The sequence below is a fragment of the Myiozetetes cayanensis genome, unplaced genomic scaffold (genome assembly GCF_022539395.1).
Source record: "Myiozetetes cayanensis isolate MyiCay16 unplaced genomic scaffold, myiCay2020 scf1, whole genome shotgun sequence".
In the NCBI taxonomy this organism is placed as follows: Eukaryota; Metazoa; Chordata; class Aves; order Passeriformes; family Tyrannidae; genus Myiozetetes; species Myiozetetes cayanensis.
In genome coordinates this window covers 32,773,432-33,011,175 of record NW_026086604.1, presented here as the reverse complement: position 1 = coordinate 33,011,175, position 237,744 = coordinate 32,773,432, and the positions used below count along the sequence as shown (strand labels likewise).

At 37.5% G+C, this 237,744-nt stretch overlaps 1 protein-coding gene and 1 non-coding gene across 3 annotated transcripts; both read left to right on the top strand.

Annotated features, from left to right (window-relative positions):
* Positions 1-40,567: 40,567 nt before the first annotated feature.
* On the top strand, positions 40,568-211,738 carry PREX2 (phosphatidylinositol-3,4,5-trisphosphate dependent Rac exchange factor 2). Of its 2 annotated transcripts, none has more exons than XM_050316271.1 (40): positions 40,568-40,769; positions 86,684-86,755; positions 86,830-86,952; positions 90,208-90,312; positions 92,996-93,097; positions 94,536-94,697; positions 102,560-102,693; positions 104,767-104,870; positions 111,173-111,322; positions 113,978-114,122; positions 115,421-115,521; positions 119,341-119,444; positions 120,415-120,464; positions 121,038-121,113; positions 121,885-121,957; positions 123,129-123,271; positions 123,419-123,511; positions 124,745-124,893; positions 127,707-127,792; positions 129,930-130,066; positions 133,224-133,341; positions 134,181-134,365; positions 136,481-136,642; positions 140,359-140,581; positions 140,929-141,136; positions 144,687-144,866; positions 147,608-147,702; positions 149,638-149,720; positions 150,057-150,147; positions 151,511-151,639; positions 157,402-157,443; positions 159,907-160,124; positions 163,617-163,719; positions 166,285-166,428; positions 170,743-170,857; positions 182,586-182,652; positions 184,686-184,876; positions 195,670-195,772; positions 202,692-202,759; positions 206,748-211,738. In XM_050316271.1, exons 1-40 carry the CDS (start codon positions 40,629-40,631, stop codon positions 206,791-206,793), a joined length of 4,821 nt encoding a protein of 1,606 aa, XP_050172228.1. In that variant the 5' UTR covers positions 40,568-40,628; the 3' UTR covers positions 206,794-211,738. The 2 variants fall into 2 exon arrangements, with proteins under 2 accessions (XP_050172228.1, XP_050172237.1); XM_050316280.1 differs by lacking the exon at positions 40,568-40,769 and adding an exon at positions 41,739-41,757.
* Positions 95,065-95,136, top strand: TRNAD-AUC (transfer RNA aspartic acid (anticodon AUC)). The gene has a single exon. It is a non-coding gene; the product is annotated as a tRNA-Asp (tRNA).
* Positions 211,739-237,744: the final 26,006 nt, after the last annotated feature.

Here is a 237,744-nt window from a genome sequence, read left to right as displayed (position 1 = left end):
TTCCGTATTTGGAAAGAAGCAAGAATCAACACTATAATCTTATACCACAGGAGAATCAGGAATCATTTCAGCAGTAATCAAGGAAGAACACAAATCATATCTAAGAAGGGATAAAGAAAATTGTAATCACCATGGCCAGACAAGCAGTATCGTGAACTTTCATGATTTTAGATAAATCATGGATTTCAAAAAACTTTCTGGAAAAGTGAAATACTGTTCCATATCATGTATTACAAAGGTAGAGTGGCTGATGCAGGTAAGGCTGTTGGTCTGACACAAGTCCTAAGGAAGACAGAAGAAGAGTGGTTTATGCAGAGTAAAATTAGCAATAAAATCTGAGGATTGAAGTAGAAGTAATGCTAGTCAGTATGAATGGTGAAAAAAGATGCACCAAAAGATTTAAATCAAGTGCACTTGACATTTTTCACAAAGTATAAGCTGCCCCTCTGGGAGCTGGGTTGATTGCCATATAGTTGCAACATATTCCAACTTTTTAGAAGTAGAATACATGATTTCATATCGCTCAGTGTTCTGAATAGCATCAAGAATATCTGTGTGCAATATCAATAAAGTGCAAATTCACAGCTTAAGAAACTAGCTAATAGGTAAACAAAGGAAGTGGTCATAATTAGGAAACTGTAATTAACAGAAAACATCAAAGAAAAGCTCCATAGCTATAAGTATTAAGTCTGGTCTAGGACTTTCACTTGTGATTTGGAAGTAAATGTAAAAATCACTGCTAGAAAGCATTTACACAAACTTAATTGAACCAGTGCAAAAAACATAGGAGCAATGAATTACAGAGAATCATTTGGGTGGTTTAAATTCAGTATGGTCTGCTTTTCCTGTTTGTAAATGTATAATTTATAACATCTGAGACAAGTATCCTCTATTTGCTATGATCCACAATAAATGTGGAAGGGATGTTAGCTGAAGTGGCTCAGTAGGATATTGGGACTCGCCCAGTTCCCACTACTGGGGGCTGGTTGAACTTCCAATCATATACTCATAGAATGCCAAGGTGTTGGACTGTTCCTTAAAGACCGTCTAGTCCCAGTCCCCCTGCCATGGGCAGGGACACCTCCCACTAGACCAGGTTGCTCAAGGACTTAACCAACCTGGCTTTGAACACCACCAGGGTTGGGGCATCCACAACCTCCCTGGACAGCCTGTCCCACTGTCTAACAGCCCTCACAGTAAAAACTTTCTTCCTAATATCCAACCTAAATTTCCCCTCCTTCCATTTGTATCCATTACTCCTTGTTCTATCAGTACAGTTTCTGACAAAGAGTCCTTCTCTGGCTTTCCTATAGGCCCCCTTCAGATACTGAAAAGTTGCTATGATCACTCATTACATATAAAACACCAATATGAAAGAAAAATTATTAGATGGCAAAAGATGCTAGAATCTTTTTTGCATATTTACCATGCTGTTGTGAGATAGTGGCTAGAATCTGGAGCCAGGAGTTTGAGGGTTTTAACTTCTGGGCTTACCTTGGTGCTGATCATGATCCTGCACAAATTACATCATCTCCCTCAGCTTAAGTTTCCCTGTCTAGAAAAGAGGTATAATGATACTCACCATTTTCAAAGAGCACTTAAGGAATAGTGAAAAGTGCCAGCTAGTCTTACTGGCTCTTATTATATTAACTACAGCCCCATGTGATGGATGTAGCTAAAAACTGCTCTAAAACATAATTCTGATATAGAAAAAGACTGACAAATCACTTAATGAATCTAAAAGTGAGACTGCCTTGTGGAGTCCTGTATACATCCAAGCATTCAATGACATTCAAAATTCAATGAATCATAAGGACAATATGTGACTACAGCTCACTGAGCTGGTTTTTGCAGAGTAGCTCCATGTCCTGTAGAGACAAACTCTGTCTTTCCAGTTAGCGCAGATCACTTGTGATATGAGATAGGTATTGCAGACAAAGCTTCAGGATCTTCTTTTGGCAATTGACCAGGAACTACTTAATTTGACCCCTGAAACTTCTCAGTAAAAATGCCATATTCCCTTCTTTATAATTTCTTTCATACTAAACATATGTGGATGTGCACCTCTCCTGCTTGTCCTGAGGTTTGCTTGTAGGTGACAGCAACATCTCTAGAAAATCATGAAAGTTAACAAAACCAATCCTGTAAAATTTTATTTTTTTTTTAAATAAACCTATAAAAAGACACCCTACTCATAAGGCATAGCTGATATTTCTCACTTGCCAGTTTTCCTGCAGCACATCAGACTCATAGACTTGAAGAGCTGGAGGAGGCACTGCTTATTTGCAAGTCCAGCACTAAAAAAGAGCTGCTCTGAGGGGTGAGTGGCTCCCCATAGCTCAAATAATCAATCAGCTCCGTAGGAAGGCTATTGTAATACTTCTGTCTCTCTCAGACAACACGATGCTGTAGGATAAATCACAAGAGATACTTGTAGAAATTGCATTAAGAGGCCCATTTGCACTGATAATACCAAAAACTCCTGTGGAAAACTAATGGAAGTTTAAGACTTGACAAATAAACTTTTAGAAGGGAGCAAAGGGTGTGTATGAATCTATTTAAAGTAACAATCAGAACCTCAGTCCCCCTAGTCCAGTTTATTCTCTTTAGCTTTGCCAAGTAGCACTTAAGTAAAAGATACAAGAAGCCTTTACCTGGCGTGGAATAATCTCTTTCCTTAGGTTTTATCTGATCTCTAACAAACATGGACTCTGAGGTTTGAGGCTTCATGATTTTCTTACATGTAATTTAGTTTCTAAATAGACAACCAGCTTCTAATCACGTTTGGAAGAACTTCACTGTGGTTAGAAATTTGTAGAATCATTTCTACCAGTTTTTTATCCCATTGTGAACTCCATCTACTTACTGAGATTACACGTGTATTTGAAGTAATTCTTCGAGAAACATTTTAGCTTTAGAAACGTAAATTTCTGTCCTGCTTTATTTCAGAATCTTCACTATATCTCTCGATTTGATTTTATCACCAGATTTACAAATTGTCAGGCATTTATTTTTTAAACTCATTTACAGAGAAGGGTATTCTGACCCACTGAAATAATTTACTTCAATCTCCTGCCATCTAGTGTCAGAAATAATACAATTGCACTTCCTACAGCTGACCTGAGCTCTGGCAAGGTTAAACTATAGATTGCAAAAACTATAAAATATCCTGGAGTTAATTTTTGTCATGTTTAGAACATTAGAATGATAAAAACATGTGTGTATATTTATATATTTGTATATATAACAAAAGATCTTTTCTATATTTATTGATTCCGATGTATGCACTAAACCCATGCTTTCAGTCTTTGTGATTTGTTTGGTCTGGAAACAAGGTGTTTGTGTTTCAGCAAAGCAAAGTTTAAGAAAACTCTATAGGGTCAATCAAGTAAGCATGCGTAATTTTTTATATTTTTGGGGGTAATATGAAATATATTAACCAGTGTTCAGTAAAACATACTTTGCTAACTTCTTCACTGACTTTGTGGTGTCTTGAGACAGTATGTTGTTGCAGCAGCCTGGGTGAAGGTTTTGGAAGGCTTACGCATCAGCTGCCAGCAGACAACCTCCCTCACTGAAAGGCTGGACTGCCAAAAAGAAAGAGAGGCAGGTAGGAACTTCCTGATGCACTTCGATATGGCCAATGCTCCTTTCAATGTGAAGTGTATACTGCGAGACTTTCCCACCCCTCAGTCTATTCATTCACTCTACTTGTTGATTAGTTTTCTGATCTTCTAATAATCTACGACTACTTCCTTTATTTTTTCTTCCTCTTTGCAATGTATTAGTCTGTGATGAACTTTCCTGAAGGTACAGATTTCTCAGCCTCTTCTCACAGGAGTGTTCCAGCCCCTCAGCATTGTGGTGGCCCTTCACTGGACGTGCACTGGTTTAACTATAATATTTTCTGCATCAGAGCCCTAAAACTGGATGCAGTACTCCAGATGTAATATAGCAAGTGCCAAGGGGAATAATCACCGCCCTCAATCTACCGACTGCATGGCTATTAACAGTCCAGGATGCTCATTCCTTGTGCACTTGCTAGGCTTTGGATTGACAGTCCTTTCAACTTTGCTGCCACTGTTTCACTCTTATTTGAGGTCAGAGAGTAAAAGGTCAAAAGATGATATAACATTGACCTGAATGATATATTTTAATTTTGGTGCAAGGTGACAGGGCATAGTGGTGAGACAAACTCCCAGAAAGTTTTGACAGACTCCCATAAGCACAATATTATTGCACTGATGAGGTCCTCTTACCCATGATATTTGGCAAATACCATACAATTTAAAATTTATCTTCCTTTGAACTTCACATACATACAAACTAACATATGTCTATATTAAGACTACATTTTAACAGTTATGTCAGTCAGTAAGAATCTTCTGATGAGTCAGGTATCAGTGTGCTCTTGTGTTAAGAAAGCTTTGTGGGAAGGAAATTAAAGAATTAATAGAGCCATGAATCTTCCCAAGACTTGTGGTGTAAGGCAAGTATAATAGGCAAAGATTACCCACAAATTATTTCTTTCCCCTTAGCAAGAAGAAACTGTAAGAGGTTTGTGTCTAGACTAAGCAACAGAGTCTTTTCCAGAGTGCATGAACATGTTTCACGTTCATCTCATTTCTCAAGACTGTCTGAAGACTGCCTGGGAGCAGCACTCCAGGTAGGAGAACCAAGATCATTGCTGAGTGGTATTTCTAGCCTGTGACTTTTTTAACCGTTCTTTATTCTCTTCTTGTCACATAGCTATTCTTTGAACTGAGCTGCACATGAGTAAACACGTGTGTACAACTTCAAAATCACAAAGTCCATTGAAAATGGAAGTCAGATAAGTTCTCCCTTGGTACATTCCCTCAGTCTAGCAGCAGGCAGGCTGATACTTTTTGCATGTTCTGCCTAACTTGTTTACTTAAACTAAAACTCACAGTGACCTAAACAGGTTATTTGGGTTACTAGAGTAGGACTTCTACAGGAACTGTGGACCTTGAAATTCTAATTTAAGAAATATCAGTGATATTTGAACAGGACCTTCCAGTTGTTTTAACACCACAGTGTTTCTCAGCACTACTTTAATCTGTATAATTGGTTTTTGGTTTTGGTTTTGTTTTTGGTTTTTTTTTTTTTTCCAGAAGAAATAGGACTGCCACTGAAGATAAGGGGTTTGCAGAGAAAGTGGAAATGATAGAGATTCTTCAGGGGTCACTAATGTGTTGGCAACTTTGTAATCTTATTTTCTTTGATGGAAAGTAATGGAACAGGTTTCATCTTTGAATATGATGAAAAATCAGTTTGCTAAGCTGCTTAATCAGTTCAAAGGATCTGACAAAGAGAATAAGCTAACAAACAGGCAGATTTATCACATGCTGAAAGATTGTCAGAAAGAAAAAATTAAGCAATGAAGAGACCCTAGGAATACACTTATTACCTGAATAAGAGAAGGAGGAACACAAAAGAGCAAAAGTTGTCCAAGGTGTACCATTTGCTTTACATTCTGTTATGTCTGTAGAGAACACTGGAATGGCATTATAAATTTCCATTCCCCTGTAGCTAGCCAGTTGTCTAGGAAGCTTAGATGGACTGCTTGGAATATTACCAGACAGGATTATTAATTTGATTTGAAAGAAGGCTTTGAACAAACTTATGGTGATTAAAATAACAGAAAAAAATCTATTAAGTTGCTTGCAATGAATCATAACCCAAATTTTATATGAAAGCTAAAATCACCTCTTAAATAAAACCTTAAATTAAAGAAACCAACTAAATTTGTTTCTCACTCTGTAATGTATAATGGGCTGTCATTCCAGATGTTCAACAGCTGCAGTATATCTTAACTCTGATATATATGAGAAAAATTAAAAACTCTAAGCATATTGGAAATATTTTGAGACCATCCCCTGAATGTAACTGTGCTTGTAAATACCTCTGCCATTATCATAAAATCAGTTAGATCACATCTAAAAATTCTTACGTTCCATGGAGAACTAATACATGCTGCATACATACATATATTTTACTGCTTACTTTGCAGTAAGAACTATTTTGATTCTCCATCACATCAAGTTTCTCCATGGGAAGCATTTCAGGTGCTTTAGGATGAGTGTATGTGGTTTGGAGCATCACAGTGTGCTAGCAAGCCAGTCAGGCTTGTATATTCAACTCCTGTGGATAATACATGTGGGATCAGGATCTGATCTACTATCTCTTCATCAATGATTAACCACATTATTGTAAGTATTTCCATCCAGCTTTGTCACTTATCCATGAGAAGTGCTTGTGTTTCAAAATCAGTATACCCATTTTGTGTTCTATAAGCTGCTTTAATTTTTTTACCTATAAGGACTTCCACCAGAAAAATAAAGTTTCATCAAATTAAAAGAATATTGTAAGGTTTGAGGAATGTATCTCAGGTATTTACCACAACTACAGCTCTATGAATAAAGTATTCATCTAACTGTGAAATGGCCACTGAGAGGTTTAATGAAAATATTTCATTTTAATAGTGTACAGCTTTTTATTAGCAAGCCTTTTATAGACCATAAAGGTTTTTTACATGCATGATCTCAAACTGCTAATTTCTAAATTATTTTCCTTCTCAAAATATATGAGAGTTTCCATGCTATAATCATGAATAAGAGTAAGTCTAAGAATGTTAGTTGTATTGGAAGCATTTTGTTATACTATTTGAGTAAAAATATTGTAATGTAATAAGCTGTGCAACTTAATAGGAGGTTTATTATGACTAAGTGACAGAGTGGAATAGCATAAGCAAGTAAGATTCCTTCCTACAAAGCAAAGATAGCTGGGTCTAGGTCTGTGCAATAGGGGGTTCCCAGCAGTGCCCACAGTATGGCTGTGAGATTAGTGAGCACATACAGGCAATGCTTTTCCTTCCTCCTTTCCTTTATTCCCCACCCAAGACTTAAATTTATCTAGTTACATACCTCATATGCACAGGACTAGACATCTGACCTTTTAAATTTTTTTTAATATGGTAATCATGTAAAAATAGGTGTTATCTTTTCCGCCAACTCTTGTGTTTCTCTGCAGATGTGTTGGGCTGTCAGGCTGATAAGGCAGCTGTTGTCAGGTAGGCTTGGGGAAATAACAAAATCACAGAGGAAGTAACAAGGAGATCATACCATCAGGTACAACCAATAAAAAGTATCAGCTTTCCTTACAAATTTCTCCTATAAGAAAATTGACATTGTTATTCATTGAGAATTAAAATTTTATGGATCTGCAGAATTATTTTTGAGCAGTCAAAAATAATGTAAAAAACAAATAAAAGCATCCACAAAGCTCCTGCTGTTCTTCTCACTGTATAAAGTGCTTCACAAAAAGGCCTTTTACATCCTGTAAACTTAAGCCTCACAAAACTAATAACCCTAGGCTTCCACTGGGAGTCCTCTAGAAGGAGATGCAGGATGACTGAAGTTGGCTGAACTGTGCCCAAGAAAAATCTCACTGCTGAAGGATGAGGGAACTTGGAGACAATAATCTTCACAGGATAATTTAAGGTTTTAGGCAATCCCTTTGGACTTCTTCCTGCAGTTTGCAGAGTTTTAATTACTTTAAGGAATAATTTGCCTACTGATATCTTGCCAGGAATAGTTCCCTGAGGTGCCTAAAAAGATACTAATATAGATGCAAATAACAGTCACTATGGACATAAAAATCAGTTAAAAACACATTCCAGGCTGGGCAGATAGTGACCAACAATTACCAACAGTTCTCCAACTGTTTAGAGAACTATGTGAAATGTGATTGTGATCTTGGTTCAGTTGGTCACATCAACAGAGCTGCCAGCACTGCAAGCCTTGGCCACTATGGAAGCCTCTGCTTAAACTGGGTTTAAACAAAGCTCACTGCTGGAAGAGGTCACCGGGGGCCAGGGCTGATGGAACTTGCTAAGACATTCTTCAGAGGTTGGTGCCAGTTCTGCTCAAGCTGAACCTTCTTGTGATTTTACAAAAGAATACAGTCACCAGGGCTGTCATTGACACACTTTTCTGTAGCTCTAACTTGACTAAAGATGAAGACAGAGGAAAAAAAATCTAACAGATTTCTGACAGAGTGTCAGTGATCTTGTTTCACAACCATCTGAGAACAAGGTGACTTGTCACAAGGGAGGTTTCTGGCAGTGCAGCCAAATCACTAAGTGCCTGGAGTATACAATAAATGCTGGGGTATGTATTAAACTGCAGTGACCCTTGTAAGAAATATTTATTTTGGGCAAAGTCCTCTTTTTCTTCCCACTGTATGCTGAATCACTGGTATCTCTGGTTGTAGAGGATCTAAATACCCATAGAATATGTGTAAAATGTACACTGGGCTGGTTTTTAATTTGAATTTCTCCATCTCATTAGGTTTTACTTATGCACCCTGCTCCAAATGTTAAAAGATCATAAATAGTACCTATTACATTTTTTCTCTCTCTCAGCTGAAGCATAACTACAGCGTTACAATTTTACATTGTTCTTTGCTGTTCTCCCCCATAATTTTGCCAAGATTCATGAATGAATTATCAACGCTAGGAAGATACCTAAAGTATTAGCTGTCTCATAGTCTCGTCTCTGTGATTTTGTGATACTCATATGTGGTAGCTGTCTTTTGCATTAGCCCTTGTGGGGTGCAGACCAGCATTACTGAATTAGGTTTGGATGAATAACATGTAACACGGCTGGAAAAAGATGCAGATGAAAGCTACTTCCCAATAAAACTACAGCTGCAGTCAGGGAGATATGGGGCTCTCTTGGGACAAGAGATAATGGAGGAGTTGACCTGCGACTGGTGGGGCCTGGTTCCGGTTCTGGGCTCCAGAGAAATACAGACATGGATGTACTGGAGACAGTACAGCAAAAGACTGCAAAGACAATGAAGGGAATGCAGCATCTCTCCTTTGAGGAGCAGGCTGAGAGAGCTGAGAACAGTCAGCCTGGAGAAGAGCAGGCTCAGGGGAAAACTCAACAATGTATTAAAATACCTGAAGGGAGGGTGTAATGAGGCAGAACCCAGAGTTCAGTTGGGCCCAGTGACAGGACCAGAGGTAATGGGTACAAATTGAAGCATAGAATGTTCCCTCTGAAGCCTGGGAAACACTTTTTCACTCTTGGGGGGTGTCTCAGTTTAAATGAGACACAAGTGTTTTGCTGAGGATGAGTTATGAGGAAGACCCAAACTCCTCCCTCTAAGCAATTGTAAATCCGAAATTAAGAGGCTCCAATTGAGGAAAAAAATTGTGGAAAAAGGAAGAATAACAGTCCTCTATTAAAAGATATATGTGTATTGGCAGAAACAACAAAAGAAAACAAGTAAGACAAATAAACAAACAAATAAACAAACAAAAAGATAAACAGTTCAGTTTGTGCCCTTTGGTGCAATTCTAACCACAGTCAGCAGGGGGCGCTCTTGGATCACTGGAGATGCAGAGCCTGCAGTGCTTCGCACTGGTCAGAAGGGGGCTCTGTTGGATCACTGGTTGTTGCCACATGGGGGGACACCCTCCTGGGTGTGCTGGAGAAACTGAAAATGGAGGTCTTCCCTCCCCTCTCACTGGGAAAGGGTAGAGAGAGGAGGGAGAGGAAAAAAAAGGTCCTTCCCTACAGGAACTCACTCTGTCCTGCTGGTTGAATCATGTGGTATAATTTTCCCTCTCCTTTTGATGTGCACAAGAACTGCTGCCAAGAAAGAAAAACAGGAATGGAGGAGGGAAAAAACTTCTCGAAACAGTTCCTCTCCGATGAAAATCCAAGCAGAATTCTCTGTTGGCAGCCAGACTGAGAACAAAACCACCTCTGAGCTGCTACTCCGACCTTGTTCGAGCTCTAGCAGCCACCTGAACTCCTCCCTCTCATTTCCCAGGAGACGAGAGGAAAAAAAGGAAAAAAAGAACTCATTACCTATCCCCACAGACAAAATTCTGAGGGCCATGTGGTTCTATCAGCCATTTCTTTTGCGTTACTCAATTGCCTAAGCCACAGTCAATCTGCCCATTCAACATCCCCTTCACACAGTGGGCAGGGGAAAGGGAAAAATTCCTGCTTAGTTTCTAAGAAGCATCAAAACCATGACAGGGGGCCAAGGGCTGGCACAAGTTGCCCAGGGAGGTTGTGGGTCCCTATCCTTGGACATATTCAAAAGCTGCCTGGACATGGTCCTGGGCTCTAAGTGACCCTGCTTGAGCAGGGGGCATTGGATGTGATGCCCTCCAGAGGTCCTCCCAACCTTCACCATCCTGTGATTCTGTGAACCTGTCAGAAGTTTACTTATATTATTTACTGACCTCCAAAAACCATCAGTATGATATACTGATTTAACAACGCTGCTAAAGAACTTTCCAGTTAGCATTGTGGAGCAGAGACGAGTCTGTTAGAGAGCCTATTACAAGAAAAAGAGGATTAGCAACACAGAGAGCCTCACTAAATCTGTAGATCTCATTTCTCTTAGGCATTTTCTTTGTTTCTCTTCATAGAAAATAGCTTAGTCACTCTTTCCCACATTTTGGTTGTCACTTTCCAAATTGCTTGGAGCTCTCATCTGTACAAAGCCTCTCAAAATTTTTGTCACAGACTGCTTTTCTCGAAACTCCTGGGAATATTATAAGCCATTCTGATCACTCTTCCATCACTTTTGTCAAATACCCCCTTTAAACACTCCTCACTTCTCAGATTATAATTTATAGGTGCTGATTTACCAGCACTTGTGCAGTTATTTTTACTCTGCCATATTTTCACCTCGGTGGGACTTAATGTTTCCTTGTAACTCTGCAGATCTCATTGCTCTGAGCAGTATTGCCAGAAAAACAGATAGGGCTTGCTTATGTTTACAACCAAGGATTAAGAGCTCTTTATAAAGGGGACATCTGTTAATTTTTATATGCCATAAGGACTTAAAATTATATACATTTTTAATGAAATAAAGAAGGTGTTAGATTTACATGATTACTGTGACTAATTTCACCTCCCCTGAAGATGTTCCTAATTTTCTTGTCAAAAATTAAGTATTAGTTCACTAGTGCCAGTGACTATAGTCTTTGAAAAGCAGTTTCCAAACAGGAGAAATTTCTTAAAATTAGTGTGAGTAGCATTGATAAGTAGCATGTACTTGGAAAGAGGGGCTGAAGTTTTTCAGTTCTGTGACTGAAATTGAAACAGGAAGGTCAGGCCCAAAAGAGTTAACTAAGATATTTGGGCCTGCTAACAAGCTACTGACATCCAAAAAAAACCTGATCTGTGCTTGATCTGTTCTACTTACTGAACCAAAACTTAAGAGAATGGTAAGAGAACATGTAATAGGCCTAGAGGTAATAAATTAAGATGCAGTAGGATAAGATAGACATTTGAATAGAAGAAACAGTCCAGGAGCCAAGGCTTTCTCCAAGCTTCAGTGAGCAGGTCGAGAACAATGGAAAAGAAGAAGGGTCAAACTGAGGAAGATGAGTTTAAGCCCCTAGACTCATGGGAGGAAGGACAGAACTACCCCCAAAACTGAGGGCCAAGAGAAGTACCGCCCCAAGCCCCGCCTGAGCTCCACCTATACTCTGCCTGTTATTAATATGCATAGATAGATGTTGTAATCATTTGAATATGCATTTAATCATGTAGGAACATTGTATAAAAGCGCTGATTTTGTGTGAAGCCTTTGAGCAAGTTTTTCCAGCAATAGCTGGCTTGTTCCTGGCGCTGCTAATAAATACCTTTGCTGCTCAAAAGATCAAAGTCTCTGGGCAGTTCATTATACCGAATTTTTCGGATTCAAAATGGAAAGAGTTACTGCTTCCAACCATGACACCTCACCTTGATGCCATATTAAATTTACCAGAAGTTACTGACTTGTCCTTTGAGAGCTCACATATCTCAAACAGTATGGCAGATTCTGGTCTTCTGATGTTTGTCTGCAGACTTGAAGTGGGTGCACCTTGCTTTCCTTCAGAGGAAAAGTTTCCTGACTCTGAAGATGGTGTTAGCTACTCAGTGACAGGATACTACTGCAGAAAGGATGAAGATTACATTGTCCATGTATCAAGACAGGGTTAAAAGGCTAATATTTATTCAATGTTCTATTAGAACAGCAAACAATTTGATGACTAAACAGTATTTTCTATCCCTCTAATGCTGAGTGGCAACTGTCTGAATTCTCTGAGATTTGGGTATGTACTGCTCTACCTAGCACCTGTGCTTGTTTAAATCCCACTTTCAGATCCCTCTGGATCTCAGAATTCAAGTTTCTTTTCTTGCCTACACGTATGTCACCCCATAGTCTCATATTCTTTTTGCACTTCCTTTTGCCTCTGGGTTTCCTCCCATTCTCAGATAGCTCTTCAAGCCTTCACTGAGAGCTTATGTGGATGCTATTCCAGCTGTGTGTGTGTGTTCCTATGTGCAGAAAATGATTCCAGGATGGGTACTCTTGAAAGCACACAGGCAATAGGCATCTCAACCTCTTTGCATGCACCTGAACTGAGACCAAACACAGCACTCAGCAGCCAGCCACTGCCATTCCAAAAATACTTTTGCCTAAAAGGGGTTAAAACATGTTTGTGTACATACAGATGGAATGGGAAAATATACTGCTAGGATCTCAACCTCTGCTCAGAATCATCATACTGCAGTTCTTCATGAACTTAGAACCTACAAAAATATGTGTGGATTTTTCAAAAGGATGAAAAAGCCACATTTTCGATACAGTGTCTGACACTCCCCCTTTTCTATCTTTGCACACCTGAAATTTGAATCCCTACTTCAAAGAAAAAATTGCTAGAACTTTTAACAAACCTACATTATATTTATTTTTTTTAACACAGGCTAACCCAGTCTCAGCCAATTCTGACCAGAGAGCTGAATTACTTTTCTTGAAATCTGTTTCTTTCCTTCTCTTGTCCCTCCTAAGATTTCAAGCTGACACGATACTTGGCCTGGAAACAAATTCTAAAGACAAACTACTTGGCAGAGCTATAAACAGCTAAACTCAACATTTTAGGTGAAAAGTGCTAAACCTGATAATAGGTGCTGCTAGTGCCATCTACCATAGGAACTAAGCAAAGCACTACAAAAGGAAATTGAATAAGGCCGATCTTGTTTTCTGCTACTGCCATGGAAATCACTGGAATCCACAAGTCTCTAAGGCTCTTTAAGGACCCTTTCTTCTGCTGAATCCTGCTTTTGCTCTGATTTCCCTACTGCTAGAGAGATCAAACAAAACCACCAGTATTCTTGAGCCTGGGACCTCTTATGTTAACAGAATAGTAGAGAACAGGCACAAACCAGAACATCACATCAATGCACGAGTAAGAGTCTCAAAGGGAAATAGAAGAACACTTTCCTTTCTAAAGCTGACCTACTCAATTTGATTGGATGACCAGAGAGAGAAAACTTCCCTGTGTTCATTCTGTAGCCTTCCTAGTTGGCTCTAAAAGATGCCCAGATAAAAGAACTGAAAGCTCAAATAGACTTCTATTGAATTTGAAATTCCCTGAAGTGCAGTCCTCTTCTATCCATTCTGAAATCTATAGCTATTTACTTCTAGCTGCTTCTGAAAGTAAGCTCCACTATCTGATGCTGATAAAATGTATAAAAACACTCTTGTAAATTAGAAATACTAAAATCTGACAGCTTGCTCTGGATAGAATTACATTGCACAGACATGCAAAATTTGTCATCCTATCCATCTGTTCCCCAATGTGTATTTAAAAATGGGCGATGCCACAAAAGCTAAATCTTGAATGAAGCAATAGAAAAGCACTGCATATTCTGGTTCCTGGGAGTCGGAAGAAATGAGCACAGACTCAGCTGAGTAGCAGAAGGGCTCTGGTGAAGAATTCTCCATCACTGTAGGAAAGATATGTTGCTGGCATGGGGAAATCTATATCCTTGGTCTGCCCCTAGATGTTGGCAATGAATTCAGATTGTGGGCTGAATCTTTAGTTTCACTACAGCACTGAGCTCTGAACGGTGTTATTCCTCATTGTGTCTGGAGGCAGTCATGCACTGTAACTGTTCATCTCCAATACTTCTATTTCCCTTCAAAGTTATTGGCCAAGATCCCTTGATTTGAGTGATAACAGAGGTGACTCCATGGATTAAAATCCTAGACGATATATCCGGATCCTTTCCAATGTCCATCTGCTTTTTGTGAAAGCATTGTGAGATGCACACTTCTTTGATAGGAAAGAAATAAAGAATAATTTACTCTGTTCTGAAGTCCTGATTTAAAATATGATGGAAACAATCCATGTATTATGTTCCCTGACCAGTGGCAGAGCCTGGTTCACCACACCTTAGTAAACCATGCTAATAGAGAGTTTCTGATCTTTTTTACTTATGACTCTTAAAATTACTTTCAAATCAATAACTGGGGAAGGAGGTGGAAGGAAATGTGTTTTTTTCGGACTGAGGTCCAAATGAGGTTATTGACACAGACTTTTAGACATTCACTGTACAGACCAAAGCACCCTTCCTGTAGCAGGCCTTGGAGTAAGTCCAACTTTGCCTTTTAAAAATGCAGCAAACTATACTATATTCTGAGATAAATTATTTACCCAGCTTTAAAGATAAAAAAAAAAAAAAAAATTCAAGAATTTGTGAATTTCAGGAGCAGATGAATTGCAGAGAAACTCATATTTTCACATGGAGCAAACAACAGTGTTGATGCTCAAAGGATTTTTTTGAGAATACTTGGATATCTGTCTTCCTCAATGTGCCAGCTGTATTGAAGTGTCTCTCTTGTCTGCAGCTTGCATAAAATGTTACTTCTGGTAGTCAAAATTTTGATGTTTTACCAGTCTTGGCCTAAAAATATGTATATCATAAATTTACATGAGTTTTAAATTATTTACATTACTTGTAAATGCCTATTAAAAATGCTGTAGACTACGGTTTCATTTTGAAATACTTGCCTTGATTCCAAAGTAGCTTAAGGCTTTCATTAATTAAAGTGGTTTTCAATTATAATGGATACAAAGAGAAAGTTTTGCAGCTAAAATTATCAATTTCAAATCTATGAGATATTCACATGTAAAAAATGTCAATAGTTATTCCCTGAAGACATGAAGAGCTGTAATTTGAATGCAAAGTGTTGTTAATATATTTGTCCCTGATTAATTACAGATCAGATCTGTAAATGCTTATGTATATGCCTGTGTGTGAATTCCTGCGGACTCACTTCTGTGACCAAAGTCAAGTGTGTAAAGAGGTTTTACATGGCTTGGGGAAACACTCCCCTGGGAAATGTATATTCTATTTGATTCCTTTTGGGATTTCTTTTCCAATGAATCCACGAGAGGGCAGTACACAGCAAGAGTAACGCAGAAAAATTTCGCTGCAGCTTTCTGCAAACAACACCCAAACAATCAGAATAAGGAGGTTGGTCCCCAGCATCGTTCACTTACAGTATTAAAAAAAAAATCTGGAGTCAAGTCTGCAAAATTATTATATTTCATTATTTTAGGTGAACTTTGTCTTCTGACTTCGGAATCTGTTGTTATACTTGGTTTCTGGTTTCACAACTATAAGTTCTGTATAATTATTGAAAAGTGGAAGTAAACTGGATTTAGAAAGTAATCCTGATACTGAAGGTGCGGTGGCCATAATGAAATAAACCCCCCAAAAATACAGTGAATTAAAAACTGTGAAATTTAGTGATAGCAAATTGTCACAACAAACCCAAGAGCTGCTTCAAGGCTTGAGATAGAATTAGGCATCTGTTAAGTGTCTACTATAGGTACAGTTTTGTCCTTGGGCAACAGTTTTTTCTGACACAGTCAGATTGTCTCATCCTATTAAAAAAAAACATGAATTCAAAGATTGTTGCAGTAAGTGGAACAACTGAACTATGTAAATCTGATTAAAACTTCTCATTTAGACCCAAAGATGTGCTGTGCTGTTTCTGATTGCAGCATTTGGTAATTAGTGATTAAATCACCTGTGCTTGTGACAATAGTACATTGGCTGTGCAATGTGGTGCTGATGAAAAGGATGCACTTGATATACAATAAAAATTCAGCATATCTTTATGATTGGATTATTTTAATTCTGAATATTAATAGAATGTAATTTTTCTTTCCTAAGAGAAGTTGATGCTAAGATTATTACTTATCTAGTGAAATAATGGAACTAAAGATTTAAGACCAAGTCCTTTATGCATTTCACAGACATAGCAGGTATTTTTTTGTGACCCCCACACTTTTCTTTCCCATAGAAGAAGACGCCACATCTCATTTGTCACACATTAGGTTGCCTTCAGTGAGAACAGGTATGGAAACATTTCTTTAGATTCCTACCAGAGGTTCCTAACCTTAGCCTTTCCAACAACTCCTGCCTGTGCACTGACAAAGATCTGGCTGCCTTGTGTAGTGGCCAGTTTAACCTGTGTGCCAGGCTCCTGTCTGCAAATGCTGCAATAGGCACAGCGACTGTATTACCTGTCCAGTGTAGAACAAGCTGCAGTGTGGCCCCAGTTGTTTCTATGTGCTCTGCACAAAGGAGAGCAGTGTTTATTCTCTGCACCTACTTGCGATGCACCACAATATAAATATTATTAGAGAAAGGAGTGACTTGTACAGGCAGAATATCAAATTCATCTTCTCTGAGGGTCGGGTACAGGAAGTTCTGGGTGCAGGACTATAAACTTCCTTATTTTCAGAGTTCAATTATGCTGTTAGAAGGTATATTTTGTTTTTGGATTTGATCTCTGTTCAGCCCTGAGAGCAGCAGTAATAAAGATCCTACATGTTGCAGCTTGCAGATGGAAAAACAACTGTTTCTTTCACTTCCTACAGGGATGTGGGTTTGTGTCCCACTGAGCTTGCTTGTATCCTCTTCTACTCCAGCACCCAGCCAAGTGCACGTGTGTATGTGTGTGTGCTTGTGGATAAATACACACCAAAGCACAGACAGACACATATATATACACATATTCATACAATTTCATATTCCCTCTATTTTGTCTTGTATAGAGAAGGGACGAAGGATGCGTATTCAGATGGGGGGTTGTGAGCATTTGAAGTGTGCATGCATGAAAATCCCTGTTTGTATATAGCTGAGAAGAACAGAGGTAAATGCAAGTACAACTGACTGGTAAAAATAAGGAGCACGTTTGTTTGAGAAAGGTTAAAAACTGGTAAAAAGGAGTGTAAGCATCGAGTGCAACTGAGCAAGTATTCAGGGAAAAAAATATCTGTGTGCTTGTGCAATTAAATTGACTTAATCTATTTTCTGCATGATGTATTTAATGGCACACAGTTACAGGAAAGAAGAAGGGATGGTAGAAGCAGAATTTTTGGTAGTTGCAAGTGAGCTCCATAAGGAGATCTGTGCCCTCTCTGCAGTAGGACTGCAGCTATGAGAGAGGGAGCTTGTCAGAATGGTTATGTTAAACTTGTGGGGAGAAATGTAAACGCCTTGCCTTGTCTCTCTGTAAAAAATACAGCATCAGCCACACAAATGTTCTACGGGAAACAGGCTGAAGGATGTGTGTAGTGATCCTATCCAGAAGGCCATATTACACTGAGGACTCCGTGATGCACAAAATAGCCAACCTGAGTAGGTTCAGGGCTGAGCTGTGAACATGCAGTGTTGCCTTCAGGCTGGTGCTGTGCTGCCTCTGGACAGCCTCAGCCTTGCTCCCTGTGCAAGAAGAGCCTGCAGGCAACTCCACCGAGTACCAGTGATTATGCCACCTGTGTGTCCTTGCCTTTATCTAAAAGCACACCAAGAAGTTCTCATGAGACTATGCTCTCTCTTTGATAGTAGAAATGATGAATAGAGTTGTTTTCCTGTATAAAACTCTATAATAGCTCAAATTACCAAAATGCTATGGATGTTGTCTGCATGATGTGCACCAGAGGGCTCATTCAATGCTGCACCATTCAGAGTTCTCATCAGATAACAGGACATAAAATTACCTTTATTTTCTCTCATTATAGTGTTATCCCTAATAAGTAGAATTTTAAATGATACCTTAGAGAGTCCAAGTGCTTTCTTACTGGGATCATAACAGATCAGCAACTCTTGCAAAACAAGGCATCAGGTGAGAGACTGGCTGTACATTATCTTGATTTTCTGAATGATATGATATCCTTGGCCTCACCAAATGAATGCCAAAACTTCTTGAGAAAGGCATAACTCAACTCTTTGATAACTCTTTGGAGCTCTCATTACAGGTCTATGTTGCTCCACAATCCTAATAATTAATAATTAATCTTAATTATTTCCCTTTTTTTCCCCCTGTTGGTGATAGAACTGGACATAAATGTTACAGTTTCTAGACATCATGAGCTGGAAAGTGTTTAGCTCCACATTACCTTCTTAGTAATGAGAGGACTGCACAGGGCTTGAGGTCAGCATAAAACTGTATCAATCCTGTGAACTGCTTCTGTAATTGATCCCTTGAAATGGTCTCCTTTGGTGAGAACGACATTCTCTGAAACCTTTGGCAGAACTAATTGAAACTGTGAAAGAATGAACGAGCATATAAAAAAAAGAAGTTTTCCTTTGATTTTTGAACCAAAAAGATAACAGTAGCCTTGTAGCTGAGAATTTGACTTTTATAACTTCTTTGAAAGTTTCTATATTAGTAATTCTTGATCATTTATTCTCTTCCTGATGTTTGAATACTACAGTTTTAATTTACTTTAATCTGTGTATGAATAATTGATCAGTAGCTTTTATACAGTGTTAGTCCAGAAGAACTATCCAAAGTTCACAAGCTTTTTACATGAAAGATGAACAATTCTGCCAACAGAAGACGATTAATCAAAAGATATTGTAAATTATGTATGATACTCACTTCTCTTTCCTTTTTCTCAATAACTGTGCAAGTGACATTAAATAAGTGATATTAAGGAGAAATAAGTTAATATAAGAAGTCCTTATGAAAATCAAATAAAATTAGAGGCGATAGGATATTGTATTGTTTGAGACATGTTATTTAAGCTACAGACTGTTGATAGAAACCACTCTCATAATCACTATTGGCAGTATAAGTAGAACAGATGGAATATGTTCCAGAAAAACTTTTCCTTCTAAGTCATTCCTATTTGAAGAGAGTAAAGAAATTAGTATTTGAGGCTGAATGTGTTGAGGTGACATTTTTGTTTTTGTCATGGTTTCTCTATGTGGAATAGATACATTGAGCAAGACAAAAGAGAAGAAAAATAAGCAGGAGAAACCAAGGCAGATCCTATGTTTGTAAGCTGGGAGAAAGGACAGGAAACAAGGGACACCAAAGCCTCATGATGCCGTACTCTTAACAACTATTACATTCAGAACTACCAAGGCTATCAAGAAGCAATGACTGAAGAGAAAGATATTTGGTTAAACTAGCTGATATGACTGGAAAAAAAAAGTAAAAAATCTCCTTTATTTAGGCACACTGAGATTTTTTCAGTTGTCTTGTTCTTTGCTGAAAGCAACAGCACTTGTAGCTAAAAACATAAAACCTTAATTACAGCAGTGAACTATTAAGTCCATTCACTTCTAGGTTCAGAATAATGTGAGGAATTTTACTTGAGGACCATTGTACTAAACAATACAGAAAAGTTTAGTTTAGTTTTCGTCTCTCAAGAAGGAAAACCCTTCCCCTCAGATTTATAACAGAAATCATCCTACAGCAGTTATGTGTGAAAGGATGATTTTGTTTCCTGAATGGAGCTGTCTTTCTAGCTATACAAATACCTGTGTGTGCCCTTCTGGGCATCAGAAGTTTTTCTGTTGCTGTGTCTGGAAGTGAATAGTGTTTTAAAACTACACGACAAATCAAATCTCCCTGTTATTTTTGTGGTTTGTGATGTAAATTTAAATAGTTTTCCCCTGAGCTAAGAGATGTTGCATTGAAAGAAATACTGAAGTCATTAGGCTATACAAGAACCTCAGGTGACACAGTATCATGTGCTTACAGATGCATGTAATGCCTATAAAGTAGCTGAGTCTGTTAGTGCTGGTAGGTGCACAGTCTGGAGTTTTATGACTTACTGGATAAGCTCTGATTATTTTGTTGATGCAATCGGTGAATGATAGCTAGGGGATGAACAAATCCTTGTCTCATAATCACTGAATCATTGAATGGTTTGTGTTGGAAAGGACCTTAAAGATCACCTAGTTCCAATGCTCCTGCCATGGGCAGGGACACCTTCCACTAGACCAGGCTGATGAAAGCCCCACTGGCCTTGAGCACTTCCAAGGAAGGGCACCCACAGCTTCTGTGAGCAACCTGTTCCAGTGTCTCACCACCTTCACAGTGAAGAATTTCGTTCTCATATCTAATCTAAACTTGCCCTCCTTCCGCCTAAGGCCATTCCCCCTTGTCTTTTCACTACATGCCCTTGTGAAAAGTCTTTCTCCAGCTTTCTTATAACATCCCTTTACATACATATGTGAAAGTAAAAGAGTTCTTAATTTGGTTAGCAAAGAAACTGGTGAATACATTTTGTTCCCTGTTTTCTCCTGCTACTGCTAGTGGTTAGTAATCCAGCACACGGAAAAATAGCCTACTTGGCCAGATAAAAATCTGCATTGTTTCATAATTTTCCAGGAGTTCATTTCAGAATACTAAGGAAAGTAGTACAAAGGAAACAAAAATGATGAAAACTTGAGATCAAACAGCCAGTAGAATGCCGTCCTTTGCCAAGAAATGTGAATTTTATTATTCTTGTAAACAAACTTAAGAGTGAGGAGACTAAATTAAAAGTCAGCATGGCACTACTTTGCTGTATTCTTTCTATTTCCTTCATGCCTCTGAAACAGTTAAAGGATACATGTTGAAAGTGATGTTTAAAACAAGTGAAAGGATAAGACATATTAAATATAGTGAACACCTATATTTATTAAAACTGAGTTTTTTAATAGGTTGTTTGGCCTTCCTTGTTTTCGTTGTTTTGTTTCTCTTGGAGTTTTCTCTTTCTTTTTCTTGATGCACAACTCTACCAAAAAGATTACTTTTAGAAAGCATACATTTATAAGACTTACATTAGTATTTTCCCTTGTTTGAAATTTTAATCAGGAACTCCCAAACCTAATCAATCAAATCCTTATAGGATATAGGGTAATCAAAAGTACTGGAGAATTATATAATTTTCTTGTTTATTGCTGATGGAGAATTGAATACTTGCCAGCTCTCCATGCCCAAGTTTTTTAGACTTTTCAGGTAAAAAATACTATTTTGACTTGACCCTGTGCAAGTACTGCTGAGCAATAGCTAAAACATTGGTTTGTTATCAACACTGTTTTGGTCCCCAATCTAAACTACAGCACCATATGGGTTGCTACGATGAAAATTAACTCCATGCCAGCTAGATCCAGTACACCTTGTAAAAGCTGACAGAGCCATCAACACTGCAGCTACCATGCATTTCCATGCTTAATAAGGGCTCTCTGGCCCACTTATTTAAAAAAGAAAATAAACTAGAGAAAAGGATGTGGGCTCATGCTTTAATTTTGCATTTTTGTTGTAAGGACAAGTGTGGACTTAAAAACTTAATGCAATATCACAGATAAAAATCCATACTCTTTGGTGGATATGCAAATGACATTTTAGCAGTTTTAATGTCTTATCTGCATATCTGTTCTTACTTGCTCTTCAGCTGTTGGTGCAATCAATTTGCATCCATCCACATGATTCAGAGAGGTTGTTTTTTTTGTGGAAGATGTAAAAATATACTTATTGTTATTTAGGTATTTAAAATGTTTTAGTCATCGATTTGGAAATATAACCAAAACAAATATATTTTTAAGATACATGGTTCATTTCCCAGACTAGACAGCACTGGAAGATCTATAAATACACTGTATGAGTCTGCTCCTCTACTGGGAAATCAAATGATGCTAAAATACATTTTGAAGAGCTGTGATGACTGATATCTAAAATGTTGTCGGTTAAGTTCCTACACATGTAAATCAGCCTGGAAGCTATGAAAAATTTGATCAAACAGAATCTTATACATAGCTAATGACCAGAGAGGGGCACCATTAACACTTCCCTTGTTTTTAGTACTTAAGATGTTCTTAAATGTTATTCTGTCCTAATTACAGTTGCTACAACAATATTAGAATATTTTCAGTGAACTGACTACATTTAAAAAATATTTTCTAGTGGCATATCAACGAGCCCTTATTCCTTCAGTTGTGTCCTACAAAATGATTCAACCTGTTCTGTGATTTACTCAAATGTTCCTCATGAACACTCTTCATAGTTCTCATGTATTTTTAGGTTTGCGAACCATGCTGGTGATCATTACAATTTCTGCTTCAGAGCTACTCTTTTATCACTCTCTGCTGTCACATTAGAAACTCTGAGTTTCTGCTTTTTTTCAGAGACTTCTTGCATACAAGGGAGTCATATTTAAATCTTTCAATAAGCATAAAAGTAATTGCATCATCAGAAGTGCTGTTTGCCCATTAGCTGATAAATGACCAAGGCAAATAAATAAAAGAATAGGCTGTATAGTGGCAGAACAGTATCCAGTTAGAGAGAGAGTATCTCTTCTGTTACTCACTATATGAAAATTTTCTTACTGTGAGGCTGACCAAGCACTGGCACAGGTTGTCCAAGGAGTTTGTGTGGAATCAACATCCTTGGAGATATTCAAAAGCTACCTGTGCATGGTCTTGGGTAACCAGCTTGAGGGAGCCCTGCCTCAGTGAGTATGTTGGACCAGATGAACTCCAGAGATCTCTTCCCACCTCAGCCATTCTGTGATTCTGTGGAAGAAAATATATTCATCTCCACACACAATGCAAATCCAAACCAAACAAAAAGCTCCATCAAATTAATAATTAGCATATTCTGCATAACTGTGATAATATGGACCATGCTTTATCACATTTCCATATAGACCAATTCATATAGTTTTAAATTACATAACACAGCTTAATGCTGGAGTTGAATTTTACTTCTTCCCTAGAAATATCCTCAGCATATGTAAATGTGAGTTACAAAGGTAAAATTCATGGCCAATTTCTGGACCCCTAAGATGGCTGCAAAAATTTATCTTGCCAATGCCTAAAAAGCCCCCATTTACTAATTTTAATAAATATTCTGCAGTTATGCTCACACAAGGTATATATTGTCAATTCTTTGTTCTGAAGGCAGTGATTTTAAAGACTTAGAGAAATTCTTAAAATTTAATTCTGGTGATGCTAACTATGCATTCAAGGATGTCTTTGGGAAAGTACTTACACATATGGTGATGGGTGGATGAATGATATGCATAGAAGCACTCTTGTTTACTTCACGGTTCTTGTTAATATAAATCAACATCAAAAGGGGGGGCTAAGGAGAATCTCCATCCTTTATTGGATGTGGGGGGACACGTAGTGACAAAGGATGCGGAAAAGACTGAGGTAAAGACTTAGGTATTTTATGCCTTCTTAGCCTCAGTCCTTAGCAGCAAGACCAGTTGTTCTGGGGGTATCCAACTCCCTGAGCTGGAAGACAGAGATGGGGAGTACAATGATGCCCTCATAAATCTGCTACACCACTTAGACATGTAGAAGTCTATGGGGCTGGATGGGACCCACCCAACAGTACCAAAGGAGGTGCTCACAGAGCCACTTTCCATCCTTTATTAGCAATTCTGGCTAACTGGGAAGGTCTCCTGTGACTTAAGGTTAGCAGATGTGATGTTTGTCAACAAGAACAGCCAGAAGGATGATCCAGGGAAATACAGGCCTGCCAGCATGACCTCAGTGCCAGGAAAGGTCATGGAGAAGATCACCTTGAGTGTCACTGTCATGTGAAAAGTGGGAATTTAGAAATTGCTTGCCGGTATCCCTGGGAGAGTTGAGACCCTGGTGTCCAACAGTCCATCAGCATTTCATAGGAGACCCTTCACCAACAGATTCACAAGATCAGTGGGTACCTCGACCTCCCTTCAACACAGCCAAGACCCCTCAGCAGGTCCTGCCAAGGTGTTATCCGCTGCCAGCTACTGCAAAGACTCACTGTAACAGTTTATGGAATAACACTTTTTGTTAATACAATTTGAGACAGAATAATAAGGCTCGAAGGTTGTCAGTGACAGTGTCTGCTGCAAAAATAAGTTTTAAAGCAATCTACTGGTGCATATATTAAGCAAGCACAAGCTCTAATACAAAGCAATCTGCTAATATGCTACGGGGTAAGCACAAACAAAAGCTCTAGTTCTAAAAGCAGCACTTAATGTTCGTAGAGCATATTTCTCACCCAAGTCACCCTCTGGGGCGGGAGAAGATGGACTCAGCCTGTCGACTGGTCCCAGCAGTTTCGGTGGAGGTCATCTCCCACTTTCCCTCTATCCCCAACTTACTTTTGTACTACTTTCTTTATGTTTGGGTGGAGTTTGAGCATCTCTAGTCATAAATACCTTTTATTTCTGACTGGTATATTTAATGGGTGGGGAGGTGGTGGCACCTGAGGAGGAGGTTTGACGTGGTTATTGGCTTCAGAGGCAGAACATCTTTATTCTCCCTTATCAGACAGGTCCTGTACGGTCTCAGTACCACAATGTTCTCCCATTCTGCTGGGATTAGAATGGAGGGGGGCCACATAGACTCCACTTTGTTCCACACTCCATTCTGTTTCTCTGAGCAGATGCTTATCATTGTACTGGAGAGCATGTCGATCTCAGTCCATTCAGGGAGTTGCAACTGTTTTTTACCTTAAAATTCTAAATTCCCTCTAGGTTTACCTCTATTCATCATTCCACAGTCATCATGCAGCATGTGCAGGACAACCATGCCCAAACAGCATGGGTTTGGGAAAGGCAGGTTCTGCTTGACCAACCTGATTTCCTTCTATGACAAGGTAGATGAGGGAAAAGCTGTGGATGTTATCTACTTGGACTTCAGTAAAGCCTTTGATATTGTCTCCCAAGCATTTCTCCTGGACAAACTGCCTGCTCAGGGCTTGGATGGGTGCACTGTTTATTAGGTAAAAAATGGTTGGATGGCTGAGCCCAGAGGGTGGTAAGAAACAGATCTGTAAGAACATCCAGCTGGCAGCTGGTCATGACTGATGTTCCCCAGGACTCAGTGTTGGGGAGACTGCACTGATGGGCCAAAGTCAATGATATCTGATTCAACAAGGCCAATTGCCAGGTCCTGCTCTGGGGTTAAAACAGCCCCATGCTGTGCTACAGTCTTGGGGAACAGTGGCTGGAAAGATGCCTGGTAGAAGAGGATCTGGGTGTACTGGTTGACAGCCATCTGAGCATGAGCCAGCAGTGTGCCCAGGGGGCCAAAGGGCCAATGGCATCCTGGCTTGTATCAAGAATAGTGTGGTCAGCAGGACCAGGGCAGTGTTCCCCTGTACTCTGCACTGGTGAGGTTTATACCTCAAATCCTGTGTTCAGTTCTGAGCCCCTCACTACAGGGAAGACATTGAAGTGCTGAGACATGTCCAGAGAAGGGCAACAGAGCTGGTGAAGGGTTTGGAGTATGAGTTTTATGAGGACTGACTGAGGGAGCTGTGTGTGTTCAGAGGCTCTCTGGGGGAACCTTACAGTTCTCTACAACTACCTGAAAGGAGGTTGTAGAGAGGTGGGGGTTGGTCTCTTCTCCCATCTCACAAGAAACAGGACAAGAGGAAACAGCCTCAAGTTGCACTGAGGATGTTTAGATTGGATATTAGGAAAAAATTCTTCACTGAATCACCATTCCTGGAGGCATTTAAAAGATGTGTAAATGCGGCACCTAGGGACATGGTTTAGTGGTGAACTTGGCAGTGCTAAGGCAATAGTTGGACTCGATGATCGTAAAGGTATTTTCCTACCTAAATGATTCCATGATTCTAAGAGTTGTGTGTCTGGGTCCCTACTGACTTGAAAGAATCTTGGTTGGGTAGGTTGCACAAATATTGATTCAAAGGTTGCATGTTTCTTTCTTTAGTATGATTTTAATTATTTTTATTTTTTATTAATTATTTCAATTAAAAATTGGGATCTGAAGGATGAACTGTGTCTGTATGAAGTGACATTCTTGTTTTCTCCCATTTTCTGTGCATGAGAACAGTAGTAGTACACATGATGGCTGTGTGGTGCATAATGGAAAAATCTTGATTTGTCAAGTAACACATTTGCCTTTGTTTATAAATACAAGGTCCATTTACACCTTTAGAGTGGGAAACTTGCCACTTTTAGCAACCATATGAGTAGCAGGGGAAGTAACAATTATGAAATTAAAAAAAAGTACTTTTTAGAAGATGAAATACAGTTAGCAGCAAAGTAGAGCCTTCACATAAATTTAGGCTGCAAGATAGGTGATAAAGAAATTCTCACTTTAAAGCATAAAAGCTTTGGGAGACAAGCAGTCACAGAATGAACCTTTCAGCTCAGGCAGTCTTTCCCATCTTGTTGTTCATTTAAGCTCCGTTGATTGCTGTGATCTGCACTACTGCTCTTAAGCACACACAGATTACTTAGGGCAGCATAAAAAGGCAGAAGCAATTGCTTTGCAGGAAAATGTGGAGTTATACATGAAGAACACATTGCAGTGGCAGCATCACTGATGTTTGGACAATACAGGAACAAAAGTACAGAAGACAATGGAGGGAGAGTCTGCAGCTGGGTCCAGTGTCCGACAGGAAGGAAAATGGTGACAGGACATTGGTCTGCAGCTGGGATTCAGAATCAGGCCTGGGGAGGAGACCAAGAGTCAAACATGGTTAGTTCCATGGCAATGGGGTCAGGCAGAGGCCAGACTGGATGTCAGTGAGCGGCTGGACCTGGTTCTGCAGAGCCCATGCCAGGCAGGGCATGGAGAGCTGGAGTCCAGCCCTGCTGTCGCACCACTGGGGCAGGGGCTGAGGGCTCTAGGGGCTGATATGGGGTCTGGGGATGTGGGCAGGGTGGGGGGAGCACCAGGTAGTCAGGGAAGGGCTGTTAAGGCTGGTAAGTGCCCTCAGGGCCCTGAGAAAGTACATATGTCTTTGTATTCATATTTGACAGAAAATACGTGTTTTGATGCTCTTAACCAGAGGTTGCTGTCTATGAATTTTTAAAGATTTAAATGGCACAGTAGGGTTGGTCATCACTGTGAGTTTGTAGAGAAGCAATCCCACAGAATCAAAGAATGGCTGAGGTGGGAAGGGACCTCTGGAGGTCCTGAGGTCCGGACCCTCTGCTTGGGCAGGGACACCCAGAGCGAGCTGCTCAGGACCCTGTCCAGACACCTAATCCCTGGCAGAAGACTCTTTATGTCTTTTTTCACCTCCAAAAAGAAAGAAAATTGGATGAAATTGTCTTGCCTCAGGTATCCCAAGCTTACTGAAGTAACTAACTGCCCTTCTTCAAGCAGTGAAATCAGCATTCTGCATTTCAGAACTTTCCTTATTTCAGTCACTGATGTGTAGTTTCTAATTGACTTAGATCAGATTACTGATTTCCTGCAGTATACATAATAGATTTTTTGTGTGGAATGGGTTATTTCCTACACATATTTTTGTTCTTTAAATCCTCAACACAGCTGTTCTTATTATGCACATGCAATTTTAGGGGAAAATACCAGACAGACTTTATTCTAAAGACTGGTGATTGCTTTCACAGTAAAGTTGCTTCAGAAAATTTTTTTCTCTGGTTACTTTTGATTGGGGGATTGTCCAGTTAGATGACATAGTGTTAAATCACACATCAGATAATTGTCTTGTATTTAGTTTTTGAGATACTGTGACAAAATCTGAGCAGAAGCTGTAGGCTTTGGGTTGCAGAAGTGCTGCAGTTAACACGCTTAAATTCTAAGTGAAAATCAGAGCAAGTACATTTAGGTTTTGGTGGTTTGCAAGTGTCATCTTATTGATTCTGCTTTCTTTTGTGGGTGATTGAGAAAACAGGGAGGATCAGGACAGTGAAGGAGCTATAATCTGTAGCAATATCCTTGCTCCAGCTCTATAGAGCTAAATGCAAGAAGGGCCACACAAGCTGCCATGGCAGCACTGGGATGTTTAACCACTTGAATAACAACCTGAATTCCATATGTAATGACTCAACATGCAGAAAATGTTTTCTGACTAGAGAGACTCATGTACTTGGATAGTGTTTGATATCAAGGGCCCTGCTGGCTTGTGGTGGGTTTATGATTGTTGGGATGATGGTGCAGTTTGGGTGCAAATCAAGGGAAGTTTTGAGGGTCTGTAAAAGCAGTGTGGTGAGACTCTTGGGGTAGGTGCTGTGTGTATGCATGTAGTAGAAATGCCAAGGGCAGTCTTGCAAGGTGGTAGGCGATGGCTGTGCAGGAGTCAAAGTGCAGGACAGGCTCCAGTGGGAGAATTAATTGCCTATTGACATAAACATTATGTTTATGTTACTGATTTGGGTATTTAGAAAGAAGACAAACATTGAAAGACTTGGGGAAAACACCTTCTTTCCCTTTCCCAAGACTCAATTTCACTCCAGATACCTTTTCTTCCATCTTCCTTGTCTTCACTCCCCTTGTTATGGCTGAGGATTACTTCCAGTCCCTATTGTAAGTTGACAGGTGTCACAGGCACTTCGGATCAGTGTGTAGCAGTTTCCTTCTGCTGCTCCTTACTTCTTTTATTTTGCTGCTTCCTTCTTCCTACATTTTTCTACTGCTCTGTGCTGGTCTTATCAATGGGACTGTAGCACATTGTTGTCTCATATTAATGTTGTCCCTCAGAACTCCCAGGTCCTTCCCTACAAACCTGCTTTTTAGATCGTTGGTTGCCAGTGCTTGCTGATGCATGGAGTTATGCTTCCTGCTTATAGTGCAGGACTTCACATTCCCTCTTGCTGAGCTTCACGGATTCTTCTTTGCTTCTCCAGCCTGTTGAGGTGCCTCTGAATGGCAGCACAATGATCTCGTGCAATCTTATAAAACCAATCCCCCTGGTTTTATATCATATGAACACCTTCTGAGGATACACTCTGTTCCATAATCCAGATTATTAATGAAGTGGCTGAACAGTATTGGATCCAGTGTCAGCCCCTGGGTGTAACCCTAGTAACTTGCCTCCATCCAGACTTTGTGCCACTGACCAAAACCCTCTGAGTCTGGCAGTTCAAAGAATCACAGAATAGCTGATGTGGGAAGGGATCTCTGGAGGTCACCTGGTCCAAGTCCCCTGCTCTAGCAGGGCCACCTAGAGCCAGTTGCCCAAGAGTGTGGCAAGGCTACTCATAAATATCTCCAAGGATGGAGACTCCACAACATCTCTGAGCAAGGTGTGCAAGTGCTAGGTCAAGCTCACAGTGGAAAAGTGTTTCCTGATGTTCAGAGTGAGCCTCCTGTGTTTCAGTTTGTGCCCATTGCCTCTGGTCCTGGTACCAGGCACCACTGAAAAGAGCCCAGTTCCCTTTGCTTTAGAAAAGAATCATCAGTGTTGGAAGAGACCTTTGAGATCATCAAGTCCAATCATCAAACCAGCACTACCACTGTAACCCCTAAACCACTAAACAATATCGCCCAGCACCAGATCCAGATATCTCCAGGGATGATATCTCAGGGATGATATCACCCTGAACAACCTGACCACCCTAACAGTGAAAATGTTTTTTCTAATATCTAATCTGAATCTCCCCTGTCTCAGCTTAAGACCATTTCCTCTGATCCTCTCACTGCAGGCACAGCAGAAGAGATCAAGTCCTCAGGTAGTTGTAGAGAGTGATGACGTCCCCCCTAAGCCTCCTCTTCTTGAGACTAAACAAACCCCGCTCCCTCAGATGTTCCTCATAAGACATGTTTTCTAATACTTTCATGAGCCTTGTTGCCCTTCTCTGGACATGCTCCAGAACCTTTTGAGCCTCCCTTCTAGTGTATGAATATACGGATGAGATCCAACCCTCCCCCTAAACCGAGCCTTCTCTTCCCCAGCCCCAGTCTAGGCTAAATAGACACAGATATATATAGTAATAACACCAGATCAAATTTCTGTATTGTGAAACGTGTCATGGCTTATCAAAGAATGACACAATAAAGAGGATATTTTCTACCAAAAGGAGTGCAGGCCTTGGGGTCTGGAGCTGTACATAAGAAGTGGCTCAACTTCCTTATCCAAGTAATATGATCATCCTAGGCTTCTTACATTGAATCTTACTGCAATAATTCCTTTCATTTGCTAGATAAACCTCAGTTCACCAGTCCTTGCTGGAAGTCCAAATGCTGCATCTGGCATTCTTAAGCATTTATGGAACGAAGTACCAGGACTGTAACACCACTGTAACACAGGGAAGCCAAACTGCACTAGCAAGTGGTGTGCAAATCTGTGATAACTCGCTGGGGCAGCAGATCTTATAGCTGTGTTATATATGACCTCCTTTGTAAAGTAAAAATAAAATCTCGTTTATTGCAGTAATTTGAAAAACAATGGAAAAGACAAATGTAGAGGCAATATTACTACCGCAACAGAATAAGTTCTACTGTCTGAGAAGAGAAAACCTATCAGATATGACAATTTACACTGATTTGCATAGGTGTTACTATTTAGTCTCCTGTGGTGAAATTCATGCCAGTGTAGGACTGCTGCCCTTCACTCATACTTCCAGTTTACAACAGCAGCAAATTTTGTGTCTCTTTTTACTGGGAGGTACTTTGTGGAAACAACTCCAGCTATTTTTGACATTATGGAAGAAAGGAAGTGCAAGTTATGAGGGCCTATGAAAACACAGAAGCTGCCAAAAAAACCTCCCAAAACCTATATTGATTTGTGGGTTAGTGGTAGTCAAGTGTGTAAATGGAGCTAATAGCTGGTAAGAACCTAGAGGTGCACATAGTGAAATGACTTAATGGTGCTTGCACAACGAGTTAGTGGTAAACTCCAGATTCAGTTCTTAGGTTACTGTTTCATGGCCAGTGAGCCATGTGGCTTCCCCAGTATAGTGAAACATTGTTTTAACTGTGATTTCGTGTTATTGACAGAATGTGTTTGTGTGCTTTTTAGCCGCACAAACATTTCTGCAGTTCCTTCCAGTGGTCACGGGGCACCTGTGCAGGAAACTTTCTAGATTCCAAACAATGTCATAGTGGCTGAGTGGGAATTCTTACTGTGGAAAATAAAAAGGCTACTTCCACAGGAAATTCCTAATCATCCATTCCCATAGCTGCCTTAATGCACTTACTGCTACACAGCCTTTATAGATGGCCATAAATGGCTGCTATTCCAAACCTAAATGTTATTCAAATTACTGATTTTTCAGCACTTATAAATCAGTGTTCTGTCACTGGCAGGCACATTTATATCCTGCATCTAATAAGTTTTTGTCTCAGAGCAGCATTATACCACCGCTGACCTTAAACACTTCTGTTAGGCATAGGATGATGCTAAACTTATGCTAACAACCCAGAAGAGATTAATATTGAGACATCACTTGGCTCTGTTTCAGGTTGCATGGCTTCTTGGCAGAACAAAAGTGTTTTAAAATCGCTATAGTCGGCAAGTCTTGTATTCCATTCACAAGGAGAAGTTACTCAGTGATGGATATTGTACCAGGCTGAGTGTAAGAGCGAGGGTGTAGCCAGCAGATTGAAGGAAGCAATTCTTCCCCTGTGTCTAGCACTTCAGAGACTGCTGATGGAGTGCCATACTCAGTTTTGGGCTCTCCAGTGCCAGATAGACATTGACACGTTGGAATGAGTCCATCGGGAAGCCAGCAGGAAGCTTACAGGGTACAAGAAGGGCCTCAGACAACCAACTGTGTTTGTTCAACCTGTAAAAGAGCAGGCTAAGGGGGAACCAGCTAGGTTTGTTCAATCTGTAGGAGAGCAGACAGCGGTGGTGATGCTCTCTGTAACTCTCTAAACACCAAGGTATAGAGAGATTAAGTCAGAAACTTCTCAGAGTTGTACTGTAGAAGGGTGAGGGGCAACAGACACAAATTAGAATATGGAAAATATTGACTCTACAAGGGCAGGACTGGTTATTATCTGGTCCCATTGTGGAGGGAAAAGAGACAGAGACTCCAAGTCTAGATTTACTTAGACAAAGGTTTTTTTAAACACTTGTATTATTAGTTGTACATGTGAAAAAAGAAACTCTCTCACTGTCTCAAAGGGCTGTAATTAACTTGCCCAAAAATTGGGGACTGCTGTTGTCTTAACCAGTTTTTGTCTGAAGTGCAATAATTGTTGCTTTGACTGTCCTTCCTCCATTATGAATACCAATATTTGAGTGTTGCTTTGTGATTTTTTTAACCCCAAAATCAACATCTTAGGCCCTTTCCTTTATAAGAAAGATAAGAGAAGAAACATCCAGATCCCAGTAATGCTGCTTAAATGTCTGAGTGGTAGTCACTTGGATCATACCACAAAGATCAGGTAAAAATCTACATAAAAGAGACTTCAAAAAAATAAACAGAATAGTCTCAGAAGTTTGCAATCAGTGCAGAAAATTGTAAAAAAGGGGAAAAACTTAGGGTCAAAAGAGACTATTTTTGTGGATCAGAGGCTTCTGGATAAACATCAGCCAAGGAGGAAAGCTGTGATTATTGATAGGTTGAGACCCTTCTGCCTGCACGTAACCTAATTCTGTAATGTCACAGATAAAACGAGCTGGTAAAAAAATCTGAAGTCTGGAGTTTAGTTGGTACGATTTGACTGCAAGATCTAGGTGTTTAGGTTTGACTCCGGTAGAAGTAAGCACATTACTGAATCTTTTCACTTTCTACTGCATAAAACTGGTTTTGTATTTCCACATTAAATCTTCAGTTAAATTGTCAGTTTTTAAAGTGATATATCATGATATATCAAAACTGTTGCCTTATGGAAACAAAATCCTGGAAGATAGAGAAGCTGACTGAAGAAGTTGGCCTTTTTAAAAAAAAAAAAAAAAGTTATACATCCTTGTTCAATCCTTGTTCCTGAAAGAAATTTGTACAGCTATAGTTGACATTTCATAGTTTACTGGGGAAAAATTATGTGAATATATTAATAAAGTCATATATGTTGTTATGATAGGTAGAGGTGAAAGGAAAGGTTAACAAGATAGTGACAGAGCAAATGATTATGTTTTATTTAAAGTATTCTACAAACATTTAATACTAGTCTAATCCTTTTACACTTGGCACACTAAGTATATTTATGAATAAATTTCTGTGTTGATTAGTGCACAGATTTCTTGGCAGTGATTTTCAATTTTGTTTTTAATGTTTTCTTTCGTCTACCTTTCTAGAGAAGAAAGGTACATTACAAACATGCTGTAAAATGTTCTTTTTCTCATACATAGCTAAAATAAATGGGTGATAGTTCAAGTAGGGTTAGCCTGCTAGTCCATATTTCATCTAAGTCTTTAAAATGGTCAGTGAAATCAGTGGAATCATGGTGATTTACGTCAGCTGATGACCTAACCTTATGTCATGTTGTTTTGTGGTTAAAGCACATGGCTTGGCCTGCAGAGCCTCGTCTTGTTCCCTGTTTGGACAAATGGACAAAGAATATCCAAACACAGAAATCACAGTTTGTCTGTGAAGTATCTTGCTATAAAATAATAAGTTGCCACTGTGGTAAACTTACCATTCAGATTCTTTTTTAAAATACTGCTTTTAAAACCAGATTTTTTTTTTCTTTGTTTTTCATATAAAACCCTTCTACTTGGCCTTGCTTTCTGGGCATGTCCAGTCTTATTCTGCTTTTCTGGTAATAACCTCTAACAGAAAATGCTTTTTAAAGGATTCATTTTGGCAGAAGCTTTATCTTCTGACAGTAACAATCCTACATAGGGAAGAACATATTTAGATTTCTCTGTAGTAGTTATCATTCTTTCAGCTCATTAATAAAGTAAATGTATCAACCATAGCAAAATCCAAATTAATTTTTCAGTTTATTTTAAACTTTATCTTTTCTTGTTTGATAGGTATTGCTAGAACCCTTAATTTAGAATGGTTTCAAAATATTACTTTCTCCACTCTTGTACTCTCTGAAGAGTTGGAAATACAAAATATCTGCCTTGGGTATCATCAGCATTAAATCTCTGGAGTATAATAGCATTTTGTTCTGTACTTTCAACTTTAACCAGTGAACTCAGCATCTCAGCTGGTTTTTATTATCTATGTAAGTTGATGCATGGCAAAAGAAACTAGGAGAAAAGGGAAGCTTAGCTCCACGTACCTTAGAGCACATCATAACTTGGTCTGTATTTACTCTTATTTTGCCAGAGACAAAGAAATACTGTGCAAGTATCAGTTACTGAAAATTAAATGGAAATCTTGAGACCAGTCAAATCCTGTTTGTTTTGTGCTGGTATTGACAGTGTGACTTGTGTTCTGCTTATATGTATGTCTAGCTTGCTTCTGGACATCTGCTTTCTGTTACCTCTAGTTGCCTGCTCCCAACCCTCTCTATCAAACATACATTTGGGAGCACAAAAAATAATTTCTGAAGAAGTAAGAACTGAGGTGGACTTTTTTTTTTGGTCTTGGGTTTTCATTTAATTGATATTTGAGGATCCCATATGACTTAATCCAGCAATTAAACCAAGACAGAATTTTTTTTAACCTAATTAGTATCCTTGCTTAATTTAAGGTTAATTTAAGATTTTTAGCAAACAGCTGACAGTACTTTAAACTGCACATGCAATGACTACAGAGATTACTGATCAATTTTACACTTCAAAAAAAGATGAAAAAAGCGCTAAGTCATTGCCAAAAGTAAGAATATTAAAATTGTTGAGGAAAAAGACAAAGCTTTTTGAACAGCAAAACAAAGACTTTTGTTACATTAAATATTTAATGTATTAGCCTCTGAATAAAAGTAGTGAGTCTTTCCACTTTAAGGGACAAAAGTTCCTTACTCAGATACAATAAAAATACCTCTTGCATCAAAGGTATTTTAAGCTGAGCGAAGGAGTGCCTTCAAGTGGGTGTACATGTAATGTATTTGCAAAGGTATAAAGGATGCCTGTTAAAATCAGATATGTATCTGTCTGTCCTATAGCTTGTACCAGCTGATGAATCTCATTCTTTTCACCTTCTGAGTCCTGCAGAATAGTTGTATATGTTTATATAATAGTTCAACCACTAGTGCTGAAAGCTTATTGATGAGTTACTGCCCTCTGATTAACTACAAACAAAAGTGCTATTGTCTTTGGAGAACTCACTGTACATCAGCTAACATTTTTCCTGAGAGCTCTTAATTATATTCCTATTATTATAATTTTTTTAATTTTATTTTTACCCTACAGTAAACTGAATGGAAATTCATTACACTTTCTTTTGTATCATGTTTTGTTTCTTTTTCTGTTACCCAAAAGCCAAAGAGGTGGCGAGTTATTTTTCTGTCACTGTTTACACACAAAGTCGGCTTCTCAGTCTCTGTTTGGTTGCTCTGCAGAGCTCCCATGAGCAGATCAAAAAAGGTGGTTTTACTGATCAGATAGGCTTTCTTTCCCATGGAGAATCCATAGTGATATAATATGGCTAGCAAAGTAAAAGACCTTGCATTTCTTACCAATATATGGGAGGTTTTTTGAGATTACTTGTGTACATTGTATTCTTCTTATTTCAGCTTGCATTTATAATTAAATGGATTTATAATTAATTTTATTTCAATTTCCTATCAGCTTTTAAAAAGGTTGCTAAATAGTTAGCGTGAAGAAGCTGTAATCAGATGTCCTCAAACTGAGGTGGAGTAATTTCTTCTGTTCATCTGCTTAGATACTACATAAGGTGAAGTTTTAGTTTAACTAGATTTCATCAGGGTACACTAAGATGGTATGGAACCTTCTGGAGACCATTTTTACTTTGTAATGCTGGCTTCATGGGACCGTCAGTTTATTGCTGAATTAATTAGAGTTTCCTGAGGAGATTTCGCCATGCACTTGTGTTAGTACACATTGTTTTAATACTAATTTAAAGTCAATAGATACTTGAACTAACTGCACTCCTGTCTTGAGATTCTGGAGGTGTGCTGGCTCACGCTAGATAGCCTTCTAAAGAAAAAATATCTGTAGGGAGCACTTGTCATTGTAAGACTTAGGTGTCTTTTGCTGCAGGCTTTCTTAAAGGTAAAATCGACCCCTACAGGAAAAGTCAAATACATTTCTTTAAATGAATTGTAAATAATCCCATTTCTAAGGAGTTATAATCTCTCTGTATCCTTTTAGATTTTTTTTTTTTTAATAAATCAGATTTGAATCATGCAGTAGTCCTTTTCATGCTAAGTAAAGCTGGATGTTAAGATTTTGTTTGCTACAGATGTTTGCTGTGTCCCTTGTGCTGGTGGGAATAAAATTATTAAAAGTCTTGTGGATAGATACGCACCATCAAAGAGGCTTGTGGAAGAAGTGTGTGGTGAAGTCCTATGCATTTATACTCAGAGAGCAATGCTGTAGCAGTTTGGGGTTAAAAAAGTCTGGTTTGGGGGAGACCAGCTTATATTCAAAATACCTATAGAAGTCTTTTGATTATATGAACCTAATCATTATGTTGATGATTATATTACGGTAATGATTATAACTTACAGTGCTTGAGGACATTTAAATGTCTTTGTGGTTAAAGTACTGCCATCGTTCTTCCAAAATGTCAAAAAGGAAGATTACAGAACTGATTATTTTTGTTCATTCCGTACAAATACTGACTTCTGTTTAAAACCTGTGGCTACAAAGTTGGTTTGGTGTAACTCTGGTGGTGAACAAATAGACAGTAATGTGTCAGAAGTGAACTTTGCAATTTACTTACCCTCCACACTTGCTTCATTTACACCTAGTCCCATGCATATAAACCTTCTCATTGCTCAATATGGTATTAGAGCCACCTGTAAAGAAACCGTTTTTATTGTGGTGAACTTTTTTAGTGTTTGTTAATCACATCTCTTGGATGGGTCTCTTAATAATTCCTATGGAGTTTTTGTCTTCTTCTTTTTTTTTTTTTTCTCAATATCAGAAACTTATTTCAGCTCTGTCTGAAAAGAAGACAACATTAAATTCCCAGTTGGACTGAGGAGTCCTTTGCAGTGCTCTGATACAAGATAATGTGACCTGTAGAACACTTGATTTCATTCTTGTGTGATACTGGAGCTGTCTTACACTGATAGCCATTATTCAGTAGGAATTCAGAAACAAATTCATGTGGTTTTCCCATAGAGTAAATAAGTGTCATGGCAGATCACTGAACTTTAATTGCTATCATCTGTCATGTATAAGGTATTTAATACCCAGAAATTTGTTCCAGGTCATCAGGACTACAAAGATGATTAAGGGAATGGATGATTTTACATATGTGTAGAGACTGAGGGAGATCACAGAATCATAGAATCAACTGGGTTGGAAAAGACCTCCGAGATCATCAAGTCCAACCCTTGATACAACACTGCCGTGGTTACTAGACCATGGCACTAACTGTTCAGCCTGCAAGGGGGAGGGTTCATGGGCAATCTTATCCAAGTTTCTAAAGGCTCGATGGGAGAAAATGACAAAAGAGGGTATTCAGCTTTTCTCAGCAGTGCCAGCTGACAGGACTAGAGGCAATGGGCATACATTAAAAACCATGAAATTCTGATTGAACACAAGAGAAGACTTTATTGATTTATTTATTTTTACTGCAGAACACTGGCCAGACACTGGCACAGGTTTCCCAGAGAGGTTGAAGAGCTTTATCTGTGGAGTAACTCAAAACCTGGCTAGACCACCTGTCCTATGTGGTTTTGTGAATAGATCAAAAGTTGTGTGCTGCCATATTTTTTTCAACAGGACTCTAAATAGAAATTCAGCTTAGACCTCAAGTACCCTTGGACCAAAATAGTTCTTGTTGCATTCCAAAGTTATAACGTCCCATGGGAACAATCTGATTTCTCCAGTTTCTCCAAACGTGTCTTTCCACATAGGGAGCAAGAACTGCTGTTTCCCGCATGCTAGCATAATCAATATACTGTTTTATATAACTTGTTTCTGTATTTAAGACAGGTAGTGCTACCTACTACTCAAGACCAGTGTTCAATTACAGTGTAAAATCTGCTGTTTAGTTGCTTAAGACATTTTGTTCAGGCTAAATTTTTTCATCCCATCTGTATATTCTACCTTTCTTCCACTTTATTCTTTTTTACCCAATTTTGGTGTAGTGAAAACTACAATTGGAGCAATACAGCTTTTTCCTGAAACTAGGGGAAAAGAGTAATTTGCCCATGTCTTTATTACTTCAAGCAGGTTGTCAGGAAAATTGGCTGAGCCTGTAGGCACGTATGTTTTCCATATTGGTGTCTAGTATTTAGAATGACTTTTCCTATCATTGCACATCTGCTGTGGGCTTTGCTGGGTTCAGAGGCCTTAGGTGAGTCATAAAAATCTCTTCTGGGTTGTCACTTATGCTTTTGCTGGCCTGTATTTTGCTGCCTGCCTGAAGGAAGGAGCGTTGTGTGAGGGCAGCAGGAGTGTAAAGTGGGACAAGGATCACTTTGGCTTTAAGGTCTCGTGGCAATGAGGTACAAACATGTGAAGGGAAGGGATACTTACTTCTATAGATGATGGAAAGAAAGACAGTAAGCTGCTGCTCCTGCCTCTTTTAGCTGTCACCTCAGTCTATGAGTGTGCATGCGCCTTGTGACAATTAATGGCACCTGTCAGAAGCAGAGTCACATGTCACATCTCTGAAGTGAAAAATGTAGCAGACCCTTATTTCTGCTTTCCTAAAAGAAAGACGGGGTGCTTCTTGACATGAAATTTACCAAGTTTGAGGCATCTGAGTATGACTATCTGAAGAAGGTCACCCACATCTGTTTAGGAGCAGGAAAGCAATAGTGTGGTGTTCTATTCCAGTGGTTTTGAATTCTTTTTCTGGTTACCCCTTGAGAAAACTTCATCATGGTTTCAGTGGGTCACTCTTTTTTTGTCATTCCAACATAGCATCAGCCTTCTTGGTGCTAATGCAAGCAATTGTGAAGCACCTAATCTCCTCTGTAGGATTAGGGCAGATATCACAGAACCTTGGGACTTTGGGACAGAGCTTCACTGACAAAGCCCACTGAGAGGGTAAAAAAGTTCTGAGCTTATCACCAGACATGATGTCTCTTTTAGACAGGTTTTCTAAAGAAAGAGGCTTCAATGGTTGAGCTGTGTTGGCTTTTTCAACCCATTAGTTCATTTGAACCAGATTTAGCAGAGTAGTGAGGTCTTCAAAAACATAAAGTTCTGATTTTCACAAAAATTGGTGTCTGTTTTCAAAATGTACTAGTGCCATATTGACAAAGGAGCTATGCTGAGGTCAGTAGGCAACTTTGAAGGCTAATCTGCACATGCATAAATTGCTGAGAAGGATACATAGCAGAATTGGTTCCAGCAACTGCTGCTTCTTGCTTAGAATTTTATGCAAGTGAGCTGACTGTGTTTGGGAAGGGGAGGATGCAGATAAGTAGGTCACATTCAAAGAATTATTTTTCTTTTTTTTTTTTCTTCCTTTTTTTTTTTAAATTTTTTTCTGCTCTTTGGGAAACATCTTGTGGGAAGGGTATTCTCTGTTTCCCAAAAGATGTCTGTGGCAGACAGCTAGATGATGTCTAGTTATCAGAACACAAATGTCATTGCTTGTGCTCTCCCTCTAAAAGACTCATATTGCAGCTGTAGAAGAGTTTTACACTCAGGTTTTAATTTTATTCTGTCCTTTTAGGATGTTGCAGGTTTAGAAAGATAGATGATACAGAATCTAGAAGTTGAAGACCTGGATTTTCTTTCCAGTCATAGACTGAAGAGCGAGCCAAAGAAAACTTCAGCTTTCATCAGTAGGCTTAAAATTCACATGGTAGCGTCCTGACATATTGCAGTCTTCAGGAAATCAGTTCCCCTTGTCTAAAGTAGCTCTATACCTTTTGCTAACTGTTTGAAAATAGCTACTGAATTATTTCTTATTCTTTTAATGTATCATGCAAATCTAAACTTTGAAAGCAAAGAGGAAAACTGTATAACCTGGGGATTTTCCAGCACTTTGTTTTAATAAACAAACAAATAAACCAGACAACCTAACACCCCCCACACCTCCCTCCCCCCAACCTTGAAATAACTTTTCTGTACCTGCTCAGCACATCCTTAGCTCTGCATATTTTTTCAGAATATAAAAGCTCGTATTTATAATATGCATCAGTTGCAATATACAGTGTAATATACATCTTGTGGGAAGGTTTGGAAAGTTGAAATGGCTCTTCGCTGATGATTAAAACAAAACAAAAACAACTGCTGATTCCCTGGCCAGCCAGCTTGCTTGGGACATTTTTATAATTCTTTTTCTGTTGTTGGAGAACTCCAATTAGCCTCAAACTGGAGCTCGCAGCTTGTGTGTGAAACAGGCAGCTGCTGGCACGCAATGCTCCCTGAAGTTGTTTCCTTTCCTTTTTCCTGAGATTTAGCGAAGGGGGGGAAGGGGCTGGAGTCACATGGATACAAAGCTTTTGATTAATGTCCAAGTCTGCCGCTGCGGAGGCTTTCCAACCTCTCAGCTAGCAGGGCGAGCTGGGAACCAGTGACCGCTCGTTTCCTTCAGGCTGTGTTCCCTTCCTGACGGGAAAGGAGCGCGCACTGGGGTGGCTGCTCGCCTCCGGACCTCGGGCGGCCGCGGGAGCGGGGTGAGCTGGGGCTGCGGCTGCGGCTGCAGCGCGGCTGGGACCGGCCGAGCCCGGCCCCGCCGTGTTACTTGGCGGGGTCTTTTGTTGTCCTCGCCCGCAGCGCAGCGCAGCGCCGGGGCGCTCCGGGAACGGCGCCGGGCTGGGAACGCCGACCCTCCGCGCTGCACCATGACAGAGGAAAGCAAAGGGGAAGGCAAGGGGGAAAGCGGGAAGGACTTGGAGAAGCAGCTTCGCTTACGCGTGTGCGTCCTCAACGAGCTGCTCAAGACCGAGCGGGACTACGTGGGCACGCTGGAGTTCCTGGTGTCGGTGAGCGCAGGGAATGGGGGAGCCGCTCCTCGCCCGCCCCGCGCGCGCTCCCTCAGCTGCCCGGGAAGCCGGGAGAGGCGGTGCCCAGCGCGGCGGGCGGCGGGACGGCGGCACTCGCAGCCGGGAGAGGGTCTTACCCTGGGCTTTTGATTAAAAGGGAAGGAGAGTAACAGGTTTTGAAATGGCCGAGGGCGGTGGGTCGTGCGTTGCCCACTCCCCACCCCTCCAGCCGCAGTTTGGCACCGATGATCTCGCATCTCCGGGCGTGGAAGGGGAGGGGATCTGATGCGTTTGGGTTTAGCTCTGCCACGGGTGTGGGGACTTGCGTTCATTTTAGGGCGCCGCGATTCCTTTCCTTGCGATAGTCCTAGAAACCCAGCGGTGCAGGGGGGAAGGAGGAGGACAGGGGGAGCGCTGGTGGGAAGCAGCTGCTTGGCATTAAAGCCACATGTGGCGTTCACTCCTGTCTTGTGATACGGGGTCAGCTGCGAAGGTAGCACGTCCTGGTGAGCTGCGGTGAGGCAGTTTTAGCTTCCTTCTGCATTTGACTATCACTGTTGATAGGATTATTGGTGCCGTAGTCGGAAAGGCAGGATTTCCCACTCTCTCAAAAAGCCAAAGTGACAAATTATTGCAAAACAGATGCGGGCAGTGTTTAATTTGTGCCTGGTCTCGGTAGCATCACTTAGGACTCTGTTGTGATAACTATGTCCAAATCAGCTGCTTCAGCTGGCAAAAGATTTCACAGTAGCCCCATCGTACTTTTCTCTCCTCCCCTGTCCCATTGAAGAGGGGAAATCCTTCCAGCTGCAAACTTCCTGCTTTGCTGCCTTGAGAACTGTGAACTTTTTGCGTATTATCATGAAAGAGGAAATTCTAAAGTTGGCTGTGACAGAGAGAGTAAAAGCACAGAGACTGGGGTGAAATAGGATCTACAGAGTAGCTTATTTTCTCCATATGTTTATCCTCAGCAGAACCATGAAAAATGGTAAGTGGTCCAACATGTTTTCTTTTTTCTGTTTTCTTTTTGTTTTTTAAAGTTTAAGATGTATGTTTGAGAAAGAGGCTGTGTGATTGTCTTTGAAGATTTTCTGTAGGAGCATATCTGGCTGCTAATGAACGTGCGGTTCCTGGAGTTAGACTAGAGCTCGTCTGAAGTGACCTCCACCACCAGTGTGAGGTCCCAGCACTGAGTATTTCTCTGTCCAAACGTTATCCTGTTTTCTATGATGTCCTGTTAAAGTAGAGAGCAACATGAGGGGTTGACCTTCCAGTCAAAGTTAAGAGTTAGGCTTCCAGGTCACCTCAGCATCCTCAGTGGAGCTCATTGTTGTAGAACCCATGTTTCCTTTAGGATTGAGAAGCTGAAGCCAGTTACAGTCTCCCTAACAGTTCGCACAAAGTACCTGCAGTTTTCACTGTAGTTCATAGGAAATAGGAAATAGGATATTCGCTTAGATGAATGAAAGAAACCCTGTGGATGGCTGGAGAATGAAGAGGTTATGAGGAGGAAGTGACTTTACTCATCTTTGTCAACATGGGAAGTGCTTTGCTGGTTTCCATACAATGGAAACATATCTATTATATGTTACATTTATTTAGGTTCTTCAGTTTATATTGGAATTAAAGTCTCACTGAGAACAAATTTCTGGTTGGTTATTTAAAGTTTTTTTTTCTCCATACTCCTCTGATTTTTCATCCTCCGCTTATCATCAGTGTAGTGAGGAGCAGCTTGGTTTGTATATTCTGTCAAAAGTCTACAACTCTAGGTACAAAGCAGAAGATTTGATATATTGATTATTTTATTAGATAGAAGTAGCAGAGTAGTCATTTCCATGTGAGTTCATTCACCTCTTTTTGGCTTTATGCTGTGCACATACAGTATATTGTTTTACATCTGCAGTCATCACAAAACAAATCTGAGTGGAAAGGTCTGGTTGTATTAATATTATTCTTTCGTATCTCCTGAATCTTCCAGTAATAAACTTTAGTAGCATAGTCTGTTGAGACATCAGTGATACTGAGCAATAACAATTTTGGGCCCATTTGAGTGAGGTATGTAAACATATGTGAGGTGGATAAACTTAAGTCACCAAGTAGTTGCAGCAGTGTTGGAAGGAGGAGGCATGCACAGGAAATTATGAAGAAAAGGCTTATGCTTTTCCTTCAGACATTTCTTATAAAATTTGGAGTGTCGTTGCAATACCAGAGAGTTTGTTCTTGTTAGCATTTAGCATTTCTTAAAAGAAGCAAATCTGGTGATGGAAGAATTTCCATAAGACACTAAAACGTCTTTGAAAACTGTATCTATAGATAGATGGGGTTTTTTTATAAGCTAAGATATGAGATTTCTGTTATGAGCAATTGGTTCTTTACTCGCTAAATTACCAGTTGGGCTTTTTTCTGCTTCTGGGTGATCTTGCTGGTGATCATACCATCTTCCTCTGGCAAAATCTTTGTTTTCCAATGAAGGAGAAGCTGTACTTGCAAGGGTAGAGGGGAATCCTTTTTTTTAGCAAAATCCTCTTTCTGGAGGGGACTAAAAATGGCAACTGGTAAATATTTATCTAAAATAATTCTATGTTATCCAAACTGTGTAACTCAATAACTAATATTACCTTGAGTGTTTGTGATAAAGATACTTTTAAAAAAATTCTGACTTTAATAATATGTACCTTGTCTATTTCATTCTTTACAGCAAATGACAGAGTGTGTACATTTACTGTGATCTGTGTAAACATAATGAAAATGTCATATTTTGTTGTATAAGCATAATTAGCCTAGAGAAAAGGAGACTGAGGGGAAACTTTATCGCGCTCTACAACTACCTGAAATGAAGTTGTAGCAATGTGGGGATTAATCTCTTTTCCCAGGTAACAATTGACAAGACAAAATGAAATGGCCTCAAGTTGCACTAGGGGAGGTTTAGATTGGACATTAAGAAAAATTTGTTCACTACAATGATGATCAGCCATTGGAACAGGCTGCCCATGGATGTGATGGAATTGCCATCGCTGGAAGTGTTCAAAAAACATGTAGATGTGGCACCTGGGAACATGGTTTATTGGTGAATGTAGCAGCGCTGGGCTACCAGTTGGACTTGATCTTGGAGGTCTTTTCCAACCTTAATGATTCTGTTCTATGGCTAGCTAACTAGAGCAAAAGAAAAAAAGAAGAAGAAGACGAAGAAAGTCTTAAAAAATCTTTTTGATTTTATTTTTTTTTCTAAATTTATGTAATGTTTTCATGTGAGGTTTCATTTACTTTGTAAGTTAGGGTATTCACTTAAAACCTCAACACAGCAGTAGTAAAGAGACCAGTAAAACCGTAGGTGGAAGTTGCTGAGAAACTTAAAAAGTATTTAATAGTGAAGAGTTGCCAAAAAGTGGCTAGTTTAATTTGTCACCTTGTTACTTGGTCTAAAGCTTAATTTTTATGGTTGTGATTTGCACTGATGGACTGGCCAGTAAAGGCAAACCAGGCCATGAAGAATTTTAGGATGCATGTACACAACACTGGATAAATATATATATATATATATTTATTTATATGTATATATATGTTTAAATGTACATATATGTTTTTTTGAAAGAAACTTTATTTTGTAATCGAAATTGGAAATGTAATAGATCTGCTACACTTGGTACTTCAGGGGATATTCATGGAAGTAGAGTTTATTTTTCTATGACACAGATTGTTTTTCTGGTGCAGTTTCATGTTCTGACAAATTTGACATTGATGGGAATAGAAGCAGATGTTGGCACTCCTGTAAACCTTCCCCGTGGCCTCAGCTGGGGTGACTAGTTAGATCTTGAAGCAGCTGGGAAAAAAAAAAATTAGTTTATTATGTAGACTATACTATGGTTTCCAGAGTCTATCAGTGAATATAGATATACATTTCTGCCAGTTAACTCTCAAATCTTAGTTTAATTTCATTATATCATGCTGTACTTTCTTCTCCTCTCTCTTCTGGTTGCACTAAAGTGCAAGCATTTTCCTCAAATGTGTGCCATGTTAAGGGAAGCTGAATCCTTGCTTTTCAATGGGCATAAAGAGTTTTTTTTAATAAGGTTTACTGACCAACCTTCTCAGTGGCTGTGTGACTCTTCAGGATCACTATTCCCCTGCCACACTGACCCCTTCCTGTTTCTTGGCTCAATACATATTTTTTCTTATTTTTGAGCAGACTAATTATTTGAACAGTGATTATAGTAATTGAGACTTCAGGTAAACTTTATAGTCAAATTCACTGTTACTAACCCTGACCAGTGACAGAGGATTTGCATCCTGAATGGAAACTCCTTGAATGGTTATGCTACATAATAAAGTTAGGTGTTGAGTTTTTCCCAAAAAAAAACAATTTATAAATGATCTTTTTTAGCTGTAGTTTGATACAGAAAAAATGTATGCCTGTGTTATTTTTGTGTATGTGTGTGTGTGTGGGTGTGTATATCATAGAATACCTTAAGTTGGAAGGGACCCATAGGGATCATCTAGTCCAACTTGCTAAATATGTTATATATGTGTCTTGATTCCAGTAATGATTAGTGACTTCAGAGTGGTTTGCATAATTGCATTTATATTTTCTAAAAGGGATTTAAATGAATGGAAGGGAAGGGTTTTAGCTGGCTGCATTTTTTGATAAGGTAATGTGATTTCCTTTCTCTTCAGGAAAAGAAAAACAACATTCTATGGCTACTTCATCATGAAAAGGCAAAAGGAAGTGCAGACACAATTACCATAGAAAGTCAATATCTTTTCCATTCACTTCCAGTTTCTGCTGTTTTTAACTTGCTTAAGTGTTAACAAAAAATGTGAATGTGGTGTTCCATTTTTATTGGACTTTGCTTGGCTATATCAATAGCACCACCTGTGGTCTCTGTCAGGGTTAGGGTAACTGCTTAAAAGTTGTTTATTTCCTTGTAACCCCTGCCCCCAAGATGGAATGCTTGCTTTATGGAGTGGATTAGCAAGAAAGATTATTCGCATCTCCACAAGCTGTGCACAGAGTTCATGCAACGTATGACAATGGCAAAAAGCAGAGATTTTTATGAAGAATTTTCAAGCACGTATCTTATCTTGTTTGGAACTGGAGGGATTTATGCTGCACTATATACTCCAGACAGATGTTTCATACTTTTCAATAGATTTCCTCTTACTGCTCTCAGATGCACTTAGATTATATTGTGAAAAGCTGCTCTTTAAGAAGAAAGGTGGTTTGTTTAGCCGATCAGTGAAAAGTCTAGGATACTGAAAGGAGAATCTTTGTTTCATAGCATTTAAGAAACTTTTCTGTTCTTAAGATTTATTGTAGACTAAGACTTTGTCTGCTGAAGAACATAATACACTTAGAAGTATTACACAACTTCATGATTTATCTGAATATAAATATCATCATATTTACAGTGTTCTAGTTGTTCCTTTGCTCTGCCTTATAGCTCACTTGTAACTTTCCTGCTACATATATTCCATAAATTTGTAATGTGAGCTGCTAATTTAGAAGAGCCTACTTGGAGGGGACCATCAATCAATATGTCCAGGCTTAAGTTATTCCATGCAACCTAAAGCTGTTGAATAGTGTGCTGTTTGCAGTGATTTCAAGTATTTATGGAGACATATTTTTCAACCCTCTTCAGTAGTAATTTTTGTCACCATTTTATAAACACCAAGCTTTGAAACTATACATTCCAAGGTTGGTTTGTATTTATTTGGTAAGATTAGCACGAAGAATAATTTTGTCAAAGAAAATGAAGTCAAAGTTAGTAACAGCTTACACTATAGGAGGAATTGAAAAGTTCTTCAGATTGGAAACTAAGAGGAACTGTATTTTGTCCAAAATAAACAAATCCAAACTGGCTATAAGATACCTGGTGGTGGTGATTTGCCAGTCTATCAAAGGCAATAATCATGCATTTGTGTATTAAGTATATATCCCTGTTTGGAAAGCAATTGGATTATCCATGAGTGAAATATAGGCTTAAGTAAGATAATAAATTTAATTTAGACTCTACCTTTTTATACAAGTATCTTGAATAACTTTTTATACATATTGACTTATGTATATTCTTTTTCAGAATTTTTGTTTAACTGTTTTTGCTTTAAGTCTAAGTTATTGCATATTGATTCAATTTTCTGGTTTGGATTGAGCAGGATTATCACTATCTCAGGTGAAGGTATGGAACTCAAGAGAGTTTAGGGATTGCCTACTCAGAAGGAATGCAAGAATGAAGATAAAAAAGTGTAGTCACTGTCCCTGGAATTGTTTAAGAGGCATCTAGATCAGGCACTGAGTGAAATAGTTTGGTGGTTTAGGGGTTACATCATCCTTGATGGTTCTATGATTCTAAAGTCAAAGCTTTGAAATTAGGGATGGCATTGAAATTAGGGATGTTAAGGGCAACAGAAAGAACAACTTTAATACATTGATAGCAAAAGAAGGACTAAGGAAAATGTGTGTCTACTGCTCAGTGGGGCAGGGAACCTTGTGAGAAGGGAACAAACATAGGAAGAGCTGAGAAACTCCATGCTTTTACTTCTGAAGTTTTCCCTTACAAAGGTTTCTCTTAGTCCTCATGAAGCTTGTAGGTTTTGAAAGAATGTGTTATTGCCTACCGTAGAAGGTGACACAGTTACTAAGTATTTAAGGCAATAGGATACACAGAGATCCAAGGTCAGACAGAATAAAGCCGAGAAAGCTGTCTGATGTCAGTGTAAGGCCTGTCTGTCATGTTTGAGTGGTCATGGTGATTGTGGAAAGTTCACAATGACTGAGAAAACACAAATGTCAAACCTAGCTTTGGGAAGGCCAAGGAAGAGGATCTGGGAAGGGCAAGCTTGTCAACCTCACCTCAGTACTTGGGGAGGTGAAGCAGTGAATCATGTTCAGAATCATTTCCATGCAGTTGATGGAAAAGAAAGTGATTGGAAGCAGCCTCTGGGAATTTATCAAAAGTAAATCATGCTAATAAACCTGATTGCCTTCTATGAGGAGATGACTGCTTCCATGAACTTGATGAGAGCTGTGGATCTTGTTTATTTTGACTTAACCAAAGTCTTTGTCATGGTCTAACACAGTATTCTGTAAATCAGATCTCATCTGTTTGTATGGGATAAATAGACAGTAAGGTGGGTGGGGAACTGGTGGATCTGTTAGACTCAAGGGACAATTGTCAACAGGAAAAAGTGCAAGTGGTGGCCAGTTATGAGTGGTTTCCCTCTAGAACCAATACTGTATCACATCTTCAGTAAGGTAATGGATGTTGGGATAGGAAGGTGCATTTTGAGCAGAGGGATCTGGAGCACTGACACCACTGATGGCATCCTTGAGAAGTTCAGTGATGGCAAATGCAGAGTCCTGTGCCTGCAATGGAATAATCCTGTTCACCAGTACAGGCTGGGGGCTAGAAAACAGCTTTACAGAGATGGTTCTGGGAGTGTTTGTGGACAAGAACTGAAACATGAGTCAGCATTGCACCCTTGTAGTGCAGAAAAGAATCAGCATCCTCTTCTAACTGGGGTGTTGCCAGTAGGTCAAGGGAGGTGATTCTTTACCATTTACCCTACATCTGTGAGCCTTTTGTGAGTCAAATTTTTGGCTCCCTAGTTCAAGAAATAAATTTACCTACTGATGAAAGTGTAGTAGAGGGATCAACAAGGTGAGGAGGGGCCTGGAGCATATTGCTGCAAAGAGCGTGAGAGAGCGAGGTTTCCTTGATCTTAAGAAGAAAAGGCTCAGTGGAATTTTTATTATTGCCTACAGTTGCATGATGGGTCAATATGGGCAAGATGCAGCCATGCTCCTCTCAGAGATGCATAGTGGAAGAAGGAGAGGCCATGGAAAATGGGAAATTCCAATTCAATGTGAGGGTAAAAAGTAGTTCACAGTGAAACTGGTTGAAGACTGGAATAAGTTGCCCAGGGGTTGTTTTTTTGTTTTGTTCAAAGGTCAGCTTGGCAAGAGTGGACAACCCGTTCTAGCTGACACTGCTTTGCTCAAGTAATTGGGCCAGGTGATGTCTGGAGGTCCCTTGCAACCTACGTGAATCATCAATTTGCAATTTATTGGTATAACAGGGAAAGAAGACAGACTGTTTCAGCCATTTGCAGGAGAACAGATTTTTCAGGGTTGCATCTCTCTTGCTTTGTTCCCCATATACTCTGAAATTCCAGTGCAAAAGCCAGGTTATACTGTTCAGCAAACAAATATTAAAAATTCAAGAGGAAACTCAGGTACACAATTTTATTTTTTTCTTTCAATTGTGTTATATTTGCTCAGGAAACAGATAATCTGGCACTCTTGAACTATTTTCTATCCAGAGATCTCTCAGTGCATTGCTGTCATTAATAAATCAAACCTATGTAATTCTACAAATGGGAAGTTAGAGAGATCTTGTTTTTTAGGTCCCAGTGGCAGTTTGTGCCAGAACCAGAAATACGACCTGATATCTTGATTCCTAGTTCAGTACTCTGAGAGCAAAGCAGCTCTTTCTCTTTATATATAATGGATGCTTAAATAATGGTTATCTACTTAAAATGTCTGAGAAGCTGCAAGGATAACTCTTCAAAGCCACTTTCATTTCGTGCAAGCTTGATTGCTCCTGTGGTTATCTCATAGACTGTTCGCAGTTGAATTTATCCTGTTGTAGGGACAGAACTGAGATGTTAGGGGTTGACACTTACTTCGGGTCCCATGAGACCTCCTGGTTATCCTTTGTGCTTTTGGCAGCCTGGCTGCCATGTCGTCTGGCATACCTGATGAGCTTTCAAGTTCCAGGCTGAAGAGCATGAAGGGAACATGTAGCAGGAACAGCTAGAACTGAAGAGCAGTGCAAAGAACAGCAATATGTTGGAGTTAGTTGGCTTTCTTTATTTCAGTGTAACTTGTGTGATGCAGGCTCCCTGACAATTAATAATATCTTGCTGAATGGAGCATAAAAAATAATCTACTCCTTGGCTCTCCTAGGGAAGTTTTATAGGAATTCGCACTTCAAAATGAAATTTGGCTGTAGCTGCTGATACCTGTGCCTGAAGTTTAAATACACTGTATGTATTAATATGTTTGCCTTTCTAAATACATTTTTACCTATTTTAATAAGCAGACCAAGTGACCAGTATCAATTGAATTGATGGTAAATTTACATTAAAGTGTTTTATAATTTGCCCTTTGTTAATTCCTCAGACTGTTTAAAGAGAGTCATTCCTGGAGCGAGGAATGAATGTGTTCTGACACATTCCTACTTAGCAATCCCAGCCTCCTTATGCCTAAATCAAACATGTTGTGACAGAGGAGCATCGCTGGAGACAGAATGCTCTTCAACAAATCTTGGAAAATAATTCATTCATTACCCTACCATGTGTCCTTGTTAGTAACATCACACAGGCAGTCTCATCAGAAGTGGTAAAATATATTGGAGAGCTGAGTTGCCTGAGGTATGTACATGGTGTCTTCTGTGATACTTAAAGGTGAGATGTTAAGAGCTCCATTAGGGATATAAATCAATTTAAATAGTGTGGATTAGGCAAAAGCAATCATCTGGCAAGCTGAATAGAAAAGGAGGAATTCATTGCAAGCATGGGGAATACCTAAGTCCAGAAGAGTTATCCATGAGATTTATACAGTTAATCTTAATTGTAGCTGGTTAGGTATGGGCTAGGCCATGGGAAATTCGCTGTTCTTGGGAATTCAGCCTCCTTGTAGATAGTAAATAATGGTTCCCTGACCTTAATAAACTTCCAGGATGTTCTCAGGTTCTTCTGTAAACCTAATTTGCCATGTTTTTAGTTCTTAATCCCTACAGTGACATTTTGTAAAAAAAGTTGGGCACTAAAAGCATGAAGCTATGAGGTTGGAATGATGTACCATATAAGAAAGTGGTTGATATCTGGGATGCTATGAATTTGTTTAACAAGACTGGAAAATCACTTCATTTTATAGCTTACTAGGTGTTAAGTTACGTTATCCAAGGAGTTTAAGTATATGGTGTATTCAGATTCCTAGAAGAAATAGCATGTGACAGGATACTTTGAGACAGCATCCTCCAGTGCTGTAGTGTGAGTGTGGTCGTTGCTCTAGAAGTCACAGAGGCATTTGAACCTTAAACAGACATGGCAGCAACTGAAGCTCTGCAGCGTATAAGCACTGTTTTCATTAAAAAGATATCAAAACCTTACAAGGTGGAGGGAAGGAAAAGTGGCACGCACCTGCAGAGTTAGTGTTGTGTCACTTGTAAAATGTTTATGGCTGAATAGTTCATATATATCCTTTTATTGTCTGAGAGGGAAAGTTATTTTGCAGAAACCATAGAAAGCAGGAAGACAGTAAATAAGTCCTGGTTCATGGAATGCCTTTGAAAAATGGCCACCCTATGATATATAACGATAGCTACTTCCTTCCTTCCAGTGCCTGCTGTTTTTTGTTCGTGAAAGATTATAAAATACCACTTAAAAATGAACTTGCAGTATATGATAAAGACCTAAAATCAGAGATCTTGGAAGGAACTTGTGAATTGCTGTGACAGACTTAAGAAAAGGTCTATCACAGTGTCCTGATTCTGGCCAGGACAGGGCTAATTTCTGCAGTACCTGAGAGGGGTTACGGCTAGGACCCAGAGGTTATTCTGTACTACCTCATGTCATTGTTGGTGGAGGGGGGAAGGGAGTCTCTTCCAGGGAGAAGAGGTCCCTTCTGGTTGGGGTAGCATGGCAGAGGGAGTAGTTGGGTGGTGGTGTTTCTGTATGAATCGCTTGCCTCTTTCTTATGCCCTCTGTCAGTAGTAATGTTGCTGTAACTGTTATCTTATTGCTGTTTCCAGTAAATTGTTCTCATGTCAGCCTGTGATTTGTGCCTCAGATTTTCCTCTCCAGCCTGCCACAGGGGAGTGGTGGGAGGACAAGGGAGTGAGTGAGCAGGTTTCAGTGGGAGCACTAAAGTGGAGATACCTTCCTAAACCATGACATAGTAATTTTTTTATAATAGTAGTTAGTAGCATTACTTAGGGAGGGTGCGCTTCAGACACCTGTACTTAAGGTTTGGGGCTGTCTCTGATGGAGATTGTGGATGTAGGACCTGGTTGCAAACTAAGTAACCTCTGAGTTTGCTTACTTTATATTTGTACAGTTTGGAGGATTTTTTTGGTGTTTGTAGCTTCTGAATGTGGATCCCACAAAATAATTCCTTTTGCTCATTTTAAATGTTCTGTCTGAAATATTTGTTAAGTACTTGCGTCACTATTTTTCTTATTGGAAGTCCAAGTATAATTATTCCTTTTCTGAAACCCCTTTCATATTTTTGATCATCTTTCATCAAACTCCTTTGGGATGAATTCTTCTGGTGTCAGTACCATTAGTTTCATTCTTAATCTTCTGCATACAGTTTTCAGAGGGTAAACATTAAAATCCCCAAATACATATAATAGATGTTTGAGGTTCTGAATGATTATTCTTCTTGTACTGAAAGATGTTAGAATTCTGTTTATCCTTCTTTTGCAATGTGCAGTTAGCACCTTACTTAGGTATTTTTCTTCTCTCTTCGTTAACCTTTGAATATCAAAATTGGTATTTTCAGAGGTTGGGCAAGATGCTTGAAGTATGAGTTGTAGCTTCTGTTTGCTCCTTCTCACCATTTTGTTTTGCTGCGTGAATTGGGAAAAGATGTAGAAAGAGCTCTCAGTGAAGGATAAAGTAGCCAACACCAGGAATTAATACAAACAATGAGAGCTGTGAGATGAAAGGAGAAACTCTGTGCTCTGGAAATAGGAAGGAGAACATATTGGAAATGAGGGAAAAATGCACTGGAAAGTAGAAAAGGAAGAGAGAAGGGTTATTGGTTCTTCTAAACGTGAAAATGCACACAAGTAAAAGAGGTCTCCAGGTTTTCAGGGTATGACAAATGGAACATTTTGGAAGTGACAAGTTGCAGGTTGCTTCATAACTTTGGAAAAATTTTTGGCAGAGTTGAGATCTTTATGTGGGTTAGAATTGCAATCCTTCTATTTAATACGTCTTCACTATATCTGTTGTTTTCTCTAAATGGATAGGTTCGTTTTCTGTTAAGATATTGGTTCTGTAGTTCAGTTACACAAAACAACACATAAATACTGTTAATAATACTACTACTGGAATTAATGAATAGAAATTACAAAATTAATTGGATGTAGCTACCACACTTAAATATGTTGTAATATACCTGGAAGGATTCTTTGTGCGGGCAGAAAAGTGAAGACCTGATAGCAGTGACTTTTGTTTTAATTTACTTTAAGGTTGTTCCTCATTTATTTATCTCTTTGACACTGTGTGAGATCCTGTTTATTACGAATAATGCCTGGAAGTTGGCAGTTATATTCTGTATGAGTGCTTTAATTTCTTCCCATATGCTACGAGGTTGTCCTCACAGGAAATAAAGGGATCTTTTCCCATGTTTAGTTATACTGAACTGTTACAATAGTCAGACCGGACAGAAACAATGGGAAGGAAAGTTTCCTGTTTTCTGCAGATACTGAAGAGGTCTTCGGCCTTTACCAGCGAAGGTAAAGCTTTCTTCAGCCCAAGTGTGAGTGCACAGAGAACTGGTTTTCATTACTGTATGGAAATGCTGTGATCTCTATCGAAAAGCAGTGCTTCACTCTCTTAAATGTGTTACAGACCATTTGCTGTCTGTTCTACCTATCCTGATTACATCTCAGTATTTGCATTTAGAAATAGTAAATTACAGCAGGGAAAGCTTAAAGTGTCCCCTTTATAAACACTCAGATATATTGTGCTGTGCTTAGAATGCTTTTGGATGGGTGATGAAATAAAGTTTGGGCCTCAAATGGACAGCAGAGAAGAATAGGACATCCTCAAAAGGAAAGTGGAAGAGAATACAAATATAGTAGATTGGGAAACTTTTCATAATAGTAAGGATATTTGAACTGCAAAAAAGAATCATGCTATTTTTTTACTCTATTAGGCCAGGACAAAATTGGGGAAGGCTGGTAAGTCATTGTCTCAGCAAATACAGTGGTGAAATTTTCCTGTGAAGCTGAGGATAAATTGCACTGATCCTGCTACAATGTAAGTTGTGGTTTTCCATAGGTAGGGAAAGACAAAGAATCTGACCAGTCCCCTGCAGAAAAACCCCTGCGAAAACCTTTAAAGTCATGATTCAGCCTGTAAGTTCAAAAGAGATTGCTTGTCTTTAAGTTTCGTGTACATATATTAAAGAACATGCCCATCAGTTGTTGGAGATGACCTTCAGCCACGGTTAATCATTATTTTAATGGGAATACATGAAGATAAAAGTTTAACAGGAGCTGTACTACTGCTACAATTAATTCATAATTTCATTCAGTAGATCAAGTGAAGAAACTTTTGCCACGCTAAAAACCATTTTTTAAAAAATAGATTTGTATTTTATAATACAACAACTTACCATCTGCTATACTATCAATTTTTAAGTAATTAAGTTCACTACTTACTACTTAATCTCATTAAGTTCACTACTTACTACTTAATCTCATTAAGTTCTTAACTTGGATTTTGTAATGCAGTTCTCAACAACGTACAATCCAGTAAAACATAGGTCTTCTAAATTCATTTGCAGGACACTTCTTCACTGAGAAGTTCTTTTGATAATGGGATCCTTCCATACACTTTCTTGGGTCTGAGTCAAAGTTTTCAGGTGAATTGGTAAAAAGGAATTGCCTTTTATCTTCCAAAGCTTCTCTTGTTTTTCTGTGAAAGAAAACCTCTGTATACTTTGGATACAAATAGCACTTTAAAATGGTTATCAATGCAGTGTTGCATAAAATAATCAGTTGTCCTGACATTTAAACTGATTTTATGTAGATTACTATATGGGATGTGTATGCAAGTGTTGTTTTCTTCTGGAGAATTGCTGTATCATGATAAATGAAGTTAATATGGGCATCCTGTGAAAAATGTGTGCTGGGAATACACTGGATTAATTATTTTTCATCTGCATTACAGCAGAGTCCAGCACAGAAAGTAACAATTTTTGCACTTGTAGCTTTTGTTAATAAAGAAATCAATAGTGAGATTTGGACCAAATGGTATTACACTATAAAAAAAAGCCCTAAATATGACCACCATGACTACTATTATGCATTCGCATATTATGCCTCTTTGTACTGAAAAATTCTCCATCCTTACTTGCCAATGCAATTTGGCTTTTGAGTGCAAGAACTGTTAGATATAAACCACGACTTTGGTGAAATGTTATTTTGTGTCTAAACTGTTTTGTTCTTTGTATGCTGTTGTCTGCTGTAATGTACCATGGCAATAAAGGCTGTAATGGCTATTCCATTCCTTTTCCTGTTGTTTTGCAGCCACCAAACAGTTCTGGGATAGTGCAGTGCTCTGAGTTTCCTATTTATTTCTAAACCCTTTAATTTCACAGAGTAAATGTGTTTCATATTCTGGCTGGTGGTAATGAATAAAGCATTCACCGTAGTTATCCCACAGACTTCCAGAAAGAAATTTACCACTATATCACAGCAATTCTGGTTATTGAGCCTTTATTCTTCTATTTATGCAAATTTATTTACGTGGTTTTGTCTTGCAGGAGATGGTGTTGTTATTGCTGGATAACTGGACTTGGGATAGGTGCAACATTCAGTGTTAGTAGGGCAGCTATATCTTTACTGTGCGCTACAAATGGGAAACAAGTATTTGCATATCAGTGCTCTTATTGTGGTGTGAAGTCTTGTACAGTGAAACCTTTGAGGGCTTTTTCTGGTTAATGAAAAATTTATATGAACTGCAGAGTTGCTGCATGCGACCAAATTTGACTTCTAAGGTTTTGAGAGAAAATGAAGCGTCTTAGAATAATATTTTTGGCCTTTAAAAAGCCTCTAGTACTGCAAAGAACCCCAAGATTTTGGGGGACTACTGTTTTCATGAAGCTTGAGAGGTAAAGATAGTGCTTCAAATATTTAGGGGCTACAGCCAGTCTTGGAAGAATATTCTCTGTTAGACAGTGTAAAGGCATTTCAAAAAAAAAACAACAAAAAAGAGACAAGCTTGTGAATTCCCTGAGTGATAGGTCTGTGTAAATGGGCACATCCACAGCAGGCACCAACCTGTCACTGCTGGTCGTTATACCTGTGACTTTCTGTAGCTGCATGTGCACTGCCTGTGTCCAGGGTACAGAGAGAGAAAAGTCAGTTGTCCATATGAATCTGTTATTTCTAGGTAAAGATGGATAATTAACATAAATAATGAGGTAGCCTGATTCTATGCCCAGCCTAAGACAAAGACCTCAGGAACCAGACTACTGGTTAAATTTTAGATTCTCCTCAGATCTCCAGTGCTGGGGTGCAGAGTGAAAGCAGTTCATCTGTCAGCACTCATGCTACTCCCACTTATTTATGTGAGGACAGGACTTAGGCACGGCACTTCATCTCATCCTCTGTGTGTACTTAGACTTGATAATCTTCTCCTTTTTTAGATGCTCTTTTAATGACTACTATTCAGGACTTTGCCACTTGGCCTTGGGGGAATAAATACAGCTGTTCTTGCCCCACAGAGGCTCTGATCTTTTAATTCAAAAGTCTATGTCCAGTTTTTCCTTTAATGAGAAATAATGGCTTCAGTGATAAGTATTTTGATAATTGAAGAATGAAAATATGTGTAGATGCCCCCAGTTTTCTAGAAGCAAACTTTTACAGAACAGACTTCTAAATTGTATGCTCATACTTATGCATGGCCAATTAACTGGAATTGTGGGAAGACAAACTTACCTTAGATTCTATGATGAGGCAGGGAATGGGCTGCTGATCCCAATCTAATGCTAGTTTTATTTTCAGGTTCTTCCTCAACAAACAAAGATGTGCTAAATATGAATAATAAAATAATTATTGTGTAGTATGTATATGTGCATATGTGGATGGGGATCTGTCCTAACCTGAGACATGTATTTGAGTTTCCTATTTTAGTAGTTGTTTATCTATGTACTTAATAGGAGAAATTACCTCAAGAACAAATTGAGAGCACCTTGGTTAGGAGGCTTCTGTCTCTCATTTTCATTCAGTTACTGAATTAAGTTAAATACCCCTCCTAAAAGCTGGGTGATAGATTTTTTCTTTGTTGGTCCATTTTTCTTTGTTGGTGTTATAATAGAATCATGCAATGATTTGGGTTGGAAGACCTTAAAGATCATCTGGCTCCACCCCTCCTGCCATAGGCCCAGTACCTTTCATTATACCAGGTTGATCAAAGTTGCATCCAGCCTTCAACATTTCCTGGCATGTGGAGTCCACAGCTTCTCTGGGCAAGAAATTCCAATTCCAGTGCCTCACCACCCTCACAGTAAAGACTTTGTTCCTAATCTAAACCCATCCTCTTTGGAGGCCATTACCTCCTGTCCTATCACTCCATGCCCTTGTGAAAAGTTCCTCTCCAACCTTCTCATAGGCTCTCTTTAGGTACTGGAAGGCTGCAGTTAGGTTTCCCTGGACCCTTCTGTGCTGCATGCTGTACAGCCCCAGCTGTTTCAGCCTGTCTTCATAGGAGAGATGCTCCAGCCCTTTCATCAACCTACTAACCTCCTCTGGACTTGCTCCAACAGGTCCGTGTCTTTCTTGTGTTAGGGACCCCAGATCTGGACACAGCACTCCAGGTGGGGTCTCACAAGAGCAGAGTAGAGGGGCAGAATCACCTCCCCTGACCTGCTGGTCACGCTGCTTTTGATGCAGCCCAGGATGTGGTTGGCCTTCTGGGCTGCAAGCACACATTGCCACGTCATAATGGCCTTTTCATCCACAAACACCAAGAAGTCTTTCTCCACAGCACCAGTCTCAATCCATCCTCTTTCCAGCCTATACTTGGGATTAGCCTTATCCAGGTGCAGCCTCTTGCACTTGGCCTTGTTGAACTTTGTGAAGTTGGCACCTCTCAAGCCTGTCAGGGTCCCTCTGGATGGCATCCCTTCCCTCAGCATGTCAAGAGCACCACATGTCTTGGTGTCATTGACTGACTTGCTGAGGTGATTGAGGGTGCACCCCATCCCACTGTCCATGCCATTGACAGACATGTTAAATGTGCCAGTCCCAGTTCTGTCCCCTGAGGAACACCACTCATCACTACTTTGTCCTTGGATTTTGAGCTATTGACTGCAACACTTTGAGTGGGACCATCCAGACAATTTTTTATTCCACTGAGTGATCCATTCATCAAATCCATGTATCTCCAGTTTAGAGATAAGGATATTTTGCGAGACAATGTCAAATGCTTTGCAGAAGTCCAGGTTGATGACATCTCTTTTCCTTCACTTGTTCACTGCTGCTGTAACCCTGTTGTAGAAGGCCATCGAATTTATTAGGCATTCTTTGCCCTTAGAGAAGCCTTGTTGATTGTCAGCAATAATCTCATTATTTTCCATGTGCCTGAGCACAGTTTCCAGAAGGATCTGCTCCATGATCTTGCCAGGCACTGAGGTGATACTGACCAGCCTGTTTGGGTCTTCCTTATTTATGTTTTTGAAAATGGGGGTTGTGTTTCTGCTTTTCCAGTCAGTGAGAACTTCACCGGACTGCCATGACCTCTAAAATATGATGGATAGTGGCTTAGTGACTTCCTTGGCCAGATCCCTTAGGACCCCTGGATGTAGCTCATCAGGTGGCACAGATTTCTGCACCATCAGATTCCTTAGATGTTCTTGAACCCCGTCTTCTCCAATAGCAGGTGGTTCTTCATTCTCCCAGTTCCTGTTTTCACCATCTGCAGCTTGGGCAGTGTGGCTGGAACACTTGCTGGTGAAGACTGAGGTAAAAAATTCCATTAAGTACCTCAGCTTTCTCCATGTCCTGGGTAACCAGGTAGCCTGTATTCTTCCTGAGTGGACCCACATTTCCCTTAGTCCTCTGTTGATGATGTACCTGTGGAAGCTTCTTTTGTTACTCTTGATGCCCTTGACAAAGTTTACTTCTGCCAGTGCTTTAACTTTCCTAACCATTTCCCTGGCTGTTTGAACAATTTCTCTATACTCCTATCAGGCTACCTTTCCCTTCTTCCACCCTCTGTAAGGTACCTGTTTGTGTTTAAGTTTGTCCAGGAACTCCTTGTTCATCCATGCGGGCCTCGTGGCATTCTTCCCTGATTTCCTGTTACTTCAGAAGCCAAGATTTCCATCAGATTTATCTATAAATTTTCACCTCTAGATTTCCATTGAAAACCATTCTCTTATGTTGTGGAGAATTCCTTTATTTCATTTTTTTTTACTTTCAGTCTTTTCTTCCTGACCCTAGTATGGATAAAAAATGAAAACTTTTGTCATCTCTCTCTGGTAACCACAAAAATGAATTCATCAAGTGACCATGAATAAAATACTTCAGTTTCCAGAACCATACTAAGTGTCTGTGTTTCTAAAGGCTTTTACTGGAGCTGCTGTAAGTACTTGTAGCTTAAAAAGCAGAAGGAGGTTAATGTTATCCTGGAACTGTAGTGTCATAATGGAAGTGCTTTGTCCTAGTTTAAATAAATATTTACTTTGAAAGTCCAAATTTACATTAGCTAAAAAGGCTCTTAATGTGTATTGTAGATTGTGTGTTCTGATAATAGTTCTGAATAACACATGATGGAAAAGCGTTCTCAGCATGCCAGAGTTATTCTGAGATTTGCATATTATTTATGATATGATACATTCAGACTTCCATTATTTGGAGCCACTGGAAGTCAAGCCATGCTGTTCCTGTCGGAGTTGCCACTTGCTGTGGGTGGGTATTCTGACAACTGGCATCTGGAATTGTTGAATGAAATACATGAAGGAGCAGAGACAGAGACTGATGAATGCTACAGCAACTGCTAGCCCTGACAATAACAAATTGCAAAAAAGAGAGTTGAGTGTCTGCAATTTTAATAATTAAGGGTAACAAAGTTTGAATGTGCACCTATGGATGCTGGAAACTTTCTATGGGTCTCCTGGATCTGGTTAGGGAAATAGCTTTAAGAGTAAATGTAGTAGTCTCCTGGTGATGTGTCTGAAACACTGAACCTCTAGCTGGTTCTTTCTAAGGTAGATTGGCCTGCTATAATGCAAGAAAATATGATGGAAAAAGCTGCTCCACCATCCTGGAGATCCACCAAGATCACTGGTATAAGAGAGTAGCCACCAGTGGGAGGAAAGAGGAGCAGGCCTTGGGAACTTGGAGGAGATTACTGTTTTTTGAAACAGATAAAGGAGAGGGCTGGTTAATTTTAAGGTACTGCAGGGGCAACATAGCAATGTGATAACAGAAAACACAGTGCTTCAGGTATTAATAATAATTTAAACTGGTGCCTTTCATTGATGTGCATGTGTTAGCAAAAGGTAGCTAGATCCTTTTGGATTTTAATTGAAAAAAATCCCACTCATTTGATCTCGTGATGTAGTATTTAATGTTTTTAAGGTGAAAGGAGATATTTAAAATTTTAAATTTTTATAATTTTATAATAAGATAATGCTGACAGTGCAGCACACTGAGTGGTAACATCTTTTTGCATGTATTTAAGCACTCGTCACAAATTAAAATCTTATCTTCAGCGTTTTATGGCCAAGTCAGTAAAGCACAGTACATTTGCTTTTAATAAACAGATAAGATGCAAATACAGAGTTTTCTGTGTCTTTGATCAGGAAACTGACACCTTCATATTTTGTAGAACTTTATTAAACGTGAGGGAGAGGCAAAGTGGAGGATGTGGTTGGGTTATTTTCCTGATGTTGGAGAATAGGCTTTTACTCTTGTGTGTGAATCCAGTCAGTTCAAACCAAGTGAAAAGCTCGGAAGCGCTCGGTGGAGGCTAATTAGAAGCCTCCACCATCACTGCCCACAGAATCTGTTTGCACTCAGTGTTCTTGGCACCCTGCACACCGCTGCACTGATTTCACTCTTCATCTGCCACCTCTCTACAGCCGCTGAGCCTGTTCCAGTCCAGAGCCACTGGTCTGAGCGGGATTTTCCAAGCGGTTGCATCTCTAATAGCCTGCACCCTTTCAGTACCAAACCTTAAAGCTGGACTGGGAAAGACTTTATGCCTCTTTTCCCGCTCGATGAACGTGTTAACAAATGAAGGATCAGGGAAAAGGAGCATAATAGCAGAAATCAACTGAGAGCAGATGATAGCAGTGGAAATGGTGAGCAAGCAAGGACAGGCAACAAAAACCAATAAACTGAAAGCAGAAATCAATACATAAGAACCCTTGAGTGCACTGCATAAAAAGCTTGGACTGCAATTCTATATTCCTAGGTCTTCCTGTTAGTTCCTTGGTTATTTAGAAACAGTTGTGAAACACTAGGAAAGTGCAATTCCTTGCTCTGGTAAACTGAGGATTACTTAATCTATTATTATTACCAGCTAGTCTACTGAAGCAGTACAGACTTCTGCTCTAATGTAAAAGATAATGACTTATGCAGAAGTGAGTATCTATTTACATGTCAGAATGTATGTTTTTGAGCTTAAACACAATTACTGGAGTGGTCTTCTGCTGCTCATGTTAAGTGAGTTGGACGGAGAGGGGCAGGGAAAGATAATTCTTCGTTGCAGTGCCAGGAATTCGTGTCTGTTGACGTTTTGCTAACTCTGTTGCTCCTCTTCATGTGTAATTTCACTGTCGTCATATGTACAGCTTTTTTTACCATAAAGTATGTACTCGGTGTAGATAAGGACATAATTTCTGAAACGGCGTTATGAGACTGGGGACAACATGGCCAGTCCTCGTTCTTTCAGATAGCCAAAATGTTAATCCTGGCTCTGCTTCCTGCCATGATCTCTTTGCTTGAACAACCCCTTTTTTTTTTTTTTTTTTTGCGAGAGCCAGGGAATATGTTTTATTGAGTATCTGTCATATGACATGAAACAAGAGTGATCACACTAGAAGTCCATTGCTTTTCTCAACTCTCAACTTTTGACAAAGCACCTCATACTTCATCTGCAGTTTTGCTGTCTGATGCATCTTTGACTATGGGACCAAGAGATGCCATGTGTGTTGGATAGAGAGAGGTGATGAGGGAAGCTGCCTCTGGATTCCTTCTGATCCTGTGCTTGGGAAAGCTTTCTTACATATGGTAGAGATCAATGACCTTCCTCCTGCTGGAAGTCGGAAGCTTCCTTGACAGTTTGGAATTGTTCTGTTGAGGTCTTCATGTAACTGTAAGTTACTTGAGATGCACTACAGTATACTTTTTAAGTAAAATGGGGTGCTTTTAAAAGTAATTTAGCAAAGCAGAAATGTTCATTAATGAAAAATGCAAAAGCCCAGGGGTTTAGTAATGTTCCAGTTTGAATGGAAGTATGTCTGGATAAATTCATTGTGTAGATATATAAAAAGAACTGTTCTTGTGGAATAGGAAAACTTGGAGATCATATTGAGGAGTTTCTGAAAACTTAGGTGATAAGCTTTATTTATGTGCTAGGAAGCTTAGTAAATTCATGTTTTAAATGAGAGAAAACCATTAATATAGTATTCCATGGAAAAAGATGTGATTTTGCAGTTCTAGTGTTTTAAATATATATTTAAAATTGTTTTGAGAGGTGCGTTATTGAAGTTATTCTAAGCAGTATTTGAACGTAAAGTCCGTGGAAGAGAACTAAACAAATAGACATTTGAAACAGCCACTGTGATTGTTCTCTGAAATTTTTAGTAGCCTGTAGTCCAAGTCTGACTCAGCTCTGAAGTTGATTAAATGAATTACTTAATAGCAGCTGGTTCTTTATCCAGATTCAGCAATATTTAATATTTAAAATTTAGCATGTTAGGAACTTTTTTGGTTAAATAGGACATCTATCACTAATTTTGAAGAAAATGTGAAATTTTATTAGCCTAAATAGATTTTGTATTGTTTTGTATGTTCTGAAAACTCACTGAATGTAGTACTTTAATCAAAAGCATATGGTAGTTCTTGTGAGTGAATAGAGGAATAGGGATTTTGCTGCTAGAGTAATTGTATGGTAATAAAGTTTTGGTGGGGTTTTTTTGTGATTTTGTGGTTGTTGGAGGTTTTTTTGTCTGTTTGGAGGTTTTTTCTTGATCAGTATGAGCTGATACAAAACCAAAGTCAAACCTGTAAGGACAATGGGGTGCAGAGTCTCTGGGGCTAGCAGTAACTCAGCAAAAGTATGCAGGGAGGTCAGAGATCAATTTAGGGGCCCATTTATCAAGGGAATGAGTGAGGAGGGGTCCCTCATCATTGGTTCACAAGTTGATTTAGAAACCAGGAGTGAAAGCAGCAGGATGGAAAGCGCAGCTGAGATCTCTCAAGCAAGCGCATTGATGGCACTGAATGCCTTTCTGGGTCATGGTCGTTTCACCAGCAAAGGGTTGATTCCCCAGTCCCCCCAGCAAAGGGAAGGGCAAAGGCCCCAGCTTAGGGGGAAGAGGAGGAGGGCATGTGGCTCACGCCGTTTCATTCACAAGCACAAGGATGGCAGAGGGCCCAGACTCTTCATAGAAGTCCTGCACAGCAGCTTTCAGTCTAAATTCATGCCACTGATTAGATGCAAAGTTTCTTTTCATTCACAGCAGCCAATTCATTCCAGCGAGCAGAGAAACATAACATAAAGTATAGAAAACACAGCCAGCAGTTGCCAATTTCTAGGCAGATTAAAACCTTTTTTCTGTAGCTGAAGTATGCTTATCATGTAGATTTCCCTCATCATGACTTGTTTTCAAAGTTAAACACAATAGCAGAGTGGGCTCTAGTAAGCATTTGGTATGCTTTGAAACTTTGCTGCCTAGCTAATTAATGTGATTTCAGTTTGGAGTATGGGCTGTGATGCTGTTGTTTTTGTACAGAAAAAACTCTATGGAGAGTTTAGAATAAAGCTGTAATGATTGGTGTGAGTGTAATCAGCTTTTTGTCCAGGTTTTTTTAACCTTGAAAACTATCCATACCTGTTTTCACATGTAACATTTTTGTGTCCATGTCTAATTAGCACTGTAAAATTTTTAATTTGTGGGCTGGCTGTCCCACAACCTCCCTCCTCCCACCAAGTTAGTAACTTAAACTTAATTGGAAGACAACTATTTCCAGTAAGGAAGAAGAGTTCTGTGGGTAGCTGAAAATACTGCAAAAAGCATTCCCACTTACTAGCTATTGATGCTCTAAAGGTGAAAGTGGCCTGTATGACTTAGAAAATTAATTCACTTACTAAGTCTTTGAATATTGGAGCACATGTACTGTACTGTCATAGCTTTACTGGGTTTGAAATAGGTTTGCAGAACCAGGAAAGAGATTTTTTTCTATATTGTTACTTAGGTACCAGAGTAACAGTCACTTTCAAAAAGGTTTCTTTCTCTGATTTTGTGTCTTGTTTTGCATAATCAGTATGGTGTATACAGTCAGATTTTGGGTTCATGTAGGTCTCAGTTGTTTTGTAAAATGAGATTAAAGCCACAATAGATTAATTTTTGAATTCTGAGCCCAAACCATCCTACTGACTGGGAAGTAAAGGGTCCTAAAACTTCTTCCAAACTGCAGTCAGAAACATTCAAGAAGTGTTACAGTTATGGGTTCAGTGCATGAGAAAAAAAATAAGTATTGCAAGGAATTAAAGATGATGATGAATTAGAATAAAAGATCTTAAGTGATCTAAATTCATAGGATGAGCTAAGTACTGTCGTGCCCAATCGTTACTAGGTCTGAGCAGAATAAAAGGGTGTTTGTTTATTTTTGCTGTCTGAGGACATTCTTCTTCCCCTCTGCTGCACTAAACTGTCTGCAGTTTCTTGCGATGCTTAAAAATGGAAATAAGTCTTTGTAATTAAAATATTTCTGTAGCTGTTTTGTTTAGTCCTTGAACATACTCAGCTGTACTAAAGCGCAAATGAGAGGTGGTATTTACATTATTTGCAACCACTAGAAAAGATATTTAGGAAAAAGAACCCCAAAAAGCATGTGAAAACAAAACAGTGCTTACGACACTGCCCTGGATGCTCATGATTAGAGTATTATTTCTGTGTTATTTTTCGAGTGGTAAGAAGTGTTCTCATTGTTAGTGGGACCCAATTAAAAATAATTATGCTCTGGCATTTTCCTTTCTGATACAATTTGGGCTGCAGTGATTCTCCATTCTCTCCCTTAAAGTTTAGGATATGAATTGAGTAAGAGGTTTTGGTTATGTTTGGGTTTTTGTTTTGGGGGTGTGTGTTTTGCCTTGTTTTTTGTTTTTGTTTTTTCCAGATGTGATGGATTAAAAATGTCTCAATACAATTGAAATGTTAAAACATTTGAAATGCAATGTGTTATATCTCACATGCCATGAATCTTGAATTGAAAGTCAGAGATTTCAGGAACTATATACATTGACTTAGGAAGCTCAGTGTGCTGCTAAAATTACTTGAATTCTTTATCCTCACAAAATCCAACAGGCGGTTTCAGAATTTCAACATTTTTTGCCTTTTCAAAAAATTAGTCTGCATAAACCCAGAATTGTTTGAGGATTTTTTCTATTACTTCATTACATTTGGAGAATTATTTATTTTCTTTGTTTCATTTCTGTATAGTTTGAAGTTATAATTGAAAGTGAAAGAGAAATTCTGATTGCAACTTTATTTTTCCTAGTGATGCTTCAGAAAGTTGTAACTCATTCTTATAGTGTTACACAGATTAACTGGTGTTGTACCTATATCTTGGGGAACAAAATTGTCTAGTTTCATATTTATGAAAGTTTGCAATTCCTATAATATTTTTCCAGCAAACCACCCAAGAATTTGAGAGAGAAAAATATTGATTATTCTTGATGATGACACTGTATTTCTTATTTCATAAAAAGAATACTTTAATTCCCTACTTAGTTCCTTAACTCCCTTCCTAAACTTAGTTTCATTGCTTTTGAATGAAGTCTTGGGTTTTTTTAGGATGGTCAAGAAAGTATGAAGACTATGCCTTTGAAAGTCAGCGTGAATTAGAGATAAGATTGGTGTGTGTCTGACATTTCTAACAGGTAGACTTTCAGTGATATGTATGTTACCTAAACAAAGCTGTTAGTGAGTGTCTCCAGCACAGATGTCCTACGCTCTTACAGCTATTTAGGAGTGCCGTCTGTTCCTGAACATCACACACTTTTCAAGTACCAAACCTCAGTGGTCTGGGATACCTTTTATTCTACAGTTCATGGCAACAGTTTCATTTACTATTGCAGTAGGTGCTGTTTTGTCTCCAAAAAGCTGTATTTCATGTCCTTATTGGTCCTTAATCCTTGAGATTAGGAATGGATCGAGAAAAATGAAAGGAAATTAATATATCTTGTTACATCAAATATGCTTCTTCAGGAAGAATTTCTCCACTGAAAGGGTAGTTAAGCATTGGAATGGGCTGCCTAGGGAAGTGGTGGAGTCACCATCCCTGGAAGTGTTCAAGAAACAACTGAATGTGGCAGGTAGTGCTGTGGTTTAGTTGACATCGTGGTATTTGTTCAAAGGTTGGACTCGATCTTGGAGGTCTTTTCCAGCCTAATGATTCTATGATTTCATGTTATAACTAGGAAAAAATTATTACCATAGCTATTTAAATTTTTTAGTTAGAGAACATCTCTTTCTGCTTTATCCATATGTTAATTTTAACCCACAGTCGTCCGATATCTCTAGGACTGGGATCTTTAAATTCAGGAATGGCCCACCATTGTAGCTAGTGTTCCCACAGTTCTGTGAAAGCAGCTAACTGATACTATAGTAAATGTTCATGCCTCTGTGACCTTTATTTGTAACCATGGCTTTTTATTGCAACTTCTTAGTACTTATTAAAAAAAAAGGAGAATCACATTTCCAAGCTAATGCCATAAGAATATCTCAGAACCTTGCTTAACGATCTCTTAATTTCTAAAACAAAAAACTTCATATAAGAAGTCACTTTAAAACCTTGCAGAAGTATCTATTAGAAATTTGCGATACTTAATTTTTGGTATATTTTATGCAGCTTAAAGGAAGAAAAAATAGCAATTGGTAGGAAGTGGACTGGCAAAGTCTGTAGTTCAGACTTGCTGCAAATTTTGTAAAAGAAAACACATACATAGATAAACAGATACAAGCAACTTAATTCTCATGCAAGAATGGAGAGATTTCCAAAATGGGCTTCTTCCTGCACTTGATGCAGACACACCGAATCACAGATTTGAAAAGGAGATTTCAAAGTTGTATGCTTTTGAAAAACGTGGACATCAATGGAAATTCAGTGTGTGCATCAGTCCTAAAACTGTTTGCTAAAAAATATTCATCTGGGATAGTAAAAGCGCTGTCAACTTTCTAGCCCTAAGTAAATTCTTGCCTTGTGGTCATTATGATGAGCATCTTCCATTTATATACTAAGCAGTGTGACTAACATTTGTCATATGGTTTTTACTTTTTCATCTTTTCAGAGAGAGAGGAAAAGCATGTGCAGTTGACTGTTTTGTTTTGTTTCAGGAGGGCTATGGGCTTTTTTTTTTTAACTTTTTTTTCAGTTTAAATACTCTTGTTGCTGTGTTTTTGTTAAGGGATAACAAAACCAAAAGAATGCGTTCTGCACTGGAGGCGGAAGGTAGCCGAGACGGAGATGTGCCTTGCTTCCTGTAAGAACATCAGGAAATGTTTCTTGTGTAACTGTTGGCTATGCTCTAAGGTTTTGGGTTTTTTCCTAAATATGAATTAATGAGACCACTACTTGCAGAGAGCTGTGTGAAGCCTAGGGAGCAGAAATGTCCATCATAACCATTATGCTGAAGTTTGACAATCTGCTACATCATCAAGGCCCTGCCATATTAAAATTCGGTGGAGAAGGGGAATAGGTGTGATGTTTCCGGTTTATTTTGCTGCAGAGCTGTATCTGTGTTCTGCATTAGTTGGAATTACTAGGCACTGATGGCTTCATGTTGGAGTATATGTACAGTTACGTGGATCTGTTATGGGAATATGAGCCTTAATAAGTATTCCAGCTGAACATAAATCCATGTAAGTGGATTTAATGATTACGTGGCTTTACTCCTCTAAGGTTTGATTGTCCTTTATGGAAATGAAGCTTTTTAATTGCATCTTTGCAGAACTCACTCTTCTTTGCAAAGAAAGCCCATTGATTTTATATATATAGTTGTGCCTTGTTGCAAATGTGTAGTAGGACCCCTTTTTCACTTTTAGCTTCTACAGCTACAGTGTGTAGAAAAAAAATCATTCAGTGTTGCAGATATGTTGTGGAAGCTCAGTGTGTTGTTTTGTATGGGCTTTCCATGCCCCTGGATACTGAGAGTACCCCAGTACAGAGGCATAGTTGCTGTTCTCCAGGTATTCAGAAGCTGATGTTTTTCGCACTTGTATTACCAATGATTTTGAAAGAAAACAAAACACACCCTAAAACTAACTAACAAACAAAAAATAAAAAGTCCACCCACAACCCAAACAACAACAACAACAAAACCAAAATGAACAAAAAAAATTAGAGGGAGCAGAACCCAGGAAAAGAGTCATTTGAAGTTTAGCCCTTTGGGTCTCTGGGCATGCTTCTAAAAGCACAGCTTGTAAGTCTTAAATGATTTAAGGATCCTTTTTTTTTTTTTTCCCCAAAGGAATCAGTATTTTTCTCTTAAGATGTAGCCTGAATAATCATTAAATCTTAATCCACAACTCTACGTTTGCTGCAAACTGCATACATAATTGACTAATACATGAAAGTAGATAGAAATAATAATTCTCTGACATTGCATCACAAATATTGGGTGTGCTCTAGTGTGTCCTTGACATTGTTTCAGCCCAGAGTTAGCTACCAGTCTCTTGCTTTTGAGGTCTCTGACCTAATGCTTCTGTGAGAGAAGTGTTCTTGTTCTTCTAACATGAAAAAAAAGGGTTGAGTTCCTGCTTGCATCAGCACATCCTTATTGTTCTGGCTGCTTTCTCCAGATTTTTTTTCTTCTGTGAGTGAAGTTGAGTGAAACAGTCGTCAGAGTTTTGTTTTCATAGAGCTTAGAAGAAAGTGTTGGTCCTTGAAAATTCATATAGCCTGACTGTGCTGTGGTGGGGGGGAAAAAGGGTAGGAACATGCTAGTGGTTGCTAGTTAAGTTAATATACTTGTATCGAGGATTACTCTTATTTCCAGAATACTACATTAAATTAGGTGCAATTAATATATAGTTCTTTGTGCATCCCAAATATCTAATTAAGAAGAACTTTTATGAGCCTTTGAGACTCAAGTCAGGTATGTTTAGCATACAGTCCTGTGGATGAGCAAAAATATAAAGAAAAACATTGATGCTGTGTTTTGCCTTGCAAACTTGCAGAAAGGTCATGTTTGAAGAATATATTTCAGTAAGAGTGTCTGTCCTTTCTAAAAATGAATGTGAAATATACCAAATGAGCAAAGTAGCTTGATCATGAAGTTCTAACCCCAGTATGAATGCAGTCAGAGTCATGTAAGCTAACTTTAAAACATGCTATAAAATTATTGTAGCCATCTAAACCAAATTCTAAAAAAGCGTTACTGTTCAGTCCATGGGTGAGGGAGTGCTGCAAGTGTCAATATCCTGATAGAATCCAGCACTGACATTTTACTTTACTTTTTGCTTAGAATAGCCTAATGTAACATCATACAGACAGCATATTTTGAATGGGTAACATGACATTTATTGAAAATGTCTGGCTTTATTTGCCAGTGCAGAATAAACATTGAAAACTGATAAAAATATTTTCAAAGTCAGTTTTTCACCAAAATCAATGACTAGGCATGTTATACTGTTCTGAGAGCAAGACTTCGTTCATGGAAGTAAGGTAAAAGCAGACATGTAGGTCCTCTTATCAAAGTTGTTGCAGTTTTGCGCTCGCTTAAACCAGAGACAAACAGTAAAGCTGGGGATGTTTTCCTGTGGTCAAAAATTAATCCATTGGCATTCATGAGGATTGCAAAGCACATACGTAGTCTAAACATAGGAGCTGGGAGGACTGTGTCTACTTGGCTTGTCTCTAGTGCTCAGGAATCTCAAAAACTAGAAACATCAGACCTTTGTGCAGATTTTACGGCACTGGAAATTGTGAGACTGAGTAGCCTGAAGGAACTGCTGAGAAGTTTTCTTCTGGAGATCACAGGAGATTTCACATGAACATTGAATTCACTGGTCCAGTACTGTGGATCAAACTCATTCAGACCCCATTACTTTATCTGAATTGCACAAATTCTATTGCATAATCTAAAAAAAAAAAAAAAAAATCTTATAGCTCAGCAACCTTGTTATCTATGAATTACGAGAAGCATCCCTCTCAAAAACAGCACTATGCACTTACTTCTTATTGGGTACAGAAGAGCTTTTGGACTTTAGGAAGCCAAATCTGCCTGTCCTGTACTATATTGTGTGATCCCATGGAAAACCAGTGGTCCAGCTGGTTTTTAAAAAGGAGGCTGTAGGGACACAAGATATGAACTTTAAGAGTTAGACCTAAATCATGGAATCCTTGGAGAACACTGGCAGAAGTGCTCTTTCAGAAGTAAGAGCAAAACTTTACCTCTGTTCCTCCATTATTGAGGGCATTAATGGAGCAGGGAAAATACAATAAGCAATTGGGTCTTTTTTTTTTCCTCCTTTGTTATGAGGGGAAGGGAAGCATGCATTCAATTCCAATAAATGCTGAACACTTTAGGAAGAAGAGAGATTTGTTTTATTGTTTGCTCTCAGATGATTCCCTGATAGTCTGGAAGGACTGTAAGGATCTGATTATATAGGAGTGGGACAAATTTGCTGCTTAAATGAAGAATGTCAAGTAGCTATAGGGATGGATACCAGGCTGACAACACTGCACAGAGACTTGTGCAAGGTACATTCAGAAACCCTTCTGATTTCACAGTGTGCTGTAAACCAGAACATTGCTGCTGGAACTTCTCCTGTGCAGAAGGAATTGGAAAAAAGAGGAAGCTGTCTGTGCAATTATAATATACTTGACCATTTGCAAATGGAAGCATGTCTTGAAATCTTTTCAAATCCACGTCTGGGTTGGGAAGAGAAAATGAGAATCCAAATTATTGTTGAGTATTTACAGAATGACTTAGTCCTGCTTTCTTGAACATAATTTGTTGCATAGATAAATATTCGTTTAAAGCCATTACGCTCACTGTTACCTGTTTGCATATGGGCAGTGTGACAGGCGGGGTATGTACTTGTAGTTGACTTTTCAGTCTGATCTCGCTGCTAATCTAATCCTTTTCATGCTTTAGCCTCTGAAAAAAGGCCCATGTCCAAGGCCCTTTTCTATCTCAAAATGCACAGTCCAATGCTCGATAATACCACATGACCAGGAAAACTCCTTTGGCTGTTAAATCTTCCAAATACTCCTTGCATTTGCCTTGCAATGTTTGTTGATTTATTGACTGCCACAATATAGTTCAGCCAAGAGCAGCTCTATCTTCACTGGGGATTTGGCTTCCGTTTGGCCCTTTTTGTACCTTTTCTGTACATGTACCTTTTCTGTACATGGAGAACTTATTTTATTTAATTATTTATTTATTTATTGCAGGCTTATTTATTTGAGCACATTCTGGTTGCTCCAAATCCTGCCTATTTCTGAGCACTTACTCTTGTCCAGAAGGACTTAGCGGTGTTGGGGCCTCCACCCTCTTTTGTTTCTTAGATGAACTCTGATTTTTTCAAAATAGGAAGGAAATGGTACTCTTTTCCTTTGGTCTGTTTCTTTGACTGAAAGTGAAAAAGAGGTGTCCTTGATGTCTAAAAGGATAGTTTAAAAAACTATCTGGATGTCACCCATCCCTTTGGAAAATGAGACAAGCTTTTTGGTGCTTCTAGAAGGGATCATGCGTTTGTGAGCTTCTTGGAGCTCTTTGCATCTGGAAGTTTCCATCCTCATGTAGTTCTGTGCACTAAAGCCTTGCCATTTTGTCCTTAACACTGAATGAAGGCATGTCTTGAAGGCTTTTCTGGTACAATGGATGTTTTATTTCTCTTTTGTGAGAGGAGCATGCCTGTCCACTCAGGGATCGGAAGGATACTGTGTAGTATTTGTCATGTTATCAAACTTATTTCAGTGGTATTAGTCCTGGATGCTGAGTTTTGGTACACAGAGAGAAAAATGTGATGTGTGGTTATTGTGCTTTGTAGATAATGACAGAGACTACAAAGGAGAAAAGGACATGTCCCTTAATACCAAATTAGTTTTTTCTTTCATGCTAATATTTGAGCTCATGTTGTTCAGCTGATTTCTCTATTATAAAAGGGAGCTCAGTTTTCTGTGATGATTATTGAATCTCAAAAGTTGCCACTCTAAGTTGATCAGCAAGAGAGGGCTTATAGAATCACTGGTAAAATGTAAGTTTTTCCATAGTTCTTGTGTGATAGAGATAATCCCACTATCCCAGACTTAGAAAGGATTTTCCAGAAAACTACTTAAATTATAGGAAATATCAGTTATGTAGTGAATCGTGAGTTATTCTTGTTGCAGAAATGATAGTGACAACATTGATGCTGACACTGTATTGGGGATTTGTGCCATTTTTCTGCACATTTGTTGCTGGTAATTCTGGTGAAGTAAAGTAGTACTGGAAAGGAAATTCCATAAAAATAATACTAAAAATAGGATTAAAATGTAACATCCAACAAAAGGAGTTTTAGTTGTAAACATTAAATCTTTTTGTTTTTTGGACCCACAGTGATTTTCTCTTTAAATGACAACGTATCAGACTAACATTCTGTTACCTAAATGTTTGCACTGGGTTTGTTCAGTAAATGTCCAGTATATTTAGGATGCTTTTTTAGAGGTGCATTTTTGGTACCTCTGTTTAGCCAAATGAGCCACTGTTTTGCTCTTTCCTTCAGATTAGAGGGAAGATAGGAAGCTGTTTCTTCCCTATAATACAGAGTATAGGAGTTTGGTAGGTGTTTGGAGGACAGGCAGTGAGGTTCCAGTGCTTTTTCCTGGTTTGGAGAACATGAGTGGAAGGAACAGGAACACGGTATCAAAACAAAACGAGCCAAATTATAGTCAGCAAACAGGATGATAGACTTCCTGGAAGCATTTAGTTTACTGCTCAAGTTGATTTAATGATAAGTCAGTTTGTGCTTTTTTTATGAGCTCTTCTTTTTAAGGAGAACAAGAAATTCAGCAGTACATACTACTGCATCACCATTTAGTTGCTGGAATTTTTTTTATGACAAACACAGCTGTTTGTTTTAGTTGTGCATTTTATTCTTTCAGTTAGTTGCAGTCCATCGCAAACTTGAGAAGTCAAGACTAGCACTCAGTTCCGTAATTCAGTCAAAGATATTTTAAGGATGTGGGCTGCTGCTGCTATGTAATTGGCCATACTATTTTAGGATGGAAGGTTAGGGTCAGATCTCTTGGGAATGATGGTTTTGTTTATCTATAGAGATAGCATCCATTCTGTAAATCATTGCACTGCAGTCTTCACAGTAGAAGAGGCTAGAAAAATATTTTGAAATGAAACTCCGTGTCTTCTAAAAAAAAAAGCCTGTGGAACATTTCTAACTCTGTGGATTTGGCAACTTTGCTCTGTACTTATCCCAGTTTCTTTCACATGAGGCTGGAAAAAATCAAAGTTTAGCAATTAGTGATTTTTAACAGGCAGTTTTGGGGAGGTAAGATTAAGCCTGAAAGACCAAAGAATCTGCTTTTCTTTTTTCTTCCTTCTGACAGAATTTCAGCGTGTTAGTGTAGTGTCCTCTTCATTTTTGTGTGTGAATTATTAATTCTTCTTCTGGGGTTGTGCTTCATAATTTCAAGTGAAGCCGTCTTCCCACAAGTTTTCCTTCTTTCTCCCTTAATTTTTGGTATAAAAGTGAATACTGAAGGTCTGGAATAGTGTTAGTAGAGAGCATCTTGCCCTGACCTTGGTGCCTCACTTGTGTCACTGCTGCTGGTCCTTCCTAAAGTTAGGATCTAAGGATAGAAGGAAGATGAAGAGGTTTGTATCAGGATGATGTATAAACAGAAGACTTTCAAACTTGGTCTTGGCATCAGCTGTCTTCCTAAAGCTGCTCTGTAGCCATAGTTCTGCTTCTGAAGCTATTTTGCCTGCATTTTCAAGCTATCTCTACCGGTACATTCGTGTAGTGCCGTGGCTCAGATGCGTTGGTCATTTCTGTGCCAGCCATACTCTGTTCCTTAAAAGAGGAAATAAGGCTTTGTAGTGGAGGAGCAGCATCTTGTAGTCAGCAAATGAATCTGTGGTCACAGTAGCTTTTATTACTGCCCAACAGATGAACCTTTCCGTGGCTCACTGTCTGCTAATGCGATGCCTTTGGTTTGCCTAGGTATGACAAATTATAGTGATCTATTATGGGCACAAGGAAAACCTGCAGAGGCGTCATTTCCTCATCCAGAGGAAGGACTGCAGGATCCAAAACTATTGAAGATGCTGGAAAACAATACTTGATATTTATTTATGGTTTTCTTGATTTCCTGGTCCCACTAACACCATTGTTCCCTTGTGTTGTTCTTAGAAATCTGATATCTGGAGTTTTGAATGGTTTAGACAATTCTTTTTTTACTTTGGAGAATAGGAACTGAAAGTTCATCACAGAAAATTCTTGAATGAAGTAAAAAATAAAATAATAAAATGGTGTTCCCTATCCTTGTGTAACCTCATGTGGAAAGACTCGGTGAGACATCAGTCTGTGGAATCAACGTGGGTGTCTTGGTAAGCAGCAGTATGTCCTGGTACGAGCAGCACTCAGTGCTGTCAAACTCCAGTTGAGTATTAACAGATGGCAGTTGCCACCAACATGCTCTGCTTGTGCTTGCCTGCAGTTATGGTACTGGTGGTTTGGTGAGGAGGATGATTTGCATGATGCTTTGATAGCTGAATATTCTCCTTTCTTAATTTAAGTAGTGGTTCTACAGGCTGTCGCTGTGGACTGATGGGGAGTGAGAGTTTTCTTGTACTGTTTTTTACATAGTAATATCTGAAAAAATCCCCAATCCTTTCTGCTTCAGCCAGAGGATGGTTTAAAGCTTTTGATTACAACCTAAAAGAATGAGGCTCTTTATTCCAGGAGAAGGTAATAATAAGCCCTCTTGTCTTAGGGTCCCAGCATTCAAGCAAAAAATTTCATTAAGAAGGCGATGAAAATGGTATTGTTAATAAGGTTTTGCCTTCTGTTTCCTTATAAAAATGAGTGAAAGGAACAAGAACAGCCATGCAGTCTTTGTGTTCCTGAAGAAAATACGCTTCCCAGACAATGTGGTGAAGTTGAGCAATTATGCTGGGAACTCATCAAAACCAAAGACAGGCCATAAACCTACATAAGACAAAAAAAAGAGTCTTTGTTTGAATAGGAAAAGCAGAAAAGAAGGGACGAGTGAGAGAAGGATAGCCCGTGAATGTGTGAGGGATTATTACTCCCCATCATGCATGTAGAAACCAGGTCCATATTTTTTTTTTAAAGTAAGGCAATCCAGCTAATGTGGATAAACTCAGTTGATGTGGCTTAATTCCTGCAGCTTTATTCTGAATGTCAGGATGCTCTAAAATCATCTACTTGGTGATCATTGTATCCTTCAAGAAATGAAACCTCTTTGATGGACATAACTGGAGATTGGCATGTAAATATCCTGTGATATAATTAATGTTCAGCAGATATATAGATGTTAGCATAAAGGAAAAATTCAGAGAGCTAGTTTTTTATCATATACTCTTTTTGATAGTTATCAAGCCATTAAAGAAAGATGAACTATTATTTGCATTTGCACAGTTGATGCATCTCATGTATCAAATATAAACTAAATAAATATTATTAATTATTGCATTTCCATGGAAATTGGCTCAAACCCATGTAGGCAGATGGAAATTCACGAGTCCAATTCAGCACAAGCAATAAGGACATATAACAATCTTTTGGTTTTTTTATGAAATTGTGTGTGAAGTAAAATAACTTAAATTTTGATACAATTGTATTCTTTTTGGATTGGAGTTAAGACAACTAACACTGGCATCTAATCTTCAGAAACCAGTAATTTTCTCCTTTATTGATTTTATTATTTGTATAATGAATTAAAGTTCTGCTTCAAAGTGAAAAATATTAAATACTTGTACGAAGTGCAGTTATGTAATACTTCTTAAAAGTATTTTAATTAAGATACTTTTAGTTTTTCAAGATGAACTTTAAACCCATTTCTTGTCATCAGAATATCTTCTGTGGAGAATCAGTCCTGGTTGAAGTTTAGTCTTTTAAAACTCCAGTAAGATATAGTTGAATGAGGTCCTCTTCTTTCACTGGATGTCACTGATTCCTGTAGGATCCTGAATCAGAAATGCTGGGGGTCTGACTCTGCAAATCTGACAGCTGAGCCTGTGGCAGTATGCAGAAATTGTAAGCCTCAGTTTACTGCTGCAGCCAGTTTGGTATTTCAGAGTACGCTCGTTGTTTAGTTTGTTCAACCTATTTTTCAGGGAAATGTTAATTTTTTTTCCTCCCCAGACCTTCATACCTTAAGTAATTACCATGGCTTTGGTCAGCTTTGCTTACCAGAATTCAGTGTTCTGTTCTGCCCTGGGAAGGATCCATTGACTAGTTGACAAGATTGCATTACTCTTAAGAAATGCTTTAATTTGGTTTCATTTCTACCCTCAGACAAACATGGTCCAAGGTGCAGGTGTTATATAAACTGCTGTCAGTAGCAATTAATACCTCTTGGGTTTTGTGGACTGGTTGTTTACTGGTTAGGGGTGGCAGAGGGCATTCATATCCCAGTGTTACCTATCTTTTGAAATTCTAAAGTGTGAAAACTAGGAGTGATAGTAGGAGCTTTGAGTTTGAACAAATACTAAAGATTAAAAGTTGTTTTGTACGAGTGCAATGGGACTGTGCCTGACAGTTACATTTGGTACTACATGGTGGTACAACCAGAAGAGTATAATTCTCAGTAAACTGTTCTTTTAAATATATGTAAGCATGTGTGTTTCTGTGTGTTCTTGTATACCCACCACTACCACTGTCTTCAAAAGTAGTCTGTCACTAAATTTACTGCTGCTTTCTGACCTCTTTACAAAGATATTCTGCTCTCTGTCTTTGAATTCTTTTGTGAAGAAGATCCAGTTTTCCAGTGACATTTTGAGAGCTTCGAGGGGGAGGAGGAAGAAGAAATTTAAAACTGCAAACCCATGTCACTTTACCAGGGCAGGCATATAGGTCTTCTGCTTGGTTTAACTATCTGAATTCAAATACTCCCTTGAAGGTTAGCACCAAAAATTGACTGCTCTACATATGTGTATAGAAGGAGAATTGCTATTAGGACTATTTTGTTGCTATTAAGAGAATTGCTATTAAGACAGATTGCTATTCTGCTTCCAGAATGGTTCTCCTGATCCCAAGTGCGGGATATATATAGTCTTGGACTTCAAATTAAGGATTGAATTCGTGGAGATGCTTCAGCCACTTTGTTCATGGGGGCTCTCATTAAAGCTCACTTGAATGACCATTCTGGCTGCTTTTGCTGTTCTGGTAAATTGTTCCTTGAAAGTTGTGGTTGAATTGATTTGTAGTTAATGCTACATATCCAGGGCCAGTGGATAGGTTGCAGGATACTTGAACATCATATGAAAACTGCTTTAGTGGTATTATTTCAAATGCATCTGGAAATGCAAATCTTAGTATTCTTAAATAGTGACAATGTTGTATGCATATTTTGTCATTACTGGTCAGATGTAAGTGTGGGGATAACATGTTGGGATAACTGTAAAAGTGTGGATTCACTTTAATTTTTGTTGTATTTCTTAGGAGCACATTCTCCATGATGCTTTTTTTGTTGTTGTTTACTCTAACTTTTGTTGGCAGTAGTAAAGCCTTGCTTTGGGTCTTGGATTATCTGCTGTTTTCAAGGCCTTTTTATTACTCAGAGTCTGTATTTATTTAATAATTCTTCACTACCGTCTGTGTTGCTATGCTAGTGGCTGAAATGAGTTCAGAAGACAAGAACATCTTCATTCTTGGTGAAATAAGTGATCTAAAATAACACAGTTTTCTCAAGACCTTATTTTGCCTTGCAGATAAAAGTTGTTTCACGGTGCATTTAAATAGCAACATCATTGTAGTATAGGCCTGCATTTTTTTGATTATGGAGATTCTGAGCTAGGTATATTTGTAGGAGAAGCCAGAACATGTGTTGTTGTCTGGGAGTTTTTGCAAAATAAGACAGTTGTCTTATTAAGACTCAGAAATACGGCACATGATTGTTGCATGAACTGAGGCATTGTTGCATACAAGTCTTATCTAAATACAGACCTGTCTAAATGGTGAGTGATAGGAATTACCCAAGACATGTGAGAGATTTCCTTATGTAGAGAAGTGTTCTGATTAGCACTGATTAATAGGATGCACTTAAATGGAGTGTTTCAGCTTTTTTCTGTGACCAGGAGAGCACTTTTTAGAAGTACTATACTCACTGCAGCTTCCTTGTTGGCTTTGCAAAGAATTGAAATTGGGGTAGAAAAATGCTCTTTCATATTCTTCTTTGCTTTGTGTTTTTCTTGGCGTAAGTGGGAAAATACAAAAGGCAACCAGAATTGGCACAGATTAGTGTTTGAAGAAGTACACTTTGTTTACACAGCTCTGGCAATAAATATTGTAGAACTCTCAAACATTCTAATTCCTAATTAGCATGTATCCATATTAAACTTTAAATAAACTCATGATTGAGGACTGTGTATTCCAATATTAGGAAAAAAGTGTTATGTTTTGAAAACTGAGCATGTAAAAAGGGTTTGGTAGGCTTCCATTATGATCACCTGCCAGTAGTTGCAAGTTTTCTCAGTTTATAGGTAAGACAGTTGATTTTTCTTTTTTTCAGTTGACTGCGTTAATCATGAAGGACTTAATAATTTGTTTTCATTGGTGCTGAGCGAAACTTCTTCCCTTGTTCAGATGCAGTGGGAATTAAGATTTGGACTTAAACTCTAAAAGTGGATACGTGATGTGTTATTTCAGTTTTCCTTCCCATAATTGATGATAAAGATTATGGCTCTCATAATTCTGGTAGATATTTTTGAGTCAGGAAAGACTCAAACTTCTTTTCAAACATGTTAATGAACTTTAGAAAGATGGAGGAGATGACCAAAGAATTAATTTCTTGTAATTTTTTGAGATTTTTATTATTTTTCAAATTGAATCAGAAAAATCTAAAAAAATCCTTTCAGAGGGGTCATTTGTGATAAATGTGTTTTTCATCTTGACGTATCATGTATTTCTCATCTTCTACACTTTCTGAATTTCCTGATTTGCTACAAGAAATTTGATGTGTAGAATTAAAGAGTTGTCTCAGAAATGTTTTGGAAATGTTGAATTCTTCCAAATTGATGTTCTTCTACAAAAAAATAAAAAATTTAGAAAAATCTTCATTTTGGAAGAAAAACCTAATTGAAAATTCAAGATTTTTGAAAAATTGAATAGAATAAGCAAACATGTTTGCACAAAAGAAGCAGAAACTCTAGTATGAAGTATAAAGGTTTCAAACATATGAATTCTTTTCTAAGTATGATTGCAATATAATGAGAATGTGCTGTTGCTTCCAGATGCACACTTGTTCTGAGGTTTCCTAGATTCTTGTTTTGATTTGCTGTTAGTGGACACAGCTGAATTCACTGAAATTTCCTAATAAGAACCTAGTGTTCTGTAAATTCAGGAAACTGCTGACTTTTATGAGAGGTAAACTGTGCTGGAAGACGTCATTTCTTTTCCATTCCCACTTGAGTAATACAAGGTCAGTTATGTGATTAGCAGTATATTATTCACTTCATAACATGCACCAGCAGGACCATATGATGTATTGCCACAGGGAATTTCTCATACATGTGAACATTTTTCAATACAGAGTATCTTTTTCTTCAAAAAAATCTTAAAATCTTCAAAATACAATGAAGAATAATCTTGGCATGCTGGAAACACTTAATTTTTTGGTATGGATGGCTCTTGCTTGGTTGGTTTATCTGTTGCAATCCCAACAAACTGCTCAGAAATTCACATGGGTCAGGCAGATCCCCTTTTTTGCCTTCCACAAGCATTCTATTGGTGATGCTTAGACTGTAGTCTAACCTGTTTGCAGGTTAGTTTAAAATCTAATGTGTTTTAATGGGATAAAGTCTTGGTTAGCAGCAACCCACATTGCATAAAATGTTTACCAAAAATATTAGGCAGACTCTGCTTTCTGTTCAGCCTGCAGATGAATGTACACGCCTTATGCCAGTGTATGGCCTTTTGCTAAAGCTCTAGTTAAGCTATACTTTAATCAAGCATAAATTTGGAGGATTGTCTAACAGTTCTCTGTATGTGACAACAGATCATAGGAGCATGTGTGAGCCAGCCTGACATCCAGCCTCTGATTTGGTAAATCATTTTGGCATGATCTCAACTGCGAGTGTGCGAGTAACTCCGTTGTTACTCATCAACCAAACTTCTATGGACCAACAAGAGCATAGGTAGTCTTCAGAAAAGCAGGTTCCTGAAATCCTGTCACTAGATATGGGTGACAGTATTCTTGACATCTGTGAAGAAAAGGAAGAGGTATCTTCTAAACTGTGCCAGGAAAAGGTTGTACTAAATCTTTCTGAGAATGGTTTCAGTACCAGGAAGAGGGTGGAGACATCTGACTTCCCTCCTGGCTGTGGGGAGCTGGACTTCGACTATAAATCTCTTGCTTTCATCTGCTATGGAGCTGAAAGGAAGGAAGGGATCAAAAGTGAAAGCACAGTAATAGTTCAGGTGATTTTAGAGGTGGGGAAGATCAGTGTAGGGGGCACTTCCTTGTCAAAGGAGGGAACTGACTTAGGAGTCTCAGCAGGCATGAAGGGAGGAACAAGATGTGCAGTGAGAAGTCCAAAAATATTCTCAGTGGCTGCAGAAAAGGTGATCAAAATACAGAACAGGGTGAGGAAAGGTTTTCTTGTTCTTTTCTTGGAAGAAGTTTTTTTATATGGTAGAGGAAGAAAATAAAAAAAAAAAAAAACATGATAGAGAAAGGGTTAAGATTATCCTGGAATGTGTCAGCAAATTAATCATGAATGAGAAGGTTCTGAAGTTCTATATGCAATGATTTGTGTGTGTTTACTTCTGAATTCATGCTTACTTAAGGAGCCAGGGATGGTCTTTCAGGCAGACTGATGACCCCATTGGGGTCAGACGAATGGAGAAGGGAATAGTTTGGTTAGTTGTGAAAGGAAATTAGCACTAGAATGGAAAGTATTGCAGATGTGATCCATCTGTTCTGTACTTATAGGTATCAGAATGTGAAGCCAGCTTTGAAAGTGGCTCTAGGTACAGTAGGGAGAAAGAATGTATCTGACCTTGGCTGATGCTCTTGCTGCTGGTTGTGATTCATCCAATCCTGCAGGCAAGATGGGAGAAACAGGTGGTGCCTCAGCTGGTGAATCATTGGAGAGAGAAGAAGAGTCTTTTGTTCAGTACCAGCAGCCAGTCTGAGCAGCTACTGCCACTGCTTCTGGCATAGGTTAATGGGAAGAGGAGAGTAAGTACACAGTGTTTGCCACAGCTGCTATTGCTGCTGGAGTCTTCTCTATTGATTTTTTTTTTTTTTTTTGGTCAAAATCAAACAAAAGTGCTTCAACAAAACTGCTGTAGTGTTCTTCTGGGACTATTGTGAAAAACCAGAATATTTTCCACCATCCAGATGCCTATAGATACATGAAGAATATAAAGAGAAACCACAGGTATTTCAGCTTTATGTTCTAAATTTGTGAAGATGAGCCTCTTACCATAGACTTAACATTTTTGTATAAAAATATGAACATTTTCCTTATTGTGAGTTTCTTTTAGGATTTTGTCTTTTGACACTGTGCAAAATCAAATTGCATTTGGTTTTAATGTACAAAACAACTTGCTAGCTTTATTCAGCAGACTTCAATATGATAGTTTGGGCACTTTAGTTTCCTAAAGTGAAAATGTACAGGAATTTAACCTAGTAATAATATGTATGCTTTTTGCAATCCACCTTGGTTTTGTTTATGGCATTATAGATTTAAAGGTAGAAACACTGTTAAAAGTCTGAGGGAGAAAAATAAGTAACTTTTTAAAAATTCTTCTCTCAAATAAAACCCAATATTTATTTCTAGGCTCAAAAAAGTAGGATTGCTTTCAGAAGACTAGTTGCATTTGTTTTGTGATCCAGGTGCTCTGACATAATTTCAGGACTTAACTTTTTATCTGTCAAGAAGGCAAAAGCTCTTTGTGCCCTGGGAGTCTTCTGCAGGCAGACTTCTTTGTTTTCCCTGATTTCATTCCAGATGTCAGAGAAGTCATTTGTACTATTGGCAGCTCCATGTGCTATCTGCAGCGGTGGTAGGTTTTTTCTTTTTTTTTTTTTTTTTTTTTTTTCCCCAACACACAGAGCAACTATGGAGAAAAAAACCCCACCAAACAACCAACAATGCTACTCTTATTTTGATAAGACCAGAAGTCAAAATCCCCATAACAGGAACCCAGTGTGTGTTCTCTGTAAAAAATGCAGCCTCACAAAATGGCAGCAGACCAGCAGACGGGCAAACACATTAGTGTTTATTTGGCATAAAACCCAGATTCTTTTATAATTCTTTGAATTTTCAGTGTTTTGTGTTTTAATTTTCACTCCCAGTGTTTCCTGTACTGTGTTACTGCAATGTCAGGTAAAGGGTAAAAAGAACAGGGAGTAGTACAGGAAGTATGTAACAATAGTTTTTGGGTAATAAATACACAGTCATGAAAAAAGGATGTAATTATCTTCATTGATATTATTAGCATGGAATCTTCTCCAAATGATCAGTGTAATTTTTTGCCACATTTCTCAAAGGTAGAGGTGAATTACTCTTCTCCTTAGCAGCGTGGTACAGGGACTCTGAGTCATAGCCAGAAATAGAGGCATTTATGTCCCCAGTAGGACCTGAGTGGAGTTAGGAAACTTCAGTATTAAACTGTTACATATTTAATGTGTAGGTACTCCCCTACTCCAGAGGGCTCAGTTGGCACCTCATGTTTTGGTCTGCAAGATTGTCAAACTTCTAAAGTTCACCAAATTTCTTAAGATGTGACTCTTCCTGTTTAGAATTTTCTCAGCATTGTGAGGCATTTCTTCTCCAAAGCCGATATGTGCTGATCATACAGATGCTATTTTGTGTTAATGAAGTTTCCAGAAGGATGGTCTAGAAAATTTAGGTTTGTAATTTGAATGTCAAACTTTGTGGAGGCAGGGATTGTGGCACTCTGAGTGACTCAAGGATCTTCCTAGAGTGACAGAGTTTTCCATAAACAGTTCTAAAAACTGGCAAACAAAACTGGGTGTTTGTGTGTTTTTTTAATGTAAATAACAAACATCCTCTTTTATGTTTGCTCTTCACCTGATCTTTAAGATTTATGGCACCCAGCCAATGTGCTGCTCTGAAATGTTGCATGGAGATCTCTTAAAAGAGAAATCATCTATGGTCTGGCTGGCAGAGTGCCAGGAGCAGGGAATCTCCATTTGCAGTGCCGCAAGGTTGAATGCCTGTACTACAGCAGTGTAGCTAGAATGCTGGTGGCACGAGATGAAAATTTGGAAAATTGTGTTCTGTTTTGACCACGTGTCTTTGCTGTTACTTGAGAAAATTAAGATTGAAAGGAAGTAAAGGTAAACACTGGAATTAACTTGAAAAGCTTTGAGAAAGTTGAGGGACTAGATGACAATGGTCTGGGATGCAGGGGGGCACAGAGATATATCTTATTCTCTGTGTTTGATGTTGTGTTATGAAACATCTACACTAACGTAGATGAATCTTTTTTTTGGTCTAAGAATGGGAATCATGTATGACAATCGATTTCTAGAGTTGTTTGCTCAGTTGAGGAGCAGGATCTGTTCCGTGTGTGTCTGTTGTGATTGCTTTGCTCCTTCATGTAATGTGATGCTCAGTAATGAGTCTGAGCATGCTTAAGTAACGGTAGAATTTTTAGAAGCAACTCAGTGCTGTTTCAGAGCAGTTTTTAACTTCTTGCTGGTTTGTTTTGGTTTGGTTTGTTTTTTTTGCGTCCAGTTCTTTAATGAATCTTAAATTGGCTGAGATGTCAATTTTACTTATTTTTTTTTACAGGTGTTTTTTTTCTATGATTATTAATACTTTATGTAGTATATCTTCAAAAGCTATTATAATTTTTTTCCAATTAACTGAGGAACTGAGAGCTCCTGGGTAGATTTCTACCTATCCTTATTTTCCTTTTAAACTCTGTAATTTCTGTGTAGGATCCTCCTTACGGTTTTATCTACAAATTACCTGCTTTTTCTTTGTTTACTAATTTTTGAAGAATTGTTCATGGTTTTCCTCAGTTGATGCTCAAATAATTCTGGAGATTTTTTGAATAGTCACCTCTCTCTCAGACCTACCATGTGTTCATACAAGTTCAGAGACTTTTGTCTTTTCTTAGTTGCAGTGCTGGATTAAGGTTATCTTTCACTGTAAAAAAGCAATTACTTCTCCATCCTCCTGCCTGATGAAGGCTGTCTGTTCTCCCTAGCAAAGTCCTAGTGGAGAGGAGTTACATGCATGAAGTCAGTGGTGTCTCCGTGTTCCAGGGAGGGAATTGGTAAGGCGATTTGCATCCTGGAAACCTGGATCATTGCTTTGCATTACTCACTCCAGCAGTTGAAGTCCACCAAGGATTGATCTTGGTGGCACATGAATGGAGGTAGACATCTCCATCCCTATATGCATTCCCCTGAATTTTCTTATAGCGCTCTTCCTAGAAAATGTGAGATTATTCCAAATATTTTGCAATATGTGTAGCTTTGTAGTGCTCTCATGTAAGTGCCTGAAAGATTCAAGTGGTCACATCCATTGATTTTTGGGACATAGTGTTACTATTTTTTTTCAGGAAGCAAATCTGCATTGATAGGGACAACAGAGGAGCTCTGAGCAATCTGGTCTAGTGGAAGGTGTCCCTGCCCATGTCAGGGGGTTGGAATAAGATGATCTTAAAGGTCCCTTCCAACCCAGGCTATTCTATGAATCTGTAATGATTCTGTGATTCGGGTGGCTAATCTTGGGGATAAACTGGCGTCATGACTACACAAGCACTACAGTATGAGTACAGAAAAATATTACATGGCTTGCACGAAGTTTCTGGAAGGGACTGAAGTTATCCCAGGCATCCCTACCTTAATTAGTGGTTTGTGTCCAGGTTCTGCAAGAGTTTGGATTTTCCTGGATTTAGTTACTGATAACCTCTGCGGATGTGATGTCTGGGACAGTGCTGCTTGGACAACTGTTTATTGCAGCTGATTTATACTCTTCATGACCTCATGACTCTCGCCTAGTGTCTTGAATCACTTGAGAATAACTAATGCCTCAGCTCTCAGTTCCTTCTCAGTTTCACCTTCAGCCAACTTAATGTTCACCTTCCTTCACAGCTACAGGAAATGAGGATCTTCTGACATGACATGAGTGCAGATGAGCAGTATGTTTGGTCTGTGGGGAAATAATGTGAACAGAGAGAAATTACAGATAGTAAAAATAGACATGAGTTTCAGGGGTAGCTCTTGTAATTTTTTTTCGTCTTCAGTTTTAAAGCATATTTAGTAGGGTTGCATGGTTTAGTGAAAACTTCCAGAAAGTAACTTGGGAGTCATGCAGGCTCTCACTCTCTGTGGGATTGGTTGTAGAGTGTGCAGGCGATGCACACAGCAGATTTTTCATAGCCCCTGAGGGTATTCGTAACAAGGAACAGTATAAAGGGCTGTTGTCCACAAACAGTTAAGTGCTGCAAATGAGTTAATGACATTTTTTTTAGCACCAATAAAACGTTAGAAAGAAAGAGGGGTTTAACGAACTAGAAAATCTACATCATTGTAGAGGGTGATAGGAAACATACAGTATGCTGGCAGTATTCCAAACTTAATTCAGTTTATGTCCTGGATAACTAGATTTGACTCTTCAGTAATAAAAATGTGTGATGCCAGCTACATAGTCCTCTTCAGCAGAGAAAGGATCTGCTGCTTGGGAATAAAAATGTTTAAGTGCCAGCGGAGAGAAAAAGGGGTTGCTGTGACTGCTATCTTTCCACACAGGGGTTATTTATTGTCTATTTTATGGAATTTGCACCACGACAGAATTTAGATGAGCTAATGTACAGTGTACAATGAACAGTGACTGAAATGTCTATGAAAGATATGACATTGGTGCACTTGTGCTGCCAGGTTTTAATGACTAAGGAATATGTGTCTGTGTGAAGAATTATCAGTGTAAGATTTTAAATATCTATAGTGTGTAGATATTTTTCAGAACATACCCATGTCTTTGTAATGAATTGAATTAATAAAAATTAATTCTATTCTTTGCACCTGAGATATTTATTTCTTTTGGAATGACTTATTGTACATATCTTCCTCTTTTTGTGTCCAGTTCTTGAATGTAAAACAAAAGAAAACTTAGTATTTTGGTATTTCCTTGGTGGTATTACTATTTTCTCATTTGATCCCCGGGGATTGGTTTCCTGGGGAGGGAAGAGGGAAGCGATTTCATTAAGCAAAACCAGGTGCAATTGACTGTTGTTTAAGCCAATTTACTTTACAATAGGTTTGATTATTAATGCATCTGAAATCTGACTTGAGGTTGCTATGGTAAAAGTTACATTTCATAATAGTATCTCCTGATTAGTTTAACTTGGAAATTAGCAGCGTATTTTGGCTTGTCATGTACTCAATTTGTAAAGTGCTAGAGTAAGATTTTGAAAATTGATCCATTGTGCTCTTCCTTGATTGTAATATGAGTGCAGGATGGAATGGTACTTCAGAGAGTGCTCAGTTTCGCAACTTCATGAATATTTCACTGTTTAACTCTTTTTAACACTACGTCAGAATAACAAAATGCTTTATAAATAAAATACTTGGTTTAGATTTTAGATAATATTCTAATGTCACTCTATGTCAAATTTGGAAAACAAATTAAAGCATAACATGCCAGAAGTTGTTCAAGTCTTCCTGAAATAACTTTTTTCGTATTTGTCTTGTTTCATGCAGGCTTTTCTTCACCGAATGATCCAACGTGCTGCAGCCAAAGAGGATAAAAATGTCACAGAAGAGACAGTTAAGGTTAGTATCCTAAATGCATATTTTTTCTGTTTTGTATCTGATATTTCATTTACATATGTTTTATTCCGTTGCAGATGTTGTTTTCAAATATTGAAGATATTCTTGCAGTTCACAAAAACTTCCTGTCCCTGGTGGAGGAGTGTTTACAACCAGAACCTAATGCACAGCATGAAGTTGGAACCTGCTTTCTGAATTATGTACGCTATCTTTTATTACAGCCTTGTATAATGTTTTTCCTTTAGTTTTTGTATTTATTAGTTGCTGTCGTGATGATAAGTGTACATAGTCATGGAGATTAAATATGACTTGATTGTGTAATGTAGAGTACTCACAAGTTATCTCTTAGTTACTGTCATTTCCAATCAAAAAAAAAAAAAAAAAAAGGGAGGAGAATGAAAAAGGAACATATCAAATTGGCTAACTTTTGCTGTTTCATCATTTTTATTTTCACCAACTTAGCCCAGGCTGCCAAACAGAACCCTGCAGCTTGGGCAAAACTTCTGCCTGTATGTGAGATGAGGTACAAGGATCAGGGTTTCATGAATCAGTAAAAGTAGCACTGTGCTATCTTTTTATTCCCCTTTGATGCTATGAAAAAATGTGAATATTTAACAAAGGATTGCATATGCTGGGTGTCGTGGTTTTGTCCTGGCTCAATTTATTTTTATACCCCCATACAATTACTATTAGTTGAGAGAAGGTTTATGCAGATAAAAAGAGACTGAATTAAAAAAAGTATGAGTATTTATTATTAACAAACTAAAACTAAAGAATTATATTTACAACAATTCTACTTGAGTAAAAGGTATTATGTATTTACAAAAGATACTTCTCCCCCCACCTCCCTTTATATCAGTCCAAGGAGGAGAAGCAGTCTTTTTTTGTTCTCAGAATTCTAGTTCTCTCTTTCTCTCGAGTAACTCTGCAGCACTTTCGTCGCAGTTGGAACTTCTTTATCTTTCTCTTATTCTGTGTTGGTTTCCAGGGCTGGGCCTACCCCCCTCCTGGGTTAAAACCGAAGGCTGAGGGTTACCCAGGTCCTGAAGGGTCTCTTTCCATAGACTTGCAAGGGGACACTTGCTTACTATGGATCTTCTTCCACAGGGTTACAGGGGATAATGGTTTAAGAGTTCACCCCTGTTTCCCTATGGAGGTCCCTCCCCATGGGAGAACAGTCCTTGATTGACTTCTCGGTATGAGTCTAGTCTGGATCCCTTACTCGGATCCCAATATCCCACTTGAGCCATTTTCTGTTCCAGCGTAGGTTCTCTCAGGGTTACAAATTTCTAGCACCAGCAGCATGGATCCCACACATGGATCCCAACATCCCTACCTGAACCGTTTTGTGTTCCAGCGTAGGTTCTCTCAGGGTCACAAATTTCCAGCACTAGCAGCATGGATCTCTCACTGAGATCCCAAGCTTATCTGAGTCGTCTCGCTCTAGCATAAGCATCGTCCTTTTCGAGAGTCACAAAGTCTTTAACAGGACTCTGCCTCATCTGAGCCGCTTTTACTTCAGCATAAGGCTTTCTTTTTCTGTTAAAGTCACAAATCTCTGGTGCATCCACAAGTTCTTCTGTGAGCCGTACGGGGTTTCTTCACCCCAACAAACTTCTACAGGTGGCAGGGTTTTATTTTTCAGTCTTTATCCTGTTGAAGGGAGGGAGAGCGAAAAGGAGAAAAACAGCAGCTCTCCCCCCTTCGAACTTTTCTTCTCTCTCCTGCGACTGCAGCTTTGACCTTGGAAGTTCTCTTATCTCATGGCTGGAATTCTTCTACAGCGGTTTCTCATCTCAGTAGTTCGTCTTTTAAACCTTTTTTTTTCTTCACTCTCTCACAAGAGAGAAGGGAGGCTTCAGTACTACACCTGCCCCCCCCCCGGCCCAAGCCGGGGAGGAGGGGGCCTTGGCCCTCCTCGGGCCCGCTACCCTTCTACATGGTTGCTGCCCCTAATTTCAACTGCGCCACAACCTTCTCTTCCGTTTTCTTAAAGATGTAATTAGCAAAGGCGTAACTGAACTTTTTGATTGGTTTTTTGTCCGGAAATCACCTGGACAAAACCATCCTCAGCCCCAGGGATGGGCTGCTGGGCAAAACCACGACACTGGGTAAAATAACCTCCATGGTTCTGGATTATGAAGTTCTTTTGCTTCTGACATCTGCAGTACCTCCACAATTATGTAGGCCCTGTAGTAATTGGTTTCTAGGAGTATGATTTTTCCTATTTGAGCAAAACAAGGATGTTAGTGTTACAGACCTTTGAAAAATCAGGACAAATTAGTTTTCTTTCAGTTGTAGTCCTAGCAAAAAGTCTAGGTTTCATTGTTATCTCTGGTTATAATCCCATTTGTTTGTTAAGTTTTTGATTATTCATTTTGGGAGGAGAAAACTGTTAATGTTTTGTGGAAACATTTTACAGAAGTTGAGTAACATCAGTTTTTAGCTCGGCAGAAGAATGGATCATATTTGAAAACAAATGTTTGCAGAGAAATTGGGTAATAATGTCAGCAAATTAGCCACTCACTGTGCATTTTCTTCACGTGTGTTTTATCCTGTGTGTTTGTGGTAGTCTAGCCTCTGAAATTTTTCAGCAAAACCATATGAAATTCAAAGTCTTGCACTTAGGAAAACATAATCCAGGAGTACCACACAGGCTGGGATATACAGGATGATTGGTTGCATCACCAGCAGAGATAAAGAAGTCATTATCATACTCTTCTCAGTGCTTGTCAGGCCACACCTGGAATACTCTGTTCAGTTTTGGTCCTGGCTATACAAAAGAGATGTGGACAGTCTGGAGAGGGTCAAGAGACGGGCCACAAATATGATCAGAGGACTGGGAAGTCTGCCATATGTCTGTCTGAGAGAACTGGGTTGTTCAGACATGAGAAAATAAAGGCTTTGGGGAGACTTTATCACTATGTTCCAGTATTTAAAAAGTGGCTGTGAAAATGGAGACTCTCTTTTTACAGAGTCACATGGATAGTAGGGGGGATAATGGGTACAATTTACTCCTGGGGAAATTCCAGTTGGACATAGGAGGAAAACTTTTCACAATGAGAAGAATTTGCCATTGGAATAATCTTCCCAGGGAAGTGGTGCATTTCCCAACACTGGACACTTTTAAGATTCAGCTGGACAGGGTGCTGGGACATCTTGTCTAGACTGTGATTTTGCCAAGAAAGGTTGGACCAGATGATCCTTGAGGTCTATTTCAACCTGGTATTCTATGAATCTATGACTGAAATAACCAAATAGTGCTTCCAGACTGTTCATAATTCTAATTTGAGACTAGACCTCAAATAATGAATGTAGGAAGAAGAGCTGACCTTCTAGAGTGAAGACTATATTCGCTATTCAACACTGAAAAGTGTTTGTGCCATGTTTTATTAATTAAAAAAAAAATTATCAAAGTGACAAGTGAAAAACCATGTCTTTTTTTGTTTCTGCAGAAAGAGAAATTCCGTATCTATGATGAATACTGTAGTAACCACGAGAAGGCACAGAAAGTTCTGCTTGACCTGAACAAAATAAGAACAGTGCGGACTTTTCTTTTGGTAAATAAACTTGGAATTGGTATTCTAGCCTTATATGTTTTGGGTGGGCAGTGAATCGTTAGCAGTGTCACCTCCACCATGCTACAAGTACAGGCACACCTGCAAGTGGTTAGCAGATAGTTTTAGTTGTGGGTAATGTTTCCAGAAGGGCGTGTGTACATCATATTTTCACTACTGCGCTTGGATGTGTGGGTAATACAGCATTAGGCAACGTGCCTTGAGCATGCTGGTCAGGAGACAAGGGTGTGAATCTGTAGAAAGGAAAAAGAATAGAAGATATGTGAGGAGGGATAGGGAAAGGAGTTACAGAAAGGAAGCTGAAGGGCTCATCAGAACTTGTGAAGAGAAGATCTACGTTCTGCTGTAGACAGGGAAATGTTTTATTATGGATCATAGAGTAACCATCCTGATCTTAGGCACTAACTTAATCTGAAGTTGAGAGATATGACCACACAGTTAGTCTTTCACTTTATAAGACAAATAAGGAGAAGTTTTTAAATGTTAAGTATGACAGTCCTCATGGATTTTCAACAGCAAAACCAATTTCCATGTAAATGCTTTGTTTGTTAATAGTTGACATTAGTTGTTAAAAGACAGATTCAGTGTGCAATGATTTTTGTGTTTCTTCCGGGGTGTCCTGTGGGAACAAGATTAGCTTTAAAATGTGGAGCTTACTATATTGGGACTTAAATACCTGAGAAGGTGCCCATGGATATGCTATCAAATTTCGGAGGGATCAGATTTGTTTATTATTTGAGAATGGAGATCAAATGGCTTTATCAGCAGAGCATCACAGATATGTTTTAAAAGATTCTGCCAATGCTAACAGTATCATAAGTTTTATTTAATTTTAATAATTATTTTTAACATGTAGTAGGGTTTCACTGCAGCTGTTGACAAAGTTCGTGGTGAAGTTGTCCTGTTGCAGCTCCCTAATTTTTTGAAAAATGTCAGCTCTGACTCCATAGCTGCACTTACAGCCAAGTTAATGAGCAGTGCGTGAATATCCTTATTGTGGGGAGTACTGGGTGACATGAAGTACCATATCCCATTTTACTGAGAATCTCCAATTCAGCCATGTTCCATTCATAGTTAAAAGGAGCTTCAAAGTTGCCCTTTTTTTTTTCGTCAGTGGTTGACGCAATACCCTTCACCTTGCCCCAGACTGAGGGGCTTCATACACATGGTTCTTGTACTGGGAGCAGCATGGCCAGACTCAAGAAGAAAGGGTAAATGCTGACTACAGAGACATGTGTTTTCTCCATTTGTGGAGAAATACTGTAAAGACCTTGTTTTGTGAGAGAGGAAGATCAGTGTGCACTTAGGGCAGTCAGTGTCGTGTACTTGGGGGCACATGCAAAGGGCTTCCACATCTGTTTTGGGTTCCTCATAGATTTGGGACATGTCTGTAAGATTAAGTGGCAGCAGTCTAACCTAGAAAACAAGATATCTGACTCTACAGTTTGAAAATAGGGTTAAAACCTTCTAGCCAGACAGAACAGTCAGGTCATTAGATATGTGGGTATCTGTAAATAATTTTGTGCCTTTGAATATAGTGACATTCTATAAACCTGTAGTCTGCATTGCCATTATCTTTATCAGTAGAGCTTTTGCACTGACAGGTTAAGCAAGACCCTTTAGGATAAGGAATCCTTTAGGCTAAGACAAAAGCTGGTTAACCGTGAGCATAAAGCAGAGACTTAAGAGTGGGTGTGGAGACCCCCATGGCAGCTCTGGGGATAGGGTATGTGTGTTATGTGCTGAGTAGGGCAGCCACCCAGTTCTGTAGCCTCTATTCCATCAACAATGATTCTGCATCTGGATTTGTGGCCTGTATCAGCATACCGTCTGGCTGTCTTAAACTACTGTTGTTTAGTGTCCTCAGTTTAGACAACTTGCTCTTTGAAGCTGTAGATTATCTCATAGCATTGCATCACAATTCCTTCTGATCTCTCCATAAAGTAATTGTCATTATTACTCTAGGTCTTTATGTACTTACAATTTAATTCCAGCAATTCCAAATATTTACTGTGATGTCCCTTGCATGTTTTCTTATCCCAAAAAGCCCTTATTCTTTTCTGTCTCTCAGCTGCTCTTTCATGGATGCTTCTACCCAATATTTCATTTACTCTCTGCTTCCATAATCAGACGTCTTGTTGAAACTTTAATAGTCTTTTGCCCATGACTTAAGGATAATTTATTCATTGCATATCACATTTTAGAGCTGTATATTGGGATGACCACGTTTAAACCTTCAAACCACCTTTTATGCTAGTCAACATTGCAAACACTTTTTAGAAACAACACCACCTATAGTGGTCACCCTGAATTATTTTTATTTTTGCTTGTTGAAGGTTAAAAGCATATTTTGAGCATTTTATTTACTGTCTTTTAAAGTTCAAAAAAAAAGCACTCTCTCTTCATCAGACTGGATGAAGAAGGTACCTAGAGAGATGTCTGCATAATGTTGTGACTTCCTTGTCGTGTATGATAGTCAGTGTACCCACCTATGCATGTGTTCAAGCCTGTACTTTTGACAGTCCTGCAAATCTCCCTCCTTATGCATAAGTATATAATTTATGTATAGTTTAGTCAGTATTGCTGTATACGTGTGCCCTTGTCTTTATTTCTTATAACGTTTTTGGGATTTTTTCAAACATTTGTGAAACTGTTCCCGCTCCAGAACTGCATGCTCCTTGGAGGACGCAAGAACACAGACGTACCATTGGAAGGATATCTCGTAACTCCGATACAGAGAATATGCAAGTATCCCCTTCTTTTGAAGGTACTTACAAGTTTTTTATTTAGGACTTTATACTTCCTGTATAAAACTGGTTGCTAAGCATGTTTCCGAACTCCAGGAAAAATCTCTTTACACAGTGATCTATCTCTTCATTAAGATATTGGGCCCAGACTGTCATTAAAGCTAGTGGCAAGTCTTCTGACAGCAGTAATGAAAGAACTGAGGAGTTTGGCTGGATCAAAATGATTAGCTCCATTCTGCATCTAGTTGTAAGGTGGCCTCTCCGTGGTTGAACAGAAATAATACAGGAAAGTAATATTCAAAACAAATTTTTACTTAACAAATTAAGGTCTAATATGCTTTATTGTTCCAAACTATGAGAGGAAAACCAGAGCAGATTCTGCTCTAGAAGCTACTGGAGACATGATTATTGGATAGTATTTTTCACAGTGCATGTGTGAGTTTAGATATGAAAGATTACCAGTTTTGAAGACGTAGGACATAAAAAAGTCTAAAAACAACCATGTTAAAATAAAGGTTTTAAAAATAAGTTAAAGAATATAATAGTTACAATGAGGTGTGAGTCATCCCAGATGTCTCTGACTTTATAGTTCCCTTGGTCTATTTTAAAATTATTTTTTCTCTTCTGTTTTTTGAATGAAGGCTCTACAGACAAAACAGGGGAAAATGACTAATGAATTATTCTATGAGGCAATGAAATGAATATATTTATGTTAAATAAATTTAAATACAGGGTGTGGTGGCCGCAGGGTTAGGGCTCCAGAGGATTGTTACCCACACGTCAGTCAGGGTATGCGCTGAAGGCTGTCCTGAGTCAGTCCAGCTGTATATGGGTACTTGATAGCTTGAGACGGGAAATCTCGAATGCTGGCAACTCTGCTTTTGTTTATCAGTATGGCTGCCAGTACAAGTAACCATCTGAAATCAGTGAGTCACCTAAGCTGTTGTTCTGTACTTTGTTGTATTGTATATTGCACTAGATTAAACAATAGTTTGGAGCTAAAGGAATGGGGTTTTTTGCCCTGAGTTGCGGGAAAGGCAGGTGTTAATTTTGCATGAGTAAACTAATGTTTTTTAAGCAGAACTGTTATCCTTGCTGTTGAACAGTTCCATCCTGGGGAATACGAAAACAAGCTAACAATAACCCCGCCTAAAATGCAAAGCTCAAATGAAAAAACATTGCTGGGGAAGAAAGTAGCTGAAATGCAAACTTCTTCCTTGGTCATGATGATTATTTATTCTTAGTAATTAATTACCCTTTTAGTACACACAATGCTGGAGGGTTTACTATTTTTCCACCTAGTAAAAGAGGAGCATGGCTACTTTTTGATTTTGTATGCTGGTTGATTTAAGTCTCCTGTAATGTACATTTAGAGATCAAAGACAGGTTTCTTTTTTCTTTCTTTCTTTCTTTGTTTTGTTTTGTTTTGTTTTGTTTGTTTTTTTAATGTCTCAATAGGAATTACTGAAGCGGACTCCAAGGAAGCACAGTGACTATGCGGCCCTAATGGAAGCCCTCCAGGCAATGAAGGCTGTCTGTTCCAACATAAACGAAGCCAAAAGACAAATGGAAAAATTAGAGTTTTTGGAAGAATGGCAGTCTCATGTTGAAGGATGGGAGGTACTGTCATGATGTTTATTGCTTTGTATGTTGAGGAGGGAGTAACAGTCTTCAACAAGTATGTATTGCACTGTTTTTGCGATCCTGAGGTACTATCAACTCCTCAGTTCTTTGAAATCACAGTTCTTATTTGAGGTCTGCTCTGTAAATGAAGTGTTGTCCATGACTGAGCACTGCTGTATAAAATAACAGACTTCCAGGAAGGAGGTTAATTATTATTTAGTGTTTGCCTTGGAGTATCAATTGTCTATGTGAACATGTATGTGTACATACACATCTATAAATCCTAATTGAACTGCTTACATACACATCTATAAATCCTAATTGAACTGCTGATCTGATTTTACTGCTGTCTATACCTGTCCAGGCCCTGGTGGTCTAGTGGTAAAGGCACCGCGCTATCACCGCGGAGACCCGGGTTCGATTCCCGGTCAGGGCCACTCCCGGGCAGGTGGGGCTCGTTAGCCCTTAAAGGCAACCCACCTACGTCCTAAGGACCTCGCTGCCACCGTCCAAGCTCGCTTGGCCCTGGCAGATGAACCTTAGGATTAAAGGGTGGGCTCAGTTCTGCGCACACTGTGTCTCACCTAAAAAATCCAATGCGCAGGCTGGAAGGTGTAAAGACCTTCCCCGGATCTTCGCTCGCGAAGACTGGCCATTATTTATTATTATTATCTATACCTGTCTAGCAGCACTTTGGTTGAAAAAAATTTTGATTAATTATTGATGGTCCATAAGTTTTTGTCAGGTTGTAGGTAGTCCCTTACTATTGAGTGAGCTAAAGTAATGTAAACATGTTCAGTAGAATGTGTGTAAGACTTACGTTTTTTATCAAGAGTTTGCAAATGAAAGAGCATTAATACTCCAGTAAACTTTTGTGAAGTAAGGTCTTTGCAAAGTAAGTCTGTTTCTGAGTTAGAATTTTCAGTAGTAAACAGAGATTCAACCTTTCCCAAAGAAAACAACAAGATCAAGTAGTTGTAGCACCAAAATCTTCCTTTTCTATTATTCTGAGAATGTATCTTCAAATTGTCTTACGTGTTTTGTACTGAAGTGTCTGAGCTGTCTGCACTGGTGTAGGAGGGAAACACAAGTGAAATTCCTTAAAAAAACCCCATACAGTAAACATTCAAAACTGACTTTTAAAAAAAAAATGATACACAGGTTTTCTTAAAGCAACAGATTTCAACATGGAAGTTGTTTTTTGCTTTTCTGAATACTTTGCTCGAATATGCTACTTTTCTTCCTAAGAAAACTGCTTAAGAATTAGAGTTTTTTATCTCTTTAAGTTTTGTGGGAGGTTTGCAGGCTAGGATATATAATAAGAAAAATGTATTTGTTGCATGTTAGTCTGGTTGCTGAAAGACTGGGTCTCAGTCTATACAGTGGGAAATGGCCTTTGTATAGAGCAGAGAAAAGAAAAGGTTAAGGACACTGATGGGACATGGAATCAGAGGAAGCCTTGAGGTGGACCTAGATGGACATTAACTGCTGGAGTTCCCCAAGAAGTCTGAAAAATAAAAATTAGAATATTGACTAGAAGAGTCAACTTTTAAGTAGATATTCATAGTAACAGGTAAAAAAGCAGAAACAAGAAATAGTTTCTACACAGCTTAGTTCGTTCTCTACACCTCCTACTTACTATACCTCCTGTTTCTCGGACTTGCTGGCCTAAGGATGTGCTCTGCTTCTGCAGCAGTGGATTTAATTGCTATCATCCAGGAGGATTCAGCAGAACAAGCCACTATCTGAAGGGAGTATAGACCTGAACAAAGACCTCCTAAATATTGCTCATGGCACTGCAAAATTATTTCCTGTCTGCTTCATGTGAAATCTCCTGATAGTGGACTCAGGCAAACCTTTGGTTTGTTGTTAGTTGAGTAGTGTGGGAAGATTTGGTTCATTCTAAATGTGGATTAAGAGACTGATTTTACTTTAGTCAAAATTCGTGTTTCTTCAGTGCTTCGTGAGATTTGAAATGTTTCACTTAAGGGTTTTTTCCTTATTTTGTGTACAAGCATTTTCAAGAACTACATTTCTGGTAAATCATCTCATGCTGGATTTCAGGGCACTGTAATCTTTTGGTACAGGATGATCATTATGAAATTCCACTAAAATACACTGTGCCTCGTGAGAAGGAATTTTAGCAAGTACAAAAGCTATATAATTGCTACTCAGTATTCAGACAAACCTTTCTGCATTTATTTTTAATCCTCAGTCTGAAATAAAATAGAATTAAAAAAATTCAAGACAAATGACAGTGTGTAGTCATGCCATGGTATGGTTTGTAGGATTTTGAAAAAGAAAGGACTAAGATTAAGTAAACCTCTAAATGTTGTGATTGAAAGGAGCTCTAGTTGACCTCACGTAACAGCTGCTTGATTAGGTGAAAATAAGTCTCTTCTTGTAGTTAGCTTGAACTTGCTGTCACCAGCAGTCACTTGGAAAGGTTAGGGTATCTGAACATTAAAATGCATTGGATGTGTTTGTGTGATAACTTCATGATATAAGCAATAGCAAGTTAAATGCTTATATTGCTGAATATTTTAGGGCAACAAAATTTATTAAATAATCCTTATTGCCTATCACTGCTTTCCTCCTTTGATTATTTTCAAATTTTCAATTGAGTTTTCTACTGCACTATAGTAGCTAAAATTCTTCTACTTGCTTCCAGTGCCTGAGTCATAGATAGCTGTCAAATCCATTTAGTGAATACACTCAAGTATAAAGTATTATTAACTCGGTGCATTATTACTCATATAAATTGGCTGAGAACTTACTGTTCTCAAACCTCTGTCACTGAAAAGGGAATCCGCTTTTCTACATTAAGTTTCTTCTGAATCCTTGGTCAAAAATATAGCAGTAAGTAGTAGGTTTTTCTTTTTGGAAATATGTTAATGAGCAAAGTTAACAATAAAGAAGAAAGGGTAAAAATATGGACATTAGCATGTGAAACAAAGAGTTACTGTCTCTGTGCTCAGAATGTATTCTCTGAACTGTAACATAGTAATTTCATACCAACATCTTTTTTTTTTCTTTCCTTTCTTTTTTTTTTTCCCTCTCCCCCCCTCCTCCAAGATTTCATTTTAAGATTTCACTTCTGCTTGAACTCTGAAATAGTGCTATTGTCTTAAAAGGGTGTTTTTGTTAGAGTTTTATGGTGTTTATTGTATTTTAGCTGATCAGGTTTGCCGTTACCATATGGCAACCACAGGGTGTGCAATCTGGCCAAACTGCCTTGATCTTAATATGTGCATCCTTTTCAGACACAGCATAAGGTTAGTCCTTGAAATGGTAAGAATTTCAGAGCATGTATAAGAGCAAACAGTATTTTGAATGATTCCCAACAACAACTACAAAAAAAAAAAAAAAAAAAATCCCTGAATGCAATGTTTGAGAGTGGATTTAATTAAATAAACATCTGGTTTTCTGCGTAGCTTAAAATAAAGAGGCAAACTTGTTGGAGATTTCCTTCCAGAAGGAAATGCTTAGCACATTGCTTGGCCCCATCTAGAAGGAAAGGGAAAAAAATAAAGACTATTTTTAGAATTTGATCAAAGCATGACTTGAATTCCTATACTTAAGTGTCATAAAATGAAGCTTGTGTTTATTATGATAAAAATACAAATTCATGGAAAAGATGGAACATCTGTTTCAAGAAAGAAAATTTTGAGTATAATGACTTTCTCACTTAATTTCCTAAGTGGTTAGATTTATTGGCCTGAATTCAGAACTTGTGTAGGTGGCTGTCTCAGCTGGAGAATGGCTCAGCAGCTGAAGGAGTCTGTCAGTAAAATTTGTGTGGATGTTTCAGTGAGAGAACAAAAAATAAAATTGTTGCATTTGTTGTAAGTTGGAAGCTGAACAACCCAGTCTGAGTCACAGGCCAACTTAATGAAAGTAGCATGGGGTATTCTGTTCCTTTCCATTTCAACATATCATCAGTAGTATTTTACTAGAGATTTCTATTTTTGAACTCCACAATTTCAAGCCCTTTTATCAGTTTTATTTTTTTCTTACTTTCCCATGTGCAAGTACTGAAGAGTAAGTTAGTATCTGTCTGTAATTTCTGACCCTTACCACTGTTAACTGGCCACTGAATCAGTATGGTCAAACCTCTATATGTCTGAAATTTGCCCAGAATATATAGATGAATAGCTTTTTGTAACAAATAACACCAACCAATGCTGCTTTTAATCTCAAGGTAATAAAGATAATTTTTTAATGTTAAAGATGGATTCTTAATGGTTTAAGGAAGGGGGAGGCATTGTTTTAAATTTCTTGAAAATGGTCTCTCTCCTTCCAATGTATTTTAAATGTATTTATTTTTCAATTTGGTCATGATAGTCCACATTTCAGACCTCTCACCTAAGCTGTTTCTTTTAGTTGGAATGAAAGGTGTCTGTCTCAGAACCAAAGGTGATTAGAGGCCGTATATATATACCTTAATATTATATATTTATACTTAAATAACCTGCAGGCTTCAAGATCTTACAGATTTTCAATTTCCGCACCAGGTATTCTGAAAAGCCACAAGAGTCACTGACCCCAGTGCTACCCACAGGAGAGGATTGCTTTACAGTCTTCAGTGACCCATTAGGATAGATAGAAGAAAACCTAGTCTAGATTCACAATATAAACCTGCTTTTAGGTCATTTTTTCCCCAACTGAATCCTTTGTAAGTTTTGTTTCTATAATACATGGTGTTTTCAAATCAACATATTACAAAAATGCTGGTTTCACTGAAAATATCCCATCAGCTCTAATTGCAGATATTTTAAATGTATAGAAACATGAATAGCATAGTAATGAAGATTTTATATTTAGGCTGAGCAATGGTATCATCTTCACTTACAAGCAATGGGTATAAATGTCTGTGAAAACTTTGACATAGCGAATTACTTTTCAGGTTCAAATTGCTCGTATTTAAAATTTCCCTGGTAGTTTCAATTCAGACACTTAATGAAAACATAGCTGAGTTAGAAGGTTTTGGTAATATTTATTCCAAAAGTTTTGCTTGTAGATAGTGTAGTTTAGTTTTAGCAGTGCAGCAGATAGACTCACCTGATTCTGGCTCAAGGATTATCTCTCATCTGGTACTGCAGCCTTCAGCCTTCCCCTGAGAGGAACAGCTCGGAGTTGGATTAAGTGAATTATCCTGCTGGGGTGGATATCAAATGTAGATTGGTGTTCCTGCTGACAACCCATGTGAAGGTTTAAGGAGTAGCTACATCCTTCATGGAAACTTGCTGTGGTTGTCAGTCCTCCTTTGAATTACATGGTGGATATGGCAGTGCTTGTGTGTGCTCCCTGCTTCATTCTTCTTCAGGCGTGTTTTTCATCTCCAAGGGATGTGGTGGAGAGGAATGTTCACCCCAGGTGTAGAAACAGCAATGCTTTCACGTAATACGCCCTTCCTTTTCTCTCCATTTCATCTCCATGCCCACTGAAAGTCCAGAAACAGGCAAACCCTAAGCATTACTAAGACAAGGGAGTGACAGGGGATTTTTCTGCACTAGCAGTGTTATGTAGGATAGCCAGATGTGACTTCTGATCCTGTTACCTTATTCCTTTGGACTTTAGCAAATAAAACGCCAATAACAAAATTCACTGATCTGCGGCCACACCAGCCTGGGTTGTGATCCTGTCAGAAAGTATCCGATAAGTGATGTTAACACTGCTCAGTATTTGAACGGGAGATCTCCAAGGGAAAAAAGTATCCCTAGAATGTTGTTTTCTTCGTCTAGCAGTTTATATTACAAAAGGAAGAAAATTAAGAGGAAAACAAAAGGAAAGGGGAGTAATGTGATACAGATAACGCTGCTATATTATAACATTGAACTTGAATCATAAATGAGGAGAACCTTAATAAGTCAGGTAGCCTGAATTATATATATTTAATATACATATAAATGTGTTATTTTATGACCTATTGCTGGCACAGTAGCAGATATTGCTAGGACTGTTGGGAAAAGGTGGTATTTTTCTACACTGAAAATGAAATTTTTTTCAATAAGAAGAGACAAAATGTTTTTATAAAACCCTTTCTGTGAAAAAAACACCCTTTTGTAGAAAGCTGAAACTGCTAGTACAATTTTGAAGCCTTAAGCTGATTTTTTTTGGCTTCCTTACAAAACAATACCATTTTTCAGTAAAGCTTAAGTTTTCTCCCAAAACAAACTAAAACTCCTTAAAAAGTATCCAGCCTTTTAAGATGCAAATTATTAGTAAGTACTATTCCAGCAAATTTGAAACTCAGACTAAGATATTGCTTACTCTTTTTAATATGCAAGTGTGATGAAATAGAATGTAAAAAAAATTACTTGCTTTTCTGTAATTGTGTTCAGTGAGCATTATGTGCAACCATAATTTATGCTTAATTTATATTACTGAGTGTGCTTTTAAGATGTTTCAGTATTTGGTTTCAAATAAAACTGTAAAATTAGTATGCCAGTTTCTGGTACTGATGCTGTCTTAGGAAGGGAAATATGCTGCAGTAGCTATAGATGGCATTAATTTTTGGTTTGTTTGATCCTAAATGGAAACAGGAGCGCTTGGTTAATACTGAAGGTGCCTTACTTAGAGTCCTGAATTGTTTTCCAGTGTGGTGGTTGCACAATCCCACTTATCAGCTCTGTAAACAGACTGCATTCTCCTTAGAACAGTCTGAGGGATTGCTCAATACTCACAGCTGTGACATACAAAGGATAAGCACTAAGATGAAGAACTGTGAGAGCAGAATGCTTGATTCCTTCTTGGCTCTTAATTAAATCCATTTTTTTTTTTGGACTACTGTGGTTAGATCAAGAAGAGGAAGTAACTACAGCTATTGCATGCATGGAGCATTCAGAACATGTGTAGCTGACAGGGAAGTCCTGGCTTTTGCAGGTTTTCCAAGCTGACTGTTGACTGCTTCAAAGTCAGGAAACTCTTCAAACCATGGTTATATGCTTGATGCATAATTATCGATAGGATTGCATGTCTGGATGCATATAGCACATGGACAGCAGCTCTGTCCCAGAGGAGCATGGATTTTTCAGACTAGCAAAACACACCTCTGAAGTCAAGGTAGCCTTCCGGAGAGACAGATTTCTCATTATAAGACATGAAAGTGTCATGAATTTTTCATATAAATATATTGGGGAAATGTTTTCCTTTGTTAAAAGTTCCTCCTTTTTGATTAACTTTTATGAAAACGCCTGACTTCTTTTCACATGAAAGACTTTTCTCTCCTGAGGCAGAAAATGAGGCATGGGAAGTTTCATGTGAAACATGTAAAGTTTAGCAAAATTCTGATGTCTTCAGAGTATGTTAGGAGGAAATATAGTTGGCAGTCCTAGCTGTACATGCCACTATTAGCCTTGCCCAATTTTTATATCTTGCTGTATTTTTGATTTTGTGTTTAGCTTAGTCTACTGTAGAAGTATATACCCTTAATGATCTTCAAGTCTCAGGTTGCTTCAGCTTCCAAGTTCCTTGTGGCAGAGATGGTGTCTTGTAAGATATTTCTGAGTCAAGTTACTGAGGTTAAGAGTTACTGGATAAAGTTGGTCTGATTTTCAGGAGATGTCTCTGCACAGAAGTAATATAATTTGGAAACTTTTGGTGATTAAACTGTATCTATTCAAAAAAGCCACCCCTCCCCTCCCCACTATTACATGAATACAAAGCTGTTGTTAAGCATCATTAGAAATTACCATGTAATTACAATGCAATAAATTGCCATGAGTTTTATTCTTAGAGTTTCCAGAGGTTTGTTCTGGTTGTGAGTTTGTATAAGAAAATTTTCCTTAATTAATGCAAAGCAGAGTACTTCAGTTCTCGCAGAATAATTAAAAAAATGTCTTTCCAATTGATTTTAGGGGTCTAACATTACAGACACATGCACAGAAATGCTGCGAAGTGGACTACTACTGAAAATTTCAGCAGGAAATATCCAAGAGAGGATATTTTTTCTTTTTGATAACCTCTTGGTCTACTGCAAAAAAAAGCACAGGTAAATGATTGCTTTCAAAAATAATGTATATTTGTCACAGTAGAGCTAATCACATGTATACTGTTCCATTAGAACTACAGTATAAAAGGTAGTAGTTTTAGAGGAGATTTATCCACCAAAGTGTATTTGATTCAAGCATTAGAAACATTTTTTTATGGATGCAAAATCCTAATGGTGAAGGTCAGGGAGAAACAATCTGTTTTGTCTGCCTTCCACAGCGGGTTATATGGGATGGCCTCACTCTCTTCTAGGAAGGGTAAACAGGCTGAATTTTTAGTTTAAACAAACCAGTAATGTAGCTTGTGCAATAAAATAAGTCTCTACAGACTCAAGAGTTTCAGGCTGTGTATTTGTAATCAGGAAAAAGAGCCAGAAAGCTGCTGCTTGCTGCGTGTCAAGGAGCAGTTCCTCAGTTGAGCAAAAAGCTTATGCAGGTAATGTTCAGTTCTCTAATTCTTCTTAGAAGTAAGGGTTCTCCTACAAGCAGACATCCCTCTTGATGCTCAAATTTGTCTCTTTGATCCAGAAACTCGTTTTGATAAATACGTATTACTGGGTAAATCTTCGATAGATTCCTGGATACACGGATACATACTCTTTTCTGAATTTATGATTTTTGCTGTATTTTATTGTCCAGCAATTACCGAGTATATATTATCTTTTCAATTTTCCTCCATTCAATTGCATATTTTTGTAGCCATATTCTAGCTAAAATGCACTTTTGGATGAAAATCTCAAAACCATAAAAGGTCATCTATGGTTTCTTCAGTCTTGAGCAATCATGTCTGATGTGTCATTGGCTGGTACCATAGTGACGTGTCTGCAGACATAAGAATAACTCAGTTTAGAACATAATTTCAGAATTTAAGGTGGGAAATGGGATGATTATATGCCAGCAAGATACTTTGAATATTGCTTGGCAAGTAGTTAAAGAGAGTGTTGCTCATAGGAGTTTTGCACTTTGATAATTTTACAAAAATTGTCCCATCTTTATGGTATGAAATATTTTATGTCATTTTTAAGCATCCTTGTGCAGCAGAGTTGTATAAATGTGGATTTCTATATTTGGGGTCACAGTTATAAAGGTCACTAAAACTATTGGATTTACCTGACTTTGGAGAGAAAAACTGTATAATACTGAACCTTTATGTTTGCTGCTGGTTTTGCTTTTTTTGGTTTGTTTGTTGTTTTTAATCTATTGTTCAGTTTTTAAATAAGACATTTATAGTGTGGTAAAGTCATTCATTAGACAGTAGTGAAGTAAAGACTGAGAAGCAGATGAAGATTAATTCCTCTTTAGAGTGAGTGAAGGTTAAAATTCAGGTGATCATTAATTCTTAGTAGCTGACCTTTGGTTGATATACAGTATTAATTATCGTTATTGGAAAAAAGGGACAGAACATAATCCCTGGCTAATTTGAGGTGGGAAAAGCTGTCTAGGACTGGGGTTCTCTAAATGCCTTGACTTCACTGGGAACAGAGTTACAGCAATGCAAAGTGCTTTGGAATATATGGCAGTGAAACTGCCACAAAATTTCAGCAATGCTTAATTACAATTCTTGGTTAATCCTTACGTTAGATAGGAAGAATGTTGTCTTCATTCTTCCATGCCTAAGTCCCACTTAGAAGGCTAACATATGTAGGTCAAGATTTATAACCAAAGATGTTCTTATTTCATTTTTCTCAAACTATCCTTGTGCTGAATTTCTAGACTAGCATGAGAAGACTACATCAGTCAGGAGGAAAGGTTCTACCAATGCATTATTTTGTCTTTGATAGCAGACATTGACATATAGAAGCCAAAGTGTTGGAACAGAGCTTTTACAGAGTGATGCTTTCCTGATCACCTCTCATTCAGCCAGCATTTGGGAGCTTCATCTTATCAGCAGTAGCACCTTTGCATTATCAACAGCAGTGTCCTGTTCAGCACTGGTTTCCACAGTTCAATTGCGTGTGTATAAATGTACCATGATTCTTACCATGGTCTTTAAGTGCCACATGTTCAGGTAGCAGTGCAGAAATGTAGAAGGTGGTGGTGGATGACGTGCTCACATCTGCTCTTTCTTTAATCAGGCGATTGAAGAACAGCAAAACATCTACAGATGGCCACCGTTACCTGTTTCGGGGCAGAATAAACACAGAAGTGATGGAAGTAGAGAATGTAGATGATGGAACAGGTGAGTGTATTTGTGTTGCTCATTTACAGAGCAGTCTTTCGAGCTCCTGAAATCAAATGCAACTTGGTGATTTCTTTGGGAAATGTCGGTGCTCCTTGTATTTAGAAAGAAAGAGTAAGATGCCACTTTAAAAGCACTATCTATTCGATTCAAAATTCTGCTTCTGTTGGATGGATGACAGCAATGTCATCCATTATTAACTGGTTGGTCACAGATGACTATTTTATGCTAACATGAACAGAGTAATAAAATACAGTGGAATTTATTGCTCAGCTGAAATTACATATTTAACTTCACAGCATTTCAGCACTCTTAAAGAACTTATCTCTAGGTATGTGGTATATTTATAAAAGCAAATGGAAGACTTAACTCTGTTGGAATGAAACCTCAAACACTATAAATGCTGAAATTATGACATAAGAAAGTTTTTTTTTAAATATCTTTAGCACTGTAATCGGTATGATTGCTTGAAATTTTCCTGACATACATGAATAAAGTGAAAAAACCAAAGTATTCCTACACGTGTCAATTTTTGTTTTAGAAACCTGAGCTGAACCTTTGAGCTTAACAATTATTGACTTTCCTTACAATTAGTAAATAAAACCTGAAACATTTTGGGCTTTTTTCATTAACCCTCATTTTTATAAAGGGATTACATTAAAAGTGCTTGGAATTCATAACTGAAGTGTCTAGACCTGAAACTCTGCTGGTGCCAAGCAGGACAGAAGAATTACTGTAATGCTGCAATGTGGGATGTCTACTACTAATCCCAGGATTATTTGGCTTTTCTGAGAACATTATTTTCAATTTTCTAGTTTGTGTTCCAGAATACCACAGCAGAACCTTCTGTGCAGTAGTGGTGCCTATTCCATTGTATTTTATGCTGGGTTAATGTCTGAGAATAGGTCCAATTAAGTACCTTCTTTTCTGTACTGAGTTTTATCTTACTACTTCTACAATATATTAAGCATTCAGAGTTTGTATCTTGTTCCCTAAAGCTTTTGCAATGCTTCTTTTCTTAGTTCCATGAACAAACAATGTTATTACTGAACCATTTAAGGTCTTGGTAAAAACAGTGGAAAATGCTGAACATAAGGTAGAGCACTATGGTGCCACACTTGATTCATTACCTATGCTTCCCAGACATTTTTTGTAAGAACTCCTTGACATCTGTTTTGGGCTACGTCCTTCACCAGGCCCACCAATTTAGTTAGTGATTTCAAGCTCTCCATGGGTACGTTGTAGGGAGTTTCTTCAAACCTCATTGACTTGAATATAGTTTGTTCAGTATTCTGTATCTTGCTATTTGCCTTTTCTGGCCTATATTCCTGCCCAGTTTTTGGCTTTATTTGTTTAACATCTCAGTAATTTGTTTATGCAAAAAAGAGAGTTGAGTGTTTCACTCTTTCTTGTTGTGTATTATTTGAATCCCTTTAATGTATTTTCATTCATCTTCCTTATATATGCTTTAGAAATAAAAGGCAGTTTCCCTGCTTGCATTATGTCACTTTCTAAGACAGCATCTCTTTGCTTGTAACTCTTGATGTTACTGTGGCCACAGAGGGTTATACCCACCATCTTCTTCCTGATGAATATTCCAAGAATTCTGTAACTATTCTTCTTTCACTGATTCCAGCCTGCCTATTGCCACATTTTTAATGTTGGTTTTAAAAAATGTTTCTTTGATCTTCTTTCCATGACTATCCTGTATTTCTCAAATCTGTCCTACATTTACTTGTTCTAGCTATCCAATCCTTGATCTCTTTCACACTGCTCATTTTCCTTCCTGCCCATTTGTTTTCTTTCTCAGTGAATCATCAGTATAATTTGCCTAAGCACAAATAGTCTTCCTCTACACTCCAGACACCAGGAGTATAATTTCCTCCAGCCACAGGAAATTTTGCTACTGTCCCCATTTCCTATAGCTTTGCACACAGTCCTCATGGCTATGCTGCTTCCTTCCCACTTGCTCTCCTAAGCCATAGCAAATCCTGTCACTGTTATATGTACATTATTTCCAAAATCCACACTCCTTTCCACACTTCTAAAACATCAGTTAATGGTTTGGTTATTTGATTTCTAGCTTATTAGAGTTGGTGGATGCCCAATCCCTGGGAACATTCAAGATCAGCTTGAACGGGGCTCTGAGCAACCTAATTGAGCTAAATATGTCCCTGCTCATTGCAGGGAGATTGGACTAGGTGATCTTTAAGTTCCCTTCCAACCCAAATCATTGTATGATTCTATGATTATTCTTATCTGTTTTTTTTAACTTATCACCACATTTTCCGCTTTCTCCATTTCAATTTTTTCCAATATACTGAAATATATTTTTCCTTGTAATTACTTCTATTTCATCCCTCCTTCTCATGGTTCTCTTTGAAATATGGAAATGTTTGTCTTATTTCTCTGAAAGGTGACACTTTAACACCTTTCTACCCTTTTCTTGTCATCCCCTCCTGCTTTTTATTTAACCCCCATGGTGTTCTCCTTCCTTCTGGTACTTGTGTATTCCCTCTCCTCACACTGATATTTTTTCTTTCACTCAGATCATGATGCCCTTCTTTAACCTTCCTGAGTTGTGCTTTCTTTACTGTTCTCATTTGTTAGACCCAGATGTCTTGTTTCTCATCCCCTGTAGTCATCTCTGTTTGAACTGTAACCCAGTACTATTCTGCTGCTTTCTTTTTGCCTTATTGCATTCCCAAGCGTAGCAATATGGAGCCTCATTCACATTAGCTTTGCATGGTATTGCATTATTTTATTCTCCTTAATCATCTATTGCCTATTACTTTCTATGATTCTTAATTTAGAGTGGAAGCTCTGAGTGCAGAGTGCTTCTATTTTCACATCTGTGCAGGACCCTTTCTCATGTACTCTATATGGGGCTCTTTACAGACATTAAAGACTACTGAGTCTAGGTGATACTTCTACAGTTCTTTACCGTAGATTTTGGGATCCCCTGCTCACTTTGTATAAAGGTCTCTCTATATAACAGGGCTCCAGGAAACAGGGCAAAGTGAGAGCATTTGCTCTCAGCCTTGATAGATATAGGAATGTAGTCTTCCTTGTTTGTAAGTAGAAGCATAGAAATAGGAAAACAGATCCCCAGTGTGGTTTATTATCATGCTAATGACATGCCTACAGAAATTAACAAAGCTTTTTCTGAAAAGCAATTTTTCTTTGATGAAATTATGCCTTGGCTGAGCAGTACAGTTGGTGTGAGCTTTCTTTTTTTGTTACAGCACCATGATGCACTCTGCTTTTTCCTAATTGCACTGATTAAAGTGGAATGCATATTAGTTATCAGGGTAGAGTATTTGTGATCTTAAAACGATGTGGCTACATAGCCACTTGCAAGTATTAGAAAGATGGATATATGGTAATGGTATTTTTTCTGTAGCAGTTTTTCAAATTCAGTTTTGAAAGAAAAATGTGTTTCTGGAGGCATTCACCAGCCATTAAATTAATGTTATTTAGTTTATGAAGAAAAGCACTTAAGAGTTAGGAAATATCAGATTTATGTTTGCTATAGTATAATAGTTCTGTCCCCTGTTGTCTTGAAATGAGGCATGATACAGAAAAAGTAGAAAATGATAATGGTAACTAGAAACTGCTTCGAAAAGTGTACATAGGAGAATGGCAGTTGATATTGTGCAGCAATTACTTCATTGGTATTTCTGAGCATTGATGCTCCCAAGAACCTCAAGTCTGAGAAATTTAGAAGTCCTTCAATACGGAGATTTCTGTTTGTTCTTTTAAGGGAAGAAGAAAATTCTGTTGTATATGGCTGTAAAAAATTGCTTCTTATGCGTCACTCAAATGTTTGAGTCTTGAATTTTGAAAAATATATTACAGTTCAAATTACAAGCACCAAGTAACATTAAAAGATGATGTCATCTTTCGTCACATTTTCTGGGGAAGTTGTAGGCTTAATGATTTGTTGATCATGCTGGTTCAGACTTTGCATGGAGCGATTGAAGTCTCATGCTCTTCTTCCTTCTGTGACAATTATGTCAGGTTTACAAATTACTTGCTTAACTTGCCTGGCAGCTGTGATTGATGTGATGTGAAGAGTGCACATATGTGCTGTGCAGCTGACCAGTCAGAATATGCACACCTCCTGGCTGGCCAGCCAGCACGTCTGCAGCTCTTGACCAGATTTTGTCCAAAAAGTCCAAAGAAGGTAGGAGTTTCTATGGGATGGTAGTGTAATGCTGAAATGTTCTTGACTACGGGCATGGCTGTACTGGGGAGAACAAATTTCTCATGGGAGCCTTGGAGGAGTGTAGTCATGGGGAGCATGCAGAGCAAAAGAGAAAGCAGGGGTGTTGCAGTTTAAGGCAGAGACTGAAGTCACAGTGGTCGTTTATTGTTGCAAAACTAAGCGACAGCTACACGCCTTCCTCCACCTGAACTCATGAGGCAGTCATAGTACCTAGTCAAGATTTATGGACCAGCATATTAAAGTAGAATGTTATAAAAGTAATAAGTAGTAAGTAATAAGGGCTTGATTTTTTAAATCATAGTTATTTTTACATGTTAAGAGTCAGAAGTTCAAGATACCTAGCTTGGTGATTGGGCTTTTCACAAAATTCAGTGAGTTTGTAGTGGCATGAGGTAAATGTGGTCAAACTGCCAGTGCTCTTGGCCCTGCAGTTAAAGATCTTCAGAGACCAAGGAAGCTGTGTGTTTAAAAAGTCTCCTTTACATTCAGTGGTCTGGATGAGCCATTTTTTCCCTTGACTTTGGACTCTGATTTTCTGAGAGTGCTTAAAAAGTGTGATGGTAGTTTTCAAGAAACCATGTTTTTAAAGGGACAAAGGATATTCTGAATAGGCTATACAAATAAAAATATGATCAAAAGATAAGTGGTATAAACATGATGTTGCAAAAATACCTTTACTTCATTTTTTCCTGTTGACAGACTTGCTTGCACTTTCTTACATGCTTCGAGTAGTAGAAGGTTTTGTTGGTTTAGAAATTAGCCATCAGTCTCATGGTTTTCTAGTAGTTCCTGACATTTCCCAGCCCAGTACACAAAGCTTGGCTGCCTTCCATCTAATTAAAATGCAGAGTTATTGAAAGGATACTAGCATGTCTGCTGAGATTTATGATAAATCTTAGCAAGCATTTCAGCAAGGGTTTCAGTTTCAGAAAATCCCATCTCATCATACAAAATAGGGCTGAATTATGAAAAAGTACTTACAAAACGAAAAGCTTTGCAGTTATAGTAGTTCAGGACTTGCCCTAGGACTTTCTTGCCTCTTAATGAAAGTTTGTGGTGAGAAAACATTGACCTTTGGTTTTTCTAAACACTTCATATGGTAGTTGCTAGCTTTAGTTTTTTTAGTTTGTATTTTATGAAAAAAAAAAAAAATTCTTATCAGAAGGAATTTACGACTCCCATTTTCCCCCAGGAAATGTGGGTAATCTTAGTGAAGGATAGTTAGGGGTGTGAATTTTGGAATTTCTGAATAAGATTTATGGACCAGCATATTAAAATAGAATGTTATAGAAGTAATAAGTAGTAAGTAATAAGGGTTTGATTTTTATATCATAGTTATTTTTACATGTTAAGAGTCAGAAGTTCAAGATACCTAAGAACATCAGCAGCTGTTATCTCTCCTGCAATGTGCACACTGAACATAGGGCTGTTTAAAAAAATTATTTCAAATTATTGCATATTTCAAAAATTATGCAGTTGGTTAATGTGGAGTTTTTTTAAATCAAAGAACATCTTGTATTATATTTCAGTTAGTTTAAACTAGTAAGTGTAGATATTTTTTTATTTGGGTAACCAGTTAAAATACATCAAATATATGTGATTTGGTTACTTGTCAAATTGAAATTGTATTTTACCCCCTGTATATTTAGTCCTTTTTTAAACTTAATAGTAAATCATTCAATCAGCATGGCAGCTCTGAGCAACTTAAGGGACAAAACCACAATGCTGTTTGTTTAAGGAATTATTTATTACAGTTTAACACAAGCAGAAGTACTCTAAATACCGTTATCTGTTGTTTTAATAGGACTCTGCCTGTTTTAGTGTCAAGTTTATACCTTCTTCCATATGCTATGCAATTCTCTGTTGCATTTCACAAAGGACATTATTTACTAAACGATAAAACTACAGTTTATTAAGTTATAACATAATTCACAATTGGCACAGATAACTTGAAATTAATTTTTATTCTTCTATATGTCCTGGGCTTCATGTGTACTGAGAGTTCTTAGTAATTGTAACATCTATTACTTTTTGTAAGAATTGGTAGTCTCTGAGCCATTTTATCTATTCCCAGCTGACTACCACAGCAGTGGCCACACCGTCATTAATGGCTGGAAGATCCACAACACGGCAAAGAATAAGTGGTTTGTATGCATGGCAAAAACCCCTGAAGAGAAGCAAGAATGGCTGGAAGCTATTTTGAAAGAGCGAGAGAGAAGAAAAGGTAGGTTAATAAACTTCCTTGTGTTGCTTTGCCAGAAAGCCATGCTGTATTTTTATGTTGAGATATAAAGAATACCAGCTGGTAGGCAAACTTGTGGTGTCAGATTCAGCTGAAGATTTATGAATAACAGCTAGGGAAAAATAAATCAAGCTTGTACTAGGAAGGGCTTTATGTCTTGAATCATGCATGCTGGTATTGAATACTGTTTTGGAAATGGGTAGATGATTTACCCTGTGATTTTATAGCTTATCCTCAACCAGTATAAATTGTCAAAAACTAGTTGAGGCCTGTGTAATATTATGGTTTGTGGTATCTGAGGGTCCATCATAGATGCCTCGTGTGATTTTTATGCATTGATTCCATTTGTGACTGGCCATTTGAATCACTGAAATGAGCAGGTTTTCGGTGTTGGATTTTAAGGCAGATGATCCAAAGTGAAATGGTGCAGAACGTACCCACAACCCTACCAAAGAAATTAAGAAATCTCCAGTGGCAAACCACTGTCTTTTTGAATAACTGAATTAAGGTGGAAGAATACTTGGATGAAATATAATCCTGATCTCAAATGTGACCATGAATAACTTCATGTGTTCAAGGTGAACTCAGCACAAAGTAGAAGCAGGGAAAGATGACACATCGTAATTTTCTGGAGCTAATTTCATTTGCAAGCTAAAATATCCATATTAGTAATGTAGTTTGGAGCCTTGATATTGAAGGAAAATATGACCTTGTATTTAAGTCTGTAATGCTTTTCCTGATTTGTGTAGATTTTCTGTTGCAGTAAATGTTGTTTTGTGCCTCTGTTGTAAATGGAGACCAACATTATTTTCTTTGGTCTTTTAAAGTTCAATTCTGGATGCTTGTAGAACATCTGTTGTAGGACCAGAGTTTCAAATAGGGTATTTGAGCACTAACTAATTAATAGTGTCACCAGGAATAAATAGCAGAAAAGCTAAAAAAAAGCTTTAACGTGCTAAAACCTCAACATTTTTAAAATAACAAGTGAGAAAGCAATGTGGTAGAGGTGGTGTCAAATACAACAAAACTCAGGTTTGTCTGCTTCTGTATTGGGCCTTGTTAGGAACCAACTAAAATGTTTTCAGTAAATTCAACTTCACTGTTAAGTTTCTTGGCTCCTGTATCTTGGTATCTCAGATAAGAAATACAAAGATTAGGTAGGAGTACTTTATGTTGATGAATTCTTGCTATTTTGCACTAATAAACTGAGCAGCTGGTAGAAGGGATGAGTTTGAGCTAAACCTTGGCAAGCTTGAGGTCTGAGGTAGCTATGCAGAAGCCAAGACATGTCTTAGGATTTTAGCATTCTAAAAATTTGTGGAAATTTTCAGCTCCTGATGTTTTCAGTGGGTTTGCCACCAAGGAGACAACTGTGAAACAAAGAGAAGATCTGGGACACACGTAGATTCAGGTTGCAACACAGAATCTCCAAAAACAAATGAGTTGGAAGACTCAGAGCTTCAATGGACTTAGAGAATCTCAGCCTGTGATTTTATTTGGAATCCATGCAGCAGAAGCTGAGCTAAAAGGAGAGAATGAAGTAATTTAGTTTTCAGCTTTGGTAATTAAATTACAAACTAGGACCTCTTCATAGATTGTATTTTCTTGCTAGGAGAAATCAAGCTGAACTGGAAAATTTTGCAGAAGTCTTTCTGTCAGTTCGGTGCCTTTCCTGTAAACACCTGTTATTTGCAAACTTACTGAGGGTGCACTCAATACCACTGTCTATGTCATTGATGAAGATACAGGAGCATTGATGAAGACAGAGCACTGAGGGACACTACTTGTCACCTGTACAGTTATATGTACAGTTATAGTTTAAAAATGGTGAAAATCTGAACAGAAACTGAGAATGTGTGCACAAGACATCCAAGAAATGTGTGCTTTTGTCCAGAATTAATAACTGTTTTTCGAGAAAGCATATGGGGTATGAAAGTCTGCAGTATTCCTTGAACACAAACTTCTGTGAATGGCCATAGGATGAATAATTCAACAAAAACTGGGTTTGATCATTTGTTTCTTGGAAAACATAATGATTTTTTCAAGAAGATAAACAGGAAAAAAATAAACCTGTAAAAAATATTGAACTAAAACCCTTGATAGCTTTCCATTGTTGAAAAAATTCTGAAGCAAATAAAAATCAAGTCATGTATATGCTTTTGTGGAAAAGGGGTGAATTAATCTTATGTGAAACTAATGTATGTATAACAGTTAACTAGTTACTATTAATTGCAAATTTGAAAAATATTCCTTTAAGTGAAGACGTTTTTATTATTGCATGATAAAAACAAAACCAAGCTTCTTTTATTTTAAATGTGTGAAGACATGAATACCGCCTTGCAAGTGTTCATATACTGAAATCTGAAAATCACAGCTTAGTATTTATTAATAAAAAATCAGTGGTGATGTTGAATGAGTAACAGTTTAACTGCACTATAAGAGGCTTTCAAATATCTTTTGGTTATGCCTTATGAGGATTAGATGTTCATAGTTTAACTTGATTATAAGAAAAAAATGGAAAACAATTCCCTTACTTTTTTTTGGTATTAAAAACTTTGGTATTGCTTCTCCATTTTGGGGAAGATACTGAAATATAATGGCAATTCACTTCATAAAGTTTTAATGCATTTTTGGCAGGTTTAAAATTGGGCATGGAACAGGACACTTGGGTGATGATCTCTGAGCAAGGAGAAAGACTGTACAAAATGATGTGCAAACAAGGGAATCTCATCAAAGACAGGAAGAGGAAATTAACCACTTTTCCCAAATGCTTTCTTGGAAGGTATTACATGCATTTGATAGCATGAATTTTTACCCTATAAAAACACATTTTAAATCTTCTTTGGGATTCTGTGGAAACCACGCTTCATTTGCAATGTCTGTTAGGCCTATTTGTCTCACAGAGTTTAGCCAAAATGTAAATTGGTCTGCCTGAGATTTATGAATATATACTTGTATTGCAAAGTAGTTCTGTTAAAGAGAAAAGCCTGCAAAGGCGTGATGAAAATATGGAAGAGCCTCAAGTGAATTAGTTTCTTTAAAAAAATGGTTCCTGACTTATTTATTGCATTTTGTCTCTGTAATGACTAGTTTGGAATGTAAAGTTTATTTATTATTTATTCCACTTTGAACAGTCTCTGTCTCTAAAACTGCTCCTATCCTCCTCTTGCTTGAATGTCAGGAACAGAGTTACTAAGTAAGGTTTATGTGTTTAAAAATTTACCAGTATTATCAGGGGGATCTTTATAATGCCGCATTATACCTACAGCTTAAGACTGAATGAAAGAGATAGATACCCTAAAAATGTGTATATGGAAAAAAAGGGGTTATCACTTATTTCGTTCGACCATAAGGTGGTTAAGTTGTTGGAAGCAGGTAAAAAATACACTCAAGGTGAGGAGCTGTTTAAACCTATCATCAAATGCTGCTGTTCTGTGCTGTGTTTGGAGTGGACACTTTTGACGAACACTCTCCTGCTGGCCCCTGGGTCACCCGTGACTGTGAAGGGTGCGCTACCTCGTTACACTTGTGATATGTAACCTACACATATGCTATAAACTTGATGTCTCTGAACTGCATCGGTTTTACTGTGATACAAGGCAGGCATTTCCTACACATGAAGTATTTGCTTTGTGTATATGCTCAGGATGCCCTGTCAGACACACCTTGGAAGCAACAAGCCTACTGTTCTGCCACACTGTGGTTGTGGTCTGTCATCGTGACATATCTGTCCTGGGCAGGTGCAGTAGGTGTGTCTGGGATTGCCTTATATTGGTGTGTCTGGTCCAGTGTGGCTATGCTAATTTAGGAAATCCCAGAAAACATGGAAAGTCTTCACTATGTGCCAGGTAAACTTTATGCATGGAAAACTTCTGAGTAGAAAAAAAAAAAATCTCATGGGAAACCATATGTGTTTAAATAAAAATAAAGGATTTTTTGAAATAATTTGAAGATCAGTAGGCTTAAAAATCATTCACTGGTTGACATAGACTAGTTAGAAACACTAATAATGGAGATGGAAATGCAATAGGTTTGGTGGTATGACTTGTAAGGTTTGTTTTCTGTATCTTTTTATTTCAGTGAATTTGTGTCCTGGCTGTTGGAAATTGGAGAGATACACAAATCTGAAGAAGGTGTTCACCTTGGCCAAGCTTTATTAGAGAATGGCATTATCCATCATGGTAAATATAGTCAGTTTTAAATTACTTCTTTTCAAGATAATTATTGTAATTAGAGTGGACTTAATTTCATCTGACAAAAATATGGTCTTGTTAACGCAAGACAGCTTGTTGAATCTGCATTATGTCCTTCCAGGGACCTCATGAGCCCATTGTCCATGCATAGCAGATTTACTGGGAAAAGCTTCATTGATTTAATCACATTACCTCTATGCTGTTGGGATCACAACGTTGAAAACAGGGACCTAGAGAAACATTGCTGTTCTCTTGTAAGCAAAAATAAATTCTGGGGGAACACAGAACAGTATACTGCTTTTAAGGATTTTAACCTTTTTTAAGGCCAGGCATTTTAGGGATACATGTTCAACTAAGAGTTGTACAAGAGAGTGAGTCACAGTTGGCTGTTGATAAATGTGCCTGCTCATCTGTAAGGTATTATAGCTCAAGCTCATGGAATCCAGCCTAGAACCCAACAGTTTAATCTTTCGAATTTTAAGGCCTTCTTTTCACTGCATTGTATAGTTATTAAAATTTATATTTTTATGTTGAAACTTTAAGTCAACTGTCTGCATTTAGCTCATTGTGGAGAGAAGTATCTCTCAAATGGTTCATTTTTTAAGCCAACAAGAATGTTTGATTTCTGCAGGTAATTTGCATTGGCAACATTTTTCTCTTTCCAGAGCAGGTCCTCATCTCTGTCCCTATTACAAGGTGTAGTCTAACAGGATTGTATAAATGAATTGGAGAAACTTCCAGTTTTGAAGGCATATTTGGCATATAATAGGTACTGTCACTTAAAAACCAAATGATGAAACAGCTGTCATTTAGCTACTGTTCCATCATAGATCCAGGGTGTAAATTTAGATGGATTCATTGGTAATATACACTCTAAAAGTCCATCTAGTACACTACTATACTCCATCCAGAAATGAATTTATTACTGATTAATAATCATGTTTTTAGTGTCCTTGACTGGAAAGAAAGTGGAAGAAACATAGTGCCACTTAGCTGTGTTTGTTTTAAACACATGGAGAGTAGGAGGAAAATCATTAAGGTTATTCATCAGTGGTCATGTAGCTTTTAATTCTTCAGTGTCAGTCTACATGATTTTCCTCTACCATCATTCAAATGTCAGATGCCTTTATGTTTACTACACACAGAGAATTGTTTTCAATGGTTTCATTTAGTTGCCAGATTCTTCTCCTGATTTTGTAATTTATATCCTAAATGCAATGATAGACTTTCTCAATACAGAGTTAAATGAATATTGTGTAATTTCATGAGATAAAAGGGTAATTATATTAGAGCATAGAAATGTAAGCCAGACATGCTACTTTGAATAGTGGATCCAGCTGTGGTTCACTGAAAATAGCATTCTTAAAATAGAGTTGAATGAACCATCTGTTTTCACAGAGGGAGCAAGGGAGAAAGAAAGTTTGGCTGTTATTTACATTGCAAATATTATAGAGGCCTTTGTTAGAGTTTGCGTATTCACTAGGCCATCATTGTCACTGCGCTGGAGTTCATTCTAGCAATGACAGAACCGTGTTGTGATGGGAACTGTTTTACCTTCTGGTGTGTGAACTCTTGCAGATAGAAAAGTTATGGCTTTTCCTTCCCCCCACCACCCCTCCACTTTGTATAAGGGGAAAAATCTTGTTGTGTCTTGCTATGCTGCTGTTTTAAATCCACCTGGTGGAATTCTCTGATATCTGAAATAGCTTGTATCAGTCAGTGGGCTGAGAACTCGGTCCAGTCACTTGCTGATGATAATTAGAGATGGAAACTTTGTGTCAAGGTAGGAAGGACCTTTGTAGTTACAAAAATAAACTGAATATGAGATAGTTTTAAAACTAATAAGTATTTATGTGGCTGCACGGTTTCTTGGTCTGATGTACTGATGTGGTTTAAAATTACACTGGCAAAAAAGTAAATGAAAAGACCAGATCTGTTCCTTTTTCTTAGTCTGTGCCATACAGATATATATCCCCGCATAAATGTAGTTACAGTGTTGGAAGGGATATGCAAGCCAACTTGGGCTTTCTTATTTTAGTGGTAATACACCCTTTCATCAGCTTTAAGTGTTTGAAACTCGGGATGTGCCAGCTCTGTGAAGCTACTGCCTTAGTTTCTGGTGCACTCTGGTAAGTCAGGACTGCAAAGACAGAGTGGTACTCAAAGGGCATAACCTGCTCTGTTCACTGTGGACATGCAAGAAAGGAAAGGTGCTTCGTGATCCCAGTTAGCTCCCAGTGCATCCCTGTAACAATAACGAACAATTTGGCAATAGACAAAACTGTCCTGGTGTTTTTTCTCAATTTTCAGTGCTTGTTGGTTATAAAAACTCTTAATTTGTGTTAATCTAGTGGAATATATTTTTATTTCAACCATAAGATTTTTTTTTTTAATTGCAGAACTATAAGATATCTTTTTTTCCCCGAGTTAAATGGTCACAGTCCATTAAAATCCATTTAGATATTTACATTAGATGTTATATGTGAAAATATGAAAATTTTGTAGTCTATATTTGATATATTTAGAAGCAATGATACATAAAAAGCTTAGAAATTATTTTGGATAATCACCTTAGCATGAACTATCAGTTCAAGGCAATTGGAATAGTGTCCTGGGCTTTCCTATTAGCAGATATATCAAATGCACGTAGAGAAGTTATTTTCCTCTTGAACATGACACTGGTGAAACCACTTAATATATGAAGTTCAGTTTTTATGTCTCTGTGTCAGATGTTGTGTGGAGATAATGAAGAGCTTAAAGGAGCGTGAAAAATGACACAGACAGAAGGCACCTTACTCTACAAAGTTTATGATGCCTAAGTTTTTGGAGGAGAGTTATGTATGATGGCTTAATCACTTGATGTACAGTGGCATGCACAGAATTACCTAACGCTGTCAGGTGTGCTACTCTGATTAATGAACACATTACAGTGCCCTTCTTTATCAATTGATGACATGTAAATTTAGTTTCAAAATTAAAGCTTACAGCTGCAAGCAAAGCTATAATTAATAAAAAAATTATCCTAGGATGGTGCTAGTGCCTAATGCTGTCCTCAGCCATCAAATGGATCGGCTGTTTTTCAGAAAGACTTGCAGTAGTACTACTTCCAGGAGAAGCTTTGTATCCTATGATATGATTGTTTTGACAAAACACTTGAAGTTTTGAGGTTTGCTGCTGGAATCCAGTGAAACAGTTGAAATCCACTTGATAAGATTCTTTTTCATGGGTCTTTGGGGAAATAGACTATCAAAATCTTTGTAATGATTGCTGGTCTCTTGCAACTAGAATCTCTGCCTGTCTATATATAGGGGAAGACATTCCCTTTTTTCCCCAGTTCAGGACTGGTCAAATGTGTTGAGAAGGATTCATATCTTTAGTTAATCATTTCAGATTGACCTCGACAAGAATGAGGACAGAAAATAATGTGTAATAATAATATGAATAGTTGCAAAAGAAGTCTAATTTGGATATTTGGTTGATAAGCTTTGCAAAAGCGCTGAGGCCTAGAAAGATTTGAATGCCTAAATTTCATACAGTTCCCTGTATGTATGTCTTCCTTATTCTTTGCCCTGTGACTTGAAATTGTTTTTTTTTTTACTACTTAAATGTTCTAAGAAATAATGTCACCAGTGACGTAAAGGAACTTAGGGCAGATGATCTAATTGGGCTTCCCGCCCTTCCTGTCTGAAGTCTTACCTGTTGCTGTGTAATGGGCTGTTATTAGAAGAAATGATGCTGACCTTCTTCTCTTGTTGATTTCTTCAGAAAATAATCAAACAATACTCTTTCTTTTTTTTTTAAATTTAGTTACAGATAAGCACCAATTCAAACCTGAACACATGCTATATAGATTCCGATATGATGATGGAACATACTACCCCAGAAATGAGATGCAGGATGTGATCTCTAAGGTACAGAATGAAATGGTTGCTATTATTAGGAACAACACGTCAGAAGTGGAGGCTCTGCTTGAAAAATAATGTAAAATATTATACTGGAATAAACAAAATCCTCTCACAGTTTACAAGAAGCCAAAATTTGTAAGATTTTGGCTTCTTGTTATAAATTTTAAATAAAAAATGAAAGATTACTATTATTTATTTATAGTTATTATTCAGTGGTTTCATATGAAGGATGCATTGCCCAGGTTTGTGGCGGATTCTGAAGCTGATGTTCCAGTCTGTTATATTTTTCAGTCCATTTTCATAGATACGAAACTATGTGTAAGGAACTGATTTTAAATTTCTCTTATAACTGAATGTCTTTTATTAGTGCCTTAACAAGGCAGTAAATCTATTGTCATGGAGATGTTTAAACACACATAGGTAGTATTATACATCTCTACTACTGAGCATAATGAAAAGATTGATCAAAGTTGCCTTTAAACTCATTAATATTCAAATTTTTCATGGTTTGAGTCAGTCAAAAATGTCTGCATTAGGGTATTATACATATATATAAAATACAGTATTTTTTACTGTAATTACTCAGTTGTGTGTAGAGTAACAACCAGTATTTGGGACAACCCTAATGCACGGAGACATTGTTTTATTCTTTGTACACTTTTGTGTACTTTTCTGTACTTTCAAATTATTTCAAACCTTCAGAAATTTTTAGTGCTACCTTAAAGCTAATCCTTTTTGCATGTGTCTCAGTGAAGCTTAGATTAGACTAGACATGTTTTCTTTCTCATAATTTATTCACCAATGTTGTTATCTGGAGACATTACGTTTTGGCACATGAAAATACATAAAAAACTTGAACAGACTCTTTATGTAAATGAAGTGCATTTACAACATATAGGCTTCCTTACTGTGCCCATGCCTCTTATGTACTGTGTGATGTGAACATGGGTTAACAGCACCTCTTTCTCTTTAACAGGGTGTACGACTGTACTGTCGCCTTCACAGTCTCTTTACCCCAGTAATTAGGTGAGTCCAATTGTGAAATCCTTAGAGAGTCATTTGGAAGTAGTATATAATATAAAGATTCTGCGTTTTAATGGGGGAACCTAACCCATGTCTTCAAGATTGGTCTTTTGAGAGAACTTAAATAAGATTGAAGGACTTTGAAGACAAAAATACTTTTTGTCTGAATCCTTAAGTGACTACCAACTCTTCTCAATATGACTTTTTCAACAGGCTTCCAGAGCCTTCTAGTCCTGATGGATATGCTTATATGCTTATTGTATATATTACTACACTCCTTCACTTACACTTTCACTTACACTCCATTACCTTATCTGGGGAGTCCCAGATGTAACAACACACCTGCCTTTATACTCCAGTGACATTGTCACCCAAGTAAGATGTGGTCAGCCTCTACCTTTGTGTTTATATTGAAAAGTTTAATTTGCTTTTTTCCTCCAGAGGAAACTTCTGAACCGTTACAAAATTCGCAATTCATGCTTGCACTAACTTGTTTATGATGTACAAGTATTTTTCTGTTTCTTTTGAGTTTTTATTTGTTTATTTTTTTAAATTGTTTTGTATTGTTTTGAACAGGGATAAAGATTATCACTTGAGAACCTACAAATCTGTGGTTATGGCTAACAAATTCATAGATTGGTTGATTGCACAGGCAAGTGTACACCTTTGGATTTATGTATATTGTGCATTTAAATTCTAATTTGAAAGCTAGCGATTAATCAATCAGAATAACATGCAAACACTTTGTGTAAGGGTTGTTAGAACAGTATGTGTAAGTGTAATCCTCTTACACTGGTAAAATAACAGAAATCAGCTGTCAGCAGCCATGCTGTTAATTCTCTTTGTGCTTAACTTCTTTATGTGCAATTGAACTTGAAATGTTTTAATGACACTTAGCTTTATGATTCAGCATGTAACACTGTTCATGGCTTACAATGAAAGGAATAGGCTCTGAAGAACTCTAAATGAGTAACTAGATGGACAAAAGTCAGTACCAATTTGCTGTCAGCAGCTCTGTTTTATTTTAAATGGACTAGAAGCAAGCAAGAACAGGGTGTCCTGTTCACTCTGTCAACATGCACTAGTTTCATAAAATTAAATTTTAAAACTTTTATACTTTTAGATTCTATTACATTCAGTTTTTTTGGACTATGCAGTGTTACTTAAATGTTTACCTATTTATTTCAAAGTGTAAAGAGTTAGAGCCCTTCAAGGTCTCTTCCAACCCAAACTATTCTCTGATTGTATGATCAACGTGTATATATTGTTTTATGTATGTATTCTAGAAATGGATATATAAAGGTGTTACTGATAAATATAATCTACAGCAATTACCATCCCTGTGAGATTATGCCATTGTGCACAGATTCCATTTTCCTGCTATATTAAAATATATTAAAAAAATTATTCTATGGTTTAACAGGGGGATTGCCGGACAAGGGAGGAAGCTATGATATTTGGTGTGGCTCTTTGTGACAATGGGTTTATGCATCATGGTAAGTAAATACACTCTGTACAAGCTGTGCTTACTTTCTTTTTAATGTTATCTACATAGTTGGAAGGAAATGCAGGTGCTGATAAAGATATTACAGCACAGATGAAAAATTCTTCTATTGTATCACTGAAGAGGCCTGTGCCACAGTCATCAGGAAAAAGATTAGCTATTGTATACTTCGAAAGTTATATCCAATTTTATGTCGTCTCCTGAGGAATTCATATTCTAAAGGATTTACCTGGGGCAGTTCTATTAGTCACTTGGCAGGAAATTTCTTAGCAGGTAATACATGTTTGCACAGATGAAACAATAAAAAGTTAGGATAAATATAAGAAAGAAGTGTGACATTTTGGGGGAAAGAATAAAGTATGGAGGAGTGTGACTTTAAAAAAGTGAAGTGGTCATAATAGGACAAAGTGGACTGGAGGAAAATGAGAAAATCATAAGGATAGCAGTGAACAAAGAAGAGGGAGGAGAGCAGAGATGTGTGCAGCACCAAAAATGAGGTGAACAAGGTCCCATTTAATACCCTCAAAGGCAAGATTTCAGTGAAAGGATCAAAGTAGTAGGTCATTTACTGAAATTAAAAGAAGAAGGAATTATAGAAGGAATTATGTTTTTATCAGCCTGTTTAGAGAAGGAGGGAAAATTAACATCCGCTCTGGTATTGTTCATTCTTATTCCTTTGACTTTTAAACATACCAGCTGCATCCATCTGCTCTTCTGGTTGCTTCCTCATCCCCACCAAACCTATTTCTGAGACTGAACCTGGCATGCTTCACCATCTGGAGAGTGCCAGAACTTGGTGGAGAGCATCTTCAGCAGCTGCTTAGCAGAACTCTTCAGAATCATATTTTAAAATCCCTTTTAGGAAGAAACCTTGCACTTTGCATTTTTACTAAAATGATTTCAAGCTAATAGGCTTTCTAAACATGGTGGAATCCAGATGTTTTGTTGAAAAATGAGATTAGAGATACCTATCTGTAATAGATCCAAATAACAATTGTTGAGTATGTTAAACGATTTCCCTGGATTCACACAAACACACAAAAATAGTTTGCTAGCATTCAGTATGGGTATGCATGCTCAGTATTTTATGGCTTATGAAAGACATGATATTCAAAAGTTCAAAATTGAAAAAGGACTAATATGTGTGGTTTTCTATCACACAGTCTTAGAGAAAAGTGAATTTAAAGATGAACCACTGCTGTTCCGTTTTTATGCGGATGAAGAAATGGAAGGATCAAATATGAAGCACAGACTCATGAAACATGATCTGAAAGTAGTGGAAAATGTCATAGCCAAGTCATTACTGGTGAGTGAAACCCAATGATTCTATGCTTTGATGAGTAAAAAAATTGGTCATAGTGACAATAAATTAGGGCTGTTTATTTAATGAGGATATACTTCAGCTTTTCTTAATGGCTTTCTGAACAATATTTTAAACAATTTTATTTTTCAGATTACATCTAATGAAGGCACCTATGGTTTTGGTTTAGAAGATAAAAATAAGGTGCCGATTATTAAAGTGGTGGAGAAAGGATCAAATGCTGAGGTATCGAGTACCATGAATTATCTTCCCTGTTTTATTTCCTTGATCACAGATGTATGCTTTGTGCATCAGAGAGGAAAGTCTATAGCAGTAGAAGGTGACAACTGTGACAACTTTCCAAGAAGGCTGTACTTATGAATCTTATTCCCTTTTTTCCATTTTTTTTTTTGGTTGTTTGGTTGGTTGGTTGGTTTTGGATTTGTTTTGTTGTTTTTGTTTTTTTTTTTAACACGTTACTCTGACCATGAACACTTATTTTCTACTCAGCTAAATTGTCACATTGAGTGATATAAAATTTATAATTTTATTTTTATGCATTTTATAATATTCCAGTGATGACATTAATCCTGAGTGGAATAAACATTTTTGGTAGAATGTGAAATGAGTATAGAGCTAGTCTGTGAGGTGCAGTTGATGTGTTTCATAGTAAAAGATGTATCAAGCTTTATATAAAGCCTAGAATTTGAGAATTTAAATGAATAAATTGCAGTCTTCCTCTTTGTTGGTATTGCTTTAGATGCTCTTCGGGTAGATTGATATTCTACTGAACTGTACAGGAGTCCCTAGATATGTAAAGAACGAGTCTCTTGCATGAGAGAAAAAATTTGGACCTAGATTTCAAGGCTTTCTAAATTTCATGGTGGAATAGAAATTTAAATTATAAATAGACACAGCAAATCAATAATATAATAAAGCCACAGAGCTATATAGGGTGATTTCCAGCAGTCAGTTCTGCCATGATCTTAGATGGCACTAAGGCCCTGAGCCACTCCTGTCGTTCAACTGGTTGTGGTTCCTTTCTTGTTACACCAAAGTTTAAAAACTGTTCTGTTTTGGAACTTAACAAATATTCACTAAAATTTTGATTAGGTCTGTCTTTGTGAAAAGAAGCTTTAGTTCCTTTGGAAAATGATGGATGAACAAATTAAGTACCGTCATAAAATAAATGGCTCAATCAAAGCTGTTGTGTTAATTAGTAAAAGTATTAACTGATATTGTAATACTGTCATAAAATCTTGATTAAGTCTTGTATTTAGGTCTCTTAACAATGAGTGTTTACTGTACCCTTCACATCAATTTTACCGGTTTTAGAAGTGGTAAAAGTCCTTTGTGTGTAGTACATGAAGGAGTCATAAAGAATGTAAAGTGAATGTGCATGTCATTATTCTTACTGGGGTTGCATGCCAGCAGAAGAAAACATAATGTTAGTGATTATAAACTGTTTTTGTTTTCTAGATGGCAGGCTTGGAAGTTGGGAAGAAAATCTTTGCCATTAATGGTGACCTGGTTTTTCTGAGACCCTTCAGTGAAGTGGATTGCTTCCTGAAAGCGTGTTTAAACAGCAGAAAGCCCCTGCGGGTTCTTGTGAGCACTAAACCACGGGAGTAAGTTGTCATTCCTTTGGGGAAATTTTACAAACAAAATTGAAGTGAATTTTAAAAGACCAGTGGAACTTTGGAGAGAACTATTGCAAAGTTATTTTAAATGCTGTATCTGAACTAATTTTATGAAGTCAAGGAATTTGATCTGCTTAGATTTTGTTGCATTAGATTTGTGAGCCAGCAAAAGCAAAACACGAGTACTTTAGATCTTCAGCTCTGTCAGTTTAAATACATGCAGGAATTGCAAGTGCAAATGAAGTGTCCTTGACTGTATGGACAGTTTTGATTACTTATCTCTCACTGTGTGTATTAAATAAGTTCCTGTGTCTGGGGATTAATTGCTGGTTTGGCATAGTCAGACTGTGGTCTAATGGGTCCCTTCAGCGTGTATGCTGGTTGTGTAAACAGCAGGAGCAAGTAAACACCACCTCATCATTATATAACAGATGCGTTTCTGTACACAGGTTTGACCATTCCTACATAAATGCAAGTTTTGTTATGTAAAAGGAATACGAAGTGAGGCCTAATGTGTGGGTTCAGTAAATATGTATATTAATAAAATTAATGCAGTTGTTACTAGTTTATACATAACAAAGAAGGAGGAGACCTAAGAAACACTGGTCAGGAGTAATTTTGATTGAAACGTGCAGAGTAAAGAGGAGCCATGCTCTGTTCCAGATAGCATATACAGAGTGCCTCCCTTTGGTTCAGTGGTAGAATGGAGATGTACTTCTCCTGTCAATAAGCAATGCTGTCTTGAGAAGTTAAACAGAGCCCAGAAAGGGGAAAAGAGCAAAGAAATAAAGATGCTCATCTGGACTGATAGTCCAGCACCACCACCCCACCCCCTCCTCCAGCCAAACAAAAATAACAGTAAAAAAGTCCCCCAAACTGTCGGGAGTGGACCAGCAGAGGCCTACAGAGAATGGAGACAGATGCAGAAAGGCTGCGAAGAAACCTCGGAGGAAGAAATCGATCTAGAGGTGCTCTGACAGCTGCAACTGCAGGAAGCGCCTGAGATCCAGCGATAAGACGCCGCTTCCACAGACCCCTGCAGAATTCCCCTATCTGTGCCCCCCTCACCATTCCTACCCCTCCTTCCCTAACTCCCAAATCTCCCTATATGGCTGGACATATCCCTGCAGCCAATCCCTCCATCTTCCCTTATCTCTGACCCTCAGGATTCGTGCCCCTGGCAAGAATCCCACCCTTGTTCGAGAGCCTTCTATGTACCCTCTATATAAACTGAAACCTTGTTTTAATAAAGAGCCATTTTGTGAGTCACCTATCTGGGGACTCGTTTCCTATGCAAAATGTGCGCTAGGGTCGATCACGGGGCCGAACCCCACCCGTGATACCAAACAAGTTGACCATAGTGTTGTAGCAAGAATAAAAGACATATCTTGGCCTTTCTTTAGTGTAGATCTTGGTTTAATTTCTGACAGAACTTGTGGGTGAATTTCAAGGTTGACAGAATTGATCAAATGAACGAGGAGCTCGCAGGAGTTGAAGAATCTGTTTCTCAGTGCTGCCTGCTGTTTGCCAGTAGCTGCTGCTAGCACAACTGTTTTGACAGAAGAGACAGTTTTCTACTAAATTCTTAGCCTAAACTACCAGTGAGGGTCTTTCATAGTTCATTATTGTGTTCACAAAGCAGTTTCAGAATACATATCAGTTGTGTCAACATTAGTTAATATGTAAGTACATTAAATGGTGCTATACTTACAAATATATTTCAAATGAAAATTTATTAATCTCAATAATATTCTAATATTTTAAAGAAATTTTAGACTTCAGTGAGTTTTGGATCTACTCTGATGATAATCATCTCCAAATGCTTGATATTGTGTATACTAGGGAAAAAAAAGAAATGCAAGAAACGATGCAATTATAGTAGTCAAAACTGCCTGTAAATCAAGTTTGTCAGAGTCCAAATCAATTTGAATTTGTTTGCTTTTGCAATGGCAAATGGAGCTCGGGGCAAAGATCTCTGAAATAATAACGGAACTGTCTCTGGAAGGAAAAGCTGTGAAGTTAAATCAGTGCACTGTTATGCCTGACCCTACTAGCTCTGATAAGGGCTAATGCAGCTGTGTTGCTTTTTCTAGATCCTGAGCTGATACCATGTGGGTAAGCTAGCTTACTTTGAGTGAGCTCAGGGCTTAATTTTAAGGAGTAGATGTGAATTTTGCTTCTCAGAACTGTTTTTTTCGGTAGGTTTAGACCAAGCAGGAGTGTAGCACAATGTGCTTACAAGTCATATGAACAGCAGTAGATGAGTTTTGCTTTACAAATCTTAGTACTTTCCATAGCTGCTCAGAAAAACTGCAATAAAACATTTTTTCCAGAAAACTTACTGAGTAGACACTTAGAAGTTAACAAATTACAATATGAGTTTTAGGCTCTTCTGCAGCTCGTCTGACCAGACCTGCCATGCTTTGTGATCCCCAGGCTCTGGCCTCTTGGTTGAGAGACTGACTGCCTTCTTGGGGCTTTCAGTGTTGCTGTGCTGTGGCAATTTACCCAAATGCCAGAACCTTTGGGAGGAATTTTAAAGCTATGGTGGTGTTTTGGTTGTACTTGGTATATCAAATTTCCCTGTGAAATAGATATTATTTGCTGTCTCAGCTTTCTCTTATTTCTGATATCAGTGGTGAACAGTATCTGGAATATGAATGCTGCAGAATCTGAAACTGTGAATTGAATAAAAATGTGGAGTCTTACACCCTTGTAATCTGCTTGTAGCTGTCTACTTTTATCTTGAGTAACAATATGTACCTTTTGCTACATTCATATTCAATCTTTCCTTGTATCAGGACAGTGAAGATTCCTGACTCTGCAGATGGGCTTGGATTCCAAATCCGGGGCTTTGGCCCATCAGTTGTCCATGCTGTTGGGAGAGGTAAGCTGTAAGAGCTGTCAGTGTTACTGGTAAATATGCATTTAACATCTAAATGGCTTGGTTGAGATAAATCAAAATTAGGTCTACTGATCCAGCTTAGATGTTTTTCGCCCAAAGCAGCAATAATAAATAAACCCCAATATGATTATTTTGTGTTCATATACTCTGTAAACTTTGGATAGATCTTGTTGGGAACCAGTCACTTACTGAGCACTACTTTCTTAGGTGGCCATTTGGTTCTGCAATGTTCTGAAAATTCACTTTTCAGAAATCTTTTCAAGGCTGCTAGTGACCTAGTCTGTCTTAGTCATTACAGATGTTTCACGTAAATACTGTTTTGTCTTATTTTGGGATGTGATTGTCAAATGCTTGCAGTTCCTAACCCAATATGTTTTTGAATGGTGTAATACATATTTGACTTGTGATAAAAGAAGTTGAAGCATTCTCTGTTGCATCTCATATTGTTAATGCTAGAGCAAACTAACTGTATTTTCATCTATTGTGGGAAAGCTGTATCCTTTTACCTCCTCCTTCCTTTGTAACTGAGGAATTTAAAGTGAAACGATCTGCAAACAACCAGATTTGAACAGAGTTGGATGACTTTTTTCTAGGCTGTGGTGCCAGAAATTAGATTTTCAAGAGAAAGACTAATAGAGTACAGGCTGCTGAGCTGATGTGATAATTATTTCTGCACCTGGATCTCAATTCAACTGCCTGTCCTTATTCATTAAGCACATACTTTATTCCACTCAGCCTCAACAATATTCAAGTGCTTGCTTGTGTGGTTTGCTAAATCTGAAAGATTTTAAGCATATGCTAAAACTTTTGCTGAATTGGGACCTTGGGGTATTTTGAAGAGTGTTTTTTTTTTTAGAGAAAGATATTTAATAAGGCCTATTTTGATATTTATTTTTACATTTTTTTTGGGGGGGAAGGGAGATTGCAATAGCTGGTTATGGTTTCATTTCCAACAACTTTCTTTTTTATTAGACTTGAAATGCAGATATTATCTAATGGTGATAGTTCCTAAAACAAGGGAAATTCAGGTATATTCTGGAAGTATTTCTTTGTCAAATAATGCCCAACTGACAAGTCATGAAGTTGTGACAAACTTTTCCATTTGTCAATTCTGCAAATTCGGTCTTGCCCTTTCTTTCATAGCAGCTAGCTTCTGCTCCTCAGACTGGCAGTCTCTAGGCAATAGATTTTTTACTGTCTTGCACCTCTGTGGTAGCATCAAAAGAGACATAAGGAGGCAAATGTTCAGGTAGCTGGAACTAGGATCATACTCCATCAGGCTGTCTTTTTAGGTGTGGGTTTGAGTCACACTTAAAAAGAGCAAGAGACAGCTGCTGTTTTTGTAGTACCTATTCAGTGGCTAGAAGATTTTCCCAGGGTGGTTATTCCATTGTGAAAATAAATCACCAAAACACGTATTTTATGTTACTTTAAGAGAATGTTTTGTTTTGGTGTCGTGTTGTCCCATCCCCCTCTCAGTAATTAAATTTGAGATCTCCTACTTAATTATCTTTGTGTATTTTGACTTAAAGCTGCAAGGCAGTCTATTATAATTGTGTTGGTAGGAAAGATGAAAATAAGAACAATATCCTTGGAAATGTCTTTTGATTTGGATATTTAACTTAATGTTTAACATGAAAATCTAGTATGCTCTGATACTTCTTTATGAATTGTCAGAAAACCTCTGTTTTGTATGTAAAATTTAAACACCTGAATTAATCAAGAAGCTCATAAGCTTGGTTCATGTAAAAGAATTCAGAATAAAAGTAATCTAGGTTGTAGTTAATGACTTTCAAGCTAGAGCCATTTTATCCTTTAATTTCTTTAAGACAAATTTTCTTTAAGACAAATTTCAATATTTTCATATTACTTATCAACATTTTTTGTTTTATAAAACAGGCTTTAGAAAATTGTGTGGTCTGTTTTTATGGAATCATCTGCTGGGAAACTCCTTTTTCTTGGAGTCCAGCTGACTACAGGAGCACCCTGTAGTCAGAGAAGTACGTAAGAATCGGTGAGAGCAGGTCTTGATAAAAAAAGAAAAGAGGCTTTTTGGACTGTAAACTTTAAAGGAGATGTTTAGGCAAAGAAGTTTAACTATGTGTATTTTTATTAATAGGAACAGTGGCAGCTGCGGCAGGCCTCCATCCTGGCCAGTGCATAATCAAAGTGAATGGAATTAATGTCAGCAAAGAGACTCATGCAAGTGTCATTGCTCATGTCACAGCCTGCAGGAAGTACAGGCGACCAATGCAGGTACGTCTCGCCCTTGCTTGTTTTCTTCTAAGTTTCTTTTTTTTGGTCAAAGTAAACAGTGTGGTGTTTTATCTCTGTCCACACATCTGTTGTGTTTGAGTGGGGTGAGGGGAAAGGAGTGGTGAATAAAACTGAAGGGAAGCCAGTTGAAATATAAAAGCTGAAGATTGCTCAATGTATTGCTGGTGTTCAAGGTCTGTTTAATTTCTGCACTGAAAGAAATCTAATCTTATAGATAATTTTTATATGGTATTTTTAAAGGATTATTTCAAGTATTTCTGCAGTCCTAGGCAGAAAGCCTTATGAGATACATTCTTATCTTGATAGAGAGGAATCACGCAGCTTGCTGCCTGCTCAGAAGCAGGAGAATGAAATGCAAAATGCTGATCTTATTCTAGAATTTTGTAACACTTCAGCACATAGAGAGCAGAGTGCACATATACCATCTATAAAGGTCTGATTTCCCATTGCATTCCAGTTTTGGGAATAAACATACATTCAAGAACTCAAAGGTTCCTTTTTTATTTTTCTTTTTTTTAATATAAGTATGCAAATTTTATCTTTTTCATATTACTTTAAGAGAAAATCCCAGGCTTCCAAGACACAAATTTAAGGACACAAAACCAGCTGGATTCTAGAATGTAATTTTTACAAGTCCCTGCAAATTTTTCATAAACTGTGAACTGATATTGTTAATTAACTTCCCAAACTCTTCCAATATGTATTTACTGAGGAGAAAAATCCAATTAAAATCAAGAGTGAAATCCTTTTCCCACACCTACTACATAGATATAAGAATTATATTGTTAGAACTGCATTATACAGATACAGTCTTTATGGAAATGTTGTCTGGATGTTTGTGTTTAATTGCTAATATAGAATTGAAGTTGCTATGCAGCATATCAAGGTCAAGTTCACCTATTCTTTAAAGAAAGAGGTACTCTAGTAAGGAGGATATTTTGTGCACTAGCTGGATATTTTGTCCACTGGCTGGAATAAAAGAGAAATTCTTTATAGCAGTTGTGTTCTCTCTGTATAGCTGTAGACTTCCTATGCATATTAGTGACATGAAAAGAGGACTGATTAATGTTGGCTGGTGTGAATACCCTGACATGAAGAATTACTTTGGTTTTTTTAATCCACTTGTGTAATAACTTGGAATTTTTCCTATACAGAGTATTTATTTCAATCTTAAAAAGTAGCTGATCACAATTCAGCAGATCAAGATAACTGAAATTCTCCAGACTGACAAGAAAAACTTAAGTCAGAACCTAGTGCTATCAAAAACTATTGGTGAACCGTCTAGACTGCAATAAATGGTAGTATTCCCACTGGTGCCAAGACAGCTAAAATTTCATTTCTTTTTCAGAAATTTAGGGTTTTTCTTTAATTATTTAGAAGATGATTATGGCGTTCTTCTATTTTTTAAGTACAGTGCATTAGCCTATCATTTAATAAACACAAAGATTGCAGTCTCTCCTGAGGTTGGCAATTGCATAATTGAAAATGGGATCTTTTTCTGTTTCTTATATCTTCTACTTCTCAGAGCGAGAAGTCTTCCTGCTTGCCTGAAGCACGAAGTTTCATTTCAGATTCATGCTGTGTGAATAACTGTGTAACTTCTGTTGAACAATGTTTGTCTTCTTTCTGTCTCGTCTGGATAAAGAAAACTGAGAGCAGCTTTTACTTCTTGGAATTAAAATTTCCTTGCAGTGATACTAACCGTGATTTATGCTTAGTTTGCTCCTCTGTAATGCTTTTGGAGAACATTGCTCCAAGCCATAATGCATTAGATCATGTAAACTTCTGAAAGAAGGACTTCCAGTTTAAGTAGTGTAGTATTTCCTATTAGAGATTGGCGTGGCCCTTTTGATGCTGCCAAGCAAACCTGTGAGAATCCATAAATAAGCAGCAAGCTTTCAGGGGTAACTGCAAAGAAGTGTGGGCTTCAGAAGTGTTCCTGTTGATCAACTTCTGCACAGGATCTTCCACCAGTCAACAGAGTACTCTGAAATTTAAGCTTTCTATTTAAAATATTTCAATGCCATTGAGTGAAAAGCAAGGCATAAATGAATCTAGGAAACCTAGAGAGAAACAGTACCTTAATCATACAAAAATTTAATTGTCTATGATTGATTGGATAAAGATAGCTGAATGTTGTATGTTAGCAAAGGGTAATTACATGTGTTTGACACTTTTCATGAGGATTTTTAACATTCAGCCTAAAGTTTTGCCATTCTTGCTTAACTTTGAATTCTTCTACAAACTTCTTTTTGAAGTCTCTGAACTCAGATTTGCCATAATCATGTCATTTATTCTACTGTAGCTGTTGGAGAGGGAGTGATGAACTGTCTGTCAAGCTTTTTTTGAAATCTAAGGGACAAAGAAGAGTAGCCTGGAGATGTCATACTTGATAGACCCTTCCACAAGGGTGGGATGTACAAGATATAAGGCATACACGTGGCTTCTTCATAGGTTGTATGAACCATGTAAGCCACGATTCCTGCGCTCACGTGTCACTCAGCCACATGAGGTGGTGGATTTCTGGAGCCTGTGATTCTGTTCTTTTTGGTGGGTTTGCTATTCTGAGGGAAAAATAAAATATATCTTGGAAAATAAGTGTAGAAAAGGCAATTACAAGTAATGAAGGCTGTAGTGTACGTTTTTTGTGCCAGTGAAACATGGGAAATAGATTAGCTGGACATACTCTGTCATTGGTTGATATTCCATAATACTTTCCAGCAGATTCATGGATGTACAGCAGATTTAGCAGGGCAAAAAATTGGTTCTCCTAATTTTTTCATTCACAATTTCTTGTCTTAAATATTTTTCAGTCTCCCGTTTGATTTGAAATGTCTTAAATTATTTTTGTCAGAAGCACGAAACTGATGGATGTCATGCTTTCACAAATTTAATAGTGTCTTATGACAGTAGACTCTGAAATAAAAAATAACTTGCCAAAATTCTGCGGATGGTGTTATACAATGCCAAAATTCTCTGTAATTTTTAATTTTGTTTTTTTTTAACTTAGACCTCAGAAGGCAGTAAAGCTGATAATAATCAGGGAATTAAAGCAGCTGTTTCACGCTGAAATAGTTGCTATCAATTGCACTTGCAAAGCTTTTCCTAACTGTCTTTTTTTTGTTGTTATTTTTAGCAAGATTCTATACAGTGGGTTTACAACAGCATTGAAAGTGCACAGGAGGATCTTCAGAAAACAAACACTAAACCCTCTGGAGATGATGGAGGTGATGCCTTTGACTGCAAAGTGGAAGGTATGTGATGCTTGTTTGATTTTGTTGTTGCTCAGAATGTTGGTGTGGTAGCAAGGAAAATGCAGGCAGTGGGTTTGTTTTCAGAGAAGTAATTTTTTACAGACTGTAAGATGTGTTTTGGATAAGGATTTCCTTTCATACGTATTCTAAACACGTAAATTTAACATGATGTTCTCTGAAAATTATTATCATTCCTATTTAGAGAAAATCTTCTGTGAACACTTTGGGGAAAATCTGTTCCATTTTCATTTGTAAAATACATAATCCTAGGAATTACCTGATTTGTTTTCACCACTAGTAATCATTTATAGCAATATAGTCATTACTGCATGAGAAATAAAAAAACAGCTATCCTTCAGATTGTTTTCAGGCAATTAACATTTAGATAAAATTGCATTATTATGCATCTTGGTAATTAAAGAGACAGTTGACATGTGAACTGTATTATGTTCTCTGCATAAATGAAGATTGTGGTTTCATTTCTGAATATTGACACTTTTCATGGTCATTTTCTTCTAGTTTATTTAGAAATTCTCAGTTTTCCTTTTTTGGGGGGCTTTTTTAATGTCTCTGAATTATAAACAAAATTGAATTAGTCCCCTTCAATAACTGTTTGTAAAGAGAGACCCCAGCCTGTTTTGCAGTCCAGTATTATAGCACCTATAAACCTACTGGTGTTCCGATTTTGAAATCATTCAGCTGGTAGCCAGCTTTTTTATGAACTTTTTTAAATAGAATGATCAGAACGTACCTGTTTCTAGAATGTTTGCCAGTGTCCATTTTAGTTTATTTAGTGACCAGCGCTTGTCAAGTGATTTGTGTTTCTTTGTTTATTCTAGAGGTAATTGACAAATTTAACACCATGGCAATAATTGATGGGAAGAAAGATCATGTCAGTCTGACTGTTGACAACGTTCACTTGGAGTATGGAGTGGTTTATGAGTACGACAGCACAGCTGGAATAAAGTGCCATGTCTTGGAAAAAATGATTGAACCAAAGGGATTTTTTAGCTTGACTGCAAAGGTATGAAGCAATTGTTGTGTTTGTTAATTCTTGCTATGCTTAGTACCAATGGAGCAACATGTGTCTTTTTTTTATTCTTAGGATTATGTGTATTTCATCTAATACCTTACAATTGGTCACCGTAATCTCTCTGACATTTTGAAGGGAGTTGCTTTTTACACCAACATCGTGAGATTTGCTAAAGCTGGTCTAGTCAATGATTCAGATCAGTGGCCTGAAATTCTTGTAGTTGCAATTTCATATAAAGTGTTTATGGTGTTATTTTTTTAACTGCTTAAGAAATATTTTCCCCTTCTTATATATGAAGTAGTTAAGTAAAGAGGTACTTCCAGCACACTGATTCTGGCCTTAAATAGTGCAGTGTCATCCCCTTTAGTGTTTAGGGTGGCTATTTAAATACTTCAAAGTTATTACAAATAATAAGGAGAAATAATGTGGCAATTAAGTTTGTATCAAGTGATAGTGATCTAAGTGACTACAAAAGGTTCACTGGTAGAAAAATCAGGTCTCTTAACTCAAAAGACAATAACAACAATTTTAGTGGTACTTATCCCATATAACTGTCTACTAATAGTTTGAAATGCTCTAAACATAAACTTCTCTGTGTGTTCAGTGTGGCCTTATGCTTCTCTCCATATGCATCATTTTTTGCTATGTATGTATTGTTACTTTGCATTTTTAAACAACTGTATTCTGCATCATATGGAGTAGGGGAGTGAATTAATTCTGGGCTGCTTTCCTATGCTGTGCAAATCTGTGTTAACTCTTAAGATGAGAAACTATCCAAAGTTGTGCTGCAGAATGCAACTGTTTGAAAGTACAGCTGCAAAAAAACTCCACTTAAATTATTGAAATTTGTATTATTAATTAAACCTGACATAAAGGAAGCTTAAAAGTGTGACCGAAGTGATTGGGGTGTTTTAATACAGTAACTAAACATCATAACAGAAGAGTTAAAGGCTTTCCTTAATTCACCTGGTGGGGACCTGAGAAAAAAATTCTCTCAGGAACTAGTCACTTATAATCTCTGACTTCTTGAAAATTCAGATTTTGCACTCCAAAATTTCTGTATGTTATTTTTTTTTCTATTGTGAAGCTTATAAATCATATCTTTTGTCTTTGATGGTGAATAGTATAACAATGAGCTGTAGCAGAATTGAACAGACAGGGCACATGGTGTGACTCTTGGGAATGGTCCTGTGCAGGGCCAGGAGTTGGACTTGATGATCCTTCTGGATCCCTTCCAACTCGGCATATTCTGTGATAAATCCCATGATGGATTAGTACTGTATGTGTTGTTTAGTTTGTTTTCTTTAAGCATCTCTAAAACGTTGTGAGCCTTTTCTTATTTACGTGCCTTACCTCAATTTGGATTTTGTGTCCTGTTGTTAACAAGTTATTTTGGGTGTGTTTTTCGAACACATCTCCAGAGTTGGACACAACCAGCAATAGGCACCTTCCAGGTTCCATAGCCCAGTGAATTTCAATGCCTGAAATGCAACTCTAACTTAATAAAAAAGGACTATATACTACCCTCATGCCTTTTTTGTTTAGTTTTCTCTCACCATCATTTGCTGATGCGCTTTCCATCATAGCAAGACTTCAGTCTTTGCTGGGCAGTACAGCTTATTCTGTGCCTTATTTCCTGGTTTTGTGTGCAGAATAAATGAGGGGATAACACTCAGTTTTCTTGTATGCTTTTTCAATGTACTAGGATTGCTTATCCTGCCAGACTGAAGCTTTGCTACAAGTAAAGAATTAATTAATCAGCTTTACATAATATGTGCTGATCAAGTAAATACAGCAGATAATGTATTTCAGAGGAGCCATAGTAGTTACATTAGGAGGAAATTAATAGCAAATCCATTATCAGACAATGTCATGAGAAGCCAAATAGAAGTACTTATGGCTATAACTTTGCAGGATTTAAAGAAACCTCTTTGCTTCCCAAGTTTAATTTATTGTTGTTATGCACCATTGCCTGTAATGTTAAAAGGCAGCTGATTATCAGGCTTTTCAGCTTTAATTGTAAGAGATGATTAGTAAGGGGTTGAGTAAGGGAAATTTTAGTCAACTTAATTTCTTAATGTACTGCTTTTGTTTTTATTATTGTAGATTCTTGAAGCACTGGCAAAAAGTGATGAACATTTTGTGCAGAATTGCAGCAGTCTCAATTCCTTAAATGAAGTGATCCCCACCGAGCTTCAAAGTAAATTCAGTGTCATTTGCAGCGAGAAAATTGAGCATATTTACAGAAGAATCTCTAGTTATAAAAAGGTATGACCAGTGTGTCCTTAGTTTTAAGGGACAGGGGGAATGTGGTACAGTTTGAATAACTCTTCAAAATGCCTACTGCAGTGGCAAAAAACGTGGCTGAAAGTTTAGCTATTTTGAGGTGTGAACGCCTTAACTGACTGCTTCAGTTGTTTTCAGACCATACTCTTTATTGTCCCTTTTCTAGACACTGTGTAGTATCTTTTCCTGTTTGCTGTGTTCAGTTGTAGATGCAATTGCATATTTCCACAATAGACCCATCATTCTTGTACATGTCTTAAACCAATACTCCAGTGAATTTGCAGATGTTAACCAAGAATGAAGCAATAACAGAATTGTTTATTTCCCTGTAGTGCATCTTAGTTTGAAATACCAAATTGTTACCTTTTTATTCATCTTTTTTGCCCTCCAAATTGGTGTGCTTTTTGTAGCATGACTGTTAATAGTAATATCTCTGTAAATTATTAGATTGACTTGGGTTAATAAAGCATTATAGCATGGAAAAATGGAGAGGGTGCTGACTTTCATATGCTTGAGATCTAAATTAATGATATATGAATGAATAAATAACCCAGACTACAACCTCTAGTTGCTGCCACTGTATTTCTCTATAGTTGTTTAACCAAGCAGGGCATAAAGGAATAAACCATTTGCCATTTTGTTAGTGCAAACTTATTTTCTCATCCAGGCTCCTAGTTCCTCTCTCATATAGTCTAATTTGGGGAGTGTGTTATTATTTTGAAGTAGGCTCAAAATGGCTCCAAAGAACTGTCTGTGCCCTGTCTTAGTTCAGTTGGAGATCTGAGTTGTGACATTTGCAAACTAGTCTGTTCTAAGAGTCAATACACAAAAAATTGAAAAGAACAAGGGAAAGGAAAAGCAAGTTGAATACAAAAGCTTCACACATTTCTAAAAGTTACATGGAGAAGAGTGGATGATGTTTTCTTATTTTTCAAAGGAGAAGCAGGGAGAACTGTTAGGAATATCTGTAGCTTTAGCAGGGTGGTGGCCAAAAAGCACCTTGTCAAAGACCTTTTAGGGTGCTCTCTGACAAGGGATGGAACAAACTGAGTTGAGTTAATGGACACATTGAAAGGATTCTGATACTACATTAGCAAACATCCAATCTCTCTGTTGTTTGCCTGAATAACAAACCTTCATGTTTCCAAATTGGTTAAAAATCAAAATGCCTTTTTTAAAAACTAAATTCATTAGTTTTAACATTAAGAATTAGAGTTGAAGTAACCTGTAGGCAGTTTATACATTTTCTGTAACTAAAAAATTTGACTGTGATATACAGTCTCAATATAGGAGGCCAAGACAATAAATGAAACTTTGTTGTGTTTGCTGGATGTGAAATAAACAGCCTCGGGGAAGTTTATGTAGTTCTTATACTGTCTAGAAGCAGATAGTGCTGATACAAACTGCACTTTCAAGCTCATCTACTCAAAAATCAGTTGTTTCACAGATAGCTTTTAATGACAATTAGTAATGCAGTGAATTTCAGGAACAGATACGTCATTTTCTTGGCAAGGTAAAGGTAACCATAGTTACAGGAGAGTTTCGGAGGGCCTGAGCTCAGCTTGGCTCCTGATTTCACTGTGAAAGTTCGAATTATATAAATAGAAGCCTTGTAGATTTCTGCAGTCCCTACTATTATTATTATCAGAACATTTTGCTCCTAATAGACCTCGAGTCCAGTGCCATGAGTCCCAGATGTTTCTCAACACATATATGAAAAGAATTTTGGTCGTGACTTATGACCTGATTAAATCATAGCCAGGCATTTGGTCTCTCTGGAGCAGGATGTGTGGGAGATTGAGATGTGAAATATGTACTGCTTGCAGAAACATTTTCTTCATTGAATGTCCTTATTGCCCTTCTTAACAATTTGTACATTCTTCAGCCTTTGAACAATTCCATAATTGGATTTCTTGTAACTTTCCAGATCTTGTTGTGATCTAAGATTTAAATGTAATTAACCCATCAAATGTTCATCAGGCTGAAGTAATATGGCACCAAAATAAACAAAAATTTAAGTCCCAGCACAAGTGTTACCTCACAGAAGGGATGTGCCTTTGTTCAACTGAAGTGTTTTGACTGGTTGAATTTGTGCTGACATTTATTAATGAAGAAACTTTGCAAGTTAACTTTGAAAATATTCTTATGGTCCATAGCTGAGGTAGGTCTGTTTAATATTTTGACTGGAGAGATACTGTGATTAAAATACCAAGGACTTGGAACTGACTACGTTGCCAGAAAAAAACTCTGTCCTAGCAAAAAACTACACTGAAAAGGACACATGACAAAAATTTCTGTTTGTGGCTCGCAAGGCTCTTTGCTGATGGAAGAGCTTGATCTCATGACTTTTATGATTCTGAAGTAGGTGTGTTTTCTGAGGGTCCAAATTTAGTACAGTTCAATCTTCACCATTTTGGGTTGACATATTTTCATCTTAAAAACCAAAAAACTCTAAGCCTATCCAGGACTTTGCAAGATTTCAGATGTTAGAGTGAAGGAGATGTGGCTAAGCACTGTAATAGAATTAGACTATAAAACAGAGGGGGAAAAAACCCCATCCCTCCTTTCTGAGCTGATATATGGCAGGGGAAGAAGAAGTAGTAGACTAGGAAAGTCTGTAAAATGTGGTGTTTGCAGTCTTTATGTATTAGTGTTTATTAACTTCCTAGAATCACTCAAAATAGAAGAATGGTTGAGGTTGGAAAAGACCTCTGGAGGTCTTGTCCACCTAGATGGTTGCCCAGGATTATCTTCAAGGAGGAAGATCCAAAAAGCTGTCTGGGCAACCTGTGCATGATCACCCTCACAGTAAAAAACTGTTTCCTGATGTCCAGAGGGAACCTCCCATGTTTCAGTTTGTGACCATTGCCTCTGGTCCTGGCACTGGGCACCTCTGGAAACATCCTGGCTCCATCCTTTTTGCACCCTCCAATCAAGTATTAGTATACATTGATGGGTTTCCCTTGAGCTTCCTCTTCTCCAGGCTGAAGGCTCCCTGCTCTCTCAGCCTTTCCTCATAGCAGAGATGCTCCAGTCCCTTAATCATCTTAGTGACCCTTCACTGGGCTCTCTCCAATATGCCCATGTCTATTTATGGGAAGCCCAGATTTAGACCCAGTACACCAGGTGTGACCTCATCAGTGCTGAGGAGAGGAACAGGATCACCTCCCTCAGCCTGTGGGCAATGCTTCTCCTAATGCAGCCCAGGATATCATTAGAGAGGACTTCATCCTTCCTGAATATGAAATAGTTTCCAATTCTCTCTTAGAGCTTCAGACAAAAATTTTGCAAGACATTGACATCTATTCAACAGGTGTTTATAAATGTCACATACAGTAGACCATAAAGCATGAATCATAAAGCATGGATCATAAAGCAGTACCAGACTTTCTCTCCAGAAAGAGACTTAGTTTTTTATTATGTTCCATGGGAAATAAAGTATATAGCTTTGTTACATAGCTATTTACATTTTAAAATATAGTTTACTTCAAGAAACAACCCCTTAAAAGTATAAAATGAAAAACATTTTTCTTACCTTTGTAGAGAAGGCTAGAAATCATGAAGTCAGGACACCTTAATTCAAGGATGGCTGAAATATTTTAAGCTTTAGTTTTCTAGTCAGGTACACAAGTATTGTCAGCCAAGTGCTGACACATGAAGAGCTACTAATCAAAATTTGGTTTCTTTCTCACTTCTAGTTTTCAAGAGTATTAAAAAACAGAGCTTGGCCTACCTTCAAACAAGCTAAGTCAAAGATTTCACCACTTCACAGCAGTGATTTCTGTCCAACCAATTGCCATATCAATGTGATGGAAGTGTCTTACCCTAAGACCTCAACTTCCCTTGGTAGTGCCTTTGGTGTACAGTTAGACAGCAGAAAACATTCTTCTCATGAAAAGGAAAATAAAAACACTGATCAAGGTAAGTCATTTGAGCTTGTAAGAACTACTTCCAGTGCTTCTGATTTATAGTCTTAAAAGGTAATTGGTTTAGGTTTATGGCCCAAGTAGGGAAATTAAGGATGAGCTTTTGTGAAATCACTCTACTTTTGAAACCTAGGTTTCTTTTAAAGCATAATAAAGGCTAGTCATAATTTTGCAATAACTTTTTCCTAAATAGCTTGACTTTGATATGCAAATAAAATGCAAAATTGAATAATTCATGAAGTTTTAAGCAGGAAAATATTTTAATATCTGATAGGTATTTTACTAGCTTCAAAATGTATTTTAAAAAAAAAAAGATGATGTCATCTTTTTTATTATTCCCAGGTAAACTGAATCCCATGATTTATGTCCAGCATACCATTACTACTATGGCTGCCCCTTCAGGACAGTCTCTTGGCCAGCAAGAGGGCCATGGTCTGAGGTACCTCTTAAAAGAAGAAGATTTAGAAACACAAGATGTCTATCAAAAATTGCTATTCAAATTACAAGCTGCACTGAAAGAGGTGGAAACATGTGTCTGTCAAATAGATGAGTAAGTAAATGTTAACATCTGGACTTGCCTTTAATTTTTCCATTGAAGATAAATCTAGATATTGTTTTTGTATAGTGTAGGAATCAGTGTTGACTTGAGATAGAATTGAAGTAAGATAGGACACTTGGCTTGAATGTGGGAGACTCAGAGTCTCATCACAGTCTGTCCTAATTCAGGACAAGGATTTATAACTTTCTTTTTCATTTGTGGGCTCTGTGGGTTGACTGCTGGGCTATTTGCTGTCTTAGAATAAGGATGAAGAAGGTTAAGAAGTATTTCAGTTTTGAAAGATCCTATATGCAATGCAATTGTCAGAAATTTTTAATTTTGAAAATATAAATAACATAAATTTTTGAGTTTAAAAGGCAATCTGTCATGATCTCCAGTTTAGAAAAATAGTGTGTCATTGTTTCTCATGTTATCTTGAAGACTGTAGACTGATTTTGTAATGTCTTACATACTACAATGGGAATGAAGAGTTGCCTCAATGTTTTTAAGCTGATTATCATGCTGAAGATAAAGTCAGTTACTTGAATTCACAATAATTTCAGTGCTTGAGTGCACTTAAAAATGACTGTCTGTAAAGGCTGTGTTGTTAGTCTTCCTCAAGGAAGTCAGAGAATTGTTTATGGAAGTTTAGTCAGTATTTCAGGAAGTTCCAGTTGTAGTCTGCCACACCTTTCCTTTCGATTCCCTTGAGCCTGCGATGCAAAAGCACAGGAAATTCTGAGCCTTTCTTTCATATATATGTACATATAAATAAACACATGTATATTTATGCATTGTGTGTACAGAAATATATATATGTATCTATGCATATATTAGTTTGGAAAGTCATACAGTTAAGACAGTAAACATGAGGTTCACTTTTTTTTTCTTTCCTAAATTTCCTGTATGATGACCTAGTAGCAGGTCTTGTATAAGGTGCACAGATTTATTTAGCAAATTTTACCTTTGGCTATTTTTAAAACTGCTACTTTTCATGCTTTATTCCTCATGGACTTTGAGTGGACTGCCAGTGTTTAATTACTGTGGAGAAAAGCTGTTCTATACATGAAACAGAATAGCCAAGGGACCTACTTAAAAGTGCTGAACAGGGAAGAGGGAAGCTGGGACTATTTGGGTGAGAGCAGTTCAGAAGTACATGGTATATTATATTACAACATAGTTAGAGCTACTACTTAACTCTTGAGAGAAAAATTAGGACTACTAAAAAACAAAAGATAGGGTAATAAGATAGGATAATCAAACGGCTGTGCCTTAATTAGAAATATTTGTACTTGCAACAGCTAGGAGGAAATGCTTGCTTGGGTGTTTTATAAAGACAGTAGAACTTCTGTTTTCTGTTATGACATAACAACAGTGAAATTGATGTCTTTATTTGCAGAATTGCTTATTATAAGGAGGATTGCAATAAGCAATTTTCTCAAGAGAAAATAGGAACATGGTATCACAATTCTTAATTTATATGATATTATAGAAACATTGGACTACTAAATGACTACCTTACAAATTAAGAAAAAACAAAAGAAACAAAGAAAAGTATGTTTAATCATGATAATTGGGAAGAGGTTGCCTCCAAATTTGGGGTTGTGTGTTTTAAACTCCCTGAATTTCTAAGAGCACTTCACTGAGCTCAAGAACTGCCAGCTCCTGAACTCCCTTATCCCAAGTTCCAACTTTCGTTCATGGTAGTTCAGCAAAATTTTTTCCTTAGAAAAAGTACCTGCCTGCTGAGAGAAAGGGAAATACTCCCTTAGGAAAAGCTCCAAGTACTTTAATCAGTCTTTTACTGAGCTCTTGGCAGAAGTGACTAAACAGTCACATAAAAGAAAAGGACATAATAGTCTGCCTGTGTCTTGACAAATAATTACTCAGGGGAAGATATTTTCAGGAGATGAAATTGCAGTTGATTATGCTTGTTTCTTACTCTTGATTATTTTCTTGCAACAACAAAATCCAGAAGAAGTTACTGGAATGAATATGTCCAAAGCCTATTTTTAATTTTTGAAGTGGATGACAACAGGAACACAAGAACAAGCAAAAGTATAGATTAATCCTTGTCCTTATCTCATCTTATCTTCCAGCAGGCAGCACTACATGGTGTTCTTGAAATGAACCTTTTGGTTTAAGAGCACTGTTAGAATAATCTACCAGGAATTTTTCTAATTCCTTTTTGAATCCCTTTTATATTTTTATATTCAGAAAATAAGTTTTACAGGTATGAAGAACTGATTTATTAAGGTTTACACTTTCATAACACATTTATTTTAGGACAAGTTCAAGAGCACACATGCTCTTAATGGACACATAGATGGACACTGAATACTGATGTAAAATACAAGCCCTATCTCTCTTCCCTTCCTTATAGAATCCTCCTAACCAGTGACTTAAGTGGTTGGAAGGAACTGAGTTGTGATTTCACACTGATATGAAGTGTTAAGGCATCACGTAGCGCAAAAGATGTCAGTCTAGTGGATGGGTGGGTTTCAAGTCCAGTGAAATTATAAATTTAATATCCTTTTTCTGTATTTTAGATACAGTTCAGTTCAGTATCTTTGCCTATATATGGGCTAAATATCTGTCTGTTGCCTTCAGAAGTAAGAATTACATGTAACAAAAAGATCTAACATAAGTTTGAATCTTACTGTGTATTTGGTAGAAAGTTTGCCAGCTGACCACTCTGACAGCTCATTCAATATAACCTTGCTACCATGTTTAAGTAAAAAAGCTTAGTTCAGTGTCTTCTTATTTCAGGTAGTTAGAAGGTAGTTTTTGCAATATGGTGCTTTTCAAAAGTCATTCTAATGGAGTGTTTGAGCAATACGAATAAAGGACAATTGCACATTATAGCTGTTCTGATTGTGAAAGTAAATTAGAACATCTCAGTATTAGTTAATTACCCAATAATATGAATTTTTTGCTTCCAGTATTTGTGCATGTTCTAAAAATAGCCGTCTGAACTGTTCTCTCTTCTTGGCTGGATGTCACTTCTGTGCTCGTCACAGATGCATGTATATTAATCATCAGTTTTACTGCTGATAATGACTTAGACACTTTGAATGTCAGGAATTACATAGAGATGTTAATAAGGATCTTTAAAATGCCCTAGTAAAATAGCTTGTGATGAAAACTGGCGTGTCTAGTGCAGTGGTAGTGAGAAAAAACATGTTTTTCATATACAGTTTTGTTGGTTTGTTTTCTTGGTTTGTGCTGAGAAGTACATAATTCATGTCTAGGAATAGTTACGTTAATATAAAATTTGACCCTAAGTGTCCAAAAATGTGCTTTATTTCTTTCCTGGTTCGAATCATTACCTCCATACACAACTGAGTATTTAGTAGAGCTAATGGGTTTCACCGTTAGACTTTTTAGCTACAGAATCTGTCACTTCTTTCCCTTGTTTCAAATAGATATGGACTGAATTAAGATGTTCCTTTCACATAGTATAGAATAATAGCTGGAGGATGCTGAGAAATTTTGTCCTGTTGCTAGCTCGTTTCTGAAAAACATGAATTTATCTTTTTTTGTTTGTTTGTTTGTTTTACAGCCTTCTTTCTTCAATAACATATTCTCCCAAATCAGAACGTAAAACACCTGAGCCCTTAATACCAGCAGACAGTGATAATGAAAAGGGTGAAAGGAATGGGAAAAAAGTCTGTTTCAGTGTGACAGGTGATGAACAGGAAGATTCTGGTCATGATACCATCAGTAACAGGGATTCTTACAGGTAACTTTACTAATAATATTTTTATTTGTCAGCTGAATTAAACCTGGAGGTTTATATACTATCGAGTGTTTATGAAGACTATCAGAATACAGTGATTCTGACTTTTCCAGCAGAGGAAGAGCTAGCCTCAAGATGTGTAAACTAAACTTTTATGTGTACAGATTAATTATTAGATCTTAGTATCCCAAACCTTTTTAGAATATTGCAATGGGAGGTGTAAAGCTTCACTTTAGATTACCAGTCTTATAAAAAACAGAAATAACTTGTGTTATTATGTCTCCAACAATAAATGTCTACCACGGAAAGCAAGATGACAGAGACGCCACTCTTCCTGATCTAAAGAAAAAAAAAATACTTAAAGAAAAAAAAATACAATGTTTTTCAACATATATTCCTTACCTTCTTTCACTCTGAATATTGTAGCATCAACTCACCTCTAGAATTCGTAATGCATCACTTTTACTGTGAATGAGAATACAAAGAATTTTGAAAAGGAAAGAGTAATTATAGCACGTGTGGTTCTTACATAGATTATATTCTGTTTCTTAGAGGGAACTGGTTAGCTACATGATCTAAAATCTAAATTAAAACTTTAGCTGCAAGTAAAATAAGGGTTTATTATTTGTTCATTATCATAGTTCATTATTATTCTCAGAAAGTAGAATCTCAGTAGGGTCATCATTTTTCTACAGAACCGTGTGTTGCTGAGATCTGTTTCATAAGCTGATACTTGATTACTGCAGCCTGGTAGATAGGAACTCTTTGTCAGAGTAGAAACAGAAACATAGACGTAATTTTGAACAGAAATAAATGTAGAAATAATTTGCACAAATCCATCTTTTTCTTACACAAAAGAAAAGTGCTGTTTCAGCAGAAGCCCATTGAGGGGTTTCTGCATGTCCGTGATGTGTCAAACTGACCAAGCAGGAACCACTCCAGTGGTGTGTGATTACTCCTGCTGGGAGGTTTCCCAGATCTGTATAAGGAGAAAGAAGGTGTGCCCAGGCCATGAGTGCAAAATATTTTCTTTATTCTGATTCCTGTAATTTAAAGTCCATCCTGACTGTTTAGGAAGAATAAAATCTATGGTTCCATATGCAGAATAATCATAAAATTTGTGCATTTAGGACAAATGTTGGAGTGAGATTAGACTGTTTTGTTTCTTTGCTTAAATAATTATAATAATCAATACTTAAAATCTCCAGATCCCATAATGCCACCATGGTTATTATTAGAAATGTTAGGCTAATTTCAGCCATTAGAGTGTTCTTATTTTGTCGCCTTCTAAACCTTGTAATACAACATAATAAACATGCAGAATGATACAGCAAATACATCTAATCTGTTTCTCATTTTCCTGTGTTTTATTTTCTCATGCTTTGCACAATGCAGTTTTAATTAACCTTCATCTTCTCTTTGGAGACTTTACTAAGTGAATAGAGTTAGTTAGAAAACATTTCTTAATATCCAGCCAGAAATTTCTAATACTCCTTGGGACTGTTCACCCTCTATTAGGAACATGTTGTTACCGTTGTCTTTTCATCTACTTAATGGTTATGATAGTAATTATATCATATTACTTCATTTAAAAGTTTATCCCATTTCCTTACCTTGTTGACTTCAGGTCCAAAACATATACCTGAGCCAGGAAATGTAAGTCAGTATGCCTAAATTAGTAAAAGGTTACCTCTGTATCTACAAAAATAAAGAAAACAACTAGGGAGCACCATGGGTAGATGTATAACTGCAACAGTATATGAAGAATGGATATTTATATCTTGGTGAATGGGTACACCCAATTCATAAAACAAAAACCAGGTCATTACATATAAACATCCCTTAGGTACACTTCTGCATTATCTTACATTGAATTTTAAGACTCCCTCTTCTGAATGATTACTTATGCATTTCCTGCAGTGAAATTAAATGACCTTCATGTGGCTAAGTAACTCTGAAGACTTTGAATTCAAATTTATCTTCATAGGATTTTTAGTGCAAATGTGTATATTTTACTCTGGTTTTGCTGCCAAAGTAGGTACATTCTCCATGTATTTTCTACGCAGAACGATTTATTTTGAGAGAAAAGAAAAAAAATACAAATTTTAATCTCCAAATCTCCTTACTAGACCAATGTGGGTGACATATTGTGTGCATAGAAGTTTTAATTGAAACCACAGATGTAAATGTCTGTACATTTCTGAAAAAAATGAGCAACTGGAAAAAATGGGATCATAAACTATCTTTTGGCTGGCAAGGAAAATAGTTTGTAATTTGAGTTTTGGGGCTACTCAAATGGATCAAATCTCTTGTAAACCCATTATGGGATGCTATTTTTCAAGTCGTAAAGTCTTGACATTTGGATTAACTATGGAGGAGGAGTAAATGTAGAGTCACTAAAACATTTTAGGCCACAGTTTCAAAAACTGCCATTTGCGTAACAAAAGTGAGTTGTTTTGCATTGAAAGTGTATATTACCATTCTGCAAGTAACTGTTCACATGCAAGGTGAAGGGAGACAATTGAAGCATCTATTTTGGGAATCTGGTCTTCTCAGTCCTACTGGGATTGCAAATTAAATGATAGCCTGAGCACAGGGATCTTTATTGTGTATGAAGAATTACACAGATCGCCTCATCATTAAATTTAAGAGAGGGAAAGGGAAAAAAATTCCATAACTTTGTTACAGAGTCTGTTAAAGGACATAACTTTATTTCTTTTTTTGTTTTGTGTTTTATTTTCAAGCGATTGCAACAGCAATAGGAACTCCATTGCCTCCTTCACCAGCATTTGTAGCAGTCAGTGCAGTTCTTATTTTCACAGTGACGAAATGGATTCAGGTACGTTTAGAAAAAGTCAGCTATGAATCTGCCATCTGTTGCTTTTATTCAATTTTATGCTTTTAATTTGCGTGGCAGTTTTATTGTTTTAGTTTTAAAAATTGCATCCTCCTTCGTAATAGCAGTGCACAGTCTTGCTTCTGCCTAGCTAGTGCTGCACTTCAGAGTCCTTCTATGAGAGAGACACAACATACCAGTGACTCTGTGAATAGACTCCATTAGAGCTCTTGGAGGCACTGCTTTTAACGTCTTTCATGTCTTGACCTTGACAGTGCATTATGTTGCACAGAGCAAGGAGCATTTTAGGTGAGCCTGGAATGCTCTCCCAGCCAGTGTCAGCACCCAGAGGGCAGGATATGGCTGTGTATGTTTGTAGGAAGGAATGTGAGACCACATAGAAGCACATTCTTGTTTATGCCGTGACAAATTGAATTTAAATAAATGCAGCTGCTAATAGGAATGAGATGGGGTTTAACTGCATGGAGTACAAGGTCATACACTCAGGGAGTAATAATAAAAAAAATATTTGTTCTAACCTGGGAGTTTATCATTTGAGAATGACTTAGGAAAAGAAAGAACTGGGCGTATTAGTTGAATATGAGCCACCAGTGAGACTTGGCCATAGAGAAGGCAAATTTTTATTGCTGGTTGTACCAGGAGAAATATTTTCAGTTGGGACAGGAAAGTATTAAGACATTATGCAAGGTATCTGAGATAGCTTGTGAATAATGCAGAATAATGTGAATAAGGCAGAATTTAATTTCCAGAAATGATACACTCTTACAGAGGAGAGGATGAAGGACATAGAGAACTGTTCATAAAAGAGGAGATCCAGGATCTGTATCTTCAATTTGAGATATAAATGAGCTGATATCTGTCTGTGCAGCATCAAACTGAAGTACCAACTGAGGTGCCTAAAATAATATATCTGTGCTAGTTCAAGATGATAAATACTGCTGCTCAGTGAAACTCCCACTCTTCGGATGACTTAATTTTCTCCTGGTTCCAAAGCTAACCTGGCTAACTCCAGATCAGTGCTCTTGGACACCATGCTCCATCTGATGCAATTAAAATCCTGTGAAGGGATATAACTGCTGACTGTAAGGGAAGCTAAACGAGCTGAAAAAAAATCAAGATAAAGAAACGCCGTATAAGTGTTTCACTGACATAAGACTGATGTGTCTAGATTGACCATGAATATATTTGGATTATAAATTATTAAGTGTCTACTTCTTATATGTTACTGTACCATCAAGTAGGAAAATCAGTTTTAAGCTCAGTTGCTCACAGTTTTTGAAAGACTTTGGCTTGCATTACCTGTTGTCTAAGAGAGTCAATGACAATACAATGACCTAAAAGAGTCCTTCTTCTTTGCACTCTCTTAGGAAATTATGTGGTATGTGCTACTAAAAACTTGTATGAAATACAGGATTTGGATGTTGTATTTTTGTTGAATTACTAAATAATCATAACCATTTAATTAGTAAGATCATTAAGACAGTGAATTGTCTATAGAGCCCCTATGGAAATTTTATGGTGAATGCATTTCAATGACTTTGTGGTTTGCTACATTAGGTTCACAGTACTTAGCTGTTTATTTTGTTCTCCAGCATAGAAGAATCATGTGTTCTGGTCACAGGATGGTTAAGGTTTGAAGGAACCCTTAGGTATCATCCAGTCCAGTCCCCTCCTAAAACAGGCTCACGTAGAACAGGTTTTCCAGGACCTTGACCACTTGGGCTTTGAATAGGATCCTCTCTTTAAGAGCTTTTTCTGTATTATTGAATGACTGGTAAATGCAAAGTGTGTAGGGAGTCACTTACTATAATCCTGAAAGACATCAGTCTGTGTGCAAAGCAGATTATCTAACATTCAAAGCTTTGTTAAAACATTCTGAAACTTCTGAACAGTTTTTCTTTTTAAAATATTTTTCAGGTGATGAGCTTCCCATAAGTGTTCGAATTTCCCATGATAAGCAGGACAAGCTCCATAGCTGCCTGGAGCATCTTTTTGGTCAAGTATGGGATTCTTTTCCTTGGCTTTGATACTAATGTCTATGTTTGAGCTAAGATGTCTTTAGAAAATACTTCTTTTTCTTTTTACTTTTGCTTTCCACTGTTTACTGGGATGGTATGTATTTACTCATTTTCCTTTGGTTTTCTGTAAATAATCCAAACTTGCAAATTAAACAGGTCCTTAAATTTAGTCTAAAATTCCCTAGCTTGTTACCTTAACTAGACCCATTAAGTAAGAAAGAATCTGAAGTTGCTTGTCTGTGGTCATATTTCTTAAAGAAAGAATTTCTGATTGTTGCTGTAAAACACATCTTTCTCACAGAATCTTGATCCCAACAGGTTGATTCAATTGTCAGTCTTCTGAAAGGACCAGCTGTGATGAGGGCCTTTGAACAGACAAAATACTTTACACCAGGTCGAGGCCTCCAAGGTAACATTTAATTCTAGCAATCAGAATCAAAAGGCAGCTTAAAGAGGACATGGATATGGCTATCCACTCCTTCAGCTGGGTGTTAAAGAACTGATTTTGCTTAATCTTGGTGTATTCTGCAAAAACTGATTGTTGAAATTCATGTTAAGTAGATCTTAATTCTTAGTTGAAAACTGGCTTCTTACAGTTTTATTGCACCATGTATGAAAGGATTTCAGGTTTGTTGGATAGTCAACTAAATTGTAGACTCTGAACTGACTAACATTGCGGAGGTTTTTGCAGCAAGAATCAGGTTTTGTACATTGCAGGTGATTTTATTCCATTTTTGTCTCAACTACTGAAGCCATTCCTGATCTGTTTTATTACTAATGCCAGATTTTTATTATTTTTGTAGTTATATTATTTTTGAAGCTGATTTATAAATAATTTGTGAGTGTAAATTTATAGTTACAGAAGTATTTATGCAAAATATATGCTTACGTAAGTCTTACTTGTTGCTTAAAAAAAATATCCTGTAGGTAAATTCAGATACTCTACTAACACTTGCATAGTTGCCTAAGTGTATAAATAGATATCTGGTGGTAGTCATAAGATTGTGATGAAAAATACAAAGGACTTCTTTTGGTGAATTTAGTTTAAAAAAAAAAAAAAAGAGAAAGGTTTGGCGGGAAACTGAAAGTTGCATTAATATATATATAAGAACTTTTATTGATCCTACATGCCTTTTGGCAAAGAAAACTGATTTTAGATGGCCAGAGAGTAGTAAGAAGATAGTACATATTGTACCAAGATCTCACTGAAATCAACAGTGCATAATTACTGTACCTCTATTATTTTGGGGGGTGTTGTGTTGTTTGTTTGTTTGTTTGTTTGCAATTTTGGGCCTAAGATAATGGAGATGAACCTAGAGCAAGTTCACACAGCAAAATGTGGTATAATAAATGTACAGTTAGACACAATATAGAGACACATCAGATATGTTATTCTTGATCTGCATAATCTTCATGAACTGTACAAGGAACACTTCAATTATTTGAAAGACAGACTAGCTGTGAGTAATTTTGGTTTAAATTTAATTTTCTGTTTGAAGTAATTTTGCCTCTAAAAGTTCCAGGGTCCAGCTTACTCCAAGGAGACACCTTCTGTGTTATGTAGTTGGTTCAGAAAGAACCATGTTTGGGGATGCTGCTCATTCTCTCCTTAGACTAAGTAGGGAGCTTAGATGTTAGAGCTGTCACCATAGCTTTAACTAGAGTTAAACAAGTTGACAACTCCTTGAGCAGTGAAAACATTTAGGAAGAAACACTATTGTGGCTTTCTCAGGAGATTTAAGCAGAAAAATACTATTTTTATCCTTGCTTAGAGTTTCAGCAGGAAATGGAACCAAAGCTTAACTGTCCAAAGAGGCTACGACTCCACATCAAGCAAGACCCTTGGAACCTTCCCAGCGGTGTCCGGAGCCTTGCCCAGAATATCAGAAAATTTGTTGAAGGTTAGTAAGAACAACATGATCATAAATAAACACTTGATTAATGATACAGAGCCAAGGGAGGGGAAAGAAAGGGAAGAGATACTGCTTCATGATGCTGCTAGGCAAGATTTGCTGAACGCAGTGTAGTCTACAGGACTTCTTTGTGTTCTTAATGACAAGGTTAGTGGAGTTATCTCAGCTGTCTTCTGCTTACCCTGTAGACTTCAGATGCTGTAGAGAAAATAGTTTTCTGACAAGAGAAAACGAAGGAACCATATGTTGCCTATGGTAGATTATTTCAGTTGCTGCTGAAGTCCAGTGGGCTTGACTGATTTGTCACAGAAATTCATGGGACTGATACTCGAAATTGAGTCTTTTCTTGAAATTAGACTCGTTTCTCAACTATCTTAAGTAGAAAGATGAAAACTCTGCAGGACAGCTTTTGTCCTATATCTTGGTCTTCTCTGTCTTTGTCTGGAGTCACTATCCCTCTAAAATCATGCTCCCACTTTTGCCATAAAGCCATGGTCTTCACTTAATCCATTCCAACTGATGCTGTCACTCCTCCTCCTCCCTCCCACTACTGTCTTGAAGTTTACCAACTACTCCCCCTCTTTACCACCAAGACTCTGCTTCTCTTCACCATCAAGTGACAATGTGAACTGAGGTCTTCTGCTTTCTCCTCTTTCTTCATAAGAAAACAACTGGGATTTCCTCTCCAGAATATCTTGCCTGTTGTTTCTGCCTTATTTCCTGTGCTGTTTGCTAAAGAAACAGAAAAATGAGCAAAATTATTCTGATACAAACTCTTGCACTAGGAGTCTGTGTGGTAACAAAAACTTATGTTGGGTCTAACTTTAAATTATTTTTGTGTGTTTAGCTTCTTCTGTTTTGTGGGATTATTTCCATGGTGTCCCATAAAGAAACTGTTAAATATCAGATCACTGGAAAAGAACTTGGTGATAAGTTTTATTAAGATAAACTTTCTAAAACCAAGCAGCCAAACCAAACAAACTCCTCCCTCTCTGACTCTTGGTATTTCTGATTTCAGATGCAATCATATTTTCAGACCCTGTGTTAGAAAATTGAAAAAATAGTCCCATAAATACCTCCTCCTTCTGGAGTCAATCACAGTGGGTTGACTCTCCAATACTAGGAATACTTCTTTTAGTTTAATGGTGGTTGTCACTGAGGGAATATTTTAATAAATATTTCTGAATCCTTTTTTCTACAGGCCTATCTTCAGCCTAAGCCAAATTATATTCAAGTATTAATCAGAGTGTCTTTCACAGTTGAGAAGGAATGGAAATGTGTCTTCAACAGTCCTTCCTTGCATCCTTTCTGAAGCTAAGCTTACCAGACCATTTTAACATAACTTGTTTGCCTATAAATAAATTTAGTTGATCTAACCCATTTTAACATTGGTCATATACTCTTAATATTGAGCTGAGATTATTGAAATAAACTTGGGGTTAAATCTGTCACAAAATTCTGTGGGAGAGTTCAGCAAGGTCCAAATGACTTGCTGCCTCTCTATAATACAAAAAATTCTTTTTTTTACTATACTACTACAGTGTAACAGTGCTATTTATCAGGAAAATTTTGGTGTTTACAGAACAATAAAACTGTTGACATTTTCTAGTGTTTTAGAAATAAGGATGAAACTTTTTTTCTGTTAATAAATTACGGTAACTAACTGTATTGCAGCTGACATGCTTGTGGATGGTGCTTGGTTCAGAAAGCTAAATAGTAAAAGGCATTATTCTTGTGCTGTTCAAGAGCAGCACACACTTTACCTTACCTTCTCTCAATGCGTATCAGAAGATGTTTGCCAGTTTTAAATACTCTTGGCTCTCCCTTTCTGTCCATGACATCCGAGCTTTTGTCAGAGATTTACAGGGGACTTCTGTGCAGTCTTCTTACCCAAATACATGGGTTACAGGTAAAATCTTAGGTTGTTTATTCCCAAAGAGTCTTTACATATTTCTAGTCTCTTACAGTTTTTTTCCATTAATTTGATTCCTATTCCACCACCACCACCATGTCCCAAACTGGGATCTTCTTCATTGTAAATTTAATTTTCCTGGGGTCCAATGTAATGGATACCTGAAAGCCTATGTTCTTGTGGCTTCCCTGACACAAATAGCATGAAGAAGAAATAGGGGAATGGAAGTGAATAATTGCTTCTCAAGCCTTAATTTCCAAAGCATGTTTGGACAGGTATATGTAATTCAGTGTTGAAAAGATTCAGGGCAGAATTATTCCCCTCGGGAAATTTTGGGAGACTGCTATGATTTAGGGAGGCCTAGGCTTATATAAATTAAATATAAATATAAATATAAATATAAATATAAATATAAATATAAATATAAAGAAATATACATTAAATAAATAGAAATTGAGACACAACCAGCAGCTGGATTTAATTGAAATCAGATGAGCACAAAACAGGGTTAAAAATGTTTCAAACAGCCAAATTTTTTCCTCATATCTTTATTTCTTGACTTTTCCTTTCCAGTCTTGCCATCCTCCATTGTGTTCACAGATGGTCAGGATACCTAGGAGAACCAGTAGTACTGCCCTGAGCTATTTCTGGCTGAAAACCTAACGCATGGTACAGAGTCCTCTTCCCATTTCCCCTTGTATTTGCCTAATTCAGAAAAAAAATAGAAGATGTCACCTCATTTGACTCTTTAGTTGGGCTTCTGAGAAGATGTTGAGTAATATCTTGAGATTTTAGAAGAGTGTTCCTGTTGGTTTGTAAGTAAGAGGCAGTATTTTGATAATAATTGAGGAAAGCAATATATTTGTCTCTTCTAGTGGGTTTAAGAGAGGTCAAAGGAGACCACAGATACAATTTCATTCACCTGGGAAGAAATTTAATTAAAATCTCTAGTTATTATAAATATACTTAAGCATTATTGATCAGTGCAAAAGTAAGGATGAATACCTTCTTTTTATGCAAGTATCACAGGCTATTGTAATTTTTTATTCATTGTTCTGTTGCACCGCAGACTCTATTAAATTAAATTGATTAGTGCTTTAAAGCAGAAGGAGACATGGGATGGAGACACAATGAGATGTTTAAAGTCCTAGATATTAAGATTCTTTTTATTTACTTTGTTTAAAAAATGTGAAGAAATGGGAAAACTCAGAGTGTTTTTCTTCTAATTGAAATTAGAAGAAAAATATAAAAAGATCAATGAGATTTTCACAGATTTAAAAAAACCAAAACCAAAAGAAACAGAAAAAAACCACAATCAAACCTTCCGTGACAGCAAACTTAAAATATATGTGGAGATTGCTTTGACTTATTTCTCTTGCCCTACCGTGTCATTAGAGAAAGAAAAACTTTCTATGGTTACCATAAAAGGCAGCCCTAGAAGGCTAATCTAGTTGTTAGAATTGAGGAGTTCTTTGGAGTAGCATACAGATTCTAGGGGGATTTATGTGGAGATAAGTAACTAAAGCAAAGAATGAAGTTATTTCCTGGAGTGACTGGGCCTACTAAATTGTTAAACCAGTAAAGCTAAAGATGTGTTGTTGGTGCAGGCAGATCTTTGAAGATGGAGTGCTTGATTTTAGTGGAGAGAGCAGAAGGCAGGGCAGGAAATGAACAGTCACTGAACAGAGAAAGAATAATGTAGGTACGTGATTCTGTGTCTGGGGGAGATCCGTAACACGGGAAACAGAAAGCACATGAGGAAAAGCTGGGGGATAACTTGAGTAGGAACCCAAGGTGGATGGAAAGAGAGGGACTCAACAACAGAAGGGTGTAAACAGAACAAAGAAAGGAGAGATTTCTGTAGTTGCTTTTCCCCAAAGAAAAAAAGGTAAGCTTTTTGGTGAAAAGCAGAGATGTTTGTAAAGCAAGCCATATTTCTAGTCAACTAGTCATATAGCTACATGAGGAAGTGCAGTTGTTTTTCTAGAACAGTAATTTTAAGTTTAAACAGGAAACACAATGCAATTGAGAAAGTTCACATCTCTTTTAATTTAAATTAGGAGTGAGGCATAAAGGAGCCTTTCAGTCATTGAAGGTATAAAAAAATATATGTCAATTTAAATCATAAAACTTGCAGTGCAACCCCCAGTCTTATTTTTAAAGTGTTTTCAGATGTGAAAAAGAAAACTAAAATCTAGTCTTTCCCAGAAACGATAAGAATAGCAGAATAAAGTGGGTTTTTTAAATAAGGTGCAAAAGAATGTTTAAAAATAAAAGCTGAAGGCATTTTGGATTACAAATCAGAGTCTAAAGAGAAATTGCTGGGGAGTTATTTCCTTCCATACAACATGTAGCAAGAAGTAGTGAGAACTTCCATAGCATTTGATATTTGTTGAAAAGGAAAATGATTGACATCCAAGGTTCACTTCTAACCCCAGGTAAGTCTCTGTACAAATAACCTAAAAATACCCTTTTGACCATGGTTATATTTTGAAACATACAAGACTTACAGCAGTGATGGAGTTGCAGTGTCCTGCAATTTTCCCATAAGCAGGAAATCATTATTTATAGATACCTCAAATGCTTTTGAATGCAGAGATCCAACAAATCTTATGTAAAACAAGCCTCAGTGTATCTACATTATTCAGATAAAAACTATATTTCTCTATTTTAAGTTACTAAACTATGTTCAGGCTCCAAGATGCCAAGTTATTAATCTCTGTGAGTTATGTGGGTTTTTTTCAAAAGACAGAAGACTAAGGCAAAGATCTATCACCTTGCAAATTTCAAGAATAACTGGTAATTTTAAATGTTTTGGTGCTTGTATTTGAGGTACTGTGGGCTCGTACTTCAGAAGCATGGGCACTGCCACTTCATTTTGCAATGTGTGTACAGAACGGTTAAAGACCAAAATTGAAAGATTTTCTACTTTTTTAAACCTGGTCACCTCTGGGGAAGATTCTGGCTTTTCGCAGACACGTTCAAGTAGGGGGAAACACATTAACAAGTTTTCTTCCTGTCCCTATACACAATGGCAGCTCCTCTGGTCCAATGAGCAGGGCTTGGAATAGGACTGCAGAGAAAACTGGGTGTGGGAAAGAAAGTTTGGAAGGATGTGAAAGCGTGTGAATAGTGTTGTATTCCTGCAGGTAGTACCTGTAGGACAACTGATATGCTGGAAGTTTGAAACTCTCTAATTTTATGGCAGCTTTTTGATCTGCCTGTTTTTTGCAGTGGTGGTTAACACATTTAAATTTGTGCTCTGGTACACAAAGTGGAAGAATCACTTTCTTCTGCCTGCAAACTTTGAGAAGCAGCCCCCTCTAAGAAAAAAAAAGTGTGGGGAGGAAGTGTAAAGCAAAAAAAACCCTGCAGGCTGAGAATGAAGTGAAAATAATGTATTTTTCCTAGATCCTGTGGTGTACATTAAAATGAGCATAATTCGAGATTTTTAAATATAGAACAAGAGAGTACAAGAGAGGGAGAAGAAAGAATTGATGTACTCTGGGAATCAATGAAAACTTGTTTTTCAAAGTTTTAAGGCTGATATTCTTCATATGTGGGCTTACACCGACAAGCTGGTGCACATGTGATCTCAGATAGCTGCTAACTCTTCATGTGTCTTTCTCATTGTTGGCGATTTTGATTTTTATCAATTTTTTTCAAGTTATATGTACAGTTAAGTGGAGATTTGTTACTGTTTCGTAGGTATAAATCAGGATTGCCTACACAAGAAGTTGGAGTTAAGATGGTAAAATGAGAGACTGCAAATGCATTATTATGTTGATGAAAACACTTTTAACCATGACCTCAAAATATTTTCTTCTTTTTCTTTAAGAGGTGAAGGCACGAATACTCTTGGCACTTCTTGAGTATACAGGTAATTTTGCTTGTTTTGGGAGGAGGGGAGGTGAATGTGGATGGTTTGAGAGTATTTTTGCTTTTGGACAGAATACTATGTTTAGAGAAAGGAGAAAAATGTCAGAGATGATAAAACCTGATAATCAATGACTTTATCCTTGTGTTTACAGTGAGGATTCCTGAAGAACACAATTCCAGACATTTTTAACAAACACTGCACTTTTTTTTTTTTTTTTTAATGCAAAATGCCTTATCTGGTTGTTTACTCTGGATCTTGGCAGATAAAGAAACAACTAAACTCTCAGCTTGTGCACAATACCTCTGCTGACTTTCTTCTGTTGGGCTTTTTCCTGTTTGCTCTTTTTCTTTTCATTCCCATCTGTTTCCAGACTTACCTTACTATTTTAACTCACACCTTTTCTTTTATCTTATTTTAGAGGAAATTTAAGTCCCTCCTTCTTGAAAGGGCTTTGATTATTCTGTGTATTAATTCTCCCATCACCCCATACAGCACACAGCTTCAAATACACAATATATAAATGTCAGTAAATCAGTATTTAGAAAATAATATCGTAGAAGTTTCTCTACAGTTTGTAAGTGAATAAATGTTGAAGTAGGAAGTCCAATTTAACTGTAAAAGCTGATTTTAACCATCTTGCACCACTAGATTAATGCATTGTTATTTTATTATTTTTGTTAGGACATACAACAACAATTTTATAGATTCTGTGATTCTATTTATAAGTTAGTAAATTCTATAGTTTATTTTGTGTAAAAATAGTTTTGTGAAAAGAGCCCAAAGTGCTCTTGTATGCATGATATTCAAGTAGTATTAAATGAGATTTAGAAATGAGGTGTTGGAGACACAAGAGGGCTGCTTCAGAAGTAGGCAATATAGAGGAAGGCACCGAAAGTCAGCTGCTGCTAGACAAACAGAGATAAAATTGAGCAAAGCAAGGAGACAGAATGTGTTTTGGGCACAAATCCCTGAGTGCTGCTGTGACTTTGGAAAGGTTTTGACCATGGAGAAGCCAGTGGGATTTTTGAAGCTGGAGATATGCGGAGTTTTTAAAGATGAAAATTCTATCTGCACTGGATTTGCACAACTTGAGATGTTGGAGAGAGAGAGAAAGGTTAATCTGAATAATTGAAACAAAAGGCATTGAGTCACAGTGCAGAAACAGCAGTGATTTGGCCATTTAGGGAAAACATTCCCAAGGTCCTGAGAAGCTGGAAAATGGATTAGAAATGATAGTAAAAGAGTGTTCACCATTATCAGTAGTTGAGAAAAAGAATGAATAAGATTTCAGAAGGAAAGCAGACAGAATGAGGTTACTTTGAGAAATACTTGGAGCCCAAGAAAATATATTTTTTTTAAGTCGATGGTAATTTTTTGAGTACAGAATTATTTCTGCTGACTTATCCAGTCATCTAAATTCTTGTCAGATCCGTAGAGAAAGTGGAAGAGGAGCTAAGCCTAAAGGGGCAGAGGAATCTAGAAGCGAGGGCAAATATTTTAGGTTTTGGAAAGACATCAGTATCACCTGACCTGCTTCTCTTGGTCTGAGAAAGATTAAGTCTACCTGTACCATTGTGATTGATGTTTGCCTAACAGCTCATAATGATAAAATTACTTGAAGACCTTCAGGAAAGAGGACAAGAAGGAAGCACTGAATACTTATCACCACAGTTTTGTACTTTATTGAGAATATGTTTCCATTTCTAACTCTTTTGACCTTTATCTAATCTAATGCTTGTGCCCTCCGGAATAAATTGGTAGGTTAGCTAGTCCCTAATTTAAATCAGCTGCTAATGATCCATAGACATCTATCTAGGGACCTTCCTCCTGGACTTTTCTGACACTGTACCTTTCTGCTGCTTCCTGGATATGTGATGTTGCTCTGTGCTTATTTTATAGATTCATATTCATATATATTGTATTTGGATAGCTTGTGTTCTGGTAGCAACACTTTGTGCTTTACAGCAGAAAGTGTTCATCTGCCCTTCCCAGCTGGTAGCTGTGGAGTTGACCAGGTGATGCAGTCATATTCATAGCTTCTTATTGTCCTTGTTTTCTGGTGGAAAGTAAATGTTTTTGTGCCCAGCTTGTTCTCACATTGCAGCAAAAAGGTCTAACATCCATCGCCTTGTGACATCAAAAGTACTTAGAATTGATGGAGTGTATATCAAAATATACAAGATAAATGTACATTGTTCATGAAGAAATACTTTAAATTCCAGATTTTAAATACACTCATATATAATTTTAGAATTAGAAAATAATCTACCATTTTCCACATTATATATTTGGTCTTGGAGTCCTATTTCCTAGGAATAACATTAGGCTGTAAACTTTTCATTTACTTGACATTTAGATGACAGGTTTTTTAGCCAAAGAAAAAAAATCCAGCCCAGTTCCTTTGCTGTTAATTAATCTACTGCTCCATTTTGCCTTTGCTCTTCTGGCTTCTACCCATCACAGATAGCGAGATACAACTGAGGCGAGACATGGTCTTCTGTCAGAGCCTAGTGGCCACAGTCTGCGCATTTTCAGAGCAGCTAATGGTGGCCTTAAATCAGATGTTTGACAACAACAAAGAATATGAAATGGAGACGCTGGAGGCCAGCAGGAGGTGGTTGGAACAGATAGCCAGTGCAGGTCTTCTCCTTCATTTCCAGTCCCTGCTCTCACCAAACCTGGTAAGACTCCCCATGTGGCATGCTTGGCCGCAGCTCCTGTTCATTCACTGGAATGGTTAAACAGTATTAGATATAAATGTGATTTTCTGCATTCTTTGTACTTAGCTTGGTACTTAATTAGCTGCTGTTTGGAAAAGTTGCAATTCGGATAATTACAGATGTGGGTTGTGTTTGGTTTATGATATGGGAAATACGATTTCCACAAAGGCAGTATTATGTTTGTTTGGAGTTAGCAGATAGTGAGTTTACCCTTGACTCCCCACTGCTGTTGTAGCTGTTCCCTGGGAGTAAATGTCGTATTAGGTGATAACCAGAACTTCATTTTGCAATAAGCAACAATGCAAGATAAATGAATTACCTAATTTAGTTAATTTTATCACCCTTCCCCCCAAAATACCTATAGATCTGTAGTAGTTGAAGGACTAAACATGCTGATCATAGGGAAAATCCTTGTAGCCTAACAGTGAAATTGGAAATTGGCTCTTTCTTCCAAAAGGCTTGGCAAAGAGCCATGGCTTAAGAAACAATTAAATAAGGGACATGGCATTGTAGCCCTTTAGTCCCCAGTTATCCAAAGTGCTTCTTTAGCTGTTTAAGATGCTTCTCACACTAGATGGGTTTCTGCTAACCAGAAGAACCATGAAGCAGTCAGTCTGCATAGTATGCTCCATGACAGTCTTCTCAACCTTTGGCTCCCTGAAAATAACTGATTTGGTCCATCATACTGTATAAAACTCCATGGAAATAACAGATGACATTTCTAGTATCAGTGTTCTTTCCTTTCCTTATCTATCTTGGCAGCAGAGTTGCCGACAAGTTGACCTGAGAAACTTTAGAAGCTGAGGAGACCAATAAAAATAAAGGCATTTCTAAATCAAAATCATTAAGTCTTAGCCTATGTAATTGTTGGAGCCAGTGTGAGCAGCTACCTCACAGGTAGCTGAGGTACCAATGTGGGCTTGCATGGGACAGGGTGTGTCAGAACAACGTGTGCAGCTTACAAACAGGTAAAATCAGTGCCTCAGAGAAACAGGAGAGCTCTTTATCCACATGAGGAGTAAGTGAAGAAAGCACCAGGGAGCTTAGACTCATGTCTTGGGTCTTGGATCCTTTTTTGGCACCATGCAGCATCAACATGTCCCAGTGCTGGAATCCTTAGAGTTCAAAAGTAAATTCAGTTGGTGTTTGTCTTATGTTTTTCTGTGTGCTTTGTTGTCATGTTACCACAAAGCAACTGTTGTCTTTACAGCACTGAATACTTAAATTTTTTCTTTCAAGATCACAGTGATTTCCTTTGTAGTGAAAATGTGTGCTACTTAGCTATTTTCACATAATCAGATACCAGCAGAATGCATTGTCAAATTGAAAATAAAGTTCTGTCTTTTCTGTCTAACAGTTCTTAACCAAGGGAAATTTAAAGGCAACTTTTTCAATACCTTCTCAGCACTATTTGACTTACAAATGATCCATGTTATTTTAAACAAGGGTATTTGGAGGAAATTACACTCATTATGGCCAGAGTTCAGTAAAGAATGAGCAGTTGTGCAAGAATTTCCCACGCCACTGTATGGTTTTCAGACTGTTCTGCTGACAAAATCACTCTGTCCGCAGACTTCTTAAATTGAACCAGGAGAAAAGATATTTCTAGCAGATTTGCTTTTTCATATGTACAAGTGGGAATGCTATTTCACTATACAGATCAGGGAAAATCATGGGATTTTTTTTGTTCTTTAATTCAGTAAACTATTGTTTATACTCAATTTAGGGGCAGCTAGTTTATTATTCCTTGTCTTCCTACTGTTTCAGTTCTTAGAGGGGGAAAAATGCATGCCTTGGGTTTCCTTTTGGCTCTTTCTAACCTAGGGGAGCGTTGTGTAGGGAATAGAATTAACTTTAAGTGATTATTGATTTCTACTGTAATTACTCTGAATATTTAACTCAAGATAACCATACTTGAAGGTTACTCTTTTCCTTTTTTAAAGATTTAGTAAAGTGTCTTGAGAAGTCCTGGATCTCTTTAACTATCTCTTCAGCTCAGGAGTACACAGAGTGAACCATAGGTTCAAATCAGAATACTGGCACATCTGCATATTTGACTTGCACCTAGAGTTTTGTAGGTAAAAGTGCAAGTCACCCTGAGCTGTACTTGCTCTGAGCTGCTGGTTCAATTGTCGGTGCTTGGAGTGGACACAATGAACTCTTATCTTCATTCATAAGTGAACTGCTAAAGTTATGGTATTTTTTAAAGAAAGTTGCTAAAAAGAAGAATTCAGTTTTCACATTTCTCCTCTTGCTTTACAAGCAAGACCTTGTGTCAGGACAAGGTATTACAGTCTGGTGTCTTACAGAATAATGACAAAATTGTTTGATTAAAAGCCTGTAAGACCCCAGCCCCGGAGCTACAAGCTCAACCAGGAGTTTTACTTTAAAAATTAGACAAGGCTCCAAAAATTCACCCACCAAATATTTAGAAGAGCCCTTGGTTCTTTAATACCTTGAGGTAGTGTAAAGACAATATGCTACACAAGTTTTCTGAGAAGATACTTTTACTGATAACTTTAGAAAATAAGGGAGTAAATAACTTGGCAAAAGCTTAGAAGGGTAACAGACAACCAAAACAGAGCATTCCACTTAGCACATGCTAACCCATACAGCTTAGCAAAGTCCAACACATTTGGTCCCATGTCTCCCAAAATATTGAGAAAGGAGATTAAGATAATAAGCAGGAGTAAAGAAAGAGAGAGAGTAAAGGAAAAGATCTACCACCAGTGAGTCCTGTGTAAGTCCAGTTTCCACATTGTAGGTCTCAAGTGAAAATGGAGCCACGTGTTGCTGGTTTTTTGTGCTCACCCCCTGTGACCACCCCTGTCAGGCGGGACTTCTGGCCCACTGGCCATTCTGTGGCTCTGGGGCAGGGTGAGGGGCAGTGCTCCTGGTGTGCCAGCCAACCTAAGGCTGGATTAGGGGCTCCAGGGAGTGTGGTGTGTTGAAGTGTTTCCAGGCTGGCTTTGACTGGCAGCTGCCCTGGGGTTGCCCAGCAGACTCCAAGTGGCCAGTGACTGACAGCTGCTCCAGGGTTACCCCAGGACACTCACAAGGGCTGGCATGTGGGATACAACATTACCTCACCTCCATGAGATTTGACCTATCCCTCCCCCCCCCAACACTCTTGAGTTGGTTCAGACCCAATAATGTAATAATCCAGTGTTTTACAAAACCACAAGCAGTAATGGTAGCTATAAATTGCATATTAATTTACTATGTGAAATGGCAACATTCATTTTTCTAATCTTGGAATAGTAATAAGAGGGAAAGTGCCAATAGAAACAAAGATATTTACGTTATCTAGGAGTTAAATAGGTTATACGCTGCATCAGTGAAATGTTCTGCAACATTCTGTAGTTAATTTAAGTCCTGCTCTCTTATGTTATTTCTGCTGGGGAAAACATCTGGCTGAAATGACCTTTTCAATTTTCCTTTTGCCTTTTTTAGGCTGATGAGCAAGCCATGCTAGAAGATACATTGGTTGCATTGTTTGACTTGGAAAAAGTTACTTTTTACTTCAGACAATCAGAGGCAGAACCCTTATTTGCGAGTGAGTAATTAGTATCTGAGCTTTACTGTTTTTGTAACATTTTTTGTTCCTAGAACATCACCTCCCACCGGGAATGTTATGTAACTTGGAATTTTGGAGAGTAAGTAGATCTGTAGCTCTCCTAACATTCCTAGATGTCCTGAGATACAGCTATCATCAGTGAAAATGCAGAATCCTTATCTGGCAATGTCAGTAACCTTGGGGCAAAATTGTTTGCTTAACTGAATTTTCCATTGGGAGTATGTGACCGAATCGGGAAAGTCCCTGGACAACCCAGTTGTTATTGAAGAAACGTGTAAAAATATCTTGAATGTCTCAGTAGGGAAATGCAACTGATGTGAGATGGAGAACCCCATTTCATTTTATTGTCTGAAAACCAAAGTAGATCTTGGAAGAGTTCCTTGAAAAGAGATGGCAAACACTATTAGGATAGCTTTAAATTTGGCAAGAAGTTTTTCTGAGACCTGCTGCTGCAGACAATCAAGGTCCTCCCCAAACTTGCCCAACTCACCAGGAAGGAACTGTCTTTGCAGTCTGCAGTTCATCCCCTTCACTTATTCTCAGCCATTCCTTTATTATTATGTGTTCATCCTGTAGATATTTTCCCGCAGTGAACTTTGTTTAGTGAGCAAAAAGCCTTCATTTTTTCCCTTCTCATGACTCCCCTGGGAAGGGAGGAAAGCATGTCTGCTTCACATCAAGCCATTCTGAAACAATTCCTTTGCTGGATTGAGACCACACATGAGAGAACTTCTGCAGTAACCAAAACCAGAAGACACAAACCCATTCAGAAATCTACCTTGGCTCTGAAGAATTCAGTAGCAAAGGGCTGGTAGTCAGGTAGGAATTAGCCTGTATAACACCATAGTTATTTTGGTATCATTCAAGTAAGGCTTGAAATGTTTTAAAAAGAAGCCCTGCTAGATCAGGTAACAACATGTAGTTACATGATTGGGAGTTAACCTTATACCTATGTATAATGGTTCATATTGCTGCATTTTCCAGCTGAGGTGTCTATGCTAATAAGTGGAAAGTCTGTGTGTTCAAGAATTGTAATAAATTCTGTAATTTCTTTGGGTTTAAGTGCTGACACCACAGTCATCCTGGCTGTGGTTACAGAAAACAAGTAACTCGGGATTTTTTGTTCTTTTTTTTTTTTCTTTTTTCATTTATAATTCTGCATAATCAATAAAAGGAAAAAAAGTCTTATTACCAAAAGTAGTGAAAAATGTCCTTTTGGAATCTTTAACATTTAGGTATGTGTGCAGTGTAAAAACTAGGTAATGCTAATACTAATGCAAGTCACTATGTTTTATTGTTACTGCTTTCAACTTGGAGGCTTATCTGTGGAAACAGCACTTAAACAAGAAATACATAAAAACATTATAAATTGATTTAAACTGACTTCCTCTGAGAGATTTAGCTAAATAGGAAATGTTTTAAACTTTTGCTAATGCTCATTGCATGTTAATCTTCTGTAATAATACACATGATATATGTTGGGGAATCCTGTAACTGCAAAATGATGCTACTAGTTGCTCCAATCACTGCACCAATTGATTTATTATAAAATTTAGTCTGTCAAAGTCTCATGTGATGTTCTCCTACAGTTTTCTATTCTACCACGGTACATTTATTTTCTTAGTTGAGTCCTGATTTTTAATAATAATTTCATTAATATGCTGATAACTATTGTATGTTTAGTTGTGTTGTATACAAATCTGAGGAGAATCTAACGCTGTATATCACATTAATATAACACATGATGCACTTCATAAAGGCCTGTGAAATGTGGCAAAAGGTATCCTTCTGGTGGTTTCAAACTGTGTGCTGGAGGTAGATGTGTGGGTCCTCAGACTGGGGCACCTCTCTGATGAATGAAGGCTGAGAGAGCTGGGGCTGTTCAGCCTGGAGAGGAGAAGGCTCTGGGGAGACCTTATAGCACCTTCCAGTATCTAAAGTGGGCCTACAAGAAAGCTGGAGAGGGACTTTTTACAGGGGTGCGTTGTGATAGGACAAGGGGGAATGGCTTTAAACTGGAAGGGGACAGGTTTAGATTAGCTGTTAGGAAGAAATTCTTTACTGTGGGAATGATGAGGCACTGGAACAGGTTGCCCAGTGAAGTCATGGATACCCCATGCCTGGAAGTGTTGAAGGCCAGGCTGGATGGGGCTTTGAGCAACTTGGTTAGTGAAAGGTGTTCCTGCCCATGGCAGGGGGTTGGAACTAGATGATCTTCAAGATCCTACCAACCCAAACCATTCTGTGTTTCTCCAGATTTACAGGAAATACAAGTAGAATGTTGCCAACTACATTATTTGCCTAATATTTTTGCTGTCATTGACAGGCTGTCAAAGATGACAGTCATTGTTTTTCTGTTTATCTGCTCCCTGGTAATGGTTAGGCCAAAACTGACCACAGCAACACCATGTACAGTGTAAAATACTGAGTGTATTAGTTGTGTCTGCAGTAATTTTTTTATCTAACCACGTGAATTTTGAGTGCAACAGTTTCTGTAAAAGGAAATTGCTTTCAATGAAATTGTAACACTGGCTGTATTTTTAGATGTACCTATCACATACCAAGCAGAAGGAAGCCGGCAAACGCTGAAGGTTTACTTCTACCTTGATAGTTACCATTTTGAACAGCTTCCTCAAAGGCTGAAGAATGGAGGGGGATTTAAAATCCATCCAGTACTTTTTTCACAAGGTAACAAGTTTGAATTCACCTACAACCTGCTTTTATCACATAATAGTTAACTCCCTTTAAAACACCACTTATTTTCTCTGTTATATGATTCCAACAGCAATGGACAATAATTAGACCATGAAACTTGCTTTTGAAAGTGTTTTGCTTTTCACATGATGCTGTAATCTTTTCTATTGCTTCATATTTGAGGATTAAATTGTTGTCCCCTGAGAATTCTGTCTCTTTAAAATGTTATGAAGAGTTAAATAACATTTTCAGGCTTTTGTAGTTATTGCTCTGCAAAAATTAGAAAGTAAGGAATGGTGGCGCTGATGCTCAGACTATTCATAAATTAGAGGCAGCCTGTGTTAGCAGCAGTGTCATTACGGTCATCAGGAGCGTGAAGTTTGCTTCCCTGAAATGGTGAATGTGAGCTGCTGATTGCCTTGAGCTGCCTTTGATTTCAGAGGGAGCTGAAAGCACTCCCTACCTTGTGAAGGGCTTCAAGGGCCTATGAAGAATAGGCAGAAGTCAGGCATACAAATGAAGGTTTCAAGAAGGGCTTGGTCTCTGATAGATAAGCAGGATGTAAAAGGCAATAGTGAACAGAAAGATACATGAAGAAATAGCTGAATGTACTATAAAGTTAAAATACACCATTTTTTTAAAATAAGATCCCCGAAGTCTTATTTTTAAACAAACTAATAAAGACTTTAGTATATTTCTTTTGAAGAGATTGATTTCAGTCATAGGGGAAAATGAGAATGCCGAGCAGGAGACATGTTTCAATAGAGCAGACAAAAAGAAAAGAGAACAGAAAATACCTTGGTTCAGCTGAATTCCTGGAAATAATAAATTTTTTAGATTCAGGAGGAGATTCAGTGTGCTACAGGATTTATTTTGCAATTTTTTCCCCTTTCTATTTCTAGAAGCCCAAAATATTTGCTTCTTTGGATAAGCATATTTGTACTCAGTTAAAGGAAAAGGGCAAGGATCTATTCAAGTGTTTACATCTGCTTAATAATTTTCAGTGGTATAGAAGTTTTCTTCTTTCTCTATCATATCAAATTTCTTTAATTTTTAAGGACGTCCCTCTAAAATAATCCATTAGACTCCAAGAATAAGAAATCCTGGATAAGAATTAAAATCTTAGTGGTTAAATCATTATTTCATGCGGGTTTTAGCTCATTAATGAGTGGATTGGGATTCTATTTTTTACTTCTTTCCTATGAGGTTTGGCTGAGCTGCCATCAAACTAACTCAGTACATTCCCATCTGTAACTAAAAATCATTAGCTAAAAATGTAAGTTCCTTGTGAAGTGAAATTTTGCTTCCCAAGCTTATCAGAGTTGAGCTGTTTCCTGTCTAAAATAAAATGGTTTATGATATTTTCAAATGGAACATTTAGAAAATGATGTTTTTGGAATACTTTGTCAGAGACACAGGTAAGTGTACATCAGTCTCTTTATCTCTCTGTTGCTCTATTCTGAGTGGCATAGCTCCATGCCTAAAATTACAAGTCTACATATTTGCAGGATTGGCACTGTAGACATTTTTTCAAGTTTCTTTAATGTTTACCTTGGCTATATTATCTGTCTCTCCATTTATAAAAAACAGTTTTGTGCAACCATATACCTAAGTGTGTATATGTTCAAATGGATCCTGATTTGTAGGACTGGAGGCTGAGAATGTTGAGATATTGCTATTGGCATTTGGATTCTCTATTTCCTACATTAGAATTAAGATCCCAGCAACAAATAAGCTTAATGAGAGACACTTTATTTAAAATTAAAATTCAGTTTATTTAAAATTCTATATGGTTTTTGACATTTTTCAGTTTTTCATAGAATCCTAGAATAATTCAGATTGAAAGGGACCTCAGGAAATCTCTGGTCCAACCTCTTGCTCATAGCAGTGTCAGCTGTGACATGAAACCAGGTTGCTCGAGTGTCTAACAAATAGGATCTTGCAAACACCAAGGGCAGAAACTGCACAACTTCTTAGGTAGTCTGTTACTCTACTTGACTACCCTAATGGTGAAAAATTGTTTTCTTTCTATCGAGTTGAGACATCTGTTGTTTCATTTTATGTCAACTGTCTCTTGTCATGCCAGCATGCACTGTTGGGAAGAGCTGGCTCGTCTTAATGGCCCTTCTACTCAGCTCTTTCTGGTTGGTCAGCAACTTTCACATTCTGAGTAAAGTAAGGACACTTCTTCCAGCCTGTTGGCCATGCTTTTGTTAATATGGTTCAGGAGGAGGATCTTGTCCATCATGGTTGCCAAAGGACACTGCAGGCTTATGTTCAGCCTGCTGCCTAATGTGACCCTGCGCTCCTTCTCAGCAGAGGTGCTCTTCGGCTCTGTCTTTCCAGGTGCAGGACTTGACATTTGTCCTTGTTCAGTTTCACGAGGTTCCTGCTGGATTTCTCCAGCCTGTGTAGGGCCCTCTTTATGTGGGCCTGCACTTGAATATATTCACTGCTTCTCCCAATTTGGTACTTGCTGCAAACTTGATTTGCTTCCTCTATGTCAGCGATAAAGACATAGAACAATATAGATCCCTGTGCTTTTCTGCTGTTAGTGGGCTTCTAGGTAGACCTTGTCCCATTAGCTATTACCCTTTGAGTCTACCCATTCTTCCAGGTTGTTTTCCCCTTTGGTTTTCTATACATTCAGACCATAATATATCAACTTGGGTTGAAGAATACCATAAAAGACACGTTTGTAAGGAAAGCTTCCTTACAGAGAGCTTTCTAATGTATTGGGTAGAAAAATGTTAAGCCCTTCAGAGAGGGGAGAGCCAAAGCACACAGTGTGGGAGTGCTCGCATGCACCTGTGAGCGTGGCCCCCGCAGAGGCAGAAGTGTGCGCTCCAGCCAGTCCTGACAGATGACTGAGTTTCCCGGTTGGGTAATCTAATTGGATAAAACCAACTTCATGCCAGTAAAATAAGCAGTAGGGATTATCGGTTCTGTTTGCACTAACATGCTGTTGTAAATGGAGTTCAGTGGATATTTTTGTGTGAGCTTTCTCATGTGACTTAGTGCCAAGGAAGTTAAGAAGCAAGCCTGTCTTTTGAAATTTAATATTTTTCACACAGAAGTAGAATTACAAACTCTGAAAGCGCAGAGAGTGCAATTTGCATGTTCTTTCACGGTGAATAAATTATTTATTAGCTGGTCATATTAAGCAGTACAAGCAGAATTAATATTCTTTGTGGAGCTGAAGCTGTAAGACAGCAGCATTCTTCCATCAAAACTCTTCTTATTGCTTGCATTTTCTAATGGGGTGATGTATTCTTAGAATGTGTATGGATTACTAAAGTGACCATATTCCTAATTGTAAGGTCTTTAATGCTTGTCCCCAAAAACTTTCATTTCAGCCTCTGGTTTATGTCATAATAAGGTTCACCTCTTAATGGGAAGATCTTTATTTTTACAGTGCACATTTTCTTGAGAATCTTTCAAACACCTGATTTGACTTCACTAAAGAGAAGGTTACACCCCATGAAGCCCCTAAAGTAAAGGGTCTCGGGGACTATTTTGGGGTTTTTTTGCTTTTTGTTTTTTAAATCTTTTGCTAGGAAAACCACCCCAAAATGGAATGGTAGTGCATTCATTTTTTCCCCTCTTTTTAATTTCTGTGCAATGTTTGTAGGAGGGACATAACATCTTTCCTTTAATTGAAGGGTTTTTTTGTTCCTGAGTTCTTGTAGCAATATTCATTCTTGCTTTGGTAAAGTGAATACAGCAAAGGTGGACACGAACAAGTATTTGACTTCACTTACCTGAGCCTTGAAAAGGAACTTCTTGGGCATTTTCAGAAATACAAAGTTTGCTTTACTTGATCTAGAGGAAGGTGGTATTCACATAATCAGAGGGAACAACTAGAGGTTCAGGTGCTCCATATCTCCCAAAATTGGACTTTGTGAGAAGCTGTTAGGTCTCCCTCTGTGAAAGTAATTGCTGCATTAATCCTTTATTTTCACTGCTCCACCACATTCTACTATTTTATTCTGTAATATATCAAAACTAAGCCCCACATTTACATTCACAGGGCAGGAATACTTTAATTAGAGCAAAGGAACTCAAATTAGCACTCTCCTTTATATTTTGCACAGGGCAAGAAATACAATTTTTCTTGTAAATGAAATCTCTAAGGGAGATCTGTATGAATTTGATGACATATGGAAACAGCTCAGCCATCCACAGTAAGGTCAAAGCCTCAAGGTTAAAAAGTAATTCACTTGTGTGTGAACAAAACTACAAAGAAGGCAGTTACTAAATATTTAATACTGGTCTTTCTCTTTTCCTTTCCCCTTTCTCTTTTCACAGCACTGGAGAGCATGGAAGGATACTATTACAGAGACAATGTCTCAGTAGAAGAATTTCAAGCTCAAATTAATGCAGCCTCACTAGAAAAAGTCAAGCAGTATAACCAGAAACTACGGTGAGTAATAACTCAGCTTAGTTTACAAAGATCTGCTTTTCAGTTCAGTTTCTGTGACACATCTTTAAACTGAAACGTGTTGTATGGTGGTTGTTTTTTTGGTGCATAATTGAATAAGATCCAAGATTCATGGTTCCGACTTTTCAGATTTCTGCACTGTTAAGTTACTTTCTCCAAAATTGTTTTCCCCTGAAAGCTTTAGATATAGTTGCCTCGAGCTGCTTGTGCTAATGCGTAGAGAAAAGAGAATGTCTGCTTGATCACAAATAGAGTATGAGAATTGCTGAACATTATGATCTGATTTTACAGACCATAGTTACCTAATTTCTACAGAATAGGATTTGCAAAATAGTGCTGTTTTCCTCGAAGCTTAGCATCTTTCTCCTTGCACCCCACCATGCTAATGGGAATACATAAATATTTGGATACCTGCAGCAGCATCAGCTATGGGTTACAGAGTACATACTTGTAAAAATTATGAAGCTGTGTATTTCAGTAAATATTTCATTAAATATTCTGCATATAAGGACAGACTTTCTGCTGTACAAAATAATCTGTTAGTTATGAAGTAAAATAATGAAGATGGGTACATACACTACTCTTGCATCTCACCGTATCTGTGAAAAACACCTGTTTGAGTGTGCTTACATGGCACACGAGCTGAAGATGTAAAGGACTGTGGTAAAATCACATCCATTCACTCTTAAACTATCATTTCACTAGAAAGATAAGGCAGTTTTTAAAAGCAGCAGAGAACATGAGTTAAAAAAAAGGTTAAGGACAATGGAGGAGGGGAAAGAAGATAATGAGTGTCCCTTTTTGCAATTCCTTCACCTGTTGGTCCACTCCTGTCTTTGGAAGATTTTCTTCATGGATCTTGCAAAAGTACTTCTCTATTTTGTTATTAAAGCAATGGAGTTTCTAGATTGTGCTTTAATCTAAGTTCTACTATAACAAAAGTGATTTTAAAGCTAGCTGCATTCAGTGAGTATGTTATATTTCATTTTATTGGTGACATCTCTGTCAGTGCACTTCTATGTCAATGACAAATGTATTTATTTAGTCTGTTTTCCACCTTCTTGTATTAGCACTTCCTGTTTGGGGGAAAAGTTCCTCCTCAGTGTTTATGTGACAAGGCTTATGTTACAAATCAGTGTTAAGGAGCCCTTTGGTCATGCCAATATTTGGCCTAGATGAAGTCAGCTAGTGTTAGAAAGAGACTGTATCAGTTGGGCAAGGCAAGACTTTTTGTGCTGTTTTTTTCTATGAATAGGACCAATTTAGCCTCCCATGAAAATCCTTAAAATGAATTCTTCTTGACTCTGTGCTCTGGTGTTCCCTTGCTTACCTCATGTGTTAGGTCCTCCATTCATGCTGTGGCTTTAATGAGGTACATTTCTCTTACGGGGTTGTGACTCACAGCTCTGATCAGCTGCTAAGCTTCAAGGCCTAATTTTGTGAGAAGTTACCATGAAAAAGTTATCATTCAACAGAAATTACCGTGAAGATCTCTGCGCAGTCACAAGAACAGGAAAATTTTGGTGTTTTTTTTTCCAGCCCTCTAATGTCTGTTCAGAACGTTCAGTAATTGATTTGTTTGCTTTCTGGTGAACACTACCCATTTCTTAAGTGAGGCACAAACAGCTTCAGGAATTAACTGACATAATGTGAAGAGGAAAAACAGAAAAGCAGATGCTTCATTCTTGTTCTGCTGTTTGCTAGCCTGTGTAGGTGTTTGGCCAGGATAATCTAATAAAGTAGAAAGTAACTACAGCAGCAAAAGATATTAACATTTGGATAATTGCTCCAAAGAAGAACAAAACGTGAAATTGAATATTCCCTGGAAACGTACTCAAGTGCAATAATACTGAAACTCTTCAAGTGGAAGAAATCCTGTGTGCAGTACCTCTTAATCAATAATAAAATAAGTCATTCAAGACACAATCCTTAAACCATTCTTTCTCCATATAAAAGGAATGCATTGCTTGCTTGTGAAATGACCATCTGATGACCATCATATGATCTCTCCGTCACTACAGCAGCCAAAGCAAATGGGAGCAACAGCAAAGGAAAAAGCAGTTGGAGAAGAGGATGGGGACAAGTGGGAATGAAAGCAGAGGTTGGAAGTGACACTTTCAAGGCACAGCCAAAGCATCCATTGATGAGAACTCTTGATACATTTTCAACTTCTCTTATTCCTGATGCATTGAGATAATAATGCTCCAATAATAATGTGAAACAGAAGAGACCACTTTGTTGGGTATGGTCCCACTTGCAAACAGAGTTGTTGACCTAACTTGGTATGCATCTAAGCAGGACAGTAAATTAAAAAATGAGTAGTACCTTTACTCAGCCACCTCTTAATTTCTTATAGTAAATTCTTCTTGAAGTTTGAGTACATAGAATATTTTGGGGTGACAAATCGGATAGTGATGTGTGCTTTAAAAGAATTAATTTCTGAATTATTTATTTGAATGAATCAAAAGATATATTAGTACATTTTTACTGGATTTCAGGAAGGATAACCATTATCTATCGTACAAAGTCAAGAAGCTGAACACTTGCTTTTATTGCAGACTTCATTCATATATATGAAACTCTGACCAGCTTTTCCACAGTGTCAGAAGTGATGCAATAAATTCAGGTGCAAAATTGCCCTCCTTGACACTGATTTGAGCATTATGAGACCTTCTGTCTTTCATGGTTCTTGATTTGGGGCTTTTACAAATACTACCTCAGCTATGAAATAGTCATTGATAGGATTACCATTTTTATGAGAATGCATGAAAGACAGTGGAAAATCAGTTACAGAATTTCATGTTTATGTGGAATGGAGAGAATGTCCCTCCATCTTCTGTAATCCACTTAGCTGTTTGAATCTACTTAGGGAACTTTTATTCCAAGACCAGCTGAAGTTGAGTTTTTCTACAATTCCTCAGTCAATATCCTGTACCCCAGCAATATGTTGGAAGTCCTTTACTGAAATAAAGGTGTTATTAAAAAAAAAAAAAAACCAAACAAAACAACTAATGCCTAGTTTATGAAATCTCTGAAACTGCTGAGAAATACTTAACATCTGACCTACAACTATTATTAATAACTATTCTTATTCTCTTACTTCTTTTTCACAGATCTTTTTTTTTTTATAGTTCACCAATTCTGTGACACTGATAAGGAAAATAAAGTTATGTTCACATTCCGTTTGTGAGCTGAACTGGTGCTAGTAGTTGCTTGAGATGTAAATTTAACATCATCAAATTGTTTGCTAATGAGAAACACTCAGTACATCCAAGTGAAAGTAATTAGGTCAGCAGAGATTTTCAAGATCATTATTACTATGTGTTTGATAGCTCAGCAGTTGTCTTCTAATTTAGAAGAGGACTAAAAAGAACCTGTGTATCTGACCTTCATGGAGGTTCATATTAAGTAAGCCCATTCTGTATTCTCCTGCCTCCTCCCACTTGTCCCCATTTTCCTTCTTTGGTACTCCTTGACTTTCAGATAGGCTGTTTCCATCCTGACTCAGTCCTTTTGCTGTTACAGATACCAGACACCATTTCACTTCAACAGTGCACAGCACAATGCTGTTCAAGTCCATGATTACTACAAAAGCTGATAGGAATAACAAAATCTCAGAAAAGCCCTATATTTACTTGGACTGCTTGGTTGATTTAAGTATTCTCTTGCCAATCTTGAATCATGTAATTGTAAAAGCACGAGGGTAAACTTAAATTGTAATTTTTGAAGCATTACTGTTTTAGAGAATTATTTCTTTAAAATACATTCTGTCCTTTGAATATAGTTTTTATATTTGGTAAAGGTCTATTTCCTGCAGAGTGAGATTCAATATGGTAACTATTACTGCATTGCATAGAAATGAATCTTAAGGTCCTTACTGTGATCAAAAGATTAATTAGAAGCTGGGACAGACCCTGGTAGACAGGTTAGCTGGATGGCCATAATTCAGCTAATCCTTGGACTGAATAGTGGCTTTAAAACATTTAGTTGGATGTGAGAACAGTTTTTATGCTTGGACAAATAATGTTTTGGATTAGGTTCCTGCAAAAACTAGTCTGTTTTTAAAAATGGACTTTGAGTGTAGGAATGAAAACTTCTGCAATGTTTGTCCAAGTTATCAGAATTTTGTACTTTGTGGCCCAAGATGGGACTTGGACACTACAGTAGTAAGCTTGCTCTACCAGTCTTCCTTTCTCTGTGAGTATTTGATGTTTTATCAGATTAGTCTGTGGTTGTTGTATGTATGAATTCTCATTTATGTGTCCCTCCTATGACATTCCATTGAAATGCCATTTTCTACAGGTGCTCCCGTTTAGCCAATTAATCAGAAAAGTCCAGGCACATCTGCTCTGCTCCTTGAGAGGTTTTTTTTTTGCTGGATGTGTCTGTGCACACAAGGGATGTATTGCAAAGGCAAAGAGGATGTTCAGGGCACAGGTCTTTCAGTGAGGTGCAGGGCTCTGGCTGTACTAAGTATGCTTCCAGCTTCTGGGTCTCTTCAGGACACTTTTTTCCATTATTGACTGCAAGACCAAACTACAGTTGACTGTAGGAGCTGAAAACTGCACATTAATTTATCTATTTGGATTCCAAAACTGTCTATGCAGATAATTTTTAGTTGATGAGAAATCAGTGAAATCAGTGGCTTTTAGATACATAAGCACTTTTAATGTTTCTTCAGCACCTATGCTTGCATTTAGACATCTAAACACCTTTAACATTTGTTTCCTGATGTTATGGTGGCTAAGATAGGGAACATTCAGAGAAGAAAAGGAAAATAGATCAAAGGGAGGTTAGGAGAGCTTAACTTTCCCATTAATTTTCTTTTATCCCCAGCATGGCACTTTCTTGTGACACCCCTGACTATATGATGACCCAGTTCTTTACACCAAAGATAGGATCATGCTGTGGGAAAGACAGCTGAGGGTTCCTGTACAACCCCACCACTGGTATGGGTGCTAATTACCACTGTGTAGTAATTAACTCATCTGTGCATCAATAGAAAAGAAAAGGTCTGGAAAAAATGTTCCTTGCTTCCTGCCTACCGTTCTCTGTGATTTGGAACTGTTCTTTGAAGTCAGCTGTGTCCAGGTTTATTGGCAGCTACTTCTGTAAGCCTGTTGTACTGCCATAATAGAAGAAAAATTAAAGCGAGCAGTAAAGGGAAAAGACCATTTTTGTGGGGTTTTGGGGGGAGTTTTGTTTTTGGGTTTTGTTTTTTTTTTCTCCCATGTTGCTGCTTTCTTGGATATGATTTTAGGAGGTAAATGGAAGTCTGTATGCTAAGGAAGCAATTATAATCAGTGAATATAATGACAAATGATTTAGCTAACTACCCTCATTACATTGAACATCTGATTACACTGAATGTAATATTTGTCACTTTAAAGAGTTTCATTTACAATGTAACTTCAAACAATTTCTCTGTCTGAAGCCTGCTGTATTTATTTTATGTCATAAGTAGTCCTCCACAGAGCAACGGCAAATTTAATTGAATTCTTTATTTAGAGATGTTGCAATTCATGAGGTTTTCATATTGTTGGGGTTTCTTGTTTCATTTAATTTTTAGAAGGATAAGAAAAGGAAACTATTTCTGTCCCTAGAATTTATGCAAACATGGAACAAAATCCATCTGAGGAACGTAACATCTCTTTTATTTATACACACGTGTATACATGCACAACAGCTTCTCATGATACAGGCTGCTTGGCAGGCTGATATTTTCCTTATCCTGTATAATTCAGTCAAGGCAGAAAATAGATGTGATGGCACTCGTGGCTTCAGGCTGAACTAAAATTCTCTAATAGTTGCTTTGCTATAAATGAGCTACAATGGCATAAAGGATGTATCCACTTAGAGATAGTCAATTACTATGAAAGCAAGAGCTTGTCTGTCTCTGAAACAAACTGATGAGGGCTCGAGGCAACACTTGTGTTATCACAAAGACCAGATCATATATCAATTCCTATAATAAATTCATGAAAACCCACCTTAAAACTGACAGATTCCGTCCCCCACTGTTTCCAGTGGAAAGCTTTTCCAAACCAAGCTGCTCATGTGGTTAAGAAGCTTATGTTGCTTGTCCTTGTGCCACTCTTGTCCTGTGATTTTAGTCTTTCTCTCCTTCATGTCTGCTCACTTCAGTGAGCAACACGTTAATGAGCAACTAACAGTTTTTGTCATTGCCATCAAATTCAGAAAAAAATGACCTGAAGAGAGTTACAGGTTTCAAAGCGTGATTTTGTGATAAGGCTTTCTTTTTATTGCAGAAAAAAGCAGATGGAAAACTGTTTTCTTGTACTCAGTGCTACATGTTTGATTCATAGCTTTGTATTCAAAAAAGCAGTAGTAAAATGGGGCTGCAATGCTACATACACACATTTATCATGTATTTTATGACTATAAACGTTGGAAATCTAATGCCCCTTAAATTTTTAAGATGTGTTTACAAATGAACTAGAATCTTGTGATTTAAGTCTCTCTAAATGCAAAATCTTTATGAAGGAGAGATTGAAAATTAAGTTCTACTGAAGGACGTAACAAGGAAATAATAGCTTGTCTCCTAATGAACTTAATGAGAAGTATGTTAGGTAGAACAGAAATGAAGATTCATTGCATCTAAGTGAAGCGAGACCAGAGAGAGAATAGAGAAATCCAGGGCAAAATAAATTAAATTTATCTAGCTGGTCTAAAAGATACTGCCAGCTGGCTTGAATTTCACTTCGGGGTTTTTTTTTTCCCTTTCAGTTCTGTGCTCATTCTGTGAATGTAAATTCATTTTTTGTTTGGACTTTTGCTACAGTATGATCAGTATTTATTATTGGTGGTGTTCTAAAGTTACGTGTCTTGATAGATTATATGTACGGAGTCTTTGCTCACTGAGGTGGTCATCTAGTTCATCCTGCTTGCTTTATCCTCTTCAAATGCAGAGAACATAGATCTGCAGTGATCAAAGGTGGAGCCTTTTCTTTCGCTCTCGTCACTGATAGGAGTCCAGCCCAAGCCTGCAGCTTGTACAGCTTGTAGCCCTAGTTGAAGTCCTGAGAACCCAATGACTATCTGGCACGTTGTCTTTTTTAACAGTGTGTTCCATGTCTGGAATATCAGAAGCTAAAAAGAATACATCCACTGTCTGAAAGGCAAATGTGGAACCGATTAGTCAGCATTATTTTGTTCAGTGTGGATTTGTCTGTTTGGATAACGATGGGATAAGCAGGAAGGCAGCTGTAATTGGTCTGTGGCGCAAGAACTTCCCTTTCACATCACGAAAAGGATGGTTTCAAGTGCTTTTGGATGTAGGTAGAGATGCTGGAGACTAGATTTCCTGGAAAATAGGGGTTAAAAGAGGCAGTATGTGAAGAGTGGGCAGTGTTACGTAGAGAAAATTGGATTTGGAATTTTTTTTTCCTTTTCTTTTGTCATCCATAGCTTTCCGTCTTCACATTTCTACACTCACATTTCTGAGATCCCCTGTGCTTATAAAGGTTTGAGAGCAGGGTTGTGAAATGCCTGCTGGGACAGAAGGTCTGTTCCTTTGTCAGTGTCCTTCTCGGTTTGCACCTCAGTTACTTGTACTCATCCTAATGCCAGTTTCTCAACATGCCTTATTCACAGATGGGAGAGAGTTTAAATCTGTGGAAGATGAGTAGTTTAGTGAGATGCTGCAGTCTTGCAAGAAAACTCTTATTAAAGAAATACAAAAGTATGTCTGCACGTAGATGCAAATACATAGAGATACTGTTTGTCTATGTCATAAGTACATGCTTTTTAGATTGAGCTGAAGAAAAGAATTAGGGACACTAAGTCCAACACTTCCCGACTCTGCGCCTCTGTTCCTTTCTTAGGTTCTTGACTATGGTTTTGTAAATGATCTTGAATATCTTGTGACTGAGGGATTGAAAATCTAGTAGAATTAAGACATTCGTCTGTTGAAGACATTATGAGTTAATTTATTTGTATGCCACAGTGATGCAGAAAATGTAAAAGACTGAATTCTTTTCCTCTATAAAATCAAAGTAAAAGCTTTCTAGATTAGAACCCCCAACTGACCTTTTTTTAATGCCATAACCCAGTTACTTCCCCCTCTCTTACCACTTCTTTACTATCCTTGTATTTTCAAGACAAGATTACCAATGCCTAGGATAACCCTATGTGTTTACTGAAACAGGAAATTGAGAATAAGACTGTGTGCTTGGATTTGCTTGAATTATTTGCATTACTCAGGAATGCGTCTCTCTGCAGGTCTGCAGCCTCCTTAGGGTTCCATTTGCAATATTTTAAATTTTCAGGATTTTATATGTCTGTGTCAGTTTTGGAGGGTACCCTGTAAAATGCTTCACTAAGAAAACATCAGTACTGCTGCGTCTCCTTTGTACTTAAGTTTTGGAAAACATCTCAGGATAGCATTCATCTTGTGATAGATTTTTCTTCTTGAACCCTAAGATGTTTGTTACCTTATCCCAGTCTTAGTTTTCCCTGAGATACTTGTCCCAATATTTGGCATTGTTACATAGGGGATATCCTACAAAACTGAAACACAGCAATACTCCCTTGTAGATTTAGTATTGGATTATCTACCTTAAAAAAAAAAAAAGAAAAAAGAAAAAAAAAAAGGCTTTTCTGCTACATTTTAGAGAAATTGTAAGGCTTTAAAAGCAGAAGTAGCGTCACATTTGGAGACAAAGAACTATGATTTCATTCTGGTTCATTTTAAATGGATTAGAAAATATTGTCTAAATTGGGCAGTGTGCCAAGATTGCCATTAACTTTTCCCATAAAATATGATTAAGGACCTGTACAAGCATTTAGTAATTAAGTGAAGTGCTTTGGAAATTTATATGCTGTCCACAGTTTGTCATGTTCTGTAAAATACTGAAGACAGTTTTTATGAAAAGCAATAAAAATAAAGCACTTGAGAAACATCTGGGAGTGTTATCTGATTGGGGAGGGGGGAATAGTTTTACTTGTAACAGGATGCTTCGATATTTTTAAATGCATGTTCTGTATAGTTGATTATTTGTTTGTTGTTTAGGTTAATGAATAATTGACTGAATTAATGGAGTAATTCCTATAATTGTATATCCCATTCTAATGTCCATGTTGCTTCATTTTGTACCCTGAGTTAATTATTTTCTATGTACTCCATTAATGTGTGTACTGTTCTATTTTTGGTTTCTGGTGTCATTTAATGCAGCTGAATTTGCTGAAAGAACAGTCCAAAGAGAATGAGAGTGCTGAACAGACTCCAAATGAAGCAGGTTTTCCTATCACATGGCAGGAAAGAGCAGTATAGGCTTTCAGTGTGATAATGTTCAGTGGAGAGCAGGGTGATGCTTTGTTTTCCAGCTTTGCTAACAAGGAAGAAGGTTGGTCCGATGCTGCTGAGGTAGCTTTTATGTGCTGTGGCCCCTCAAAATGATTTATGAGTAGTTTTCTCTACAAACCTCTTTTCCTTTCAATGGTCTCCAGCTTCCTTTGACACAGAGTACATTCTGGATCATGCAACAGGCTTAATGGAATAACAGAACTAGATTAGCTTTGCTGGGCTTCCTGGAGGGATTAATTCAAACCTTAAATTAAGGAGAAGATGTTTTTCAAAACTATAAGGCTATAGGAAGAAAATTCTACTAGAATTAAAGGTGGATGGATTATTTTATCAACTCAATTATTCCAAATTATTGAAGAATAAAAGATATTCAAATCTGCAGTGTGCATCCCTGCCCAAAAGGCAGCAAAGATGGTGAAGGGGTTTGAGGGGAAGCTGTAGGGGGAGCAGCTGAGATCACTTGGTCTGTTCAGCCTGGAGAAAAGGAGACTGAGGGGAGACCTCATCACAGTCTCCAAATTCCTTGTGTGAAGGGAAGAGGAGGGGCAGGCACTGATCTCTTCTGTGTGACAGGACTCAAGGGAATGTTCTGAAGTTGTGTCAGGGAAGGTTTAGGTTACCCAGAGGATGGTTGGGTGCTAGAACAGGCTCCCGAGGGAAGTGGTCACAGCACCAAACCTGACAGAGTGGAAGAAGTGTTGAGAAAATATGCTTGGGTACATGGTGTGACTCTTGGGGATGGTGACAGCTCATAGCCCTCTATGGAGGGTTAAGAGCTGGACTCCATGGTCCTTGTGAGTTCCTTCCAGCTCAGCATGTTCTGTGATTCTGTGATTTAGTCAGGTCTGCTCCTTGTGCACAGGCAGTGGAGCTGCCTGTGTCACATCATAGTGATACCTTAAGGTTGTCACTGGAGAATATCTTTCTTTTTTTCCTGTATCTTCCATAGTTCAGTGAAGCTTGTCTTGTTTTGTTTTATTTAAACCTTGCCCAGAGCTGCTGCAGTGGTAGCTGTTGCCTGGTTCTCACTGGATGCCTTGTCCAGGCAGGGAGGCCTACCAAATGTTTCTATTTTTAGCTGCCACAGGAGGTTTTAGGAGCTTTACAACTAGCAGAATGAGTTTTGTGATCAGAGAATCACAGAATAGTTTGGGTTGTAAAGGACCTTAAAGTTCATCTGGTCCAACTCCACTGCTATCGGCAGGGACAGGGCTTTTTTTAAGTGTTGCTGCAGAGGCAAACCCCCCTGTGATCTTGTCAGAGATAAGTAGGATATTTCCTCTGTCTATGAGATGGTTAATGATAGCTTCTCTGTGATGAGCAATTAAGTTGCTTATAAGCTGGAAAGTTAAAAAAAAAAATTCCTCTAGGTCTCCTGAGTTGGAGGAGACAAGAGAAGAGCTCTGTGCTTCCTGTGTGCTCTTTGCTGAAGAGCTGAGTAAGAGGAAGGGATCTTTGTTTTAGGAGAGGATAGTGTGGAAATCCTCTGTACAAAATGTCAACCTCCTTTGTGTCACACATAAATTAGTCAACTTTATATTTCAAAACAGCACATGATGCATTTGTCCATTTTATATAAACTTCTTCTGGGACTATTCATTGATAAGGGAAAGGTTGTAAAAGGAACTGGAAGAATATGGGTTGATACACAGTGGATAAACCTGATTAAGTATGCTTTGTCTATCACAGTTGTGTTCTGCAGGTAAATGACAGTTTTCTTTGGCTTTTCCTTTCATGCATTAGTTAACTTTCAAAGAAATGTGTGGAAATTGTAAAGAAAGGCAGTTTGTTTTTCATTTGCACATACATACATGAGTGCACGCATTGCAAATGCCATTTTGCTTGTATGTTGCATATTTGTCCCTCGTAAGGTTTTTGCTTTTTTGTTTCTTTTTACATTGTGAACATATATATGTTTCCTCTGTCAGAACTGTGTTTTGTGTTTGGGATTCTGCTTTTACATTATTGCAGTTACAGAGAGTGAATACAAAAAAAGCTTGCAGTGTGTGAGGCTCAGGCACCTGTTTTTCCCAAAGTCACTATTAAATTCTATACAGTTGCCACAAACTTTTTCATGGATTGTTTTGGTGAAAATCACTTTCAGATCCATTTTTCTCTGATAGCTAGACATTAAAAATTTGCACTGTACTGTCAAAGAGGAGAGGGACAGTTTTTGTCTCCAGAACAAAAAATGTTCCTTATTACTTGAAGAGTGATACTGCCTGTTTATTATTGTATTACTCCTTGACCCTCTCTTAGCATAAGGTAAAAAAAATTCCAGCCTTAGGATGGTGTCTAACACTAGTCACTTCACTTATGTACATTTTGTTCAGGAGCTTAAACAGTTAGCAGTTTTTGCCTTACTCTGTCTGTTTGTTCTTTCAGGGCATTCTACCTGGACAAGTCAAACTTGCCTCCAAATTCAACATCTAAAGCAGCTTATATAGATAAGGTAAATAAAAATATTAAGTGCCTAATTAAACTTTCTATGTTACACACTGTGTTGTCAAGGCTTTCTTAATTCCATCAAAAAATTGAATTATTTAAAGCTGTGGGGAGAGAGGCAGGGAAGGGAGGAGCTCTCTTGCAGCATTTTGTCGCACCTGTGTTTTAGAGGTAGGTGGTGCCCTCTGTTTCTGTATCAAAAGATGTGGCAGGAGGGTGTCTATGTGTTTGAGAAGAGGAATCATAATTTTCCTTTTTCACTGTGCTTTCAGAGCAATGTAACTGCTCTAAGAGCATGTGGGGTGGGATAGGGAAGGAGAGGTGCAGGCAGAAATTCTTTGTTCTGAATGCTGGAAGCGCTTTTCCAAATTAAGTACTCCTTCAGCATCCTGCTCAGAAGGCTTTCTTCTGAATTTTCTCATTTAGGCTTTCTTCAAATGCTTTCATCTGTCTTTAAACTTCTGTGGCTCAGAGATCCCAGGGGCTATGAAAATTCGTTTAGTGCTCTCTCCTGCTGTTGGAGAGTTAATGCCTGTACTGCAGCCCAATAGGGGATATAAAGAAATTCCTAGGGTCTTGCCTATGCTGACTTCAAAAGTGATTGAGCTATTGTGACTTGAGAAATAATAGTGATCATCAGCTGAGCCCTGTGACAGACTAAAATGTTATGTCAGTGTCATCCAGCATTGCTGTTAACAGACTGATAGTTCCTGTTTCTTGGATCCATGCAGGACTGCACAGGAGGGAAAGGCATTTACCTCTCCTTCCCTGGGGACTGAGCAACTTAACTTGCCATGCAGTCACAGGTGCAGCAGGGGATGTTCAGCTGTGTGTGAAATGCTTGTTACCCCTAAACCTGTTCCCTATCTATTTCAGTGAAAAGTTCAAGGGCAAGAGAAAAGCATCTCACAAATCCAGATCTGACCAGGGGATGCTACGTTAGGCTAATGAATTTATTTTGCAATTGGAGCAAGCCAAGAGTGAGTGCATGATTCATTTTTGGCTGCACTTTTCACTTTATTGTCCATAGCTTTGCATTAGTAAATGATACCATCTAAAATTAATTTAAATGGATGCAAGTTAAACCAGTAGGACCTAAACCAAGTTAAATCCATTTGTACCCAGTTTAAATATGCAGTTTGTTATAGTTGATTTACTTGACTTCTGTGCTTTCCAATGAAGTAAGTATCATATAGGAGCAAGTGAGGCTGCCATTTCTCTGACTGTTAAAACTGTCTTTAGGGAATGAATCTGTCTTTCAGAAGATTAATTCTTTGAGCAGCACAGGGGTTTGTTGGAATCTAGGTGTTTCTGGAATAAAGGGAAGTGGGAATTTGGAATTATGAGGTCTGCAAAACGTTATTGTGAACAACTTGTGTACATAAAGCACCATGAAATACTGTTTTCATTGCTAGACCACTCTTGAAGGATCCTCTTCTGACAGCAGCCTTGCACTTGAAGTTGCCTTCTTTATTAGGTGGATCATTAATTTTTAGTACAGTAATCCTGGGATCATTTTAAGTCCTGCTACAAAGTTAACTGTTCTTGCTTTGTGGTATGTTTTTGACTTGTGTTCATTTTTATTTTTTGATGTTGTTAGTCAGAATTAGGAACTAGATATTTGATAAATAAAGGATAGTGTTGTCATAATTATAAGCTGATTTTCTCCGCATGTCAATTAACCAGTCTTAGTATTCCTCCTGTATCTGTGTGTGGTTGTGAGTTACCTCTTCATGGCTTCTCTTCTTTGCCCAGTCCATTAGTGGATATAGCCCTCATGGGTCTGTTCAGTCTGTTGAAGTGAAGAACACTTCCATAGGCAGGCCTGGAATGAAACAATCAGTGATGGTAAGAATTGAAAAGTTTTTAGAAGTTGTCTTAGGTCATATAACAGAATATTCTCTGTATTTATGTCATGGAATTTGGCTTTGGCTTTCTCAACTAGAGCAGGTATTCCTCCTGTGATGACCTATTCTTTTAGAGTATTTCATGTGTTCTCAGTAGCAAATATTTAAATAGTTCTCACTTCCTTTCTTGCAGCTGATGAGGCCTCTCAATTGCTTGGATGAACTTTACCGACTCATAGGATCCTTTATCCGATCCAAGCGCACCGCTGCCTGTGCCTACACTGCGTGCAGTGCTTCTGGAGTGGGATTGCTTTCCGTGTCATCCGAACTCTGTAGCAGGCTTGGAGCTTGTCACATCATTATGTGCAACAGTGGAGTTCACCGGTATGACAAATTTTTTTTTTCCCCTCCATTGGTTGCAGTCGTTCATGCAGCTGTTGCAGCTTGGAGACCACTGCTCTTTATAATAGAGGGATCTTACACTAAATACCGAATATCTTAAACTAAATATCTAACATACTTGAAAGATTTTTGGTGAAATTCTAGAATTGTGTTTGCAGTGATTGACAAAAATGAACAGTGAGGTTTTGCTTTGTGCAGTTGTAAAGGATTGTTCCTCATTCGAGTCAGTAAAAGGCAGAAATCTGAATTGCTAAAGCAGAAAAAGCAACATTACCTAGATGAATGCCACCTCCTAATACAGGCGAGAAATGCTGAAATTTGTATTTACTTTGTATGCTAGAGGGAATAATAGTAGAGCTTGTTTCAAGGAAAAAAAAAGAAACTTAAGACATACGCATTTCTGCAGGAATACCGTACGATAACTAGAGGTTCAGCCTGTAGAGCAGTTGATATGTTTAATACAATATCAGAAAATAGACTGACCTATAATCAACTGATCTTTATCATCAACTCTAAGAAATTTTATTAGACAAATATGTATACGATAATAACATCATTACAGACATCTCTAATATTCTCTTCATGCTCCAGCTGGGCAAATTACAATTTTCTTGGTCCATTCCACTAAAAAAGAAAAGACTACAATTGGAGGAGGGGAAAAAAACCCGACAAATAAAAGAACTAACGTAACAAATAATCTGATGCTAAATATCTGTGCACTTTTAATAAGAATTCCAAACTGTAGATCAGAAGTAGGAGTATGTTAACAATGCTGCTTAGTTTCTGATCTATGCAAGTCCTTATTTTAGCAGACTTGGTGACCAGTACCTGGTGTTAGAATGAGTATTACTTTCTCTTCATTTTAAGTAATATCCTTTCTTTAACAGAGCTTTGATGAGGGAAGAAAAAAAAAAAGGCAATTGTAACATAAGCTTCAATGGAGATTAACAGGCATGAAAAAAAGGAAAAGCTCCATATATATCCAACACCATTAAATTGTACAAGGACAGTGCTTGCCATTTGACAGTTTGCAACATATTATTTGAATTACTCTCTGTCAATTATACAAGTGTATGTATCATGCTGTATACCGCACTTGATTTTAGGTAATAGCAGAAAAAAAGCTGTATTATGGAACACTAGTCACTATATCAGATGAAGGTGGAAATAATATATAGCATGGGCTGTCATAATGCTGTTGTTTCAGAAGGCCATGAAGCTATAAAGTTTTTCTCTTTGTCTTGGTTTCAGTTTCATGTCTTTTGTGATCAGAAGAGACTCTGGGCTTAATTCTGCCATTTTTTTATAAAGCTGAAAAAGACTGCCTCTGGGTTTCATCACCGTTTCATGAACTCATTAGTATATTCGTGCCAAAAATCCGTACAGTTTAAGAATAAAGTCAGAACATCTTTAGTAGCCCAAATAATCTATTACCCTGTAGTGTGTGGGTCACAAATTATTCTGAGTAGTTTGGTGACTGAAGATGTGGTTTGCTTAAATCTGAACATGAGCTGTTCTCAGATGAAAATAAATCATTCATCAAATTTCTGCTCAAAACTAGGGCTAATTCAAAGATATAAACTATTAAATGTTTATTCAAGTATATTTAAACCCCTCAAAATATTAGAAACTCAACATATTGAATATAAAGACTATATTATCATGGGAATGGGATTTAAAAGTGCTACATCTGGGTTTCCATCTAGATGTTAAAGGACTTAACATCACCTATTTACATAAAGATGCAAAATACTTCTCTAAAGCATATCTAGTTCTGCTTTACAGTGAGTCCATTTAAGCTCTGGTACTAGATACAGTTACTTCATTTGTGCATTAATACTGCCTTTGTGGCTGCCATCTGTTCAGAGAAAGAAACATCGATTGTTGGCATTATCAGAGGTATTTTAAGAGAGGCCCTCCAGGAAAAAGGAATGGATTACTTGAGAATTTTTATAGGTACTCAGGAGTTTGTGCCCAGAATTTCCAAAAGTTCAGAAGAAAACTTGTGCATTTAGAAACTAGGAGGGATTCATGCGCTCGTATTTTTTGAAGTGGCAAAAGCTGAGGAAGATTTTTAACAACAGTTTCCTGAAGTTGCTGTTGTGCATACAAACTGGATGGATGAAGCTTTTCCTCAGCATCTGGAGTCACATAAAGTCACTTCATGAGCTGTTTTCGCTTTCTGGCCTCCCTAGGCCACATCTGTATAGTCCAGCAGTAAGTAGGCTCTGCTTTTTGACATTCTGAAATTGCCTTTGCACTGACAGCCAGATCAAGGACTCGTGACTGTTTTACAGCACTATGCTACGGATATTAAAGAAATTGAAAACTGGTAATATCTACAGATGCTACTTGGTAAACAGATGGGGGAAAGATGTGAATTGTCCTTGTCAATTAAAGTTTTAAAATCTATTCACTTACCAGTCCTGCCACCTTAAAAATTAAGACTTGGAGCAAGGTCACCTTATGCTTTCTTTTGAAAAGCCCTCATTTTAGCACAGTTTCTGTGATTGGTCTCTAATGGCAGTGAATGTCTGAGAGTCTGTGGAAGAATACAGGGTGCTCTGCTCCTCAGCATCTTTCTTTTGTTCTCGGGCAGTGGGAACTGAGCAAGCTATTAATCTGTCAAAGTTTAGATATATTTAATAGATTTTTTTATATGTATATATTTCCCTCACTCAATTTATCTATCTGTTACTGAGCTGACTGGAGAACCCTGTCTGTGTTTACTCAGCTTAGGTGTCATGGATTGACGGGGGCAGAGGGAAGATTCGGCCACCATTCCTACTAACCAGACTCAAGTCCCTGATAGCTTGTGAGGGAGGCGCTGGTTGGCAGTCCAATGCAGAAAAGGCCAAGAACTATGAAACAGCAGCTTTGTCTGCCTTGACAGTGATTGCTGATCTCTGGATCAGCAGTGTCTTGGTTTCTGACTTCTCTGTGATCCGTATTAAATTGCTTTGTACGCTGCACTAGGCTAAAACAGCTTGACAGAGTTCATACTTTGATCCCTATATCCAAGATAATGCTGGGGATTTTGAATTGCTGGTGATTGCTTTGCTTTGATTTTTATTATGGCAATGTGTTTACCAATTTACATTAGAGCCTGCAATCCTATATCTATTTCAGACAGCAGTTCTTTTCAAATACATTTTGATCACCAGAAGAACAAGAATGGGGGAAAATAAGTCCCTTTAACCTTCACTCTCCTAAGTGATGTGTCAATGCTACAAAACTCCCCTTGGGTTATCATACATCAGGAACAGGGCTCAAAATTAGTTCATAAAATCAATAGTTTGCATTTCTGTTTTCCATTTTTTGATCATCCATAATTATATTCCTGCCTGCTAGTCAGATGTCACCCTGTAAACAACACTCTGCTTTCTTCACTTGTGTTCGTTCTTTTTGAAGTTGTAATCGATCTGTACAAATGTAGGTGATGAAAAGGCACTTTTAAATTTTATTGAATCATGATGCTAGCTCCTGCTTGAGGAAGAAGAGCAAGACTGCACCACACAGACATGTCCCAACCTCTTTCCTTGCCAAAATGAAATTAGGTGCAGCAGCTGCAGAAGTCTGTTCAGGGACTATAGGCCTTACAGGCTCAAAGGAATCCTTTAAAGCATCCAAATGAAACAAATCCCAAGTTTATTTAAATTTTTGCATTTCCTGGAGGATCAAGAGCAAAGTCATTTGTAATCGTGATGAACCCCAGAAAAATCACCATCTTATTTTCTTTTCTGGATTTTAATTTCCCCTCGAGAAATTCTCTTATTAGCGTTACCATCCTTCAAGCAGTGGGTTTCTGGCTGGCAGGCGCTCAGCTGAGTGATGAGGCAGGTTTTGCCAAGGGTTGATTATGCTGTCTCCTGTAGCTGGCACCACTCCTGCAATCCAGCTAAACCTGCTTCATCTTCCACATTGCAAAGCAGAGTAACACCATAAGCTGTCCATCATGGCCAGCTGCCTTTCTGTGAATCAGGTGAAACAAGGTGAAAAATAAGTACTCTGAATTTGTGTTCTGGACATTCAAAATAATTTTTCCTTCTAAATTATTGTAGAAATTTTTCTTTGGGAGTTTAGTTCTGAGCTCAGTGAGTGTGTGCTGCAAAAAAAAAAGTCTCCTTGAAGTTTTTTGGCTGTATTTAGGCTATTAACTCCACAGTAAGAAAGCTGCTTTTGGGGATTAATGGGACTGCTTTCAGGAGGCAGGTCAGCACAGGCTGAAAAACCACTCTATGCTCTTCTCCAGCCATCTGGTCTCAACTGTCCTTTCAGTCCTGTTCCCTTCTATTTTTTAAATTATAGTTCTGTTATGTCTATCTACAATTAGTGTATTTTTGTGACACCTACTGAGGTATAAAGAAATTTTTCTTTTTCTAAAATAGTTTAGGATAATTGAGTATTTCATTCTGTGATGGCTACTGAAAACAGTTACATAATTTTTAAATCTGTGAGAATTTGTCTTAAAATAAATAAGACATTTAGCACAAATAACTTCTTCCTACAGTGGTGATCATTTTATTTTGCTCTATATTTGCCTTTTATAGGCAATCTGGTACATTTTTGCTTTGTTTTCTTTTAATACATTGACTATAGTCTTACTGTTCTTTTGCATGCTTTAAATTCTGGGACACTGTTTTGTTTAAAATGCAATCTGAAAATGCAGGGAAGCTCATAAAATGCACTGAGACATAAGATGGATCTAAGTTGTTACTAGTATGGATTTCAAGGTGGCCTTTTTTTCTATTTAGACTCTTTTTAACGTTATGGATATTTGACACACAACTCTATCACCATGCTCTATAGAATCATCTTCTCACGCTTCAGTTCCTGCAGCATTGCCTTATCTGCAGTCCAGGTCTTTGAATCTGATTTTTTTTTGTACAAAAACCTGCTACAAAACCTGCTGCATTCCAATAAAAAGAGAATAAGACATCTTGAACAATCTAAAATTAAAAAATGAGCCAAATCTTTAATTTTCTGGCATGGAAGAGACTTAAGGTAATAACCTTCACTGAACCATTACAAGACAGGAAGTAAATGGTAATTTTCTAGCGGATTTACGTGCCTTTTTACAGGGGAAGAAACCTTTAATCTGAAAGACTTTCTGCACAGAACAAAAGGTAATGACCAAAGCTGGAGTTTCAGATGACTTTAGATTTTGTTTCTTTGTTTGTTTTTGCAAGTATTAACGGAAAATGAGTAAATAAAATGTGCAAGGGAACACTTTGAATCTTTTGGAAATGTTCTTTCATTAAGCAAAGAATATTTAATAGTGGAAGTGCCTCCTTGCAACATTTCCAGCTGATTAAAGGTGGCAAGATCTTACAGGAAGAATGATTCTGAAAAACTCCCTGCAGTTTTTTAACACTGACAGATGATGTATGATGAAAAGAAGAAATAAGTATGCTTTTTTTCCCTTCAATTTCTTTGAAAAGCTCTCTGTTTGAAAAGGAAGAATAGTCACATTTATTTCTGAAAATAGATTGGATGACAGTAATCTTTCAAATTAACTACAGTAAAAAGTCAGTATTTCCTACTGCGTGTTTCATGCTTCAGAATTAAAAATTACTAATATTGAATCTAATTCACCTGATGAAAATATATTTGTAATATACAAAAGAACTCATTAACCAAGGTTAGGTGTGAAGTATGGCTAATACATGCTTACCTCTCAAGACTAATTCTCTACTTGATAAGTTCATACCATCTACTTCAGCAAGTCAGAAATCTCCTGGTAGTTTGTGTCTGAAAATATCTGGTAGAGCTGGGTTTGGTTATCCTGTCATAGGATGGTGGATGTGTGCCTTTGGAAGGAAGTTGGAATGCCTTTATTCCGAGGTTTATACAACTACATAATCACAGTGGAGCCTTTTGGGAACAAAATCTGTGCATGCTGATGCTTAATGGATAAAAGGCAGAAGATCCCTTAACCATGGACTGCCCATTCGGTGGGGTAGTGGTGTATGTTCCACAGATAGTTGCTTTTTGAAAGGTTTTTATGATTACTGAATCGTTGTAAAGGAATAAATATACTTCATGTGCAGAGTAATGACTTTCTGTATGTTGGATTAGCCTTCAGTGGATGGTTTCCATCCAACACTGATTTTAAAGTAGTGGCTTTTCCACACTGGCAACATCTCAGCTTCACAAAGTTTCATAAAGGACCTAAGTCCTGAACTCCAGTGGAGTTTACTGTAATTGTAAAATACGGTAGTGTAGTTTAATGTATGAACTTCATGCTCATTTTCTCTCTAGTACTTAATGGCTGGCCCAACTCGCCTCTCCCTGTGAAAAGAAATTCTCTTCAGCAAAGTTTGGGTATATGGGCACAGAGAATGCCAGCTTCAGTTTTACTTGCATGGAGACATTGCTGGGTACACTGACTTAAATAATATTTGGTCTGTAAGCACTAATTTAAATGACAGCAGAAACAATGAATACTTATGGTTTAAAAGGTGGTCAAATGTGTGATTAGCTTATGATGTACAAGAAGAAGAGTAATTAAAATAATAATAATGGCATTAAATTACACATTGTGTAGAAGGTTTAGGTTTTAATTAGACTAAGCACCCATGCACCCTTTTCAGTTTTTTTTTCCTATTCACATAGCCAGAACATAATTCATTTTGACATCTCTGACTGTGGTAACTACTAAACCAATTTGTTTCACCTCATCTTTTCTATTCAGGACATTTTTCTAAGGAATGTTTTGGTGCATCTTTGGATGTAGGGTGGCTGAAAGCCTAACTGAAACCTGAAAATTAATTGAATGATTTAGATTCTTTTTACTCTGGTAACGTAGATATACACTTTGCTGAGTGGCAGCTCTGTAGGTAGGGAACACGAACTCAAATTATTTTTCCTTTCAAGTGACATTGGACAAGCTGTTGTGAAATAATCAATTTCTGAGAAAATTGAAGTATTTTTTCCTATTTTGCAACTCCATTTTCAGTATGGATGTGTGTCTATCCAACTGATTTGCAGCCTTTTAGTGAAAATCACATCCAGTCAGAAACAAATGGACTATTGGTGATAGAAAATGATTTAATCTCATTTTTTTCAGGCTTGTTTAGGATGGTTTGATCCAGAAGATGTTTGAAAGTTTGTATTTAATCTTCACATCAGTACTTTCATGACTCATGGGAGACTGGGGATAGCAGGCAGGGGCTGGGAGCAGCTGCAACCCCTTCTGTTTCTTGGAAACCAAATGGATGAAATAAGGAATTCTCAGCCCAGTTGTCCTGGGAAATCCAAATGTCTCTTCCTTGCTGCTGTAATCTGTCAAGGCAGGGAATTTGTCATTCTAACTGACATAAATTCTGAGATGATGAATTTGAGTCTTTTGTTTTTCTGGCATAAAAAAAGGGATGATGGGAAAAGATAAGGAGTGAGAACAGATTTTGATTTGTTTGCACTTTGAAATATATGGATTTGGGCTTTATGCTTCCCATAACAGAATGCTATGAAAAGCACTGAAGGAGTTTTTCCCTGAATATTTTCCCTGTTTGGTTCGTCTGGGCTGATTGCACCCAAATGACCCAATACTTTTGGTGGTCAGAACTACTTCCAGATTGCTTTGTAAACTTTAATACCATCTGCTTATCAGCTCTCAAAATGGAGGGAGAAGAGTAGATTATTATATACCACAAGTATTTGCTGACAATCCTTGATATTTAACCTTGCTCAGGCCACCAGAACAGTCTTAAAATATGAGGAATAACCAACTTTCATATTGTTTAATGAAATTTTAGAAGCTATATTGTTTTGAATTTGCTTTTGCTTGATCTCTTCATGCTGGGCATCCTTATTGCTGAGGTACTTCCAGTTACGACTTTTCCATGCTACCATCTGATTTTTTGTGTGTGCATTTGTGTTTTTCACAGCCCGTTTCCAGGGCAGTTTGATTTGTGATAAGGGATATGTACTAATTAAAACACTATTTGAAGGGCTGGGAGAAAGCACCAGCATGTAGATACATGTGAGTCACCATGTAAGGTCTACATGATCAGTTTTATTAGAGGATGCCATCTCACTAATTTGTTGTTCAACTAAAACAAAGCTATTTGAGTGTAGTTGGGCTTTGTATTTAGAAAGCAGTAACCTTATTTCATAATCACAGGACAAAACCCATAACCAATAACATGTATTTAATTCTGCCATTCATCAGACCTCTTACGTGCCCTAAAAGGAACACAAAATCTAGTGGTATTAAATAGCACCTCTAATGAAACAGTATATTGAAATGCAGTCATGTCACTGATAAATTTTAACAAATTTTAATATATGTTAATGAGTAAGAAGTTTTTTTAAAAGAAAAAGTGGATGTATCTAGCCAGCATTACTGTAGGACTTCACCTCAAATGTAAAATATTCTATTAAAGAGGTGTGATAATATTTAACATCACTGCTGTCATCTTGAGTGTCTTTGCTACTGATTTCATAGAATATGTTAAAATTACTATCCTTAGAATCACTATTCTTATTTTCTATGACTTGAGATCTTTAATTTTAGCATAAATGTTTCAGGATTGTATTGTAGTTGTTGCCTACTTCCATAGCAGCCTCTTAAAGAAATCTTTATTATGCTATTTTACTCTTTTTCTCTGCTTTTCCCACTCTGGTTTTGTCTTTATCTACACACTTGGCAACTATATTTCTGAATCGAGATTGGCATTGTCAAAATGTGGAGGTCTTATAATGTCCATGATCGCCAGCCATTTCATCAGGTTTTGGAGAGGGAACAGCTTAGCAACAGTTTGGCAGTCTTTTTCAATCACAAAATTGCACATAATTCTTCAAGCTGACCTTCATTTACGAGGTTGCTAGTTCTGATTGATGCATGCAGAATATGATTTTTTTGGTTCTTTAAGTCTTGGGGTTTCAGGAAGATGGGACATATGGGAAAGTTGGCTCAGTAACTGCTTGGTTGAAAGTGTACTTTGAGCCCATTAGCACCTATTATACCTACTAAGAAACTTTTTACCTTTTTTTCTGGCTTAGATAACACCAGTCAAACTACATTTCAGATACTTTTGCTATTTTCCATTGTCAGTGGGACAAAGCTTCCTTTGCTGTATGGTCTTGAAGGCTGTATGTTTAGATTTTCGTGCTGGCAAATATCACGAGCATGTACTTTGTGCAATATTTCACCTTTCAAAGACAGAATGAAGTCACGGTGTTTAGAATTTTTAATCTAATTCTTAGCTATCTTGCACCCTAATCAAACACATAACACAAAAGGTCAATAGATTTTTGCCTCCAGTTAACTCTGAGGTCACTGTATACATGGAACTAAGGAATGAAAATTATTTCATGATCAAGGAAAATCACTTAGCTTATAAATTTTTAATGAAAGGCCATTAATAAAGCTACACATCAAATTAAGTGTCTTCTACATTCACTACTGTGAAACTTTTTACAGCCCAGAAATTAACTTAAGCAGCATTTAAAATGTGTCAGGGGTTTGGGTTTTTTTCAGTAAGAAAATGAGCGCAGACATATTTTTCCTCCTACAGATCTTCTGCTTAGCAAGATGAGTGATTGAAACATATTGTCTGTTCTGTGTGCATATTATAAACTATGCAAAATACTTTGGTCGGGATTTTGCCAAAAGGCTACTCAGAAGTATATTTTAATCATGTGCCTTTCTTTTTTTATTTGAACTTGAAACCCACAGCTTTTTCTTGGGTTCTGCTAAAGTAGAATAATTTTCTGTACAGCCCACTTTTCTGGTTTTCCAGCCCACTCTGGAAGAGATTTGATTATTGCAGTGCTTTGGTTGTGAACAAAAAATCATCAAGCAGCTTACTGCTGCAGAATGGAGTCACTCCCACCTCTTTGGTGATGGCAGCCCTCAAACATGTTCTGCTTTCTAAAAAGTACCTGTTTCTACTCAGGTTTTTTGTCTTTATCCATGAGTCTTCTACAGTTTTGGTCTTGACTCTATGAGAAATCAACCATTTGTTCTTGTCCTCACCATGACAACCAAAATGGGATGGCATTGCCAAAATGACTTACTCTACTACTTCTTGCCTGGTGTGATGACAGATTGTCCTACAGCAAGATCTTTAGCTGTGAAAGTTTCCTGGTTGCTCTGACAAAACAGTGACAGCCTTTCCATTAGGATGTGGAACCACAGTCAGTTTTTGTCCTCAAGTGTTTATTTGAAAAAGATAGACAAAACGGGGCAGGACAGTTCATTTGAAGGAATGTCCTTTTTATTTATTTTCTTTTTTTGAAAAGGGTAAATACCTCTTAATTTTGGACTGCACTGCACAAGAGAATAACCAAACTAAATCAATGGCAAGAGACTGGGATCCTGGTACCAAAGCCTTGCTCTCCTTTAACAGTGGAGAGTGAGAGATAACATGCAGAAACCACCTAGAGAGGAATTTATACAATTACCAAAAAATTTTTTTTCTTGGGTTGTCACTTTCTCATGCACTTATCAAGCCATAGTTGGCTTTTGGGGTTTTGTGTGTTGTTTTTGATTTGGGGAGTGTTGGTTTGTTTGGTTGTTTTGTTAACAACAAGGCAAATGAATTTGATTCTAAGTCAGCAGGAACACTTGTTGCACTTGAAGTCTTTGTACTTAGAAATGTTAAGCTGTTCAGGCTAATGCCTGCACGGGTGAGGGAAGGATAGGGGGCAGGTCTGCTATGCAATATTTTTATTTATATTTTCTTTTTAAAAAAGATAATTGATATAGAAGCAGTTATTTTTAAGGAACTCTCTGCTAGCAGATAGCTGACTTCTGTGTTGCGTTGCAGCTGCACTCTGAGTGTTACCCTGGAGCAGGCCATCATCCTGGCTCGGAGCCACGGGCTACCTCCTCGCTACATCATGCAAGCTACGGACGTCATGCGCAAGCAGGTAGGATGCTCGCTGTGGGTGAGATCTGCAAGTTTCCAAACAAGACATGTTACCATCTAAAAAGAATGGCTTGGACAAGCATTTTTTAACCTCCATCGTAATGTTGTATAATATCTATGTGAGTTTTGTTTTTTAATCTCTTCCTTTATTGTTGACTGAAAGATGTTGTGTTATTTTTTTTGATACAGACACAGGCCATTTTTAACTAGATTCTTGCTTTCTGTGTGTTAATGGATCGTAATTTTTACAGGGTTGTGATTTTACTGAAAGCTTTTTGTGTAGTCACTGCTGTGGTATCACCTTACATCAGAATACTCTGTTGAGTAAGACAGTCTTTATTTTAAAATATATGTGATGCATAAAAATAATTTAAGATTATTAACTGTTGTTAATAAAAAGTGACTCATGTACTGAATTAAGGGGAAGTGTAGAAGAGAAGGGAAAAAAAAATACTATTGTTTTTAACTTCTCAGGCAAGATCCCTGAGGACAATGTGTTTATTTCAAAATAATATTTTTCACTCTTTGGTCAAAATAGAATATTAGGATTTAGGGGCTGTTGTGGATAGATAACCACTGCACCATACCTTGGTGCTAAGGGATGCTAAAAAATACTGGATTAAAAAACAATATCAACTGAAAATGGGGGATACACTCTACTGTATTAGCACAATTTTTTTTTTCTAGAACATCTTGTTATCAGAAAATACTTTCAAAAGGATGTATCTTGGAAGGAATTCAAAGGAGGAGCACAAATGGTCCAGAGGTTGCTAGACAAGGCTTATGAAGTGAAGATTAAAGAGCTAAACCTATTCAGTTGATCAAAGAGAGGAGGAGTGGAGCTTAATTACCCTGTGTGCCTATGGAACATATATCCTAGCCTGTGATAGCTTTCAATCCTATGAGAGAATCATAGACAAGATACAAGATGCACTCAATCTTGAAGTGAAAAAAAAAATGTTATAACAATTAATCACAGATAAGACAAGATAAAAAATTTCTGGAGTTTAGATGCCATCTAATTTATTGTTTTCATTAATTTTGCTGCATATTTTTTGCAGCAATCACAGTTATGAAAGTTATTAAACAGTTATACTTTATTTCTAACTTGCTGTAGGCAAAAATACACATATGACACCTTTAGTCTGTTAAAGCAATTGTGTAGATAGTCTGAAGCCATATATTCAGATCAGTTCCATGTCAGTGTTGCTGCTGAACATGGGTACACAGAGTATTTAGTCTCATCCCTTTTTATGTTGAACTATCACTTAATTCAGTGCATAAATTAAGTTTCTGTGTTGAAAAAATATCCCCAAGGTTCTTGAATTGAGTGATGTACATCTGCTCAGGAATTACATCTTTAACTTGACTTGTAAAGAAAGCTACTACTCTATAAGGATTAACTTGCATGTATAGGTTGATACGTCTGCTCCTGCAGTTCTAGACAAAAGGCAGTTCTGAGTATTTTGCATTCAAAAAACGTGGTTGTAGAGTTTTTCATGTATCTGCTTGCAGGATGTGTTCTCTCAAAGTGTTCATTTTCAAAATACAGGTCTAGGCCATTTCAAAAAATGCTGATTCATTTGTGGATCTTTTGCAGTTTATTAAATGAAAATGAAAGATAAAATGAGAGAAACTCACATGGTTTCGAGCAGCTGTAACTGTACTTGCTCAAATACAGATGTGGAAAAAGGCCTTCAGTGAGACTACATTCTTTGAAGTAAAACAGCAGGTGATCAATAGCTATTAAAGACACCAATATCTCAATTCCAGCTATAAACACTGCAAAAAAGTGTGCTAGTATATCAAACCAGTTTTTCACACATTCTTCCTCTTGCAGGAAACCATTATGGGATTTAATAGAGTAATAATCTTTTGTTGTAATTTTAAATCAGTCTTGGAGTTCTGTAGTAGAAATATAACCCTCCATTAAATTCTAAATGTTTTGGGATAATTTCAACAACACGCTCTGGTATTTTCTAGAAACCTGTTTGGATTTAGTGTTTAAATTATCTGTAGAATTTAATTGTCAGGAGGATAATGTAGGCCATAAAACTTGGAAGGAAAAAAAAAATAAAAAGGCTTCATGGGGTTTGATGCAGAACATTTAGTTAAGGGCAATATGTGTGCCTTTCTCCTGGCTTCATATTAAACAAACTAACAAATTTGTTGGCCTATTTGCAATCTAAATCTTTTGTGGAATAAAGATATGAGCCACAGGGAGGTGCAAATGAAAGGGCACCTATTCCATCTGTTACTCAGCAACATTAACTCCTGGCAGTATCAGCTTTCCACAAGGGGAAATTGTCTCTAATCGAAGCTGATGTGTTTTCCAACTTGGTGCACCAGTGATGAATAACTGGAGTCACCTGATGGACTGGATGACCTCAGGAATGTTTTTTTTTCTTTTAAATTGAATAAGGTCAGAATCTTGTTGAGCAAGACTCATATAACCCCAACTGTATTGTTGGAACAATGTTCAAAGTAATTGCCCTGTGAGTTATGATAAGGTTCCCAAGCTCTTGGTCTGTGAGAGTTAACAAAAAGAAACCAACCTGTGAGAGAGGGTACGAACTTGGGTCTGTGGGATGGTTTTAATTAAGTGATTTCTGTTTTTCATCAGGTAATCCAGCCTTGATTGATTTATAAAATAAAAAAATTGACAAAACGTCCCAACTATCTTTTAGTAACTTTGTTTACTCATGTATATACTTACCTAAACATCTGTACCCGTAAAATGCTATGTAAAGCATCCTGACAGCACTGTGTCTTCAGGATGCAGCAAAGTGTGGAGAGGACAGAGGCCTAGGAAGGGAGCTGCCAGAGGGCAGAGGGCTTTGTGGAAGAATGGTAACTAAAAAGCTGATAAACAGAAAAGGCCAGGAGGGAATTTCTGGGGTTTTTTTTTTAGTGAGTAATCATGTTTTCATGCCTTTTTGTGATTATAATAACAGCACTACATTTTGAATAATTCTTATAAGAGCTGTACTGATTTAGAGCTTTTTGAACAGGGCATAAAGACAATCTGTTTTCTTTATGTGACTGGTTCTTACTATCCTTCACTTAGTTTGTAACTTGAAAATAAACCTATAATTTTTTCTCATGGCAGCGAGAATACTAGTTCTTATAGAAGAGTCCAGATTGTTGGTGTCTCCCCAGAGCTGCTATCATCTTTCACCAGTACTCTGGCAGTACTGGTATGCAGTAGCATTCTAGAGTCATGTATTACAGCTATCCCTTATGCCTCCATGAGACAAACAATCTCAATTAAGATTAATATTGAACAAGTACAAATTAACAGTAGATAGAAATAGAAATGGTATAATGATGCTCAGTGGTGACAAAAAGATGTCATGTGGTACATTGCTAGTAATTCTTGAGTGTTTTTCTCAAAAGAAATAAGAATCTGGTGGTTTTAAGTAAGGACTAATTTGTGCCCCTACGAAACGATAAATTACATGAATATGTAAAGCTAGACTTCTTTTTAAATCAATGTATTTCTTTTATTATGTAATCAAGATACTAAAATTAGTTTTTCTAGTGAGTGATGCAAGTAAAAATAGGCTGGTTTTGTTCTCAGAGGTATTCACAGCAGTGATATCCAGGATCTGTACGATTGATTTAGATAGTTTTTGCATGTATATGCATATTCTGGCTCTCAGTGATGTTAATCATGCACCAGTCTCAGCAGTCTGTCATGGTGAGGTTTCTTTAATAATTAAAGAACAAGAAAGAAAGAAAGAAAAATTTAAGGAGGAGGCACTGAGAAAAGGACAATGGAGGTGATGAAGGTCTGGACCCAACATGTGTAACCAACACCAAATCAGCTATCTTTATATCATTCATGACAGACATTTGTTGCATCTGTTCTTAAACATCCAGTAATGGAGATTTCTGCACAGTGCTTTGCATGTGGTCTGTTCTAGAGTTTTCTTAACCTTTTCATTAGGATGTTTTACTTTATGCCTCATTTAACTGGGTTTTTTCCTTTTTGGTTTTTTTCCCTTCAATTCCTGTTTTCTGTCCAGTATACCATATATTTAGAGACTAGATATTATTACTTTTTTAGCAGTAGACTTCCAGTGTTTTGATTGTTTCCAGAGATGGGGCATCTACCACTACTCTGGACAACCTGTTCCAGTGTTTACCACCCTCATCATAAAAAATGTCTTCCTTATATCTAGGCTGAATCTACCTGCTTTCAGTTTGAAAACATTACTCCTTCTGTTGTTACAGGTCCTGGTAAAAAGTCTGTCCCAAATTTGAGTATCATTTCCCTGATAAACCTTCACTTGTGAAGATAAAAGAAATCAGTTCATCTGATTTGTCATTTTTCCATTGTGTTCTCTTACCAAATCATTCTCCCTATTCTCCACTGAACTCTTTTCAATTTTTTTATTAAAGATGAGAAGTAACTATGAAGAATTGCAAAAGAATCTTACAGGGCTTCATGATTGAGCAAAAAATTAGCAGATGAAAATCAGTGTAGACAACTCCTAAGTGAAGTACACTGGGGAAAAAGAAAACTCTGAGTTCACATACAAAATAATTGACTGTGAGGTTGCTGTTCCATTTCATTTTCAAGACCTCAGGATGTGACACAAAACATCTACTCAGTTCTCAGTAGTTATTAGTAAAGCAGAAGTTGTAATGGTTTGGGCAGAGATAGATGACCAAGTAGAAATCATGCTGTCATGACCCTGCATTTTAAACTATTTGATGTTCTTATCCCTTCCATAAGGACATAGCATAATGAAAAAGGTTCAGAGAAGGTCAGTAAAAAATTCTCAGTGGTTGGGAATGGTTTATAGACAGAACAGACAGACAGACAAAATCTGAGATTGGTCAGCTTCATGAGTGAAGGAGGATATGACAGACTTCTAAAGAACATGTGTCATGGGTAGGGACTGGCCATTGTCTTCACAAGTGCAGAACTAAAGACATCAAATGAAACTGTCAGATTAAAACCAAATAAAAATAGTGGAAAACTGCAGAGGGACTTGTTACAAGGGCGTATGGTGTCAGTTAGGACAAGGGGTAGAGGTTCTAAAATGAAAGTGAGTGGGCTTAGGTTGATTCTTTAATTTAGAAAAAAATGTAGAAATTAGGTTTAGAAGTAATTCTTTACTGTCAGGGTGGTGAGGCTCTGGAACGGGTTGCCCATAGTAGCTGTGGATGCTGCATCCCTAGATGTGTTCATGGACAGGTTGGATGGGAGTTTGAGCAACCTGGTCTAGTGGAAGGTGTCCCTGCCCATGGCAGGGGGTTGGAACTAGGTCATCCTTAAGATTCTACCAACCCAAACCATTCCATGATCCCTGGCATAACAAGCTAAGATTGTGCCAAAGATGTGGATCTCCTTTCATAAGAAGGTTAGTAATGTGAATTTATTAATGGATTCAAGATGAGAAGAGAAAGAAGGGAATCACTGAAATTGATTAAATATATACTTGCTGCTGAACAGAGGAAGTATAGAATGAATAATTATTGAATTCTGGAGGAGTTTCTGGGAAAAAACATGTTTGTCATGCTTTATAGTCATGTGTCTTTGCAGTTGTCAGAGACAAGCTTACTGAGCTAGATGTAGCTCTAGTGAAATAATTTTATATTCTACCTTCAGTTTTAAAGGTATTCGAGTTATTTTGCTCTATCTTTACAACTATTTTTTGTTCCTACAAAAAATGTAAGGACACCGTACTTTTTTATTTGTGGCACGTGTTGATTTCCATAAGCTCTGAGGACTTACCTGTATTTAACTAGACAGCCTTTTTTATCTTCTTTTTGATCCCATAGCAATGAATTATTACCTTCTCAATTACCTGGGTACCCAATTTCAGTCAAATGAAAGGTCTAGTCTTATTGTACTTATTGAACCAATGATTATACCTCTTTTACATTCTTGTGAATCTGGCACTGCGGCTCTGTTAGGAATATAAATTATCTTTCATGTTTCACATCAAGATCTCACTGTAAGAATTCTGAGATTATAGATTTTTGTTCTGTTATCTTGTCCTGAATTCAGGTAGTACAGAAAGAGAAATAAATGGAGGGAAGTGAAGTAGTAGTTTCCATATCCTTTAAAATAATAGAAAACATAGTATTCTTTGTGATGACTAATAAAACTGCACTTTAAAAACTATACCTCATAATTTAAAACCAAATTTTACTAAGTTCTTTGCTATCTCTAAACTAGTTTGTTTTTTTCACAGTCATGTGTATGAACATTTTACATGTTTTCTTCACTTCCTTCTTACTGGATGAGTCAGTGAGACAAAAGTACCTTCATTATTGTTTTTAAAAGGATCAGTTTAGGCACAGAGAGACCAGCGTTTCTAGTTGACCCTGCTATAAGGTAGGGTATTGGACTAAACAGTCTTGGGAGGTTCCTGCCCACTTGATTTATTTTTTTGTGATTCTTTGATTATAAAGGAAGATCAGGGCCTGCATTTTTCTTTGCAGTCCTTATTTAGTGCCTCAGTTTAGGCAATTTTTGTAGTTTTGTAGCTATTCATTGGAAATAACTTGTAATGTTTGTTCAGAAGTTCATAGAAAATAAGTGGCATTTTAGAAAAGAACTGTGTCCATGATTTCTACAATGAATGGTGAAAAAAATCAAAACAATAGAAACAAGATGCATTTGGATTGTTTTAAACCTTAAATGTTATTTTTTATGAATGTCTTTTATATTAGGAAGATGTGACAAGTGGAAATATTTTTGTTTCTTTTCTGCATATTTCTCTAAATTGAGAATTAATGTACTACTTTAACATGTTCCCCACCTTAAGAGACAATAGTTCTTTTGGGAGATGCAATTTATTTATTAATTAATTGTAGTCAATAGTTATATTCCTCTAGAAAGTTCAGAAAATTCCCTAATTTGTGTTGGAATAAATGAAGCAAAACTTGTTTTTCTTTCCCAGGGTGCGAGAGTACAAAACACAGCCAAGAATTTAGGAGTGAGGGATCGAACACCACAGTCTGTGCCAAGGTAACTGAGTCTTTGTATTCTAGACCATGTTTTTTTCTAGTTTGTGCCACATTCAGTCCTAGCTGCTCAAAAGCTAGCAGTAAACATTGACTATATTGTGCTGTAACTGTAAAATTTGGCTTAAGGTACATAAAACCAATTGTGTTCTTAGCCCTACAGTTTTACCTCAGGTAATTAGTTGCAGAAGTTCAGACTATGCAGCACTTCAAAACATGCCCATTTTTGAAAAATGAAATCTAGTTCATGTTAGTTATGAAAACACTGGACTAAGTCCTTCATCGCTTGTAATGCTTAGTGGTTTTGGGGAAATACTCATAACTAAATCCATAACCCCATTTTAATGAAATACTGTAACACAGTATCTCAGCAAAATCATGTTCTAGTTATGTTTAGAGATGATGTAGTCTTTCTTTGTCTCTTTCTGAAACATCCATTAGAATGAAAAATGGACTGTTCTATATTTATCCAGCATTTTAATGCTGTGATGGATTGCAGGGACCTGCAATGTTTCTTAAAAAGCACATCACTTATAAATGAAAATAACCAAACATCTTAGTTATTAAGATCTTAATTTAATCCTAAAGTTTGGTTCTAGTAATCCAGTACTAATTTAAACTGGTTTTTACGAATTTAAAACATAACATTTTTTGTTGGCTAATGATAACACATTGAATGCTTAACAGAGTAAACAGATCTGTGAAATACATAACAGACCCACTGTGGGGTTTAAATTTCAGTAAGGAAACAGGGAATTAACTAAACCTGATAGAGGTAACCATGTGAATGAACACAAATTATATCCATAGCCTACTGTGCTCTGAGCACTGATAATCAGGAACTTGATTTTACACAGTTTGCTCCCCTTTGCTCAGTTGTCCCTGTTTCTCTCAGTAGGGAATCAGGCTACTGCTCATAACTTGTTTGCAACAGATCACCACACATTGTTCCATGCCTGTGCTCACTCTGAGTCTAGAAAAGGAGTGTAGCTTGAGTGTACAAGGTGCGAGTAAATCTGAGTAGCAGCTACTGTTCAGTTGCTTACTGGCAGCATTTGTTGGAGCATATCTGCATTTTGCATGCCCCATAAAGGCGATGAAGTATCATCCAACAAAAGTACTGATTCTAGAGTAAATCCATCAGCAGTGTAGTCACTGCCCTTAGCAGCAGATGAGGGCATCCCTTTTCACTGTAGTGATTAGTTTAGAGGCAGTGCAGGTCCAAAATTCCCTGACCAACTGTCTTGCATTGAGGGAACCTATGACAGTAAAATAACATTTTATTACATTAAAAGCTGTGAGAAGCCTTTTCATATTTTGAACAGTATGGTTTGGGCCTTAAATGGAGTCCTCCTTCCTGACATAAATATGGGGACAACCAAAGAATTGTTGCAAACCAAACTTTACCCACCCCTACATGACAGAGCTCTTGTGATAAAGGAAAAATCTACGTTCCTGAAAAGAAAAACTTAGCATGAGACATTTTTCGGCTTTGCATCAGTTGAGAAAAGATCACCTCTTTCCAGCTGAAACTCCCACAATATGGCATTGAAAAGCTGAAGAAAAATAATGAGATAGCTCCTAGAACATAGTATAGACAGATGCAGCCTGCACCCTTGCCAATCAGCAGCAACACCAATGTCACAGGAATATCCCAGACCTCAGTGTTCGGGGCATTTGGTGTAACAATGAATGCATAAGTCAGAATAGTCATCAGCAAGAGTGATACTTTTGATGTATAGCTAAATGATACTATGGGTTCTTAGTTCTCTGCTTGGAAAACAATTTTACGTTTGGTTTCATTTGACATCGCTTGATAGAGTTTTCTGTTCTCTGCAGCTGCCAGTGTTTCCCTGTTTTCTCAGCTGATCTGTTTGTACCATCTCAAATAGTTGTTCCATGTATATTGACCCTGTTTCTATTCTATAGCATCTTCAGCAACTTTAGATCCTTAGGGATTTATGCAACCTTACTGTTAGTTTGCTTCAGAATCCCCCTACATCACTTGCTCTGAAGACAGTCTTAATGATTACCACTTTAACCTGAAGAATACACAGACTTGGAGCTGAGGTTTGATTTTGCTAAAACATCAAGTATTAACCCCACTGCAATTATTTATATAAGATTCTGACTGAAATTTTATCTGCCTTCTGCCAGATTTGAATATTACTACTTTATTATACCAGGAGAATCAAATAACCCCTGTTTATTCTTCTCTGCATATTTGTCTGTATAAAAATCAGACCACCTTATTCTCTCATTGGTATAAAAATATAATATATATGTGTATGGCCTTATATATGACTCCTAACAAATACTTTGGTGTCTGCACAATGTCTTAAATGATTGGGTTTCTGAATCTGCCATATGACCATGTGGAAGAGCCCAGTGACCTTCAGAACACATTATGGTGAAGATTGAAAAGAAGGTTTCCACTTTCTGTTTTTCAGTTCTGACAAAACTGATTCTCCACATTCTTACCATCCAAAAACAATACTGCTTGATAATCATTTCCAGGGAGGTTCAGAGAAGAGTTATTTAGCCCATGGACATTCTGTGTTTTTAGTGTCCCGTGGGTTTTAACTCCTAGAGGAACTGAAATTGGAGAACAGCAGCTATCCTGCCCTGCTCTTGCATAGCCACAGGATGCTGTTTCTGACAAGATGTGCCTGGAGGTTGCAGAGGCTCTGAACGCTCATGGAGGAAGCCTTACATACTCACCTCACATCATTTCAGTAGCAGAATCATGTACTCATAGAATCAACCGGGTTGGAAAAGACCTTCAAGATCATCAGCTCCAGCCCTTGATCCAACACTGCCGTGGTTACTAAGCACGAAGTGCCACACCCGGTCTCGTCTTAAAAACCTCCAGGGACGGTGAATCCACCACCTCCCTGGGCAGCCCATTCCAATGTCTGATTACCCTCTCTGTAAAAATTTTTTTCCTAATATTCTATCTAAACCTCCCCTGGCACAGCTTAAGACCGTGCCCTCTTGAGTATCATGCCAAGAGGTCACCAGCCCATTGATCTTGAATTGTTTGTGGTGTCCCAGCCACATGTTCAGATTTTTCTTTTCTGTGTTGATTTGTAGTATAATTTTGAAAATTTTGATGAGTTAAAATGGAGTCATATAAATGAGCACGATGTTTAGCAGGCCAGTTTGCAAAATATCCGGGTCATACTCAGATACCCTGAGTATCTTAAGTATCCCAAGCCCCCAGGTCACTGGATGATTCACCACCCTACCTGTAGCCAGACCTACCAAACCTGCTATTTCTATTATTTTGATACTTCAGCATCAGAGTACAGAACAGAGGGTTTCAGGTCAGAGTGATTGCCTTTTATTTTCAGTATTTTTAACATTAGGGTAAAGTTTCAAACACTTTCTAATAAGCAAGTCCTGGCAAAAGGATTTAAGAGAAGCCCAAAAGACTTTATAAAAGGAGAGACTATTTCAGTCTATACTAAGGTAGTCACTTGAACCAAATCTTACTGGTCTTGGCATCATCCATGTGGAAACGAGAGGGAGTTTAAAATTCTCATGCTGGTGTGTCACATGTCTGACATCTGTCTTAGGTTTTTCAAACAGCATCAATTCTTTGGGGAACTGTTCTTAGAGTGGGGTTTAACTGTGCCAAGACAAAACAGAAATGGAGGCAGTTGCATTCACCAAGCAGCTTTTCCAATTTGGAAATTCAGGGCAACAACTGGTAATTGGATTAGCAAAAGGATCTTCACTAAAGAAACATGAAAAATTGACTTTACTGAAATGTGTAGATGTGTATTTTAATGATTTGATTTTCAGTGTAAACATTAAGGCTCACAAAGAAGATTTTACTAGCTTTGCATTGATGGAATTAAACTGAATTCAGTACCTCTTGTTTTGCAGTGCAGGAAGACATAGATTTAGTTTGTATTCCTTAAATTTCCTCATATTAATAATGAACAAGTTCTCAGAATAACAATTACTTTTGGTTTTGTCATTTTCAGATTATACAAACTATGCCAGCCACCACCACCTGTTGGAGAAGAATGAGGAGAACTGCTCCAGGAAACAATCCAATAATGGCCTTTAGGATACTGGGACTGTATGACAAAAATCCAACTGTGCTAGAGCAGTATGTCCCGAGGGCTTTGATAAATAAATAAAAAAAAAGAAAACCAACCTTTTACTCAGGATAAAGAAAGAAATACCCTAAATGTTCTCTATTGGCATTGAAGAATGTCTTCCAAAAAACATTTCTGAAATCTGTGTACTCCAGCCTTACACTAGTAGATCAGTAATCTTCCTTGGGAATTTTACACTGGAATCAGATTAATTTGATGTATCTTGTTCAGCCACATTACAGGTATAGCCAGCAGCTTGAAAACAAATGTCTTTTTCAGAGGGAATGTCTTCACTTGTACACTATACAGAATGCATTCTTGTAGCAGGAATAAAAGCCTACGTAAACTAGGCTTGATAATGAGCATGCACTTCATATTGGGCCCTTTGCACTTGATAAAGGTTTTTTCCTATCGCTGTCCTGATTTCTCAGAACGTTCATGTTACTGTTTCAAGGATATAATGTGAGGTTTAAAGATGGAAAACTCGTCTCAGAACTGTGTTTAATGGCTGCAGGCAGACTACTGCTATGAACGTGTGCTTGTAATCAGTAAGCTCAGCCTTGTCTGAAGCAGTGCATTGTCACACTGGAAGGAGAACCTATACCGCATTAGAAGGAGTACCTATATAGCATGTGAGGTGAAGTTCTGCCCTGTTTTAGTTGCCATTATAGTGAAGGAAAAGAATAAGTCTGACCTTCACCCACTGTTAGGCTGAATTTCAGACTTTGTCTAGTGGATGTTTCACATTTTTACGTCTCTGCATTTCAGAGTTTTCCAGATTTGTGTATAATCTTCTATAGCACTACACCAGCAAATTTACATAAGGCAGGGATGAGTCAGTTTTGTTATGTTTAACTGGATATGTCTGTGGTTTAAGTTGAAGCATAGTTCGAGGTTTTGATATTTTATGCTACCGTTTCCCATATTTTGTCAGAATTGTTTTGTAAAGCATTTCAATTCTTTGGTGTGGTAGTTATAAATTTATTTTGAATTTGTACTACCTGTTTAGAGGTCCCAGGGAAAATTTATCTGCATTTGGCTGTTCTTTTGGCCAAAGAATTTTCAGAGAAAATGCCCCAAAATGAGGTTTGAAATGTGAACACATTAGAAGAAAAACTGTATTCTGAAATAGCTCTACATGTAGCAGTAGCTACACATTCCGTAAGAGCAAGACACATACTGTATGAATAAAAATTATTTTTTGTACAACAGAGGTCTATAGTTATGCTGTAACAATCGCACTTCGCAACATAATTATTGCATATGGTCTAATTACTTATGAAGTCTTCAACAAATATATTAATCCACAGTTAAATAAGCGAGAACTCAAAAGGATCTGTATTCTTGCAGCGAGAGAGGTTTTTATACGGGACATTTAGGGAACTTGTTACTTTTCTCCAAAGGAGGAATTAGAGCCCCTAGTTTTTTCAGTATTATAAATGTTTTTACACAAACTTTAACTTTGCTAAGAAAATAAATATTTTTATATATCCACAGCTATATATGTTAGCACATATATGTGTGCATTTCAATATGTGTATATTTATGTAGTCATATCAGTACTGGTTCTACCTTAAATATAGAATGTTTGCCTTAAACTGTGACAAAGACATGCAGTAATGAACACTCCAGTAACAACTTCAACTTTGTCCTTTGAAGTTTACTCTCTTTCACAGTTATTGGAAGCTATTGGACCATAATCTTTTTAATTAAAAAAACATAATACACAAAACATTACATTTTTTGTTCAGCATGATCTAATGCTTGTACATAGAAGAAAGAGTCATGTTTTCTATAGGTGCTGTTCTAGTCAGAATCTTGTATTTGAGATGTGGTTTATTCAGAGCAGCAGTATTGGCCGGGGTTATTCCTGCTCCAGGCAAAACCACCAGTAATGTTTCAGTTTCTGCTTGTTCAGACATCAGAAGCACAGAGAAGCCGTAAGTGCCTCATGCCAAGGGTGTGCCGGTGTCAGCCCAGTTGGGAGCGCCCATCTTCCTGTGAGGCTTGCCCATGTGAGGTTGGATTTGCCATGAGGGAGGTCAGCTGTCAGCTACATGGAGCTGCTAATCCTATGTAACAGAAAATAACCTAGAGAACAGAATCTGTTGCATACATATGCATTATTGTAACTAGTCATCACTTTTTTATAAAGCATTGAAAATTATAGGACTGCAAATATTCCAAAATAGTCTCCCCTTTATAATATGATAATCCCCTATTTTGTTTTTTTGTGGAAAGCATGGGACAAATAGTTATGAACCAGTCCCTGGACCAGATTCTTAAGCTCTTGTTTCATGAGTGTGCATCAGAAATCTTGACCTCTTGTTTTTGTATCTAATTTTTGGTTCTTTATTTGTTTTTGCCCCTTCTAGAGACAGTTTTCAAAATATTGAGCATTAGGAGCTTTACTGGTGACCTGTACTGCAAAGTATCTATTTAGTATGTTATTGAGGAGCTGAGAAACTGAAGTCCTGGTTTTCTAGGATTACACATAGTGCATAAAAATATGGTTTCACAGAATTACACAGAATCACAGAATCAGTAAGGTTGGAAAAGACCTCTGAGATCATTGAATCCAACCTACTTGCAGAGGAAATGGGGCATAAATGTCCCAGTGGCTGTCTAATAAGAGTGCCTGGTTTCTCAAAATATTCTTCAAAAGCCCGTATTTGCTTGAAACATTGTGCAGCTTTCCAAACTGCTTTTCTTGTCCCTCTGTTTTCAGAGCACACTGCACATTCTAACACACTGACTTCTAATAACATTATTTGGACCTTTAATAAGCCCATTCTTAAATTATAAATTCACATATACTCATTGTTAAAGCTATTTATCTTGTTTGGGATATGTATTTGTTCCTTATACAAGGTGCACTTGCAGAGTAAAAAAAGAAATCCATTCTCATCACAGTATGTTTATTCTCTCATAAATTTTTAAACTTCAGGTGACAAGAAGAGATGACCAAGAGTGATGATTTACAAGGAGTGTATCACCTACTGCTTCTTAAATCTTTGCTTTGACAGAAACAGGTTATGCAGCCTGTTTTTATAACAATGTGCTGTACTGTTTTAGGGAAAGCATTCTGTATGTAATTTCTACTTTTTCTTCCAAGGCAATTGTAATTCTTCCAGGAATAAATTGAAGGATCTGGAGGCATACATTACCAAATACTACCATGATTCAGTGCTAGTCTGTGGGGGAAGTATAGAAGATTTAACAACTGGGAAGAGAGGGTTACAGGCCAAGGAACAGTTGAGTTACCATAGAGTTCTTGTTTTTTGGACTGGTTTATATTTGTTTATTTTAACGAAGTCAATAGTAGTCAGAACTTCTACTGGTTTAGAGCCAAAACAATTAAACTTTACTCAACAAGGATTTATAGTAATCATATTCAATTTCATTTGTTGGAATCCTTTAATGAAAAAAAAAAGAACCATTTTTATTGATCTGCTTTTACCCAGAGAAATTCACAAGCAAAACATGTTTTATTAATTCATTGTCAGATGTAGTGTGTATATATAAATATATAAATATGTATTTAAGACAATTGCCTGAATGTGAGTATACATATCATGGTTAAGCATGATGCTCAAAAAAGTACAGTGTCTTTCATTTATTTTCATCAGTAACTGTAGTATATATATACATATCGTTCCATACTCTTTATTTTACAGCTCCTTCATGGATATGTCTGCCAGCATTTTACGCATATTTTGCACCATTTCTGTTTAATATTATGAAAAGAGCTAATGCATTGCCTTAAGTATTTTATCTCTGTACTTGTTGATAAATGCAGGTAGTGCTTTTCTAATTGTACTCCAACAGTACCCTGGCATTGATAAATTAGATGTGCAGCATATACCTGACTCAGGATACCTGGATTTTTCAGCAATAGGTTTTGAAGTATAAAAAGATACTGCACTCATATTTTTGTATGCTGACAATTGTGTAAGGATTTTTTTTATGTACTGTATATATAAATCAAGTTTTCCTAAAGAAGATTTATTATTTTGAATGTTTCCCATTTCCTGCTAGAAGATGTGGGTTTATGTTTTTTGTTCTGTAAGTATAAATGAACATGCAGCATCCACAGTCATGTAGATGTTAACACCGTCGAGAAATTTCTGACTGTCCAGAGGCTAATGAAGTTTTTTTTTTCTTATATTCTTCTCCAAAAATAACATCTCCATGTTAGAAATCTACTTTAGAAGTAACTACTTCTTCAGTTTAAAGTCTGACTGAGTGTTCAAAGTAGCTGGGACATTTATGCAAGCACTTAGCTTTGGACTTTCAGGGGAATATCCATGACATCTTCTATGGGTGTGTGGGTCCGATCTGTAGTACCTTACGCCAGATTTAAAAGACTAAGCAGCCTTATTAACTCCTTAACACCCTGTATATAGTGTATGTATTTGGTTATACTTGTGTTACACTTTAAAAATGAACTTAATTTCTGCATTGAGTATTGCACACATTTTTCAAATGAAGAATATATTTTGTAACGTCTCATTAAGCACAAGAGAGCATTACTGCTTTGAAACATTGTGTGTAAGTACAGCCATACACAGAATGTCTCAGTCAGCTTTTGTTTGAAAACAATCAAACTAGCAGCTCTGTGGGTAGTTGAGTTTGTTAGAAGTAACCTTTGGAATTAAATAACCTTGAAACACGGATTTAAGTTACGTTTTTCTTACTTGTAAAGTGCCTCTGTAGCATACTTTGAATCAGTTGCTATATTGATTATGGGTAAAACTAATACTGTGTACTTTTAGATCTATGGTTTATTTTTTTAGTTACATAGGCAAGACTGGAACAGTAACAATGTATTACAAAAATGCCCGACAGAAATAAAACCATTCATAATATGGCCACTGCAAATCTCTTTATTTGTAAGCAAGAAATAAGTTGGGAGGGAGGGTGTTGGGGGTGTTAAGTGCTGTATGGCTGCCCTAAAACTCTGCTGCAGGAGAAGAGAAGTTAAACTTCTAGAAATAAATGTTTATAATAAGAATCTCTTCTGAGAACCCTGGCCAATCAAGGTTTATTGCTTGTAATTAAAATACATCTTTGTAACCAGTGGAAAACTGAACCCTGTATAAGCAGTAGTCTGTGGCTGTAGGAAGCTCTATTTCGTGAAAGTTGGAGGAGACACAGGCATGAAAACCACTTTCTGGCCCCATGGTGCCATTAGTGCCCCACGAAGCTCCAAAACATCCACCATTTCTGGAATTTCCTTATCTGAAGATAGAAAGTGTGAAGCTGTCATCATCTGTTTACTGCTGTGCAAAAGCCTATCTGACAAGCATAATGTGGAGTGTTCTACTCCTTGTGCTAAAAAAACACCTATAAATGACTGGTCCTTCAGAGGGATTGGGAACTGTGGGGATGCCAGGGGTTTGAGGAGTTGCATTGAGTGTTTCTTTTATAGGACTGAAAGCTGATTAAATATTGGACCGTGATGAGAGTTGTCTCTATATGGAGGAAATTATGATTTCTACATAGTGATTGTGGTAAAGACTGATAGGAGACAGGACCAAACTCAACTACAATTACTTTGTAAAATCCATGTTTTCCATCTGCTACCAAGGAGGAGGGTGAGGATGCAAGTATTTCTCAATAACTAGACTTGAAAGATAGATTTTTTTTTTTTCTTCTATATATTCCTCTCCCTAGCTTTGGGAAGGAAGGCATGACATTTCAAAGTGTTGAGCAGCAGAAGTGACCAGAGGATTTCAAATATGGACTGGTTTTCTACCGTCACAAGTGAGGTTTCTTTTTTCAGTTCTCCTCATCTCTGCCATGAATACATCAGAAATAAAGTCCAGAGAATTCTTTTGTCAATTGATGAACCCAGTGGGAATAGATAGCGCTTTGAAACAACTACTGAGAAAGATAATCAACTGCACAATGGTAGCCCTTGGGTGTCCAGTAATTTTGCATCTTTCATGTGAAAGTGTTGATATCATCATGATTTGAAAGTGAAAGAGCCTGCAAAGGGTCTTAAGTATACTTACACGTCAGAGGTCAAATGAGTCTACAATTCAAAGTAGATAATATATCTTTGCCTTACATCAAAGTATGTGTCTGCTAAACTTCGAAAGTAAAGACACTTCCTTTTAAATGTTACTCATAAATTTAGTGTGTATTTGAATGGATTGGTTTTTTTTTTTTTATAGCTCATTATGTCATGCAGAAACAGAATAGATGATGCTCATACTTGGCTTATACTAATGAAGTGGAATTGCAAACAGTTACTTCATTTTTGCTTGTAGAAATCTTAATTTTCTGAAACTGCTTTCCTACATATTAGTTGATTCCCCTCCTCCCCCCCTTCATTTCTGTATACATTTTCCTCTGGAACTGCTGGGGTTCTGAGGACACTAAAAGGCCCTATTAGACCCAACCAGCCTTATCCCTGCACCCACTGGTCATGGATTTGGAGCAGCATTTCTGCTCAGGCTTGGGAAGCTACTGTCTCCAGCCACATCTCCGGGGTGGACCTTGAAACTTGGGCTGTGGGTGGCTTTGTCCCTGGCTGCAGCTTCTGCTGTTTGTGATCGGATTTTCTGGATGGACCCTGCACCTACTTCAAAATTTTGCCTTGTCACATCATCCCTGGACTGTCAGCAGAGCCTGTTTTTTACTTTGTCCTGTCAAGGGGAGGCCACTGGACTGTGTTCACCCACAGGTCCCAGCTTGTCCTCCTTCAGGGAGTGGACCTGTTCTTGCTGCTCTCCAAGAGGAGCATCCAGTGCTGGTGCAGGTTTTTCCATGTCTGACATACTACTGGCTTCTGTTGTGTTAGCGCAAATCAGTGAATTAAATGAATGGGGTAGATGGAGGGGATGGGAAAATGCCCATTTCCAGTCACAACATGGGTGGGAGGCTTCTTCTATTGATATTAATCCTCAGACTAAGGGTAGAATACAAAAATGTGTATATCCTTAAATTGGCAGAAAGATTTAAAATGCATCTCCAGAATGTGAAAAGGAATAGAGAGTGGGGAGAAGATACTGGGTATTTAGGAGTGCAAGATAAGACAATTGCTGAGCAGTATACATAAAGCAATAAAATACCCTGAAGATCTGACCTCAGTTTTTCCAAGTATTTAACAGTTGATATGTTATCAAACAACTGAATCTTTTATAGAAGACTCAGTATAAATTCTAATAAATTTAACTTACATCTAGAACTTTTTTTAAAGCTCTAGGGCTTAGCTAGTCATGTTGTGTTCTTCTTATTTCTAGTTCTTTATCAAGGCAGGAGGGATTTTAATATCTGGAATAAATAATTGGTGTCTTTCCTTGTGAAGGATAACAGCCTCTAAAAGTAGGAGGAAATTGTACTGGATATATTCTGGGAGCATAATCAAATGAACACCAATTGGTTTTGATTCTGCTTTCATTTAAATGAATAACCAAATTTTCATTGACTGCAGAGAATGAATCCATAATACTGGCACTATTATGCCAGAACCAGACTAGCCTGAATGCTTGTCAACGTGTTTAGTTCACCTAATTAATGAAACTATTCATGTCTCAAGACAGAAAGCTTGACTGGAAATGAGAAGCAGACCACATGTAATCAATGAGGTTTTGTCATCAACCAGTCGTAGAGTCTAATCAAACCAATACAGGACATGACTGCAAGCAAATGAACATCAGCACTGTATTATCTACAGTCAGTGCATCATCACAAAACGTAATGACAAAACATCCCCCAGATTAAGACGGAAATAATGTCTGATGCTAATCAGTGCTACTTGCTCATATTGCAATACATTTCAAAATATGTTGAGTGACAGTTGAATTCAAAGTCAAGACAAAGTGAAGCTTGACTGAATGCTTTGCAATATATTTGATGTTGTTCCAAAATAGGAAAATGCATAAAGCTTTTATGTATTAAGAAGTTGGGTAGGTGTTTGGAATTTTGACAGCACACCCTGAAAAATTAGTAGCTTGGGAAACATAGGGAAATAATTACAGTCGTGGCAATTTTAAAGGACATTTGTGGGCCTGTTACACACAGAGCAGACAGCAGGCTTTCATTTCTGGAATAGTTCCCATGACTTTGAGAGAAGGCATTAATATTTGAAACTGTAGCATGGGAATAAACTACATTATCTGAGTATTCATCACACAATAGTCGTGAGGAAAAAGTCTTAAGCCTTATCTTTAAAGAAACACAAGTTCCCTACCTAATCATAGTTCTTAATTTTATATCTATTGTGAGAAATAATCAATGTCTCTCTACTGTCCTCAGTAACAAAACAATGTATTAAATGGGATGTGAAGAAATTTTCCTCTATATTTTTCTCTTTCATTTAATAAACTCATTTATTCTGCCAGGTGAGGAACAGTAGAAGTAAGCATTCCAGTCACATTGATGTTATGACAGGATTGTGGGCTTGCTGTGCCTTTAACACCTCTCTTGAAGGCTACAGTCTACTTGAAGCTTCCCGAAGGAGCCCTTTTCGTGGTGGTGAGCAGGCAAAGAGAGGACTCTGAAGGTGGAGGAGTGAAGTGTTTTCTGTTGAAATCGCAGTAAAAATGCACCCTATATACATTAGTGTTCTGTGTTCTAAGTTCTGTGATCTAAATGACCTTATAACAAAAAAATTCAGTTCAATAACAAAAGTAGAATATGAGCCTTACAAATGATCTTTCATATTTCTGACGGCTAGAAAAACAGGAGACAGATATTCTGTACCAATTAGAATAAAAGTGGGACAGTGCTTATATTGTGTTTTAGAATGAAAAGTGTAATAAAAAACTAGAAATTCCTACTTTCTCCCTAGGTATTCTCAATATTTAATTTTGATTTAGGCCACATTAGATCAAAAGAATGGGGACATATCCCTCATTATAATCAGGATTTCAGTAAATTTCAAAGCAGTTAAAAATTTTCTCCAAGTAAATAGAAAATTTGATATAAAATGAGGAACTCATTGTACTGTTCTTCTACTCTCTGAGTTCCATTTTCCTGTTTCCAATGTTTCCTGTGAACCTTCCTTAGAACAGACTCAGTGGGGAAACCAAAGAATAAATCAGCATGGAAAATGGACTCTGCTCATGTTCAAGGGAAACAAAATCATGGATGCTGAAGGCTTTTCGAATGTGCTGAGCAACAACTATTTTCTGTTTCATTCAGAATTTGTCTGATGTGGGTCACAGAGCAGAGCTGTTGGTGAAGTGCAGAAATACAGGCTCTGCCAGATTATTTCAAAATTGTGATATGTGGAAGCAGGTCTGCTTTGAATAAGATGGGGTGAAATAGAAGAAATGCAACTCCCCTTTCCCCTTCTTGTGAAATTTGCTGCTTGCATCACATGCAGGACTGTTCAACTGTGCTGCAGATAGAAAATGAGACTTTTTGTCAACCTGGATGTTAACAGTCTGTCTACTGAAAAATAATCTGCTCTCTGCATCCTGCAATGAGAGTTGTATAGGATTTCAGCTGCTGCAGAGCAGCATGGAGGTGTGGGAGGACAGACCAGGGGAGATGTTGAGGTCCTTCTGCCTTGCACTGGTTAGTCCAGTGCATCTTGTACAGCTACAGCAGGAAAGATACAGAGTTACTCCTTTCCTAGAGCACAGTGAGGCCACAGGTGTGCAGTCCAAGGGTAAGCATCTTCTAATGTTTTCAGGAAGAGGAGAATAAGTTGTTTAGTTTGAACTACAAACTTTCTATTGCCAGGACAGAACCTCTAAGAATATTTTCATATCCTCATCTGTGCTAGAAGTTATAAATGTATGTGCTTTGGATCAGGTCAGCTTTGTTTTCAGATTCCAGAGTCACTTAGATGAGAGTTAGGCTTAGGCTATAATCTATTTGCCTTTTAGACCTAGGTGTACCCAGAGCAGAGTTATAGTTGCTCAGAAGGCTTCTTTTCAGTCAGAAGAAAGGTGTCTGAAGATTTTTAGGCAGACTCACAGGTTATTTTGAGCAACATTGGCATTATGGTATGGTAGTGAAGTTGTAGTTATCTAAAAGTAAAATCAGAAATTGTGTCATATCTTTCAGAAGTGACTTGGGGCTGAGTTATCAGAATATATATTTTTGATGTTTTTCAACTGGTGTTTAGATGTGGATTAAAGCTTTAGACTTGGATTCTGATATGCAACCTGGTTTTTCTTCATTTAGGCACTGGTGTCAACAAATGCAAAGTGTCCAGATATATCTGTCACTTCTGAGAAGAAAGCTAATGCTCCTGTCCATTAGCCAGCCCTCATAATTTTACAGTGAAAACCTAAGGGTTTTTTCGGTAAGAACATTCTTAAATTCTTTTTATGAGACATTTGTATTTGGTTACCTAATCACAATCACAAACTTGCTAAAATTTCTGAAGCATAATCTAAATTATTTCCACAGTAGTTAGGCATCAAAACACTTTTAAAAATCCCACCAGGCTATCTTCACCATTTGTAAAGAAGTAGCTTTAAAGAATCTCATAGATTGCATACAAAATTGTAAGAGGAAGGAGGTAATATTCATGGTGCCTTAAACTTTCTTCGGAATTGAAGTGAAATACCAGTTCTTATAAACAAACTTGATCTGCCATTTATGATTTTTCCAGTCATAAGAGCAATGCATGTTTTTCATACTCACATGAAAGTCCAATATTTACTATTGTCAAAGCAACAGCCTTTTACTTGTTGCTCGATTCACTGTGTATTTGTCTAATTTGGCTTTAGCCATTGTTGTAGAGACCTTTCCCCTTAGCTGCCAATCCTTGTGTATGGAAAGTCATATTTAAATACTTAGTGGCAAAATCATCAGTTATTCAAAAGTCAAGGTTTATATGCAGTGCTTCCTCTTCTCTAACTTTCTGTTCTAAATGTCCTTGGATATACCAATGTCTCAGCTAAACATCTAATGACAGGCTCTATGACTGGCTCCCACCCACTGTGAACCTTCTTGTGTTGTATTTGTACCACCACAGTTTCCCAGACACACCAACTCTCCAAAGATTTTTAAAAGTTGTGCATAATCTGAAGTTCAGAACTGAAGTGAGTGCTTCTGTTGAAACATGAGAGTTAGAACTAATCCCCAACTAGTATTCCTTGAGGATAATGAAAGGCACCATAATAATGTTTGAGGATTTTTTCAGTACTATAGGTAACATGTCATTGTTAGATCCATGTGGAAATGTAATACATAGTCTCTCTATCCTATTGCAGGGTTGTAACTAAGTTAGGAAAGGAGGGTAGTTCATGGCCATGGCCAGTAATCAAAAAGTCTTCTTGGATCAATTTCTAATCACTAACATGCACTTAAGTAATAACTTAAGGTAAATCCTTAATCCATAGAATCTGTTTTGCATCAACATCTATAAAATATGACTAATAGTATTCCTTCGACCTTTAAGGTCTTTCTGTTTTCTCTTTCTCTGTATAAAGGCATGCAAATGCAGCTTGCAAGCATCTCTATTCAAGTTTTTGATGCTTTTGATGCCAACCAACATTTAAAGTCATGATATTTGAACCACTAAACTTCCATAGTCAAGGAGGTCCACCTGCCTGCTTGCTTTAGGGCATGCCCAAAACTATGCAAGTCTCTGCCATGATCTGGTAAATTATTTAACCTCTTTAGAAGCCCAAAGTAGACATTCTCTTGCATATTTCACTAGCAGGAGCTTTGTTAGAACACAAAGATCAGATAAGAGCTCACACACAACCTTGGGAGTGTGGTGGTATAGCCAGGTCATCCTCCAGCAAACAGGGAGTCCAGCCCACCAGTATGTTGATTTTACTATCAGTAAAGCACTATATACAGTTCCACAACAGTGGGGGAGGAAGATCTGTGTCCCTTGGACTTTCTGGAGAATCAGTAACTTTTCCAAAGCACCGAGAGAGCGGGTGCAGTGCTGAATAACTCAGTTCTTCTGGCAGGGGCTTGTAGGAACAGCTGAGCCCCAATTATTTCACCACATAACTATAGATTATTCCCATAATAAGGGCATATGTGGACCAGACATGCCAAGCCAGGCCCTTGTCAATACCCTTCAGTCTGACTATTAGTTTATTGTTTATTCTGAAGCTATCAAAGGAGAAGCTATTCACTTTGCTGAGTCTGTAATTCTGCTGGTGATAATTAGCTCTGCTTTGCCCTAAATGTTCTAACAAATGGGTTATTTGCAAAAAAAAAAAAAATGTTCAGCACAGTTTCTGTATTCTGTCTACATAGTAAGACAAGTAAAGCTTTACATCAGTGTGATAATTATTTAGCTTGTTCTCATTCTCTAAACATGTAGAATTTTTTTTCTGAAGTGCCTCCAAATTACCTACATTGGTAAGGAAAGAGAGAGCAACTCTAGGGGGAAAGAGGGGGGCGGGGAGGTAAGTGGAGATGGTAAGATGAGCAAGCTCTTTAGATAGAGACCATGCTCAAAATTCAGTAGCTTCAATGGCAAAACCCCTTTTGGCCTCAGGTGGCTTTGAATGAACCTTCGTTTGAATGAGAAGATGAGAGAAAACTCTCTCAATCCTACAGGTAAAACTAAAAGAATGATTAGAATGGCAGTATGAAACATTTCAAAGTTGATTTCTCACATTTCGTGGGGGTTGGAACCTGGGCAAGCACTATCTAATCAGGAAAAATACAGACTCTAATCTGTAGATTAGTGTTACATGAAGGAAAAACAATTATGGAAGAATTGGATCAACAGAGTCATCTTTCATATATTCATAGATTTGAATAAGGTTTGGGTTGCATTTGGGATGATTTTGTTTCTTCGTCAAATTTGCTCAGACAATAACTTTGTAGTCATGTTTTGGGCTGAATAAGTTGTAGAAACCGTACTTTTGTCATTCTTCATGGACACTTTAGCTATTGATATTGCTCACAAGATATATTAAACATACATAGCTGATTGCCATAGTGGTGTTAATGCTGACAGGTTTTATGAGAGCAGGATCACACCTACAATCATTAGAGAAAAAAATGTCTTTCAGAATTTCTGCTGTTTTTTGTTGGTGGCAAGTGTTTCGAAGAGACTTTGAGGGTATTTAATGTCCATAAACATCTTCCAGGCTCAGATGGCCAAGCTGACAATGGCTTAAGTTTAGACTTAACTAAACCTAAAAGTGTATGATTAGTCTAATTTGTCTGGAAAAGTATCTCTAGGATGTGTGCCTGGAACAAAGAATTCTTTCTATTTTTTAGTTATTTAGGGTTCTTTAGATGCACACATTGTGCACATAAATAAAGTTTGTGAAACTGAAAAAAAAAAATTCATCTTGCATCCCAAAGAAAGATTATCCAGGATAGGAATCAGTAAAAGGACTATGTTGCCAATATGCATTTGCTTTTATGTCATTGCAGAATACTTACTGGGAAAGTAAAGCATTAGTTCCCTCTTAATTTCCAAAATTAAATTAAAACAAAAAAATCAAGATACTGTAAACATAATGTTCTCAGGACTGTTTAAATTCATTCTTTCTGAAATATCCTTGACAAGGCTGTTTGGTATCCAAAGAAAGAATAATTTGGCAAATAGTTTTCAACAGTTCTTCGGAATTTGCAATGAGAAAAGTAAGGTAGAAGGACGTGTGCCTGAGAAAGTAATATATTTGTAAAACATAAACAAAACCACCCCAAGGACTCCCCAACACTTCAGTAGAAATTTCTGTGTGGTTGGATTACAAATGCAAAAGCAAATGAAGTTCCGAAGAAATGTGAAGAACAGGAAGATTTTGTGTACTGAATGAAATTTTAATTCCAGGAAGAGGGGGTTCTGCTTTGCTGATATGTTTTCTAGTGGGAAAAAAATCTACAAAGAATTTATACAACACCAAATAACTTCATCTGCTGTGGAAAAAACACCAAAAACTTTTCCTTTTTTTTTTTTTTTCAGTTATAAAGAAGATATTAAGAACCTCCTTGGGAGAAAAGGTATATTGACTGCTGAAAAACTTTCATTACTAATTGTCTGGAATTGAAATCATCAAAAGTGTATGTAGGACTAATACTGATCATTTGAAGTGAATTCCTTTATTTTTAGTGAAGCATTTAAAATATGAGGGGTCATCTCTACTAGAAAAGAAAAAAAAAATCACACATGTTTTCCTATTATTGTGCAGTATTTTCAAAATTCTCAGACATGTCTGCTTCTACATATTCTGCTCCCTGAAGGAAGGTTCAGGGCTCAACCTCAAGCTTAAATCTACTTGTTACCATTTTTTATTTCAGTCAGTGGTTGCAAAAGGAAGTAATTCCAATGGAAGCAGTTGAGCTGTCTCATCTCCTTATCTCTCTATGTTCAAGTAAGTGGCATTAGGTTATGTTTCTTCCTACCTGTCTCAGAAACAACTCTGGGCTGGCATTTTATAAGCTGTGAACCGGCTGAAAAATCATTGTGACTTATCATTTGAGCAGACCTGCAAAGCATTGACATAAAGCTCTAAAATGGAGACTGCACCAGTTGTTCCAGTTTTTCAGACTCCATTTGAGAGTCACCACTAGAGCTGAACATTGGTTACTGAAAACTAGAACTTTGTCCTTTGCAATAGAGAAGTTACACATGTCTGAATTATACTGGTGTTACTGCTTCTGGGAAGGAAAGAGAAAAGTCTATGGGGGCTCATTAGGCTAGATATTTGCAGGTCCAGTCGTTCCACAGGTAGACCCACCATTCTTACACAGATTTGCTTCTTGTACTGTTTGCAGTGTAAGTGTTAGCAAGGATATTTAGACTTGGCTGTATTGAAACCATGGAGAAAGAGGCGGCCAGTTTAAGACTAGGCGTGCTTGGGTCTGACTCACTAATGTCTTAAGTAACTCCAGTTTTATTCCATCTTGTTAAAATATTAGTAATGGTACTTATCTAGCATGTCAAGATGTTTGCTTTGCATTGTTTTGGAATTTATGACAAAGAACCGAATCTGAATTTCGTCATGGTCCATGATGATGCAGTACTTACTGGATGCAGAAGTACTACACATGGCTTTGCATATCCAAATAGAGCACTTAAGCAAAAGCTACATTAGCCTTGAGTTAAAAATAATAAGATCTAGGCCCCTGAATTCTTAAGTTCTTTCTGAAAACAGGTCGTATCAGCTGAGCTGTTGAGTCTTTGAAGGGCTTTTTTGGGGAGGCCACAGTGTTTTACAATAAACCATCATGTTTAGGCCTAAAGCAAAAAAGTTTCTGAGGAATGGGTTTATGTAGCTTAATGGCTACAAATATAAAACCAAATTACAACTATTTCTGCCAGATTTTTCTGGTAAAATGAAGCACTGAATATCATGTCTTGCATTTGTGTTCTGATGTGTATAACCTAAAAACCATCTTGAATGCACTTACTGTTAAGGTTTTTTAATCAGACAAAAGGTAGAATTTTCTTCGTTATTCTAATATTTTGTTAGATTTCTCTAGACAGAGAAGATTTATATTTTGTATTTATGAAAAACCTTATTTTTCTAGAAAATACACATAGTAGAAGAAAAAGAAGAGTGCTTATGTGGTTTTATTATGGGCCATACACTTTTATGGAGCAACTTCAGAGGTCTTACATGACAGCAGCATAGCCTTGTTATTACCAAATTTTCAGGAGTATTGAAAATTAGAATTTCCACTGATTTCACCGAGATTCCTGTGTGTTCACTGCAGCAGAATGTTTCACCTTGTTGAAACACTGAACATGAAAATATAAGGCATATTGACTCATTGAGAGACTTCAAAATTCAATTGGTACAGGAAGAAATTTTTTAAAAGTAATGTAATTAAAACATTTAACATATAAAGAAATGAAACAGAAGAACAAATTCAAATAATAAATAATAAAGCTTTCTATCAAGCAATCACAGAAATGCATCCTCTTCTCTAAAACAAGATTTTTCTGAAACAAGCCTCATTAAGCTATTACTGCATTGATTTCTGTAAAGGGCAGCTCCACAGAAGACAGCCCTATACAATATATCAGCCCTAACATTTTTTCTATGTATTGCCAAACTTAGTTACAAGCCTTCTACAAAACTTTCATGAAGACAGCTGCCACGTTGTACGTTTGAGGTTAACAATGGGACAGAATCAAACTGGGATGAAAGTTGTCTCTGTCAAGCTTTAAAACAATTAAAATGCTTTGGTAATGTGTTTTTTTTTTTAATTTTGGGTCTTTCAAAAATATTAAAGCATTTTCAAACTTTGCCTGACTTCATGTGGTAGTTAAGTGATCAGAGTCTTCAGAGAAGGCTTTGAAAACACATACTTTAAGTTCCATACCTTAAAGCTTTGATGCAAGTTATATCTTCCAAGGAATGAGCCCATCCCAGCCATGCTCAAACAACTGCAAAACTAGAACACTGTTTCACTAAGCAACTGGTAACATGCAGAAGTACAGAATATTGTGCATTCTCAAGTAAGAAAAATGTGCATTCTTTATATCTTTATTTTTCCAGGAACAAGTGGAGAAAAGGAGAAGACTTCAGCTGCAGACACAACAGCTATCATGCCCAGGACTATGAAATTCTGGTTGTGGAGCAAATCCACAGTCAGAATCACTGAAGGTGTGGGCCTCCCATAGCCAGCAACTGGCCCCAGAGGCAGTGACTACCAAAGGAGTTCTTTAAGGAACATGAGGAAAAGAGCTGAGGGGCATTAGAACAAGTCTAACAATGCTTCCAGGAATTTACTAGGTTTCCTTTCGCACCTGAGCATCATGCTATCATGGTGGACTTCAGTTTGGAGGAGTCACCACCCTCACACCTCACCTTGCTGACTTAGGGTTGATGCTTGGGGTGTGTTGTCTAACAAAATCACTGATAGACTGAGCAATGGGATGGTATGTACCTTCACTGTCCAGCTGTGGATGGCACCCAAGTGTAGGCAGTGGCCAGTTCCCTGGAGGATGGGGTGCCATTGTGGGAGGCCTCAATAATCTGGAGGAACGATCCCGTGGCATCCTCACAGAGCTCAAGGATGGCAAGTACAGAGTTCCTTTACGTGGAACAGCAGTGCAGGCTAGGGCAACTGATTGTCTGGGTGACAGCTCTGGAGCTCTGGGGACTGTAGTGATGAAGCTGTTCATGACTCAGCAATGGCAAAGACTGCTAACCACACACTGGGCACTCTGAGAGTGTAAATAGGAGATCAAGTGAGTAATCCCACCTATTTGGCACTCAGGAAACCACAGCTGGAGAACTCCATGCAGTTTGAAACCCTCTCCCCATCCCAGTACAAGACATGTCTACCAACTGTAGACAGGACTGGAGCACATGGCAGACAAGGTGAGGTTGAAGGATTTTGTGCTTACTCAGCCAGGTGAGAAGGGGGTTGCAGAAACAAAGCCAGATTACTCTGAGAAGTTCACAGTTGAAGCAGAAGATGTGATGGCCACAGGATTATATATGAGAAATGCAGTAAGAGTAGCATTAAGGGAAAGAACATTTGTCACCTGGCACATTTTGCCCCAGACAGGCTGTAAAATCCATCCTCATCCTTGGAGATTTTCAACACTCAGATGAAAAATGCAAATCCGATCTATTTTTGAAGACAGCATGGCTTTCATGTCCCCTCTGACCTAAATTACTCTGGCTGCTGAATCAATTGCCACTAGGTGAAGCCCTCAGCCACCAGCATGTTCCTTCCAGACACGCTGACCCCAGACTGGTGGCCACTTGATCAGTACAAGTTAAGGCTTGTAGGCTCCACAGGCTTCCTGCAGGTGCTAGATGTAGTAAGCCACATTCTCAAATATGTCTGCCTCTGAAAACTCATGACAGGAGTGTTGCACCATGAGTCTTCAAGAAGTGACACTGATCTTTGGGATTCAAACTTCCTCTTTGTGATGGGGAGCCTGGCTAGAATGGTGTCAAAATGTCCAGTGGTTGGATATCTGATGGAGTTGTCTCTTCTATGCACAGCCAGTTTCAAACACCAGTTCTTGCAGATAGTTTGCTACATGCATAGCAATGGCTCATCCTCTGCAATGGTGGAGGTCAGGGAAAGCCAAAGATACTTCAGATGGCATAAACTGTTGAGTAGCAGGAGGAAGAGGAGCAGTGGCAGGCAGCAGTTACTGCAGCACTTCAGTTGGTAGCTGTGGATACGTCTGGCAGTGCCTACTGCACAGTGTTTTACCAGCTGTCACACGAGGGGCCTCTGTGCAGGTGTGAAGAGATGTAAGGTAAGTGCTAGACTAAGCTGCACTGCAGCTACTTGGCAGAGTGGATGAAGTCAGTGTGCTCAGGAAAGCACTAGTCTTGAACTTGACCTTCCCATAAGTACTTGGGCTGTTTGCTCTTTTATGGATCTCAGAGATTATGGAGACATATATTTATGGTTCTTTCCATGCCAAGAATATGAATACATACCACTTACTCAATTATTACTATTGACTTGAAATATGTGGTGAATGTGTCAGCAATTTCATTCAATTGTCAAAGGGAAGGCAAAGGAAAATAAAGATTGAATGCTTCATCACTTCTGCATAAAACTATTAGATGACAAATGCAGTAGAAAGGTGAATGACATTTAAAAACTAATATACATTTCCAGGCCTTATCAAATAGCCCTGACACCTCTGTGGGAGTTAAGAGATTTCATTTTCTGTAGTAAAGGGACTTAGAAAAAGCAAAAGTAGGAGGAACAGGGCATTCCATACAGCTATCTATAGTCAAGAGCCATCAAAGAGTTGCCTACAGTAGTTACTTGAACAATGAATATAACGTGACTTCTTGACTAAGAATTCAGAACTCCTTCACTATTCAGAACTTCTTCACTATAATAAAAATTTTCAGTCCAAGAACATACCAAAGAAAGGGCTATGTTCCCATGTATCCTCTATAGCCCCTGTATCCTCTGTGTCCTACGTATCCTCTAAGTCCTATGTTTCCTCTAAGTTTTACGGACTGGATGTGAGGCGGAGAACAGAATTCTAAAGCAGAGCTTTAAAAGAAGATAAAGTATGCATATTATTATAAAAAGGACAAGTTGAATACTTAGTTTTCTTTGATGCCAATAAAAATATTTAGTATTCCTTAGGGAAATCCATAGACAGAAATATGGCTGAAACAACCTCACCATGAGGACTGGAAGACTCTGCTTCCTCCCATTTTGGAATGGTTTTAGTATTCTGTTATTAATTTTTCAATAGGTAACTGAGATAATGATGATAAAATATGCATGTTTTCATCCTAACAGTGTAGCAACCAGTAACAGCACAATAATTCAAAGAAATTTAGACAGCCAAGAATCAGCATTGCTTTCTTAACTGTTTAAATATTCTACAGAGAAATGTACTCTTTAAAAAAAAAAAAAACTGGTTTACTCTAAGTACACTTTTCTGTTAAACCATTTCTTTTAACTGAAACCAAGAAATTTCTTTGTTTGTTTGGGTTTTTTTGTGTGCTTTTGGTTTTGTGTGTAGTCTTTCATACTGTAGGTCTTAAGAAATATATTTCATATGTTAAAGTGACACATATGCACTAATTTTGCCTTTGGACCATAGAATGGCATAAAGAACATCCTAAACACCTTTCTAGCCCTAATTTTCAGTGGTTTTATGACATTCTAGCATGAACCTGAGCTTGCCCTGACCCACAGCCTGATAATGAAACACAGTCAATGTACATTTTGTATCATTTGAGGTTTTGGATATCTGCTGGTATTAATAGAAAAAAAAATATTGTCCTTTACTTTGAGCGTTCAAATTCACATTTTGGAACTGGTAGTATCTGGTCATTTAGAACAAACATAAAATTACTTCAAAAGCAACCATTACCATAAAATGTTATTATATATTTGAGCTAAGTTACTTTGTTTTGTTTTGTGTCAAAATTACACAAAATAGAAGTTAAGCATGAAGACACCCACTTTCAGCTGCCATAAATAAGAATGGCATTATTGAAATAAATTAAACCATTTCTGTAATCTGATTTTAAGCATTTTGCTACACAACTGTGGGCATTACTGGAGTAAAAATTATTGTCTGACATGGCTTTGGGGAAGATTCTTACTGTCTTATCTACCAGGACTTTGAATAAATTGTCTAGTATATCAGATCAAAACACAGCAAAATGTAGGTTAGGAAAAAAGTATAGGAGGTCTACCTTATGTGAAAGCTGGAAATGGAACCAAAAGGAACTGGAAACAGTATTTATCACTCTGTAGTAAATATTAATAATAGTTGTCCTAGCCTGTGGAATATGGAAACTGTTCCAATTAACTGTGCTTTGCTGTTATTTTGTTAAGACACTTATAATCAGCCACGTAACCTTGTACTCCTTTATCTCTTCTTCTTCTTTACTTTGGTGTCATATATACATGCATATATATATATATATGTACATATATACACACCAACATAAGTTTATACACATGTGTGGATGTATATATGCATGTATTTAAATATTTTATTTTCTTTTGCATTTGCCTTTGCTTTTTTTCTTTTCTATTTATTCTGTTTGTCTCTGTGGACTGGTCTCATGTTTCCTGAAATGCAGACCACTCAGATCCTGTTAACTCTTTGTTCATGAAGCTATTAAGATCTGTAAAATTAAGCATACATATAAAAACACTTTCAGGAACAGGAACTCAGCTGTCTCTAGGCACCTAAATTTAAACATATGAATATTACTTCTATTTGATTTTGCAGTTTTTATGACTTCTTTACAACAAGGTTAACCTAATTGCCTATGTGATCCTACTGGTCCTGGCTCCCCTTTAGCTGTTGGAAATACTTACACATTATGTTTTTCAGTCTTTATGAATTGCCCTGAATTGTGGTGAGCAATTTCTATCTGTGTGCATTACTGTTCTGACTTGTCCCTCTTTGTCTAGGAGTTTCTAACCATGCTGAATTATGGAGTGAATCTTTTCCTGACGAAGAAAATTTGTCCCATTTGTCATCACTTCTTAATTACTGAGTTTTCCCTCCCATTTGCACATATGTTTAGTGTTTTAAAACATGCTATGCTGTCAGGTTTTTTTTCTAAGTATTACTTGCTCTCCAAATACAGCACTTGTTTGGCTTTGCCGTATAACAGACCCACAAACCCAAAATCTCATTGCCACTAAAAGCATTAGTTCTCTTGAATTATTTCATATATGTACATTTATATGTCTTTTAATAATATGCTTTCCTTGCATAGAGAGCAAGATTTTAAAGATTTTTAAATTAACCTGCATACACATCAAAAATAAATGCATAAATACCCAATGAAGTTAAAGACATAAGTAGCAGTAAATTTTATCCATGTTATCTGTTGAAATAATTTCCCAAATGAGACACGGAAACTATTTAGTAGATATTGTGCTAGTAGTTTTAATCCCACTCGATTGAAAAATCTTTTTTTTTTTGTCTTATGCTTCCCCTTCCCATTTCTGATAATTTATGAAAAATCTTCCACCAAATTCCATAAGCTAGTCATAATTTTGCTATCAAGTTTATACTGTATTCTCTGCCATACTTCTCAAATTCCTACCATTATAGCAATCACATTTTTTTAACCATTCCTCAGCAATGTTTACCCAATCTGTAGAGCTACATGTTTTATAATGGACTGCAATTCCGTTATAAATGTAATGGCTCTTTGTTGGTATATAATGTTTATTCAATATATGAATATAAATTTTGCAGTATTCCTGCATTCAGGAATATATTTTACATTTGTGGGCCTGTTTCCTAAAGAACTTATAATCTTTTCTTCAGAAAACACAGAAACCCCCAACTTCTGACAACAATAACAACAACAACAAAAAGCAACTCTGCTTTTCGAGACCAATCTTAAGACCAAGGTGACACAAAAGCAGGAAAACAGCAAATGTAAAAGGACCAGAGATTAATTTAGAAAATGTAGGACTGGAGAATTTGGGTCATTACAGGGATAGGGCAATTGAGGATTTGGGGAAAAGATGGGTCTCCTTATTCCTCCTCCTTCCTTGGTTTTTAATTTCTGGAACAGATTTTCACACACAGAGATCAGACTTGGGGGGATCTTGTTCAGTACTTTAGTCTGTGATGCGGAGCAAGCTGAAGCCTTGTGGAGAGTTCTGTGTACCCCGTAGTCACTATTCATTTATATGATTAAGAGAGAGATTCCAATAAGTCTTTGGAACAAATCCTGCTGCCTTTATTTACCTCAGATAGCCTCTTTGTCCACAGGTATTCTTGATATATGTGTGAGTGGAAATTTTTATTATATATGTGAGTGCTAATAATATTACTCAGATAAAACCTTTCTCAGGAGGGAAGTTGAATTTCGTCAGGAACTGGAATACGCTCTTTACCTCACAAAGACTCTGTGCAGCAATCTAGTGCCTTCCAGGTCATTTTGCATTAAATCACATCGGATTAATTCTCGAGTTGGAAATCACTAATTCAATCTACTGAAGTCCTTTCAAGTATTTTGGAAGAGCATCCAAACCTGGTTCAGTCTGATCTAAATTAATTTGTATGAGCTGATGAGACCACAGAACAATGAGAACTACTGTTCATTTCTTCCATCACCTAAAAAATGCAATGACCATATACAAAGGAAAACCATAGGGTCTTGCTAATTACATTAAATAATTAAATATTAACATATGCATAATAGCATCAAAATAGCTGAAGGTTTCAAAATGAAATACTGATTCATAGTAGAAAACTATGACAAATTGTTGTTATAGCTGTTCACTGTGAGGCTGAAAGTTCATGCTGACTGCCAGATGGAGGAAAGAGCACAGGGAGATGTATGTAAAAAGTGAAAACTTTTTTTCCCAGTGACAGTTACACCTGTGAAAATCGAACACTTTCCTACCTACTGGCTAGTTTCTGCCACACTCTATGGAATGAGCATATCAATGCCCTCACAAAAGGCTTATTGTTGAAGGTACTGACTGAAAACTCTTAGATTTTAGGTCTTCTTTAATTGAAAATCTTTTTTTTTTTTGCATATTTCTATTGCAAGTATTAATGTATGGCTCCATTGCAGAACTGGATAAGACAAGGATAAAAAGGATAATCCAAGTAAAATGAACATTTGTATCTTTGCCAAGTCTACATAGTTGTATCCACATTTACTCTATATAAACTTAGAAGAAAGGATAAAACTTTGGGGTGTGTGAATGGTTCACAACCCCCTTTGTAATGGATTTTTGTTTTATAAGGAGAAGATCTTAAAGTCTTTACTACCCCTAAGCACATTGTAACTTATTGGAAGATTTTTTTACTTTGCCCACCTATTAGAAATTCTGAACTGGAAAAGGGAATGCCTTTTTTAACTGCTGGTAGAAAGAAACACATTTATATGGAAAACCCCTTCTTTCACCTGCGAACTTAAAGGTTTCATGCCTGGCAGTCTTATGGCTCAGTGTTACACAGAACAGGAAAATTATTCTTTCTAGAATACTGACCTAAGAAATTTGATATATCTTAGAACTGAAAGGCTGTCCTACATTATTCAGGAGCAAAGTTCAGATAAACATAAGCAAAGTGTTGATAGAAAACACAGAGCCACAGAATTGTCTTTGTAATAAACAACTTTTTTTTTTTTTTTTATTCAGCCGGATGGCACTTTTGAAAGGTTTTGCAAATGTTTTAAATGTGCTTCTTATGTGGCTGTCACCCTGCCAAAGCATTGGGCAGCATTTTAAGAATCTTTTGGGTGGTACATTAATATGAGATTATAATCACAGATCATTTGCTTTAGAAAAAAATAATTGTACGGAATGTATAAAAAACCTAGTCTGCCACTAGAGAATTTTGTATCTATATGACCCAATTTCCCATTTTTATTTTGTCCAGCAGCATTACTATTGTCATTAGGATAGATCAACCACTGCAATTCATATCTTCCCAAACCTTAGTTCTACTCCAGTTATTAAAAGCACACTACCTCTTCTTGCAGCATGGATTTTGCGGATACATTATATCTGACTTTATTGTAATCACTCATTTCTTAATGTTCCTTCAGCTTGTATCTTTTTGCTTTTCTTGGCATATTCCTTGGACTGTATCCAAAATAGTCTCTGATCTTAATGTTCAGCAGCTCATATGAAAAAACACAGCTGATCTTATCCCATGGCTCATCACCACCATTGTATTCCACATAAATTTTCTTAGTCATGCTATAATTTTTATTTCACTTATTCTACAAACCTTATGGAAAGTCTGTTGGACTCAAGAACTAATCCTTTTACAGGTCACTTTTATGTCCAAGCAATCTACAAACATTGCTTTTCTTGTTCTCACTGATCCGTGCTAGTAGCAAATCTTATTTTCTGTAATTGTTGAGCACTAAGAAAGCAGCCTAATTTTTGCATCTCTGATTCCTTCCTTGCAGCCCTGCTGAGCATTGCTGGCAGTAAGCAAGCTTTCTCTAGTGCTTTGTGGGGCTAACTCCATTACTGCACTCTGCCACTTCATCCTTTCCCTCAGAGTCTGAGGGCAGAATTTCATATAAAGAACATAATGTCTTAATACAGTAATTTTGATGTATATAAGCTTCTCTTTCAACAGTCTTGTAATTATATTATATTCTCATAAAATAAACTACAATTAAGTCAATTTCCTGATTTAGCTGCTAGCCAGACCAACTGCATTATATTTGTCTTTAAACATTGTATACATTTCAATTTCTGATACACTGCTTTTCAAGCTTCTTGAATGTGAACTGAAACTAAATTACACTCTGCTTTTGACTTGCAAGGAAAACATTTTCCTATAGTATTTCCATTTCCCTCTTTTGTCCATGTAATAATGCTTTCTGTGAACATTTAAAACTACTTTATAAATACTTTAAGAAAGATTAAAAATGTTTTACAAATAATTCTCAAGTAGCAGTTTCTCTCCTGCTCTCCTTAGATATTATAGTCATAGGAGGTAGGGGTGATTTCAACCTCATTCAGAAATTGGAACCAAATAATTTGGAAATACTATGCTGTGGTTTGTTTTGGTTTAGTTTTTTTGTTTGTTTCTTTGTTTTTTAATATATTGAAAGGAAATCTAGAGAAGATATCCATTTGCTATCCAGCTTTTGACTGGAATGGACTGGGTTAAGGTGCAGGTTATAGTAGAAAAGGGATTCATATTTGAAGCAGCAGTTTATTCAGATGGCAAGAAACACTAACTAGAAGGTTAATATTTCTTATTATAACCTACTTTTAGACTGAGAAGAAAAAAAAGAAACATCTGGGCATCCATTTGTAAACTAAATAGCAGTAAAAATTTTGTTGTGATGCTAGAAAATAAATTGTTTGGAGAAATATTCCAAATATTAATATTCAAAAAAATGAGGCAGAACTTTTCATCATTGCAGACTAGGGAATGGGTAAAGAGGGCACAAAAAGGGCATAAGTGCAGTGACTGAGACTGAAAAATTCTTGCCAAGATTGGTGGAGAAAAAGGCAATTGATGGATTTTGAAAATCAATGCAACTTCAATATTAGTTCAGAAGTGAATGGAGCTTCATGATGGAGGAGGACACCTTCAGTAAAGTAATTCTTTTACAGAGCTCCTTTTGCAAAAATAATTATTAAACATTATTAAATTATAATTAAATTATTAAACAGAAGAATCTTTTCAGTATAAGGCAGATAAGAAGGACATAAAGCCTGAAATAACAAAAACTGAGATTTCTATCCTTGGACCACATGTCATCATCTGAATTCAGAGTAGCTAGGGTAGATCCTGGGATACAGAATTTTTTCAGCAGCAGGAACACTTCATACATGCCAAAGAATGGAGCAAAAGGGATAGTAGCTATGTAAAGAGGCCTTTACTGACTAGACAGAGAAAACTCATTGGAAAGGAGGAAAAGAGAGAGATGCTGATTTTGTGGTAGGAAAACGCATAGTCAGTGAATATCTGGATTGTTCTTTGTGATGTGCTTAGGTATCAGAGACCAAAATGGAGTCAGCTTTGTTTCTTCCCCCGCCACACCTCCACATTCACACAGAATTTGCAAAGCATCCTTACTAATAAACAATAAAGACATAGATAATGCACTTACCTAATTTGATAGAAAATGTACCTCTTCGTAGAAATCATAAATTATAAATGGGAAGTGAATAGAGTGAAAAGAAATAGGACAAACATTTGAGTAAGAGGGATGCTGCATTTCTGAATGGGCTTGTGGATAAATGGTTTAGAAGGATGTTCACTACCAACTCAGTCTCTGATAACTATCTGAACTGATTCTCCAAACCTTTTGAAACCTTCCAAATATCAGTGTACTTTTGTAAAGCTCAGAAATAGCAACCTGTGCACAGGCTCACAATCTGTTGGTGATACCAACAATGCTGTTATTTTTCTCACAGCTTCTCTGTTCTGAACAGACCGTTCATTCATGCTTTTTTTATTTTTTTCCTCAAGTGCAACATACTGCTGCTTAAGAAAAAGGCTCCCCTAACAAATCTGGCAGATCAATGTATTTCTGTTTTTTGAAATATAACTTTTAAAAAATCCTTTCAAAGCTTCAGACTTTCTGTTCTTTTTATGGTTTATCCCTACTGTGGGCATGATACTGATCCCACCAGATTTAGATGCATAGAATTTGTGTTGCAGGTGTGATTCCAAACCTCTCGGAACTTTTTCTTCTCCTCTTAGGTGGAAATAAATATATTGTTTATTTTGTCATTTTTTACTAAACTGTCATCATAGCATAGTGTAGTGAGCTTGATAGATACTGTTTTCTAGTGAATCATCATACCTGGTTTACAATCCTTTCCACATTCTCCGAAGAATTAATGTGGTACGATGCATGATTCTACTACTTTGCTCGCTCAAACTGTTTATGGTAATTATGTAGGTACTCACAGAGTTTTCTTCCTTAACAGTTTTCCAGTGAGTTAGTCCTTGTGCTTCTCTCCATGCTTTTTTCAGTTTCCATGCCATCATTTAGACATCCTCAAAAAGTCATTATGTAAATTCCCAATGTGAATATCCCCATTTATTTTTAAAATCCCCCATCTACAGAATTTGCCAGAAAGCCTTGAAAGCCAGACAAATTGTACAAAATTTCTTATGCTTATCTTCGATAAAGTATTTAAGTGCCTAAAGTACAGTTTTGTAAGTCATGTACTAATGCTTAGCTAATAATTAGAAAATAGTTCTTGTTGTAAACAAAGCCACTATGCTAAACTTCTATAGCAGGTTATGAAAAAAATACTATCATTCTACATGGGTCAGTTGGAACAAATATTTCTCACAGAACAAAACATTCTTGAGTGAGTCCAGCCAGAATAGAAATGTGTCCAATTCATGTATACACACTAGTAAGAAGATTTAAAGCAGGTCAGCCAATGATTAACAAAAAATTAAAATCCTGACTCCTATGACACTTAAAAATGCAATTAATAGTAAATTTCAGTATTGTTTATAAGCATTGAATTAGTATCTCTATATGTGGCTTATATTTGCATGCTTTATTCTTTTGAGGGAAAGTTGGCACCAACAAGCGTATTATTTTTTATACCTACAGTATAGAATTTAAATTTCCTGATAACATAACGAAACCTATAATATTTCTGTGAAAGAGACAATACAATCCTGTATTTGCATGAAAAAAGTTTCCAGCAGAAGAACTGTCTACATCTTTTCATAAGCAAGCTTAGGCACATAGGCAACCTGGTCTCCCAACGAGCCTTTCAATTTTACTGGAAAAGATAATCCTTTATTTCAAAGTTGTTTAGGACAATGAAGCTTATGAAATTTAAATTGCTTTATCAAATGCTGAAAAATTAATCCTAGATTAAAAATAAATTTTAAAATGTTATTAAGGATGCCATGTAACTAATAACAAGCCAACCTTTTCTCTCTATTTTGGGACAGCAGACAAATTCAATTACCTTTTTGCTAATTGCCTGATGAATGTTCTTATTGTAATGCATATTATTTTAAATGTTTCAGATTAGTAATTCCAACTTGGGAGACAGCTGTACGTCTAAGGTTTTGTGTACCAGACGGAAAATACAACTCATTATCAAGGCATCAGCCTATGAAGACCTGCTCACACACTGCTTTAGGACAATCAGTTGAAACTTTACGAAAGCAGGTATATGCAAAATGTTAAACCCCAATTACTTTCATAGCAGAAATATCAATCTCTCTCTACGATTAAGCAAATCAGCCATGATGAAATTACTCTGTGTCCAGTATTTTCCATGAGAAACAACCCAAGGGGATGGATCCCTAGCCAAGAATTTTTCCCCTTTAGAAAGAATCAGATGCGTGTGTGATGTCTGAAATGCTGCCAAGGGCAAGCATTCAATGGCACATTCAGTCCAAGGTCCTTGTCCTCCCCTTCAAGGACTGTAATGGGCATTGGCATTAATATTTAAAGGACTTCCTCTAATTTCACATCCCTCCAACTATAAGTAGTAATCACCTAAGGAGATATTATTACTGAATAGTTGCTAAGCTTCCTACTACAGGAAATTAAATGGGATCATTGCTAGCCTCCCCCTCACTAAAAAAATCACTACACACTTCTCTGGCTGGATTTTTTGTGTGAAGATAACAATCTTTAGGACAGTAAATTTTCAATTTTTAAGTTCTTGTCCCTGGATATTTTCTTCAAATTCACCTCTATTAAGCCTGGAAAAGAAGATATAGTGGCATTGCCAAGTCATGCATTTTGTACCATTACTTCTTTTATGTTTAGTGTTGTTTTTTTTCTGCCTCTTGTTCCTGCAGTCAGATGGCTACAACAGAATCTTTGCCTTCACTATAGAAAAATGTTACTAGAGATCACAGCTTTGTGTCAGGGGTGTGGGCAGGGGAAGAAGAGGTCTCAGAGGCCTTGAAACCATGAAATTTAAAGGTTGAAAATCTATTTTAAGGTCTCTCTTGACGATTTTGGATTAGAATTGCTTTTTTTGTGGTTGTTTTGTTTTTAAGTGTTGGAAGTTGGCATTACTGTTATGCTTGTTTGGAATAATCCTGTTCATTCTTAGGTGTATTCTGGAAATGAAAAGCAATCTGGAAAAGAGCCTTCTGTGCATTTGGGGGATTTCTGATGAGTAAGGAGAATCCTTGACCAACTTGAGTTGTTAAGAGCAGAGAAGGCCAGGTTGTATACACAAAAGCTAACTCATGTCTGAAAACCAATTGTCCTAAACTTACACTGTCTAGATTAGCTTCTGCACTGGTTCACCCACTCTTCAGCAGCTTTAGTAACGAAAACTGCTTTCAGTAGCTTCCCAAATGAATGCCTTACAAACAACTAAGCCCTTCTAGGCTAGTTAATAAGTCTCTGAACTCCTCTCATGACCGAATCTCCCTGCCCTTGGAATCATCATCATCTAGCAAAACACTTTGAGTATATTTATCTTTAGCAACTGAAAATCTAATGTGCATGTATGTGTTTATCTAAAAAAACATGCTGAAATGCTCGGTGGTTCAGAGCCTATGTAACTTTACCACTGTAAGTAGCTAGGACAGTAAGAAGTACAAGCATTTATACTAATTATGCAGTGAGTATACAAACATATTAAAGGTTTACAGATGCTTAAGTAAACCTTTCTGTCTAAATTCAACCATAATGGGACTACAGCATGAAGCAGCCGCCAGCTGAGTCAGGTAGAGCCCTTGTTCATAGCCATGCCTGATATGTCCCTGTAAAGCAGTTTGTGATGCAGTAACCTATCTTAGTACAGTATGATTCTTTATTCCCCTCTAGTGGCTGGTCTGCATAGTATTAGTTACTAGTCATGTGCTAGAAGAGCTAGACCAGACTCTTGGAACAGCAGTACATGCCAAATACTCTTGATTCACTCTCTGCTGCGATCCACACTACTGGAATGCCAACAGTGCACAGACAAATGGTCTGTGCTCTGGCACTGTTGCAGAAGGAGGAGAAGGAATAGTTTTTGAAGGCTTGTATTTTCATGCTCTTAGAAACTACTAAGTAATTAAATTATTATTTGTATCCTTCATAAAGGAAGAAGAATGTAACTGTCAGTCAGTGTTGCAAGTGTTTAATTACTTGAGTCCCTGAGTGTTGGTGTAGCCAAATACAAATCTGGCTTATCCATCTTCAGGAGGGTACTAAAAAGCTCTGCTCTGCAGGCTGCATTGTAGTTTTAGCTGGCTTCTGAATAATGCCTGTCTGCAGTCTTCTGTATTGCACTTAAACAGTGAAATCTCAGAGCAGATTTGTCCTTGAAATGTATTTAATATACACAGTCAGCTTTATTATCAATGTCCTCATAAGTACCGCTACTTTTCCTTTTACTTATATTTATGTGCAGCCGGACAGAAAGAAAGCAACTAAAAATGAATACAAGATGCAATGAAGTCTTGAAAGAGTAGTGATTTCTATTAATGGTTGGATTGGTAATATGATATGAACAAAATTTTTAATTTTTTTTTTTTTTTTTTTAAAGTTTAAATGGATTTTCCTCTGAACAGGATGAGGAAATTCCGGAACAAACCATTGGAAGCAGGAAAGTGAACAGGGTAAATGAAAACAAATTACAGAATACATCTGAGAATAAGAGGAATGAAAGAGGTAAAAACTCATCCTCCTTAAGCACTGTGTGTGTTTGTGAATCTTGGATTTTCTAGTGATTTATGCTTGCCCTTATTGAGAACCTGAGGATAACAAAGCTTTTAAGTTCCCAAGGGCTCTTGCCCTGCAGAGAATATGAAATGTTTTACCAGAGAGGCTAAGTGTTTGTAGGCAAGATCACAATGTATAAAAGACAAAATATCCAAAACAGAGGTTGAGTTCTGTAGGAGAATGAAGATGCAAAGGAATCCTTGCTCTTTACAAGTCTGGGTCTAGTCCAGATTTTGAAATTGTACGGCTCTTGTCTTGGTGTAAATATAAAACCATATTTGAGATTGTTTAAACTCAAGCTTGTGGGCATATTATCCTTTACAGAGTGCATTTAAAAAAACAACCAAAAAAATTAGGTATACCAAATCATTAGCATCCACCCTCCAGTGATATTC

What these genes read in the sequence shown, in the direction of transcription:
- PREX2 (XM_050316271.1), top strand. Translation starts at nt 40,629, where the DNA reads ATGACAGAGGAAAGCAAAGGGGAAGGCAAGGGGGAAAGCGGGAAGGAC. An exon ending in AGTAACAGGGATTCTTACAG is followed by an intron (nt 144,867 to 147,607) that starts GTAACTTTACTA and finishes TTTATTTTCAAG; the next exon opens with CGATTGCAACAGCAATAGGA. An exon ending in TGGAGCATCTTTTTGGTCAA is followed by an intron (nt 149,721 to 150,056) that starts GTATGGGATTCT and finishes TGATCCCAACAG; the next exon opens with GTTGATTCAATTGTCAGTCT.